At 37.0% G+C, this 252524-nt stretch overlaps 8 protein-coding genes and 1 long non-coding RNA gene across 24 annotated transcripts; 7 read left to right on the top strand and 2 right to left on the bottom strand.

Annotated features, from left to right (window-relative positions):
* The first annotated feature begins 9031 nt into the window (after nucleotides 1-9031).
* On the top strand, nucleotides 9032-51338 carry LOC139135756 (sortilin-like). The gene is made up of 20 exons (XM_070703437.1): nucleotides 9032-9317; nucleotides 13482-13544; nucleotides 19744-19808; nucleotides 20137-20239; nucleotides 20631-20810; nucleotides 22433-22571; nucleotides 25051-25101; nucleotides 25756-25826; nucleotides 29492-29578; nucleotides 30277-30337; nucleotides 33442-33515; nucleotides 36214-36390; nucleotides 36901-37006; nucleotides 37983-38151; nucleotides 38920-39104; nucleotides 40161-40341; nucleotides 41210-41326; nucleotides 41920-42037; nucleotides 43858-43961; nucleotides 49624-51338. The coding sequence occupies exons 1-20, from the start codon at nucleotides 9054-9056 to the stop codon at nucleotides 49748-49750; spliced, it is 2442 nt and encodes an 813-aa protein (XP_070559538.1). The 5' UTR covers nucleotides 9032-9053; the 3' UTR covers nucleotides 49751-51338.
* Nucleotides 51339-63442: 12104 nt separating this feature from the next.
* On the top strand, nucleotides 63443-92042 carry LOC139135755 (orphan steroid hormone receptor 2-like). Of its 8 annotated transcripts, none has more exons than XM_070703436.1 (10): nucleotides 63443-63552; nucleotides 79264-79604; nucleotides 79931-80108; nucleotides 80410-80589; nucleotides 84319-84453; nucleotides 85421-85757; nucleotides 86498-86737; nucleotides 87269-87408; nucleotides 87773-87910; nucleotides 88277-92042. In XM_070703436.1, exons 2-10 carry the CDS (start codon nucleotides 79287-79289, stop codon nucleotides 88555-88557), a joined length of 1947 nt encoding a protein of 648 aa, XP_070559537.1. In that variant the 5' UTR covers nucleotides 63443-63552; nucleotides 79264-79286; the 3' UTR covers nucleotides 88558-92042. The 8 variants fall into 8 exon arrangements, with proteins under 8 accessions (XP_070559537.1, XP_070559536.1, XP_070559533.1 ...); XM_070703435.1 differs by having other exon boundaries at nucleotides 87269-87414; XM_070703432.1 differs by having other exon boundaries at nucleotides 84274-84453.
* A 5649-nt stretch (nucleotides 92043-97691) lies between these two features.
* On the top strand, nucleotides 97692-125381 carry LOC139135754 (EGF domain-specific O-linked N-acetylglucosamine transferase-like). 4 transcript variants are annotated; one of them, XM_070703424.1, is made up of 16 exons: nucleotides 97692-98067; nucleotides 100120-100403; nucleotides 103950-104050; nucleotides 109902-110010; nucleotides 110624-110724; nucleotides 111629-111733; nucleotides 112632-112738; nucleotides 112939-113042; nucleotides 116381-116473; nucleotides 117648-117806; nucleotides 118244-118312; nucleotides 119077-119135; nucleotides 120197-120227; nucleotides 122327-122418; nucleotides 122955-123057; nucleotides 123769-125381. In XM_070703424.1, exons 2-16 carry the CDS (start codon nucleotides 100131-100133, stop codon nucleotides 123925-123927), a joined length of 1665 nt encoding a protein of 554 aa, XP_070559525.1. In that variant the 5' UTR covers nucleotides 97692-98067; nucleotides 100120-100130; the 3' UTR covers nucleotides 123928-125381. The 4 variants fall into 4 exon arrangements, with proteins under 4 accessions (XP_070559525.1, XP_070559527.1, XP_070559528.1 ...); XM_070703426.1 differs by having other exon boundaries at nucleotides 97710-98067; nucleotides 120200-120227; XM_070703427.1 differs by lacking the exon at nucleotides 116381-116473 and adding an exon at nucleotides 116086-116178 and having other exon boundaries at nucleotides 97727-98067; nucleotides 120200-120227.
* A 4978-nt stretch (nucleotides 125382-130359) lies between these two features.
* LOC139134492 (uncharacterized) lies at nucleotides 130360-131070 on the top strand. Its single transcript, XM_070701351.1, has one exon. It carries the CDS (start codon nucleotides 130360-130362, stop codon nucleotides 131068-131070), a length of 711 nt encoding a protein of 236 aa, XP_070557452.1.
* Nucleotides 131071-138607: 7537 nt separating this feature from the next.
* LOC139135752 (organic cation transporter protein-like) lies at nucleotides 138608-160584 on the top strand. Its single transcript, XM_070703423.1, has 11 exons — nucleotides 138608-138676; nucleotides 144063-144502; nucleotides 145258-145361; nucleotides 149976-150130; nucleotides 150384-150552; nucleotides 151003-151153; nucleotides 151940-152040; nucleotides 152563-152780; nucleotides 153115-153229; nucleotides 157410-157619; nucleotides 158666-160584. The coding sequence occupies exons 2-11, from the start codon at nucleotides 144080-144082 to the stop codon at nucleotides 158784-158786; spliced, it is 1767 nt and encodes a 588-aa protein (XP_070559524.1). The 5' UTR covers nucleotides 138608-138676; nucleotides 144063-144079; the 3' UTR covers nucleotides 158787-160584.
* Nucleotides 159110-247065, bottom strand: LOC139135751 (ATP-binding cassette sub-family C member 9-like). Of its 4 annotated transcripts, none has more exons than XM_070703422.1 (30): nucleotides 247005-247065; nucleotides 203340-203576; nucleotides 202415-202609; nucleotides 200939-201088; nucleotides 200595-200750; nucleotides 199115-199249; nucleotides 196893-197055; nucleotides 196348-196388; nucleotides 195728-196021; nucleotides 191686-191892; nucleotides 188208-188286; nucleotides 187779-187884; nucleotides 187384-187482; nucleotides 185803-185968; nucleotides 184470-184607; nucleotides 183573-183792; nucleotides 182538-182746; nucleotides 181644-181883; nucleotides 181184-181341; nucleotides 180043-180135; nucleotides 178235-178337; nucleotides 170081-170194; nucleotides 167804-167915; nucleotides 167488-167618; nucleotides 167141-167219; nucleotides 166916-167024; nucleotides 166279-166382; nucleotides 165894-166027; nucleotides 160623-160685; nucleotides 159110-160216 (listed from the first exon to the last, which is right to left on the bottom strand). In XM_070703422.1, the coding sequence occupies exons 1-30, from the start codon at nucleotides 247005-247007 to the stop codon at nucleotides 160079-160081; spliced, it is 4176 nt and encodes a 1391-aa protein (XP_070559523.1). In that variant the 5' UTR covers nucleotides 247008-247065; the 3' UTR covers nucleotides 159110-160078. The 4 variants fall into 4 exon arrangements, with proteins under 4 accessions (XP_070559523.1, XP_070559522.1, XP_070559519.1 ...); XM_070703421.1 differs by lacking the exon at nucleotides 247005-247065 and adding an exon at nucleotides 231902-232730; XM_070703418.1 differs by lacking the exons at nucleotides 195728-196021; nucleotides 247005-247065 and adding an exon at nucleotides 231902-232675.
* On the top strand, nucleotides 207814-213617 carry LOC139135745 (uncharacterized). 3 transcript variants are annotated; one of them, XR_011553027.1, is made up of 5 exons: nucleotides 207814-209081; nucleotides 209823-209971; nucleotides 210534-210688; nucleotides 213181-213266; nucleotides 213494-213617. XR_011553027.1 is itself a non-coding variant. In XM_070703411.1 (4 exons), exons 1-3 carry the CDS (start codon nucleotides 208439-208441, stop codon nucleotides 210663-210665), a joined length of 924 nt encoding a protein of 307 aa, XP_070559512.1. In that variant the 5' UTR covers nucleotides 207814-208438; the 3' UTR covers nucleotides 210666-210688; nucleotides 211346-211444. The 3 variants fall into 3 exon arrangements, 1 of the variants encoding a protein (XP_070559512.1); XM_070703411.1 differs by lacking the exons at nucleotides 213181-213266; nucleotides 213494-213617 and adding an exon at nucleotides 211346-211444; XR_011553028.1 differs by lacking the exons at nucleotides 207814-209081; nucleotides 209823-209971; nucleotides 210534-210688 and adding an exon at nucleotides 212050-212202.
* On the top strand, nucleotides 214946-221448 carry LOC139135744 (uncharacterized). The gene is made up of 4 exons (XM_070703410.1): nucleotides 214946-215030; nucleotides 215824-215870; nucleotides 218731-218944; nucleotides 219768-221448. The coding sequence occupies exons 3-4, from the start codon at nucleotides 218743-218745 to the stop codon at nucleotides 221429-221431; spliced, it is 1866 nt and encodes a 621-aa protein (XP_070559511.1). The 5' UTR covers nucleotides 214946-215030; nucleotides 215824-215870; nucleotides 218731-218742; the 3' UTR covers nucleotides 221432-221448.
* Nucleotides 225232-230592, bottom strand: LOC139135753 (uncharacterized). The gene is made up of 2 exons (XR_011553029.1): nucleotides 229337-230592; nucleotides 225232-227741 (listed from the first exon to the last, which is right to left on the bottom strand). It is a non-coding gene; the product is annotated as an uncharacterized lncRNA (long non-coding RNA).
* Nucleotides 247066-252524: the final 5459 nt, after the last annotated feature.

The following is a 252524-nucleotide window of genomic DNA, read 5'->3' as shown; positions in this document are numbered from 1 at the left end:
TTTGTCTAGGTATTAAGTCATGCATGAAGATTTCATTTACATCAACCAAATAAAATTGTGCAAAACTCACAAAAGAAAACAAGCTGAATTGTACCTGTCACATTTTCAAAGGAGGGTTTATTATGTATGCTATACAACATATTCCATAGTGTATACTTGTGCATCACCATACCATAGTGAGTCTATACATCAATTTTCTACTTCTGGTATACTAAAATTTTTGCTGATAAATTTGTATTCTATTTCATCGTTATAAGGATCATTCAAGTTCCATTTATGAAATAATCATCGATTAAATTAAATCATTAATAATTGTTTTCAAATGATTTTTCAAAAATCTTGATCTCTCCAAAATTTTTCAAAAATGTTGATCTTTAGTGAATTTTATGGAAACACTATAATTGAATGACTTGTATCACACACAAACACACACAAACACAGAATCCAATGGAACTAACAATAGATTTCAAAGAAGGAGATGTATGGCATTCAATGACATTCTAACTACTGAAAAACATCATGGAGCTACCAAAAGAGTAGTAGCTCCATGAAAACATAACCCTTCTTTAACTCTTTGAGCACCAAAGTCAATTTTTGCCACCTTTAGGAAATATAATCCAGTCAATTTTATTCAGATTTTTGTCAAAATTTGATAGCAAACTGTAGCCAATGAAATGTGATGTCCATTTGGTACAAAATCATCAAAAAATTACAGAAAAATTCATAAAAATTGGTAAATATGTTGCGCTAAAATTTTGGTAGGAACAATTACAGCACTCAAAGGGTTAAATAGCAAGGTTTCCCCAGATAAATATAAATATTTTGTTTCCAGCATACTATTTTCCCCTTTGCTTTAACAAGTCATTAAATCTTCTTAGCAGGGCGTCACCATCAAGGGTAAAAGACTTTTGTTCAGCATCGGTATTCTCGTTGAGGTAGGCGCCACCAACGCATCAGGCTAATAATCTTTCGTTTAATACTGCTGTTCAATGACGAAGGGGGCCACCAACGTATCAATGTAATAAACTTTTGTTTAATAAATTTGTGTTATCGATGAGGCAGGCGCCATAAAGGTACCAATCTACTAAACTTTTGTTTAATGAAATTATTGCCGATGATGGCACTCTCCTGTTCAAACCCGATTTGAACGCACCTGTGAATTCTATAAATGCTTCTGGCATATTTTAAGGTCTGACCTAATTGAAACATTTAACGCTTGCTTTAATTCAGGGGAATTGACGGACAGCCAGAAACTTGGTTTAGTTTCTTTGCTCTATAAAAAGGGAGATAAGACAGACTTAAACAATTGGAGACCAATAAGTCTCCTCAATGTAGACTATAAGATTCTTGCAAAAGTAATTGCTAATAGGGTGCGGAAGGTAATTGGCAAAATATGCAGCCCAGATCAGTGTGGATACATCCCCGGGCGGGAGATAGGTGATAATATTGTCTTTACTAGAGATATTATTGAATATGCTAATTTTACTGATAAACCTCTTATTGTCATAAGTCTTGACCAAACAAAAGCTTCATGACAGGTTAAACAGATAAGAGATTTCCTCTTTCAAGTCCTTGACAAATTCAACTTTGGCACTGACTTTGTCAAGTGGATAAAATTCTTTGTAATAATACTACATGCAAAATTAAGTGTAATGGATTTCTTTCTCGCAGTATTCAACTTCATAAGGGTGTGAGACAAGGGTGCCCCATATCACCATTACTGTATATTATGGCAGCAGAAGTGCTAGCCGAAAATATTCGTAAAGATGACAGCATATCAGGATTCATACTACCAGACAAACAAGAGGAAAAAATTAAGTTTTGCAGATGATACGACTCTTTACTTGAGAAATTTGAAAAGCATAACACAGTCGTTGAAAATGTTCAACAAATATGAAAAAGCAACAGGTGCAAAGCTAAACAAAAAGAAATCCAAAGGTTTATGGGCTGGGAGTTTTAAAAACCACACTGATTCAGTGGAAGGGATCGATTTTTCAAACAAGGTTTTACAGATCTTGGGAGTTAGGTTTGGAAACAGTAACACTTCTAGAGAAAACTGGAAAACAGTGATGGAAAAATTTACAAATTGCCTTAAGATCTGGAATACTAGAAATATGTCGTTTAAAGGCAGGGCAATAGTAGCTAATATGCTGGCTGCATCAAAATTATGATACCTGGCATCATTTGATCACGTACCTAAGGAAATCATTAATGAAGCAAATAGTAAATTATGGAATTTTATTTGGAGAGGCAAACGAGAAGTTGTAAAAAGGGTATTTTCATCCAACGATATGATGACTGTGGCAAAAAAGTTGTCGACATTGAAGAAAAAATTAATGCACTCCAATTAAAGTGGCTTATGAAATTATTTGAGAAAAATGCAGATAAAGGGACCCCTAAATGGGCCGGCTTATCAAAATATTTCATAGCGAATTATGACAATAAACTGAATAGTGATTATCAATACCTCCACCTCAATTTCAAAGTCAACAACAAACGAACATCGATGGTGTATGGGGATATGTTAAATACCTGGAAGTCACTTAGACTTACAAGAGTGAATCTACCAACATCAAAACAGAATCTTCTTAGACAAGTTCTGTGGTATAATGACAATATTAAGAGTGAAGGAAGTGTCCTCTTTTATGAAAAATGGTCAAAGAGTGGAAATTTAAGGCTTAAGGACAACTGGAATGATGACAGAAATGACTGGCTTCAACAATGGGAAATAATTGCAAAAATTAGAGGAGGTACAAATAGACATGTGCAAGAGGAAATTAAGACAGAGTATGAAACACTCCTCAATGCTATTCCAGATTCCTGGAAACAAATCATCACTTCAAACATCCAAAATGAAGAAAACTATGATATTTTAGACTTAGAGAATTATGGTCTGACAAAAAGTGATGTCAAAACCAAGTCACTTTATTTGAAATTAGTTGATAAGAAATGGCATGCAGTCAAAGGTCAAATTGGTCAAAATGGGCTGAGAATCTAAATCTCACTGACAATTACAAAGCTACTTTATTCAGCCGTCTTAATTCAACAGGAATTGTCAGCAATTCAGTAAATGATTTAAATGGGAAGATTTTCCATCGAGGGCTAGTCACAGGAAGCTTGGCCAAAACTTTCAATTTAAATGATGGGAAATGCCATGTTTGTGGCACTGGAACACATCTTATTTGAGTGTAAGTATGTTAAAGATATATGGCAGAAATGTATTTCTTTCTTTGTCAGAAAACATAACTTTGATAATAATATCAATATCAAAAGATTAGCAATTGCAGGGATCGAAAATGATAACAATGCAACCGTTTACTGTATTACTTCCGTTGTAAAATACAGAGTTTGGAATATTCGAAATTCGGTTACTCTTGATGGGATTAAAGTTTCCCTTCAATCCTATGTCATGCAATTAAAATGTTATCTCTCTTCATGGATGAATACATTATATTTCACTTATAAAGTTTTCAAGCCTTGCAAGACTTGAAGGAGAAGAACGCATCCTGAATGCATTCATATGATGATTTTTGTAATTAAACAGCTAATTATTTGTTTGTTTGTTTTTTTTCAGACAAGACGCATTGTAATTTTAATGCATTCACAGTTATGTAGATTTGTTTTGTTAGTGACGGTGTTGAAATAAATTTATAACAAAACAAAACAAAAAACCCGCACCTGTGGGAGTCCCACAGAGACGCTTTGCTAGGCATGGCCCCCAGTGCGATGCTCATGTTCTATAACGAGGATCAAGGACAAGTTTATTACAACTCAAATTACCGGTTGCATCGCAAGGGCCTTGCAAAGCTTAAGCGACGTGTCTCGCATCTGTGCTGGGTACTTTCCTAAGGCTTTTGAACGCCTTTTACAGCTGTAGTTATTCGAGGATGCTGTCACTAGATGAAGAATTCACAATCAATGCATTGGTTCACCTAAAATTCACAGGCACACGATAACTTTTAAAATCTCGTTTCTGTAATTTTAATGTTGAAACATGCATTTTATTAATAACTGTGCAAACGTAAATCATGCTGGCAGCTTTTGAGCACAGAAGGGACTGTGTTTTGAGACATACAGCGAACAGCGCCCCGTGCACGGGGCCCAGGCCGCTCGGTTGTCTTGTGTGCAAGACCATGTGCAAGACAGCCGAGCGGCCACAGCCGTGCGGGCGCTGCTCACTGACACTGTATGCCTCAAAAGCTGCCAGCATGCACAGTTACTAATAAAATGCATGTTTCACCATTAAATTACAGACAAGTGGTTTTAAAATTCGCAGAGTGTATACAGTGATATATATATATATATGTATATATGAGTGTATACATTTGTCTGTTTATTTGTTTGTGTTTATTTATCCGACGTTCTATGATATTGTATGTTTGTTTATCTATTTATGTTTGTTTGTGTGTTTATTATTTATTATGTATTTGTATGCTTGTTTGTATGTTTGTTAATTTTTTGTTTGTTTGTTTGTTTTATTTATTTATTTAATTTATTTATTTAATTACCTTTGAAACGGTTTAAAAAGCAAAAACTGCAGAAAAAGCAGTGTCATTAAGTACAAAACAAACACACACAAACAAGAAGACGCAAAGGAAAAAGAGTCCATCTTTAAACACAAATCAATGTTGAGTCTTTAAAGGCAGTATTCCTCATATTCCAGAGAGTTTTTATGTATGTCTTGGTCAATTTTGAGACATTTTCTCCCAAGTTGTGGTTTATCTCCCTCAAGGTATTGCTAAATAAAATATTGAACCTAAAATTCAAGCTCCCAGAGTGGAACTTGTTTTTAACAGTGCTGTTATCAAATTCTGAAAAAACCTCATTTAAATGCAGGTAAAAAGAATTTCTCTTATCAGTGAAGTAATTACATGTAAAAAGAAATTGATATGTCTTCTATTTCATCACAACAAAGTTTACATTTTCCATTACCTTTATAATTTGCCCAGTTGAGTTTATATCCCTCAGCCTGAGGGTCGATAGAGTTTGTTCTAATTTTAAAAAATAAAGAACACCATGATGATCTTGAGGATCATTCACATAATTTTCTCGTGTATTATCTTTTTTAACCCAGGAATAGTGTTGCAAGGATTTCATATTCTCAATGGTTTGTTTGAACGAAACCAAAACATTATGGTTATTGATTGTTCTGAAACTAGTCAGCCATCTTGCATTCATTGGAGGGTCTGATTGATAGAGATGATCTATTCCATTGTCAATGAGAATATCATGTACATACTTTGGCCAATTCCATACCAACTTAGCATTACTTTGATATGATTTATTGAGAGCAATAAAGACTACTTTGGTCCACCTATCATTGTCCATTTTTTGTAATCTATCTAGGTAATTTACACGTGATCTATCAAGCAAATTGTGAATATCCATCCAGCCCAGATCACCTAACACTGCAGAGCTGGCAACGTTTTTATTTTCTTTAAACAGAAATTTTCCAAATTGGTATTGTTAACTCCTCAATTTCCTACTGTCTTCCTTACTTTTTAACAACCATACACTGCTTCCATAGCTGATTGATGGTAAAGCAATATTGGTCCATAGAACATCACCATATTGAAAACGGTTAAAACTTGTTATATTTGTTTGTTTCCTGAGTGCCCTGTGGGTACCCAAGAGGTGACCGGAATGTCGCTCACGCTTACGTTTTAGCGATTTGTCCGTCGAATTCGGCCGAAAATCACACGAAACGAGCGTTTTTGAAGCAAATTAAGTACCAGGTTAGCAAGTACATGTTTTGAGAATGATAGGGAACGATCGACGGTTACATGATAGATGAACTCGCTACTTTTCACAGTAAAATCGAACGTCGAAGATGACATGGTGGCATAATCCCTATAGGAAATAGCCATTTGGTTTCCTGACTTGGGTTTTTCTCAGGCATATGTACACACGTCTATGGGGCATAGACGCCAAGCGGAATAGACCGATCACAAGTGACTGTGACGTATGCATCCCAGATAACTTGAAATTTTATACAAAGTTAGGGAGTTTCATTACACGACGACAAATATGGCTGTTTTACGATGCTGAAGTTATTTTCGTATTCGTTTTCGTATTCGTTTTCGTATTCGTATTCGTATTCGTATTGGAGTCACTGACAAAATTTTTTATTTTTAGTCCAAATTTCGTACGTATTATATAAAAGTTCTGTCTTTACAGAAGTTAAAGTGCTTTTTATATGACAATATATCAATACTTCAATATTTGAGAATGTAAGTTGAAAAAGATCCAATCTTTTTAGGCCCTAGATTGAAAGATATCGTTGCTATAATTAGAGGAGAGATTTTAAAAACAAACGGCCAGTACACAGGCACTCCTTAGCTGGGTAGTCTGTTGAATAGATCGATTTTCGGTTCGATCTATCGATCCCGTAGTCGATATGCGCGCCATTGTAACCAAAATACTCACTAGGTTACAGTGGCGGGCATACTGACCACGGGATCGATAGATCGAGCCGAAAATCGATCTATTTAGCAGACTACCAAGCTATAAGCGCCTGTGGGCCAGTAGTAGTCTTTTGAGGAAATATTTTTTAAACAAACATCATTTTCGTATTCGTATTCGTATTCGTATTAACTTCTATCACAACAACCAACTTAAACATTCTGTTGACATCATTAGTATCGATAATGGAAATTTAGCTGACCCGCCCAATTTGATGAGTTGTAAACTTAAAAGGTAATTTTCTTGTTTTAAACTGATATCTCTGAGAAAGTGATCGTCACAACGACAGTGAATGCAGGGCTCAACGTTATCGCATGCGCCTAAGTCGATGACATGCTATATTTAGACTGCTGTCGCAAAGAAAATATCATCTCATATGATGTGGGAAACCGTCATAAAAGAAAACGAGATGAATAAATGGTATCATAGGCCTATGTCCCGATCGGTACATTTGTTTCCCTAATAAAGATTAAATTATGTGTGAGCTGTTGTCAGAGTCTTTATTTCAGTACGGCCCATCTCTTTTTCTTTCCTTGCGTTTGCGTCAACTGTCATTGCCAGAACATGTTGATCAACTTGCGTTATGATAAGATACACCAGAATGCATGGAAATTAATTTGCATCGCGAAATATCGAGAAATACCTGTATTCTATGATAAATAGACTTCAGCTAGTCTAGTAGCTGTCGCAACTGGCTCGATCGGTTTCCGTCATTTGTTACTGTGCGATCCAGTTTTAGTGTTACGCAGTTTGCCCCGCTCTACAAACTCCGTTCTGCAGGTCACTCCAAAAACTTTCAGCAGTACTATTTTGGAGGACCAATTAAGCCGCTAGCCGTAGATAGCTACTTTTTTCAACAAAAACTCTGAATAGAAATGCAGCAACTATCATCTTTCGATAGATATTTGTAGGCAAGAGAACGAAACTCAAACGTATATGCGCATTTAATCCTAGCTGTGATATCGCAGCGGTACTTGTGGCGTGTATCGAACTCGCTCGGGTCATTGAGGTCATCGCCACAGTCCCATCCATGGTCTGTTCTCTACTACCTCCATGGTTCTACATAATTGCAGTCGCTACCCGGCAGATTTGCCATGATATTTCAACAAAGTTGCTTGCTATTTAGATCTAGCTGAAAACAAAAACCTTTATGAAAGAGGATAATCCAGTCCAAGCTTGATGAAATCGATGCTTTGATCTGCTTTCCAAAGGACGATTTCCGGAAATGGTCTAGCCGGTCACATGCCACTAACGCAAATATTCATTACGCACGTGAACGCATGAAACATGTTGCAGTTACTGGTTGCTTGTTTTCCCTTGTCAGCTATATTTTGATGACATTTTATGCTGGGATTATGATTGGTTCAATTGAAATGATGTGACAGCACTAAAACTGCTTCTGATACTTGATTGGATTGTAGTAAAATTTATCATTAAATTCATGCGATATTTTGACAGATCATTCAAGATAACATCAGCAGACACATTGGCAGCGCTGTGCAGTGGAGAGAACGCGCTCAAACCTTTGAGTAACTCCGCTCAACGGCTATGCTTATTCAATGCGTATTTTGGGGTCGCGGCCTTTCGGGACAATGCTCCGTGAACACTGAGCGAATTAGGCCTATGTTGTATTTGATCACGTATACGGTATGGAGAAATGTCTTGAAAAAAATTCAGTCGCAATCTCATAAAATTTGGTCGCCTATGCGACTGAAAATGGTCGCTACTTTGAGCCCTGATTGAATGTAATACATGAATTATCGGTCGGTCCGGTTTTATGTTATTATTGCTCACATCTTTACTCTGAAAGATAAACTACCTATTGTCATTTATTTCTGTTACTTTCTCCTCTGTAGCAGCACGTACAACTTTGTCGTAACTTGCAATTTTGTAATTTTTGCCTTACCGCACTCCCTGAGTTTTGTAAAGTATTGTATTGTTATTATAATTTATTTCAGGTCTACGTAGAGCCATATCAAAATCAAGTAAAATACTTGAAATACAAATTGTAAATGGATATGATCATTCTAAAGTGAGTCCAAAAGGATGACCGGATATAACAATTTTCACATTTTTTTATTCAGATGGTTGTCCTGGACAAGTCCCCGTTCATCACAGCTTTCAACAGTCACCCGTTTTGCAGCGCCTCACAAAATCTGCCCTCCCCGCAAAAATGGTACAGTCCAGGGCAGCTCCTTTGCATCCGCTCTCACGAGTCCCATTACTTGGCACTGACCACCTGATTTCGGGGTGCATCCAGCTGCCCGGTCAAGAGACATTGGCAAGTGAAGATGCTGCCTTACCAGATTCCAACCGATTTTAAGTATTTTTTTTTTCAAATAAAATGAAGTGAACAAATTCTTTAAAATCTACAAATGCAAATTTATGTAAATTTAACCAAATTTGGCAGATGAAATTACGAATCAAATTATCACAATATTTAAACCTCAGTAAATATCGTATATTGCACGTTTCATACCTGAAACCTGGACTAGAAATAACAATTTCTGTCAGTGACTCCATACGAATACGAATACGAATACGAAAACGAATACGAAAACGAATACGAAAATAACTTCAGCATCGTAAATATGGCGACCAAGAGTTGGTGGGCAGAGCTAGTTTGGCTCTTGTTTTGTGTTGCAGTGGCAACTGCTTACACAAGGAAGGAGACCGACCGCCTTTCCTCAAAATCTGTGATATTGCGCGACCATTCCATGAAACAAGAAGGAAGGCAAACTTTCCCATTTAAGGCGAAAAAGCGACATGTCCGAAATGTAAATCCACGGGACGCTGCCGATTGTAGCATACAGGACATTTATAAGGATCGTCTACGTGATAGGGGAAAATCTTCCGTAAGTACTCAGTTACTCATAAAATACCCAGGAAAATATCCTCTCTGCTGTCTGTTTAAGTTCAGGATGTATCTACATTTATTTGAAAAAAACTCTGTTATGGCGTAATTAACGAGAAGAGACCGCTTGCCTGTGTTATTAAAACACAGTAGGCCTACTCTGTTGTATAGCGGTACTGTGTGTGTCGTTTCCTTGTTTTGGTTTGTACTCAGATCGTGTACGCGTGTTCCAGTCGTGCAAATCAAACACCAGCTGTGACCTATGGTTGCGCATGCAGTTATTAGTACACTATGTTTTTTGTTGGTGCGACATATTTAATTTTTATATTTATTTTAGTAGGTAAAGTAGATTAGTATTTAGTTCAATTGATTGGCAAGGCAAAAATTATGGTTCGGGTTGCACCGATTTTTTTTGTGGTAATCATGTGCGTAGTCACAAGGTACTTGTGATATTGGGCTTTTAACGGTTTCTGAATAAGTGTTTTGCAACATGCTCTTCAAATATGCTCATTATAACATGTGTGGATTTTGAACGTGAAAATATTGCCAAGGTCACTTGGAAGCATATAGTTCATACAAATATTTACAAATTTGTAATAATACCAGTCTCAGTGAGCAAAAAATGGTTATGGTGTTACACTATACTACATGTACTATTTCCTATGGTAATACGGGTATTATACCAGAATATTATTTTCTATGGTGTACATTTACATAGCTCACCAAAGCCGCAATGGTGAAAATAAGTAGACCACAATCATTTATATTCCAATGCAATAATTGCATTGATTTAAGTTTTTTAAAAGTATGAAATAGCAATATCGGATAGTATCAAATACAGTATTTTGCTTTTAGCTGGAAGGGTATCTTTCAGCATGATTTTTTCAAGGACAAGTTTACTCTTCCTATGATCTAATGTAAAATGTCCTTTGAAATGGATAATATTTAATCTAATAAATGAAAAAGTTGCCATTCATTATATGGTATTTCAATTGTACAGGAAATTTATGGATGTTTGCATGATATCCCATCAGAAGGAAGAAGAGCTATTTTTAACTCATATTTGGTTATACCAAAGTGAGTTTATCATATAAGCTGAAGTTGATGGCGTCTATATGTATGTATGTATGTATGTATGTATGTATGTATGTATGTATGTACGTACGTACAGTATGTCCGTCAACATCAAAAACACGCAAACCGCTGCACATTTCAGCTTGGTATTTGGTGTGTAGATGCATCCTGGGCTATAGATGGGATTTTGTTCAAATGAAGTCTGCATTGCCAAAATTATGCAAATGAGCTTACAAAATGTGAAAATGGTCAAGAATTAATATTTCGAGAACCGCTCTTTTGATTGCTTTGAAAATTTATGCGCAAGTACCTTTAGGTGAACCTTATACAGTTTTATGAATATTGTTAAGATATCCTTAATTTTCTCTGAAACTGCAAGCCCAATCACTCTCAAATTTGGGTTAGATCTTTGTGAGGGTGTTACTCTTCTAATTTGTTGAAATTATGAAAAAATTGGGAAAATTACTATTTTGGAGCAATTTTGTCATTTTTGGTCAAAAAATCTTGAACAGTATTTTCTTTTTTAATCCCTGGACAGACAGCTTTTATATTTGGTACACAGACGTACAGACATGACAATAGTTAGATATGTGGAAATTGTCCTGAAATATACAAATTTGTATTTTTAAGAAAATATTGTCATTTTTGGTCAAGAAAACTTGTTCTCAAAATTACTTGTTTGATAGCTTTGTAATTTGGTATAAAGACCCAAGGGATGTTATTAGATAAATTTTCTGCTCAAAGTGTTGGGAAACCCCCAAATTTGTATATTTTAGGTAATTTTCTCAGTTTGTGACCTTAAATGACCTACACCATCCCAGGATATGTTGTGAGACAGTTTCGAAGGCTGTGAACATAATTTTGTCATATTTGGTATCAATTTGTAGGAAAATTTGATGCAGAAAACAAAGCTGAGGTGAATTTTTTCATTGCAGACCAATTTTTGCAACTTTTGAGAACTGATGAGAAATTTGGATCCCGGATAATTCCAGATGTTGTAATCACCACCCACAGTGGAAGGCATTTCACTATCTGTAACTAACTTAAGGTAGCGACTCAGGTTCATTGTCACTTATTTTCATTCCTCATTTTCACAAAGAAGACGTGGTCACACACCCGACATGTGGTACTTTTTTTATCTGCTCGGTCACCGAAGAGTTCAGAAAATTTGTTAGTTTTTCAAAAACAGTGCGCATACACCTGTTTTACTCAAAAACACGTGTTTTTTAGATTTTTTACTCAAAAAAGTGTAAGTACAAATCTCCAATCAGCCTTGGTGATCTGTTTACGGCAATCGACGGCTGGGTATACTGGGCGAAAAACTGTGTCCTGGATTTTTGAAATTCACTTTTGTTTTCGCACAATGCGCCTTCAAAGTGTCAACTTGACGTTATTTGCATAAACTATCGGCCTTTGTTCACGTTTGTCAGGATATCTTCACTTCCAGACCCGTTCTTTCAGATATATTCATTCACTGTCCACAGGTGAAAAATCAGGCTAGTCTGTCCAGGCGCCGCCGACCTATACTTATTTGAATAATGTACGCACTGCTAAAAACGGAACTGAGAAAATCGACGATTTGTGCAAACGACCTTTGCGTCACACATTGTGACCAAGAAGTCCGACTCGCGCACTATTTTCTGCATATTTTCTTACATCAGGACTAAGTTGAAATATTTAGAGTCAGTTTTGGGAATTTTGAATTTGTTTAGGATTGCAGATCGTGTGAAAATAGAAAGAAATTATACACTGAACTGGCAAATGTTTATTGCCAGCAGTGGGTGGAATTTACACAACAAACAGAGAAGGGTAATTAGCGATTTAATCCAATTTTTGAACGTTAAACTAGCATATTAACTGTATACTGTTGTCTCAACGGTTACAATCTGGTTACCAGAGTTCACAGTCAAGACGAAGACGTCGAAACTTGTGTAAAAAAGTCTATCTGATCGAGACCTGTGTGCTGTCGTCGCGCGATCGGGCATTCACATGTTCTTGACTCAAATTGTCTACTTCCTGTCTTGCGATCGGCAATTTATGCATGTTCTTTGTGACAAATGATTGTCAAGTTCATGTTAGCGCCGACACTGTGCGATAGGGACGTCACTTGCTAGTTTTCCTACCTCAAGATGAGACGAACACATGTAACTCTTGACAACATAAAATGTCTGTTGTATTTTCTTAGCTTTTGCACCGCACTGCAAACTTGTCGCCCTTCGTTACGATGGGAGAGATTAACTCGTGTTATTTTTTCAAACTTTATTTATATGTGTTCTTGTACCGATTTTATCAAACTAATAATAATCACGCCGTAGCGTAGAACAGTGCAGGCTGTCATCGACAGCGTGTTCCGAGAGACAGAGTATCGACTAGTCTACAGTGGAGTCACTCGACTTGCGTAATACCAGCGCACACATAATTATTTCAGAGATTTTTACTTTTAGTCAAACTTTTGATGACTGACCTCATATAGCAAAAATTGCTAGTTTCAGCACTTCCAGAAGTTGAGCCGGGTTTGTTTTACGTTCAGTGTTGAGGTCCAGCTAGCAGCTGTGGAGTCTGCGGGTAATTGATAAGTTTAGACAACATGCACACAAGAATCATTTGTGAACCCTCGCAATTCACGTTTGACGTAATTTAATTTTTGGGTTATATTTAAAGAAAGAAAAGGCATGAAATAAAACAAATATTTGCATTTCGTTTCCAAAAATTAGCAGATCGGTGAACTTGCTCTTATGAATCTGCATTATGTGTGTATGAACTCCTGCACTCGCTTGGCAAACTCCTTGACATAAATGTCGCGTGATGTCGGGTACGGTGTTATTCAAACCAAATGTGAGCACACTGTCCTTGACGGTATTTTTTTTTATGTGAGCAACCCACAAAACTTCATCAATGTAATAGGCCTTCTTGAGCAATAAATTGCCATGCAATAATCATGAACAATTGTTTTTAGACAGTAAGCTATATCTTATTATTTTTCTTGTCCTATTTTTACAGTTTTATGTCCACAAAAAGTATTGACATTGGTGTTAAAACCTCATGAATTTTCTTAACAGCTTGTTATTTCATTCTTTTCATGCTCTTGCAGTTCAAATTTCACAATGAAACAAATTACAATGTGGCACTCACATGGGCGGGAGAATTCAATGAGGTAAGTACAATGCATAGCTAAACACGTTGTGTGAGATATATTTAAAGCCCTCATGGGTCCTGGTATGTGTGCACCCTTAGTGCTCAGAGTGAACATAGCTGGAGCCATGAATTGGTTACCATTTTGTGAAGTGGTAACTCATATGGTGGAGCCATTATTGTGCAGCAGGCATGCTTTTACTTTAGGATTATGGTATAACTTCTAGCGTTGCTATACATGGTAATCTTAGTATTTGGCTAATTTGATATTAGTATTTGTACTCGCATAAAGGTATGTGTCTTTCACTCTTTGCCATCGATTAAAAAGTCTGGCAGAATACCAACATTTCCTGAATTTGAGCTTCAGATACATGTACCTTGTATTTTAGGGTCACAGTCAGATTCCTGATTCCTCTAGAATAAATGTAGATTTGCCCCAAGTCTGTGGGCATATCATTCAAACAGAGTAAACTGAAGGAACAAACATTAGGAGACTGTCACATCAGAGGTGAGGTGATCACAAAGTTGAAGCATTATACTCTACTCTGGCAAGCTGTTGTGTGGATTGTAGGTTGAACCCTAGGCCAGCCAGTAAATATTGCCTTGAAAAGCCAAGCGACTGGGGCCAGTCAAGAATATATCTGGAAAATCATATTCTTAATGATGTGCACTATAAGAGTAATGAGCATTTTCACCATACCTGCAGCATATTGAAAGGGACAATTTTCTGTTTTTGCCAGTTTTGGAGTTTTTTGACTGGTACGGGGGGTATGTGTTGAAATGCTTTTAGACAATGGAGGGTCAGTAACTGTAACTTTGGATGATTTTTTTCACTTTTCACTAGTTTGATATAGACTGCAGTTTCTTGTTCTCTGCAAAGTATGTTGAGGTACAAAGTATCCAAGCTGTCAACTCAGTGTAATACATATACTGTGTTCAGACTGGAAAAAATTGGAAACGTTTCTGTGACACTAATTGTGATTGCAAACACAGGGGATTAATAGTTTTGAGTCTTCTTGCGCTTGTGTCCACACACACAAATTAAGTCTTTGTTTTAGTGTTTAAACCAACTTAATGCGTGCTCTCAAGTTCAAAAGGTGTATATGGCCAAGCATACAGCATTGTAACAAGATAGCTGACATCACACTGAGAGATTGGTACCTCATTTGCATGCATTATGAGGATTTTGCTTCAAAAAATCACGTGCAGCCAGCGCTCACAAGTGACGGTTAGCCAGTTTCTTCCGCAGTGGGAAAATAGAGATTTTCGTTAAAGCGCTCCATAGATTTTCAAGTTGTCCGTTCCATGCATTCCTAATAAGTGTTATCATAATCTGGGAAAGAAATCGACTTCTGTGGAGTACTTACTTTTCGTGAATCCCCGATGTTATTTTTGACCGCGGCCAGTGCAAGGTCCCGTTAATGATTGCATCTTTTTTGTTGACACGTCTTTGATGACCCAAATTGGGTATTTATTCCAAGACCAGACCTGCATTATGTGTAACCAATTATTTTTGGTGTTTGAGGTCTAGTTACTGAAAAATCGCCGGCGAAACTTTGCTCTAAATCTGACTTCGCCACTCCCTGTTCATACTTAGATGGCTGCCGGTGTACACGCAAGTATACACTGACCGTGGACATATCACTTCAGTTACAGGGTACATGGGTATCTGTACGTAATGTCCCTCCATGCACAGTATCAGGCGTGTCTGTGCAGAGTCTGTGGCTTCGCCGACACACATGCACCGTGTAGTTATTATTCAGCAAAACAACTTCGGGTTTGCACGTCACTTTTAATCGACAATTAACCCGAACAATTTCAAAAGAAAGGCATACAAAATCTTTATACACGAGATAATAAACAGTAAACTTTATGAAAGCATTAACATCTTACCACCAGGTATCAAATATGTGGAGTTTGCTGAACGCTGGGGTGTGGTCATCCATGGATGTAAAAAATAGATACATGGGTCATCGCATAGTTACAAATGCGTCGTTCGTGTCAACATAGTCCTTCACTGTTCCCATTCATACAGAACGTGGGAAAACCAATCATGAATATGTATAAAGAGTTTGAATTGGGTTCACAGCCTTTAACCCTTGTTTCTTAGCCAATCAATCTACAGATGCGTATCCCCCTATGTTTACAACGTTGCTATGGACTAGGCCACAAGGCTACGGGAAAATAAATGTCCGTTTCACTTACTTTATTGCTATAAAACTGCACAAACAAGGAACCTGGTGGTCCATTACTCTTCAAAATGCGTATACATGATTTTTGTTTGTTTGAAAAGAAACGATTACGGATTAATAGAGCGAGAAATTTCAGGTGATCCATACCCTGTTGTTGGCAGGGCGGCCATGATGCCAATGAAGGCCGCATCTCAAAGAGAGGCTCTGCCTATTATAATATTATTTGCATACTGTGAATTTATGCAAATCTGGTACCGATGTTCTAGCATGGACATGAATGATGTCGTACTGGCATGTCTTCTGTTTTTTTCCATGCTGCATACGTGTTACAGGTGGAGTCGTCATCACCTTTATGACCTGAATGCAGACCAAATACAATCGTTTACCGATTAAGCCCATGGCTTTGATATGTTCAGAACTGCCAATTGCAGGAACATGTATTTCCTATGGATTGTATTGGGTCACATAAGTGCTATTCCGCCAAGACTGAGATAAGCAGACTGAACTCATCCTCAGCCCAATTATTGCCACAGATGTTTCTGTTCGGCAGCCATGACAAAAAGAAATTAAATGTTGGCTGTTGTTCATTATATGTTACTTAAAAACTATCTACTGTTGATTGACCAATCAGAGTGCTCAATTCAGGGTGTTTTATTTACTCATAAAGCCTTGGTCACCAAATTCCAGAAACGAATGACAGCGCCGTAGTAAAGTACTGTCCAATCAAAAGTGAACATGTCATATTCTGTAGAATATTCAAATTTGGTAACACAGCGGAAACCAGCTGCAACACAAAATCTGCTGTGCCCTAGGGCATTTATATAATGTGCCCTAGGGCAATTATAGGATGTTCCATTACATTGGAAGACTATTTCACAAATAAAAGTTTTAATTCATATCCTAAACATCTTACATTGACAAAGGGGACGGTTGACGTAAACACATTGAAAACGAAAATATATCAGTTAGGGGCGATAGTTTTTAAGTCGGATAAAACCCTCGTACTCGGGCTCTTCTGGTATATAAAGTCCAACCCTAAGATAAAATGTCTCGGCCTGCGGCCTCGACATTTTATCGTTGGGTTGGACTTTATATACCAGAAGAGCCCTCGTACTCGGGCTTTATCCTATACAAATATCTGTCATGTGAGGGTGTTTGAGACGGCTCTGAAGCAGCTAAGTTGCGGATAGAGTTAATCTTTACACCGGCTTAGGTCTGGCTGGCTAAACCATCTCAAATTTGAAATGTTTCAAATCCACTTGGGAGCGTCCACTCATAACTTTTTATGCCAGTATTGGACCAGAGCCGTTTCAGAGGCATTTTCATGGCACTATAGTGAGTGTTTTAATTTGCTTTGGGGATTAGAACAAGAAATTGTTGTTGACATACAAAACAAAAATAGTGAAAATTTCATCAAAAGTTACAGCTATATGTACTGGCCCATAAACATGAACTCCGATAGCATTGATTGATACCAAGTTGGTGTAATTATGATAAACTAATAAACTTTTTTGTATATGGACTTAGGTGATAAAAAATAGAAGTTTTAAAACTTGTCGACACACCCCAAGCCAATTTTCATCAGGTGTATGACAAATCAAAATGAGGAAACTGCTCATTAGAACATACGGTGTACACACATGCTCATATTGAATTTTTTCCTCTTATTGAAGGACAAATATGTCTTTCTATACATAGTACAGTACATGTACATCTATGTGTAGTTATCATTTATTGTTGTGTACATGTAACACTGCACTCAAGCAATGTATCCATTCGGCTTATTGCATGTCCATGGGACTGAAAGAAGTCACACAAGTCCTTCATTCTGTGGAATACATGATCAAAGACAGGTCAAAAGGGCATGTGAAGTAGTACCAGTACTAATTTTCTGGTATTTGTCAGAAGTTCTAAATTTTAACTGCCAGGAAACTTTCGCAAATATACGTGTAGTATATTAGCACACAAGTTCAAACAGGTGGCATTCCCCATAGCTGACCAATGACTGTGTCAAGTTAATCTTTATGCCTGTTAAGGAAATGTGTTCTATCAACAGAAGGTTTTGCTAGCTTTGAACAAATAATTTCACTCTTGTTTACTTGTAACATGACTGCCTATAAATTATTGGAAGTCGTATTCTTAAGATGTAGCTACATGGATTAGAAAATCCAATAATACTATAGGTGTAGGAGATTTTTTGACATTTTTCATGGTCCACTGACATTGCCATTCAGATGGGCCTTCATAGCAATCGATTCCAATGGAGCTGTACAGTAGAACTGTGTACAGTACCACCTACATGTAAGTAGGCTGGGTGACTACCAACTCGATTTTCCTTCTGGTTCTGAGACACCAAACAAACACTGATCGGAGCTATATACCCATGAATTATAGTTGTGATATACATGTATCATAGTTTTAGTGTACCCTTTTTATGATGTTTTTATGTGTTCTGTCCTCATCTAATATGATACAAATGACAATCATGTATTGCTTTTGATAAAATTTATATGTCTGACACAAGTTGGCACTTTTGGGAAAATTTTAAAAAATTCCACCTGTTGATTGTTACATGTATTGGCTATACTGGTCTTATCATATTCTTTCATTTATCTGATTCTCTCTGTGTAAGAATGAAGCTGTTTTACATTTCCTTTAGTATTGTCAGTTATCAAAGAAAAAAGATCTTGTTTTCATGTGAATTTTTATTCAAGTCCTTTAATAATAAAATCATAATATGGGAGTCTTGATAAGAAAATTATATGAAAACAAGTTTTTCAGTCTACAGAGAAATAGTTTAAAATTTTTACATAATTTGATAGGAACTAACAATCCCTTCTATTTATCAGTTTGATCAGTGAGGTACTTCAATAATATATTTGATTTGAGGAGCTGCATATACATGATTTTTTGTAAAACAATGGATATTCACCTGTATTTCTTTTCAGAAAATGGATATTCAATTATTTTTTTATTTCTATCAAGAAAATGCTACTTTTTGATATTTTTATGAAAGAATGTAAGAAATGTACATTTGTAGATTAAATGTTGACTGGAATACATGTAGTTATAATAGCACATCATCATAGTCTTTACCCTTGACTATAAACATAGATACAGTAATTGTTAAAAAAACCCACAAAATATGCACACACACAATATCATCATAGAAAGAAATGTTATAATGATGGAGCCGGCATGAATTATAGTCGAGAAACTTACTTGTCACAGACGATTGTGGTAATACATGTTGTATGGAATGATAATTTAGAAAAAGTACATGCTGGATTCCAACTGTTTTTAAAATTGAATATCATTTTATGATTGCTATTGAAGTGGAATGACATCGGAACCATGGTAACATAGACATCCAGTAGAGGAGTGTGAATTTTTTGACAAGACATGATTGCACAAAGCTCGTATTAGAAAAGTCTGCGAAAAAATTGAGTGCCTAAAGAACTACTACTTAATAAAATGAAAGGATTTGTTTACATTCAGAACAGAGATTAGATTTTGTTCATGTTGTCTACTCACAGCTGTTTCTCAAAGTTACACAGAAACTCCCATCAAAGTTGATAACGTATGACTCTGTTCCTGTACTCTTAGAGTTTTTTGAGGCAATCCAATTTGGCCACCGTTCTGTTATTTGTTATGTATGTTCCTGTCTGTAATTATTTGACCATGTCTCTTTTCAATTACATATATGGTTTTACTCAGACTTACATATGTCTTGACAATTAAATTTCAAAATTTCTCAAGGGCATCATGTTGTCAATGATGTATGTGTGTCAGTTGTCATCTTTATGTATTCTACTATCGCTGCCTGATATACGTTTTATTCCAGTTCTTTTCTGATCCAAACAGCTACTATTCAAATTATTCAAAGATGTGACATTGCAGGATGGCACATTTGCTTTATGTTCTCATTTGCTGTCAGTGACCAGGAAGTCTCTCAGACATTGAAAATGATTCATTAGCAGCAGATTTTGATCATCAATCGCATTGTCGTTGATGTCTCTTGTCTTATAGGTTATCTTATTGCTGACAACCTTTGAGTTTGGAATGTATGTTGGGCCCTCACATCTCTGGAGAAGGTGAGTATAGGTGTTAGAGCAAGCCTGTTGTGCTTACATGTAAACATATCCAGGTTATCATAACAGTTTGATCAAGATCCAGTGGCTTATGTTTGTGGAGGGACTCTGCTTAGAAAATTATGTCATTGAACATGAGCCTGTAGTTTACCCCATAGAGATCCTGTTAGACCTTGAGAAAGAGGAACTGAAATGTCTTAAAAATATTCAGTTATGTTTTCTGTCATAGGAAGTATATAAAAAGTTCATGTATCAGCCAAGGAGGTTTGTTCATGTTAAAGTTGATCTACATGTATGTTGTCTTTATGTTTCTTTTTCTCTCTGTATCCAGCGACAACCATGGAGCAAGTTTTGTATCTATAACAGATAAAATTGAAAAAGCATACATCAAGAGTAGGGATGGATTGGTGAAAAGTCCCATCAGTTCTCAGTTTGTGAGTGCTTTTCCTTGTTTTTATGGTTATTTTTGCTGTGTTGTTGAATGCATATTGTACCCTGTATGTGTTTTAGATGCACACATGTGTATTTTAAAGTGTGAACTCTGCCTGCCCAGATTGTTAGCATGTCGATCCGAACAGTACTCAAGTGAAACATTCGAGGGTATAAATTCAGACTTATTGATGAAAGCATAAGCAGTGTTCAACATGCAGACCCTCCCCTTACGGTGTCATTGAAAAGAAATTCCTGTACAACAATTGAATCCCTGGTTTCATGCAGGTTGGTCTGCAGTTGTGCTCATGTGTGAGTTGTGCTCATGTGTGAGTTGTGCTCATGTGAATAGGTATGATGCTTACCTTTAGAGACTCTTCTGTATTTTATTTATAGGTTATTTTAGTATCATATCCAGATGATATTTTGAAAAGTCAGACAAGTAAAATTTACATAACAGAAGATGCAGGGGTCCACTGGTCTGGAGTGCAATTACCGTTTGAGATTGAGGGAGCTTTTGTGTTTCATCCAATGCAAGACAGCTGGTTGCTAGCCAAGTCTTCTGTTGCCCAAAATGTAAGTTTTATTTCATACAATTTCACACGATAACATTACTGTTCTGAGTTCAAGTTGGAGCATGACTTACTTTCATAGAAAGAGTTACCTTTTGGGTACAAAATCAGGTTGTAATTCACAATTACCAGATCAACAATTGAAATTTAGTTGAAAGTATGCTTGGTTTTTGATGAACCTGTAATTGAAATGATCTTCCAAAACTGCTATTGGATTCAATAAATTGTCTTTTCAATACCCATGAGCAGTTTGATTATTTTTGAAGTATTAAGATTACACAAATAATGGGCAACTGTTCTCATTTCAAGAAATTTAAACTCAGTAAATAAAAGCAATAATAAATAATTAAACAGCTTTTGAGACTTTGTATATAAAATACAGTACAAAATGTACTACTTAATGCCAATTAATTCTTTTAATTGATTATTATCATTTTATTATTGATTTGCACACTCAAACAAAACTTAGAGTCAATTAAGGGACTGGTCAGTTTCTTTCACCTGGGGGGGGGGGTGGATTAATTTTTGCTAACATCAAAGAGTGGCTGACCCTCCCTATTCCAACTTTCAAAAACAGGGTGACCCCCCTGCGCGCAACAAAGGTCAAACAAAAGGTGGAATACAAATTGAATAATTCAGTGTGTGTGTGTGTATATATATATATATATATATATATATATATATATATATTTATTTATTCTAAAGTTTGAATACAGTATTTTGAATGAGCTGTGAATGTACTCCGCTCTTTTTATGCATAACCAAATGTCCAGAACTGTTGTAAGAAAAATGTGATTGTGAAATATTTGTGCCTGTTGCTTTCTAATACTGAATTCTCATAGAGGAAACAGAAAAGTATCAGGAACTTGTCATGCTTATCATATGAACTGCAGATTTGCAAAACAGACTTTCAATTTACAGACATCAAGATATATCTGACATATATCTCTGATATATTAATTAACTGTGCCCGAAGGGCGCGCTGAAAAATATTAAACATCCAGATATCTCTGATATATATACATATCTGATATATGAAAGTCATGCAGCTGATGGACATGCTGAAAAAGATTGTTTAATATTTTAAAGAGTTTGATACTTTGGGCGCGCAGAAAAGTTTTAAACATACAGGTATCTCAGATATATATATGTCTGATATATTAAAGTTTTGCACTAGGACGGGGCTCCGAAAAATATGTCTTATTATTATTAAAGTTACACACCTGAAGGGCGCGACGAAAAATGCAACTTAATGATGAAATTTGTGGCTGGCACAATGCATTTTTTGCAAGTATGAGCCATGTCGAAATTCAAAAACACACTGATGCCCCCTATTGGGCATTTCAAAAACATGGTGACCCCCTATCACAAAAATTAAAAACAGGGTGACCCCAATGAATCCACCGGTCCCCCAGGCCGAAGAAACTGACCAGTCCCTAAATGAGTAAAGTTATTCAGGGAATCTAGCATTAATGCAATGTAGTACCTTCATCAGTAGTCAAAGTGGCTTACCAGCCATATCTTTTTCACAAACCTCCCAAGTCTATCCCTCTGAATCTGTATAAAGCCAGGTGCCAATACCAAATGTTGTAGTGCTTACGTACCTTATTTTGATGTCTTGTACAGAATAAATTGTGGGTTTCCAAAGATTTTGGTAAATCCTGGATGGCTCTCCATGCCAATGTTTGGGAGTGTAAGTGGGGAACAAGACTTGGAGATGAAGAAACAATTTATTTTACAGAAGATCCTGATCCCACCAAAAAAGGTATGTTCAGAACGCTAAGTACAGTGTGTGTGATGCACTCACATATCATCATGGACAACAGCCCATAAATTAGTGAGAGAGAATACATTTGAGAGAAAGTTTTAGGGAGTTTGAGAGGGAGAGTTCTAGAAACAGTGAGAGAGAGAGAGAGAGAGAGAGAGAGAGAGAGAGAGAGAGAGAGAGAGAGAGAGAGAGAGAGAGAGAGAGACAGACAGAGAGAGACAGAGAGAGACAGAGAGAGAGAGAGAGAGAGAAATAAATGAACCTTTTAAAACTGTTCTAGAAGAGCCTCTGTTCCACAAGTTCCTTTGCCAGTACCCTATGAAATAATTGTTGAATGAATTGCTTTCCCACCAATGAAATAATTGTTGAATGAATTGCTTTCCCACCAATGCTTGGGTAACCATGTGTACTCATGTACAACAATGTGCTGTCATGTTGACCTTGACAGATCATTATTAGTAAAATGTGGGTTAATGTCATGCATTGTAGCTTTGTGTCATTGATCAGTTTGTATGCTTCCACCTAGTCCCTGGGAAAAAACAGAGTTGCTGTACATCTGACAACTCAAGATCATTATATACACCAGTACGTAAAATGAAGAGAGTGAAAATGTAGCCTAGCTATTCTAGATTAAGTGGTAAAACAGATCAGTACATCACGGTCAATATGATTGATGAGAGAATTCTGCTATTTCAATATTTTACCCTTTAATGATTGTTTTGCTTGTAAACTAAAAGAATTAAGGTAAGGATAGTTGATTAATATGTTAGGCCTGTCAATACTCAATGCTTCTATTTATAAGATAGTAATTTAAGCCAAAGTGTTACATGTAAGTGAATCACTCTGCTTCCAAACTCTCTTTACAAAAAACCTGTATTTGATACAGACAGTACCGTCACTTACAGAGACATAGCATAGCACTGTAAAGCTCTTAACAATACCAAAGTAAAAGTCTATGATGGGAGTATTAATACCAAAGAGGTGCACTTGTTACAGGTACATTGTCTTTTTACACAAAAGAAAAAAATATAGCGGTCATTGTAGCTTTTGACACCATAGAGAATTGAAATGAACAAAAATAGGGAAAATCACAAATTTACAGGTGTATCATTGGGGCAAATTACTTTTATATGAACCTTTTGATTAATTCTGGAGGAATTCACAGGGAATTATCCTCCCACTCAACACACATTGAAATGCCAGTTTTCATTATATTTTCAAATGAAAGCCTACCATTATAAAGTCCCATGGTGTCATAAATATGATCTCAACCAACACACAGTGTTATTGTACACATCTCAACCATCTCGCAGTATCTTGCTGTATTGGCACTGAAGAGCAAAAAGTGGAATGAAAATGTCGGATGGAGAAATATTAGAAAACATTACACAAAGAAGTTAGTAATCATAGGATTAAGAAGATTTTACTCTATAAGGAGATGTGGAAATGACAAATGTGATGTAGTATTATTTATAATTTACATGTATGTCTGATGGCAGTATGGTAGTGAATGGGTATCCCTGCTTATATGTAAATTTCAGTTTATTTGTGTGTGCCAGATGATTTTGCTGCATTTTTGCTGCATTTACTCTCAGAAACATGCAAAATTAGTGTAATTTGTAAAAAAAATAAATTTCTCTACATAATGGCTATTCCTCATACCAGCCTTGAATAAAATTGGTCCATTTTCTTTGATATAGTGGTAATTCAGCTTAAATAGAGAAATTTTAGTCTAGGCATCAGATAGCGGAGTGAACTACAATACTTAGTTTATGCCAGGAAAATTGTAGTGAGTACTTCTTGTACTGGTGCAACTCGACAAAATATCCTGATATAAAAGATGTTTGCTAATTTACAGTGACACGTTATGTGTTAGCTTGCCTAAATCCACAGAAACATCCAGAAAATCCTGTCTGAATCCTAATCCGTACTTTGATATTCCCATTTTTTGTGAGACCTCTACTGCAACGCCAGGTAAAATAGAAAACTAACCACACAAATGAGGTGAATTGTTGAAAGTTACAGGTATACTGTTGGAACACGGATGTTGTTGTGGGCCATGGCTATTAGTCTTGTACATTTATTCTATCATACCAACTGATACAGATATAATTTATGGAAAGCTTTAACCTTTCCCATTGATACTACATGTATCATTGAAGGCAATTTCTCACCATTGGATACAGAAAACGTTCCATTAAAATGGAAAGTTTTAAAAAGTTTAACAAACAGGAACTATTTTATGAATCAATTACCAGCATGTTGAATAATAAAAGAAAAACCATAAGGCCTGTGAGCCAATTTTCTTTAGAATATTATTATCGGTATGAGATATTTCTTTCCTTCGAAAGGCAGAATGGATGGATACTGTACAACTTATCATTTGATATCAAAAACAGTCATTTTACATGTATCCATACAATGTCATATTTTTCATGGTAGTCTTTCATGTTTTAAATTATTGTGTTTTTAAAAGGTGACACCTACAATTTTGTGAGAGCGAAAAACTTTGGAGCAGAGTACAAAAGTAAGTGAAAATAGGTATTTGATGCACTCACTCCCATCAGGGTGTTTCTCTCCATTCCATCCCCAATGATTGTATAAAACATATATTAAAGAGATGAAATGACTGTTCGTAAAATGTGATATCAACAATAGATAACTTTGTATCATCGTTGATCTACCAGGAAAACATTGAATTAGATGCTAGGAATTTAAATTTTTGCTTAACTATTGCTATACAGACTATGTTGAAATACCAGAGTGACACCAGATGTTTGTGTGTTCATACACTACTACATTCTATATTTGCACACCATTAATATTCACTGTGGCCAGAACATATTTTCTGCACCAACACACAATTATATAACATTGCCATCATATACGATATAGCGATAGCAAGCAATTGGAGAATTTTGTCAGTTCACACCACATCTGAATATTTAAAGAGTGCTAATATACAATCAGTTTACACATTATTCTGCCCCAGAACTATGAAATAAAATTTCTGATGATACCATGGCATAAGGAAGTGGCATTTTGCAGCATTACCTAAACACCAGTTTCCCCAGGTACTGTCTGCATAAATCATGATTTAACATTTCTTTGATACAAAATTTATAGATTATCAAAGTAAAATATTTTTATGTTGTGTGTGTGTGCATTCATGTTTTAACAGCCATTGCAGAAGATGTTTTCACCTTTGGAGTAGAAGGACATTTTGTGTTTGCATCAATTGAAGTAAATAAGGTATTTTCACCTTTATTTAGATATGCAGATAACGTTTTTGTATGTCTGTTCTAATTATAGTGTAGGATAGCATGTTGCTCTGGATAGTATGTTGTTGCAGATGGTATCAATACTAGATTATTTCTTTGAAAAAGGGCTGCCCTATCATCACATAAAAATAGTGTTTTTTAGCTCCCATAGCCATATGTATATATGGCAATGGAAGCTATTCTTATAGGCTAGGGAAATGTCTGTATGTATGTATGTCTGTATGTCTGTATGTCTGTGTGTCTGTATGTCTGTATGTCTGTATGTCTGTCCGTCAACATCAAAAACTCCAAAACCGCTGTACATTTCATCTTGATATTTGGTGTGTACATGGATGATGGGCTGTAGATGAGATTTTGTTCAAATGAAGTTGTCATTGCCAAAAATATGCAAATTAAGTGAAAAAATGTAAAAACAGTCAAAATTGAAAAACTCAATAACTACTGAGCAGATTACATGAAAAATTAGCATGTAAGTACTTTGGGCTGACATGAAATGATTGTGCACATCTTGGGTCAGTATCTTGGACTTGCTATTTTTCATGAATTTTTTTGTAAATTTCTCCCATTTTTGGTCAAAAAATCTCCTGCTCTGAAACCACAAGTCCGATTGATTTGAAACTTGGTATGGAAGTGCATAGGAGTGACCTTTCCCAAATTTGGGCAAATCGTGGTGAAATTTGCATATTTTTAGTTTACACGTCCATAGACTCCATGTATAAAGCAGATCTCCATAGACTCCCATGTATAAGGCCACGGAAAATAAAAATTTAGTTTCTCATCGTATTCATATTGCAAAAAGGATGCAGTGACACAATTTTTAGTCCCCACGGATGAAGTCCAGTGAGCTTATAGATTGGGTCATGTTAGTCTGTTCGTCCATCCGTGAGTCCATCCGTTCACGCATATATCTCGGTTATTTTGAAAAAATGACCTTGATGACCTTTGATCTCAAATATACATATTTGTCCATAACTCAGTAACCACAAGTGCTACCACCCTTCATATATGGTATGATGGGACAGCTTATGACGCCACATATTGTACCTCATTAATTATGCACATATCTAATTTTGAGCGAGCCAATAGAGCTAGAGGTCTGATTTTTGGTATATAGGAATAACTTAGCAATACAATTTTTTTGACAAAATGTCACGTGACCTCGGTGACCTTTGACCTCAAATATACATATTTGTCCATAACTCAGTAACCACAAGTGCTACACCCTTCATATTTGGTATGATGGAAGACCTTATGACGCCACATATTGTACCTCATTAATTATGCAAATATCTAATTTTGAGCGAGCCAATAGAGCTAGAGGTCTGATTTTTGGTATATAGGGATAACTTAGCAATACAATTTTTTTGACAAAATGTCACGTGACCTCGGTGACCTTTGACCTCAAATATACATATTTGTCCATAACTCAGTAACCACAAGTGCTACAGCCTTCATGTATGGTATGATGGGACACCTATGACGCCACATATTGTACCTCATTAATTATGCGCATATCTAATTTTGAGCGAGCCAATAGAGCTGGAGGTCTGATTTTTGGTATATAAGGATAACTTAGCAATACAATTTTTTGACAAAATGTCACGTGACCTCGGTGACCTTTGACCTCAAATATACATATTTGTCCATAACTCAGTAACCACAAGTCTACAGCCTTCATGTATGGTATGATGGGACACCTTATGACGCCACATATTGTACCTCATTAATTATGCACATATCTAATTTTGAGCGAGCCAATAGAGCTAGAGGTCTGATTTTTGGTATATAGGGATAACTTAGCAATACAATTTTTTGACAAAATGTCACGTGACCTCGGTGACCTTTGACCTCAAATATACATATTTGTCCATAACTCAGTAACCACAAGTGCTACCACCCTTCATATATGGTATGATGGGACAGCTTATGACGCCACATATTGTACCTCATTAATTATGTGCATATCTAATTTTGAGCGAGCCAATAGAGCTAGAGGTCTGATTTTTGTATATAGGGATAACTTAGCAAAACAATTTTTTTGACAAAATGTCACATGACCTCGGTGACCTTTGACCTCAAATATACATATTTTTCCATAACTCGGTAACCACAAGTGCTACACCCTTCATGTTTGGTATGATTGGACACCTTATGAGGCCACATACTGTACCTCAATAATTATGCGCATATCTCATTCTGAGCGAGCCAATAGAGCTGGATGTCTGATTTTCGGTATATAGGGATAACTATAGGAGAGAAATTTTTTGACCAAATGTCATGTGACCTCGATGACCTTTTACCTAAAATATATGTTTATGTCAATAAATAAGTAACCACAAGTGCTATGTCCTTTGTATTTAGTAGGATGGGAGACCTTATGACAACACACGCTTTACCTCATTAATTGTGTACACATCTAATTCTTGGCAAGCGAATAGAGCTAGAGATCGGATATTTTGCATATAGGGATTAATTAGCAATATAATTTTTTTTTCAAAATGTCATGTGACCTCGATGACCTTTGACCTTGATTATACATATATAGCATATTTCAGTAACCACAAGTTCTATACCCTCCAATTTTGATAGGATATTAGACCTTAAGATGTCACATCTTGTACCTCATTTATAATGCGCATATGTATTTCTTGGCTGGCCAATACTGCTAGAGGTCTGATCTTTTTTCCCGATTTAGAACCATAACTTAGACATGCCTCATGTGTTTCAAATTGGGAACAAGACATAGACCTATGTGCCCATAGATCTCAACATATACACTCCAGTGATACTTCTTAATGACCACATTTTCCTGCCCCATCAAGACTAATACTCCTATTACAAGTGGGGACTATGTCATTGTAAATGACTGTTGAGTTAATGGTTGTATCACAGTATTCGATATATCTAATTCTGTATTTTTTCCATTTTATATTCTGAATAATACATTAAACATATTTCACTGTCTCCAGTACATTTCATTTAAGTATTTTCACTTCATGCACTTTATCCCTTTCACACATGTTCAAATATCTGATCAGAGAACAAACACTGAATAGTCCAGGATGGGAGCTACAGTGTCATTGACGCTATTTTTTATAGATTTAACCCTTACATCCCCATTTCCAAGTATAGAGGTCCAACTGTATCATACGGAATAATTCGATTGGGCAAAACCAATGATGATGAAAGGGTCAAAGTTCGCAGCCAGTGATACTCCCTTTGATTTGTTATTGATGACATAAACATACAAAGTTATTAACAAAAATTTTCAAACGAAACCTATTTAAAAAACTTTTGTTCTTTTTAGTTTCGTTGTCATTTTCTTATGTATTTTTGCTCAACCTGGAATAAATTAAAAGGTGCTGGTATTTAGTTAAAGCCTATGGAGTGTACGTTATCCATCTAATACCTTTATGGACCAATTGTTTTCATAACTTAATGCTGTGCAGTCAAATAAACCATTGTTAGATCATTATCAAAGTGCACCCAGGCATAATGCCAGCCAAGAATCAATTTTAGTGTTTGCTGTATATTACAAGTCATTTCACATGGAACTGTCATTTTTTCATCATATTTTCAAATGAAAGCCTACCACTATAAAAGCCCATGACCTCATATTGTTTCTCTCTTTAACAGGATTCACACGAGAGATTGATGCATGTATCATCAGACGGTGGAGACACATGGAATGAAGCTCAGCTACCATCCATTACAACAGATAGGGTGAAAATTCTATAGAAAGTCTACATAATTGTGAAACCATGATAATTTTACTGCCAGATGAGTTGAAAATCATTAATGCATTTTACCATTGAGCAAAATGGAATGTTCACTCAAACAGACTGTTGCAAAGTTGTAATACCAGCAGAGATATGTGTGTGAAAAGATGGCATTGAAATTGCTGCTGAAGTTATAATATGGTAATCTCCCCCTCCAAGACATTGTACAATGTTCATTACCTGTTTGCAGCATTAGATTGTGAAATGGTTTTTCCCTATCGTATATGCAACTTTTGTTTTTGTTTTTTGTTTTTGTTTTTACTTTCATTGTACAGTAGAATAACTACCTATAATCCTATCAGTTATTTTATTTATTGAGCCTTTCGTAATGCTGTGTGGTCATGTGGATTGTTTCCAAGAAGGATGGTTTGAGGATTAAAAGAAAATTGGAAAAGTTCAGATTCTAACCATCACCATGTTTTAGATGTCTACTAATATTTGTGAAATGCGCTGTTGCTCTCTTCCTTCCATGGAGTCTCTGTGATAGATATCTGTAATTTGGATTTTGTATTAATTCAACAACTCTTTAATAAATACTTTATGACTATAGATATTCAATATTCAGTACATTTCCCCTGATTACCAAGGTGCTGAATATTAAGACTGACATAATCATTCCTTGTTTTTTTTACTCTCCTGCAGTTCTATTCAATCCTGGACATGTCTGAAGGAATGATATTTATGCATGTTGATAACCCAGAGGGTAAGTACATCCACCTTGAAACAGGAGCTGAATTATTGTAAGTCTGTGCAAATATCAAGAGGTCAAGCTACTGGTCGGATATCTGGTGTTTGTTCCCAGAATCCCGTGATATTTTCATCTTTAAGACATTCATCATCATTGAATCTTGTATACGATATCTGTGATTATAACACGCCACATGCTCATTCCGTGTCGCGCTTTGCCAGAATACGTCACGTGTCGAGAAAATAGATACGTCTAGTCCCCACCGGATCGACAAAAGTGACGTCAGAGGGTATTTTTTGAAACACTGTTTTTGGTAAAAAATCTTCTCAGAAATTGCCCATCAGATTGCTTTGAAATTTGATATGCAGTTCACTAAGGGTGACCTAAGATTTGTTGAAATCTTGGTGAAATTACAGGTCAGATAGCTTTGATATTTGATATATAGGTCCCCAGGGATGACCTATTTCAAATTTGTTCAACTTGTGCAGAAACACGCAAATTTGTATTTTTAAGGCAATTTTTAGCTCCGCTGTCAGCGACGCGGAGCTTATCAAATAGGTTGATTTTCCGTCGTCGTCCGTCGTCCGTCGTCGTCCGTCGTCGTCGTCGTCCGTCGTCCGTCGTCCGTCGTCGTCCGTCAACAATTGCCTTCTCCTCTGAAACCGCAAGTCCAATTGCTTTGAAATTTTATATGCAGTTCACTTAAGGTGACCTCACTTCAGTTTGTTCAAATCGTGGTGAAATTTGCATATTTGTATTTTTCGGGCATTTTTTGGTGTTTTTGGTAAAAAACTTCTTCTCTCTGAAAGCGCTTGTCCGATTGCTTTGAAATTTGATATGCAGTTTGCTTAGGGTGACTTCAGTCAGATTTGTTCAAATCGTGGCGAAATTTGCATATTTGTATTTTTAAGGCAATTTTTTGTCATTTCTGGTAAAAAAATCTTTAAAAATCTTCTTCTTCAAAACTGCCAGTCAGATAGCTTTGATATTTGGTACATAGGTCCTTAGGGATGATCTATTTCAGATTTGTTCAAATTGTGCAGAAATATGCAAATTTGCATTTTTAAGGCAATTTTTGCCATTTTTGGTCAAAAAATTTATTTCTCAAAAAGTACTGGTCTGATAGTTTTGAAATTTGGTATACAGGTTTCTATCGATGAACTAAGTAATATGTATTGAATTTCTGATGAAATCTGTAATTTTGTATTTTTGGGCAATTTTTGCCATTTTTGGTCAAAAAATGTGTATTTCCAAAACTACTCATCCGATAGCTTTGAAATTTGGTTACAGGTTCCTACAGATTAACTAAATGATAGTTATTGACATTATGATGAAATCTACAATTTTGTAATTTTGGGGCAATTTTTACCAGTTTGGTCAAAAAATGTGTATATTCAAAACTACTCATCTGATAGCTTTGAAATTTGGTATACAGGTTTCCATAATGAACTTAATGATATTTATTGAAATAATGATGAAATCTGCAATTTTAATTTTTGGGGCAATTTTTCCTATTCTTGGTCAAAAAATGCGTTTCTCAAAAAGTACTTGTCTTACAGCTTTGAAATTTTGGTATACAGGTTTCTATAGATGAACTAAATTTGATCTTTTGAAATTATGATGAAATCTGCAATTTTTACTTTTGGGGGCAATTGATGCCATTTTTGGTCAAAAAATTTATTCTCAAAAACTACTCATCAGATAGCTTTGGTTGACATGTTCTTAGGGATGATCCTATGTGATACATTCAAAGTATGATGAAATCTTCAATGCGTATTTTTGCAGCTTATTTAGCCACTTTTTTCTGGCCACTGCATCGAGCTATCAAAGATTTCCACCCTTCTTCATCAACATGTGTCAAAAATAGTTATTCTCTACATAAACACAGCGGAGCTATATCGCCGCCGCTAGGTCGCTTGTTGTCATTTCTGGTCAAAAATTTATTTCACCAAAACCACTTGTCTGACAGCATTGACAATTGGTATACAGGTTCATAGGGATTTAAATGTGATATGTTCAAATTATGACGAAGTCTACAATTTTGTAATTTTGGGGCAATTTTTGGTCAAATAATGTGTTATAAGTGACAAGAGAGCTAGGGCAAGTAATGGAATCAAATATGGCAGGATGTCACATCTTGCACAACGTGTTTATTGCACACACAACCCACATCAAATAGTGTAAATTGAACAATCCTTTGACGTCAGCCATAGTTAATACATGTCCCGGCTGCTTTTACTGTCTATGATTTAGACAGCTGATGACAATTTAATGCTCAAAATTCCCTCTAGTGTGTAACAGATAGTGTTTACCCAATGATTAACCATTGTTTACCTTAGAATTAAAAAATCCCGCCCAGTGTATGCATCATCAACAGTACCGGTTAATCCCTCATTGTGTTCTCGTGGTCGTATATATTCTCATTTAAGCTAGGATGATATTCAGACTCTCAAATCATTACAATACTTTTCTGGTCTACCACGTAGGGGCTCATTTTAAAGGTATTTAAAAGAAAAAAATTTACCTTCTTAGATTTTTAAAAGTGGAAAATTTCACTTTTCCCATAGAGTTAACACAGGGATGGCAGCCATTTTGAATATCTGTAATGTTTGTTTTTTACCAGCATGGTGACCCCCTTATATAATTCTTGATTTGGTTAAAAAATGGTTGAAAGTTTCATTGAAGAAAGTTTGAGCAAAAATCTTAAGTCCGTCACTTTTGAGGCACATACTACCTTATAAAGTCAATTTCACTCAAGTATACAGTACTTTGAAAACCCAGTGAAGGTATTTTGCTGTTCTTTCTGTGCACACAAATATGTGTTTTCGTGTTTCAGATATTTCTAAGGAGGATTTGGTGAAAAAATAAGTACCCACCTAACTAGCTATATGAATAAATTGACAAACAAATAAACAATTGCACAAATAAATAATACATTATGTCAATAAAAGCCAGACCATTAAATGAAATATGAATCAGTGAATGAATCTTGTCTCATCAAAGTTTTCAGTGAAAGAGTTAGGGTGTAGTGCAAGCAAAAGTAAGTGAGGACTGCAGATTACCGGGGCATTTTCTATTATTTCATAATCTTTTAACATGGAAATGTATTTCTTAAACAGATACTGGACATGGAACATTATTTACATCAGATGCTGATGGTATTGTTTTCTCACAGTCTCTGGAAAGACACTTGGTAAGTAGCGTATTGCTGATCTTGACATGATAGGCCAGCTTTAGAATGGGAACTGAGACTGTGACTTACTGTCAATCATGCATGGTATACTGTAAAGTGTGCTTATGGTACATCCCAAAGATGTTTGTGTTGACCATGTTATTAATTTTTGGTTGGATCTTTTGAGTCGGATCTTTTTCTACAGTTTCAGTGGAGGACAAAAGTCAACAAAGCTTTTGGATGCCTTCATTACTTTATAGATAGAAAAAAAGACAACTTTTGATAGATGCATTTATGCAAATTTTCCTATTTATATTTCAAACTTGATCTACTTTGCGTTATTAAGAGAGCTAGCTATATCAGGTAGGGAACAGCGGGAAGATGCTGGGTAGCTTAGTGTCTGTGATGAAAAAATGACTCCAAAATTTGTATATTACATATTTTCTTTTAGTGGCTTGAAATTGTGCATTATCATAACATGCGGCACTGTGCAAAACTTTACTTCCTATTTTTGCTATTCAAGGAAGAGTAATGACAACCGATTTAAATGAAGTCACACTGAGAGAATTTTCTTGGTCAGTTGAGCGTCAGTTTACTTTGGAGTGCACAATGATTTTCAGAATAGTAATTGCGATCTACATTTGCCTTCAGCAGACTTTCTATCTTTTCTGATGCTACATATTGAAGTGTTTCCTGTCCATGTTGTACATGAATTAAGGTGTAACATTTAATCTTTGCCAAGGTTTTACTTTAGATATATTAGTGTTGGTTTCATTTATGGTTCCATGGACACATATCTATAAGATTTTTTAATTGCTGGCTGTAGACTGACTATGCCACCATCTGTTCATGGAGAGCAGAGTGTATGAGACATTGTGAATTGCAGGTGTGGTGTTGTATTGGCAAATATTTCAGGTGCATTTTTCAGATGCCAGGTACGGGCATGGCAGTACCAAAAGACCTCTATGGTATGGGTAAATCGCCAAATGGCAAAAGTAACAAATACATAAAGTAAGGTTCGTTGTTCAGCCGCACCCACTAAAGAACTTGCCAGGCTGAAATCCCGCCCTGTAATTTCATATACAAACTTGCATAGTACAAGGCCTTCTGTTGTGATGAGTTTAACCCACTTGCAAAAGTTGTTTACTGTAATATGTGTATAGCAAGAAATTAATATAGAATTTTATTAGAAACAACCATTGACATAGTTTAATCTACTAGGATAATTTTAATGACATCTGTAAAGGAATGCTCATGGCTACTTACTGTACCACCCAATTTCAAAATGTCTACTTATTGCAGTAGCCCTTTGAACCCTGCTTTTGCGTAAATCTGTGCACGTCAAAAGTCTTCAGGGAATCAAGTTCAAATGGTTAACATAGATTAAATGTATGACAGACACATATCTACCAGGTCTTACCCTTTAGATTCTCTGTACCAAATAAGGGTGTTTGGGTCAAAACATGTTTATTATTATGTAATGTTCAATTTACTGAGTAACCATTTTCATTGCAGTACAAAATAAAATGTTATCTGGTTTATATTAGATTTTGTTTTAAAAAATCAAATCTTATTTTTTATTTTCAATTTTACTATTTGCATAGTTATCTAAAAAGTTAACTTGATGTACCAATAAGTGTCAATGATTTGCATGCAGGTGTGGTAACCAAATGTGAAATCTCATCATGATGTGCTATTAGTGATATAGGAATTTGTCATGGTATTAAGTAAAAGGATTCATTCTAATTTTATCTATACATATATGATATTTGACATCATATCATTTTGACAGATACTTGCCATGTTAGAAAGTCAAGTTTATATGTAAACTAATGAGTAATTTATCCTGAAGATTCCATGTACTGATTTGTCTAATTGTCTATACGCATTATCTCTAAAAGTTCAGTAAATATAAAATTCAGCAATTTTAAGCTGACAAATATTTTATCGTGAGAACTTGTGTAATAGGCATTTTCCACAAGTTTCATTAACTGCTGAGTAGCCATTGTCTTGTCAAAATCTGCAATCACTTATTATGCAAATTAGTATATAATGTAAACCAATGTGATCATGCCATTACTACACTTGTGAATAGGAAGTTCACTTCTATTTTATGAGTGCTTTCAAAAAAACAGACAGAGAGACACAGACAGTGACACAACAAAAGCTTTTCAATGTTCAGACAGGAGAGTATGTTCAGTTTCTGCTTATTTCAGAGTAATGTATCATAGATATTAAATTATTATTATGAAATGCAGTTCAGATAAACAGAGAAACTTTAAGTGCTTAAATACTGAATTTGGTAGCCATAAACATAATGATGATATTATCTTTATTCAATTGGAGACCCTCCTATAGGATGCCTTTCCAAATATTGAAGTTATCTTGTCATAGAGTCTCACATACCATAACCTTTGACTGAAACAAACTTGTTCTGTACAGCACTGAGTGACATCTTTGGTCCTGAAACCCCTGTTTCTGTAGGTTTAGTTGAACCAAGCCATAGAAAACAGTCAGGTTATACAAAAGCTTTATACTGACAGGTTTCATCTACTGAATATTATTTCCTTCCGCAGATGTATGGATGGAACAGAAAAAAACCATGCTCTCCTTTGATATAAAATTTAATGATCCCTCTTCATAAAAGTTGTCTTTTGCAGTAGCTTTTAGAGACTGCAATCAATACTTAGTAACATCGTGACTACTCTTCTTCCCACAGTATACAAACTTTGAGTCAGTGTCAGACTTCTACAAAGTTCAATCACTGCGAGGAGTTTATATTGCCAGTCAAATCAATGCAGACAACAGCATTCGATCCATGATAACCTTTGACCGGGGAGGAGTCTGGCAGCCTATTAATAAACCAGCAGGAATAAATTGCAAAGAGACAGAAAAGGTAATTGCAGAAGACTTCTGTGAAAATTTTACTTTTAACTCTGTAAAGTACTGGGTTGACTTTTGACAGAGACTTCTGTACAGGTGCATCCGTTTTCCCTTTTCAGAAGATCCAACTTTGCAATAGATAAAACAATAGGGTTATACCATGAAGCTCCTTTCTTGCGTCAGTTCAGTGATGATAAAATGCACACAAACCTGCCATTACCTGGGTATGAACCAAGTATTATGTATACATACATATATATAATCTATCCCTAACCCTAATCACTCCCCATGATTAATAAGGATTCCCAGTAATGGGAAAGCTGTTTGTGTTCACTCTAGTACTGGTAGTCTTTACTCCAGCCCTGCTTCTTACCATAAACACACAATTGAAAATTCAGTTTATGGTATGGTCTTGCACTTTTAAACACTTGTGCATGTTAAGATACATGAATTCCACTCAAGTTCTTGGTATTAAATAATGTTGATAGTCTGTTCCTAATTTTCATTTGTATTTGATTGACAGGAATGCTCTCTGAATATCCACTACAAGTACAGTCAATCAAAAGGCATCAATGTGCCAAGCGGACCTCTCAGTGTGCCAAATGCTGTTGGTATAATCCTTGCCCATGGTAAGTATCTATCAGTTCACACCACCTGCCACTAACTGTCTTTAAGTAGTACGTGCCTCAAAGATCAAACATTTAAACTCTTGCTCAAACTTTTACTCTGGAAAGCCTAAATCATTCTCTTTCAAAACGAAGATTGAGAGTCAAAGGTCAAATTGCACATTTTGGCAATGGAAAAACAAATTACCTAAAATTTGCTAACATTGAAATTTCACAATGGCTGCTATCGCTGTGTTTACTCTTACAGACAAAAATTAAATTTGCGATTTTCAAAAACACTACGGTACATAGTGAAAACCTCATTTGCTCCACAAGCAACTGACCAGCAAAGTATTGGGAAAATTTTAGTGTCAGATTCTCTATTTCCAAGGTTTTATCTTATGTGAGCATAAAACCTGGCCTCTTTGTATGGTATTGGTGATTTGTCTTTTTAGATAACTTCAAACCTCAACAATTAGTAAAACAAGGTCAAAGTTAAATTTTGTACCAGTCACATCTTGCCTCAACATTATATGAGTACATTGTTGATATTAAAGGTATACAGTCACCTGTAATCTAAATATGCCCATATATGATCAAAGGAGCGTTCCTTGTTATTCAAAATGCCCATCTGAGGGCATTATTTTTAAAAAGCAGCCACCCGCTTAAAATCTGTGATTGGTTAGATTTTCTCTTTCCATGGTAACTGTGGCAAAATAGGAAGAGGTGACAGTATATCTTTAAGGTGTTTTGTTTCTTCATGGCATTTCAAAAGATTCCATAAAATAAGCGTCTGTGACTCGTATTTCCCACTGTGTTTGCCCACCTTTGTCTTAGGAAGTGTTAGAGCATCAACAAAAGTTGAATGGGTTAAGTTACAGCATTTTTTTCATGCCATATTAAGAAAGCATCAACACTCATCAAAATCTTGTAATGGTACCAGAACAGCTGTTCTCTATTTAAGCTGAAACACTCTTTGTCCATGCCTCTTTGTACTCAGGTCACGTTGCCGATGCGTTGCAGACAACACCTCCCGATGTGTATGTCAGTGACGATGGTGGTTACTCCTGGTCAAAAGCTCTGGATGGTCCCCATCATTATGCCATCACGGATCATGGTGGTTTGTTAGTCGCAGTTTCGGCTGCCACCGACACCGCGGACACTCTCAAGTAAGTTCCCCCCCCACCCCCCACCCCCAATTGCATGGAAGTAGCTCAGGTCAGATGTTCCTCCCTGTCTCCAAAAGAACCAGATAGATGGCACAAAGTAATGATGCTGATATATCAGTTAATGTCCATCTTACTGAATGGTATAGTTTATTCTAAAGGCTTATGCAAGTGACAAATAACAATGCAGGTATAACTAGCTATCTTATCACTGTCCTCCACTGTTCTGCTTTTTGTTTATTTTGGAGGCACCTCACTTTTACACATACTTGTGACCACAAATCTGGTTATTCCATTCTATTTATAACTCAGATCAGGTGTTTCTCTACCCCACTTTACCTGGTATGTGAACTCTGACCTCAGTCAATGGTTATATTCAGCCTGAGACTAATAGTCTTGCCCCAAGATTTTACAATCCTGCAAGAGTTCAGGCTTGTAAATGCTCATGGAATGCTCTATGTGAATTATAAAGTCTAGTCCATTCATTAAAGGCTCTAAGGCAAACCCACCTGAGTTTCTTTTTTGACTGAGTACTTTTCTAATGTGCATAATATCAGCAATACTTATGAATATTAATATCAACTATGACTGCAGAAATGTACATTTGTGCTATTCCACAATGAATTAATTTACACTGGTACTATGCTAGAAATTTACTGTCGTGGGCACAGAGAGCATTTAGTGTTTACAGTGATACCTGCCAACTACATGTCATCCAAGTATATATTTGCTGGTAAAACTGAAATTAAAACGCTTAATCTTTAACTGTAGGTTCTCTTATGATGAAGGCCAATGTTGGCATGACTTCAAATTCAGTGATGAACCAATCAGGTTTACTGGTTTGTTAGCGGAACCGGATTCCAAGTCATTAAGAGTGTCACTGTGGGGCTTTGGTTTGCAAGACAAAGAATGGAGAGTATTTGTTGTGGATTTTGGTGAGCTACTTGACTCCCAATGTAAGTACTGTACACACACATGATATTTATTAGGGTAGTACAAGGTCATATGAGAAACTAACTTTTATAATCTGTATAAGCTCAAGCTGGTGGTTATAACATCTGACTTCATAGGATCTGCAGAACATCTTCATATCCATGATATGGGATTGTTTTGTTGTAAACAGCGTAGAACTCAGGTTCTTTCAGTCCCTTTTTGTTGTTCCTACCATTATTGTACAAAGTTATAACAGCTGTAGCTCTTAATGACATTTTTATTATATTTTTTCTCGAAAAAATCTTTAATTTTCTTCCTATTCTTCATAAATTTGTGTAAAAAATATAAAGTATTACTGGTAGCTTGGCAAACACAGTGCACAGTGTACCATATGCAGTGTTTACGCTGACAGATGAATTCTAGTCTGGACTAAAATTCGGTTACCAACAGTGAGATTGTACATTGTGACAAGCTGAACATAAAGTACTTAAACATGATTCTAAGAGAAGAAAAAACTGCATTTTCCATACAGAAGAGAACGAAAATAATGGAAAAACGTGGCACTTGAACCATGGAAAACATCGCATTGTACCGAGTATAAAATAAGCCAAAGAATCATTCGAGGAGGAACCTTCCTGATTGCTCATTTCAGTACATTTTCCATAGGTTTCTGTAAGAGAGAGGAATATGCATAGAAAGTTAGGTAATGAAGGTGGGAAGCTCTGTTTGGCACAAACAGGCAGGCAAACAATGACAAGGTTACTATCACATACTAGACATTCTTATAAGTTTACATGGCAGTCTTTGAAAATCAGACAAAAAAGTGCCCATTGATTGAAAAGAGAAATTTACAACAGTGTCACCAGCAGTGAATTAGTACAAATCATCCTGTTGTATGCTTGTTGTCTTTCATCACAGCATTTTGGTGCAATTCTAATTCTATCTTCAACATAGCAAAGCTGGGTCTATTGTAAAAGATATCGGGGTGAAAGGGCAGTAAAATGTGAATTTGGAAGTAGTCCCCCCTAGGATCATCATTCTCAAAATTCTTGTTTTTTCATGCTCACATTTGAAAAAAGGCAACGACATTGACTATGAGAAATGGACAGCTCACGAGTACAATGGCAAGAGTGGCTGCCTTCTGGGACAGAAGGAAGTTTTCAGACGTCTAAAGAAGACCTCCATGTGTCGGAATGGCTACAAGTATGAAATCAGACAAGAGACAACAGAATGCCTGTGTGATAAGGATGACTATGAGTGGTATGTAAAATGACACTGCAGATTAAAAAATCTCCACAGAGTGAAAACTTGCAATGCTGTGATGAATGCTAGCCTGAATCAGTACATTTGATCTTTCTTTTATTTCTGTCATATTTCAAGTTCCACCAGTTTAGTATGATTGGTAGTTTGTTTCACCCCAAAAAGTGGTATGTTGGATGTCATTCAACAGCAGGGCATGAATTTCAATGGACAATGCGTCACTGAGGGTTGTCCATCTTCGCTTGCCAAGGCCTGCTGTTCAGGCAGCTGGATGCTTCCCGAAATCAGGCCTTGGCCGATCGAGCCCACAGATCATGGTTTTTAAAGCGCCACCACACGACTGTACGAGACCTGTAACCAGCCAATCAGCGATCGCTGTCGTTGTTTACATTTCATTTCTAATTCTTCTCGTACGCATTCAAAGCGAGAGTGTAAATTTGTAACACTGTCTTGCAGCTTAGCTAAAGTATTTACTTTGGCGAAACATGGTTTACAAATGTACCTCGATCCAACACGATCGTCAAGTCCTCCGCAAACTTTGTTTAGAATGCCAAGTAAGTGACTGGGAAACGTTGATGTGAAGATTGTTCGTTGATCTATGTCGCAGTTGCACACTCTGCACTTTGCCGGCGCCATCTCAGATTTCTCTGTTTATGTAAAGCGTGCTGTGATTGGTCTGCCTGATTTTCAAATTCTATCAGATTTCCTTCGCACAGTATATCAGCGTGATCACGCACGGCGTAGTTAGTGGAAGACTCCTGTCTGGCTAACGAGCCGTGCGAGCGGACGATGAGGGTTGTCAAATATTGACTTTTGTTGTATGTTAAGCCATGAAATAAAAATTCCAATATTTACATTTGTCTTCCAGTGACTATGGTTATTACAGACCACTGGGCGTAGATGAATGTGTTGAAAATCCTAACTTCAAAGGGAAACCACTTGAAGTATGTATCGATGGCGAAGAGGAAGACATCATCACAACTGGGTGAGTCAGGTTCAGCTCTATTCCATTTCATCCTCAGTTCTCAAGTATATCAGTCCAATCATACAGCAAAGAACAATTTGATCATATCAAGTTGTACTGGTTAAAAGACTGAAAACCTTATAAACTTGTGGGTCTCTTCTCTCTCAGACAGAAATTTGCTCGTCTCAGGGTGACTTTTATGATAAATTTAGAAACATACTCTCCAGTATAGTGTTGATTTGCAATATGGCATATCCTTACACCAAGTTTTCTTCAGCTCCAGTTGGACTATGGAAATGTTGTCCATAGACCCTCCAAATGGTGTGTGTTGTAATGCTTAAAAAGCACAAACTGAGCAAACATCAATTCATTGGTATCATTGGACATTTACTATCTGTAAAATGAATCTATAGTGTATGCTGCTTTGAAAATTCAGTATAATTTACAGGTTTGACGGCTACCCGGTGAATCATCATACACCATGAATGTGTCACAGTGCACTTGCTTGATTGATTTTGCAACTTCCTCGAAAACTAAATTAAGCTCTTTTACGTGTTAACATACAGCTCTTTCCATCCTCTGATTTTCTTTCCTTATCATTTCCCTTTTTTCAGCTATCGATTAATTCCAGGGGACAAATGCAAGGATGGATACAAACCAGAAAGAAAATTAAAAGACGACAAGAAAAAATGTCAAAAGACAGAAACAGCAGCAAAAGTTGATACCAAGAAGGTAAGTGGCTTTCACACAGTTAACTTCCTTACTCTTTAAAGGTCTGGTGAAATCGACCTGGTTCTGCTGACTAAATAGCTTCCATGGGGCAATATTTTTACACTCGCAACAGAATTGCAACATAAAAGTATGCGGGAGTGTTAATTTTTTATATTTCTATATACGGTTTCTGTCGGGGTCATTTTGCTGCAATTAGATCACGCTCTCAGCAGGGTCTTGGTTGATGTGCTCTGACGTCACAACGCTGTTCATTTACATCAAATACCGGTCCCACGCCGCCTTATCTGTGCCCTGTATCTACTAACACAACAAAGTATTAAGCCCCATGTGTGATCAGTGCAACCTACGCATGCTAACCTTCCGTTTCTCACCAGTAGACTCTCCCGCTAACGCTAGGTCTGTTGGAGGATTGCTCAACCCAAAGGATGCTGCATGCGCCGTCTGCTTTGTTAAACGGGCTTGTCCTGATTCAAATCCATTGTGGCCTTCTATCCCAGGAAGATTGTGCCCGTGATGCCTCTGTGGATATACAACGTAAACAAGTCCAATGCGTCACTGCCACAGTCACTTGTGATTCGATACACGACCACCGCTGTGTGGTAAACATAATGCATACCACACAGCAGGGGCCATCATGTACAGAACTACAAGTGACTGTGCCCTCTGGAGGACATTGCTTTCCGGATTGCCTCGGTTTCAACCAGAAAGTGTTGCTCTCTTCAATCAGTCGGCAAAACTTATAGCTTTGGCTGGCAAAACTGAAATTTCATGTCAAAATTTTTATTCACACTCGTGGCGAATCGTTTTAATAGAATTTTTACCACATTTGACTTTTTATTGGATTTTGCGAGTGTGGAGAGCGTTAACGTGAACTCTCAGTATGATACTTATTATGTAAGCGGAAACCCTGGAGGTTGCTACCCGCGGTGAGCTTACGAAGGTGTAAAATGCTTACTTCCCTTATAAGATACCGTGTCGGGCAAACATTGGAAAGGTGAAATTAGTTGACTGGAAAGAGTTTGGGGACACGTCCACATTGCAATTTTCCTTTGCTATATTTAATAATCGCATGCGCTAAATGATAACAGAAACAAACATAACTGTTCTATAGACAACCAAGGGTATTTCTGTCAATTTTCATCTTGGAGGTTTCACCAGACCTTTAAACTGACAGAAGCAAAGACTTCAAAGGTTGTACACCTTTGCTATGTGAACCAGCAAAAATTGTGGAAAACTAGCTTTGTAAAACTTCCTTTATCAGTATATTAGTTAAGAGGCATACAGCTCATGGTCATATTTATGTCATACTGACATGTAGATTAGATTTCAGTGGTTTGGGTTTGCTGTTGTGGTATTACTTTTTACAGTCTTTAGTGTTATATATCTCTACTTGGAAATTTTTGAGATTTAGTGCCTTCTTGAAGGACTTCACCATCGAAATGTCGACTATCACCTAATAAATGGATCAACTCATTCAAAGTGTATCTTCAATGACAGTTTTGTTTCAGCAAGCAAATCAACTAACGCAGAGTCATCATGAAAGAAGAATATACATTGGGCCTCAAATCATGCAATATCTAGGCGTCATTACTGCGTTCAAATTATGGAATATGTTACTTGCTATAATCATTACAGGATTGCCTTATTAGCAAATGATAATCTCTTACTAGTAGACTTGCGCAAATTATAATGATGGAATTTATGGGAGCTAAACCTTGTTTTTATCCTACCCAACATGGAAAGACTGATGATGAGAAAATCTGTGTTACAGTTATTTTAGCCAGGATCCCACTGTACATTTCTAATCTGTCTCTTTACAGGGAGGAGGACATACAGCTGCTATTGTTATCATACTTCTCCTGGTCATAGCAAGCAGTGGGGTGGCACTGTTTTTCCTTAGAAAAAATAAATGTTTCAGAAAACAGTAAGTATACATACATACATCAAAACCATAAAAAGTTCAGCCCATTCTCCTTTTGAATTCCTCGCTGGTTGTTTTTAGCTCATATTTGGTTTTGTATATAAATACCAAAAAGAGCTTATATGATGAGTCGGTGGCGTCTGTATGTCTGTATGTTTGTGGGTATGTATGTGCGGATGTATGTCCGTCACACACAAAGGCTCCCATGCCGCCAAAGCTACAATCTCAGTATTTGGTGTACAGGTAGATGCAGGGGTTGAGATGTGAATTTGTTCAAATGAACATGTCAGTGTCAAAAATGTGCAAATGAGGTAAGAAAAAGGGAAATCCTGCCAATGTGCAGGAGTGATGGCATGCCAGTGACTAAAACAGGCTTGAGTCATTTCCTGTCATTGTTTATGAACTGTTACATATTAACAGACCTGCTCAAACCATAGACAGTAGAAGGGGGGAAGACTGTCTATGCTCAAACTAAGAGGGGCTAGCTTCTGCTGTGCATGTTGCTAAAGTTGACATCAAGTACCTAAAGTTACAGACCTTATTTACGTTTGTCATTCTTTTTTTCTGGTTTAAATATTTCTTGTTGTTTTTCTTGTTGTACTGTACAGAAATGATTGTCATAACATTAACGTAGAATTTTCCTGCACTGAACAGATAGAAACAATATTTATTGTTGATCTTTGGTAACCATACTGGTATATACCAATTCTGATCAAATTTGAGCGACACCGTATAATTGCGGTATTTTTTAAATTAACAAAACTCACACTACAGTTGACCACCATATTTTACAAATCATAGAAGTTATGACAATGTCCTGAAGAATGGGATGGTCCCAGGACAAGTCTCAGTACAAGTCCAGTGGTTCTGTGGTCCAGCTTCTAATCAGACATTCTTTTTACAATAAAACTGTGTTGCTTGGTCAGCCAGACTATTGACATGACGAATTCTGTGTTCTTTAAAAAAATATTAATGGTCCTGGACCAAGGATCACTGAATTATTTCCCGCTTGGTGCTATGGTTTGTGGAATAAACAAATTTCTCATCTGCTTTGAATAGAATGTCTGTATATTTGAAATAAATTTCCTGTTTGCCAGTTTGAACAAAGATGCATAAAAAGACTTTCCTAACTGACAATCTAACTAGAACTTGTGTAAAGGTCTGAATCCAACAGTAGAGGATTACTGAAATGATATGGAGAAGTATTTCCTTGTATTTACAGTAAATTTAATTTAATAATTTGATCCTGTCAAATCTCCTCCCCCATGTTCAATCAAAACTGGACCCAAATCAGTTTGCATATCAACGCAAAAGAGGTACAGATGACGCAGTCGCTTGCCTTCTCCATAAATTGTTAGCACATCTTGATAAAGCTGGTAACTATGCCAAGATTTTATTCATTGATTTCAGTTCTGCTTTTAACACTATTCAGCGACATATTATGATAGATAAATTAATGAAGTTCAATGTTCTATCTTCAATCATTCACTGGGTTTATAATTTGCTAACTGACAGACCACAATGTGTAAGGGTTGGACAGTCCAAATCTACGATGATTTCTACAAACACTGGTGCCCCACAAGGATGTGTTTTAAGTCTGTTCTTGTTTATTATGTATACAAATGATTGCCAAAGTAGTTCTCCAACTAGCCCATTTTTCAAATTTTCAGATGATGCAGCTGTACTTGCTCTCCTTAGTGACTTAAACTTGAAAATTGATTACATATTCGGTTAAATATTTTTCTGATTTGTGTAGCTCAAATTTCCTAGAGCTAAATGTATCAAAGACGAAAGAGCTTACAATCGACTTTCGTCAGGTTCCTGACCAAAATGACCCAATTTGTATTGACGGAGAACCTGTTGAACAGGTGACCTTTTTCAAGTACCTTGGCATAATTCTTGATAATAAACTTTCATTTAGTCATCATACAACAGCCCTTCAAAAGAAATGCCAGCAGAGGTTGCACGTGCTTAGGAGGCTGCGTTCCTTTGATGTGGATTCTCATCTGTTACTCTTACTATATCGGAGTATTATTGAACCACTTCTGACTTTTATTGCAATGTCTGCTACTTTTCGTTGCTGTCTACAGTAAATGGCAATAAGTTGTTAAAAATCTGGCAAACAGCTGCTTAGATAATTGGTAGACCCACTCCGTCCCTTTCAGTGCTCACGGATAATGCAATACTGCGCAAAGCACGAGCAATCGCTGCTGACGTAAAGCATCCTTTGTATTCCTCTTTTGAATTATTGCCTTCAGGAAGGAGATTTTGCTGCTTGAAGTGTAACAAATTAAGGTACAGCAAGAGCTTTGTTCCAACAGCCATCAAGAGACTCAATCTCTGAAGTGTTTGTTTTTCCGTGTGTTTGCTGACTTAGTCTGTGTTTTGTTTTGTTTTTGTTTTTTTTAGCTCACATTTGGTTATACCAATGTGAGTTTATCGTATAAGCTGAAGTTGATGGCGTCTGTATGTATGTGTGTATGTATGCATGTATGTATGTATGTATGTATGTATGTATGTATGTACGTACAGTATGTCCGTCAACATCAAAAACGCGCAAACCGCTGCACATTTCAGCTTGGTATTTGATGTGTGGATGCATCCTGGGGTATAGATGGGATTTTGTTCAAATGAAGTCTGCATTGCCAAAATTATGCAAAATGAGCTTACAAAATGTGAAAATGATCAAGAATTAATATCTCAAGAACCGCTGTTTTGATTGCTTAGAAAATTTGTGTGCAAGTACCTTAGGTGAACCTTATACAGTTTTATGAATATTGTGAAGTTCTCCTTATTTTGTATTTTTGCTGAATTTTTTGGTGATTTTTCTCATTTTCAGTAAAAATTCTTCTCCATTGAAACTGCCAGCCCAATCGCTTTCAAATTTTGGTTGGATCTTTGCAAGGGTGTTACGCTTTTTATTTGTTGAAATTATGACAAATTTGGGAAAATTACTATTTTGGAGCAATTTTGTCATTTTTGGTCAAGAAAACTTGTTCTCCAAATTACTTGTTTCATAGCTGTGTAATTTGGTATAAAGTCCCCAGGGATGTTATTAGATAAATTTTCTGCTCAAAGTGTTGGGAAAACCCCAAATTTGTATATTTTAGGTAATTTTCTCAGTTTGTGACCTAGGATATGTTGTGAGACTGTTTCGAAGACTGTGAACATAATTTTGTCATATTGGGTATCAAATTGTAGGAAAATTTGATCCAGAAAACAAAGCTGAGGTGATTTTTTTCATTGCAGACCAATTTTTGCAACTTTTCTATGTAAGACATACAAGAACTGATGAGAAATTTGGATCCAGGATAATTCCAGATGTTGTAATCCCCCCACAGTGGAAGGCATTTCACTATCTGTAACTAACTTAAGTGCTGTTTACATTAGAGTGATAACACTCATCGCATTAGTTAAAAGCTCCCCAAGGTTGTAAATACATTTCCTGGCCTTATGTAATACCAAGGGGTGGAACATTTGATATGCAGGAGGGGGTAGGGTTTAGAAGATCAATGATGTAGCATTACTTTTTTACCAGATCCCTTGTACATTCTTTTACCCACTCCCACCTTTTCTTTTTATCAAGCCCTCTCTGGCTATTTTTGGTTGTTGACATTTGCTTATGTATTTAGGATCTGCTTGTCCCATTGCTATAGAAGTTGATATGCACGTTCCTAAAGATGACCTCCAGTACCTAAGTTGGAGACCTTATTTGCTTATTTGCTTGTCATTCTCGTTTTTCCTGGTTTAAATATTTCTCGAATGGACCAATTCAAACCGAATGTGAGCACACTGTCCTTGACGGTATTTTTATGTCTGTCTGTTTGTTATTTCTATCCTCTGAGCTGTAAGGTGATTATCCTGTTTTTAGGACAATAAAGTATAATAACAATACACTTACTGCTTGGCTTGGTGTTGACATAATCTGCTTATATTGCTTACATATAGGCTTAATCCCTGATAATGTCAACAGATTGGTTGATCAACTTGATATTAAACCAGGTTTAGCAAAGATGTGGTTGCGGTTTTAAATTGCCGTCTCCGGTATAGAAATAAATACATGCATGTGCCACGGTGTTTGGGTCAAGTAGGGGTAACTTTATTACTACTAGTCAAAAGTCTATATTCCATAGAGTGCCGTGACCACCCCCCAAAATGCTAGCAAGCGGTGAGATTACAGAGTTGTGGCTGCCGGGGGTGGCCACTGGCACTACCACTATAAAGATAACTACACTACAGTCTACATGTACTCAAACTAAAGAAAGTCCCCAAAGACCTAAACACCGTAGGAAGTGGGGGTAGATTACAGGGAGTAGGGTAAGCAGGCAGAGAAGCGCAGGGAGGATTCAAGGCGAAGAGGCAGGGATGGATGAAGGTACTTACGATAAGAGTCACTTTGCCAGTCACCCAGCAGTTTTATCATTTCTGCTGGGAGACCACAGTGAAGTGCCCATGATGCACCACCTCGGCGAAAATTGTGTGCTGAGTAAGGAAGCCAGACGCTGTGTAAATTGGGAGGCAGTGACAGGGGGGCGAGAGGGGGACCTGGGGAGAGGGAAGGCAGGGCCTGTAGGGTCACACGGACAACACAGAAAGGCAGAGAGGAGAGCAGAAACAGGATAGAGTGGATGATTAGGGAGGATTGGGAGGGGAATCAAGAATTGTCTTTCCTTGGTCTTGATTGTTTTTGACCATTTAACTATGAGCCCAAGCCCCCATGGGAAGGCCACAAAGTCGGCCCGGGTTATTTTGTGGCCTGGGTCAAAGTTTTGAGCTGATGGGTTGTAGCCAAATTTGTTGCAAAAGCTGATGTAAGACTGCTGGTGGACTGAGTATGTGGTCTTTGTGGATGCGGCGAAGGTTTGTCCCCGGTAGAAGGCAATTGCCAAGTCAAGCTGTCTTTCCAGCTCTTGGATCTGGTGATCTGGGAGGAGAGGACAAAATAACTTTGTTCAGACATGTGGTTAATGAAAAAGGAAAGGAAAAGTTGGGGCAATATAAGGCAGTGTGAGGAAGAGGGCTGCAGAAGGGAATGAAGTCAAAGCCACTGTCCAGGTTGATGGAGGCGGGAGATGGCATCAGGGATATTGTTGTGTTGGCCCGCGACATGTGTAGCTTTGACATTAACGATAACCAGAACAACTCACGAAGTGCCGTCATTACTAACGGATGGCGGGAAGTGCCACTATTTATGTTGGCCATAGCCACTTGGCTATCTTTGAAGAGGAGGACTGTTTTGTTTGTCCACTTCAGTTAGCAAAGTGAGACTTAATAAAGTGAATTTGCTACTGATAAAACTCAAGTGTAGAGTAAACACAACAAATACACAGCACAGAAATTGTTGTGAAATATCAGGACAATCTAGTAAAATTAGTGTTGACCATCTTATAGAGACTGCCTGCGATCTATTAAGAGCTACATGTATAATGAATCCAGTTGCCCTGCCATCTTGTAAGAAGCCTGGCATGTATATTTTTATTTTTGTTTGCAGTAATGTTCACTTATCTGTTCATCTTATAAACTTTGAAAAAAATCCATCTTCTCCAGCAAAGACAAATAGCAATGGTAGCAGACATCTACCAACTGGATTTGCTCAGTACAATTTATGTACCCATTCTGTCGTTCCATCCTTTGTCATATTTATCTTGTTGTTTTCCCTCTACAGCAAAGATGTTTACAAGTACTCCGTACTGAGTAAAAATGATGAACTGGACAATGCACTGGATAACTTAGTAGATGGTACGAACATCACTTCCTATCACGATGATTCAGATGAAGATATGCTTGAATGATCAGAGTACAGAAGATGAGATGATAAAATAAAAAGCAATAAGGACATAGTCTCTGTTTAAGAGGAGAGACTTTTTTCTCTGTGTCTGCTGTGATTAATAATTTCCAAGACATGCTGATCGATTTCATGTCTACTGGGGGTCATTTTTTTTTAGACAAGAGCATACACGGAAATCTGCAAAGCTCAGCACAATCATATTTATTTGGGCAGATCAGTTATAATGTGTCACAACTCGCTACCTTATGGCAAACAGGAAAAAGCGCTTAACATTTTGACTTGAACTGTGAGCACCAAAGGGTAAATAGTCCTTTCATCTGAACCCATTCTACCATCCATTGACTCAACAAACACAAATATATCACATGCATTGGAGTAGTAGTTAGCTGTCAGATCTATCTGGTGCAGAATTATTGGATTGCCGTCTGATTTATTGTGCAAGAGTCTCACAATAAGAAAAGATGATAACAAACTGAAAACAACAGCAATGTTCATCATGAGACTTTAAGTCATGTGAATGAGAAGTCAAAATTTTCCCCTTCTGTTTCGTGATGAATTTTTTTTTTTATACAGCAAGAAATATTCAAAATTGTCAATACAGAAGCATGTGCAAATTGTGCTGTGTTTATGCTTAACTTTGGCATTTCTTCCAATCAGTGGACTAACTGAAAAATGACTATGACCTCGGACTTCTGTCATGGTCATCCATACAATCCCTAAAGGTCAAGGGAAGTCCGGTGTGTAAATCTACTCAGGGGCCTGTAAGCTGTCATGACTCATTGCTAGCTAGTGATTTTAACACCTCACCAGGAACTTTCTCATCAAAGTTCTTCCCTGGAAAATCGACAGGTTTTCCACATGCATAGTTCAGCAGACATATAGTTTACCCAGTGTTCTCCTAAAACCCACATGATGTACGTCTGACCATTTTCAACCAATGGAAAGAGATCTATATTGAAACTCACCAGATGATTAACATGATTAGTGATTACTGAAGTACTCAAGTTGTCACAGTATTTTCTCTGTCTTATGTAAACAGAAGCTTTTGTAAATTTTAAAAAGTTAATCATATGTACAGCGGTATAAGTTATCGGAGGGTTTGTATATATTCATTGGAGCACAAAGAGGCCTTCATTCAAGATATTTGTGAGTTCTGGTTATGTTATTTTACTGGGATATTTCATAATTTAACATATTTTGGTGAAAGAAACTTTAAAAAAAATAAAAGTTGTTTACATTCTTGCTGAAACTGTCTTCCAACTTTGAACTTGGGAAATAATAGCCTTACAGTGTGGATGTTTTCCTTCCAGAACATTTTGTATTTTGCTAGGATTTTGTGTACATTTTCTTTTGAACTCATTTACAATGTTTTTTTTCATCATTTTTCTTTCAACTATCTTGGTATGACTTTCCATAGCTATTAGATTGTTGGTCAATTTGATAGGGTAGTTATTTAGATAGGGAAGTTACACTTTTCTATGAAAATGAGATCTACCAGTTAAAATTTTTCAGTGCCTTTCCCCCCCAGAAATTAAACATTGCTTGCTAATGAGAATTTTTTAGTTTCTTTAATAAACATTATTTCATATTCAGATCAATTAAAATCATCTCACAAATCGAAGAGCATCACACCATTCTATAATAGATAATGAAAACATCTTTTTGTCCGTCATCTGTATTCATCCTGTGGATTAATTTTAGTTAAAGTGCAGACTATATTTTCCTTGATTTGAAAGCTTCCTGGAAAGTCCTCAAAATGGGGTTCTGGAAAGTCCTAGAAAATTGATACACCACGCATGATTTTCAAAAATCACAAAATGAGTGGTCATGATATCATATAATGAAATGTAAAGTGACGTTTCATAAAAATGATCTGTTGAAAATGGTATTATGGACCTCAAGAGGTCCTTGATTTGTAAGTGACTGTGAGTGTATGGAAGCTGTAAGGGTCATTTTCACTCTGTTGAAAGACTGCTGTTGAAATGTTCATCTAGACCACAGAACATAAAGCTATATATCCAGTCCAGGGGCTAATATTGTCATCTTGATAAGTTTGATTAATTTAAATATTTATGCCATTTTATTCAAATGCTGACTTAAGTCACTAACCATTGTTTATAGGGTCTACAATCCAAGTTAAAAGTCTAACCACTTTGTTGAAAAAAATAACAGCAAAGTTATTGTTAAATGGTAGGTCTTTGGTTTTGCTTGTGACATTCAAGTGTCATCTTTGTAGTTTGCATTTTTCAATTTCATTGAGTTGAGTAACTTTTTGTCATTGAAACCAATTTACCATATGACTGGCCAGTGTCAGCCCTATTAACATGATGAAAGAGTTTCATGCTAATTGTAATGTTTCACAGACATTAAGATGTATGAGATAATCTTTAACAATGAAATGTTGCTTTGATAGTCCCCGCAGACAAAGTCCAGGGGGACTTACTGATTTTGTTCGGACATGTGCGTGCATCCATGCAGATATCTCAGACATACCCTTGTCAATTTCTTTTAAACCTTTCACAAGGATAATACACTATGGCATACATATTGGCGTCAATTGGTTTTGTGATGTAATCCAATATGTGCAGCTATTTTGTTTCCAGTTTTTTCATGTTTACAGCTATTATGCATATGTGCCTTGACTGATGTCATTCTATTTAGCTCAAGGACAATACACTCTGAATAACACATGTGTGCATCAAATGATTTTACAATACAATCCAACATGGCTGCCACATGGCCAGTTTTTGTTTTGAATTTTTTCATGTCCAAAGCTGTTACTCAGACATTCCTTAACTGATTTCTTTTTAATTTGGCACAAGGGTGAAACTATGACTTACATATGCGATGGAATTATTTTATGACACAATCCAATATGCAGGAGAATTTCTCAGAATTTGATAATGAATCTTCCTGAATCTCTTCCTGACTTATATATTGGGCTCTGTCTGTCCATGCAGTCTCAGCCATGCCTTGGTCAATTTCTTTCAAATATAGCAAAACAAGATAAAACACTATAGCACAAGGATTAAGCCACTACATAGACATGTTGGTTGCCGGGCACCAATTTTGTTCTGATTTTTCCAGAAAAATGATGGTCAATTTGTTTTGCGATATGATCCAAAATGGCTTACAGGTGGCTATTTTGTTTTCATTTTTTCATGTAAAGCCATTACTCGGACATGCTGTGAGTGTACAAATACACAGAGATTACATACACACGTAGAATTATTTCAATAAAATAAACCCACCAAATATAGCTACTAGATGCCCATTCTGTTTCTGATTTTTATGTCTCAAACCACTACACATAGACATGTTGGTTGCCAGGCAGCCATTTTTTGCTCACGTGTGTGAACACACGTGAGCATATGGTTTAGCCATGTCTGTCTGTCTGTGTGTCTGTATCCCCATTATCTCAAAAACGGCTGAACGTATTTCAGTCAAATTTGGTAGACATCTTCAGAATTCAAATGGCTAGAACTGAAAAGGTTTTGGTGGGCGTGGCTTGCATATTAATGAAGTTATCACAGTTTTAATTTTTGTGATACATGGTAGTCTATGGGAAGCATGATGACCATGGTTTCTGGACATCTCGACCCATAACCAACTCGACCCCAGTCAACTCGACCAGCTACCAACCTAACCCTGGTTAGACCTTATAGCCTTGCTCCTTCATGCCAAATATCAAAGTCACAGGTCTTGCCGATTTTGAGAAAAAGATTTTTAAAGTATTATTTTTCTGATTTTTCTATGACCTACCTCCCTATACCTATGCAGCTAAGCTATGGCAATGGCTTATTCTGGCCTATGTTAAAGTCCAAGACAGCCAGCGTCTATTGGACAATGGCCAGTAGGGGACCAAATTGCTCTCCACAATTTTGGGGATTCCACTTGACCTTTGACCTTGGCATCTTCCTGCAACTCATTTATTATGTGCATTTCTAATTCTGAGCTAGCCAATAGAGCTAGAGGTCTGATTTTTGGTATATAGGGATAACTTAGCAATACAAATTTTTGACAAAATGTCATGTGATCTCGATGACCTTTGACCTTAAATATGAGTATATGTCCATAACTCAGTAACCACAAGTGCTACACCCTTCATATTTGGTATGATGGGAGACCTTATGACATCACATCCTGTACCTCATTAATTATGTGCATATCTAATTCTGAGCCAGCCAATAGAGCTAGAGGTCTGATTTTGGTATATAGGGATAACTTAGCAATACAATTTTTTGACAAAATGTCATGTGACCTCGATGACCTTTGACCTCAAATATACATATATGGCCATAACTAAGTAACCACAAGTGCTACACCCTTCATATTTGGTATGATGGGAGACCTTATGACATCACATCCTGTACCTTATTAATTATGCGGCATATCTAATTCTGAGCCAGCCAATAGAGCTAGAGGTCTGATTTTTGGTATATAGGTATAACTTAGCAATACAATTTTTTTGACAAAATGTCATGTGACCCCGATGACCTTTGACCTCAAATATACATATATGGCTATAACTAAGTAACCCCAAGTGCTACACCCTTCATATTTGGTATGATGGGAGACCTTATGACACCACATCCTGTACCTCATTAATTATGCGCATATCTAATTCTGAGCCAGCCAATAGAGCTAGAGGTCTGATTTTTGGTATATAGGGATAACTTAGCAATACAATTTTTTTTGACAAAATGTCATGTGACCTCGATGACCTTTGACCTCAAATATACATATATGGCCATAACTAAGTAACCACAAGTGCTACACCCTTCATATTTGGTATGATGGGAGACCTTATGACGTCACATCCTGTACCTTATTAATTATGCGCATATCTAATTCTGAGCCAGCCAATAGAGCTAGAGGTCTGATTTTTGGTATATAGGTATAACTTAGCAATACAATTTTTTTGACAAAATGTCATGTGACCCCGATGACCTTTGACCTCAAATATACATATATGGCCATAACTAAGTAACCCCAAGTGCTACACCCTTCATATTTGGTATGATGGGAGACCTTATGACTCCACATCCTGTACCTCATTAATTATGCGCATATCTAATTCTGAGCCAGCCAATAGAGCTAGAGGTCTGATTTTTGGTATATAGGGATAACTTAGCAATACAATTTTTTTGACAAAATGTCATGTGACCCCGATGACCTTTGACCTCAAATATACATATATGGCCATAACTGAGTAACTTTAAGTGCTACACCCTCCATATTTGGTATGATGGGAGACCTTATGACATCACATCCTGTACCTAATTAATTATGCACATATCTAATTCTGAGCCAGCCAATAGAGCTAGAGGTCTGATTTTAATCAAGTTAGGTAAGGATTTGAAGGGATATATCAGCAGTGGGAACCATTAAGGGGTGACATGAAAGATATTTGCTAATTTGCATATTTAATGAACTTTCCTAATTAGGGATATATATCTAAATTAACTTGATTTTAGTCATTGAAACTTGCTATATACATCAAAGATACTGTGATATAACATTATTGAAAGTCAAAAGACATTTTTACTTCAGCCAATTCCTAATTTGCATATTAAATGAATTTTCATACTTAGGGATATTCATCTGAATTGACTTGATCAAAATTGATGTAACTTGCTATGTACATTTCAGACACTGTAATACAATATTATTGAAAGTCATTAAGCATTTTCTCTTCAGCCAATTCCTAATTTGCATGTTTAATGAACTTTCCTAATTAGAGATATATATCTGAATTGACTTGACCAAAGTTGACAAAACTTGCTACATATATTGCAGATACCATGATACAACATTATTGACAATCATTAAGCATTTTTACTTAAGTCAATTCCTAATTTACATATTTAATGAACTTTGCTTATTAGGGATATATACTGGGATTTACTTGATCAAAGTTGGCAAAACATGACAACTTTGATGATTATACCTGGTTAAAACAATATCGAAAGTCATTTCACATTTTCATGTCAGCTAATTTACAATTTGCATATCTAATGAGCTTTCACAGCTCGGCATATATGGCTTGAAAGACTTGGCCAACGGTAATTACACTTGCTATGTAAAATGGTGATACAATGACAGCAGTCAAAGAACTTAATATTTTTATTTCAGCTAATTACATATCTGTATACTTCATGACCTTTATGAATTAATCGGCGGTGATTATTGTTCATTATGTTGATCATAATACTTTCAATGAAGTTGCAAACATGTGGCAAAGGTTCAAATTTACACATAACTGTATGAAACACGTGAGCATTTTCAGTTCATATCTGGTATTCTGATTTTTTGACAAAAATGAATGAAAAATTACAGGTATGAAAAAAAATTACCGTACAATTACAGGTATGAAATAAAAATTGCAGGTATAAAATAAAAATTACAGATATGAAATACAATAATTACAGATATGAAATTAAAAAATTACTCATTTTGCCTCATTAACGAGACACCTGACCATGACATACATGTGGATGTCTAATGTTTTCAGCACTGTAATCTATTATGGTTGCCAGGCAGCCACTTTGTTCTGATTTTTCCATGTTTAAAGCCATTACTCACACATGCTTGGACAAATTTATTTGAACTTGGCACAAGGACAACTACAACACATGACGTATCAATGTCAATTTCTTCATGATGCAATCTATATATGGCTGCCAAGTGGCCATTTTGTGCACTTTTTTCACACCTACTCTTATAAGATATAGCCACAGTATTACTTACATTTGTACTTGGTACATCAATAGTTCAGCCACACATCAATACAAGGTCAATACTCTCAACCCATTTCCAGATATGCTTTGACCTATTTCCCTTCAACATTATTTCTGCCAATGGTTTCCAAACTTATCAACCAAGTGGGGACTGTGTCATTTACAATGTCTTGTTTATTGATAATTATTTCAGAGAAACAACTATAAATTTAGAGAGTGCAGTTGAACCTATCAAGGTCATCTTTGTAACCTTCCTGCTTAAGCACCTTTCAGCCATGTGCTATGATTTACCTTATCCCAACCAAGTTCATTGCATTGGCTGTACATACCAGTATATCTCACACACACCTACATACCTTGCATGTATGTCAAGCTAGTGTAGAATTTCTGTCAGGTCAGCTCTCTTCAGATATTCAGATATTGTTCAGCTGCATTCCCTGGTACATGTATGCAACTATAAGATACATTGCTTTCTGAGACATGAAAGTTTCAATTTAAGGTAGAACGCACCTCGGGGGACAGATATTCGGACTCTCAACTTTTACAGTTCTCTTCTGATATACCGCATGTGGGGTTCATTTTAAAGCTCTTGGTGAAAGAAAACTTTTCACCGGCTTAGTTTTTTGAAATTCGAAAATTTTTATTTTTCGCCGTAGAGTTAACACAGGGATGGCGGCCATTTTGAATTTCTAATATCGGTAAATCTTGGGTTATTTGTTTCTCCAGTACCAAAATTTGCACGGTGACCCCCTATTTTTATTCTTGATTTTGAAAGAGAATGATTGAAAGATTCCTTGAGGAAAGTTAGAGCAAAAGTTTAAGTCTTTCACTTTCGAGGTGCATATTACCTTAAGGTAGAACGCACCTCGGGGGACAGATATTTGGACTCTCAAACTTAGACCATACTATTTTGGTCAACCTCCTGTGGGGGCTCATTTTGAAGCTCAATGAGTAAAAATTTCCACCTGCTCATTTTTTGGAAAATTGAATACTTAATGTTCCCCGATAGTGTTGACTTAGGGAGGTTGGCCAATTTGAATTTCAAGTGTCAGGAAATATTGGTAATTTCTTTCTCCAGAACCAAATTTTGCATTTTTAATCTTCATTTTGAAAGGGAAGGGTTTAAAGTTTCATGAGTTTTAATTTTGAGGCACAAACTACTGTTATTTTAATTTGTTATCATTTAACAGTACTGGTAATTCTTTGTCAAACAGTTAATGAATTTTTTGAGTTGATAATTAGTAATTTCTAAACTGGGAAAGGAGTAAATAAACTGAGACTCTTAGTAATTTAAGTATCTTGTTTCATTGATTAAAAAAAACAACCAGAGAAATGGCGTAGAGTTATCATGGAATGATATTTTGCAACTACTCGTCTGTACACAGAAGTTATGGATGTCACACATCACTTGCACAGGATACTGTTCATGTGCTGGTAATTCTTAAAAACACACAAATTTGTCTCGCTGCACCCATATTCAGTATCGATGATAAAAGCGGATCGATGGGTACTTTTTCTGTGGCGACAATTGCTATACGAGGTGAAGTCCGTGTAACAAAGTCTGTGGTAAAACAAAGGCATAATCGTGTGGGTTTTTCTGAATTGGATGGCGCTTCACGTCTCAGGAAACACGAATGCTTTATAATATATCGCCTACATAAAATTTTAGCCTACAATTAATGGCACGGGACGATGCAAAAGTAGAGCCTGATTTAATAATAGAACGTCCGTCAATTGTTGTTTATTGGTAAACAAAGAATGTCGAAGGAAGGGAAAATAAACAGACGGGGAAGGGGTCTTTGGTTCTTACAAGGTATTTGTTGTATGGGGTTAATCCCCATCACCGATAAGGCCAAATGGGGATACAGGCATCTCCACGGGCATCTCCAGCTAAAACGGCCAGTTAGAACATGGAAGTATACTTCCCATAGTTTGAACATGCCAAAATCTAATAAATCATAGACAGTACTCACTTCTACTGTCTCTATGGGCTCGGTCCCTCCACAAACTGGGTAAATCAGTCTAAATCCAATTCGGAAATGAAAACGTCCCGGTGTTCATGATTTCATTCTTACGGTATCGTGAGTATGGCGAGGGCCTATGGTTAGGGCGAGTCTCAAAACCCGGACCGAGACGAGTCGAGACGAGACCGAAATGACCCCTCAGGCCAGGCGTTGTAAATACATCATATCTACAACACTACAGGAAGCTTGCAGTTTGTTGAGAGTGTCAAAGATCGATGCACAAAGCAAGAGATAGCACAATCAACGATTGGAACAAGTGAAAAAAGATTTGTTTAGGTTTTTCAACTTGAATTCAAGGCGAGCTCGAAACATGCAAACTACGACGTCGCATTGTGGCCTAAGTGATAAGCGCCAGATTCAGATTGTACTCAGATATCTACTGTGAATTCAAAATAGGCATTACCTTGTATTGGAAACATACATACAGGAGATTTAAGTAATCACTTTTTAGAAATTAGATTTACCATTTATAAACACATTATAGGAAAGTTAACTGAGAGCTCATATGTTTACTTAATTATTACAGTGGCTCTGCACCATTTTTCCACATTGCCGATAGTACATGTATATTAACGTTATGTGTGGAATCTGAGGCAGCCTCAGATTAAGATTCAGATTCGGAGAGCTATGTAACCACTGACTTGTACCCATGTAAAGAGAATGTACGAAAATGAACAAGCATAAGTCGATGGTAGGAGTGGGATATCACTTCTTTGACTAACTAAGACAGAAGTGGAACAACGTCCTTTACAGAATATGACAATGAAATGACAGTGTTTTAATTACGAAAGACACTCCTGTTCAGATCACCAAGATCACACCTGTTTCGAGCTCGCCTTGAACTCAAGTTGAAAAACCTCAACAGATCTTTTTTCACTTGTTCCAATCGTTGATTGTGCTATCTCTTGCTTTGTGCATCGATCTTTGACACTCTCAACAAACTGCAAGCTTTCTGTAGTGTTGTAGATATGATGTATTTACAACGCCTGGCCCAAGGGGTCATTTTGGTCTCGTCTCGACTCGTCTCGGTCCGGGTTTTGAGACTCGCCCCATGGTTAGCTATGCTGGGGGTTTTCTTCTTACGTCCTGATTTTGACTTCGACGACATTTCGCCCCACCTCTACAATAAGTCGTCGAAAGTCGGGACGTAAAAAGACCGAAAACTAGTCAGAAAACCGCAACAGCTATGGCCCCACATCAAGGCGGGGTGTGGGGGAGGGGGTGGGGTGGGTGGGTTGGTGCGGCATTTAAATTTTCTCGTGAGATTCTGAGAGGTAAAATAGCTATAGCCTTTCAGTACACGAACTTACTGCAGAAATGTCTGTTGTACATCATGTTTCCCAACAATACTGTCTGGCCATCTGTTTCGCGCCAGGATCGTGAATTATTAATAACACACATCACGTGATGATTATCATATGACTAGTGGTTTTTAGTCATTACATTCCCAGCTTCCCCGATATCCTTAACTTTGTCTCGAATTAATGACATCGTGCTTTACCACCGGTACCACCATAGATCTACTCTTTTCTAGAATCTATGCCGCCATGCATTACATATAATAACACTTATATTAAAATGGTCGAATGCCTGTTGTTTAATGTTCGACGGGTATCTCAAAGCATAATTGTATGAGCATGAACGATAACAGGAGCAGCTAGTCCGCCCATGTAAACCGTCAGTCACACTGGTGCTCTTTTCATTACCCAGCAGTGTGTACACGAACTGCTGATATGCTTGAATCTTCTCCCTTTCCAACATTTCTGAATGCGTGTGTGATACACTTTTACATCTATTCAACAGTATTAAGCCGTTTAATTGTTAAATCGCTTTGCGGTTCAGTTTTAAAAAATACACCTGTTTTTTAAAAGTATACATCACTGCCGGGTTTCAATTTAATTTTACAAACGAACAATTTTTTAATATTGGAATATGTAGTCTGCGAAATCATGGGCCGTTATTATTTTAATTTCTCACGAAGGGATTAAGATTCGAGATCAACACTTCATATCCACAGTAAATTGAATCGAATCCTTTTGTAATCAACTGTTTCAATTCTAACTAACTTTTTGTTATATGTTTGTTAATAATGACTGTATTTCTGAAAAATCTATACCTACCGTGATACAAAATAATAGGCCCCTATTGTAGACTAACCTTGAAACTGAATCAGTGTTACTTCTCACAATGTAGTTACTTGTTCGATCTATACATAGACCCAGAATATGATCTATATATAGAAATGCGCTTCTTTGGCCCCCGAAAACAGGTGCGGCGAAGTACGTGACCACGACAGGTGTACATCGATATTGCGGTCATGACGTTTTCCCGAAGGCCACACACACGTTGTCAATGTAAGGGCGCCGGGGGGGCTTAGCTACAGGTAAGGCAACAGGTGGTTTGATGAGTTCCGTTTCATCAATTTGCTTTTCGTCAAATCAAAATCGTGACTATCTCACTACTTCATTTCTCATGGGCCTTTTTCAAAATTATTCCATTTTTTGTGCAACTATCCATACATTTATAACTCAACATTCCTAGGTTAGACAAGTCTCCCGATACAAAATTTCAAGAGTAAGAACATGTGAATTCACTGAAAAAAACTGTGCCGTATTTTATATATAGGTATCATGACATCAACAAAAAAGTGTCCCATAATATAATTACATCATGTTCAATAAATGGCATTTTTCTCGATGTGTGTCTCTTTGGCTACGCCAGCAATGGCGGAGCATGCACAACAGAGTACATTCAGTGTTTGAAATCTAAGAGGCGTTCACTCGAAAGTTATCGGCCGGGGCACATGCGATTGTGGTGCGATACACCGCGAAGGCCACTGTTAGTAGAGATGCTTTCTAATGTTCTTGGCTTCTGGGCTTTACAGAGCCGTCGCTGTGTATCGATTGTTCTTTACTCTAGACACAAGTTTTTGACTACAATTTTGGGCACTTTGCCGTATACCCAAACACTCAGAGGATTGAGTCTAACATTGAAAACGAAAGATTACATACTTCAGCGAATTTTCACTATCGATACAACTTTTGGTGCAAACGATTACAATGTAAACGCCTTTCCTTTCCGACAAATGAGTGTCGGACTGTGAGGGCGCAAAGAGCCATTTTCCATTATCACCACCAGCGTAAAGTGTCTCGGTGTCGCCCGCTCCTCTCGGGACTTTCCGGGTTTCGTGTTTGCCCTTCAACGTTGTTTATTTCGATGCATTTAAAATGACGGATTATATGCTACTATAGAAAAGAGAAAGTGGTCAGAAGATGACGATGACAAATTTTTACGAGACTGTTACCTCCGATATAGTCTGTCATTGAGTCAAGAGAAATATGATAATTGTAACGGGGATTGTATCTTTCATCATTTGTAATGTTTTTACACCTAGGAAGATCGCGAAGAGCTACAGTTATTGTTACCATGGTTGTATGCAGCCTTCACTTGAAAAGCGAGCAGGGTAATGTCAGCTGTAACGGTCTGTCTATGAATTGTGTTCCCCTTCTGCCCTTGTACTACTTTATCGCACGGCCATTCCACCAAGTTGAGGTGAAGAGATCCTGTTTTTTCACGGATAAAACTAATCAAAACTTTTTCCGCGTGTGTGTATTTGCTCTGTATCGATTCCACATTTGATTTCTATCAGTAACAGACCAAATACTAATAATGTATCGAGCTGCCTGATAAACACCTGTTAATTGACTAATCAGGGATTAAGTTGATAAGTTATACTGACAGTGTCCCCGGCCTGTGGCCCAACGAATCACGATTCGTAGACTTGCCCTATCCTGTGGGCATAACAGGGTATGAAGAATAAACTCAGCAGACTGTCACATTGATTGAGAGCAATATACTCATGGCAGACTAGATGTAGGAACGAGTCATGTTGGTTTATGTTCATTCTATGTATTTCCGTAGGCCCTGAATGCAAGTATTGTGAAGTGTTAATGATTTTAAGGAACACCTCTTTTTTGAATATGGTTTTGACTTATGCCATATCGATATTTATCCATATATATATATATATATATATATATATATATATATATATATATATATATATATATATATATATATATCCATATTTGCTTTTCAATAATAGACTGATAAAGGGAAAGATAGAACGAGAATAATACTAATCAAATTATGTTCAGCATCATTTATTGGTATTTTACCGACTTGTTTTCAGCTGATAGTAACAGTATCTTTTCAAGCAAGACGCTTGGAAACCATGTCATGTGCTATGACTGTGATCTGCGTTTCTTGTCTACCAAAACGGCACAAACGTGAGTTTCCTTTCTTCATGCCGAAATTATCTTGAAACGTAGCCTATTTGTCTCTTCATTGGTGCCTTCATCCATTTTTTGTCTGCCCTTTAGTGTGTTTTTCTACAAGCATGTTTGTGTTGCATGTATAGTTTTGTTCTTGCTACACTGCAATAAAAAAGTGATTAAAGTTATTAAAATGCATTCCATGCAGAACAGCTGTTATAACCTGTGGTAAAGAGATCATTAGTTCAGCTTATTAGTTGAACCACAATAGTCCTGATAGTCGGTAGATTCCTTAATCATTTTCTTTGTTTCCAAACAGTAGTTTGTAAGACGGTGGCTAAAACTGCTTTACATCTAGGTTAAAAGATTGGTGCAATCCAGGCCTGGTGCAATCCGTCCGTTTTTAAATGACAGGATAAGAAAATCGCCAGAGATTGACGTGGCCGACTTCTTTCTCAGGTGCGTTTTCGAATTATTGGAGGCCCAAAAGCAGCGTATAAAACGCAGATTTGATAATTCTTACGGTGATGATTTTAAAAAAGTAAAATACAAAAGAAAGAAAGCAAGAGCTTGTTGTCCGGGTTACGGGTGATTTGAATGTGGCGCCCAAATATAAGCCAATCATGTAGTTCGCTCAGTAATTAGTCCATGACGTCATATACAACCAATCAGCAACCCGAATAAATTTGCATGTATCCAGGCAGGTCACGAACTCTGACCTTTGTAGCTGTTCTGCAGGCACGTTTTCTTTGAAAAATAGACGAAAAGGTAAGAAAAAATCATATTATTTGGCTACCATTTCGTTCATTGATTGTTCTAGCGACGTACTGACCACATGTAAGGTATGTAAGTCCAAAGATCGCCCCAAATATTTGATTCGTTTGAAGCGGTGTTGTTTCACTTCCAAAGCGTCTGAATGCTCAGAGAAGTGTGTGCATTTTCAACCAGACGCTTTGAATTTTCAGTGTTTTTTCAAGAATATTTACGAGATTAAATGGCCATTTTTCGCGATTATGAATACAATGATCGGAATAAAAATTTATTTAATAGTAGATTCTCTCATAACTGGCGCAATTTCCCAGTCATTTTGCCATGTTATTGATGTTTTTTAACCCATGACCTTTGTGTGGTTGTTGTTGCAGAATGACCCCTTCGCGCCAAAATGGCCCTGTACGCCATCGGCCGCGTCTTTCCTTTTCGCGAGTTTCAGGCTTTACTCAGCCTGTCTTAGTATATTTATGCTAAAATCACATCCGATGCCACCTGTTGTTCATTATAAAATGCAGATTTGATACACTTCGGGCGTCGACGAACGGTAAAATCCATATTGAGGCGTGTATTTTTCCATGCTGACGTTTCACTGTGTTCCAATATGGCTACTGACAGTCTGTGAAACCACACAACAGTCGGCCATTACTGTTCGACGCGCTTGGTGCGCAATGCATTATTCCAGCGTTTTCTACCCATTATTGCCATTCTTAGAGCAAGTCGTGCCAAACAGTAGCCGATTTCTGTCCCAAAACGGATCGCCCCATGTTATTTTTTCAGAATAAACAACGAAAAGTTACCATGGCAATTACTAGTGGAAAGGTTTCAGGTCATAAATTGGCCCCAATTTGAATATTCTCCATTTTGTCTGAGTTGGGGCGCTGAAGGAATATCCATGAATGATGCGAGACCAGAGACTTTCCTACGAGTCATTTTCATGTTACACACATTTAGCATGCATCGTGGCTATTTTAAATTCAGAACAGTCCTAAACTTAAGAAAAACCATGAATTTGCTACCCAAGAGGATTTACCTAATGATGCAGCTGGTAAAACTATCAACACACCTACATGTAAATTACACATGGGAAGTTTTAGATATACCACTTAACTGTGCACACTTGCAGATATACTTCTGGATAAAAAAAAATTATTGACAGTTTAGGGAATTTTGCAAATCGTTGTCTTCTATATTTTGAATTTTGTAGGTGAACAACTCAAAATACAAGGTGATTATTGTCAAAAATATTATTCGTAAATTTGCTGTATATTGTGATTTGGGTCAATTTGTCATTTTAACATTTTAAAAATTGTTTAATTTTATCACACGCAAATGTAGTAATGTAACCTTTCAATTCTTGTGAGAATGATACTGTTGAACTTTTCAAATGATACTTTTGATTTATATTCGGTGTAGACTGCAGTCATTTTTCTGTGTTTTTCCAAAAATATATATAATTTAGCATTGGAAATTGTTTTGGGTCCAATTATCAAACAAAGTCTTGATTTGAATTAATAATAAAATTTGGGTGGTGGACCACATAAAGCATTCAAAAGCAATGAACTATCATCAAATTTGTTGTGACCAGTTCTAGCATGTTTGCCAGTAGTTTAGGATTTGCTTCAATGAATTTCCTGTAGTAGTGCTTCTTTACAGAATTAATTTGCTGTGGTAATTCTTCAAGTGCTCCCTGACAGCTTCCAGTGTATGAAAAGAGCATCAGAGGTGAAAGGTCATCACCAGTCAACCGTGCCAATACCATTGCTTCATGCAGTTTATTTTGGTTGTCATCATACTAATTACAAAATGGACTCTTAAAACCTGCTAGGTTGGCAGCAAGAATGATTTTCCTTCATCTTCTTATTATAACTCAATGACAGAAAGGAAGAGGACATATCAAGTTTGTCGAGCATTGCTTCTGTGCTATAAAAGACACTAGCAGTGTATCCAGTGTCCAGACCTGCCAATGGGCAAGGCAAATCTGGGCATGTCTGAGTCTGATCTTTGTGTATCATTCAAACAGGTTGTTGTGTCTTTGGTTTTCTCAGAAGAGGTGGTTTCTTTCTCAAGTCTGTCATTGTTTGAAATCAGCAAGAATTTTTCACCATTCCTGTGCTTTGTTGATATTTCATTTGTTCATCACTGTGATGTCAAAGCGAGATGATAATCCAACTGTTGTCTCATTGCTATCAAACTGTTAAGATTAATGAACTTTCTTGAAGTCGATTTAGGGAGTCTTTGAAATGTCCATGTGTATGCTTTTCACCAACTATACATTTTAATGGTTTGTCAACTTAGGTTAGAGACTGAAATTTTAACATTATCATGAGCTAAAAATAAATAGTAATGAAAATTAGGAATTTAGCTCAGAGACTTGATCCACTCAGACAGTAAATTCAAAGTTTGCACTAATTTTTGTTATTCTAAAGTGTCAAAATTTTTTGAGACCTGTTGAGGTCTATCACTTGCAGCCTTTTTCAGGATTTTCAACTTCTTTCCTGAAAAGAGTCAATATAGAATTAATGAGTGGGGATTTTGCAGAAGAGTGTCAAGCATTTAGGTGAATGTACATGAAGTAGAGATGATCACCAGCTCAGTGTGAAAAATGTCATCTCATGTAGTTCAAGATCAGCAGCCAAGGTGTTTCTTCTCTTTCATTTTATACTATGAAATCGTGTTAGAATCTATTGATGTGTTACAGCAATGCGGAGAAAGAGGAAAAGAAATAAAAGCCACATTTTATGGCAGATTTTGATTGCTGGAGTAACATTTTATCAGAACGGCTTTTGTGTACCACACTCTATTGATTGATACAAGTTGATTTCTATTTCCAAGAAAAGGGGATACCAGTTATGTAAGCTAGGAAAGGACTGTGACATATTAGTGTACTCCACTCTGAACTATGTCAAACAATTCCTAAGTATCCAGCAAAAAGCAAATATCTGCTCCACTGTCAGTTGGATTGCTGTTTTGTAAATGATACCTGGATAGTTTCAGACCTATAATTCTTTTACAAAATACTGTGAAGGTCCTGTGTCCATCCCAAAATGTTATATATACATACATACATTTAATGAAATAAAGTTCATTGTGAAGGCCCACTGTCCATCTGTATATGTTGAATAGACTTCTTGCTGAAAAATGGAACCAATAGCTTGTTTTTTTGATAAATCTAAGACAATTTGGTTCATTTACTCTAACAACTATTGAATCTTTTTATTAGCAAATTAAAGGTTGCAGCAGACTGGAGCAAAAGTTTGGAAATTGAAGTTCTGTGACCAGTTATCACCCAACATTGGTGTAGCTCAATAAAATATAGAAAACATGTAGTAAACCTAACGGTATCTGTTGATTGTGAGGAAACTTGCACAGATATTTTCAGAACAAAAAGTCTAAATGGCATTCAAGCACTGCCACTGACACTTTTTCAAATGGCAAGTGGAGATGAAAATATCATGTTATGCAGTACCAAAGTGATTTTAAAATACGTGCCATTTATTACATTTCCATGTAAATGATGCTGCTAGAATAATTTTGATGTCACTTCTTTGAAAGGAAAAAATTGTTTCCCTTTTATTGCTGGCTTTGTCTCCATTGACAGCAAGGTGGGTGAAAATTGTACTACACAGTCACTGCTTACAGGCACAGGGGTGGTTTTCACATTGGTATCAAGGGTTGTTGTAACTCTGTATTGGTTCTCAGGCTGCGTTCAAATCCTGTTTGTAAACTGATTTTACATACCAGTACAGATATTTATGCAAGCGCTTTGCTCAATAATACTGTCCTTTACGAACATGTTCGTGTTATGTTTCCGAAGATCTGAATTCTAGATAACAAAATGTGTAACATGTGCTGCTAAACGCCCATACAGTGTATCTTTTCTACAAGGAGGGAACAGTCCTTTTTTACTGTGTTGTATATAAGGGTTACATGAGATTATTTACTAGTATTTACGTGTCTGATAATTGACAGTGTCATCATATGCATCATAATTGCATTAGCACACAGTACATTTGTAGAGATTTATGCTGATTCATACTTGACATTTGCCAGTATTTCTTTAATATTTTACAAAGTAAAGAAATTGTCTTTTTTTTACACAGTGCACATATGTCATGTCATGCAAACATTGTTTTTCACATACCACTCGTTTTGTTTGTTTACCACAGTGTTTATAGTACGAGGCACAAACTCAAATTAATTCAATAGCTTGAGGGAAATACTGGCCTGTGAATGTCGTGGAAATCCAGTTGGCTTTGTGAGAATAAACGGAAGATTGAGATGCATAAAATACAGTTCTCCCCTCGCATTGTGATGCCATTCTTTACAATTACAGCGGATGTAGCGTTTGTCCAAGGCTGAGCAAATAGCCATGGGTGTATAGAAGTGTCATGGCTGCTCTCATGAATTTTTCGAAACTTAGGCCAGAGCTATTCTGAGTGAGTGTGACACTGCAAAAAGAAAGGATAGAGGGAAGTGGCCATTGATTTGGTCAGGAACACCTACCTCTGACATCCCACCCAAACCCTTCAGGGCAACTAGTGATATTTCTTATCAAAGTGTTATAATTAGTCTCTGCCAAGATGCGAGTGCCCGTGGTGCATAGTTTTGTTGTTTTGGTCGTCCATGAGGGTCGTGTCATAGTGTGAAGGTTTACAACCCTTGACCTTGACTGCTAGGTGACTCTAAACAGCTGTATGTAAGGTACAGTGTGTCATCTTGAAGGTCAAAGGTTATTATGAAGCCCCAGTGATGGAAACATTCAGTTTATTGTATTTGTGTCAGTGTTTTTGCTAAGATTTTGTAAGATACATACTTTGTATTGGAACTGTGGTACCATTTCTGTTGTTTACTTTAGTGATAGTACTGATGTATAACCAAGAAAACATTCAATTTGGTAACGAGACAGGGAAACCCTGGTATCACACCTAACAAAAACATTAGTTCATCAATAATTCGTCCCATTATAGCTTATAAACTTGTCTGACAGATTTACACTTATCAGTTTTAGAAATTCTCTTGCCAACATTAGTGATTTTGGCTAAGATATACAAACTTTGCTTGTTCACAAGAAAGGTTAGAGAATCATATTTGTGATCAAAATATGCTGTTCACACGGGATGTTTTGGTATATTTTTCATATTACCAGTAAAAGACAAATAAAATGAACACATATCACAATAACTTGTACATCTTTGCATGTGGCCAATGATGGAAATTGAGATCTGAAAATTGGGATATACAGTACAATGTATGTATTGACAAGAATAACTTATTGTAGCTTGATGTAGTGAACAGATCATTTTTATCACCACAGTGTTTTTCTTTTCATAGCTGTAAATGTGAATACTATGTACTGGCCAATTCTTGTCATGAAATATCCCTTTGCCATAATTTATCCTGTGTACGTGTCAGCAGTACAATAGCTGACAAACATTTGCTGGTTCAGCCAGTAATTTTAGAAACTTCCTTTTAGTATTGTACACCAGAGACCATCATGTATAAATATATCAAGTGTAGACAGCACCAATTTCCGTACACTATATATAACTACTTTAACTTCACCTTAGTTTTTATTCTCTTACTTCAGAAAGCATTCATTCCGTACAATGCTGCCATGTACTTCTGTGTGATGTAGGTCAGCAGACATCTGTTATGTTGTGTCATTTATTCATAGAATTCATGTCTTGTAGCTTTTCTAAGTTCCTTTCATATAACCTTGCATTGAAAAGTGTACTTTAGCTATTTTTTATGAATGATATAAAAAGTTGATGTTTTTTGAGATAATGAGACGTGGTGGTGATGAAGTCATGGAAACACCTTGTAGGTACGTGAAGCGAAACAATGAAAATGAATTTCAATTTTAAAAGTCTTCATATACAGTACCTAACCACAAGGGGGGATCAGTGCATAGTGACATGGCACTTCCACCACGCAGTAAAATAGTACTTTTGCCAAAACACAGCATATGTATTCCTTAAATGCAGTCCATCATAGTAATAATTTGATCATGTTAGCCTAAGAATATTTTTATCTATTCTTTTTCGTCTCAGAACACGTCAGGATTGGTGCCCAAAATGAATCCTTTTCAATGGAACCCAGCACTCTGAATCACTTCCAGCAACCCTGAATGATCTGTTGCATTACATTGCTTGTCCATGTATCTGTTTTTTCTGTCTTGAATATTCCTCCATACCCTTGGATACCCATCTTTGCAAAATGCATCTCGTAGGAAACTACGATTATATACTATACCGTGATGTTTGTAAATATAAAATGCCCTTAGATACACATACAGAACCAGCACACAAAGACACATATATAATAAATGAATGGGTATGTGCTCATAAACTCCTGATATTTTATGTATATATACTCACCCAGATGGCTGGTTTGAGACCAAGTATAAACCTATCAATGCCCATCTCTATTTCCATATGCATGGGTTAACTGTACCATTGCATCAAAGGAGGTTGTAGGAGAGTCTGTGAAGGGAAAGATGCTTGTCACGTATTGGTAGATTAAATAAGTCTTCCAATCTGTTACCCCATCATCAAACAATGTACTTTTAACTGTAACTACAGTACCATGGAACCCTTTGTTATTGTAGAAACAACAAAGCCTTCTACAGAAAGCAAAATGCTCTTCTTTTTACATGGTATCAGTATAATGTTTAGATCCAATTTAAATCAATGCTCAATGTGCAATCTTTCAATTCTACTACATTGATGGGTAGAATAATATAACAGTGGTACCTAGATGAGACTCAAGCAAGGAAACAACTTTACACTGGATGATTTTCCAATGTCCATAAAAACATTTTTAGTAATCTATGAATGTTTGTGTACAGTAAATGTAATGCCAGATGCCATAAAGTACATATGTTCTGATATCAGATTTGACTATCTTTAGTATTTCATGATTATAAATTATATACAGCTCATCTACAAATGTGACAGTGGCCTGTTAGTTATCAAATTACTGTCAATCCACCAGTGTCAGGACAACATGAAAATAAATAGGAGACGTTGGCATTGTGAGTGAGCATATTTTGACAAAATGCAACAACAGACAAACTACAGACACTAAAGTGTATCTCATGGATAGCAATGGGAAATGCAGTGTTTGCGACAGCGATGAAGAAAATGAACTAGTGAAATGTGTAAGATACAAAATATGTGTGATGGTAGAATTTATAATTGTCATTTTTTATTTATAACACTGTAATTGTCATGGGTCATTGTGTCATGCAAATGCAAAATGTTTAAAAACAGATAGTGAGCGGTAACACGTTTTCAAAGCACAACTTGTCATACCAAATTTAATGGCACGCACCTCAATGGCTCTTCTTGTGTGATATTAACCATTTGCATGGCGTAAATCTTGTTGTCCTTCAAAAGTTTTATCAGATGAGCCTATGCCTTTATGACAGAATTCAATAGTTTCACCTTTGAAAGATTGAAATGAACTGAAAAGGGAAATGTTTCTCCAAAAAATGAGTTAATGAAGCACAATGCATGTGCATGTATGAATGTCAATGTTACACAGAATCAATCTCATCATCAAAGTTTGGTAGGATTGCAGACTTTGCAAGAACAGGAAAGGATTCAAAAGAGGTTGTGTATTATTCTGTGTACTGTACACATGTTTATTTCTTTGAAATTCAAAAGTTCAAAGTTGGTTCAACCCACATGTCTACTAATGTGTATGTATTGGTTTTGTTTTTCCTTTTGGCTTAGAAAAATGTTCAGAGGAGATGAAATTTTTAATGTTACAGGGATAAACAGACCATTTCATTGATGTATGTACGTGTCTGTTGAATGTGACTGTTAGAAGATTGTTTCAAAAGATTGATTTGTCCACTGTTAAAAATTACTTATATGATTTCACAACTTGTGTATGGATGAATCTGGTAGGATCATAAAATGATGATAGAAAATTTTGCCCATTCAGTTTTTGTCAGGATAATCAGATTACTAGACGGACCCCAATATATCATGTTATCTCTGACTGTCCCTTCATTATTATAAAAACACTGCTGACTAGTTTTTTTAATAAACTCCAATATGGATTCAGTGCAGCCATATTGTTTGTTTAATGAACCGTACTATGGACATGCAACCATTACATTTTTAGAGATTACTTTAAAAACACTGTAACACGTGTTGTTCTGTGGTATTGTTCAGAGTGATGGTACATGTAAGGATTCTATGAATCAGTTTTGTGATGTAGTCCAGCATTGGTGTTGGATAGCCATTTTGATGTTTTACATTCTCTTTTATGCAAGCAAAGACCTTGCATGCTGATACAGCCTTTGAAGACGCTTCATCAGGATGCAGTGTTGCGTTACTACTTTGAACATCATTTGTGATACAATCCAGTATGGCTGCCTCTTTTCCAAGTTTTTTTTGGGTATTTTCAGTGTCCATACTTTAGTAACAACTGTAGCGATGGCTAAATCAGCATTTTCAAACCTTACTCAGACTACAGCACTGACATAAGACTCACATACTGTTTTCTGCATTTTCCTTTGTTCTGTTATACAGAGCTGATGGTCCATAGCAGCCTATATATATTTTACATAGTACTGTTCTCTGGATCTTTCCTTGCGTTCCAATAATTATGTGTATGAACATACTCGGATAACAAATCTTTGTTACATGGAGCACTTATAGTAATGCAAAAATGGAGTTGTGTGTGTACACTCCCGGTGGTCTATTTCAAAATGTGCTCAAAATGTCTCTGCCAGTCCGAATGTGTGCAAATACAATGCATAACATCTTGGAAATCAGTTAAGCTTTTTTAACTTTTATGCTGAGCTGTTTAAAAAATTCGAAATTATACGAAGACAGCCATTGTAGAAAAGAAGAACTCTGTAGCATCTGACCTTTCCCGCATTAACAATCTTTTCTGTTTCTATATGTTTACATGTATATTCAGTCCTATTGACAGAAAATTTTGTGTATAATGTTTTGCACAGGCATAGAGGTTTTAGTAGGGCGTAAATCTGTAACATTGACTTCACAGTATTTTTTGTGTGGATGTTGAATTCATCTGTCGTTGTCATCAGAGGAACTTTGTCATCTTTGTTGAAGAGATACGTGTATGATTTATGCATGAATTGCGGAGCTGGGTTCTCTTATGTTTACCAACCTTTCAAGTGCATGAAATGTGTAGACCGTCATTGTAACACGTCCGCTTTCCTTGCCTGGGTTGGAATAATTACATCATATCTGAGTAGTTGGTGGCCTGGTTGATGGTAGTAAATATTGTGTGTTCTTTTAATCTCCATGTTTCAATATTCGAGCATTTATTTTGATTTTCATGTTTGATAAAGAAGATATGCTGTTGTTGCAGTAACTGTACCCCTAGAGATGTGTACCATTCAGATCAACAGCATTGGTTTTATTAATTGTAATCGCTTTCTTTGCATGTGCAAACATGTAAGCAATACCATACAATACACATATTTATTTTTCAGCAATGGCCTGTATTCCGTATTTTTAATATATTTAAAGTGAGGATCTACAGCAGCAAATTCATGCAGCAATTGGTGAGCAATTCAAAATGCCCGTAGTTGCAGCCCATTGGTAAAATAAATGTAACTTTTTATGTCTCCTCCCATGATGGCAATAAATCTAAGATGAATATCTTGTTTTCCAAACTGAAAATTATAATAGGTGCTTGAAAACTGAATCATGGAGATTCAAAGAGCAAACGGTCTTCAAATCAGTGTTTCAAATTTCGAGCAACTATTTTAATTTTCAGTTTGGTAAACAAGATATGTTATTAACATTACTGCAGTATCCATACCCCGTACAGATGTGTACTTCAATAAATATTGCATGAATTTATCAGTAACTTGATCAAAATCTAACTGTGTGCATTAAAAATTACAGTAAACACTGCCAGCTGTGTAATTTTTTTCAGTGCATACCTACACCAGTGAACTTTATCTAAAGTTTAATCTACGTGTACACATAGACCCTTTGCAAAAAAATATTACTCTTTCCCAATGCAGCATGCATAGAAATAATGTGACCCATTTTAAAAATGATATTGCAAGAAATATGAATAGGTTTTGTATTTGTTATTTATCTCTGGTCGCCATGGACACAACTGGGTATTTTAGGGCAATGTTAACAAATGGCAGACCAGTTTGTGTGTACTGTAAATATTAAGTGATATTCATTATGATATGATATAAAAATTGTGGCGGTAAATTTCAGTTCACAAAAATTCTGTCATGCTGGGTCGCTGATGTATAAAAGTACATCAGAATTTATAGCTTATGGTGAAATCACGAAAACCATGTCAAAATAGTGAGATGTTATTTATCTAGTCTTATCTGTGGTATCTCTTTCAATAATTTTCAGATTTGCCTTCCATCTGTTTCATATTACATGTACCAGCAGTCCAGCACATCATCATGTGTCCTGACACACAATATATCTTTTCTAGTGCAGCGACATATAACTTGTAAAATGATGTGATTTTGAAGATTTAGTATTCTAAGTAAACTTCGCCTATGATCAGATGTTGATAGATGATAGCATAAATCAGTTTTTGCTCAGAAATAGTATGCCATACATGCATATTACATTTTTTATACAAACAGAAATCCAAGCTAGGCAGGATGTGTGTCTTATGTGGGCAGCATGAATTTTCAATAAAAATTCTCAAAAGCGGAAATCGGTGACATGCAAATAATGTAACATTTATTTTCCAGGTGGGAATTAATTTTTCCTTGCCAATTGATCATATGCTGCAAATTTTTGGCCTTGTCTTCCTGCTGATGAGAGATTGCTCTGTGAATACCATACTTTGCACCAGATTTTCTACAGCTCAGAAAACTAGTCAGCCATGGCATCAGAGATATGGTATTCACTGAACTTCCTGCATCCTAGTATTAGTGCAAAATACAGAATACTGAAAGCCAATTCATTTCCTCTTATGTCTGATGTAGGTAGCAAAATAATGAATTGAGTGTGAATTTGATATTTGTAATTTATGTTGTATTTATGTTTTGAGTAATATCAGTACTGTTAGACTTAATATGGCACACTTATGTATAAGAGCTTTTTATTACTCATGTTCTTTCCATAGTTGTAAGTGCTTGCATTGACGTAGGTCTAACATGATCACATCTAGAAATTTTCCAGTGAAATATGTCTTCAATTGACCTAGAGCTAAGAGTGTTGTGCAGACAGTCTTTTGCACTTTACAGTCTTGTAATAAATTATTCGACTTTGACTTGAAAAAGTGCATACATATATATATATACATGTACAGTACATGATCAGTTTCCCTGCGTAAGCGGAAGAATTAATTTATGAAGTTATTTGATATAATGAGGAAAGCCCAGGGTATCTCGAAATTTTAGTCCCACGGACACCGTCCGGGGGGACTTATAGGTTTGGTCATGTCCGTGCGTGTGTGCGTCCGTGCGTGCGTGCGTGCGTGCGTGTGTGCGTGCGTCCGTCCGTTCACGCAGATATCTCAGAGATGCAAGAAGCGATTTCATTCAAACTTGGTACAAGGATTACTTCATATGTCATACAGATGCACGTCAATTTGTTTTGTGATACGATCCAATATGGCCGCCAGGCGGCCATTTTATTACGATTTTTTCATGTACAGAGCCATAACTCAGACATGTTTCAACCGATTTTATTCAAAGTTGGTACAATGACATTGACCAATGTCATAGATATGCACGTCGATTTGTTTTGTGATACGATCCAATATGGCCGCCAGGCGGCCATTTTATTACGATTTTTTCATGTACAGAGCCATAACTCAGACATGTTTCTACCAATTTTATTCAAAGTTGGTACAAGGACATTGACCAATGTCATAGATATGCACGTCATTTTGTTTTGTGATACGATCCAATATGGCCGCCAGGCGGCCATTTTATTACGATTTTTTCATGTACAGAGCCAGATCTCAGACATGTTGCAACCGATTTTATTCAAAGTTGGTACAAGGACATTGACCAATGTCATAGATATGCACGTCATTTTGTTTTGTGATACGATCCAATATGGCCGCCAGGCGGCCATTTTATTACGATTTTTCATGTACAGAGCCATAACTCAGACATGTTTCAACCGATTTTATTCAAAGTTGGTACAAGGACATTGACCAATGTCATAGATATGCATGTCGATTTGTTTTGTGATATGATCCAATATGGCCGCCAGGCGGCCATTTTATTACAATATTTTCATATACAGTGCCATAACTCAGACATGTTTTAACCGATTTTATTCAAAGTTGGTACAAGGACATTGACCTATGTCTTACGTATGTACATCAATTTGTTATGTGATACGATCCAATATGGCCGCTAGGCAGCCATTTTATTACGATATTTTCATGTACAGAGCAATAACTCAGACATGTTTCAACGGATTTTATTCAAAGTTGGTACAAGGAGATTGACTAATGTCATACATATGCATGTCAATTTGTTATGTGATACGATCCAATATGGCTGCCTTGCGGCCATTTTATTACGATTTTTTCCTGTCGAGGGCCATAATACTCTAAGGCATATCTTAACCGATTTTATTCAAAGTTGATACAAGGACATTAACCTATGTCATACATATGTATGTCAATTTGTTTCTTGATATGATCCAATATGGCTGCATGGCAGCCATTTTGTTACAATTTTTCGTGTCCTTAGCCAAAAACTTGGGCATGTCTCAATTAATGAAGAGGACTCTATCCTCTTAGGACATGTAATCAAAGTACCCATTAACAAGTGGGGACTGTGTCATCAACGATGACTTGTTTTTGTCAAATGTTTGGAGAAAACATGTCTATGCTGTTTTTAGGCCGAGGGACAGTGATTTCACTGCACTATGATTTCAGTGGACAAAGTTACATGTTCTTGACAATGTTTTTCAAATTTTGAGAAGTCAGTCGTACTTGTCATTACCTTGACAGATGTCCAATGTAGCAATGAAGCACCCACAATGATATTTGCTGACAGAAAATTTAATTAAACTTATCACATAATTGCCAGGTGAGCACCAGAAATATATGCTAAGGTGCTGAATGCTTAGCTGGTAAAAACCACGATCCGTAGCTTACACCTGAGTTCCATCATAGTATGCACCAATGCGAGAAGCTAGTGTTTTTCAATCTTTTTATGCACAACAAAAATGCAAAACAGCAATGACTATTTTTACAAGAAAATTTGGCCACAACATACTTTCATAGTTGTCCAGGGCAAAACTTTTGGCCTTACACCAGGTTCTTCAAGTTGTAATATCACACAATATCAAGGATTTAACCCTTCAACCTTGTTGCAGAAGTACATGTAACAACTTCCCTTGTATGTGGGTGACTCCTAATCTGACAGTGGAGAGGGTCATGAATGAGAGAATACAGGCAAGGTCCAGGGACCACAATACAGGGCAGGGGGCCCTTTGTTTTCAAACAAAATTCAGGCAACTTCCGTTTTCAGACAATGTTATGGTAGTGGGCTGGAGTATATTATTTCGTTAATTGTGTTCCTTGTATTTTGTATCAATCATCAGGGGGTCTTATTCATGGTACTATGCTGACATCATGACTTCGGTTTGTTTTCTTTCCTGGTCAATTCACCACACAGGTGCTCTGACGCCACGGCAGGCGCTTAGTGTAGAAAGAGGGTGTCACTTCTGTTGCTACACAGTCAAGTGCCTGTGATACAGCGTAGAATTCTCAATACATGTGTGGACATGACTAACACAGCGTGGACTTCTAATATATGCAATGAATTATGTTTATGGTCTTGATAATTGCTTCTCTTTTTGAATGATTGAGATCTCTGTACTTTTACCTTTTACATGTGAATGAACATCTGATATGGCAATTGGTATGGTGATAGCAAGATGGTAAACTTTTTAGGTAAAGAGGTGCGACTTTAGAGTCCACATTACAAGACAATAGAAACAAATGACCTGCTGCTCCAAATATAACATGATTTACAAGACTATCTAGATTTGATTCTAGCTTCTACCAAATTGTCATAAGTACTGTACTGCAATGATACAAGGGATTTGCCTGCTGGTGAGAAATTCAAGGGGTGGATTTCAGAAACAACGTTCTTGCTTCAAAGACGTTTATACTGTATATCTGAAGTCTGTGTAGATATGTGACTCTGAATCCACCCAAATAATACCAGTATTCTCCATTAGCAGATAAAGAGAAGAGTGGCAAATTTACATGAAATCGCATAATTTGCATTATTCTTTTGTTGTGAAAATGCATTCTTTCGTGTGATAATTAATTGACATGTTGCTCCAAAGAAAGAAGGGGGTGGGGGTGGGCTAACCCCTCAAAATATCCTTTTGGAGAATCCATAATACCTGTGAATGCTTGTGGGCATCCAAAAATATTCAGGACACATGTGAAGAGCTGCTGAAAGTTGCCATCATGTACAATACGTGTGTTGGCTTTCAGCATGTTACGTTGATTTACTGTCTGGTTTTATCCAGCTGCTGTCTATGGACTAGGGGCAATAGAGTGAATCTGAATTTGTGAGGAGACATTACGTCAACTGCTTTTTTTGCCATGCTTGGGGAGATCTTTTGAGTTTCCAAGGTGATATTATATCTATAGTGTGTTTGCATTTTGGGAAGTGTGACCACTGTCCTGTTTAACTGTGTGAAACAGAGAAACAAGAGTTGAATGTTTGCGATGTCATTAACCCTACTGCTGTACTAGTATGTCATCTAAGATTATCATTTATGCATTCCCTAGGATTATCGAGAAATATGGTCAGTGTGTGTGTAAAACTGAACTCGTCATGCTTTGCTCATATACTCATCTTGAAGTTTGTCAGACCTTGCTGTGTAAACAATTCCAAGTGGCGTCCAGGATCATGTAATAAATCTCTTTCATTTTCATTTCCCTGTACGTATAGTTTCATAGGGGTACAGTCTTTGGAATGTGGTATGCCCCAATGTGCACTCTGCTGTCATTATTGTTCATACTTGTAGTTAAATTATTTCAGTGTGAATTCTTCCTTGCAGAATGTACTCTGTATTGTGAATGTCTGTTCTAGTTACTCACTCATTGAACAGTTCATAGGCTTGACAGGAAACATGCAGTCATATTTTCAATCCATACATGCCCTTGTATGATACCAGCTCAGTTCATGATCTATTATGAGTACTTTGGAATGTTATGCTGGCATGCACTGTTGAAATGAATATGTATACTACAACTACATGTTAGGCTGGTGTGAGCTCACACTGAATTCTACATGGCAGTCGTGCAATGAATTCTATACAAGTTTGGAGTTAGAAAGCTGGTATTGCCAGGCATAGTGACAGTGATTGAATCACAGTATACGCTGCTCTACTTACACACAGCAAAAGTCATTAAAGCAAACATAAACAGAGTTTAAAATACGCTACATGTATCAACAAACAAGAACATAAGCGGAGGTGACAACCTGGAAGTTTCACGGAACACATAGATGTGGCAATCAAGTGTCATGTTCTAATGTCATCTCAATTGTTTACGTTTGAACTCCTCCTTAGAGATTTTCTTTGCATTTAACCTATACCATTATTGCTTCATATTAAATATTTTTCTAAGATTAAATAACTCTTTGTTCAGAGTTAGTGAAATGGTTGTGCTTTAGTGCTACCTCTATCCAGTCATGATTGTGTTGTTAACATGCCCTGTACTTTCTCAACATTTCAGCTTGAAGCGGTGGATTTCAAGCAATGATGGAAGGAACACCGGTACAGCTGCAAGTACAGCAGTCACCTCACCAACCACAGCAGACCATACAAGTACAGGTGCAGCAGCAGCCGCAACAGCAGCCGCCGCAGCAGCCTCAACAACAGCAACAACAACAACAACAGCCACCACCACCACAACAACAACCACAACAGCCACAGCAGCAAGGTATGCAACATGCCACGGTGGCTGTCACTACGGTGGCGTCCAACATTGAAACCACTACTGCTGCTGACACTTCAAGGGAACTACAGAGTGCTGAAGGGTTGACCAGGTTGCGTCAAGAAGAAGTGATCACCAAGGTAATGCAAAGTTTTCAGCTCAACTTTGACCTCTAACCTTTGATCTCGGAATAGAATAGAACAGAACAGATGAGGGAAAAAGTTTTCATGTTTTGTTCTGTGTGATGTAGCTTTGTCACCATCTGCATCACAAGTACAGTATCCACTGATAATTGTACTACTATCAAACATCAAAGAATTTGCCAGCTTATGTGAAGAAGCCAGGTCTTTCAAATAGTATGTATGGAGCCTCTGCAATAACATTTTTAAATCTTCACCATCTCTGTTTTCATGTCATCCTTCTGTTCTGACGCTGTGAAAATATATTTTGATAATTTTTTCTGTAGGTCATTCAAGTACCCCAAATACAAGTTGTTCAGCAGCCATCTGGTCAAGTGCAGCATGTTACTCTGCAAGTGCCGCAAGTTGGACAGCTTTCCAACATTCATCAGATCCAGCTCACACCTGACAAAATAAATGCTAAACCCATTGAGCTATGCGTTGTGTGTGGCGACAAAGCCTCTGGTAAGGGGACATCCATTAGCTACAGATGCCAAGTTTTAGCTTTGTTTGTTGCGGTGTGTGGGTGTGGTGCACATACATGTATTAAGTCCTGCCGTGTAAAAGTGTTTGGCAGAAACCGACCGGAAATGGTTTGAATGGGTGGGGGGACAGCTTATTGCAGTTCTTGCCTTTGAAACTGTAGCATGACCTTAAAAATATTTGATATAAATAGAACAGGCATACTAGCTTGACAGGACTTCCAAGGGATTCAACCAATGTAAAAGTTGTCATCCAGTTTATGATGTTTTCAATCTTTTTGTAGGCCGCCACTATGGTGTCGTTAGCTGCGAAGGCTGCAAAGGTTTCTTCAAAAGGAGCATCCGTAAGCAGCTGTGTTATACTTGCCGTGGTGCCAAGGACTGCCAAGTGACTAAACACCATAGAAACCGTTGCCAGTTCTGTCGCTTACAAAAATGCTTGGCTATGGGGATGAAAGCTGAATGTAAGTCACCAACTAGTCTAGGTGATTATTGGCTTTTTTTAACTGTTCTAATAAGTAAATTTAAAGTACAAATGGCTTTATAGCTGTGATTGACAACCATGCTGCCTCACAATCATATGCTTTAGCCCTTGGAATAGAGAGAAAAATTTCATCTCTGGGCAGTTAAAGAATATGAACTCATGCATGTTATGGATATTTCGCTGAACCACGGCAAGGCTAAAATGCCTTGTAACAGTTAATTAAATTGTGGCATGATAGTAATTTGAAGAAACAAATATTTTGGGTTGCCCAGAGCAATTTTTCTCTTAGTTCCTTTAGCTGTATTATAGTGTGTTAACTCTAGCACAAGGACATCTGGAAAAAAAAACCCAAGGAAAACGTTGAATAATGTCAAGCATACATTTTGGCAAAACTGATGTGAAACAATGATATGTTGTTAAGGTAATATGCGCCTCGAAAGTGAAAGACTTAAACTTTTGCTCAAACCTTCCTCAATGAAATTTTCAATCATTCTCTTACCAAACCAAGAATAACAATCAGGGGTCACCGTGCAAACTTTGGTACTAGAGAGACAAATTACCTATGATTTCCTGATATTTGAAATTCAAAATGGCCGCCATCCCTATGATGACTCTATGGGGAAAAATAAAGTTTTCGATTTTTAAAAACTAAGACAGTGAAAACTTTTCTTTTATCAAGAGCTTTAAAATGAGCCCCACAAAATGGTAGGTCAGAAGAGCATTGATAAAATTTGAAAGCCTGAATTTCTGTCCCAGAGGCGCGTTCTACTTTAAGTCAGGTATATGGATTGAAGTTCTTTTCTTGTTCGATGTAGACATTTTTAGATGTGCCTTGTCATGGGTAAACACATTTTTGCAAACACATATTTACTGTACATTTGCAGTGACCACTTCATTGTTATTTATAAATCTGCAGTAAACATATTATCATGCAATTTTTGATGCAACTTGTGCTCTCTATATACCACATACATGGCCTTTTCCCACCAGCAATCAGTGCTTGTGCAATGCTTAGACTGTCACATGTATAACTGCTGCGTTGCATTCCCAAAAGCCCTATGTCAGTTCTTTCAATCTTTTCAATATTGATAAACTTTACCATCTCACGAGACAGTTTTGATTAACAAATACTGTCAAGGTTTGTACTTAAGTGGTCTTTGATTATAAGAAGAGCACCACTGGATTGTAAATGGCCAAAGTTAGCGATGTGTAACATGAACCAAAATAAAAATCTGTACAGAATTAGTTTGTTGAAGAACCACGCATTCAGGTGTTAGCATTTACATGTAAGGACTCTGACAACACTTTTATGAAAATGTCAAATATATGTTTTGGCAATGCTATGACTTGACAGTGCCTGAGAATGATGTGAAAAATTGCTAGCATTAGGTTGGGGGGGGGGGGGGGGTTCTGTGATCAAAGTTCTCTCTGTTTTTGCTGTTGACTTTTTGCAGCAGTTCTACATGCGACATTTAAAAAGTATTATCTGAGATTTAGAGAGAATACCATAAGGCAAAAATTCACGTTTTCCTGCTACAAACTGCTATAGAAATAGTATGGTGATCCCCCCAGGTATTGACATTTGGAGATGTTTATCAGTCGTTTTACAGAAACAAAAATATAGCAATTGTCTATCTTACTTTGATATTACAGTGTGCCTTCATGATTTTTACGTGTCTTCTTTGTAAATGAGTTTCCAGCCACAAAATAGGGTCAGATGTGTGTTATGTGTCCACGAAAGAAGGATAAGGCATCGTATTCCCTTTTATAGTGCATTGTGCAGTCTGAGAAGTGTTTCCTGTTACTGCCATTGTGGTATGGTCAGCCGCTGCTGTCATCTTGATTCCATTACTCCCAATTGGCTGAACAGTTCTTGGTCGTGCCCCTTTCAGTAAAGTTATACAGCACAGTCAGATAGTAACTGATGGGGAAAGCACTAACCAGTTAAATGTTACCATGGAAAGGGCAAATTATCAACCCCTTATGGGAAGAATATTTCAGTTTCTCAGAAATCAGTCTTTGCTGGTTGTTAGAGTGCACATATTCTCCCACACACTTGTTTTAGCACTAATATTGTTGGATGTATATAGAAAATTTGACCTGATCATTAGTCATACTTATATTTGTGGCATATACTTGCAATTCATTGTAATGTTTACTTATATTCACATTTCACACAACCCTCTCTGCCAGGAAAAAGGGAGCGTATTATCTTTAAAATAAACAGCCAAAACCAAGTCATTCAATGAAAAATACTTGATTATCCTAGCTATTTGCTCTTACTTTAACAGTTCCAATGTTTGTAGGAGTTTCAGGGTTTAATGCAGTTGACAAAGCAAACTGATCAGGTTTTTCCGCTCTGCAACATGTAGTATGTTTAACCTTTTGACTTTTCACAAATAAAAGCCAGCTGATGTCATGATACTTGCCGCAAGGCTCTTTGTGCATTGTTAAATGTCAGGTAGTTAATCTGGTTTGAATTTTATGCCGGCATTTGTTTACTTTGAAACCTGAGAAAAATAAGTAAAAATGATGTCTTCCTTCAAAAAATGAGAAATACCATCCACATATGCTCTACACTTGTAACTAAAACTGGAATAAGGTAGTGACACTCAGTAAACCAGTGAAAATGTGATGTTGGGCTGGAAAAAGATAACAAGTTTAAACTGTTCACTCCCAATCCCTTATAGCAGGTCCACACTTTATTTGGGCCAAACCGTGGGGTTTTACCACCAAGGTTTGGCCCAAACCCATTGTTATCAATTATGAAAGTGGATCTGTTTACAGGGAATTGGGGATGAAAAGGTTAAACCTGACCTCGGTTCAGTATCAATAAAACATTTTCCATTTTCATGTGTTATTTGGCAGATTTATGTCTCTTTGACATATGTTAGGACAAATGTCTATAGACTGATTGTAAAATAAGGTAGCCACGCCATGCAAACTTGAGGTAGCCTTTGTGTATTTTCGTCAAAAGTCTATTTTGGCAGATCCCTTCATTCACAGCAATACACTGTATATCTTTCTGACACTTCATTACCCATGTCACTCTGATGTACAGACACTAAAAATGCAAAATTCTCTTGTAATTGTTATCCTACGCAGATTCATATATGCAGTTTGTTACCAGAAAAAGACTTGGTTCTAAAAAATCACCCCAAATAGTAATGCTTGAATGTCACGGCTGTACAAATACTCAGTTAAAGCTATCGCTAAATAAGATTTGTGATTGCAATTTTGAGGACAGATTTCTGTTGACAGAGGGAATTTGGTAATAATGTGAGATTGATGGACATTTGTCATGTGACTTTTCCTTTTTTTCTGACCATGGATGGAAGCCTTACCCTTCTCTTCAGACGTAACAACAGTGTTTATGTTTCATTGTACATTTTTACATTCCACATTTGCATGACAAAGCATACACATTGTACATATTGTGTATATTTTTTGTGAACAATGATGAATATTAATTCTCTTATCTCTCAAACGTTTTGTTTCCGGTGTGTTCTTGATGGCGTATAAGCATTTCCATGAGCCAAAATGTGTGTTGTTTGTACGCAATACAGTTCAAGTCTTACAATTGTGGCTTCAACTGTATATTGAGGTACAGGTAATAAGTTCACATTGGGAAATGCCCGTATTACACTTCAACCCCATTTACCAGGCTCAAAACTTTTTGGGACATCCCGTATTTCAAATACTTCTATAGCTGTGCAGTGTGAGAGAACTCCAATCAAGTCAAATCGTGAGAAGTCGCCCGGAAACTGTGCCGCATCCACTGAAAAGATATACATCCGCAAGGACTTGAGGAGCCCTCTGGCTGCCACACCGACATTTGTAGCACGTAAGTTTATTCTTACTACTTCAATAATTTATTCAACTGGTTGTGATCGTATACAGTTGTTCATTTTTGATGTGTTATTTCCTCATGAAAAGTGTAGGTTATGCAAATTTCGTGGAATAGGTAGCAATATAATAGAATGATCAATGACCAATCTTAGATGAAGGATGATGATCTTCCAGTTCTTTTAATGCCATATTTCACTGAGTAATGTTGTTATCTGCACTGTTTCAATAATTAATGCAGAGATTTCTCCAGGATGTGCAACTGCACAGATCCCCCAGTCTAATCAAAATCCTCCTTAAAACAATCACAAGTGTGGGACATGTTGCCCTTCTACAATGAGGTTCTGAGATGATGATTTACACAGAGTATTTATAGTAGCATTCCACTTCATGATAACACCATACAGCTGATGTAATCCACTAGCACTACATGTAGGCCAGTAAAGTTATACAAGTTTCCTATCTGCAGAAGGATGTGATACTGCTGAAAGACTATCAAGTAGAGTTTGCCTCCAGATGACAAAATTTTGAACTGAAATGGCAAACTTTTGAATGGCAAACTGTTATCTTGATTCTCCTGTCAGTATATCCATGCATGTACAAAGCAGTCACATGCAATTTTTGAAGGTCTATTCATGACCTGCCTGTACTTCTTGAAAATTGATATTATTTGTGAAAGGTCTTTTCAGCCATCACACACGATCCTACATAATAAGTCTGAAGTCATATGCCCAGTGACTTGATGCTACATGTATGTCTGATTTTCCTCAAAGGAGGTTATCCTGTACACCCCCATTTTCCTGTAAACCAGTCCACAGTTCAAAACAATTGGTTCAGGCCAAACCATAGTAGTGAAAGGGTTAATATTAAAGATGATCTTGAGAGGTGTGCGTGCTTCCAGAGAAAAACTGAAAGGAAATGATCTTTGATAATTGCCTATTTATTTTACATTTTCTCTTGTGTAGTTGACAAGGACAAGCAGCATGTTGGCTTGTTTGACCAAGGTATGCTTATCAATATCCAAGGAAACAGCCCTGCTACTGAATCCAGCACAGCCAACACAGATCTGAGCACCTTAGCCAACGTGGTCACCACCCTGGCAAACATGAGCAAAAACAAAGAGGGCAGTGTGCCGGAGCCGGCTGGGGAGAGCACACAAGTCGCCAATGGAGAATCTGGCACATCTGAAATACAGGCATCAGCTGAAGCCGTGAATCAGATCTCGAAAGCCTTTGACACTCTCGCTAAGGCACTCAACACTCAAGGTGAAGCCACAGAAACTGCCAACACAGTTGAAGTGACGTAAGTTTCCCGCTGATGACTTTTTGAAATTATTCAGGTAGTCATACTTATAAACAGTAACACTCTCCATTCTCTTAGTGCACAATCTCAATGTGCATACTGTTGTTTGACTTGCTGAAGATGTTTAAAGTAATACGCATACTAAACCGTTGGTACAGATTCATGTCTCAAAGTCGTTAGTTTTGTCGTATATTTTGTGCAATTTTTTGCATCAGTTTGGTTCTACAGTGTATTCTACCTTATAACAAAGAGTTTTCAATATCAGGAAACATGGAACAGCCGTCAGAAGTAAACACAGCTAGCAGATCATAGATGTTTCATTCACACTACCTCCATATGCCAGCTGGAGGGATTGTTGCTAGTTTTCCTCAGTGTTGTGTCATGCTTTCAATGATGTGTGTATGCAATTGCATAGCATATTTGCCACATGTTTTGAGGCTTATCTTAAACGATTTTATCGTCTTTATTAAACCCATTGCTTTCGAGGGTGTAGAAACGAATTACTACATTACCTCTGTGTCAAGTTTAGACACTAATTCTTTGCTCTTATATGCAATTAATATGTCCCCAAGGGACTACCAATGCAAATTACTGTAAAAACAATGTTACAATCTTTGGCATATACCGTTCCTTTGTTTATCAGAATGTCCAGGTAAACCCTCGTAATATTCCCAATGGTATAAAAACAAAGAGCAGTCTAAATTCTTATAATATTTCTTCCTTTTCTCCCATTTTCCCAGTACATCTGATTCTTCAGCCAATGGAGGACAGGGTGATGCATCGGAATCTGCTGGGTCCTCGGCTGCACTCATAGAACTTGACGGTCCGCTACTTACTGATACACATTTCCAGTTCAAACTGACAACGCCGTCGCCAATGCCACAGTATCTCAACGTACACTACATCTGTGAGTCTGCCTCGAGGCTCCTTTTCCTTTCAATGCACTGGGCCAGGAGCATACCGGCATTCCAGGCTCTTGGGTAGGTATTCACTCACTGGAAAAAGGCCAGTGTTTTCACTCAGATTAACTTATAAAGAAGCGCTGTTCAGCAGCGATAATCATTGTAAGTTTTTAGATCATCCTAATGACTGTCATATCTAGTCTCACGTTAAGTTTTGTTGTTTCCAATGGAATTGTTGACACCAAGTATGATATCAGTATTGTAAAGGTAGCAGGACTAGATGACCATACGGACAATATCTCATAGTTCTACATATTTCATGTGTGAAGATGCTGATGATGTTTATAAAATATTGGTATATCTGTTAAGGTATGTGTCCAGTGCTCTAAATTTATTCTGTGAGAATATGTCTGTGAAATGCACAGTTTGACATGATTACAAGGGTAAATTTATGGAGTGTTGCCAATGTAATGTAGGTGGAAAGAGTTTGTAAGGTCTATAACGTAAAGTAACTGGCAGTCAATATGGAGCTAGGACAAAAGTTTTAATCAATTTGCCTTTTTTGTTTGTTTGTCTATTTATTTGTTTGTTTATTTAATTTGATTTCAGACAAGAGTGTCACACCACAGTTGTTCAGAAGTGCTGGAGTGAATTGTTCACATTGGGGTTGGCCCAATGCTGTCAAGCCATGGCACTGTCCACCATTCTCACCGCTATTGTCAATCATCTTCAAACGAGTGTACAGCAAGGTATGCGTAAGTATGATTTCCTAAAACTCAGAGACATTCTTTAGTTTAGCGTTTGTAAAACCTGGTCATTTACTGTTTGCAGTATATGGAAGGTAATGTGGTACATCCCATCTCAGACATACCTAGTGTACCCTCTTATTTTGTGACATTTCATAACTCTTTGAGTCACTGCAGGAATTTGAGGAAATTTCTTCATGTCAGCCATGGAGCATTATGTATATGGAAGATGCAGTATTTTCCTGTGCTGCAAAGAACTTTCTAAGAATGAGTCAGCTTATGTCAACTTTTTGTGCAAAAAGTATTTACTTATTTGTCATGTGTTTGTTTATTTATTTGTTTATTTATTTATTTGAAATCACTGCAGATAAGTTATCAGCAGACAGAGTAAAAGTTGTGATGGAGCACATCTGGAAACTTCAAGAATTTGTCAACTCAGTGACAAAGCTGCAAGTGGATGCCACTGAATTTGCCTACTTGAAGGCAATCACTCTCTTCAGTACAGGTAAGAGAGACGTTGGTGTTATCAGAGGAAAGGGAAACAGATTTAATTACGTCAATCAATTATCTATTGTATAGTCAATCAATTATATAGGCTACACATTCTAACTCAGACAAACATTGACTAGAGTACAAGACCAGCGAATTCCTTTTCTTTCAGGGTTTATTTGGCACCAAAATTTCATTTGATGAATATTAGTGAGATGTGACGTCAGTAAGACACTGTGCCATTCCAGGATGGATAACAGTGCCCTTCACTGGATAACTGTGCATGTATTGTGTGTAGTTATCAGCTTACATGAAACCATATGCAGCAGAGTGATTCATTTTAAATCTGACAACACCATCATATTGCCTTTCATATTTGCAGATCATCCAGGCCTGGTGAATTCGAGACAAATTGAGAAATTCCAAGAGAAGGCTGTGCAGGAGCTGCAAGAGTACGTCAGCAGGGCATACCCGAACAGCACGGACCGTTTCCCAAAGCTCCTGCTTCGTCTACCAGCATTGCGTCTCCTCAACCCAAGCATTATGGAAGAGCTCTTCTTCGCTGGGCTGATCGGCAATGTCCAGATCGACAGCATCATCCCGTATATCCTTCGAATGGAAACGGCAGACTACAACACACAGATTGCCATCCAACCGCAGTAGACTGAAGCAGACAGAGGGAACAACCGCCAATCCAACACTGAATTTAACTTTTTTTCCTAGATAGCATTTTTGATCAGAAGAAGTCATATGATGGCAGTTTTTTGATGATAATCATTTTTTTTCTTTTGTAAAATTTTTGTTTCTCTGGAGATCTTCAGAAAGTGGCAGCTACTTTCAAAGCTGTGTTTCAGATTCAGTGATGGACTACACATCTTCAATCGCAAACCAGTTTGTGGGAATTCTTACTCGATAGAATATTGTGTAAAAAAAAGTAATTTTTAGTCAAAAAATTCTTTGATGGAAGGGTATTTGTAAAGACTGTACCATAGCCAAGGTTATACATTCTTGAATCCGTAAAATTGGAACGAAAAACAAAGGCAAAAAAATAGTGAGGCAAAGACTACAGGATTGGAAGAATTTTTCTTATCATTGTCCTACTGAATATTCCACATGATATGTTTATCAGAAAAAAATTGTATCTATTCAGTTTTATTTCTCTATGTATGTCGTTTAAAATTATATTCACCATTTAGAATATTTAGAGATTGAGTGCGTGAGGTTGCACTTTATGTCTTGAGGGCGCACTCGTGTCTTGAGGGAGCTCTTCATATCTTTATGGCACTCTCCATATTTTGAGTGCTTGAGGGCGCACATCTGAACTTCACAGACATGCCAATTCTTCATATTTTCAATGTTGTCCATACTACACTGTAATTTTTTAAAAATTCTAATGGTTAGATAGTTGTTTATGGCTGAAATGGAGTGCTCAGAACTTAAAACCCTCACATTGAAAATTTGTTGGCTATCCTGCAGGACCTTGCAAAAGTCCACATGTTTTAAATTTTTTAATGTCTTGTGTTTGGATTAAATCTAAACATGTAAATTACATAACCCCATCAATCATGACAGTCAGTTTATAATTTGATAAATTTAAGCTCGAAATATTTCAAGCCATATGAATTCACTTGATCATAAGTATATTGACCAATCAACTTAGACTGTCTCATACAAATGCACCAATCAGCAGGGACCTTACACGGCTGCTGCAGGCTAGCAAGTGGATATAATGATAAACAGCATGTTATCAGTCATTGGTTGTACAAAGGACTAATTCTTATATATTGTGACAAAAGTATGAGTACATGTAACTTGCTTTGTTTTCTTTTATGGTTGTATGACTGTGAAGTTTGTTTCCCCCTTAAAAGGTGAGTTCTTTATTATGATCCTGCAGAACAGTTACTGCAGCAGGTTATGAGAATTGCAAGATTTGAATTGATCATATTGAGCAGTATTTTAGACCCCATAATTTTACCCCAAGGGAAAGGTCAGAAAGGTTGGCATGGGTTTGAACTTGCAAACACAAGGGGAAAGTCGTTTCATGTTAAGTCTTTTTTTTTTCAATTCCACAAATAATGTGCGAACAGTTCAACCTGTGGAAACAGCTGTGTAAAAATGTTTTAACAGATGATGGTATACACGGCAATGTTGATGGAAGCCTGCTGAGGTACAAATGAAAGTTTCTATTGAGCGCAAAGACAAAGGTTGCAGATTACAATTCAAAAAGTTTTGCTTGCAGTCTGCATTGTACAGATTGAAGGCTTTGATGTGTGAGCTGATATTGTTTTTTGTCATCCTTGATTCCACTGCTGGCCACCAATCTGCTTTACTGCAAAACTTTCTGGAATACTGTAAAACCCTGAAAAATGTCACTCAAAGAATTTTTGGCTCTGTTGCAAAGTTGAACTAAATTGTGATTTCTTTGAAATGATGACCTCTGTCCCCCCCCCCCCCAAAAAAAATTGTAAAGCTAATCATCCCTGTGACTTAGTACCAAGATGGTTGTGCCTCATCTCCAGATACCTCTTACAACAATTTATGCTTAATTTTCTTCACGTACCAGCTGGTTCACACCAAGTCAACATCCTCACATCCTCAAATAGTTCTCAGAAATTTCAAAACCAGTTAAACAGGTTGATGGTCAGCCATACAGACAGCTACATCCCTTGTTCTTTAAAAAGGAAATATGATTGTAAACTTTTATCCAACAAAGCAATTTTTAGTGTGACAATACCACAATTTAAGTCTGATTTAACAACACAAGAAGACATTACTGGTGATCTTGCCAGTTCTTACCTGAAGTAGCAGGACTTCATGATTACAGTATAGTTGTCAACATTTGCCTCAAACATGGTGACATTTTAATACTCCTCATAACATCATTGCCATCATCCATGACAAGTGTCCTATTCCCTGTGAATGATCTAGTCCTCTGTATTTAAATATGCCATTGTAAAAATTCTGCATTATCTTGCTCAATGAAAGGCGTTTCGTCATGTCTTCAGTTTTAAATTATTTCCAGTTTTTTTCCTTTTCTTTGTTTGTAATATGTAAACGATTTGTCATTCAGAGTTGCTTTTAGTTCATGCTTTTTAAAAAAATGAACACTGTACAGACAGTTAAGAGATATTTGTGAATGCTTGCAGAGAACTAAACATAAAAAAATGGTCTAGTAGGATTAACTTAACCAGTACTGCTTTTTACAATCAGAATGGTAGACATAATTCAAGCCATTGCATAGTGTGCTAGTTAAGACTGATCGTGAAGTCTGTTATTTTTCATTATTAGAACATATTTTTATCAATCTCTATTTTCACTTTAAGACAGGAGTCTCACCTGTGTGTTTGCATGTCTACTGCACAATCGGTAGACTGGTTTGGTGTACAGGAGAAAAAAGCCCTAACACTTTTGTCGCATCGTGTCATGGCTATGGATCCCATTTAAAATTTTGGTTTCAGTAACACCGTGCATCACTCATCCGCCTCGCTCAACGAAAAATACCAGAATTTCAAAACTGCTTCATACTCACTGGAAATTATTATTCGGATGGTTGGTAATATGCACTCACACAGGGAAGAGTACCATTGTATTTGCTGTTTCAAAAATTACTATACTGCCTTGTTTTGTCCTCGTGTAGTTGTACATGGTTAGGAACGGTTTATGATATACATTTCACACATACAGAAGTAGTGTTTCTATCCAGTGATTAGGAACTGTTTAGAGAAAAAAAATATGAAAATACTTGAAGAATGGTTGTGGGCTATCCACAGCATAGCTGTGAATATGGAAAATTGTCATGAAATTGAATCATTAAGTTCCATTATATTTAATACATTGCTTTTCACTGGTTTTGATTCTTAAGGCTGTCACATTTTAACCATGGTTTATACATTCTAGTGAAAAGGGGGGTACATACTTACCAAGAAAGTCTTTATTCAAAACCTTAAGAAGGAAAATACACTGACACAGATATAGACACACACAGGCACTCACACAGACATACACTTACTTTGTTTATCAATGATACATGATTAAGGATGGTAATGTGTAGAGAGGTGAAATGTGTATTTTGGAAATTTTATTTGATATGGGCCTGTACTTTGTATCTCAATTGCAGTGTTTCAGTAAATGTCCCTTTTGAAAAGCAAGTTCTGATGTCTGTGTGTTTCTTTCTTTCATTGGTCGTAGTTAGATGCTCTTCTTTGCTACTATGGCTGATAGATTCCATGATAATAAACAGTTCTTCTGTGTGGGTGGCTTCCCGTGAGTAGGATCAGGAATGATTCCCATTTTAGAGTTTGTATCAGAGTGTGTGTCTGTCAGTACTTGCGTAAGTAGTTTTGTGTCATTTCATTAGAAGCTGGCATCAGAGATATTATTGTCAGAATGCAACAATATTTGATGATTAAAAGACAGCCAGTGCATATACTATTTTCAAATTTAGGAGAGAATCATCTTTACATCTTATCATTTTGTCAGTTGAATCTTCTACAAAAAGGGTGTGTACATGTTTCATGTATTTGGTTCATCAGAAAATATAAGAACAATTTTACCCAATTGCCAGGATGCTACCATTTATTTATCATTTTATTTTAAATTCAATTACTAGACTGCTTTACCTCAGAAGTACAAAGTAATACAATATTACGATAGTATGAAGTGCACCTAAGGCCATGCTTATACCTCCTATATCAAGCCACATTGGGTATTGAAAGCCATGGATTGATTGGAAAAGAAACATGTTTAACTCGTCAAATGAAAGCATAATGCTTTCAGATCTGTCCAATTTATTTTATTTTATTTGCTCATAAACAGCGCCATCAGGCAGCCACTTAAAGACAAGAAAATAAAAAAAAACGATAAAATACACTAAAATTTAAACAAACAAAAAAGTACTCTAAAATAAAACAATGACAAAAACAAATTAACATGTCTTTTAAAAGTTGAATGAGATTCTTCAAAAACATCGAAATCGCAAACCTTATCAATCAGATCATTAAAAAGTGACGAACGTCCAATCAGGCCATTTTTTGTGACATCACTCTACAATAAGGGATATGTTATAGAGGTCTATGTCTAGCAGAGTATCTTGGTACGCATAGACCATAAAAAACCTGTACAACCTGTAGAGTCATAAGAAGATAAAAGGCATATACGCACAAACATACAATCAAATAGTTTCCTACGTAAGAACAAAGGTTGAATTTTAAAAAGATTGCAGAGCAAGTTATAGTCACAATTACACCAAGAAGAAAAGTCACTGTGACATCCCTGTTTATGATGTAAATATCTAAGAAAACGTTTCTGAATTGACTCAATACGGTTTGCCTGACTGTCAGAAATCGAATTGAAAATGACTGTATTGTATTCTAAAATTGGACGCACCATAGTAATAAACAGGTGTCGAAGGACAGCAACGTGAGTAATCAAATTAAAATTGCGTTTAATGAGACCAATTATGTGATTGGCTTTACTTACAATAGAGTCAATGTGATGAACAAAAGCGAGTTTTGAATAAAAAATGATACCAAAATTCTTAATGTGAGAAACATGATCGAGCAAACAATTATCCACATGGTAATTAAACTTAATAGGTGTCTTTTTTAAGGTGATGGTAAGTACCTTACATTTACTGGCATTCAAATCTAAGCGCCAAATTTTTGACCACTGAACAAGTTTATCTACAGACTTTTGTAAGTGCTTGCTATCATCAAGAGTTTTAACACGACTGAAAAGTTTGGCATCGTCTGCAAACAGCAAAGACGGATCCGAACAGATACAGTCATCGGCAAGTCATTTTGGCCCAAGAATGGAACCTTGTGGCACACCGGGATGTTATCTTGCACCAAGTCGAGGCTGCTCCATTTACTGAGACACATTGCTGCCTATTATTCAAATAACTTTTTAACCATTTCAGAATATTCTGATGAATGCCAAAATACTGCAATTTGTACAGCAGGAAAACGTGATTAACTCTATCAAAAGCCTTGCTGAAATCTGTATAGATAATAACAAGTTGTTGTTTACTTTCTATTGCATCAATAGCATTTTTCACAAGAACAGCAAGATTGGTTGTGCAAGAGCGCTGTCGAACAACTTGAAAACCATGCTGTTTTGTTGTGATAACTGGACTAACATGAGTATAAATATTAGCACAGATTAGCCCTTCAAACAATTTTGCTATAGTTGGAAGCAGCGAGACTGGCCTATAATTACTGACCTGTTCCCTGCTTCCAGACTTGTGTATTGGTATTACATTTGCCCTTTTCCAGATGTCAAGAAAACACCCCTGAGAGGGTGAGGTTACAAATAGCTTCCAAACTGGGACTGTTAGTCCAATCGAACATTGTGATAACACATGATTACTAATATTATCAGCACCCTGAGCCTTCTTTAACATTGATATTTGACAACAGGTCATACACCTGTTCTGTACTGATTTCAACATTTCGCATAACCTTGTCAGAAAATTGTGGTACATCAAGATTGGTAACATCAAATGTGTGGTCTGACTTAATAAAGACAGATTCAAAATAGCTGTTGAAGAGCTCAGCCTTACTTTTTTGATCAATGGCATTAAGATCAATATACTTCATTACGGGAAAAGAAGTACTACTTATTGAGCGTGCCCTGACCAAGGACCAGAAGCGCTTATCATTATTTAAGATATTATCAGCTACAGTATTAATACATGTATAAGTTTTGTATTTAGGCCTACTCTTGGACAATTTCTTAAAAGTTGACCTCCTAATACGAAATAACTCAATATTATCACATGATCTATCATATTTCAAACGTCTGAATGAAGCCTACCCAGTCGTCCAGACAGTGTTAAATTGGCTGATGTGCAGTCCTTTTTCAGCTCCTCACACGGGTTAATTGCAGTCCCAAAGGCAGAGAGGTGAGTCCACAAGACGTGTGAATTGACAATGTAACAGTGCAAATCGGTACATGTAACAACGATCCTCAGGAACACAGTATCATCCTTTATCAATGAACAATGTCGCTCTTGTTATATTGGAAATAGATAAAATGGCACAATAAGTCAATGCACATGATTTGAAAATAGAAGCTCAGCTGCACCAGCCATTTTGTTCACCTTCACATTCATTTTTTGCTCACGTGTGAACACGTGAGCATATGTCGCAGCGATGTCTGTCTGTCTGTGTGTCTGTCTGTCTGTCTGTCTGTCTGTTGGTCCATTTTCTCAAAAACGGCTGAACGTATTTCAGTCAAATTTGGTAGACATCTTCAGAATTCAAATGGCTAGAACTGAAAAGGTTTTGGTGGGCGTGGCTGGGATATTAATGAAGTTATGAAAGTTTTAATTTTTCTGTTACGCCGCGTATGACAAGTGAAAACAATCGACTGTTTGAGGGCGCTGTGAAATGTGCTTGTCCAGGTTGGCTACAGCTGGATAGCACTGGTTTCAACCACGGTCCCTCCGTGTTGCAACCTCGTATTGAACATTAAAAATATGATATTTTATTACTCATACAACTCACTATTCAAGATAAAATATCGTTTAGCAAATTAGCTTTATCCTTGGTAATTGATTGTTTCCCTCGCTGTTCGATCGCCAGAAATGAGTACATACGTTCTCTACCTAGCCTCATGGCATGGAAGTGCTGATGAATAATAACTTTGGGTCAAAGGTATTGAAGTGTCCAATCAGGTTCGTGCACAGAGTCCAAGGCCATGACCTACTTCATGTACTTCTGCACTGTTTTGAATTTGCTTCGCCAAGAAACGTGTTCGTCACTGTCCATAGAAGTATGTTTGCTCTCCTTTGAGGTTGTTTGTGAAACAAATTCCGGGATAGGCCTTGGAATGCATACGATCGGCTTCGCGGCAGTGCATGTAGCTAGCCCTACGAGTATGACGAGAGTGTCCGGCTTTGGCTACGCCGCCTCCCACCTCCGGTAGGCGGCGTAGCCAAAGCCGGACACTGTCGCCATACTCGTAGGGCTATGCATGTAGCGTACCATGCTTGTGTAACTGCCGAGCTCAACGTGCATTCACGGTTGATACTCGTGTACAATCATGATGTGTTCAATTCTGATGAAGATTCATAAGTCTTACTTTTGCAGTCTTTTTTCCGTACGATAATCCCGACAATACGTGTTACTGTTAGACGAGGTGGCCATTTTATGATAAGTTTCAATACTGCACAGCTACATAGCGTCACTATCGTGTGATCGAGGTACAGCGTTGTTGAACGGGATACAGAAACTCTGCAGAGGGAGAAACGATCGTTGACATGAACAGTCAATGTACTTCAGCACGTAGTCCGCAGATAGCGGATCGAGAAAATAAACGTGTCCCAGTAAATAACGGAATATTTATGTACATTAACTCGATATTAATCAAATTTCCAGCTCATCGCAAAAAATGTATTGCAAAGATTAATTTGTCACTGACAAATACTGCACTGTATGGAAAAAACAACTTCAAGTGGTATTACCCGAGACAAACACTTGTGTTGTCAATTTTGATTTCATTTCATAAACTTCATACTTCATCGAGTATCGTGTATTTCAGCCTTTGTGAAGCCATTTTATTGATATTTTCAATTTTTGTCTTGGCTTTGTTGTGGAACATGTTGAATCGTCTCCGTGGACATGTAGGCAAAAGTGTGACGGGGTCGAAGTGACTTGGGTACCTGGGGCCGACCAAAACCAGTGTGAATTACTGGGGTCAAAGCGGACAGCGGCCGGGATGACGTGTTCCCCAAGCGAGCTACCTTCAGAAGTCTGTTTCATCGCAAAAACGTCAACTTTTAAAACCCGTCATTTATTTACTGATGTTATTCTCAGCATCACAAACATATACGCCTCTGCTATGTATCACAGCAAATAGTTATATTTGAGCGCCCCGTAAATGGGATCCTCGTTTTTTTGCGAACCCGGAAGTGTGTCTTGCTCAATGCATTTCCTACCCACAGCGAGGGAAACTGCCCGCGTTCCCATGCTCCCATGCACCCTTTTTCAATGCCAGTGCAACGCCATCTGTGCAAAATTTGTGGTGGTATGCTCCCGTGTGATGGAAAACCTCTCTTATTCTAACAATGACGTAGTTGACTTTGGACTTCGATTTCGTAAATGTGATGTCCATGCAGTGAGTTTGGGTTGGCGCGCTTATAATGCAATCTTCGCCCGCCTGCGGTCCGATATCCCGCATTTATTAGCGATATTTATCTGTTTTGACTTGACCAAAGTTGGCAAAACTTGCTATGTACATTAAAGATACTATGATACAAGATTATTGAAAGTCATTTGACATTTTTTTCAGCCAATTCCAATATGCATATTTAATGAACCTTCCAAATTAGGATATATACTGGCATTTACTTGATAAAATTTGGCGAAACATGCTGTGTACATTGATCATTATACCAGGTTATAACAGTATTGAAAGTCATTTTGCATTTTCATGTCAGCTAATTCATATTTGCATAAATAGCTAACAAGCTTTCACGGTTTGGCATATAGAGCTTGAAGGACTTGACCAAAGGTAATTACACATGCTATATTGTGATACAATGACAGTACTCAAAGAAATTAGTTATTTTTATTTCAGCTAATTACATATTTGAATACTTAATGACCTTTAGAATTGATCTGTGGTGAAATTCATTGTGTTGATCATAACACTTTAAATGTAGCAAAGCATGTAGCAAAGGTTCAAACTTGCACATAAATGCAATATATAATGAAACACGTGAGCATTTTCAGTTCATATCTGGTCTCGTATTACGACCACACCCATACACTCAGACACACCTGATGGGAAGAGCGCCACCAACGAAAAGCGTGCCAGTAACAGTATGCGTGTACGTGCCTGAGTGGAGAGATCTTTCCGACGGAACAACACATCAGCTGTATTCAAACGAAGAGGAAGTGTACACAACACGTCAGTGCAACTGGACTAGTATAGTATACCTGATCAAACGAGAGTGGGGCATAGACGATGGTAGCGTAAGACTGAGTTATCAGCCCGTGCTTTTGCGTGTCAGCGCATTCGAACTTCCGTGCCTATCCGTAGTACCCTTGCTTCTGGCGATCTTCACAACAGTGTAAGCACTGTAACACGGTTGTTATGAAATCATCCATCGTACATGTGAAAGTCAAGTGAATATCCGTAAAGGTTGTGACTTCTTCTCTTTCAATTCAGGTCAGTCGATATTTCAATGTGGTGTTGTACTAGAATCGCCGGTATTTACGGCGACAGTAATGATTAACCAAGTGAGACTCTATGGCACTTTGAGAGCTCGACAGTCTTGACTGGTTGACGGGTGAAAGCAAGACTGGAGATCTCGAGAGGCCGGGGACGTGAAACAGAAACAAATCAAATATACCGTCTCTATACCGTCGCAACAGAACTCGCTACCTTCATGACAAGGTATATTACAAAGGTTTAAACCATACAAGTGAAAATTACCTCCATGTTCAATATAGAAAACTGAATCTTAACCGCTTAATTTGGGCGAAACCAGTGTCCTTGTTCCCGGAAGTTGTGTCCACAAATTTCAGTTGAATGAAAGTGATGCTTTACTATACAAGTTGTGTCACTTACTTTACGCTCACTCAGTCTGAATATATGGTGTCATTGGTAAACATCAACTTATACGCCATCCGTGACAGACAAATAGTATTCCAGGCAGGTACATGCTGCGAAGTTAGCGAAAAAGTGGATGAATGTAATTTACCAAGCCCCGTTTATTTTTCGACAGTCACGCCCATCGTCTTGTCCAAAGAATCAAATCAAATCCCACTCTATATTGTTTTATTCCAAGCATAATCATAGACCCTAGAAAAAGATCCACACGAATGTACCTGACAGTTGCAGTAGATGGCAGCCTATGGTATAGCCTCCAGCACTACCGCTAGTTACAGTGGTTTCCCCCAAGTTCATACCTGTCCAGCTGTGCGTGCAGAACAATTATAATTGTGCCTGCTAATCTGAGCAACACACTTCCCACTTATTGAAATACTATACAATCATGTTTCATGAAAATATTCAGTCTCTGTCAAACAATATGTCAACATTTTATACTCCCCTAAACGAATTTTTGTAGCATTTTCAGGAACCTTACAAAACAATTAGCATTTCTCGTGCTTAGTTGGGGGGGGGGGGGGGGGAGGGGCAGACCACATGATATTGCAATGCACTGTTTGTAAAAAGTCAACTTGTCACCACAGCAAGAGTTTGAGAAAGTAATATAATAAATACTTTTAAAACTAATATAATGGCTGTCATTGCAAAATGTTCTATTTGTCTGTGAAACTAATTAAACTTATGCGTCTTTCAACTTTTTAGGCATTTCTGGTATAAAATTCTTGATTAACCTAAAATTTTACTTTGGCTTCTGTAGTCTTACGTGTTTTACCTGTTGTAAAAATCTGCCATATTGAAAATATGGTCAACCGCCTTAGACTTATGACTCATTTACTGCTCATGACAAACTTGTGTTTAAAGGGGGGTGGTCGTTGGAACTCTGCTCAAAGGTTGCCAGGGACCCCTACGACCAATGTAAATACTCTATCTAGTGTATGTTGGCAATTGATGAAAGTTGAAACATGTAAACTTTACATGTTGCAGCTATGTTGAAGTGATGCATAGTATAGATATCATGCATGAAATACATTGTTTGTAAAAAAGAAAGTCGCACACGCGCAGTTCTGACGACCACCCCCTTTTAAGGTACCGAGAATATGTTAGACATCCATGTTGTGTTTCTACATGTATACAACTTTTACCCAGAGGCATAAATACATGGTATGAGAAGTAGAATTTTCTCAGATAGAACCGTCTGTGAATTTTATCATTCAGTTAAAGGGACAAAGTCGGCCATTTTTCATGAATTTTGTTTGATGCGAGATACTGCTTATATTGTTTGACATGTTGAAAGATAATGAATGGGTGACCGTGCATATATTCGACCCTGGTTGTAGACACGATCAGTGAAACCATCGCAAAAATGAATTAATGGTCATGACCATTAATTCATTTTTGCCATGGTTTCGTTTATCGTGTCTAAAACTGGGGTCGAATATATTCATGATCACCCATTCATTCAGTATCTTTCAACATGTCAAACAATATAAGTAGTATCTTGCATCAAACAAAATTCATGAAAAATGGCCGACTTTGTCCCTTTAAGTATGTTGTGTTAATTGTATGCAAGTTTGTTGATTAAATCAAGATGTGTTTTCTTCCAACTAGATTTTGTTACCATGGTAAGCTTTTCAGTCTTGAAGACTCTAGTGCTTCAGCTTACAATATGCAGTACAGTTTTCAGTGGCACTGGCAATGACCTTGACGGTGTGGGCCTTGATCATGGCTCATCAGAGGATGTCTTGAAAGAACAACTTGAAGATAGGGTGAAAAACAAACGAGATGTGAAATTCATAGATCCTAATTTACATCCAGAACAGTATCCATATTATTTTAACAACCACCAGGTAGAGGCCCAGCTGTGCAAGTTGAATAGCAGTTGCCCATATAAGGTAAAGAGCATGTGCATTTTGGGAGCTTTGGGTGATACCCATGAACAAGTGGAAGCCCTCTCTTCATTTATTTGTTATCTCTTTTCTATTTTTAAGTGTAAAATCTGCATGAACTGTATTAATTTGGCATTTTTTGAGTACTTTTTTCTTCACTTACTGTTTCTTGTATATTTCCTGTGGCGTTTTGAAATGCTTGCACAGTGTTTTGTTTATCAGTGTCAGTACTAGTGTTGCATATGTCAGTGCATGACTGGCATTGTTGTTGACAATTGAATTCAAGTCCAGACCTGAATTTGAGTATCAACACTATATGTAACTACCAATGCAAGACTCAATGTTGACAAGCTGTATTGGGTATTTTAAGTTGCTGTTGGAAAGAACAAGAAACTGTGGCTGCTCCCAGCAACAAAAACTTGATAAAAATGTCAAAAGCTAGAGATGTGGGCCTCTGATGCAGCTTAGCTGAATTTCTGCCAGACTTGTTGGCAGTGTGTCCTAGTTGCATGAAAGAGGTGAGAATCCTTTGACAATGAAACAACAATTGGAAATCAGAGCGATGCCCAAGATTCTTTGTAATTAGATTAGAGTTATACAACAACCAACAACCCTCACAAAAAAAATTCAGCAGCACACTGCTGGAGATTCTGCCTGCTTTTTATCACTTGAGTAATCAGTATTGTACTTACAATGATGTTAATGGAGTTTCAAAGAATACCCGATAATAACTCACAGTTTGTGTCTTTAAAGAGAGGTCATCACAATGCAATAGCAGAAATGACACAAGCCACTCCCTGTTTATTACCAGTATTTACCTTTGATTATTTAAAAAGAGAGTACCAAAAGAAGAAAAAAGCTGTTTTGTAATTCCTGACCACACACACTGTATTTTGTACGCTGTACGTGAGCATACATGTATTGCATCATTGGCACTGTATATGTCATCGTATAATGTCGCGCTACTAAGTTACATTTTTTAATTCCTGTTTTTGTTGATGGTTGGATAAAATTGATAATGTTGCAACTTGCTTCTAAGTTAGAGTTTATTATCAGAAGGGGTTTGTGATACATGCATGACAGCTGTCTATACATTATAAGCCCAAATACGGGATTATATGCCAGAGGGCAGGTGACCATTTGCCTGACTTTTAGGAGGGCAAATAGTCAGTCTCCTACCTCGAGGTACATAGTCCCTTATTTTGGCTAAAATGTTTTTATTTACACGCCATATATAGTTTTAACTCCAAATTTTAGGGTTTATTTGCAAATGACCATAATATGATTTGGTGCCATGAAAGTTGAAAATACTTAAAGAGCAATGATTCATCATTGAATGGAGCATTGATTTATTTAAATCACTGTTTTGCAGTCCATTAAATTTTTTGTGCAGAATTTTTAAAACTGAATTTCCAAGGCAAATATGTAGTATTACCATTTTCCAGTCTCTAAGTTGTTAAGTTGAAAATATATACAAGCTTTCAGTCAGAGAAAAGTTTCCTTTTTAACTCTTCAAGTCAGAATTTCAATAGACTGTTATGATGTAATGGTAGTCACCCAAGCAAAGGGTCGACTACTGGGATAGACCAGTTCACTTAGTATTTTCACTCATTATTGATGATGCATATTATATATGATGTGAACATATCGTATACACATTGCTTGGTGTCGGTTATTGCTGAAATGTTAGTACTATGCATACCACAGAGAAAATGTACTGGTACTGCAAAATTACAGTGACGACAAAAAAATGAAAGATGGTCTTTTATATATAATCAATAGTAATAGAAAAACCCATCTCGAGATTTTTTCCAGGTCAGCCTAATAAGCTGTAAAGTTATAGCTTCAGTAGCTGTGCATAATGCCGTACAGTAACAGGTATCAAGATTAGTGTGACTTCAAACCACACAGACAGCTAACCTAAACATTTTATCCATGAATGGCATAAAACATCAAGACTAAAGTCCCTACCATGGCATGACAAAAGAGATTTTGGCACCACACCCAATCATAAAGAAAAAAACAATTCACATGTGTTTGTTCGCTGTGCATATACTAGAGAGTGTCTGGTTCATTGTGTGATCCTTTGCTGATAAAAGATGAGTTCAAACAAGGTGGATGTCCTTTGCAGCATGTCACACCAGTGTCAGATGTAATAATGCATGGGATCTTTGTACGATCTTCTATCAATGGCCTCTGAAAAACCCAACTACTGTATACCTGCATTTCAGATATTAATGACCAAGCACAGTGAGCAGTGATAGGTTTTCATATGGTCCCTCTATTGTGGAGGGGCTGTGATTTCATGTTCAGCCCATTTTAGAGGTGATAACAATGTGAATTTTGGTAGTGTCTTTTCCCGCCCCTTGATGGGGTGCCACACCATTCAGTTTTATAGAAAAAAATTCTTCCTTGAATTCAAATAATGAAATTTCTCATGGGTTGAGTATTCTATACTTGTACAATAACAAATTTACTGTGCTTGCAGAGTTTAAGATAATCACACCAAAAATCCAATGTTATACTGACCCTATTATTAATGCTATGTTTCAGTCAAAAACACTTACTAACAATACCGTAGATGAGGTAATTAAAGAAGGTGACAATAGTTACTTGAATTATACTTCTTCAAATTGGTAATTGTTTTCAATATGTCCAAAAACAGACTTTACAACTTCCATTACCGCTTGGTAGAAGATGCAGCAATGTTCTTAATCAAAGAGATCTCGAGCGAATTCTTCACTTTATACTGAAGAATTTTTGGCAAGAAGCTTTCAGAGATGTTATACTGAAGTGTAGAAACAACATGTGACAGTATAACCATTCAGCAATGCTGACATTTTTGCAACAGCAGTAATGTTAATAACAGTAGATTGTGTCTTGGGGCCTCGTATTTGGGCATTTTAAAGTTCTTCGTGGAAGGAAGAAAAATATTCACTGTCGTTTTTAAAAATCAAAAATTTTCTTTTTTCGACGGTCAATGGTACCATATAGTTTACTCAGTAATGGTGGCCATTTTTAATTTCAAATATTGGTAAATGTTAGGACTCGACATTTCTTTCTCTAATACTTTACTTTGCATGGTGACCCCTGACTTTTATTCATGATTTGGTAAGAGAATGGTGGAAAGTTTCAAAGCAAGGCGAAACTGAAAGTCACTTTCAGTGCACATACTACAGTAACATATGCTCTGATATAAGTGTACAAATTTATCAAATAAAATGTGAAGCTGTCATCAAATTTAATTCATAATTGCATTATTTAGTTTGCTGAGAAGGAATGAAGTGGCATATTGAAAGAATTGGAAGGTTGTTAAGTGTACTCTTTTATCATTACTCGCTGAACATTGCTTTTATAATGTTATTAACGCTGAGTAATTTCTGTGAATTCAGTCACCAAGACAAAAAGTTTGACTGTAATTCTTCATTACCTGTGGTCAACAGTGATTCAAGGGGCTTTCAAATGTAGGTAGAGATGTTAAGTTGTCATGAAAGTCTTACACAAATGAATATATAAGACATTTTGTCAACTGTATCCCTGCTTACTTCCCAGGATGCCTTAGATACTGGTAGATGCTGGGGCTATGAAAATGGATGTTCTGACAAAGCCAGTATGCCAGGATATCCAGTGTGCACCAAACATCATCAAGCGTGGTAAGAGTTTCTTCATTGTCTTGTCAACTAGAAATTGTCACGGAGGTTTGCAAACGATCATTTGTGGCCGTGTCAGAAGCCATATTACAGGTCAAAGGTCATCCAGGGGCTTTGTAGACAATTTATCATGAAGGGAGAAGAAAACAAAAATTCTTACAATATAAATCCAGTGTTTCAGCCAGGACGCACCCTTGTGACAATGTCCCAAAAACGGAACCTGTTGTCCGCTGCACTTGATATCATAATTGCTTGTAATCTGACTGAACTCTAACAGGCGGCAGATATGGGTATTCTTGCCTGAAATTCAAGTACAGTGATGCTGTCTCAACAGCTTTATACTTATTTTTGTGTTTAACTAATTTATTACAAAATAATATAAAATTTGATTGACAACTGCCGCATGTTGTCCCCAAATGTGCAAAATGTCCCTAAAAATAAACGGTAGTAGGACAGGTGACCCCTGATTTAAAATTCCTGGTTGCAACTCTGTAAATCCACAAACTTTACATTCTTCATTTTCCTGCATATTGTTAAGTCAGGCTGGAAAGAAACTGCATATAATAATAATATTTTTATTGCTTGCTTGTAAATATAGGATTTACATCATATTTGTGGCAATAAAAGTGTGATACAAAAATAAGTTAAAATTTCTGCAATAAAGATAAAGTATTACAGTATAATAATAGTAGCTAATAATAAATATAACTAGGTATTTCTTTGTTTATATAAAGTAAAAATATAATCTGCAAGTTGTTCATTAAAAGATAATTCTTTTTTTGTTAGTAGAGAAATAAGCTGATTTTCAGTTAGGGTCCTACTTTGCATATTGTTAAGTCAGGCTGAAAGAAACTGCATATTGTTAAGTCAGGCTGGAAAGAAATAGTTTAGGTTAAAAAAGCATACAGAAGGTGTTCACAAACATTAAACAAATTTAAGTATTTTAGTTTAACCCTTTGAGAGCCAAAGTCAACTTTTGTTCCCCTTATAGAATGTGACATAGTCAGCAACTTTTTCTCAGATCTAGACAAGTTTTTTGCAGATTTTTCCCAAAATTTTGGTCAAAAATTGCAGCCATTAAAATGTTATGTCCATTGGTACAAAAATTATCAAAAAATTACAGAAAAATTCATAAATATTGGTAAAATGTTACACTGAAATTTAAGTGGGAAAAATTACAGCACTTATTGATTCTGATATACCGGTATATTGTACACGCGTATATAAACGTGCGTGTGCATGTATCATTTGAGCATACATTATGGTTTTCTCTAGTACACAAAAACTTCCTAATAATTTGTAGAAAGCAAGTATTATTATTTATATGAAGGCAAATATTACAGTGCACTTAAATACTACAATTAAGTAAATATGAATGAAGCATATATTAGCTGATCCAAATTAACAGTAGGGAATGGCAGTACATATATTAGCCGATCCAAATTGACTGTACTGAATGGCAGTCTTTTGAAATACATTGATGTAAGGTTGAAATGATTAAAAAGTAATATACACGGTAATTTGAATCTAATGTATATGTATACAAAAAATACATTTTACATTTGACACATGTATATGCATGCATAATGTCAATATACTAAATAATCTGACCTTAAGGAAAAAGATTTTTAAAAACCTATACTGAACAAAAAAATGCAGTACAGAGTGTAGTGTAGTGTATGATGACTACCATGTTTTAAGTTTTACCAAATGCCAGTATTACATATCTAGGGATGTTCTGTCCTTTGATTAAAGTAATCAGGGAAGATGTTGCAAAGATCAAAATAATGATTTCAGAAGATTCCTTCACAAATGTGCCAAATGTCTGTGTTATGCCTGGAGTGTTCAGCTTTGCATATAAGGTCAATAAACTTTATGCAAATCATTAAAAAAAAAGGAGTCACAGAAGAATTCTCTCAAACATGAACACTATCATTCACAGTAGTGTTTTTAGCTGCTTTGCTGTATGAGAACACAGTCACATGGTAAAGGTCATTCCTATTTATCACTGGTTAAGCAATGTTGTATTGTGAATTAAGCAGTGAATTGCTTTTATACAACCATGAAATCAGCCAATAATTCTGTTGGACAATGCCAAATAATGCCATTTGAAACAGCCAGACAGCAATATGAATGGTTGGGGCTGTATGAAGCTTACTGTATTTAATATAGTCAGACACTGTCCGTGTAACAGTCTCTAAGCAACACAAGTCAAAGCTTCTGGACCCAAAGGGTTTCTCTTTACAGCTGTACTGCATGGTATTGTACTAGGGATTGCAGCAAACTCTATTCTTTTGTGAAGTCAAGTCTTGTGTATGAGAATGCCTTGACAGACAGAGAGTAACCCTTTGATTGTCTGTTTACACACAGACTGTGGTTCCGCTCGACTTTCTATGGTTTACATATACGGTAGGCTAGCGATAGACATAATCCTTTGCTGTTTGTAGAAAGTTGGACAAAGTTCAAAAAACCCTTTACGATACCCACTTCTGCAGTACAGGGTACTGGAATTTGGAATTGTCCAACTTGCTACAGACATCAAAACTTTCTAAAAGTGCCAGCAGTCGTCAGATGCATGTATTGCAATGAATTTAATCCTCTTTCTACCAGGCTCCATAGACAAACCATTGAAATAAATACAATTTTGGAAAAAGAGGATTAAAATGTCAGTGACCAAGCTTTGTACTTAGTAAGCTTTACTGAACTTTGTCAACCATTGTAATTTTTTTGAGTTCACTTCATACTTTTCGAAACAAACTTTACGTGTTGGCATGCAACTGTAAATGTGGCATCCATTAAAAAAAATTCCTCAGCAACATTTGTGTGCAGATTTCTGTCTCAGTTTTTTGAACCCTTTCACAAAATCTTACAGTCAGTGATTTATGCAATAAGAATAGCTAATTGGATATTTTACTAAAATTTTTTACACACAATCTGACATTTATAAAATATTTCGTTCCCCAATGTACCGGTATATATTAATATGAGTGTGTTTATTAATGCCAGGGATGATAGAACTCAGCTACAATATCAGGCATAAATATTGAGATTTTACGTTCACCATACTGGAATGTCTGATTTAATGGAACAGTAACTCTCCTGCATATCGTTTTATGAAATAATGACAGATAATTTGGCATTTTACTGGAAGATGAAACCATCTATGATTTAAAAAATATTTACACTTGTCTACTAATTTATTACATGTAATGTATAATTTGAATGGCAGTCGTTAATATCATGCATGGCTTGGTTGCAAATCAACACAGTTGTAGCATACACTTTTATATTTGTGTAGCCAAGGCTCTGGAGAATTGTGTGTACTTCAATTCAAGGCAAACAAGTTAACAGCCTCAAAACCACGTCAGGTTTTGGTCACTTGCACTGTGTTGACAAGCTATTCAATGTTCTCTGCCAAAGGACAATACCTTTAGATAGTGAACTGAATTATGTACCACCATCAATCAACAGATGCCAAGGACACACTCCACGGCATTGAATTGTTGCAGTAAGCCATGTTTGAGTTATGCAACTGTCATTCAAATTTTTGCATACACCATTAAACTTACACAAAGTGACCGCTCCAGATTCTTTTGAAAGAAAAGTGCTACTTTGAATGTTACAGCGTTACAGGGTGTTTATTGTAAAAACCAATATTCATAAATGTACTCTCTTTGCACAAAGGAAACCACTTCTTTACTCATTTTTAGTGGCATAGCATCTTCTCAGCAAATGTAATGTATGTAGAAGTCAGCCATAAGCAACGTAGTGGGCAGCGATATATCCATACATGTGTCTGCTCAGTCTGGTACTGTTTAAAACAGTCTAAACAAAGTGACTGTCACTTTGTTTATAATGTGGAGAGATTTATGTGACTTCCAAACTTTTCCTGAAACCATAAACCACCAGTTTTTAGTGTATATTCCTTGGGTTCAATGGGATAGATTGACCCACAGGCGCTTGGAAATTTCAGTGTACAATAGTGTAATAAAAGGAGAAGGTATGAAACTTTTGTTCTCTTTGGCTGTCAATTCAATAAATTCGCCATATTTAAGCTGCATATTTCATTACCTATATCTTTCATCCATTGATAGATCACCACCTTTGATATTTAGTGTCCTAGAGTTTGACTCATGCTTATTGTAATTTGGTTCCATTTTGACCCGAAAACTCCTATTTACCCACAGTTCCCTGCTCTTGCGTACGTACATTTACATGTGCAACAGCTGTGTGAAAGGGTTTTGTGGCTATGCTACTTACATGTTTCAAACTTAAGACATTATAAACACAAGTACATAGCTACCAACATTGACATTTTAACCAGAAATGTCATGGTGTATGAGATTTGCAGTCCAGAGGGCAAAACTGTGTCATACCTTCCCTTTTTTCTGCGCATACAAAATGGGACATGGAATTAATGCACCTGTGAGTTGACCTACACAAAGGAAACAGAAATTGTTGAAGATGATTTTGGAGTAGTACTAGAAGTGTTTAATATGTGTCTCCATCATACACAGTGTGTTCCATGGTGATTAGAGTAAAATTAAAAAGCAGATCCAATCATCAGTTGATTTTCAGGATACAAATATCATCCAAATGTTCAGAGCCCAGAAATCAGAAAGAACTTCGAAGATCTTGTCTATAGCTACATTTTGGATACAGAGCTTAGGCTATATACTTATGCATGACACTAGACCGTCACTTTCCACTGCTTGCTGGTTTGTGATGTATGTATATACACACTTTCTTGAAAACAAGACATTGTATTGGCTTTCTCATTTGCACATATCCAACAGTGGTGTAATGGACCCTATAAATCCTGATTACCTATGAGTAAACTTGACTTAAAGTTTAAACATCGTCATGTTTTTGATAACTTGATTTCCTAAAACATTATGGGATAATAATGGGAAGGCTAAAAAATTGAATTAATTCTTCAAGGTAGAAGTTGTCGCAGTTCAAATACATGTATCTGTCAGTATCATTTAGAGAGCCTTAGGATAAATTTCACCTCTGTACCTCATGTGTATATTGCCAGGGGCATTCATCAGTCTGCAAGACAGATTTTATGTCTGTATATGGAGAAGTCTTTGGCTGAGCTTAGCTGAAGAGCTGAAACTGGACGTGCACACCCCCTTTCCACTGTTGAATTCATCAGCCACAATTAGACATACAATAAATATGCTACCATGATCAGAAAGCTGACTCTGAACAATTAGGAGTTACGGTAGTTTGCAGCTAGGCATTCATACACAAAGAATATAAAAAAATTGAATCAAAACAGACCCTCAAATTTCCTCTTTCTCACAAAACTACATGCATGTACATCACTTGTCTCAAACATTTTTATTATTCATTCGCCATTTAGAAGGTTTTTTTTGTAGCAATATGGTGGTGAAAATATTTAATCTGTAAATTGTGTCCTGTGATTGGTTAATTGATTGTAAGCATGAAATGTTCCCTTTACATGTATGAACAAGATCACTTTTTCTGTTATACAAATTAAGTGTAACAACTTCTCTGGTAATTATTTATAATGAGATACCAGCTGCTCTGTAATTATGAACACAGAAAACAATTTGTCAGCATGTACATTGTATTGCCAGTGTATGTAGTAGCTGTTGACCAATTCATATTCTGAGCCTTTTCATGCTGGCTCAGTGTGAGTGATCGCTCACAAGCTAATTACCGGAATACCTGTACGTGCAAATTACAACCATGAATATACCTATTTCTGGGAAAATAAATTGGTTTAGGGCAGTCAGAATTCCAACTATGAAAACTTGCTAAAAGGATAATGTTCAAAGACGTGTCTGTTTGGAATTCATTTCTTATCACTGATAATTTTTCACAGGGCTCGAACCATTGAAAAGCAAGAGGATGAATTCTTCCGAATAGCTGACTTTGGTTATGTGAAAGAAATGCTGAGCACCATGACGGCATATTGTGTTCCACAGACAGAGGTCAGAGTTCACTGAATTTATATTTGTTTACTATTTTCAACATCTCAGTCATTGTTGTGTACTTCTAAACCTTTGATAGAATAATCCTGAACTGTTAGTGCAGTCATTTGATTTGTGAACTTTACAGCCTTTCACATTGCTATATATTTGCTAAAATTAGGTGAAAATATTTTTCCTCAGTACCATTTTGTACATGCAGTAATGGTAAAGGCCCAGCAAATTTAACTCTCGGCGATTTTTCCAGGTTTTTGTTGCATGTGTCAACAACAGTTTCAAGGTCTACTCTCCACAGCTTGTTGAAATATCTGTACTCAGATTGTCAACGTTGACTTTATGTGTGTGTGTCCTGCATTGTCAGGTGTAATAATCAAATTCAGGTCTAACTTCATTTCAATTATCAAATACAACAACGCAAGTCACAGGCTTACACACTGCACTGACAAACCAAATACTGGGTATTGCAAAATGCTATGGGAAGTAGACCAAGAAACTGCAGTTGATACTTGGAACAAAAATACAGTGACGTTTAACGTAGCTTAAAGTTGTCCCTCTGTTTTTGTGTGTCATCAGATGTATTGACAATAACAATTCATAATTTTATTTCTTCCCATAGGGAGATTCTCTTTTAGAATGTACACAATATCTGCGACATTGCAGGGTACGCAATTTATACATGGATTTTAGTAATTTAGACTCTAAAAACAGTAGAAATAGGTAAGCTGTTACATGTTTATCCAATATTACTATTTTACACTTTAATTTCACCAAAAATATTTTTTATTGTTTATAGAGCATTCAACTTTTATCTCGATTTTTATTTGCAGTGCATGACAATCTAAGGGTCAAAATGTGAAACAATTTCAAAATCTTCTCAGCAATCTGTTGCATTTGATAAATTGAAACTCTTGAGGTGAAAAATGTACATTCAGCTGCACAGAACAATTAGCACTGTACACTGGTTGTCTGTCTTTACAACATGTTGGTTTTTGTCAGATATATGAGGTGATTTTGTGAGCTTGTTAATATCAAAATCCCACTCATCATTTTCTTCTTTGTCATTTGCTGCTTAGTAAGTCTTAATAATCAATATCTGCATGGTCACGTAAATACAGCATTTTCCTATTGCTAATACCAAGTTAAATTACAATAAGTGTTACGTTGATTAATAGCACAGTCATTTTTTCCATATATTTGCCCAACCACACTTCACTGGTCATATTCCTTTGATGAATTATTATAAGGCAGTATGCGCCTCAAAAGTGAACAACTTAAACTTTTGCTCATACTTTTCTGAAGGAATTCCTCATTCATTCTCTTTCAAAGTCAAGAATAAGAGTAGGGAGTCACCGCTCAAATTTTGGCACTAGAGCAACAAATTACCCAAGATTTACAGATTTACCAAAATTCAAGATGGCTGCGATCCCTATGTCAACTCTGTAGAGTAAACTAAAATTTCCGAATTTTGAAAAAGGAAGATGGTGAAAAGTTTTCTTACACCAAGAGTTTTAAGTGGTATATCAGAAAAGAATTGTAAAGTTTGAGAGTCCCAATATCTGTACTGCAACAGTACTCCACACTGGCAAATCCAATGCAGTTCCTTTCTCTCTCTTCCCTGTAGATTCAGACAAGATATTTTCAGTGCAGGTCAGCTGGGCGGCCATTGTCAACTACAGCAAGAAGCTCTCCTGGCGGAATCTGCACATAGAAGTGAATTACAATCATGGTGTGTCTCTGTAAACTATTCATAAATATCATTGATACTCTATGAATATTCATTAATTTATGGTCTTTTGCATGATCTTAATTAGATCAAAATGACTTGTAGATGATGATGGTACACATAAGGTAAAATTGCCATTTTAAGTGTGATTGCATTGTTTTGGAATCAGTGCTGGTCATCAAAGAAAACAATAGAATCAAAAATAACTGGTCAACCTGCACCACCAAATGATAAATTTCTCTGACACCTGGATGTTTGGTGGTTTATGTTTCATCCAGTGTTAGTGGATATCTACCGGTGTGTATGTTACATTGGTATTTGTGTGTCTGTCAGAATTTTTTACATTATCTTACCTCACAAAAAACTTGGTACGTACCATTCCATGCAGATACTAGCTGATTTATTATGTTGTGGTGTAAACCTAATCATGCTGTAAAGTTCTGTATTGATTGATAATTGTTTTTACCATGTTTTGAACACCAACCAAGTGCTTTTTCTTTCTGATTTAAAGGTATACTGTCACCTGTCCCAATTTTGCCAGAGTTACCATAGAAAGAGAAAATCTAACCAATCACAGATTTTAAGCGGGTGGCCGCTTTTTAAAAACAGCGCCATTACATTGGCATTTTGAATACCAAGGAACGCCCCTTTGACCATATATGGGCATATTTAGATAACAGGTGACTGTATACCTTTAAAGTAATACATACCTCAAAACTGCTCAAATCCCATTCTCTTTCATAACGTTGAATAAACATTGGTGAGCACACACTTTGAGATTAGAGAAAACAAATAACAGAATTTACTAACATTTGAAATTCAAAATTGCCGCTTTACTCCTTAGACTAAATGTGATGAAAATCATATCTGAATAATATTTGTGACTTTTAATTTATTCCAGGTATGGAGAAATGAATGCATATGTGTCATTGGATTTTCGGATACCCAGTTCTGAGCACTGTGACATCGTAATCAATAAACCAACTTACTTGATCAAACTTGATGCAGGTATGTACAATGCCTAGTTCAGTTTGCTGTGACATCTTTTTTTTCCAGTTGAACAGGAATGTGCTAAATAAATGTTAAAGATAGAAAGAAAGCAGGAAATGAAACTAACCTTTGTAGGTTGAAAAGAGTTTGAAAGATAAAGATAAGAATAGAGATTACTTTGGATTTTGGATCTAAAATCTGTATTTTTTGTCTTGCAGGCATCAACATGTATCACCATTTCTGTGATTTTGTAAATATGTACATCTCTCAACATATCAACAGCACATTTTCAACTGACGTCTACATAGTCATGTGGGACACCGTAAGTTCCTAAATCTATATTCAAGTGTTATCATTTAAAAACCCATTGTATACCCAGTTTACATGGAAATACAGTGCCCATCTGCATTTCTCTGCCCAAGTGCTGAAGGATTGGTTGATCAAGTGATTTGGTGATCTGTATGTCCAAGTCAGTTAAAGATATATTCCAAAGCAAGAGATGCTGAAACTCATGCAAAAGTAAAGTACAAGTGTTTCATCTTGCTGTTGGCAAGGCAATAGTGACATTTGAGCAGCATTTGAGCATGCTGTGTTTTACATATCAAACATTTTGGGGGATCATACCTCCTCACAGTTGGATGACATTCAATAACAACATTACCTGATCAGTGCAATTGTATTCAGACACTTGCCTGTATCTATTAAAAACAAGATAATTATGTAAAATTTCGCAACATGTACCTTTTAAACTGGTGTAACCAAAAGCTGTTTGAATGTATCTTAATCTGTATACAATATTGATATTGCTTTTCCCGCAGAGAACATTCCTCATTATAATGTAATTTTTTGAATGGGCTTCAAGACTACCATCATAACGTGCACCAGGATGGAAATGACAAGAACCAATAAAACATCTGAAAACAGTTTGTTTGTGTGGTAAACATACAAATTCAACATTCAAATCCTCTTCAATAATTCCAAATGCTCTTTAAAGGCACTCTTCTGCGATCCCTGGGATCGCCTTTGTTCTGATCTGTTAGCGTATTATCGAGATGTGATAGCCTTTTGTTTTCCATTCAAATTGTGATCTTCTTGGTAAATTTTCTGAGGAGACAATCTGGTGCCGACACAGGCCTTTAACATTGTGTGAAGGATGCACAATTCCACTGTTCTGTACATAATATCCTGGATGAAAAATTGATAAATGAGGTGTTTACTGTATTGTTTACATCACATCCATCATTGAGGGCATTCCTTAGGTGGGTGGCATCAAGTTTCAGGTTGGCTGTGTAAAATACATTATATTTAGTTTTTGAAAGTGTATTTATAAAGTATTGCGAAAAGCCATCAAGTTTAGCTCAAGAATCTCAAGTTCAACAGAAAAAAGACTTAAAGCCGCACTTTTCAATCCCAGGTTCTCGCATTAGTGGAGTTCTCCTCCCAGTCAAACACCTGGCCAGTACGATGTTTGATTTCTATAACATTAATCACACAAACTGATCTCAACCTTTTGTCACATTTTGCTAATCCTGCAAACAGAGTTTATGCAAGCTTTTGATTGACGGTCGGTTCAAATCGCCAACGGTCATTGATTCCCCACCACAAACGCTTGAATTTCCTAAAAAATTGTCTTCCAGTCGCGTTAGACTTTGAATATAACCACAGAGTTTGATCGGCATCAACTTTGCGCTGACCGCTTGGTAGTCTGTGTGTGTTTTTGCGTACGGGGAAAACTAAAAACTGGCATTTTCTGGAGCGTGTGCCCGTGTGTTGCCTGTTTGGTGTCCACTTACACAGTGAACGCCGTCATAGCTTGGCGTCCTTTTAAAGGGAGGCTCCGCCTTTAAAGGCTAAATTATAAAAGAAAAGAGAATTTGAATCTTTTTCTTGGCCCAGTGTGTTTCACCTCAAATCATTATTGATCAGTTGACGAGTCCTTGGAACTCTGCATGTATATTTTACTCATTACTAGTTATGTTTGATGGAGCAGAGTGTTGACTGCACCATGTCAACATCCGGGAGTTTGAGAAAAGTCATTGTGGCTGTATGCAGTCCCCTGGAATACAACTCAGACAACAAAGTCTGGTTTTTCACTTCAAATAATGATCAACAAAGTGTCAATTAACCCTAGCAGTCGCAGTTTTTACAGAACAGCAATGCTCTAAGGTAATGAAGTGTTGTGACCTTTTTGTGTAATGAATGGTGCATGATGTTTAAACTGCTGGTCATGGAAACAAAAGTACGGAGTGCCTTGTTCATTACCAAAGTCCAAGGTCATGCAGTTTGAAGTACAATGGTTGGCGTTTTCCCGTGAGAGTATCTTGATTGTCATCGCCCGTGTTACTTGGGTCCAGCTGCAGTTCAGAACAAACATAGAATACATGCACAGAGCGAGTCGGCAAAGGTGTACTGTACAAAGGTGTCTCTGCCAGCAGAACTACATGGACATCATGCACACACCATAACACTCGGGGACGGATGTTGACACTTTCGCCCACTCAACATGCAGATTACTATTGTAGTGAGGCTTGAATTGTGTGAACAGCTTTTCACCATCAGGGCCAATGACCCCATTTTTGCAATTTAGATCCCTAACACAGATGGCTCTGTCATTGGAAAGGTTGACATATGCTGGTAGATGGATTAAATATAAGCCGCAGGAAAACAATCAAATCAGCTTTTTCCAATGGGCACCCTCTGTTAAACATAAGGACAGATCTGATAGAGAAATTAATCTTTGGTGTCTGTATTGTTGAAGGATGGTGAAATATTTATTCTTTACTTCAAACAAGTAAAACATGATAAGACTTTGGGCGTTTTATTCACTCATGTCTTTGTACCCCTTTAAAAGTACACAAAAGTAAGTAAACAGTCGCACATGAAATGTACACTAAGTGAGTATTTGTAAACTCTGCAATTTTTCACCTTGTTTTCATATATTGTCTCCAACATACTTTAACAATTCAAATGATGCAGTATTGACAGTTGATCTGTACATTTTTGTGGCTTCGATACGTGCAAACAATGAAACATGGATTAACTTGATAGATATGTATACCTCTGGTTTCCTAATGATTTCCTTTCCTAGCAGCTTTGTAGGAAAAATAACAGAAGATGAAGGACACAAAAAGCAAGATGGAAGAGCTTTCCTATTTGCAACAAACTGTTGAAATTTTGTTTGCTGACACAAGTCTATCGAAGAACCACAATTCAGCCCATTACAGAATTCCAGTAATTTTGTCGGGCGTTTTTTGAGTGCAGGAACACCTACATGACTACTAACCATGCATCTCTTTGCAGGTCATGGAGGTGTTCTGTTTGCCCTTGATGCGCACTTAAAACAAGCTTTACTCTTGATATTACAGACAGCATATGGGTACTATGACCTATTTGAGTTAGTTTGGCAAGTCTTCACAGAATACCCCCTCATACGACTGAAAACCTGGGACGGCAAGAAGGTAGCCTTTGTCACGTGCACAAATGCCACACTCCTTTTTTTTCTCTTCATTCTTGCTCCAACCTAGCTAGCTCAAATGCAAACAAGAAGCTTTTGCAGACAACACACCAAATGGCAAATGTGTAAATATAGTCTAGGGGATGTGTTTGTCTTTTTCCTGTCTTTTTTTAAAGCACCTGCATTCCTGTTTCATCCCTTCATAGAGTGGCTTGAGCTATGGTGACTTCTTTAAAACAACCTGGCGGGCATTTTCCGACCATCCCATTATACCACTTAGAGAATGGGATGGGAAAAAGGTATGACAAAATCACAGCCATTGTTATATGTATCATGGATGCGAAATAGTGGAGAATTTTCTGTTCAAAAGAAATTTCTTTTTTTCTAAGATGTGAAAATTATTGCCAAGCTCATTTCAGTGGTGAAAGGGTACAAAAGTCATTCCTAAGTCTGGTCTATTTGAAGGTGTGCACCATTCCTGAATAGTCTAGGATCTCTCTAAAGCCTGGGTACTAGAATGGCAGAGGAATCCTACACTATCTGTGCGGGGAACAACGTAAACAAAATGAGGAAAACTTTAGTATAGTGAAGTCTGAATCTTCTCAGTGAAATATTTGGGGAGCACATAATCACACTTTTCCAGGTATTTCCATCCATGATAAATATCCAGTGACTTTGATGGAAATTATTCTCAATTTGGACACATGCAAGTGTGCGCATGCAAGGTTCAAGCAGCCATGCAAAATATTGTATGATAGATAAATAGAAAGATTAGCTGAGACCACTCAGAAGATGAGTGTCCCCTATCAACAGCACATCAAGTGGCACGTTGCATTATTAAATCAACAAATACTAAACAGCTTTGCAAATTTAGTGCAAAAAAACCTTTGTGTGATTTTCATCAATTTTGCACATTTTTGTTCAATTGTAAATGAAGGTGGCGTAGTCACAGATTTCCAAAGCATTGAGGAAAAAAGTGTGATTTTAATTCAAGCACTACATTACATTTTTCTTTCAAATGTTGTAAAGCTGACTCAAAATTATCTTAGGTGTAGAATGTGGAATATTTTGTAAAAAAGGAAAAAAGAATGTACAAGTAAATAGACGATATTTGTAACCCTTTTTGGAGATGGAAAAAGTACAAAAACATTCAGCCCACCATTGGTAACCCCGTTATCATTTTAATTATTATCATACAAGTTCATCAATCACTTCATATTTCCACTTTTTCCTACATTTTTACCTTTTTTTCTGCATATTGGTTTAACTGGTATATTTTTCAGCTAATATTGTGACGATTACGAAATTGATAAAAATATTGGCAAACACACCAAGTTTGTCCATATGTCATCTGTTTATGTACAATCATGCGTCATTAGACAAGAGAACATTCTAGTCAATCATTGATTACGTTCAAAAACATATAGAGACCATTCGTTCAGTTTATCTTCTTTTTGGATTTTATGTCTGTAGGTTTGCATGCGTGAGGGAGTGTTTACTCTCTTACCTCGCATGCAGCGTGGTTTTTTCTACAACATGCCAATTGTACCAGACTGTTCCAAGAGTGGCCTCATGAGGGCGTTCTCACAACACGTGATTCACAGACTGGGAATCAAACAGCAAGGTCCACTGGTATGTATGTCATATGTCCAACAGCTCTTCCTTCACAGATCTTTTTGTTGTTTCAAACAACAATCTGTAAACTAAAGGTGAAGCTTCAGAAATCAAGATAAGCCCAGTTGTTTAAGAAAATGGTGTCTAGGTTGTCACAAAAATTCATATATTAAGCAAGTATCAAAAATTTTCTAGCAGACTAGCCCCAGTCGCATGGCTTTTCTTGGCAGCGCAGTTTTGGGCCAAAGTGTTCACCCCATGATCTCCACAATTGCCTGCCACTAGCCCAACAGTCTGTTAAAGTTTATCCAAGTACTTTATTCGGTTTTTATATGTATATGCCCACAGACTTGGAGCAAGTTTACTTTTCCAGCATCATTATCAACTTTTTGTCATTTCTTTTTAATTATCCAGGACACAATAATATCTTTCTAAAATTTTTGTTTTCTCTCTAGCAAAATAAAATTCGTGTCACATTATTGGCCAGAAACACAAAACATCGTAACATTGTGAATGAAAACCAGGTAGGTGAAAAAAATGTTCAAAAGTTCAAAGCTATTGGCCCTTTACGGGTAATATTCCTCTGTGTATTTTATACTCATGATACTAGATTTATAGTAATTTTTGAGGAGTTTTGTAGTCAATTTAAGTAAAAAATATACAGTGACAGGGCTCTTATGGCACAGGGTAGTTTCAAAGCTGTCATAGAGACAGGGTAGTTTCAAAGTTGTCATAGAGACAGGCTAGTTTCAAAGCTGTTATAGAGACAGGGTAGTTTCAAAGCTGTTATAGAGACAGGGTAGTTTTAAAGCTGTTATAGAGACAGGGTAGTTTCAAAGCTGTTATAGAGACAGGGTAGTTTCAAAGCTGTTATAGAGACAGGGTAGTTTCAAAGCTGTTATAGAGACAGTAGTTTCAAAGCTGTTATAGAGACAGTAGTTTCAAAGCTGTTATAGAGACAGGCTATTTTCAAAGAAAAATTTTCCTTGTGACTGCACATCAGTTATTCACTTACAGACATTTACTAGCACTTTAAAAATCCTCAAAGTTTTCCTTATTTTGCTCTACCAATATCTATTTCTGTAGCTGTAAAATAATATTACTCATCAGACAAGTTGATATCTGGCTGAATGAGCACATTCCATGCATGTTAGCCGATAAATGGCCTTTCCTATTTCTGTTCTGAGAGCTAAAAATAGTGTAACTCATTCAAGAAGATTATATTTCACTGTAAAGTAGCTCATTTAATGCAAATTAGCAATATTAAATGGCCTTGTTTCTTTTACAGCTTGTGAAAGCCATGAAAAAGAAGAAAGAATTGGAAGTGAAAGTTGTAGATTACAGCAGGTAGGCTGGAAAGATTACTGTGTATTTTATGTCCACTACTGGATGTTTCCCCTAAAAGTAAAATACTTAAAAAGCAAAATTACTTGTTCCAGTGTGTCTTTTTATTATGATACAAGTTTACTGCAAATGTTAGTATTTTATTGATCAGATATGAGCTGTTTGTTGTCATCTTGCTGGGTCTCATAGCATCAGAATTTTGTTTGACCCATAGACAGGGTAGTTTCAAAGAGATATTCCTGGTGACCGCGCATCAGTTGTCCACTTGTAGACATTTAGTTGCGCTTTAAAAATCATAGACCCAGCAAGCATTCTCTCAATGCTTCTAGCATGGTGAGACTGCAGTGACTTAATTTAGAAGAGTGCATGGTCACTGACAATGCTACTAGCCTGGTGAGACAGTGACCTTACACCAGTGGTTTCATAATGCTGCAAGCCAGTGGTGAGATGGTGACGGTAGACTGAGGTTGGGGTAGGGGTGGGGGTGTAACGGTGCTAATAGCTTTATAAGGCAGTTACCTCAGACAAGAGTCTCACAATTCTACTTGCCAACATTGTTAGATATTGGCCTCAGACCAGTGGTCTCCAAATGCTGCTATACCCATACTATTTTTACTGGATCAAGACTTCAAAATCTCCCTGCTTATTCACTTTAACTGTTTCCCTCAATTCCTTGTTGACTTCTCTTTATACATGGAAGTATAAACTTCATACTTGATGCAACACAGCCTGCTGCTTACACTTGTATGTGTATAATGGCATGCCTTTGATTGAAGCCATTCCCAACAGGTTTTACACGACCAGCATATCATTACTTCCCTGTGTAAAGTTGATAATGTGATATGTAATGGAACAATATCAGCAACTCTTGGGCTTGTGATTTTGAACTTGTTGCTCCATAGTTTATCCACTAGTAGAGTGAAATGCATGGGATTTGCAATCTTTGTAATCTTCCACTAATATCAGTATGGATAGTGGGTAATTTTATAAAAAATGTTTTGAATTCAATTCATTCCATGTCCTAATAATTAATCATCAAATCTGTATGTTTCAATCCATTACAGCAGGAACATGCCTTTCCTAGAACAACTCAAGGTAATTTCTATATTAAGTGTAATGCTGACAATGTTTACTTAGTTTGTGGCATTGTGTTGACTTTATCCAATAGGCATCACTTTGTGAGATTTCTGTGCATCTGTCCCATTGATCTGCATGTATGCGATTTGCTCAGTGTTCCCTGAAATGGCAAAAATAGACAAAAATCATTTTGAACGACAAACATTATAATTTGAAGGGGATGTGCTAGATCTAATCACAAGTCTGTACTTGAAGAGCGTGTGATAATGGTGAATATTATTGAAGTATTTGTATAGATGAAATAAATAAACAGAAACTCACATTTTACAAACATATGCTCTAAAAGAACAAAGCAGAAACAACACAAAGTGGGTATTTTGCTGATCCGCGCAAGGCATGCATGTCATATGATACCAACAAGACATTTGTTTTGCAAGTTATCTATACTGTTCACATTCAGTGGTATACAAATGATAAATATTGTAATTGTGAGTATGGTGCAGTATTGCCGGATTTCTGAACATCCCCTAATAGCTATATGTGGCTCATAACTAGGTTAGCCATATGAGTAACTTGTTGTTAGCTCTTGGATGGCAATTCAAGCTATACTGAGTTTCCATTGGACGTTATTGGCTGCTGTTAGTCACCTTGAGGTAGCTATCAGTTAACCAGTGGTGATTCCTGAAATGGGCTGGCTAGTCAGCAATTCAAGCTATCAGCTGTTTTTAGCCATTATTAGCAGTTTTTAGCTAGCTGTTAGCTGGCTACCTGCTAACATGTGGTGACTTCTGAGTAGGCTTTGCTAGACGTTTTATTCAAGCTATTGGTCTTTATTAGCTGCTAATAGCTGTTATATGCCAGCTATTTAGCTGGCTACCGGCCAACAAGTGGGTGCATGGGAGAAGGCCTGAAAACTGCTTACAGAAGAAGTAATGAGCGTGAGTTGTGTTTATGTGTACACAAGATGTGTCATGAATACATTGAATAAATATTGTAGAACCAAGAAGGTAGCAACTAGCTCTCTCGGGAATTGTTTTCACTCTTGCAGGTCAAGTTTACTAACCATGAAAAATAATGAAATTAAAATCCTGCTGAAACTATGGCATGATTAATCCTTTGAGTGCCAAATTCAACTTTTGTTGCTTTTATAAAATATACCCAAGGCAATTTTTTCAGGTTTTTGCCAAAATTTTGATAAGAAGGTTTAGCCAATGAAATATGATCTCCTTTAGGTCCATAATTGTCAAGAAAATTAGAGAAAAATTCATAACATTGGTAAAATGTTCCACTAAAATTTTTGGTGGGGAAAAATTATAGCACTCAAAGGGTCAAAGTTCGTGAGACGACAAAACTGACAAAGTTGGGGGATAAAGGTTTGTATAAAAGCACTGCACAATGGACATCAGATAATTCATTGTCTTGATTATTTGAATACATATTATGACGTAAATTTTATAATTTTGGGTTGACTGCTCAAATTATAGTATGCATAATGCTATAGAAAGTCAGGAAAAATAAGTTCATTCATTTTTTGTGACAGTCTAAAATATATTCGATGGGAGTGGAATCAATGTATGTGTAATAGGAGATTAAATATTAGTCAGAGGTTAATAACAAAAGATTCGTACATAAAATCCAACAAGGGAGAATATAATTTTCAGAGAACTTTAAAATGACAAAATAGCTGATAGCTGGCTAATAGCAAGCAAAGAGTGGCTGATAGCTGGCTAATAGCAAGCAAAGAGTGGCTGATAGCTTGCTAATAACAAGCAAAGAGGTCTGATAGCAGCTAAAAGCGACTAATAGCTTGAATGGCTGAGTAGACAAGGTGTGTTCAGCGCCACTGAAAAAATAGCTAAATAGCTGGTAAATAGCTCTGCAATGGCTAATTAACATCACAGCTGAGTATCTTTAAGTTGGCTGTTTTGGCAATCCAGCAATCCTGCACATTTATGATAATCATAGTAATTGTAAGACATCAAGACATGTGTGAGATAGAAGAATACGCAATTTGAGTCCTAATGGGATGTACTTTTGTCAGTTTCATACTATGTGTATGCTGACTGTATAAACACATAAAGCTTCAACTTACATATATTTCATCTTTTCCCCATCAGATAACACACAACACTGATATTTTCATTGGTATGCATGGGGCTGGGTTAACTCATCTCCTCTTCCAACCAGACTGGGCTGTCATATTTGAAGTGTAAGTCATATTCATTCAGTTTGACTCACTGCATATAATTATTTAGAACTCTCGGTCAATTATCATTGTCTCTCATAATCCATGATTTATGGAGTTCACATATGGACTGTTCACTTGTCTTCAGTTCAGTTCTGCTTTGTTTCTGTGGACACAGTTTTCTGAATTCCTTTGTTAGACAATTAGACTTTCATTTAATAACCAGCTTGAATGTTTATTTACATTCCTTGCTAGTGTCCGGAAGGTTCTACATTTTGAATGCAAATAATTTAGAGGGATTTCCTCCATTTGACTTTGCTTGATGTATTGGCTGGTATCATGCCTTGCACTGCCTGTAAGGAATATCCTTGCATAAATTAAATCACTTCTTCATGTTTAAAATCTTGATCTCAGTGTTTTTGTACATTCAACAGTTCAACAACACTTCAGTGTTTTTTGTAACCTGACATAATGCAGGATGAATGCCATCCGTGACTCCTACGTTTCTGCCGGATATTTTTGTGAATACTTTGTGGTGTTCATTCCATTTAAACTGTCAGATACAACTGTGAAGATCCGAGGTGTTACAAAGATCTAGCCAGTCTCCGAGGTATCAAATACATCACTTGGACTAGAGTAAGCAAACTGGAGAAACACAATGAGGTATGGACCTCTACAGGGTCACAATACTTTTGATATTATGCAAGAAACACCTGCCGTAGAAACTAATAATCATATGAGTGTCACTGTAAACATGCAAATAAGGTGTATTGTTAATGTGCTACAACCTAATATCATACTGATGTAGTGTATTCTTATGCTTATCCAAGTCCTACCACATAGAGCGAAGATTGTTAAACTTGACAGATGATTGAAGTAGATTGTACATGCCTTTAATAATAGCGCCTACAATAATTTGTCAATGTAAATTATCAATTAGGCTTGCAAAATGACCATTATTGCAAGCACAAGTTAATCCTAAAATTTTTACTCATCTATGAATGTGTACCACATCATAACACTTGTATTTGTTTGTGTGTTTTTATGACTATTTACCACGATTTCAGAACACTGAAGCCAGTATGACTTTTCAGTTATTTAAAAGCTCAACTTAAATAATTATTTGAGAGTAGTTTTCCTTAAAGGGGCAGGTTCTTTATCAGCTTTATCTCTGAGCAAATTGACTGACTGTGTCACAACTTTCAAAGGAGAATAAAGGACTAAAATCACATAAACAATCAATGTCAACAACCACTAATGCGAGAATTAGGGATTGGAGACTGCCCCTTTAAGCTCTTTGGTGGTAACAGGAAAAGCTTCTACATTACCTGTAACCCATGGCAACAATATCGTGATTTTTTTTATTGCTTGCAGACTAATCACCCATCACTCGGAGTGCCACATGCCAAGTTTACTGACTATGCTTTCGATGTGAAAGAGTTCATGAGAATTTTAAAGACAGGAATTGACCACGTGAAGAACCATCCTAAGTACCTAGAAGCACAGCAGCAACAGCCAAGAGATGAACTCTAAAATTTTTCCTAGCATTTTCTTTTCTTATAGATTTGTATGGATATATTTATATTGCAGGAATCCTTGAAACTATTCAATTTTAACATTGAATTACCTATCATTCATTTTATTTCTAACTTTGTGTTTTTTATCCAAATCTATTTAATATTTAGATTACAACTCAATATTTTCAGTTGGTTTCTGTTCAGGTCACAATCATTGTAATTTGTAAAGGATGTGGCAAAGGTCACATAGTGTTTTAATAAACCTCTGATTGTCTTTCTTTTAACAGCACACATATCCGATTTGTTTCGTCGTGTTTGAACATCGTATTTCACTGCAATCTAACAGGAGTTTAATCAGCAGAATTCAATCCATATGACAGAGAAACTAAAATTGTGTTGTCCATAAACCAGTGTTGCAGCCGGGAATTTTAAATCAGGGGACACTGTGTCCCACTATCGTTTACTTTTTGGGACATTTTGTACATTTTTGGGTCAACATGTGGCAGTTATCAATCAAATTGTATATTATTTCGTAACAAATTAGTTAAACACACACACAAAAGTAAAGTTATCGAGACCGCATCACTATGCTTGAATTTCAGGCAAGTATACTGTATCTGCTGTCAATCAGAGCTCAGTCAGACTACAAGCAAATTATGATATCAAATCCAGCGTTCTAATTACTTTTAATAGCTAAAAAAGTACATAAATATAAGCCTCAAAATAATCATGCAAAACAAAGGTAATTGTCAGTAACAGATATTACTTTCAGACTACACCCAACACAACTGACTCATGAGTATGCCTAAGGTGACCTGCAGTAGGTGAGAATGTGGGACAATGGGTTCCATTTCGGGGACATTGTCGCAAGGGCGCGTCCTGGCTGCAACACTGCGTAAACTGACCTTTCCTATTTCGAATTACCTTGCGACTCAAATTTTTTTTGTATTGTTTGGAAATACTTGTTGACAATTTGATGCAACCTAACATGGTAAAATTCGTAATCAATGACAACCGGACACAAATCCTTCGACAACAGAGCTCCCACTTTCACAATTCAACAGTGAACAGTCTTGTATAGAGGCCAGTACATGTATTTTGGATAATTAATTTTAGAAGTACTGAATAAAATTCATGAAATAAGGATATTGTAATAAAGAAAAGTCACACAAATCTGAAATATCGTAAATTCCGTATGGCATTGTAGACTTGGTTTCACAGACATAAAATAGCACTGTAAAGACTCAAAGCATATTTACATAAAAATCAGGGCTGGAGAGAAATACTCTGAGCTGCCTAGGCAACATGTTTATTCTGATACCATTTAACAATGGGGCCATGTGTGATTACATAAGTGTGATTACATATAGAAGAGCACATATATTCTCTGTGTATGATAATACATTAAACTCCATTTGTTAGATAAATATGGTGCAAATATATTGTGAAAAATTTTATCTCTGAAAACTTAACTATGATCCATTTTCGGGTCTTGCAAGAGTGTCTTGGTATCCAAGATCAGGTGGATAAGTTACAGTCACTTTTTATTCACACCAGTGTGAAAACTGGAAATTTTCACTCAGAGGAGACTAAGAGTGCCACAGATTACAGCAGTGTTTTCTTCGCAATGAAGCATTCTTTTGTTGTATCTCCACGTAGCGATCAGCACATTGGAGTTCGATCAAAACTCTGTGTTTTGCTATCAACTCACTGAATCAAATTTTACAAATAAATGACTTAGTTACTTTCTTCATGGAAAATATAACTCTGTCTTTTCATTTTAAGCACATCAACATTTTTTGACGTACATTCCATGCCAAGACATGATGTCATCTAAACACAGCCTTCTGACCAACTGTTGGACAACAACTGTAATCCAAAGTCACGGTAGTTGTCCTTCAAAAGTTAAGTGTACTTTCATGAATGATAACAGAGAAATATTTGTTAAAGGGGACAAAGTCAGCCATTTCCCATGAATTTTGTTTGATACAAGATACTACTTATATTGTTTGACATGTTGAAAGATAATGAATAAATGGGTGACCATGCATATATTTGACCCCGGTTTTTGACAAATTAAATGAAAGCATCGCGAAAATTAATTAATGGTCATGACCATTAATTCATTTCGCGTTGATTTCATGTATCGTGTTGAAAACCGGAGTGGAATATATACATGGTCACCCATTCATTCAGTATCTTTCAACATGTCAAAACACTGAATTAGTAGATCTTGTATCAAACAAAATTCATGAAAAATGGCCGACTTTTGTCCCTTTAATTAAAATCAGTTAGTGACATCATGTTGATTTGGTGTCCTAAAGAAGGACGTTAAGCATTTCATGGCATATAGGCCATCTTTGGTCAGCAGTTTAGAAATTTCTTCTGGGATTTTACTCTGTGGTTTCTGGTTCAATTCCTTCAGTCAGCTAAGTAAAGTAAGCTTGGTTATCATTGGCAGCAGGGTGACTTAAGCATAAATATAATTTTTATGTACAATTTTACCATTTAAAGACACAGTGTTTGCAATCAGGCTACTGTACATTCAACATAGTTGGCAATGGACATCGTGACTTGTGACTAATGAACATCAAAATTATTGGCAATACATAAATTAAAATTTAAAGTAAAAACTTTCATCACAGTTTCTTTATAACAAGATCTTACTAGACCAATTTTTTTTCAATTTTAAATATTCCATGGCTTGGAAGACAAACAACCTTCATCATTTCAGGGCTTGAAATCAATGGTAGTCCGTGGTCCCAGGACTTCTAAACCTTGCCTTGGGAAAACCAGTGTCTGGAAATAGTTGTACAATGGGACAACCACTTACCACCAGCCATGGAATGAATCTGCTGTGTGCATCAGATTGGGTGTGTTGGATACAAACTGACTTGCAGACTTTTCAGATATTGTTCATGTGTCTAAACCCTAGGTGAAATTTCAATATTGTAAAGAATCAATTGATCAGCTGTAATTTATTCATGCTAAATCATGTTTTAGCATGCAGAGTTATGAAGAAGAAAGGATATGGATCATGATATACCCTGTCGTCTTGTATTTATTCTTTCTCTAGGCTCTATCATTCTATACTGTTTGATTGGCCTATATAAAAAGAAAACAGATTATTTTGTGGTATAGTTTTGTTCACAACATTTTGGCTTTCATACACAGTTATTGTGTTGCCTGCACTGGATGGAAATCAAACTACGGGACAGATGATGTTAAAGAATGAAATTCATTTTTTGTCAGATTTCCAGAAACCGCATTTGTATAGTATAAAGAAATATAGGGTATAAGTTGACTACCTGATGAATTCTTGAGAGCTTTAGTTGAGAGTTGGAAATTGTTGTGAGCTTGGTGGGACTACCATTTAAAAAAGATAATTTCAAGCCTTGCCATGTTATTTGGTAAATTTTAGGTACGAGGAATGCGGGGAAGTGGGATCTAAGAACCACAACCCCAGACTGTGTGATCCAAATACCTTGCCCTATATTGATGACAGACTCTGTGAATATGGCACAGTACTTGTGTGCGTGTGTCCTCAATGCCAGACACATACGATATCTCTGATGCATGATATCCCTGTTGGCATATGACCTTCATTGAACTGGGTTCAGCAGTCACAAGGGAGCCGTCATTACAACCTAGGGAGTTTGGAAGAGTCGGGCTGGGAGGGAGTCCCTTTTGGGTTCAGCCGTCATTAGGGAGCATTCGTTTTTTACAGGGAGGGGGGGGGTCGGTGGAAATCAGGGGGGGTTTTGACTTTTACAAAACTGCTTTTGGGGGGTCAAATTTTACAATCAATGATTGAAGGGAGGGTCAAATTTTACAAAGGTATGTCTTGAGTTATGGAAAAAAAAAATTGACTTTGGAATTTCATCGAAATGTTGCTTGTGTAACCGATGTTATACGGCCTCCACCACAGCCATGCAACAGTTTGTGGAGGTAACTGGGGTCTCTGCAGCGAGATTCAAAATGCGGATCTCCATGGATAAACAACTTGTTGAGTACGTTATGTTTCAGAAAATGAGCGGTTTTGGACGTTAGGAGAAGTTAATCGCATCTTTTCTGGGATTGGTTAGGAGGTATAGGTAGGCAGGGAAAGGATTTTGCCCCAATAGAGCAGAATTTCGGCCAAAAAGACCGTTTCTTCATTGCGGTCTAGATCCAGGCCGCAGAGACCTGAGTTCTCTTCATAGACCGTTGCAGGGCTGTGGTAGAGGCCATATAATGCTGGGAACACACGTGCACAGACCTGTACGCAGGGCTACAGAACATGGGGCATGAAATGAGGAACTAACACACAGTCATATGTAACAAACAACTTCTGTATATTACTATATTGTGTCAAATATCGGGGTCTACATATAAAATAGTAAAACCGTACTTCAAAACTATAAATATTACTCCATGGTAACAATAACCGTACTGATCGACCTCCTGACGGCAGGAGTCGAACACACTTTCAGAACAAAAACTCTGTTCAAGATTAACCCTTTCTAATTGCTTAACAATTTCTATGGAAAACCTAACGTTACCGCAGAGCTGCAGAGGTACCTCTGACTTGACCACGCGGCTCGGAAACACAAATAGTTCACACGAGACTTTAACAAATGTTCGATGATGAGCACAATTGTAAGTCCGACTTTCATGTCCGCACATGAAAGTCGGCGACAACACACGCAATTCACTGCTAAGCAGCGTCCAGTTCAGCCACCATGAGCGCAGCCATCTTAGATCTTTGTTTACTTCCGGTCGGCTCCAGGGACATGCCGAACTAATCTGAAGTCTTCCTCTGCTAACTCCGCGCATTGACAAAAGTTCAGTGGAACAATCATAAATAATGTTCTCATATGACAATCTCAGATATCTGACTGAACTCATAAACGGAATAAAGTTCGCAGTTAACACACAATTTGCTGCAGAAAGATCAGCTTTCAACTTGTGGTGATACCATCTCAGCATGCAGTGCGCATATTGCATATATACGGCACGGCTTTCAAAGTTTCACTTGTGTGAGCAATGTTCGTTCGATCGACTAAAGTAGAGGATGGCATAGGGTTTAAATAAACAGTCCGATCCACATAAAGTTCGATCTCTGCCACTCACCAGTTTCTTTACATATCTGCTGACTTGAGTAAAACTCAAAATAGAGAAATATCTGACTTAAAAAGCACACGCTGACACTCAAACCTTTACTTCCAGTGCAGCATGCAATGGAAAACACTCTCTAGAAAGTTCCCGTCTTGGACTCCCTAGGTATACAGTGATAACACACAAGAACTCCCAGGCAAAATAGAAAATACACAGGTCCTCCATACATAATCTATGAGAAGCTGTGCATTATTTCTTTTAAATACAAAACTAGCTAAATCTGTGTATTTATAGACTCTTGATTATTGATATTAATGTACTTGATAAGACTAGGGTAGTTACCAGTGCATGTGTGAGCAAGAAATTTGATTTTGGAATTTCACCGAATTGTTAATTCACTATCTTGTCAGAGGAAACTATGAATAATTTTTTTCCAATACAAAAGTAGTTAAATCTGTGTATTTATGTACGCTTGATTATTGATATTAATGTACTTGATTAGACTAGGATGGTTACAAGTGGATGTTTGTGCAAGAAATTTGATTTTGGAATTTCACCGAAATGTTGATTCACTATGAGGAAACTATGAATAAGTTTTTTCTAATATAAAACTAGGTAAATCTGTGTATTTATGTACTCTTGATTATTGATATTAGTGTACTTGATTAGACTAGAGCGATTACAAGGTCATGTGTGTGCAAAAAATTTGATTTTTGAATTTCACCAAAAATGTTGATTCTCTAGTATGTGAGGAAACTTTTTCAGCCCGGGGCCACAGGGTGCGAAGGGTTAATGAATCAAATCTGATGAATTTTTTTTTTCATTGTGGGGGGGGGGGGGGGGGGGGGTCACATTTTACAATTGATGAATTGAGGGGGGGGTGTTAAATTTTAGAAATTTGATTTGGAGGGTGGGGGGTCACTTTTTACATTTCATTTGTCGCTCAAATTCCACCGACCCCCCCTCCCCGTAAAAAACGAATGCTCCCTTATTTACAACATTGTGGGGGGGGGGGGTCTAGAAGAATGGGGCCGGGAGAGAGTCACTTTTTGGTTCAGTTATTCACATTAAGGGAGCCATCATTATTTACAACATAGGGGAGGGGTCTGGAAGAATCGTCCAAGAATGGCGTCGTCGGGGCTGCACGCGAGAAAAGAGCTCTCCAGGACTCTTTGAGTGTGCACCCATTCTAAGTGACTAAACATTTCTCTGAGTATGTATGATGAAATGCAACGACTGCGACAAGACCAGGGGTGTACGTCTGTGCCAAGGGGATCTCCTCCTTTGCAGATCTTGTGAAGCTGAAAGATTTTCACGCACCACCAACAGTAGAAAGACGAACAAAGGCAAGATGGCGGACAATGGAACTCCAACCCAAATGTCAAGTATTGAAAGCAGACTTGAGACACTATGCAAGAAAGTTGACAGCCTTTCGTCGATGTCCAGTACATTGCAAGAACTACAACAATCGGTAAATTTTATGAACACTTTCTTTGACGACTACAAAACACAAATGCAAGAACTTATTACAGTGAACACGGCATTGCGTAAGAAGTTGGAAGTAACTGAAAGCAAACTTAAAGCAGCGGAGGAAGAAATCGATGATTTACAACAGTATACCCACGGTATACCGGAAACGCAAGATGAGGACACTGACAAAATTGTAATGAAAGTGGCAAATGCAGTTGGTGTATCCGTGGCAGAGAGTGACATTGACATTAGTCACCGCTTGCCTAAAAGGCAAGGACAACATACCTCTACCATCATTGTTCGATTTACTAGAAGAAGCGTGAGAAATAATCTATACAAATCCAAGAAACATCTACGTAACAAGAATGCGTCAGACATTGGACTACGTTCTCCCGTACAACAGAACTCGCGTATCTACATCAATGAACAACTCACCACCAAGAACAAGAAATTGTTTCACGAAGTCAACAAAAGGAAAACAGCGAGATGGAAGTACATTTGGACACAAAACGGACACATATATCTCAGGAAAGAAGACAGCTCCCCTGTTGTGAAGATGAAATCATATGAAGATCTTCATCACATCAAATAATGTGGACGTCAGTATGTTTGCTTTAATAATTTAGCTTATGTCTGAAGACTTAATTGTAAAACGCAATTGTACATCACTGAGCGTAGACAAATTTAACGCCAGTGGAGTTTTGTCCAAGACTTCATGTTCTTTTTTACACCTTAATATCCGATCACTGGCTAAGCATTTTGATGACCTCGTTGCATTCTTGAATATCTTAGACCAGAAGTTTCTATTTGTGGCTCTCACAGAAACTTGGTTGCACCCCAATTCAAATCACAGTTTTTATAATTTACCCTCATATAATCTAGTTACTTGTAATCGTGAGGGATCTCATGGTGGTGGAGTGGCACTCTACATACACGAGTCTTTGTCTTTCAACCGCATAACGTCATGTAAAATTCAGCATTGCGAGTCACTCTTTATTGAAACGATCATTGACAACAAAAAAGTTGTTGTAGGTGTAAATTACCGTAAGCCAAATACTCCGTGTAGTGAATTCATTGACAGTTTTGAAGAATGCCTCGACCAGATGTCAACCAAAGCGAGAGATTGTATTATTCTTGGCGATGTAAACATTGACACATCTGTTGAGTCTCCATCTGCTGCTCAATACGTCACACTTTTGAATATGTACAATTTTATGCAAGTAATTGACACCCCTACAAGAGTTACGAACACTTCAAGTACTGTCATTGATCATCTGATAACAAATATGACGGATTGTTTCATTGATTGTGGAGTTGTACTCTCTGATATTTCTGATCACTACCCTATCTTTGGTATTTTTAAACACCTCAATCATGTATTTAGGCCGCATCATAGAACTAAGAAATATGATTTTAAGAACTACGATAAAAATCTTTTCTTGGCTGATTTGAGTGATGTATCCTGGCAGTCTGTGTACGAATGCGAGGATCCAACTGATGCATATGCAAATTTCCATAGTATCTTTTATGACGTTATGCAGAGACACACAGTACTAGAGATTTCCCACCATACATCATGATTTGTACCAACGTAGATTCCCCTGTGAAGTCTACCATGTCTCCCATGTGTAGACAAATTCCTGGACCACTTGTAGAAATTCTGAGAACGTACTTTTAAAAACACCTTTCTTCTCAATTCCCATTTTAAAGGATTAAGAAAATTGTGCTTGATTGAGAGAAGAGAAAGGATTTTTGTAAATTTTCCAGTGATTGTGTCCTCAGCCATACAGAATAAAGTGATGGAAAGTAGGGAGACTAGTTGCACCTGTTTTATGAAACAAAAGGATATTGATTTTTTTCCAAATAGAAAAGACAAAAGAAATTTACATACTAACTTTTTTCAGAGAATGACCCCTTCAGTTTGTCATAACTTGCTTCCCAAAACTGTGACATTTGTAGTACCTGCAGAATGTGACCTTTATGGTTATTTAATGGTTTCTTTGAAATTTATACCACAATATTTCAACGTACTTTTAATAAATATAATTAATCAATTATAGTGAGACTTCACATTATTGCTTTTATACAGAACTGAAAAAGTTATAAGAAAACTAAAGTCGTTGGTACAAATCGAACAGAATTGTGGGTAATTTATTGTACTGTGAGACACCTCAAGGTGATTTCAGTTCGTAACAGGCAACAATGTATCAAAAAACCTTGGCTTTCTAGGGGTTTGCTTAAGTCCATCAACACGAAACATAAATTGTTTAGTAAAATGAAAAATAATCCTTACGATGAAAATGTTAAAAATAAGTACACATTGTACAGAAATCTACTGACGAAGCTACTTAAATCAGCAAAGAAAAAATATTATACCAATCTGGTAATTAGTGCAAATGGGAACACCAATAAGACATGGAAAGTTTTACATGAAATTTTGAACAATTCCTGTACAAAATGTACCCCAGACAAATTGCATACAAATAGACCCGACCAGCCTTGTCTGTCGGATAGTGTTGATATTGCTGAAGAGTTTAATGAGTATTTTACCAGTGTGGGGCCTAATCTTGCTGAGAAAATTCGTAACAACGGGGATTTTCGTAAATATCTAAAAGGCGACCATCTTAATTCTTTTTTCTTTCGCCCGGTTTCTGAAAATGATGTGTTCAATGAAATTAGGAAGATTGACCCCAATAAATCCATCGGGCAAGATATGATTCACCCTAGGCTTGTAAACCATGCAGCACATATTATTTCCTATCCATTGGCACATGTAATAAATTGTTCTTTAAGCCAAGGCATCTTTCCAAATGACTTAAAAGTTGCCAAAGTCATACCAGTGTATAAAAAGGGCTCTGTTACGAATGTTGGAAATTATCGGCCTATCTCTGTTTTACCAGTCTTCAGTAAAATAGTTGAATCTGTTGTTAAAAACCAACTCATCACTTACCTGGAGAAGTATGATATTCTTCTCAAGACTCAATTTGGTTTTCGCAAAAAACATAGTACAAAACTTGCCTTGGCCGATTTGATCTCTGATATAATGGAAAAACTTGACGATGGTTTCACAACTTTTGGGATTTTTATAGACCTTAGAAAGGCTTTTGATACGATTAATCATGACATTATGTTACAAAAATTAGACTATTATGGTATAGGGGGTTGCCTTTACACTGGTTCAAAAGTTATCTGTCAGAACGTAAACAAACCGTCAATATAAGCAATGTATTTTCGTCATATAGGTCAATTGAATGTGGGGTTCCACAAGGTTCTATTCTTGGTCCTATTTTATTTTTGTTATATATAAATGATATTGTAAATTCTACTGATATATTCGATTTTCGTCTATTTGCTGACGATACAAATATGTTCAAATTTATTAAAAACACTAGTGTCATCAGCCTTGACCAGATTAAAGTTGACTTTCAGAAGGCTTGTGACTGGTGCAGTGCAAACAAGCTCACTGTTAATGTAGAAAAAACAAACTTTATGTTAATTAAAACACCCCAGAGGCTGGTAAATACAGAAGGCAGCTTGAGTGTGGATGGAAATATGGTCTCGAATGTCTCGTCGACAAATTATCTTGGGGTAATTTTAGACCAGCACTTGACTTGGAAGGCTCACATTGATAAAGTTAGAAAATTCATCGCCCCGATGGTTGGAATTATTTCTAAAATTCGTCATATCGTCCCCAAAGAAATTTTGCTTTTGCTTTATAATTCCATGATTTTACCCCATATTTGTTACTGTATTGAGATTTGGGGGAATACATTCAGTTCTTTACTCCAACCTATCCTAATTTTACAGAAAAAGGTTGTCCGCCTTATCACATTCTCTGCTGCGCGAGCTCATACCGCCCCTCTATTTCAGCAACTGGGAATTCTCAATGTCCATAAGCAATGTGAATTTAATACTTGTACTTTTATCTTTGACCTTAAAAATAGCCATTTCTCACATTCGGTATATCGTTACCTCGATCCAGTGCCTCATAGTTATTCAACTCGTCTTAAAACTGGTGAAAACTTCTATATTCCTAAGGTTAATCTTACTTTGAGCCAACATAATTTGAAATATGCTGCAACTATGCTATGGAACAAACTTCCAGATTCTATAAAAAAGTTAAATGAAAGAAAGCATTTCAAACGTCATTTAAAAGACTGGCTACTTGCCTGTTGATACTATTTTCCCCAAAAGTTGTGGGGTTTTCTGGTCACGTTGTCTTGTTGTTTTATGATCTGTCTCATATCATTTGTTTCCCGTAATATATTTTTTGATCTGTACCTGATATGAAATATAGTTTGAAATTATTGCTATAGTTTTTTCTGACCATATCCGCAGATGTACACCTTATGTTATCTATATAGTATAAACATTAGGGGCCACAACTCGACTAGTTCAGAAGAACTATATTGTGGTCCCCGCTAGGAATACCTGCTAAATTATAGAACATAAATTTAGCAATTGTACCAATTTCTCTATCTTTATTTTTTTTTTCCATGTGTCTTTTGAGTGAATGTAAGTTTATATTTCTAGCGAAATAAACTGAAAAAAAAAAAAAATCGAGCCGGGAGAGAGTCACTCTTTAAGATGATGAGCATTAAAAGGATAACTCGAAAACGGGGATTACTCAAAAATGACAACTGTTGTTCTAAGTATCACCAAATGGAGTTATGTAAACATCAAATTTTCAAACAGTTCTGTGCCGGGGGGTGAGACCCCCTCAGACCTCACCGTGTACTCACTGCTTTACAGCCGTCTAGTCATCAAACACACGTACAGTATCAAAAAAAAATGCGACGACAAAAAAGACCGCATCTAGTTTCAAACTATCCCAGTATTATCTTGCATTGATATGCTTGCCTTTGTTGCATCTCACTACTAGATCCTGGGCGACTTTAAATTGGTATAGATTCATTGTTAAACATAAAAGCATCAAATATATATATTTTCATTTGATGCACATAGAACCCTTGTGCTGCAAGGCAGCATCACTTCCCAATTTGCCGAGTCGGAAAGAGCGGCAGTATTGAGCCAAAACCTACTTTATTTTCAACTACCTGGCATGGTATGTTATTGTGGGTTTAGTTAGTAAAAAGCATGTTTTCAGGTTTTCAGAAGCCTTCAAGTGAACAATAAATTTTGTTTTGTTTTATTGTAATTTCAATGGGCCAGGTTTGAGGCTGTGAGTAGGATGGTCCTGGGACAAGGCGTCCATAGTAAGGGACTGGTCAGTTTCTTCGGCCTGGGGGGGGGCGGTGGATTATTTTTTGCCGACGTCAAAAAGTGGCTGACCCCCCTATTCCAAATTTTGAAAACAGGGTGACCCCCCCCCCCCCAGGCGCGACAAAGGTAAAACAAAAGATGGACATAAATTATATATATATATATATATATATATATATATATATATATATATATTATATTTTACATTTTACATATATTTATATTTTAAATAGTCATTCTATGTTTTAGTGAAATTGTTGACATGTCAGTTGTAAGATAGGAATTTCAAAGTGTCAATCTTAAAGTTTAAGTACAGTACATTTTGAATGAGCTGTATTTTGAATGAGCTGTGAATGTATTTCTCACTTTTTCTGCTTAACCAGATGTCCTGAACTGTTGTACAGAAATGGATGTCAATCATTAATAGTCGCGCCAGCGGCTTACTGACTACGCATGCGCTTATTCATAATATACTATGCGACTAACCGGAAGTGTACCCTTCTTTCTCATGATGGGCGCCGCCATGTTTTTTTTTTTGAGTACTCGTAAATAAACAAATACGAAACAAATTACCATGATATAACATGCCTTTTATAAAATATACCTCTTTTATTAGCCAGTAAATGTTATTATACACCTTGTCGCTGATACAAAGTATCGTTGATATAGATAAACGGAGAAAACTGTCGTGCATATGAACGGGGGCATACGCAAAGAATGCTGGGATTGAATTATAGAAGAACGCCCCCTGTGTCAATAATTAGATTCAAAAATTGCAAGTTTTTAGACGGAACGCTATAGTTTTCAGCTTGCAAGTGGAAGGTGGGTAGTGCGGTTACCATTGCAATGATAATTATTGCATAATACATCCCTTGTTTAACGCCATAGGCTGTTATCATTGTAAAAATTGCCAATTTTTGTCCAAAATTTTTACACGTTACAGAAAATCTATACCTGCCCTGCTGCAGGGTTTGACGTCGTGTAAGTACGTGAACTGCTTTCATCAGAGGGAAACTGGGCATAGTTGTCATATAAACGTTTATGAAGTAACAATTACAGTTTATCATGAATCAATACAAATAACATTGCCAATCTTAACCCCTGGCGCGACACCAAGGGCTGAGCCCTTTATAATATTATCAAAGAGGAAAAAGCAGTGAATCAAAAACTTTGATGGGTGTTAAGACTTGCCAACCATCCAATTAAATCTACTGAGGAGCCATAGAGAGCTTTTTTAGCCAAATCTGATGTGTACAGTGTCTGAGAGGACCTTTTCTTGTGTAACATTGAAACCATAAAAGCACAGCTAATAATGACAAAAACTGCCTTTTTTAACTGTTATTTTGTTCATAAAAAAGCATCTTTCTACAGAAAACCTATGAAACAAAGGAAAATAATTGCATCAATGAGAAGGAAAGATATCTTGTCATTTTTCTATCTCTAAAATAAGTCACTGTATCAAATATATATTGTGAAATATTTGTGCATGTTGCTTTCTCATACTGAATTCTCACAGAGAGAACAGAAAAGTATCAGGAATTTTGTCATCCTTTTCATATGAAATGCAGATTTCATAATGGTACACTTTCACTTAGCAAACATCAAGATATCTCTGATTTATTAAAGTATGGCGCCCGAAGGGCGCGCCAAAAAATATGAAACATCCTGATATCTCTGATATATAGGCCTATGCCTTGTATATTAAAGTCATGCACCTGAAGGGCATGCTGAAAGATGTATGATATATTAAAGTAATGAGCTTGAAGAGCACGCTGAAAAATATTGAACATACAGATATCTCTGATGTAAGTATGCTTGATATGTTAAAGTTGGGCGTGCTGAAAAATATGACTGATTATTAAAGTTACGCGCCCGAAGGGCGCGCCGAAAAATACAACTGAATGATGAATTTTGTGGCTGACACTAGCAATTTAGGCAATGATGAGCCTGTGTCAAAATTCAAAAACACACTGACCCCCCTATTGGGCATTTCAAAAACATGGTGACCCCCCCTATCACCAAAGTCAAAAACAGGGTGACCCCCCCCCATGAATCCACCGCCCCCCCAGGCTGAAGAAACTGACCAGTCCCTAATACCATAATTTGCCTCGACCCTCGAGCGTTCGCAAAGTGCAAAGAACGATCGGGGTCAAAGTTTAAAGCATGGCGCAGTCGACGTGCCAACTGCAAAAGGCATTCCATCGACGGATGTACTTGTATGCCTCAGTGACCAATCAAGACATCACCGCACTGGGCTTTAAATATTCAAACCTTTATTAAAATCCAACAGATGGGACACTCATTGGTTTTAAAAAACATGAACTGATGGTTTACAGGCAGGACAAGGGCTAAAGTTATGTAGTCGACGTCAGATGTGATGAAGTACTGGTCTTCTAGATACATGTACCAAAATGACCCTATTTCAACATTCACCGTTCAACATATTTTCAAAAGTGCAGCATCAGGTGGAAGACTTCCCTCTTGGCCTCTCCCAATCTGGTCATTTCTACAGAGCTGTTTGCTTATCAAACATAATGAAAAACATATTTTCATGTTTATAATCATTTTATGTACTTTAAGGGCTGCTCCAGGATTCTTTGTCAGTGACTTAACATAGGCCTAAAAGGCTAATTCTCTAGCAGTCATATGTTACAACAGACAAATTTATCAGCTTTAATTTGATAATGCAACTTTGGAATAATAATAATAATAATAATAATAATAATAATAATAATAATAATAATAATTTTATTACTCTACTATATCGTCCGTGAATAGAGTAAATTTCAATAATTCCTCCTTTCTTACAAGAATGATATTACAAGTATCTGATGTAAGCTTAAACATATAAGCTCTAAATGTCCAAGGCAATTCTTTTGAACCCCCCCTGGGTTGTACATGATGACAGCTCCCTAGTGTTCCGGTGTCAGTTGTCAGTATTGCATTCTATCGTAGTATTTAAACAACTGTTAGAGGTAAGTTCAAATATTATGCCATTTAGAGACATTACGCACACTGTTTTCTATCTACATTCTATCTATAGGCCTATAGACCATTTACGATTTACGTATGGAGATCTGTAGCTTACATAATCTCTATTTCAAGTATTTTCCAAATTATTTCGTGTCTCACGGGCCTATGCAGCCTATGTCTTCGTGCCTTATTTACAAGATACCAGTAGCTTTACCTTTTACATGTGTTTCCCGTTATTTTTGTTCTGTCTGTAAATTACAGTTTCTCGTTCAACTCTCCGAATCATGCCGAAATGTCCAGGGTTTGAGTTTTCAATACAGGAACTACTTGTATTTAATGTCCAAGTCGGGGTCCAAGTTTATCGACGGCTGAATTTGAGTCTAGAGTAGATTTCATTTGTCCACAATAATACTGGTTGTATATCGTACAAGATGCACATAGTTTGCTTGGCTGCGGCTTTGTATTTTAAACATTCTCTGAGCGAAGAGAAACAAAATGTTTTGGTACATTTTCAGTGTATTCAACCATCGTACACAAAACATGTTTTGGTTATGGTTCAGTACACAACGGAAAGGCTAAGGGAGCCATCATTATATACGGCAAGGGGTGGAGAATTATCATGGACATTCAGAAATTTTGTCTTATATTTCCATAACTGCTACAGCATTGATCTTTTATGATAGATAAGTCACCGCTACAGAATACTAGGACGGCTAAAATTAAGTTTTTAAGGTAGAACGCTCCTCGGTGACAGATTGTTGGCCTCCCAAATGTCTACAATTTTTTTCTGATCTAGGCCTACCACTTGTAGGCGTTCATTTTAAATGTCTTGGTGAAAGAAAAACTTTCATCGCCTTAGTTCTTCGAAATCGAAAACTTTAATTTTTCCCCTACAGAGTTAACACATGAATGGCGGCCATTTGGAATTTCAAATATCGCAAAATGTTGGGTAATTTTTTTCGCTAGTTCCAAACTTTGCATGGTGACCCCTGATTTTTATTGTTGATTTGGTAAGAAAATGGGTGAAAGGCCAGGAGGGGAAGCATCCCTCCTGATGCTGCACTTTTGAAACTGTAACGTGAAAATATAGGGTCATTTGGTGATATCTAGACCCGGTATCTAGAACACTTATGAAATCAACATCTGGCCTCTATTAGTCTAGTCACAACTATAACCTCTATCCCGCCAAGTTCAAATCACTATCAGGTCAAGTTGGTTAAAACAAGTGAGGCGCTAAGCATATTTTTGTATTGGAAAGCCGTTGGAAACATAGATAATGTAATCATGGTTTTTACTAACTTAACCTATGATGTCAGGTAGTTGAAATACTCTAGGTTTTGCCTCAATACTACGGCTGTTTGCTGACGTGGCAGATACGGGAAAGTGATTCTGCCTGGCATGATAAAGGTTAGAAAAGCATCAAACATATATGTATACATTTTATGTTTATAAACACGGAATCTATACCAATTTCAACTCGCACAGTATCCGTGTCGCAGTGAGATACAACAAAGGTAAGCATATCACTGCGAGAAAACACAGTACAGGGACAGTTTGAAGCCACGTGTCGCGTTTGGTGATACTGATATAAGCTTATGTGTTTGATGACCGCGGGCAGCTGTAGAGGAGTGAATACATGGGAGGTCGGGAGGGGGTCTCCCCTCCTAATACAGAAACTTTCGAAAAAATTGACATTACAATACACGTGAAAATTTTGCGTTTGTTCATCATATTTTGAGTAACCCCCTCTGCTGATCATCATCTTTTTTTTCGAGTGACCTTCCCCATTCACCCTACCCCGGCCGTAATAATGACAGCTCCCTGCGACCATTGTACTCAACAGACGAGCGACTCTGGGTTTGGTAGACATCCCGGGGTAGACATCCCTTATCGAACATGTTAATCCAGCTCCGATATCGTCGACCAGTACTGCTAATGTGTAGAGTAACGGTCTTTGAACTCAGGTTAACCACTGACAGTAGGGGCAAACTTAGACTCTCTCACAGCACCTTCGTTTGCTACGCAGTTTATGTGCCCTCAACAGTCTCTCTAATAAACGACGCTCACTGAGCCAGCCCGTGCTAAAGCGTAGCGGAACTGAAGAAGAAGGGGAAAAGTAATCCAGTTATATGCCCAAGATGTCAATGCACAGGGTAAAGGTGACGGGCTTTTGTTCGAGATGTGATCATCCTGCCAAGGCCTTCATCCAAACTCAAACAACATAACCCGCCACCGTATAAAATGCTACGTGTTCGTGTGCTGTCTAGCTGTGATATCGCAGCGGTACTTGTGGTGTAATCGAACGCGCTCGGGTCATTGGGGTCATCGCCATGACGTGGGCGATGACCCTTATGACCCGAGCGCGTTCAATATACGCCACAAGTACCGCTGTGATATATATATACACAGCTATGTGCTGACCTATGTCAGTCCGTGTCAGTATTGAAGTAAGGGAGCGTTCAGTTACTATGGCCAGGGGTGGGCCGGCAAAGTCCAGTGGGGGGTGTCACCTCAAATCTGAAAACCGCAAGAGGGGGGGGGGTTTCATGTGTTCTTCAAACAGCTCAGAGTATTAATTAATTTTCATAAGTATCTGTCCGGTCAAAAAGCAGTTTCAGTGTTCAGAAATATTCTGGGAGATAAAAATGATTCGTTGCATGATTTCATTCATTGAAGTTATTCACCTGTAAATCTGAACAAAAGAATAGTTATCTAGCTGTCACATGAATATCTTGACTTGACAACTCTGAGGCTTGTCTTATTGTAAATCAAGCTCACTGCACTGAGGGCGATGAACAATTCCTATTACTTACATATTAGAGATATAGCAAGTTTTGTCAGGGAAATTATTTAACAGTTACCTGTACTGAGACTACTAGTACCATGAAAAGTTAAATAATACTTTTAGGTGAAATTCCAATATCATAATTGTTGTCCACATCTGAACTTTTAAATACCTATTTGAATCAAGTACATTTGTATCAATTATCAAACACCTATAAAAGCACAAATTAATTTAGTTAAGCATTGTAAAAAAATTATTCTTCAAGTTAGTTTTCTCATAGACTCCAATGTATAGTGAATCAACATTTCAGTGAAATTCCTAAATCCAATTTCTTGCACACATATCAACCTTTAACCATCCTAGGCTAACTAAGTACTTTAAAATGAATTATAAAATCTCTATAAATACACAGATTTTGACAGTTTTGAATTGGAAAAAATTATTCGTTTTCCTCATAGACTCCCATGCACAGTGAATCTACATTTTGGTGTAATTCCAAAACCCAATTTCTGGCGAACACATCCATTTGTTACCACCCTAATCTAATCAAGTACATTGACATCAATAATCGAGAGTACATAAATACATAGGTTTACCTATTTTTGTATTGGAAAAAAATTATTCATACTTTCCTCATAGACTCACATGTATAGTGGATGAACATTTTCAGTGAAGTTCCATAATCAGATTTCTTGTAGATATAATATGCACCTTTAACCATCATATTCTAACCAAGTAAAATTATGTTAATTATTGAACATCTATATATGCACAAGTATACCAAGTTTTTCATTGGAAAAAAATTATTCACAATTTTATCATTGACTCCCATGTATAGTGGATGAACATTTTTGGTGAAATTCTAAGGTCAAACTTTTTGTCCATATGCCAGTTGTAACAACCCTATTGCATTGAAAAAGTATTACATAGGTTTCTCATACATGTATGAGAAAATATATGTATACCATGTATGGTGAATCAACATTATCAACAGCTGATTTCTAATTAAATCCAAATATCAAAATTTTGTACACACATGCTTGCGCAAAAATATTGCGATCCACCAGTAATTTCTGTCCGACCCCTTTGAGGGGTAATTTCAAAAATTATAGCAAGTCAGAAGGGGATATCTGAGCATTAACACCTTTTGAGTTTTGTAAGGAAGGTCATTTGAAAAAATCTAAGCTCTTTTTGGGGGGATTCTATTGCTCCATACCCCGAGGTGTTTGTGTGTGCAGCTTTACTCAAGCAATGGGGGGGGGGGGGGGTCATGAAATTTTTGTCATCTTGAAAGGGGGGGGGGTTCATCAATTTTTTGGTACAATGGGTAGGGGGGGTTTCACTTATTTTGACTGATGCGCAGGAAGAATTTGCCGGCCCACCGCCGGCCATAATAACTGAACGCTCCCTAAGAACTGTATTTGTATGAAGGAAAATCAAAGATAAGGTATCTATGTCTTACATGTAAAAAGGAATAGAAGTGATCACTGATCTGTCTTATAACGGCGAAAGCGCCTGGCGTGTACTTTGTACTTGTTAAAACGAACATAACAACAAGGTTAAGGACATAAAACTTCTTTCGAAAACCTACAACTCGGGCAAAGATAGCAAGGTTTCTTTGACATTTGGTGGAGAGATTCTATTTTGGTGCGCCAGTGTGCATTTTCTTACGCTATTGCTGAGAATCTCAGGAATCTTGTTGATTTGTCAATTTAGTATTTGATGTCTAGGCATGCAACATCAATCGTAGGTGTGGGTCCATAACTGTGATGTTTTGCAACTTAAAAGTCGTAAAAGTCAAAATCAGCCCGTAAAACACCACAGCTATGGACCCACAGCTACATCAATCGAAGACTTACATTTTCATAGATAAAGTTATATAGATACGATAAAATTGGGGCTCCTGCGAAATCTGGTAAAATGGCAACATGGCAGTACCACTTTTGCCGAAAACGACCATTTACGTACCCTAAAATTTGGGCAATTAGGTCTTCCACGGTCACTCCTGTCACACATTCGAGTGACCGTGGGTCAATGTGATGGTCACACCTGTGAGCTCAGAACATAAATCTTTGTGCGTAGACCCTGTTTTAGGCACAATAGCTTTCTTACAAGATAAAAACAAACTCACAATTTTTTAAACCACAGTCACTTGACTTCTAAAATTCTGCTCTGCGCCTACGCGCCCCATAGACGTGTGTACATATGCATAATGGGCGCGTTAGACTCTCCACAGTCGCTGTGCCTGCATCGGCGAAAGCTACGCTTTGCAGCTGTGAGAGGCCTGACGCGCTGCCAGACACAGCGTCGCGTCTTTGAAAGACGCGCGCGTGTTCGAACTGTTTGACAGGGAAGAACGCGAATCGCAGGGTCTGTGCCAGACTAGGGGCGCGTAGGCGCAGAGCAGAATTGTAGAAGACAGGTGAATGTGGTCAAACACAAGTCAATTCAAATACAAAACAGAGCAAAACCTAAAAAAATCGCGTTAACAGCTAATGGAGATTAGGAACTTTTTTCAAGGGTGTCTCTAATGAACAGGTTTCACTGTGCACGCATGTTTCTTGTTTTAATGTTACATGTATGGTATTACCAACCGACAACAGAAGACAAGAGGCTGATAATGTTGCAGTATGATGATATTTTGAAGAATGTGGTAGGGGAATTTGGAATCTACCAGAAGCGGAACTGTGTTCTTTTGTGTGTAATGGCCATGACTGTTAGCATTGGGCTGTTATCGCCTGTCTTTCTCCACTCTGAAGTGGACCATTGGTGCAGGGTACCTGAATCAGAGAGCATATTTGAAAGATGTCGATCAATAAACATAAGCGGTGATGGTTGTATCGACATACAAATGAATTTGACCATACCAAAAGAAATGCGTTTTGATGGTGATGAGTGCCAATCTTCCTTGAAGTTCAGCAGGTGTCTCCGATATGAGAGCAGTGAAGAGACAAATTATACAAACTCATCTTTGAAAGTAATCAGCTGCGACCATGGATGGGTATACGATACCCGTACGTACACATCAACTGTGATGCAAGAGGTAAGCGTAGCTGTTCCGTCTCGGCCCTTTGTTATCTCGTAAATCGCAATCATCTATGATGTAGTCATTTTTCTCCAGTCGAAAAAATCCTAAATTTTGTTTTCTTTTCGTGCTCTTTCAGTCATAGTGTTTTTATGCTAGTGTCAACTTTGTTGAAACCCATGTATGTGGCCCTTAGTAAAACCGTTGCAATACTGAGCTTGAAACATATAAAGTGAGGAAACTCCCTGACAGGATATGAGGCGATACAAGGAATAAGCCCAGAATAAGCAGTCCAACAACTTGATGCCATTATGTTTCACCGATAATATAATAATTATCGCTCTTGTGTTTAAGGAACTCTGAACATTTTTACCCATGCACAAGGGTATAAATCCAATTTGTACTTAATATCTTAATGCCTTTTGAACACGATTGGGACTAATTTTGGATAATTGGATGGTGAAGTAATGTCGATTTAATCTACAGATGTTATCTAATCTGCTTTTCTTTTTATATTACACGCTTGTTTTTATGAGTAATTTGCGATATTGCAACATTCAGCTATATGGCACCTAACACTTTTGAGAAATTCGCAAAACATGAAAATCCAATCATCCCAAATTAGTTCCAATTGTGCTTTTGGTAATTTTGTAGACAAGGCGTGCGTTTCGAAATACTTTATTTAAAGAGGCTTTCACATTCAGATCTACATTACTTGTAAACGCTAACGAATATCGAGAGGCGTTCATTTTGTCCTGTTGTTTTTTACAAAGTTTGATCTTGTGTGTGATGACTACTATCTTGGAGCACTCATCACATCTGTATACATGTCAGGATATTTGGTGGGAAATTTCATCTTTGGACCACTTTCAGATAGGTGAGTATGCAACAACTGCTCAATGTACAATTAGCAGAGCAACCTAACATGTAATCTCACGCTTGCCAGAAAACAAACTTTTATCTCTCTGAAGGGCCACAGAGACCAGATATGAACTGAAAATGCTCACGTGTTTCCTTATATATTGCAGTTATGTGTAAATTTGAACATTTGTCGCATGTTTGCAACTTCATTGAAAGTATTATGATCGACATAACGAACAATAATCACCGCCGATTAATTCTAAAAGGTCATGAAGTATACAAATATGTAATTTGCTGAAATAGAAATATTAAAGTTCTTTGACTGCTGTCATTGTATCACCATCTTATATAGCAAGTGTAATTACCTTTGGCCAAGTCCTTCAAGCCATATATGCCGAGCTGTGAAAGCTCATTAGATATGCAAATTATAAATTAGCTGACATGAAAATGTGAAACGACTTTCGATATTGTTTTAACCAGGTATAATCATCAATGTACATAGCATGTTTTGCGAACTTTGATCAAGTAAATCCCAGTATATATCCCTAATAAGCAAAGTTCATTAAATATGTAAATTAGGAATTGACTTAAGTAAAAATGCTTAATGATCGTCAATAATGTTATCTGCAATATATGTAGCAAGTTGTGTTAACTTTGGTAGAGTCAATTCAGATATATAGCTCTAATTAGGAAAGTTCATTAAATATGCAAATTAGGAATTAGCTGAAGTAAAAATGCTTAAAGACTTTCAAAAATGTTGTATCATAGTAGCTCCAAATACATGTAGCGAGTTTCATCAACGTCGGTCCAGTCAATTCAAATATATATCCCTAATTAACAAAGTTCATTAAATGTGCAAATTAGAAATTGGCTAAAGTTAAAACGCTTAATGACTTTCAATAATGTTAAATAATAGTATCTTTAATATACATACCAAGTTTGGTCAATTTTGATCGTGTCAAATCAGACATGTATCCCTAATTAGGAAAGTTCATTAACTATGCAAATTAGCTACTATCTTTCATGTAACCTCTCAATGGTTCCTACAGCTGATATATCTTGGTGTGATCAACATTTGTAGCAAATCTCATCAAATTGTGTGTAATCCTTTTTAACGTATATCCATTTTTTCTAAAATCATTAATTATGCAAATGAGCAAAAAGTAAGCAGGCCACCCCCACCAAAAACTAATCAGTTCTTGCCATTTGCTAACTGAATATATGTACCAGATTTGATTCTGATCTGACTAGCCGTTTTTGAGATATCGGACCAACAGACAGACAGACAGACAGACAGACACACGGACACACAGACAGACAGACAGACAGACAGACAGACAGACAGACATCGCTGCGACATATGCTCACGTGTGTTAACACGTGAGCAAAAAACTGTATGCATAATCAAAATGTGTGGTTAATCAACCTAACGAAGCGTGAAACGGGACTACTAGCTGGAGATCACCAATGGCTGTAAACTATTTGAGAAAATCTGCATCTGCCATTGATGGGTTCAAGGCCATACCAATTAAATCAAACCGCAAGTTTGTTGTTTTTCGACATCATTAATTTCTACCCATCAATCATAGAAGATCTTCTCGGGAAGTCATTTACCTTCGCAAAGCAGCATACCGCCATTCAAAAAAAAAAAAAAAAAAAAAAATTGAGGTGATCGTGCATGCTTAGAAATCTCCCTCGTTCGATGAAGAGGAACCATCGATGAAAAGAGACAACCGGGACATGTTTGACTGATGTCATTATCGTGAGCTATGATGGCGCTGAAGTATGTGAGCTTGTCAATCTGTACACCCGCAATTTACTCAAAGGAATACAATAAAGAACAAATCGGCCTACATAGGGTGATGGTTTAGCAGCCTTCAAAAGCATGTTCGAGAGTAAAGCTGAAAAAAAATCAAGAAAGACATGAGCAAACTTTTCAAGGAACTCGGGCAGTGGATTACAATCGAAACACATCTGAAGGCATCAGGTTGAACCTGCCTGATGGAAAGTTCTACCCTTTCAGAAAACAAAACGACCAGTCAGTTAACATAAATAAGGGGGCCGTCATTATTCACGGCCTAGGAGGTCGTAGGAATCGGGCGGGGGGGGATCACGCGAAATATTGAATTATTAATTAATGGTGTCGAAAGCAAGCTACAAGGGGGTTGCACAAAACGTGGATAAGGAAGGGACTACTCAGTTGCTTTTTGTAATGTAGTGAAGCAGTCATGAAATTATTCAAAAATAATAGAAAGGTGAAAAACAATATAGAACATGATTGGAACCAATTTGGGAGAACTGGATCTTTATATTTTTCAAATTTCTCAAAAGTGTTTGGTGGCTTTTAACTGAAAAACAGATGAGCTTACATTTGCAGATTACACCGACATTAGTTGCCTATCCAATTATCCCAAATTATTCCAATTGTGTTATAGACTGAAAATGGTACAATTTTATAAAAACATGGTACAATTTGATATATGCACGTGCACACCAGGTATATTGACTATCATTACTAAATGAATAATATTACAGTATTTCCTGATAAAAATTGGTATACTTGCCTTATCAAACATGATAACCATCTACTCTCTACTCTATAAGGTACTGATTATTTGGGAGAACGTGTAAAGCAAATTCTATAAATTATTACAAAACAGTGGACTACCTCGATAACAAACCCATCTTTTATCGCAAGAAAAAAACTCTTCAAAACTTCAAGTATGTGCAACTACCAGCAATACTGATTATGAAACAGAAAATAATGATAGAAGATAGTGATGATGAGAATGATATTATTGTTCGTGTATTCAATACAGTTGTTTCCAACAGTTGAGACCAGAGGTGGAAGGAGGGTTGGGTCATGAACGCTCTCAGCAGTTACCATTATAAGTGCACAGGATGTAAGTCGAAACGGAACTGTTATGAATTCACCCTTTGTTATCCAAGAAATATGTATTCTAATTGACTTAAGTTCAATAACCATTCATACCCAGACAAAGTAGACAATACTATATGGTTGGATACTGGTTACAGGATAAGCCTTTTTATATCTATATATTTTGTTGTGACTTTGAATTTCATTTTGTTCATTTCACCATTTTCAACTGATGATAATATAGCAGGGTAAACCAGGATTTGAGGTCTTTACTGTTCCTGTATCCGTAAATTATACTAATACATTTTAATATTGATATCTAACGTTTCCAAGCTGGAGGAGATCAAAATTTCTGTTTAAGAGGGCGGGTGTTTCAAATTCATCATGGTTGGCTGGGTAGTCTACTTGCAAGTCCAGAGTTTCGAATGTAATTCCTCTGACCCTCCCCTAGCTCTCAGGCTGTAATAATGACGGCTCCCTAAGCTATCCAACCACCCCCTTAAATAATCAAATATATCCAAACTGCTATCAATCAGTGTATCTCTAGTATTTCCAGATTTCCAGTGGCGTAGGGGTGTTTAATGATGCGTCGCCACTCTACAGCAAAGCATTGTGTATAAGATATATTAAGCAGGCCGATATAAGAACACTACATAGAAACATAACGGGGCGTTTCTTGGGCATCCCAGCCAAAACAAAAATCCGCCGGAGCGGCAAAAGTTCCCAAAATTGGCCAAATTTTCCCGTTCCCCTCCCCCTTAAATTCAAATGAATGAACTTGCTTTGAAGTTTAAGCTTAAAATCACGCATATAATTGACGTACAGCCGCCTTGCTGGTCAAATTTTTGGTAAAAACCCTCCAGAGGCAAGTAAACTGTAAGGTAGTATGCGCCCCAATGAAAGACTCAAACTTTCGCTCAAAATATCGTAAAGGAATATTTCAACCGTTTTCTTTTAAAATCCAGAGTTCAAATTTGGGGTCACTGTTCATATTTTAGTACTGGACAATCAAATTACCCGAGATTTACCGATATTTTCCATTGAAACTGGCCGCCAACTCTGTGCTAACTCTATGGACTACAATAATATTTTCGATTTTCGAAAAACAAGACCAGAAAAGATTTGAAAAAGATTGAGGCTCAGAATAACTCTCCTCGAGGCACATTCTACCTTAATCTAATAGAGTGTTACATGCTTTCTAGAAGATACTAAATTGCGAACTTGTCGAGCATAGATATCCCTCCGAACAATGGGAACAAGAAACATGTATGTATGTATGTATGTATGTATGTATGTATGTATGTATGTATGTATGTATGTATGTATGTATGTATGTGTGTGTGTGCGCGTGCGTGCGTGCGTGCATGTATGTGTGTGTGTATGTATGTATGTATGTATGTATGTATGTATGTATGTGTATGTATGCGTATGTATGTATGTATGTATGTATGTATGTATGTATGTATGTATGTACGTACGTACGTATGTATGTATGTATGTATGTATGTATGTATGTATGTATGTATGTATGTGTGTGTGTGTTTGAAGAAAATCAACCATTCGTAAGCATATTTTCTATTGAATGTAGAGACAGTGGCCATATCGCAAAAAGCATGTGTAAAACAGTTTGATCAACTGTTACTTAGATGCTTGTTTTGAAAGGGTTATCTGTCCAGGCGTTCCAGAGACGCATGTCAGAGTGCGAATGAATATAGTCATCCACTAACTCATGAGAAGACTTTATTCCTTCAGAATTGGCCGTTTGAAGACCCTTATGATTTCGTTGTGTGGACTTGAGGTGTTCGGGGTAGCATCAGCCTTCGCGTCCAATGTCGTCATGTTTTCCGTATTTCGGTTTTTATCGGCAGTATTCCTGATGGGCCAATACCTGCAAATATTCATTTTAGGTGAGTATTTACCAATCACTTGCAGTGAAGACCATTCAAAACTTACCCTGGTAACGGTTGTCAGAAGAGGAGTCGTTATGAAAATTGACACTGTTTGTTCTCTACTCTTCCATGTTATACAGTCTGTCATTTTCATATACTGAAACAACATATGGTTAACTTAAATGTAGCTTTACGACATGACTTTGTTTCGCATTTTAACAATAAATCTTATAATTCAAATGGAAACACTTGATTATTTCTCCTTCTACAGCCACGGAATATGTTGGTCCATCGAAACGTCCAGTGGTTTTTGTATTCTTCATGTTAATGTATGCAGCTGGCTACGTCACTCTAGCAGTAATTGCTTTCTTGATTCGGACCTGGAGAATGTTATTACTGGCATTGACTTTGCCAAGTTTACTCTTTCTTTCATATTTTTGGTAAGTTTGGTACGGTAATTTTGTAGGAAAAGATAAATGAAGGTTTATTTTTCCAGGTTCCCTTTGATTGGCGAATGCCTGTACAAGCTTAAATTTCACATTTACATTTCCAAGGTTCGAGTTTGTGGCATCCTCACATAGTGTCGCCCGCTTGATAAGTTACATGAAAAGGCTGCTTTTAGGGAAAGTTCTACATTTTGTATGAGGTACACAAAATGAGATCAACAAATGTTTGTTGATTAGTCTTTCTTCAATTTTAATAATTGTCGTTCAGTCGTTCTGTGCTCTTAGACTACAACATCCACCTTCATTCTAAAGCGTACCGTAGCAGCGTCAAGGAACCTTTGTAGATTAGTCTTTATTTTATGTTGTAACCAATAGTATGCAATAACATCAATTGTCTATAATGTAAGAATACAGTTTCAAACCTCATCGTTTTTGTTCCCAAAGTATCATAGACGAGTCACCGAGGTGGTTGATTTCGGTAGGAAAAGAGGACAAGGCTGTGCATATAGTGAAGAAGATGGCACGCGTAAATAAAGTGATGGAGATTGATTATTGTGAATTATTCACTGTGAATGATAACAACGAGGAAATTAAGGTGGGCGAAAACACACAAACAGTCATGGAACATACAAAATTACATCCAAACACGTATGTGTAAGGGTATTTACAGCCCTGTGAATAGCCACTTTTTCCAGGTCTTCAAATAAGGCAAAATATGTAACGCAGGGATATATTCAGGCGAAGGGACAAGTAACGGAAATTCCGAAAGTGAAATCGAGAGGAGAAAGAATTGAAATCAAATATTTGACAGGAAATAACAACCTCGTGGGCAACCTTATAAAACATTGAAAAGTGAAGCGACCGTATGCTCATTTCTGTTCTGACGCAGCATAAGAGTTTGCATCGAATCTTAATTATTAAATCTATATTTTAGAGGCCAATACTCAATACTGCCCATCCCTGGGTCATATCAGCATCGCATGGGTGTCATATGTGTTGTGTTCGACTCTCGACTTCGACTCCTATCTGAGGCATTACAAATGATACTAATGCTGATGTGACACTGGAAACAGGCGATGTTGGGTAATAACCGATTTTAATATCACGATGGATATGATTGCAACAAAAATGGAGAGAGAGAGAGAGAGAGAGAGAGAGAGAGAGAGAGACAGAGAGAGAGAGAGACAGAGAGAGAGAGAGAGAGAGATTCTCTTTTGATATTTCGATAGTATAAATGCAGAATGTTTCCTATTTGTGACCATGGTGTGTCTTTAGATGCCACTTGGGAAATGCTGACTCGACATCTTTTTATGTTGTGTTATGGAAAAATGACGATGTTTGAAGAGAATGTCCTTTTTCTTCATAATTTGTAAAATTTTAGAAAAATTCCACGCATGTTAAAGAAGTGAAGAGAAGCGGGATCATTGATCTTGTGAAACATCATTATTTGAGGAAGATAACAATCATTATGTGTTTTGCAGGGTGAGTATCGCATAATAGTAGTGTAAAATACAGAAAACTGTTTTTGTTTTGTCTGGCACACATATGTATCTGTATCAAAATGCATAATTTACCAAAATTTCAATTCCATGACAAAATGCAGCGGCCAGTACAGCAAACATTCCTGCATCCAAAGTTTCATGCTATTTCCTGAAACTCAAAGATCTGCTAAAATAAAGTATTTTTTGTTGGCAAGATCTGTAGAGTTTTCTATCCCTGATGGGAAAACATTAAGCGACTAGCCTGTATTCATATCGGTCTTTCTGTAAATTTGAAAAGTAAATATGCTCACATTTACATTTAAATTATGATAGAATTCACAAGATAAGTTCTCATATATTGTACTTGCTGATTACATATACTTAGTCTGTTACATCGTTCGGAGCCGACTCCCAGAACGCTGTGATTTCTTGCCACACAATATTTGCGGCAGTGTTCGAGTAAGAGTTGAGACGACCCCCGTGCCAAGCGAACTTAAATCTTGCTTACCCGTGCTCTTCTCAGGGGAACATCCGGAATGACATATTATGGGTTTTCCTTCAACACTTCGAACCTCGGAGGCAACGACTTCATCATTGCTGGCATTGCGGGCGCTGTTGAGATCCCTGGCAACCTGTTGATGTTTGTAATGATAAAATCCGTCCTGGGTCGACGATTTACATTCTGCATCTTTGCTGTCCTCGGTGGCTTGGCTTCTCTTATAACTGCATTTCTACCAAAGTGTAAGTATTTGATGATCAATCGCGCACACACTATACATCAACACAATTATCAAATTTTCCAAAGTGTGCATCTTTTTCCGAATGTTCTCGTTGAATGCTTATAAATCATTAAAAAACCGGACTTTAATTAACGGAACATTATCGTGTTTCGGTAAATACATAAGTTTATGATAGTGACATGAAGATATAACATATCTATGACTTCATCAATTTAGGCCTGCATATCTGCAAAATAGACAATCTCCCACCCCTATATGTTACTTTGAACAAAATACTTATCAATGACTGTATCTCTACGTTTCTCCTTGTCTTTCGTGAACTGTTCTTCTAAAAGGTGGAGACCTTATATGGATTAACTTAACAGTCTCAATGATCGGCAAATGTGCAATTACATCAGCTTACAACTTATCATGGATATATGCCGCGGAATTGTTCCCAACTGTGGTCAGGTGAATACACAAGTTCTCACTTTGATCTTGGCATCTTCCACGTTAAACCCATTACTGTGAGCTATTTTCATGTTGTTGTTTTTTATATACTATAGACTATAGTCTATAGAAGCTATTGGGATCCAGTCTGTCAGTATGTATGTATGTATGTATGTATGTATGTATGTATGTCCGTTTGTGAGGCGTCCGTCCACTCAAATATCTTGAGAACCGCAGTACTAACTGATTTGATATTTGTTGTGTAGATGAAAAATGTGATTTTGAGAAACTGTTTTTTTTTTATTTTTTGATATTGTTGAAAATAGGCAAATTAATGCCAAAAAAGGTGTTTTTGGTAAAAAATCTTCTTCTTCATAACCGCTGGTCAGACAGCTTTGTTATTTGGTATACAGGTCCCTAGGGATAACCCAACTTAGATTTGTTCAAATTGTGATGAAATATGCAAATGTGTATTTTTAAGGAATTTTTTTGTCATTTTTGGTCAAAATTTGACTTACAATGTAATTCTTGTACTGTATAAACCCTATCAATTCACCCAGAAAAAAATAATTAATATGATTTTAAATAATTGAATTAATTAGGAAATCATCAAAGCCAAAATAATTTTAGTGTGGAATTATCAGAACATTCAACTTTTTTTGACAGTTCATAGTGAAATGCTTACCATCTTGGAGGATTAAACATGTAAAGGCAACTTTCCTGAATCCCAACTTTGATATATTCTGAACCACCATTTATGTTATCTAAAAGAAATTGCTCATAATAGTTTGTCATGATAGGGTGGTCAAAAATAGAGATAGAGAAAGTTCTAATTTCCATTTATGGTTGACTTGGTAAGGATAAAATAAGATTACTTTTGAGGAAAAAAATAGAGTGGTCAATTAAGAGAGTGGTCAAAGTGATAGGGTTTTTATGGTAAAGCGGGGCTGTAAGATTCCTCATGTGCTATTTATAGCAATTATGCAATCTATGTAAACATGCAATGAAAGTGTAACATGATTCCTTATGATGCTTTTGATGACCTTGAACTTCTTAAGTTACAAACATTTGTCTCTTCAGTGTGCTTTCTCTGAGTACGTACAGTCTCAACTTATTCAACAGAACTTACTTACAATGTTAATTTGAAAGTTAAAATGTGCTTGGTAAATAGGATGAAAATACAGATATAGATAACCAGCTGAAGATTCTTTATAACCTGACAGATACATGTATGCTGTTTTATTATGACGTAAATCCTGATTTAAGCAAGGCTTGTTTACTTTTATTAGAATGTAATTAACTCTCGTTTATTTGCTATTATAGACTAATATAGTCTGATGAAATATGCAAATCTGTATTTTTACTGATTTTTTTTCCATTTTTGGTCAGGCCATCCTGAAATGAGCTATCAAAGATATCCACCTTCTTCATCAATACATGTGTCACAAAAGGTTATTCTCTACATAACACAGCAGAGCTCTGTCAACTGTTGAGTGCTTGTTTTTTCAAAACCGCTGGTCAGACAGCTCTAATATTTGGTTTACATGTCCCTAGGATGACCTTAGTGAGATAATTCATACAGTCAGGAAATACTTAGTTTTGTATCCATGTCTATAGTAGCTTCAGGGACTTTGGCCCTATGTTTATATAAGTACCAGATATGAACTGTAAATGCTCACGTGTTTCATTATATATTGCAGTTATGTATAAATTTGAACATTTGCCACATGTTTGCAACTTCATTGAAAGTATTATGGTCAACATAATAAACAATATTCACCACAGATTAACACTATAGGTCATTAAGTATTAAAATATGTAATTAACTGAAATAAAAATAATTAATTTCTTTGACTGCTGTCATTGTATCACCACTTTATATAGCAAGTGTAATTGCCTTTGGTCAAGTCCTTCAAACTATATATTCCAAACTTTGAAAGCTCATTACATATGCAAACTATTAATTAGCTGACATGAAAACTTAAGTGCGAAATGACTTCCAATATTGGTATAACCTGGTATAATCATCAATGTCATAGCATGTTATGCCAACTTTGATCAAATAAATCCAAGTATATATCCCTAATTAGGAAAGTTAATTAAATACACATATTAGGAATTGGCTGAAGCAAAAATGCTTAATGCCTTTCAATAATGTTAGCTTACATAATAGTATCTTTAATGTACATAGCAAGTTTCATCAATTTTGGTCATGTAAATTCAAATATATATCCCTAATTTCAAAAATTCATTAAATATGCAAATTAGGAGCTGGATGAAGTAAAAATGCTTAATGACTTTCAATAATGTCGTATCGTAGCATCTTTAATGTACATAGCAAGTTTTGTCAACTTTTGTTCAGTCAATACAGATAAATATCCCTGATTATGAAAGTTCATTAAATATGCAAATAAGGAATTGGCTAAAGTTCAAATGCTTAATGATTTTCAATAATGTTCTATCATAGTATCTTTAATGTACATAGCCAGTTTCATCAACTTTGGTCTCGTTAATTCAAATAAATACCCCTAATTAGGAAAGTTCATAAAATATGCAAATTAGGAATTGGCTGATGTAAAAATGCTGAATGACATTTAATAATGTTCTATCATAGTATCTTTAATGTACATGGCAAGTTTCATCAATTTTGGTCATGTAACTTCAAATAGATATCCTTAATTTCAAAAATTCATTAAATATGCAAATTAGGATTTGCATGAAGTAAAAATGCTTAATGACTTTCAATAAGGTGATCATAGTATCTTCAATATGCATACCAAGTTTCGTCAATTTTGATCAAGTATATTCAGATATATACTCCTAATTAGGAAATTTCATTAAACATGCAAATTGGTAATTATCTTTCACGTCACCCCTTAATATCTTTCAAAGCTGATATATCTTGGTGTGATCAACATTTGTAGTAAATCTCATCAAATTGTGTGCTGTCGTTGTCAATATATATCAGTTTTTTCTAAAATCATTAATTATGCAAATGAGCAAAAAGTAAGCAAGCCACACCCACCAAAAACTAATCAGTTCTTGCCATTTGCAAACTATATCTATGTACCAGATTTGATTCTAATCTGATTAGCCGTTTTTGAGATATTGAGTACACAGACAGACAGACGGACAGACAGACAGACAGACAGACAGACACACAGACAGACAGACAGACAGACATCGCTGCGACATATGCCCACGTGTGTCAACACGTGAGCAAATAATACCAGTATACTCTACGTAGAGTAGATCTGTTCTCTGCATGTCATCGAAGACTTGTCGACAAATAATTTCTTTCTAGCACCAGTGTCTAATTTACGGATTAAAACATATATTTCTTGCGTATAATAGTACCTAGGACTGTGGCTACATAATTAGTTCAATGATATATAATTTTAGCTATCAGTTAAATCAAGTGACAGACAACAGACCTGTTAACAAAATTTTGGACAAAACAAACATGCGCAAAAAAGATAATGATACTCGAAGGTTTGATGAGAAGTTTTGAGCCTAACTATGAAGTCCTACTGGAATGAGTTTTTATGCTAATTATTTTTTAACATAGTCCCCCTTGCGGTCCACACACTTCTGCAAGGGGTGCTGCAGCGCTTGTATCCCTGCTTTGTGGAAAGTTTCATCTTGGTCGTCAAAAAAAGTCCTGAACGGCGGAGATGACGTCATCATCATCAAAATGCTTTTCAGCTGTTTCTTCATGTTGGGGAAGAGATAAAAGTCTGAGAGTGCTTGGTCAGGAGAGTATGGTGGGTGTGGAATGAGTTTGAAGCTGCAGTCATGCACTTTTGGCATGTCAATGACTGGCTTAAATTGTGAGATGGAGCATTGTCCTGACGGAACAAGACACCTTTTCTCAACTTTCCTCGTCGTTTTTTGATAGCTTCCCGTAACTGCCGCAATAGGTTAGAACAGTACTCTCAACTGATACTCGTAAACCAGTCAGCTAGTCATCTGAAGAGTTGAAATAAATGCAAACCAGATCTGGCATCGCGCCCTCATAGTTAGCCTCAAATTTCTCCCGACCATTGTAAACCCAATATGGACAATATGTAACCTCTATCATGGCGACGGGCTCAGGATCGGAATGTTTACATTTTACTCCTAACAATATTAAAAAAAAAGGAGATTCTCAGTCACAAAGAATAAAAGCAAATTTCTTTCAATTTCTTTGAAACTAATTCAGGTCTCTTGGAGTTAGTATGACAAGTGTGTGTGGAATGCTCGGTAGCATCCTTGCACCGCAGATTTTGCTTGCCCGGAAGCTGTGGAGTCCTCTACCTCAAGTCATATTTGGCGCTATGCCCATCTTGGCAGGACTTCTCATACTGCTGTTACCAGAAACGAGGGGAAAGAAACTACCTGAAACGATAGGTGGTGGTCATAGTTTCGGAAGGTTGGAAATTTACCTTTCTAGAATTTATCATTTGTAGGTTTTGTAGTATATGCAACGGTTCCTTACGTGTCAACATAGTTGATATTTTTTATAGTTTCTTTTGTAGAACACGAGTTTAAAAATTAATGAACGAATCATGGCATGATTAACTTAAATTAATAGGAAAAATTCAAACAACGACCACAACAATTTTTAGCTCATATTTGGTTTTGTATATAAATACCAAAAAGAGCTTATATGATTTGTCGGTGGCGTCTGTATGCACTGTCTGTATGTTTGTGGGTATGTATGTGCGGATGTATGTCCGTCACACACAAAGGCTCCCATACCGCCAGAGCTACCATCTCAGTATTTGGTGTACAGGTATATGCAGGGGTTGAGATGTGAATTTGTGCAAATGAACACATCAGTGTCAAAAATGTGCAAATGAGGTAAGAAAAAGTGAAATCCTGCAAATGTGCAGGAGTGATGGCATGCCAGTAAGAAACAGGCCAACTCCACTGATATTGAGTCATTTCCTGTCATTGTTTATGAACTGTTACATATTAACAGACCTGCTCAAACCATAGACAGTAGAGGGAGGAAGACCGTCTATGCTCAAACTAAGAGGGGCTTGTTTCTATTATGCATGTTGCTAAAGTTGACCTCCAGTACCTAAAGTTTCAGACCTTAATTACTTTTGTCATTCTTGTTTTTCTGGTTTAAATATTTCTTGTTGTTTTTCTGGTTGTACTGTGCAGAAATCATTGTCATAACATCAACGTAGAACTTTCCTGCACTGAACAGATAGAAACAACATTTATTGTTGATCATTGGTAACCCATACTGGTATATACCAATTCTGATCAAATTTGAGCGACACCGTATAATTGCGGTATTTTTTAATTAGATAGAAAAGTACTTAAAAGGCTGTTCAATGCAATGAGGTATTTGTACTTTACGATTTTATGTACAACTGCATCTGTAGACATACAGTATACTTGATGGACCGCATTTTCATTCTGTTTGAACAAATTTATGTTCTTTTATTTTGATTATCTCTGTAGAGAGCGCCAACAGACGAACGTAGAAAACCCGGAATACGCAGAAGGTAGACGTGGCATTACTCAGAATACAGCAAACTTGCCTGGCAAACATTCTCCGAAGAAAGATTCATGTCAGACTTAGTTCAAAAGACGTATATGCAGACATGGAGTATATGACTATTTTGAAAGCTGGACTCACCATTGGCTTATTTACAGAGTCCATCGGTTCCTGTTCATGTAAACAATTGTTTGAAATATCTCTTCTTGTGGGCAATGGATATCATTCATTAAGAGGCCACGCGTAATGACGTGGTCTTGTTTTTAAAGTTATCGAAAAGAAGAAGACAGTTACTTTTCCATCTGAAAATATACCTTTGCTCACTACACCAAATTACGCGTACCAGGCAGTACGAGTGCGGTTACATGAGATAGGTTTGCATGAATAAGAAAACTTATACAAACACATTAGGCGTTCTGTCTTTTAATCTACTTTCCTGCTTTTCAATTATTCCTAGCAATGTCATCGTAAAGCCTCGACCTAGAGTAGCTTAAGGTATATCTTCTATCTAAGAAAACCTGACAGGAAAGGAAATAGCACACGCTTTAAAGTCAGAGAGGTCATACTCAATAGTTACTATAGTCTTGATATCAACTATGATACTTTTGCCAGTGTGGGTACAACCTGTAGTGTCCAACATCAGCCATGATCATCAGGAATGACCCAGGAAAAGTCTACCAAATCCGATGTGTGCATTAACTGTTGTCAAAGTCGCAGGAAAAAATACGCGTTTATTTTTGACGAAAGAGCAGTAGATGAAAATAACACAAATATTTCCAATTTCTATTCAAACTCATTTTCCCTTCTTGGACATCTACGCTCTCAAATGCATCCAGCTAGTTAGTAAAACATGATAAGTTAAGTATTTTCCACTTTGTACGAATTTTATCATTCTTGTAGCCTTTCACTGTTTTTCTTTTTAAAAGTGAAATAGTACTTGCAATGAAATGAACGAATTTTAGAAAGCCTTCTATTGGTTTTGAGAAGAAAATAAATCATCAAAGCTACTACATGAGAGCAATTGAAACCATTTTCGAGTTAAAGGTAACAAAAAGAAAGAATCAAAGTGACACAAATTCCATTTTCAGTTTTAATGATATATTATATTTACTTTTTAAAGTCCACTTTAAGCATTGCACTGTATCAATCCATATTGCTGAGGAGAACTTCCTGTCAAATACTGAATTTTGTGATTTCTCGTGTGATTTCTCTTGTGAGTACCCGTTGTTAAAATTACAAAAACATCAAACTCCACTAAAAACATTGATCTTTTGTGCTATGGATGTCGTGCCTTTCACAAAGACTTTGAGTGTAAAAATTACAATTCATTAGTGACCTGGTTAGGTGAACTCTTCCTTCGGAAGAGAGTACAACAATCAGAGGCGTTTTTTCAGTAGTGAGGCGAAGGCACTTCCTTCTTGATTCTGCAATGTGCTAGGTGAGCCGTACTCCATGACTTTCCCTTCACTTAATACCAATACGCTATCAGAGTCAATAATACTGGCTATGCGATGCTGAAAGAAATTAACATAAAAGGGAATATTACAATAATTGAAAGTAGGTGAAAGAGACAATTTACATAACACAGAGAATAATATATTGAGTATAGGATTTTAGAAGTCTCTTTGGACCTTTTTCATGGCGATGTATTTCAATAAACGTTTTATTCACGTCAAATTTATTTCTCAACAGGCAGGAATAAATAATAGTCTACGGTTTTGCACTTTTTGCGTTGTAAATATTGATAAGCCAATTTGTGTCACACTGACTTTCAGAGAGCTTACACCTTGAAATCTGACCTTTTACAGGTTGTGTACAAATATTGGACACAGTGCCTTTGACTGTCTAATAACACATTTCTTAATAAACCCTTTGGATGTTATTATAATCATTGTTGTCATTCTATGGGGCAAAACTCACCGCAATTGTGATCACAGTCCGGTGGGCAAACGCCACAGATATAACATTTTGTAAAATCGCATCCTGAAAAAGAGAATATCAACATCATACCGGACTGTAGTTAAAGGACACAGAGGGCGCTTCGAGAGAAAGGTTTCCAGTTGCATGCGCTCCGAGAAATCATCGAATTTTGGCTAAAGCCTTTGAAATTCTTCTTGCATTTTGGTCTGAGTTTAATTGCAAGTATTGCGTGAGTAAGTACGCCACCCTACAAAATCATGGGTATTTGTGTTCAGCAATGGAGACGAGAAATTGGTTGCTTTCAGCAACCCGTGGCGGCAGTGAATACGAGCCATACTGGATCCGCAACGAGTACCGTGACACCTGTTGTCAGATTCCTAGTCCTTCTGTTGCTTGTCATGTGTGGTGATGTTGAGTCAAATCCGGGCCCACAGAAGTCTAACCCCAAGCAAACCAAACTAACTGACACTGGTATTGTGTGTGGAGACTCTACAGAACCAAGGCTACTAAGAAGTAATACGTCCGGTGCTAGTACAGAAAGTGAAGTGCCTTGGTCATCGCTTTTGAAAGAAATGAAACAATTAAACGGTAAGATGGACGGCTTGTCAACAAATTTAAATAGAAAAATTGACGAACTGAATGAAGAAGTATTGAAGCTAGCTGTCAGGCCAAAGAGTCGGACGAGAGAATTGCATGCTTAGAAGCAGAAAAAGGCGATTAAATGACAAAATTGATAAACTTGAAACCGAACTTGACAAACAACAAGGACAGACAAAAAGAGAAAACCTATTATTCCATGGCTTGGAACAGAATGATAACGAAACCTGGGAAGAGACAGAAGAAATTGTAAAGGAATTTATAAAAGTAATCTGAATATTGACGAAGATGTTGACATTGAACGAGCACACAGAATAACCACATCTCGCGCCAAACCACAGCCTGTTATTGCCAAATTCAGTCGCTACAAGGACAAAGTCAAAGTAATGAAACAAGCCAGAGTTTTGAAGAATACATTAGATACCACTGTAGAGTTGGAGAAGACTTCACGGAAAGGGTGAGAGAAAAAGACGGAAGTTATGGCCAACTATGAATCAAGCCCTTACTGATGGAAAGCGAGCAACAATGCGATACGACAAATTGATCATCGAAGGCGAAGTCTACGCGTATGACACTAAAGCAGAAGAAGTTATAAAGATCAAGAAAAGATAGGGGTGTGGCCAAGGTCGAAGAAATACACATAACGCCGACGAAATCGGAACGTGTGAAAATTCTGTTGAATTACACAATTATGAACCGCTCATTAATAGGGCTACTGACAGTGCACTAGTAAGTGGTAATTGCAAAAGTAATGCGTCAAATTCTACTGATTTCCTGTGTTGGAACGTGAACAACTTGAAATCTAAATGGTATAATCCTGACTTTATCAAATATATCAAACAATTTCATATAATATGTCTGGTAGAAACATGGAGTACAATTTCTGATAATTTTACGTTAAATGGATACAATTCTTTCACCAGTGTGAGGTCAAAACGATGTCATCTTGGTAGATATTCTGGGGGGTTATTGATTTTTTACAAGTGTGATGTCATTCTATCGATTAACAAATTGCCAAGCAAATCAGAAGACTTATTGTGGGTTAGAATCAAAACTACTGACAACATGTTACTCCTTCTTTGTGTTGTTTATATATCGCCACAGGGATCTTCATCATTTTCTAATGATTCTATTTTCGATTTAATTGAAAATGAATATGCAATGTATTCACAACGGTTTTCAGATCACCAGTGTTTGATTTGTGGTGATTTCAATGCACGAACAGCTATTGACCCAGATTACATATGTTTTGATGACATTTCATTTATACCATGTGATGAAGATTACGTCACTGATGAGATTTTGCCGACTAGAAAATCATGTGATGTTAGTACAAACCATTATGGCAAATGCCTTGTGGAATTTTGCAAAACATCTGGTCTTAGAATCATGAACGGTCGCTTTTCTGACAGAAGCAGTTATTTGACATGTTTAAAGGGTACAGGTGGTAGCGTGGTAGACTACGTGTTATGTAACGCCACAACGATGAAAGACATGGTTCATTTTGCTGTCGGCGATAGAATCGAATCTGATCACCAGCCATTGCTTTTCAGTCTTCGTTCTCAGAAATACTTGTCATTAAGGTCCACTTCCACCCCTGCAGTTAGCAATACGGCCAATGCTATTGATTCATTGACTAAAATCATCTGGCGGGAAGAAAAACATGCTGAGTTTGATAATTATTGGAACGGTGAAGCTGAAATCCAGGGGAATAATTTCACAGCAAAACTTGATAACAATGATTTTGATGGTTGTATTGCCGTTATTGTTGATATGTTGTATAAAGCTGCCTCTGGGATGGAAATGGAATATCAGTTTGCTCGAAACAAATGTGAGAGTACACGTGTAAATGAATCTTGGTATGATCAAGATTGTGTTGATGCTAAAGCCAAGGCGACTAGAGCATTAAATGAATTCAGGCATACTAGATCAAAAGAAACACTAGATAGATTGAAAATTAATAAAGCTGAGTACAAAAAATTGCTATCAACGAAAAAGACAGAATATGAAGAAAAACAGAAGAATTTGCTGTTGGATGCTGCTGCGAATTCTGATTCTAAGAAATTTTGGTCACTTCTCAGAATCAAGAAAATTGGACCATCACTTATATTTCAAAAGAGATTGGTTATATTATTTTTTCAGTTTATTAAATTTTGGCTATGACAGTGAGATATCCGATGTATTTTATGAAGATGTTAAAAAGTTTGTTGATGACTTTAATCCATTCTTTCAAGAAAATATTTGTAATCATGTAGATTGTTCCGACCTTGACAGTGACATAACTTTTGATGAAGTTGATAAATGTATAAATGATTTGAAAAATGGGAAGGCACCAGGTTATGATGGCATCCCAGCAGAAATTCTAAAACACTCACCAAGGAAGTTCAAAGAACTTCTTGTTCTCTTATTTAACAAACTATTTTGTGCTGGTTATTTTCCGTCTGACTGGGTGTTGGGTTTAATAGTTCCATTGCATAAGAAAGGTGATAGAGAGAACGTTAACAATTATAGAGGTATAACACTTCTCTCATTACTGGGGAAAGTTTTTTCCTCAATTATCTCTAATAGATTAAATGTATGGATAGATAAAAATTGTCCCCTGTTGGAAAACCAGGCAGGTTTTCGAAAGGGTTACAGTTGTGTTGACAATATGTTTATTTTGGATACAATTATTAACAGGTACTTCTCACTGAAAAGTCGTCTTTATTGTGTGTTTGTAGACTTTGAAAAGGCCTTTGACCGTATCAATCATTATTTGTTATTTTATAAGTTGATAAAATGTGGTCTTCATGGCAAGTTTTTTAAAACACTCAAATCGATGTATACAAATATTAAGTCACGTGTACGCACGCCACATGGTATTACCCAATTATTTGATTGCTATTGTGGAGTTCAACAGGGTTCAATTTTATCCCCAATGCTTTTCGCCTTATTTTTGAATGACCTGGGTCAACAACTTGAGAATACGTTTGCTGGTGTATATGTAGGTATTCTGCGGTTATTTTACTTGTTATTTGCTGATGACCTATTTTTGTTTAGCTACAATGCAATTGGTTTACAGAGACTTTTAAATGACTTGTCTGTATATTCAGATAAATGGAAACTTAAAGTGAATGTAAGTAAAACGAAAGTAGTAGTTTTCAGAAAAGCTGGTGGCCTAAGGAACTATGAGAATTGGTTCTATAAAGGCGAAAAATTATCTGTTGTACCGTACTTTAGCTACCTTGGAATCATGTTCTCGTCCAGCGGACTTTGGTATATGGCCCAGAAAACTTTAGCAGAACAAGCGTGTAAAGCAATTTTTGCTCTAAAACAGTCATTGTCAAAATTTAAATCACTTGATGTCAAGATTTCAATGAAAATCTTTGACTGTAAAATTTTACCAATTCTAATGTATGGCAGTGAATTATGGGGATTTCACAAGGCCGAGAATATAGAAAAGATACATCGTAAATTTTGTAAATATGTTCTTGGTCTCTATGACAGCACTTCGAATCCAGTCATTTATGGCGAACTTGGGAGAACCCCACTTTACTGTGTAAGATATATTCGTATCATCAAATACTGGTTTAAAATATTGAAGATGAGTGAACATCGTTTTGTACAGCAGTGTTATAAATACCAATATAGTGAAGCAGAAAATAATCGAAAATGCTGGGCATTCAATGTTAAACAACTACTATCTTCATATGGTTTTGGCTATGTATGGCTAAACCAAGGTGTTGGTGATGAAACAGTATTTTTTCATATTTTTAAGGAGAGAATTCATGATAACTATGCCCAGTTGTGGTCCTCTGATCTTTCTCGTTATTCTAAACTCGACACATACAGAGAATTCAAGCTAACTTTCAAATATGAATCGTATCTTGATGTCATTGAAGATAATAAGTTCAGAAGGTCACTTTGTAAATTGAGATCATCTGCACACCAGCTAAGGATTGAAACTGATCGTCCAAAGGGCATCCCTAGACACAGTAGGCTTTGTAATTTTTGTGATCTTCAAGCAGTAGAAGATGAGTTCCATTTCTGTCTGGTCTGCCCGCTTTACAATGATTTACGGCGGAAATATTTACCAACCTACTTTTATAGAGATTATACGTATCAGAAATTTTTGAGGCTTATGCAGTTGGATTCCCAAAGTGTGATTTATTTTGCAAAGTTTGTATGTTTTGCTTTCAAACGCAGAGAAAGGCGTAACCTTGAGTTGATTAACCAGGTTGATGTTTAGTTCAAGCTCTAAAGTATACTTTATCCTTATATGGAATATTTTGTTTACTGTATATATCCCTCTTGTGTCCGTGTGTATTTTTTCTACATAATTAGTGTATATTTGTACCATAGGCCGGTGGCCAAAGTACTGAATAAAATGAATGAATGAACATCATACCGGACTGTAGTTAAAAGTACTGAAGACACACTAGATGCATCTATTCATATTATTTTCATGATTTCATTTTGTAACCATTTGCTCTGTCATGCAACAGTGCTCAGGAAGAGATATGTACATCAGCTTATTATTACAGCTTCCGCAGAAATGTGTCAGTACATTAAACGATACAGCCTCAGATATGGTAGCCAAAGTAGATGTTTATTTTGCAACTGTAGATTATTTACAGGTACTCTCATTGAATACAAAACTAAACTGAGAATGAACTAAAAGATGATAATACGTACAGTTTCCATGTCAACGGATGCTGTTGCTTCATCCATGATAAGAATCTTTGCATTTCTGAGAAAAGCTCTGGCCAGGCAGAAGAGCTGTCGCTGACCAACGCTGAAGTTATCACCATCTTCAGATACATACGAGTCTGGACGAGACAGGAATACAAGAAAATATTTCCTTTGTTGGAAATGGCATCATGCCACACAGGGAGATGCCAAATTTAGGTTTATAAACAGACGATGGTTGCATTTTTGTAGAAAAGACCGTAACTGTTTAATATTACCACTCCTCTCTTCTCACTTTCCAATGGAAAAGCAAACAGGTAATTGTGAAGCAAATGCGAGATATAAGTTTATACGGTGGAGTATTTGCAAAGTTTATTTTACTATTACATACCCAACTTATTGTCGAGACTAGCCACAACTTCTCTTAGCTGGGCTATTTCCAAAGCTTCCCACAGCTCTTCATCACTTTTTGAGCAATAAGGATCCAGATTAAACCTTAATGGAGATATGATGTAGTGATACAGATTTAGAATATGAATGAAGTGATGGCCACAACAAAGACACGTCATATAAAATACAACACACCAATTTGCTTTGACTGAGAAAGCTGCTGTACACTTGTGGCTGGATTTGAAAACAGCGAATGTTATCCGTGAAATCAGGGGATAGGAAGAGGGAAACGATTTCGTTGCTTTTAAACAACAAAATCAAGAACATTTATATACAGCTAACGCTGTTGTCCTTCTTCCATAGCCATATTCAATGAAATTACATGTACAAATGTAATAACCAACACGACGATGTTGTGCTCATTGTGCTGATGACAAAATCGAGAAGACACGCTAAAATTATGCTTTTATTGTGATCTGATGGCTTGACCTTTTAATGATATTTGTTGTACAGAGCTGACACACTGAGATAATATCGTTTTGTATCCATACTACATGAGGAGCACAGACTAGGGCAAATAGTAAAACTTTGCCTTCTTTGATGGCATCGAGCATTGGAAAACGGATCATATCATCTACCTGATAGTCCCAGCAAAGAGTACAGGATCTTGCGGAATTATGACCAGTCTGCTACGCAGAGTCAGCAGTGACACGTGACTGATATCTATGCCGTCGATTGTTATGCGTCCTAGGTTGTAATAAAAAGGATTTACTGTGAACATGTGTAGCTATAGAACGCAACATAGGATGCTATGTTTCCCAAAACGACCAAATCTGACATAAGGTTAACGATGTCTTGCATACCTTTAAACGTATCGATGATCCGGAAGAGGGCCAATGTGAGTGAAGATTTGCCACTGCCAGTTCGGCCACAAATTCCTACCTGAATTGAGAAAACAACAAAAAACACATCATACGTAAATATTGGTAAAATAAATTTCAGATCAAAGCTTACACATTGCTGTGATAATCAGTAGGTGACATGCATTGCATGTTAGTTATGCATCTGTGATGTGACTATAAAGTGTTCTGCATTTGTCGATACGCAAAACAATGCACGTGGTCGTCTTCCCAACCCGGTCCACAGACCCTTCTTCCTTAACGCGACCATATAGATCAATACGTACGCATCACCTTCGTTATTTGTTTACCTTTTCTCCTGGTGTGATATTAATGCTAACATCTTCCAGTACTGGGTCCAAGTCCGGCGCATACCTAACACTCACATTTTCAAACCGAATATGTCCTCTGTTAGGCCAGTCAGCTGGTGGACTGTAAACACCTACAGTTAGTGGGTTAAGAACGGAACTGTACATTACTGTCCATGAGAAAAAATGGGCACACACTTAACCAACCAATGCAGAGATTTCTTTTACATGAATAAATAAACAATGAATAAGTTAAATAAATAATAATCATAATTGATAACTCTTATTTATTTGTCATATAGTTGGTGTATGACATCACCTCGATATTCTTCTATTGGGATTTGTGAATAGTGTACAACTCTTTCCACTGCATTCATAGCCATCTCGCATTCAGCAACCATTCTAACCATCCAGTTCAGCTGGCCACATATCTGTAACAGAAAAACATGAACAATGTAAGTTATTAATAAGAAGATAGTTGATTATCGATTTATGTGAACTGTTGAAAGGACTCGGCATGTTTATTACAATAGCTAAATATTTATTTGAGAGAAATTTGTCAACGTTTGTTGTCAGTATAGATTTTCTCGGCATGAAAATAAATACTATCCTTCACAAGGATACGAACCTACGTTACTTAAAAGTTGTTTGTTAAACAATACCTCTTCCTTCAATTGTTCAGTAAAATTGCTGTTTTTTCTGTTGTTAACTTTGTTTAGTGCAGCAGGGGTAATTGATCAGTTCATATGCAAAACTATTAAATCTATCTTGTTATACAGTTACACATAGGCTGCATATATATATATATATATATGTATGTATATATGTATGTAATGTATGTAGATATGTATGTATGTATGTATACATATTTTATATATATATATATATATATATATATATATATATATATATATATATATATATATATATATATATATATATATAATATATATATATATATATATATATATATATATATATATTATATATTTATCCTGGGTTGGTAACTCTGCTGGTGGACAGAATTGTCCCCGAGGTTATCGTTCGCCCAGTTAAAGCGATGAAATTCGTTTCTTCGCTTCGATAAAGTTTGTATGTGCGATGTATGATAGTGAGCATGCGTGTGTGAGTGCTTCACGAACTCTACAACGTGTGGAGCGGTCTCAGTCAGAAAAATGTAACAACTTAGCCGGCTATTGAACCGCTCTTTTTGGGAGTGGAGATTTAGCCGAGCGGTTCTCTCTGTGGCCTCTCCGCTAGGCGACTGATGCCGTACTATGTTGTGGGTTCGAACCCGATTGAAAACTAGCTGTATTATATAATATATATACATACATAGCTACCTAACGACCCACCCCAACACATACATACAGACATAAATACACACATAATACAGATCGGCTTAAGGTAGAACGCACCTCGGGGTCAGATATTCGGGCCTTCAAATTTTATCAATTTTCTTCTGACCTACCACTTGTGGGGGCTCATTTTGAAGCTCTTGGTTAAAGAAAAATTTTCACCGTCTTAGTTTTTCGAAAATCGAAAATTTTAATTTTTCCCATAGAGTTAACACAGGGATGGCGGCCATTTTGAATTTCAAATATCGAGAAATCGCAAGTTTATTTGTCTCTATAGTACCAAAGTTTGCACGGTGACCCCTGACTTTTTTCTTGCTTCGGTAAGAGAATGGTTTAAAGTTTCACTGAGGAAAGTTTGAGCAAAAGTTTAAGTCTTCCACTTTCGAGGTGCATATTACCTTAAGTTAAAAACGCGCCTCGGAGACAGTCGGAATGTCAGAATTTTTTTAAATTCTCTTCTGATATACCACTTGTGGGAGCTCATTTTATACCTCTTGGTGTAAGAAAAAATTTGACCCTCTTTTATTTTTTCGAAATTCGAAAATTTCATTATTTTGTGAAAGAAAATGGTTAAAGATTCTTATGGGAAAGTCTGAACAAAAGTTGAGGTCCTTCACTTTCGGGGCGCATACATCCTCAACGTATGATAGTGTACGGTAAAATCCACTGAGTGGGCACACGATAAAGATACTCAAACCTGTGCGCTCACACAGCCACCAAGAATGCTGTAGGCATGTTTTCTGATCCAGAGAACTATTCATACTAAATTATGTCATGTAGACCAATTACTTCGTTCAAGGTGGTCCTCCCTGAAATTGTAACTTTTTCTTTCGACCTGGTAATTCTATGACCTTGTATGATTTTGATGACTGGGTTTGTTTTGATGTCATATCCGTTGAAAAGAGAAGGATGAATCCATTGTACCATCATTTGTTCTTTCAGATAGCTGATAGCAATTTTCAAACATGAAAACATCAACTGATGCCATTTCCCTCAAAAACACAAGAATTTCAACTACAAGTGAATGCATCATTTTCAAGCAGGATATATTCAAAACCGTAGAAATATCCGGTTGCATTCACAGTGGTGGAGGTGGAGCTCTTTTATTATTTATACACTTTTAAGTACTGCAAAACCGGCATTTAGAGGTCCATGCCTTGTCAGGGACATTGATATCCGATAACGACCTATTCCATTGTCATCTTCTCTACCGTGGGCATGGCTTTGAATGTACTTACCGACAGTGCAAAGGTGATAGCTAACCCAACTAAGCTTGGTTGAAGATCGGCGAGAATACAACTTAGGAGCGATCCTAGTCCAGCTAGAAGAATGACGAAACCGCCGAGAATTTCCTGTAATTTGAACAAGTCAAAATTATCCCCAATCACGTCATGTCAATATTTAAGCTGTAAGAGTAAATTTGTCAAGGGTTATGAATTGTAATTTAGTTTGACACAAGAGCAAAAATAAGGCCATCTAGTCTTATTTGTTTACAGTAGTATAAAGGCACATCTCACAAATCAGATTGTTGCATTCATGAACACATTTATACTAAATTTTTATCACTACATATAGCACTTATTGCCATCAGAGTCATGGCGGGACTTCAGATGAATGTGTAAATGGGTTATATCTCAAATTTCCATGAAGTAGGATATTTTGTTTGACGTCCTGGAACCACTTGAGCTATCCGATCAACTGAAGAGCCTGAATGTTGTATTCAACACAAGGATACATCAATTGGGGCTTACCGGAAAAGCCGGCCCGAGACAAGACAACCCGAGACGACCAAGGCCCCTTGTGCTGATGATCGGAAAATTTGCTCTTTGCGCCCTAATGGTCTCACATATTCACAAAGCATGCAGAAAACATTTAGGCCTCGTCCTTTGCAGTAATATTGTATCAGTACGACATAATATGTTCAAAAGATTTTATCAACCAAACTGTTCACGTCAAAGTGCTTCACAGGAAACTACCTGCATAAAGCTGTAAAATGTTTGGCCCACAGTGTATGGTGTCCAATCCATGCCAAAATTACTACTTTGATTTTACAACACACAACCATGCCATTCCGAATTCTATTTTACAATTCAACATGCTATTTCACAACACAACATGCACTTCCAAATCCTATTTTACAACTCAACATGCTATTTCACAACACAACATGCACTTCCAAATCCTATTTTACAACTCAACATGCTCTTCCCAATTTCATTTGACAACACATCATGCACTTCCAAATCCTATTTTACAACTCAACATGCTCTTCCCAATTCAACATGCTATTTCACAACACAACATGCACTTCCAAATCCTATTTTACAACTCAACATGCTATTTCACAACACAACATGCACTTCCAAATCCTATTTTACAACTCAACATGCTCTTCCCAATTTCATTTGACAACACATCATGCACTTCCAAATCCTATTTTACAACTCAACATGCTCTTCCCAATTTCATTTGACAACACATCATGCACTTCCAAATCCTATTTTACAACTCAACATGCTCTTCCCAATTTCATTTGACAACACATCATGCACTTCCAAATCCTATTTCACAATTCAACATCCCATTCTAAAGCTAGCTCTGCGGAGCAGGGCAGTGTTACTGGCTATCGAACAAGATTCAAAATGGCGGACGCGAAATGGTCCCCTCGCACAGAGAGAGAAATGCGAACTTTGCACAAGTCTAAAAACGCAGCTTAGCACATTGTGTATCTAAACAAAATGAGCGTGCTCGAAAACTAGGATCGATCACGATTATAAATTAAAAATTGGCTGTTTTTGGAAAAGAAACTGCGCGCTGCAATCAGCAGTTTTGTCTATTGTGCACCGTGCGTGGGAGGCTTATCGTGAAAGACCGAGATTTACTATATGGCGCATCTGATACGGATATGGTCCCATCGCATAGAGAGATGACAGTAGGCTTTGTGTAAGTTCAAAAGCACAGCTTAGCTCATCGTGCATCTAGACAAGTTGAGCGTGCTCAAAATAGGAGATCGATCACGATTTTGGGTGAAAAAAACCGAGTTTTCGGTGGAGAAACTGCACGTTGCAACCAGTGGTTGGTTTTGCCTATGGCGGTCAGCAGGGCTGTGGTGGGAGGCCTTTAGCCGGCAAGGGGTGGACCATTGGGGAGTGGAAAATTTTTGAAAAAAAAATTCCCCACAAATTTCAATAAAAACAAGGCAGTATTGCTGAAGGCAATGAGTACTTGGGCCGTGATAGAGTAATTTTGAGGACAATATATACTACTATTCAAATATGGTCTTGAATTTCCTCCTGTCAATTAGGCATTTGATTGACTGGTTATTAAACGAAACAATGGCATGACAACGGCAAAATATGTCTAGCAACGTTTGTGGAGTTTGAGGCAGGGGTTCTTTATTTATAGTGGAAATTGCTTAAACTCCTTAAATATTCAAATTACAGCAAATTTCTTTTGTTCTCGATGGTAGATGTCTAATATTTAGATGGGCATATTTAGATTTCTACCCTATAGTTATCCCTATACACCAAAATCGGACATCCAGCTCTATTGGCTTGCTCAGAATGAGATATGCGCATAATTAATGAGGTACAATATGTGGTGTCATAAGGTGTCCCATCATACCAAATATGAAGGGTGTAGCACTTGTAGTTACTGAGTTGTGGACAAATATATATATTTGAGGTCAAAGGTCATTGAGGTCATGTGACATTTTGTCAAATTATTGTATAGCTAAGTTATTCCTATATACCAAAAATCAGACCTCTAGCTCTATTGGCTCGCTCAAAATTAGATATGCACATAATTAATGAGGTACAATATGTGGTGTCATAAGGTGTCTTATCATACCAAATATGAAGGATGTAGCACTTGTGGTTACTGAGTTGTGGACAAATATATATATTTGAGGTCAAAGGTCATTGAGGTCACGTCACATTTTGTCATAATAATTGTATTGCTAAGTTATTCCTATATACCAAAAATCAGACCTCTAGCTCTATTGGCTCGCTCAAAATAAGATATGCGCATAATTAATGAGGTACAATATGTGGCGTCATAAGGTGTCCCATCATACCAAATATGAAAGGTTTAGCACTTGTGGTTACTGAGTTATGGACAATAATGTATATTTGAGGTCAAAGGTCACCAAGGTCACATGATATTTTGTCAAAATGTCTGAGAATCTGCGTGAACCGATGGACTCACTGATGGACTCACGGACGGATATGACCCAATCTATAAGCCCCCTGGACTTTATCCGTGGGGACAAAAAACTGTGTCAATGCTCCTTTAGGCAATATGAATACGATGAGAAACTAAATTTTTATTTTTCTTGGCCTTATACATGGGAGTCTATGGAGGTGTAAACTAAAAAGTCCTCTAACACGGCCAAATTCGATCGCATTGTGAAACAAATCGACGTGCATCTGTATGGGGTTGGGTACTATTCTTGTGCAAAGTTTGAAAGAAATTGACCAGGGCATGTCTGAGATATCTGCGTGAACGGACGGACGGACGGACTGACATGACCAAACCTATAACTCCCCCAGGACTTCGTCCGTGGGCACTAAAAACAACGCAACAATACAGCTACACCGGCGGTAGGTTCATATCCAGAGCCCCGTACGGTCTGCCGCCGTCGCTTGAAAACCTTACCTAGATGAAATTTTGTCTATAGGCTGAAATTTCGCCGAAGTTTGACAAAATTGCATCGATTTTTCAGGTTCATATCCGACATTTTTGAGTTTTGAGTGCAGACAGAAATAAGTTTTGAGGCAACATGGCTGCGACCCCATGTTGACCCCTAGCCCTGCGTACGATGCTATGTGCTACAGCTAACACACAGCATCGTACGCAGGGCTAAAAGTAGCGAGAGTTGCCGACATCGACGGTTATTTACGAGAAGTGAATAAAAGACTGTCATTTTTGGAAGCGATCGAGTAGCTGAGGTAGGCTGGGATACGACTTGGGCCCAAGAACGCTGAATTTCGGCAGTAATTTGGCTTTTTACGTCAAGACCCTACGTACGGGTCTTTGCAGGGCTGTGGTGGGCGGGGCGATTAGCTGTAGCGGAACACACAGCATCGTACGCAGGGCTAGTTGACCCCAAGTGAAAATGTGTTCGCGATCAAATCTTCCTATATTTTTTTCAGAATTTTCGACAAAATCATTGCTTCTTAAATCTTTTGTAAAATATAAAATACTAAAATAAAAATGCGATGTGCCATGTCTCCAGATTTCTAAAATATCGTTCGTTGACCGTTCGACGGAATACTCATTTCACAAACTTGTGACGCAGTTGAAATTCAATACTGACCGCCAAATAATCTTAATGAGACGAGATCATTCTATACATCCTCCAAATTATCCAACCATTCGCGTTAGAGTTCAGCTCGCTTAGAGTATCATAACATTCTTCGGCCTTCGTTTAGATCGACCCTAATCTCTCCCATTCAGGAAATAAATACACAAGCTACCTTGACAAAACTTCGTGCACCATCGAGGACCAAACGCACTACAAATCTGTCTTGACGTCATCATCTCCTTACATGGTAATCGGCATACCGTATTTTTTAGCAAAGGAGACACAGAATACGTCGGAGTATTCAGTTTCAAAACGTATTACATTGTGTGATGTTGTCAAAAAAATGTAATGTTACTGCAGTGGTATAAATTACAAAACACAAAAGTTCAAATCAGTTTATATTGACTGGCTTTACCCAACATTTCATATTGTTTCTTATGCCAGATTTGACCACGTGCTTACTGGCGACCCCTTTACATGCAAATTTTGTGTCAAATGGTGTGTTCTGCTGGAAAAACAAACGTACGATTTCTATATGAAGGAGGCGAAATTTGCCCTCAAACTCGAAACCACCCCTTTATGGGGTGTACCTAGCTATTTTGAACGAGCTTCTCGAATCTGCAGCTCTATTTCGAAATGATGGTGTGGTTTTCTCAGCTCAAGGATAAGTGTTCTCCATCGCTGTGGGCATTACTATTCTCAACTGGGGGTACAGTTTCCAGTCGTAATGTTTTTCATTGTGTCCGGGATATAAAACCTTTCTTTTTCACACTTAATACTTTGATTAACACTAGTCCACATCTTGTCAGCGATTAAACATGTTTCAAGTTTAAATGTTAAATTCTGGTCTCGAGCCCTCTTGTTCGACCAAACTGAAATTACCCCTCCACTTTGGCTCGTCCAGTGGGTGTAGCAAGGGTCGTGCCATCGCCTAGGAAACGGAGGGTGCATTAATTGTTGCATTTCGATGCACATTTTGATTATATTCAGAAGATTTTGTGGCAAAAACTCAGATAGAGAAGCATTAATATTCACATCTCACTTATTCAAGACTGGCTGAGAGCAGCACTTCCATTCAGTTAACATCATTACGCCATTTATTATGCCAAGAAAGATGAAGCCAAGACATTTTGCCCTCCCTGGTCTCAGCCAGAAATGGTTATACCTTACAGAGTTTTTCCCACGGAATGAAAACAAATGTACTTGGGCTGAGGCCCAAGTACAATAATCAGCCAAAGAAACTTGAGAAAAACAGATGACGCACTTAGGTAAAAGGGAAAAAAATCCGTCAAAAGTTACTTTCTGAAACATTTTTATTTTAGTCTGCATCAGATTACTATGATTCTTTGGCCAAGAGGGGGGGGAGGGGAGATCTGAAAGGTATGATCGTGGCCAGTAAATGAAGTAACTTTTTTATTTTATAACTTTTTGTTCTGTTTATCATATTTTTTCTTTCACTGAAGTTTGGCATCGTAAAGTAATTCGAGATATAAGATAATGTAAAAATCACATCTGTGATATCGATTGTTAACAACTGTATTGTGGGTCTTTACAGAATTCAACAATTCAGGCAGCTTGCATCGGTACATAAAATGGGAAATATTCACCAACCATATGACAAACAATCACTTTCTTTGTATTTCACTATTCAACGAAACTGATTTCCATTGTAATGTTCTAAACTTTATTTTACAATTAAACATTACAAATCCGTATTTTTCTTTTCAAAATTTCATTTGTACACTTGTCTTGACGGTTGAATACCGTGCGTGTGAAATGCAATAGTGCAGAAGAATACGGATAGCGACATTACAGCGACCTCTATCGGTTGTTGTCCACACAGTCTTTCTCGCGAAGTCCGTTCCAACAGAGCTTTGACCCTTGTCTGGCCCCATATTCGTATTTTACATCTCCGCTTGCTGAGGCTTAGTTGTCAGTTGTCTCTGGCGTGTAATGTCGCTATCCGTATTCTTCTGAACGTATCAGATGCGCCATATAGTAAATCTCGGTCTTTCACGATAAGCCTCCCACGCACGGTGCACAATAGACAAAACTGCTGATTGCAGCGCGCAGTTTCTTTTCCAAAAACAGCCAATTTTTAATTTATAATCGTGATCGATCCTAGTTTCTGAGCACGCTCATTTTGTTTAGATACACAATGTGCTAAGCTGCGTTTTTAGACTTGTGCAAAGTTCGCATTTCTCTCTCTCTGTGCGCGAGGGGACCATTTCGCGTCCGCCATTTTGAATCTTGTTCGATAGCCAGTAACACTGCCCTGCTCCGCAGAGCTAGCTTTAGAATGGGATGTTGAATTGTGAAATAGGATTTGGAAGTGCATGATGTGTTGTCAAATGAAATTGGGAAGAGCATGTTGAGTTGTAAAATAGGATTTGGAAGTGCATGATGTGTTGTCAAATGAAATTGGGAAGAGCATGTTGAGTTGTAAAATAGGATTTGGAAGTGCATGTTGTGTTGTGAAATAGCATGTTGAGTTGTAAAATAGGATTTGGAAGTGCATGTTGTGTTGTGAAATAGCATGTTGAATTGGGAAGAGCATGTTGAGTTGTAAAATAGGATTTGGAAGTGCATGATGTGTTGTCAAATGAAATTGGGAAGAGCATGTTGAGTTGTAGAATAGGATTTGGAAGTGCAGGTTGTGTTTGTGAAATAGCATGTTGAGTTGTAAAATAGGATTTGGAAGTGCATGATGTGTTGTCAAATGAAATTGGGAAGACATGTTGAGTTGTAAAATAGGATTTGGAAGTGCATGATGTGTTGTCAAATGAAATTGGGAGAGCATGTTGAGTTGTAAAATAGGATTTGGAAGTGCATGTTGTGTTGTGAAATAGCATGTTGAGTTGTAAAATAGGATTTGGAAGTGCATGTTGTGTTGTGAAATAGCATGTTGGATTGTAAAACAGAATCCGGAATGGCATGTTGTGTTGTAAAATCAAAGTAGTAATTTTGGCATGGATTGGACACCATACACAGTGCGTGTGCCGGCTATTTCTCTCATGTTGTGAAGCACCTTCGGGCCGGCGCTGAGGCTAAAAAAATAAATTGTGCTGTTCCGATAACATGGTTTTCAAAAATAGGGTAGGTAGGTCGGCAGGGATTTTTTTTCCAAAAGATTTTTAAATATGCACTTTTCAGGGGTTCAGGGCGATCAAACACTGGCCACATAGGCCTAATTTTCAAGAAAGACGTATCATACATATAAAAGGAATAAAAACATATAAGACGTCCTCTTTCAAGTAAAAATCAAATGCGAGGTAACGAACACGTGATTTTACGGGTTTTTTCTTTCCTTTTTTTTACTTTATTGTTTACGTAGCTCTAAAAAGTTCAGGCAAAAAATAGGGTAGGTCGGGTTATCGGAACAGCACAATTTTTTTTCTTTCACCTAAACGCTCAACACTACACTGTGGCGCTACACAGCTAACCGGCAGAAAAACCAGTGCATGGCCCGTAGGTTATACTTATTGCAGCTAACCTGTATATCGAGTATTGTATAGAACTCTGGGCTAAACCTTGCATGAAATTGAAACCTACACGGACACACACAGCCACCACCTCTTCCATGCGATAACCACCACAGACTAGTTATTTTATTTTTATTGTATGAAATAAAATAAAAATAAAATAACTAGTCTGTGATGGTTATCGCATGGAAGAGATAGTGTCTGTGTGCATCTGAGTAGCTTTGAATTTCATGCCAAGCGCGCGTTGAAGTGGGTGGGTAATTTTCAGTTCTTTCTTAGCAGTAGATTGTGATGGGGTCGTATTTTCTTTGATTCATATGAAATTTGTTCGACATTTTGCTGTGAACGATCTTCTGCTTTGCTCTGACATTAATTAGATTTGCTATCACAACAGGGTGCGGCTCGGAATGTGTAAAAACGGGACTTACATGGTGACTTTGGGGCCCGGTTGTCCGAAATTTGTCTCAGGTCAACACGAGTCAGGCCGGATTTTTGGTAAGCCCGTCAAGTGGTATATGCATTAATATTTCCATCCCTTGCCTAGTATGTTTTCATTGATCTCTCTAAAACGAGTCAGCCGATCGAGAAAATCATTAACTACATACCAGACGAACTGTTAGCCATCGATAACTGGAAAGAACGTACATCTGCACTACGTTGTTGGTATCAATGGTTTCTAGTAACCGTTTCTTGAAACGCCTCTCGTCCCTATAATTAAAAAATGACACGGTATCTGTTATCATTTGCATGGGAAGTCGCTTACTTCCGTCACTTAATCCTGCATCAGCTCATTCCACTGTAGAAATGCAAGGAAAATACTGTTGTGATGTTCTCATTGTCTCATTAAGCCGAGCTAAACGAAGATGAACTTGCAATATGATGGTGTAATAAATGTTACCCGGTACTACCATTAATTATTTATATTTGTTGTTCAAGATGGTTCTTCCTAAAAATTGTGAATATTTGTAATTTAAAAATTTGTAAATATTTGTATTTTATTACCTTGAATCATTTGGTTATTTGGTTTTTTGACGTTATATTAATTTGAGGATGCAATGATCAAGATTCTCTTTCAATATCATAGCAAGTGCTGAAATCACCATTATTTAAAAAAGATCACACCCATCCAGGTCTTTCTTTGAAATTGAGGCAATTTCATTTACTCAGAAAGAGGGACGCCCTCATGTTCACCTGGTACTAACAACCGTAGGTTATACTTAATTCCAAATTCTATGAGCAATTTTCAAAATCATCCACGGTATAGCATCCAATTATCAAATGAAATCGATTGAGCGGTATTTTCCGTTGTTATCCCTTTCGACTGGTAAATGATGTTTGGATACGTCATCAGGTAAGGCTTCAGTAAAGCTTCCGGCTACAGGGCCTTCTCTGTTAGTGCACCATTTCTCCGGAACACCTTTCTCTAGAGATTCATTCTACAAAGAATGTTGATTATTTTGAAACCCGTGTTTTCTCTCGACTACGAAATTGCGCATTTCGAGCCGTCGCCTGCCCTGAAAAACTTACCAACAGAAAGGAAATCGCACACAAAACACTGCAGGCAAAATCGTCCATGAGTGTGCGACCTAAGCGCATAGTGTAGTGATCTGTGAATTTGCTGTGGTTTCTAGTCGTAATATTCACTCGGAAAAGACAAAATATCACCTGCCATTCAGCTTTGGTGACGTGCATGACTTGGAGTAAACGCATTGCGAAGAACAGCCAACGACATAGTTGCGGTGCAGTCTCCATGGATGCTATTGAAATTGAATTTCATATTTTCATAGTTGTCGAGTTTAAAACTTGGAAAACTGTAAAGTGAGCTTTGTGTAGGCAAGCTTCAATGACGATCGTTCGCGATCAAATTGAAATGCAATCGTTTGATCACCGCATACTTTCATGGTTTTAAAATCCCCAATTTGAAAAAAAATCGTGTCCAAGGGAACAAATACGTCAAATTCTGAGTCGGGAGACCCTGTGGGTGACAATCGACAGAAGATGGAGAGCAGCCAAGCACATCCCAAGCTGACAAACATCATGATATCGATGCTAGAACGGTTGCTGCATCTGACATACAATGCAGATGACGCAACTGAACTGGGCAGCTATCGTATTGATATTGGGGAAAGCGCTTTCTAGGAAGGCAAAATCAACATCAACACTGCCCCTAAAAGGTCAAGTTTGCATCCCAAGTTTGACGAGTGGGGCACAAAGTGCCCCTTTAAATGAACATGCAGAGTAAACACTGGAAACAAATCTTTATACTGACATTTCAGAGATCTTGCCATGATCTGTGCAGTCATTTTGTTGAGTTTGTTAGGCTTTTGATAAGAGTTTCTCATTTGTTTACGACGCATGGAGACGCTTATACAGCACGTTTCTTTTTTAAGAATAAGGGATAATGCTAACATACCTGTACGCCCTGATTACTGGAAGTCCTCCTAGCGTCTCTGAGAAATGTGCTAAGAAAGGTGACCTTGTGATACTCTCAAGTCTTTGAAGTTCTCTGTAAGTGAGAGCATTGAACAGTCAATCCTAGTATTTTTATTAGTAAAAGAGAATATACTTAACTCTTGATAATGCATCAATATTTATGGATTTTTTTCTCCTTTACACACACACATATATATACATATATATATATATATATATATATATATATATATATATATATATATATATATATATATATATATGTCTCTTAAAAAGTTTTTGAAACATGTTATGTTTATTGATGTGACAATTATGTTGTATGATTGAAAGATATTTGACATTTTCATGTCAATTAATTTGTATATCTAATGAGCTTTAACAGTTTGGCATATATAGATTGAAGGACTTGACCATTGAAAGGCAACTGCACTTGCTATATAAAGTGGTGACACAGAGGCAGCAGTCAAAGAAATTTAGGACTTTTCTTTCAACTAGTTACATAGTTATACTTAATGACCTTTGGAAATAATCTGTGGTGAATATTGTTCATGATGTTGATCATAACACTTTCATTGAAGTTGCAAACATGTGGCAAAAGTTTAAATTCACGGACAACTGCAATTTATACTGACGCACGTGAGAATTTTCAGGTCATATTTGGTTTAAGAGTGGGGATTTGGCCGAGCGCTTTTGACTGTAGCGTCTTCGCTAGGTGATAGGGTGCCGTATGTAGTATATATATATATATATATATATATATATATATATATATATATATATATATATATATATATATATATATATATATATATATATATATATATATATATATATATATATATATATATTATGTAAGTGTAAGCCTGACCAACGAAACAAAGAATGCATTGTGCACATCATACGATGTCATTGTTCAAAAATTACAATATAGTAATCATGACTAGAATACACCAAAAAGTTGCATTTCATATAGTTTTCATCCTACCAGTAAATATTGGACATTAAGAACCTTGGACTCTATATGGCTTGTGAGCTCTAATGATACATAACCTCGCTGCAGGATCTACCTTTAATTATAGAACAATAATGACATAGCCTAGAAAACAAGGAATTTCACTCACCTTGAAGTTTCCACAAAGTACTTCTGCACAATGTAATATATGACTATCAGCGGTACCACAGCTATCATGAACACGGGCGTTACTATGGCATTTACAACAAGGGCTGACAGGCACAGAAAACCTGTGTATAATAAACTCATCCAGGTTGTCCACAATTTCTGAAATGCACATTTTGAAAGCAAACTTGTCGGTTTAAAAGAGCTTAGATATTGTTCATCTTAGTTTCAACATTGTGTTGTTTGAGCGATCTAAGTGCAAATATGGTACACTTTGATGGCTATAAAACTCTAAGTGAAATCGTGATTAGATTTCTTTGTTGTGTAACGTTTGCCATCAGCCATCCTTGCCTGAATGGCAAAGCTCAGATACATGAAGCTAAAGACTAGAACTATCCTTGTCCGCTTTCAATGCGATCGGAGAAAGTCAATTTCACTCGAGAGTATTGTTTGAGAGCTCTTACCTGATCGATCAGTTGGGTGTCATTGGAAAACCGATTAAGAATTCGACCGATTGGTGTTGTGTCGAAAAACCGAAGTGGGGCATGGATGATATTACGAAGGAGCGCCAAGTGTAACCGTTTTGCCGCACTTATACCACTTAAAATTAGAGTAGTAAAAACCGCTACAGTTAAAGCAAAGAATACTAAAGACAGAATGGTGTAGCCTCGTCGATAGAAACTGGACTCTTCGTCAAATTCGTCCTGCAAAAAGAGAGATCGACATCACTAATTATTGTAAAATGCATGTACTTTTGTGTTCAGTAAAGGAGACCTACAGAGAAATGGGTGAGTCGGGTACCCAAGCATGCCCTAAATATTAACCCTTTCACCACTATGGTCTGCCCCAAATCCATTGTTATCAATGGTGATTGTGGACTTGTTTACAGAGAATTGGGGATGTAAATTTTGCTGTTTTTTTATTCAAAAGCAGCACTCTAATGAGTTTTGAATTTTTGTTACTAATACATTCCTGAAATTGACAATTGAACAAATGAAATGTTTGCGACACAATATATATACAATCAGCAAAGGTTTGCACCGCTGTTGTTCAGATCCACTTAGCCGTTTGAAGTTTTCCGTAATGTACATAAAACACTATTGAAACTAATTTGGGATCATTGGATTTTCATATTTTTCAAATTTCTCAAAAATGAATGGTGTTATAAAGCTGAATGTTGCGATATTAAAAATTATTCATAAAAACAAGTGTGTAACTTTAAAAGTAAAGTAGGTGAGCTATATTTACAGAATAAAACGATCTCACTTCACCATCCAATTATCCCAAATTAGTTCCAATTACGTTATAATCACTCATACTATTATCGAGACGGTTTCCTAAAGAGGTATTCTGTTCACCTGAGTTTTGTTTGCCGTGTCAACTCCTAGTTCAGACCAGGCAGACAGCCAGAAGTTAGACAAAATGAGTGCCGCTGCCTGAGCTGTCGACAGGAGAAGAATCAGTATAACCCGATAGTATTTGATCGCTTTGGCGTATGCCAGGTAGACTCTCCATGATACTGAACCTCGTTCTCGTTCTTCTTCCTCTATTAAAGCTCCATCGGAACCTGCCAGAGAATTCATGCAAACAAGCTACTACTTTATAAGAACTAAACACTAAAAACTGGAGATGCTAGGATACTGAAAATTCTAATATAGCAAGCTATCGCATACTTTGTTGTAAATTCGCTTTCATTCCTAGTCAATGACACACATCGTGAGGAAAGAATCAGCGAGCAAACTGTATGACTTTCTGATTATGTGGTCTGGTTGGGATTCCAGGATCATTTAGATGTCGGCTTCTGAAGATTTTACTCTTGGTACTAAGGTTTTACAACTAATAGTAGCGAATATTGAAGAAGATGGCCTTCGTGACATAAAATGGCGCCAATGTTGCAGTTATACAACTTATAAAAATTTTTCTTTATCATGCAAGCTGTAGCCTCCAAAAACTCATCATACCTAGATCAATGTTTAAACATACCACATATTTTTCATCATTATCTGTTATCAGTTTTTTTGCCTCATGAGGGGAACAAAACATTGGTCACAGACGCACACATAAACACATACTGACACAAAAACATGGTAAGGACCTGTGGCTATGCCCATATGTGCGCCAAAATCTAAATCCAAATTAAAGACTGCCTTCTTTGGCCAAAAGCAACGAAAATAACATTAAAAACGCCCAATACCCTATGTTCAGTGGTTTTCAAGTTTATGTGGTTTATGGACTCATTTCGAGCTACAGCTACAGAAAAACCTGATACCTACAGCACCACCGACATCATCAGTTGTGCTAAAAAACTTACCGAAAGCGCGAAATATTGGAGACCTACCATATAAATTTGTTTTGCACTTCGTAATTTTGAGCTCGTCATGATTGTCCCTTACCTTTTGTTTCTCGAGTTTCTATTTTTGATATCTGTTGGTAGAGGTCAACCCTCTCCTTTTCTGTGTCACTAACGAAGTGATCATCTGTGTCGCTTTCCATTTCAGACTCTGTAAGGACTCGTATGGTCTCTTGCCAAGTGGCGAACAGAACCGGGTCGCGTGCCCTGATTTCATTCAAGTCTCCCTCCTGAGAAAGTCGCCCGCCTTCCATGAGGATCACCTGAAGGAAAATTTCTACTGTTGTTTCTTTGTATACTGATTCTAAAATATATCTTGTCAGTTTGGGAATTCATTAGTTGTGTAGACGACACAGGAGAAAATTAATTGGTAGATTGTAGGTGAACATAAATTACCCAGGACAACTTTATCACTTTAAATAAGTGAACCTGCAACTATCAATATCTGCGAATTAGTTTGCCCCAAGATTAGGAGAACGTTCTTTTCATGACCATTTAAGTAAGAATTCAGGGTCGATGTAAACATTTACGTACTGGCTACTGCACAGCTGCTGTATGATTGATATCGCCGTCAACAGACAAGGTATTTGACTGAAAAATTCTGATTCCTAATTTTAAAACAAAATTTACCGAATGACAAAGTTAATTCACTTCCCCTAATATTTATTGGGTAACTGAAAGCTGATTACTGAAATTAACACGGACAAGGTTAAGTCATATTGCAGTCTCACTCAGTTCAAAGTAGGTCATATTGAGTACTGCCTACCCCTAGTTCGCCCCTTAATCTTCCACCTCGTCATTTAACTTTCAGTCAGTTAATTAGTGATGATGAATGCACAATTATTATACTGGATTGTTATTTATTTCGGATATTATAATTTAATTGGAAAAACAACACAACTTACGAACATTGGCAATTCAAATAAAAAATAATAATTACCTTATTTGCGTAATTCAAGTTTTGCAACTGATGTGTGACAAGAATTACTGTTCTACCCTCTCTGACAAGCATGTCCATAATCCCTTTTTCTAAGACATGTGAACCAACATGAACGTCCAAGGCTGCTAGAGGGTCATCCTGAAATTAATCGTTTGTGAATCGGCATTAAATCCTAATGATGCAAACAAACGCCTGGTGAAGAAAGACAAACTTTTTCTTTAATACTTCCTTGATGGGAAGTGGGAACGTTGTTGTGTTGGCCATGTATTTGCATACCAGCAAGTCATCGTTGTAGATCGTGAAAAAGCCCCAACAGGTAAGCAGTTTCGTAGGTGCTTGATTCCATGTGGTCCTAATGCAGAACAATATCCGACATCCTGCAACTGCAACTCTATGCACAAAATGATTGGTAAAACCATGCTGGACAAATGATGTGGGACTCGTTAAGATTAAAATTGACCCTTGTCAGAGATATTAAAGAATGTGTTTTATAAATTGACCGACATAGATTTTCTCTTAGATGACAGAGTCCTTGTTCAAAGTTTTCAAGAATTTTTCAGCCATTTCTGAGCTACTACACGATAGATATTCAAAGTAAAAATAACATTGCTTTCCAGACGTTATATTGGTTAATTTCGATCAGATTTGACAGGTCCTAGTTTCACTATGCCACTGTACAAAATTAAAGCGAAAACACCTTAAGAGCACTGCTAATTTTTGATGTTGATGGAAAATGGAGTTCAACAAAACAGCGATATCAGAATAATGAAGCTGCATATTTATTCATATCCCTGAACTCGTATTAGAACTTTCTCCACTGACTGTGAGGATTGTTTGCCAATGCATTCGCAAACGGATGCTAAACTTGCTGCCCTCAATCCCTGGATTTGGAATAAGTGCTTGTGTTGGTGACATTGTCTTTTTACATGATAGTTCTTTGTTCTCCTTTGCAAGATATGTCTTCGTAAATTTTTTCAGAGGTAAAACTGATAAAAACCCTGACACATGGATATGCCAATGTTAACGTATGGTGTTGTTGTACTTGTCTGAATACAGTATTGAACTCCAAACATACATGCGCCCCTGACAAAAGAATGGTAAACATTGGCATCTGTAATAAGAGAATTGACAAACTTCGCTAAATTAGATAAAAAGGGATCCTAGCTAAAACGACATGTTTTACAATACACATACGTAAGTACGTACGTATATATGTACACAGACAGACAGACATACATTGATAGAAACATGCCTATACATACATACATACGTACAGACATAGATAGATGATAGATAGATAGATAGATAGATTCATTTTTTGGCATGTACTTACTAGCATCACAACATCCGTTTTGCTGTAGATAGCTCTAGCTACACTGACTCGGTGTTTCTGTCCTCCACTGAGGTTGATACCTCTCTCGCCAATCTCAGTCATATCACCAGCCGGAAGAATGTCGATATCTGGTTGTAGAGCACAAGCTTCAATCACTGCATTGTATCTGGACAAAATGATACGATGGTGTAACAAAAGACAAATAAGGCTGCGTTCACAAAAGAGTGAAGGGGGCTGGAGGAATTCAGGGGGATCTGCAAATTTTTGGGGTATTACAGGGACGTAAAATTTTTGCACTACCCAGGGGGTACTAATATTTTTTTTGGTTCCCTTTTTAATTTTTACATTTTCCGATTCCATGGTTTGGCAGGTAATTCAATGAAGAATGAATAACATCTTTTATATCACCCGAGTGTTTGAATGTTAGTAATAATTAAGCTTAAACAGTATGTAGAACCATTTTGTCATATTTCATGATTTTTGTCACAAAAAATCTAAACATTTATTATTTTTCTTAAAACCCCCAAAATGAGCCTAGTAACGTGGCAGAAGCTGCACCTGTTGATAATTTGCTCAATATTTCTATGGAATATATCAAATACAGTTTCTTGCTGTCTCCCTACAGTATGCTGAAACACACAATATTCAGTTTGTCGACAAAGCCTGTATATGTAAATATGTATTGGATGATAACTCAATAAGAGTCCAGACTGAAAGTCATTTGTCAATGATACAAATGCATGGCCAGGTACACATACCCTGGCTGTGTTGGCAAGCTGAATGTTTGACAGTTCAACATGCCGTAACTGACTAGAACAAGGACACAGTTGTATAAATGAACGAAAATATTGTCAAAATATGAAAGTTAATACAGTTACTGCCTTGCTACTGTAGTTTTACTGTCACTGCATAGTGGTAGTGACAGAGATAGCTCTGACTCTCATGTATTTGAAAAAGAACTTGGTGCGAATGACGCTCATGACTGAAATTTACTTGTACACAAGATCTGTCCAGAGAGCAACACATGATATGGAAGACAAGGAGACTTGAAAGATCAAGGACTTTTTAAGTCTGGCATATGAGAATTATCAAATATTAAAGAAAAATGATTGTCCCTGTGCTTGATTTCTAAATTTTTACATTGTCATCGCAAATAACACAAAATAAAGCTTTTAACAGTAACTCTTTTCATTATTACATCCATAATTTCCGATATTAGGCCTAATGTTTATATATAGAATATTTTAACTTCCAGTATTGTAGTTTTTGAGTAGCATCTGAATCTAATATATCTTGTATTTTTGAAAAAAATATTTTTTGTAGGTCACTGTGCTCAGTTTTTCACAATTTGGTAAAATGTAGCCCGGAATTCACAAATGGCATAGTGTCTCATGATCATCATTTTGTGTGCTCTTCGGCAGGAGCAATTGACCTGGCAAAGGTTGGATGAACTCAAGTCGGCTTAGGCTGATAAATCCACAACGTCGACCGATGCGTTTAAAAATGAATAAATTTAAAAATTTGCCTGAAACCACAAGTAACAAAATCGTTGTAGTGAGAGCGTATTACAAGCTGTATTACCTTTTGAGGTCAAACTCTTGTCCAAAAAGAATGTTGTCTCTCAGTGTTGCATTTTGCAGCCAGGCTTTTTGGGGTACGTACGACACGCGGCTTTTCTCCCTGTGAACCAAAACAAATTTGGGAGAGAGTTTTGAAACATATTGAGAAAATTAAAAAGATATTGACCGACATCAACAGTAAGCAGAAAGGGATAACGATTTAATAAGTATTCTGTGACACCTTCCTTCCTTTCCAAGCCAACCAGTAATTTTCAAATCTACTTCAGACTCAATGGATTTAAGGTAGAGGGAATATTCTTTTCGCATATCACTGAAAATTCAGACATTAGATAAGCAGTTGTTCAGTGAGTTACACAACCCAGTTATCATGGATGTAACATGAAAGCTTGTTTCTACCTGGTAAACTGTACAGAGCCATGGATTGTACTCATTTCCCCTAAAATGGCAGACAAGAGAGATGATTTGCCACTGCCGACTAGACCAATTATCATGACGAGTGATCCTTTGACAAAAAAAAAAAACAATAAATAAACAAACGAATAAATAAATAAAATAGTAAATAAATGTAAACCGACATGGTATAATGTGATGATCAAGTTAGTGTGAATAAATGAGATACAAATGATAGTTGGCATTTTATATCCATACGATCACGACATATTATATTCGGTTCCAGTCAATCTTTTTGTGTTTTGCAAGTACTGAAAGATTGGAAATCAATCGCAAACTACTTTAACATCGAGATTTTTGAATGGGCATGACCATTTCAATTTCTGTATTTGGCACTGTTCTCGGTTACCTACATGGATGTACGTATTTACTTACCTACATGGATCTCGCAATTGATATCACGTAATGTCGGGACGGTGCCATCGTGATCCCAGGAGAAGATACCGTCTGTTATCTAAGAATTTAAAGTACTAGCATCAATAACTTAGTCGTAGTTGATCTACTTGGGCTTGGTACTGTAATTGTTTTGCCGGTTAACGAGTTCATCTGTACGGTGTATTTGCCTTGCGTACGCATAGCTTTTTGTGAGTAGCTTATGTGCTATATATATATAATCTGTTAAGTCTCGAAATAAAGACCTCCCTGCCAAGTGACTGATCTTTGTTCAGCGTAGGATTGAGCTGATGTAGCAACTAAATCATCGTGAATTGTAGATGAGTCTGTTGACCAGTTTTGTCTTTTGTACTGCTAACTTACGAATTCTGACGAGATGTCATCTTTAACTGATAAAACATCGACACAACACATGAAATTTATGGTGGTGTGTGTGTAGTTCTCTGGTGTTCGTCATAGATGCGCATGCATAGAGAGAGGGAGTCAAAACAGATCGACTACAGACCTGGGTACTATTTCATCAACTTCACCTTGACAATACTATGGGGTATGTAAGGATAGGAATCCCTACGGTTTGGGAAGAAAACAATTATATTGTCTCTTACATTCCAAATTCATTGCAATTTATGTCATTCGACATTTTTAGGGAGCCTTCAGTAATTACAGGGGGTGGGCTGGGGGAATTTCGCGCACACCTGTACCGTAATACGTGGCCCTCCCCTATCCTCCTGTCTAAAATGTGACCCCCCCCCTTGTCCGACATTCTAAAACTTGACACTCCCACCAACCACTGTGGTATTCTCCCCAGGAATAACTGAAAGATTATCAGCTATTTACATAATAATTGGTTCAATTGTTATGTTAGTGAGGGACAAATTACAGAGGGGGGGGGGCCTGGTGTTTTTGCAGGACAGTCACAATTTATCACGCAAGAATATTTGAAGAGATATGGTATTTCATACATTTGAGGGAGGGTCACCATATTTTTTGCAACTATAAGAAGGCAAGATGTGGCTAGCGGCTGAGATAGTGCTTCATCAAAAAATATCAAACATAATACATTGAGTCTATCAGGCAAATTATTGACAATTTTCCCCCACAAAACAAGCTATATCTGTATATTTTATATGTTTGATAATGTATTTAAATGTACTTTGCTTGAATTGGGAAGTAACATGTGCATTTGTGAACAAGAAATAGATTTTGGAACTTCATCTAAAATGTCGGTTCACTATGCATGATAGTCTATGACGAAACTATGAATAATTTTTTTCCCAATATAAAAATAGTGCAACGGTGTACACTTGATTATTGACATTAATGTTCTTGATTAGACTAGAGTGGTTACAAGTTCATGGTTGAGCAACAAATTTGATTTTGGAATTTCACCGAAATGTTGATTCACTATGCATGGCAGTCTAGATGAAACTATGAATAATTTTTTTTTCAATACAAAACTATGTAAATCTGTGCATTTATGTATGCTTGATTATTGATATTAATATCCTTTGATTAGACTAGAGTGGTTATAAGTCCGTGGTTGTGCAAGAAATTTTATTTTGGAATTTCACTGAACAGTTGATTCACTGTACATGGTAGTCTATGAAAGAACTATGCACATTTTTTTCCAATATGAAACTAACAATATCTTTGCATTTATGTACACTTGATAATTGATATACACTTTTCCACCTATTGCATATGTTTTTGTCTCTTGTCTTTGTCTCTTGTCTTGTCTTTCATCAGATTTAACTGTTCAAGGTGTTTAACATAGGATACCACTACATCTTCTTTGCCTGTGAAACTTGTGGATAATATGAAAGTATATTAAAAGAATCTGCATATTTCGTTGGTGATTTTCCTATTTAGGGAATATCACACGGACAATCAAGGTTTGGCAATAAAACTGGCTTCTGTCAAAGGTGACCCCCCAAGATACGTTTATAAAAAGTGACCCTTCCCTTGAACATTTTTCAAAAAAGTGACCGTCCCCCATTCCCCGGCCCACCTCCTGTAATTACTGAAGGCTCCCTTATGAACATGCGCAATTTACAACTGACGACTTGAAAAATGCACATATACATGGCATACACTGAGAATTGCTAACATTTGACCTACATACATTACATATGTGCTTTAAATTTTTTTTCATAAATATAGCTTTTAACATCTTCGTGTACAGAAATACAAAGCTGATGCGCCACAAAATATCAAATACGCAGTTAGCAAAATATCAAACGCAAAACATTGGGCCAACGCCCCTGAAGCTACTATAGATGGTACAGAGGACATACATTGCATAAAAGCCGAAGAAGTGAGAGCAGAGGTCCTTTAGTAATCATGTATTCTTATAGCAGGAGAACTGTATCAGTATGGCTCATACTTACAGAGCCCCCTATAAACACAGACATTCATCACTAGGAAGCATTGAAAATCTATGCCTATAAAATAGCAAAATTGCCCGAAAAATACAAAATTGCAGATTTCATTATTATTTAGATGCATTATAAATAAGATAACCCCTACAAACCTATGTACAAAATATCTAAGCTATGAGATGAACAGTTTTTGAGAGACAAATGTTTTGATCAAAAATGGCAAAAATTGCCCCAAAATTACAAAATTGCAGATTTCATCATAATTTTGATATATCAGTTCATCACTATAAACCTGTATACCAAATCTCGAAGCTGTCAGACAAGCGGTTTTGATTAAATAACTTTTTGACTAAAAATGACAACAAATTCCTTAAAAATACAAATTTGCACATTTATCACAATGTGAACAAATCTAAGCAAGGTCATGTCTAGGGACCTGTATACCAAATATCAAAGCTGCCAGACAAGCAGTATTGATGAAATAACTCTTTGACCAAAAATGACAAACTATTCCTTAAAAATACAAATTTGCATATTTCATCACAATGTGAACAAATCTAAGTTAGGTCATCCCTAGGGACCTGCATATCAAATATCAAAGCTGTCAGACAAGCGGTTATGAAGAAGATTTTTTACCAAAGACGTCTTTTTTGAGCTAATTTGCATATTTTCAACAATTTCAAAAAACAAAAAATTAGTTTCTCATAATAATATTTTCCCATCTACAAAACAAATATCAAATCTGTAAATACTGTGGTTCTCAAGATATTTGATTGGACGGACATCCTCACAAAATGACGGACATCCTCACAAACTGACGGACATACATACATACATACAGACAGACAGACAGACAGACAGACAGACAGACAGATAGACATACATACAGACTGACGCCGGACGGATACCCATCCCGATAGCTTTATAGACTGCAGTATATAGACTGCAGTATATACTATAGTATACTATAGTAGCTAAAAATCTTTCTACGATGAAAGCTAAAACTCCACGGAAAACATGAGGACGAACTTATCGATTGCAGGACTTTTTAGTTAATGTTGGATAAAATAAGTATTTCCTACCTTTAAGGCAATGTGTTCAGGAACACGGTTATCCAAACTGTCATTTAACGAGGTATCCGATGTAAATGTACCATAGTTCTCGCCAGCATTATCAGAAGTGGTGTAGTTTTGATTTGGCCTTGAACTAGAGGTAGATGTTGTAGCAAAACAGGTATACTCGTCATACAATCCACCGTTCGGACATCGCGATCTTGACAGATGATATATCTAGAGCAAAAAAACCACGAAAACTATTCTGATAATACATATTTTTCCGACTATTATTCCAGATTACTTTGTGCCCAGCTGGAAGCTCAGCAACAGATTTGAGTTCAATACGAATTAATCATTCGCAGTATTTGATGTATTCGCCCCATTTACATATAAAGTACCGTCAAGTACAGTGTGCTCACATTTGGTTTGAATTGGTCCATTTAAGAAATATTTAAACCAGAAAAACAAGAATGACAAAAGCAAATATGGTCTGCAACTTAGATACTGGAGGTCATTTTTGGAACATACATATCAACTTCTATAGCAATAGGACAAGCAGATCCTACATACATAAGCAAATGTCAAAAAAAAAATTAGCCAGAGAAGGCTTGACAAAAAGAAAAGGTTGGAAGAGTGGGGAAAAAATAAAAAGTAGGGGAAAAATGTACAAGGGATCTGGTAAAAAAAGTAATGCTACCTCATCAATCTTCTAGACCCTACCCCCTCTTGAATATCAAATGTTCCACCACTTGGTTGACCACGTTTACATAAGACCAGATGGCAGAAATTTATTTACAACCTTTTGGATTTTTTAATTAATGCTATGAGTGCTATCATTCGAATGTAAACAGCACTTAAATTAGTTACAGATAGTGAAATGCCTTCCACTGTGGGGGTGACTAAAACATCTAGAATTATCCTAGATCCAAATTTCTCATCAGTTCTTGTGTGTCTTACATGGAAAAGTTGAAAAAATTAGTTCGCAATGAAAAAAATTACCTCAGTTCTGTTTTCTGGATCAAATTTTACTACAAATTGATACCAACTCAGGAAACATACAAAATTCAAGATATCTTCACGATATTCATTAAACTGATTTTGATCAACCTTAAGAAACTGTATACAAAATATCAAAGCTATCAGATCAGTAGTTTTTGGATAAAAAAAATTTTGACCAAAATTTCGGAAAATTGCCCCAAAATTACAAATATGAAAATTTCGATTCAATTGACATAAACTCGATAGAGGTTATCCTGAGGAACATGTATACCAACTTTCAAAGCAATAAGATAGGCGGTTTCAGAAAAAATATTTTTTGACTAAAAACTGAAAAAATACCCAAAAAATAGAAACATGCAAATTTCATCCCAATTTTTGAACACCTAATTTAGAATACCTAAAACAACCTGCACGCCAAGTCTTCTGCCCAGTAAAAGTGATGTATTCATTGCTTGGCTTCGATAAAGTTTGTGTGAGATGTATGAAAGTGTGTGTACTAGCGTGTGTGCTTCACGAACTCTGCGGCGATCGAGTGGCGAGGGCGCAGTCAGTATTGCAACATCCTTAGCTCTGTTATTGAACCAATCTTTTTGAGATTGGGGATTTAGCCGGGCGGTTCTGTTTGCGGCCTCTGCTGCTAGGTGATTGGGTACTGTGCGATGTGGGTTTGAGCCCGATTGAAAACCACCGTATTCTCTAACCTGGGTTGATAGTTCTGCTGGTGGACAGAATTGTCCCTGAGGCTGTCTTCCGCCCAGTAGAAGCGATGTATTCATTGCTTCGCTTCGATAAAGTTTGTGTGAGATGAATGACAGTGTGTGTACTAGCGTGTGTGCTTCACAAACTCTACGGCGATCGAGTGGCGAGGGCGCAGTCAGAATTGCAACATCCTTACCTCGGTTATTGAACAAATCTTTTTGAGACTGGGGATATAGCCGGGCGGTTTTGTTTGCGGCCTCAGCTGCTAGTAGATTGGGTAACGTGAGTTGTGGGTTCGAGCCCGTTTGAAAACCATAATTTTCAACCCTATCTGACCAACGATTACAGAGTTTTAGCAATTTGCAGGATTATTCCTTTTTCCCCTTATTTGCATATTTTGACACTGACAAGTTCATTTGAACCAATTCACATCTCTACCCCAAGATGCACCTGTACACCAAATACTATGACAGTTGTAGCTGTGGAAACGCAGCTATCTGTTGGCGGGTGGGGGGGGGGGGGTAGTGTGCGTCGCTATGCGGGTCATCAATAGGTCAACCCTGGCATAGATAGCTGCGGGCCAACTACCAGCGAAAAGGGGTCCATTATGACAACACCATTCATCTGATTATTGCTCACTCCCTAATTCCTTTTGTGAACAAAATCTCTGGTTCGTTTTCGTAATTCGGCTGATTTTCCAAGGAGTACTCAAGATTTTAACTCCAGCAGTGTACTTTGACTTCTATTGATATGCTAATAAGGACGTCGATGATGCGCGATGGCCGGTCAGAGTAAAAATCTTGAGTACTCCTTGGAAATCAGCCGAATTACGTAAACGAACCAGAGATTTTGTTCACAAAAGGAGCTAGGGAATGAGCAATAATCAGAGTTCAGGCAGGTATAGGTCATTTTATGAATTACACTCACTTTGGTTATTTTGCCGTTCAAAGTTCCGACACAAGTGGTGTCGTCGTAATGGACCCATTTTCGCCGCTGGCACAGTAAGTGAGGCTACCCACAATTCCCCTTGATTTGTTCACTCAGACATTTTTTGCTAAAGGCTTTTTCAATTTTATCAGTTTCTTAACAATTTTTAACTTACAATTTCAGTTCAGGATTATTTGTTAAAACTATGTTCCAAAATTATTGATAAGTAAATTGAATGAGAAGTCAATATTTGGAGGTACTGAAAACTGCACACTTGTCAAGATAAAGTTATCAGCAACTAAGATGGCCTCATCATACCACCTGTTAGACATGCAGATTTCCTGTGTTACGAACATTAAAAAAAATTAATACCCTTTCTTTTGCCAACACAGATGCAACTTATTTCCTTAGTTTCCTTGAAAATATTGTGTACGGCTGTCAAAAATCTATGTCGACAAAATTACAAAATTGCTCTCTCCTCAGCGGAAAAGGGGTTGATCTTCTCATTATTCACAGTTGGAAATCAGAAAATTATGATTATCAGAACTATGTTGCCAGAATTTTGAAATATGTACCGAGTTGTTCTCTTTACAGAAGAAATTTGCTTCAGTTCAGTGAGTGATCTCCGTGTGTACAGATCATGGAGAATTATGGGTAGCCACACTTACTGTGGCTGGTTGGCCCGCAGCTATCCGTGGTGGGGTTGACTTTTTAGTGACCCGCATAGCGACGCACGCTACCCTGCCAACAGATAGCTGCGTTTCCACAGCTAAGACAGTAGGTGCTGCGGTTTAGGAGTTTTTGACGTGGACGGACATACATACACACATACATAGATACATACGTACATACATATATACATAGAGACTTGCAAATGGGATGCAAATAAACTGATTCAGCTTATACGATAACCTCACATTGGTATACCAAATGTGAGCTAAAAACGTTGAAGAGGTCAATTTGGCAATGGACTGAAAGGCTTTACTGACACGACGAAAAAGGATAACTTTTCCAAACAAGATCTCGTTTTCCTTGTTACTAAGTTATCGATCAGAAAAAGTGTGGATGATGCAAAGGGTGAGGTCAAGGTATTTGTGGATCGGGAAAGTACTGAATGATTGACTGTCCGATCGACATATAGTATAGATTAATCAGAAATATCCCATCATCCAGGTAACGACAAATGGCCGTTCAAACATTCCATGCAGAAGGACAAGCCTGAGGAATCTTCACATCCTTTTGAGTAAAAAATGTAACTGGTAAAGTGAATAGGGACCTTTTTGACTCGTAGTTTCATATTGTGAGCTGCTTAACAATCCGTTTTATAGCCATGATTAAACTGGATTTTAACTCGGAGGATCACAAACAAAAACCATAAAAGCCAAAGTTATACCTATTCACGATTGGTTGACCTAATACCAGAAAGAACTGAACATTATCATACCATATCGCCATCACCGTCCTGAACGTGTCTTCCTTCGTCATCAAATTCCTCCGATGTTGTAATATAATTGAAACCTCTTCTCAATGGTAGAAGGCCATTGTCCTGCTCTTTTATCTCTTGTGAAATGAAAAACTGTTGCAGCCTTTTAACGCTAGCAAAAGCATTTGCAACGAAGTTGAGAGAATGTGGAAGAATCAAAAGGGGTAATGTCAGTTGATTAAACAGAGCAAGAGCAGCGAAAACTAAATCAGGCGTCAACGGAACTGGACTTATAAAAGAATATACCAAAAATGACTTGAAGGTGAATTGTACGTGTGTGTTTGTTTGTTTGTTTGTGTGTGTGTGTGTGTGTGTGTGTGTATGTGTGTGTGTGAGAGAGAGAGAGAGAGAGAGAGAGAGAGAGAGATTAATCCTAATGTTGAATAGTTATACTACGAAAACTTCATAAAGTTCGAAAAACACAGCCAGGTGCACTTGACACGTGCCCAAGAGTTGCATGGTTTCGGATAAAGTGGTAATATAATTATATTCTTTTGTGAATCTCGCCACTTGTTATAGCACGGTCCCTTTGTGGAGGAACAATGGGACAGGTCAAATCTATAAGGAAGTTATAAACTTACTATTACTGATACCATGAAATACGATGTATCAGATGTCACTCCTGCAAGAGAGAAAAAAATAAATGAATACATAGGTATTTGAAGTTTCAGTTGTCAATCAAGTTGTCCAAACCAAAGAGTATGGTAGCTTTGATGCACATTGCAAATTTTTTTGTCAATTTTGATCATAGTTGTGTCGTTCGATCCAATTAAATAATGTATGTATAGTGTTACTTTTACTTAGATCACACCACGTCCATGCTATTTTAAATACAGTTAACCCTTTGAGTGCTGTGATTTTTCCAACCAAAATTTCAGTGCAACATTTCATCAATTTTTATGAATTTTTGTGTAATTTTTTTTTAATAATTTCAATCGAATAGAAATCACATTTCATTGGCTACGGTTTTTTATCAAAATTTTTGGCAAAGATTTGAAAACATTTGACTGGGTTTATTTTATAGAGGCTAAATAATTGATTTTGGCGCTCAAAGGGTTAAATAGCATGACGAGAAGGGAATGGTCAAGTTAAAGCAAATACTATTAGTACACAAGATTTCACTTACGCATGGCAATCATACTGGCTCCAACTTTCATCGTTGACTTCATTTGCTTCTCTCTGACGACTTCGATGGCAGAACAAAACATTTCCTCCCATCCATATAATTTCAACAATTTCATTCCTTGCAGAAGTTCCTTGATTTTCTTCAGCCGACTGTCAGAAATTTTCTGCATTTTATGAGTGATTAAACAAAATCAATAGAAAGTTATCTGACCAACTGGGCTAGATTATATGCGGTTTCTAAAAAAATGAACTGAGATTATACGGCCGAAGAATTACTTTACGACAAAAATGACACGGAATAGTTACACGCCAACCTATTCAGGAAAAAGAACAAGTAAACTTTAGGGAAAGTACACGCTAACTGATTATGTTACTCACTCGATTTTTCAAAAAATATTGGGATTTTGCTAATTCACACTGTGAAAAGGTCATTAAATATAACATTTTTGTTGAAGGGTTAGACGCTGGAAAGCGACAATGACGAATGACAAAAATACACAGAAAATACAGCTTATTAAGTCCTTGGCAAAACTTTGATAATTCTCCCAAAGTCTTGAAGCAAAGGTCATTGGTGAGGTTCAGAAATTTACCCCTGAATTCACGAAGTGAAAATGAAACGTAAAAATACCATTATTTAGGCAGCATCAAACCATTTAATTTTCGGGGCTAATCACAGATAGTTTTGGGAAGGTCACTTTTGCTATTTTCTCTTTGTTTTGGATCAATAAACCTGGCCATAGTGTATTCACTATAAATGTAACAGATTAGTAACAAATGAGTTCCGCTGTTATTATCACTTAAAACATGAAAAAAATCCATTTTGCTTTGCAATACAAGACAAATCCACATGGGCTTGTACATCATAGTTTACTCTATCTGATTAAAATCAGATGTAGAATACGGCGACGTCTTTACTTAGGCGGTATTCTCTTGCTGTCGCCTCTCGCTTATAGCGAGACGACAGCAAGATAATACTGCGTAAGTAAATATGTCGTCGTACGTCTACATCTGGTTTTAATTAGATTGCAGTTTACTGTGCCTGTACAAGATTTCAATCAAATTAGTCCACGTATGCTTGAGTAATGCTGTATGCAATAATCGAAACAAAATGGGCGTTTGACAGCCACATTGGATTGGATCGCATCGCGAGAAACAAGAGACTCTATGACGCAAACAGCACATGAAGGTAAAATAATTATCGTAGTATCAATTCAGTTACTTTGGTGCATGGCTATTTAAAGTGCCACTTTGCGTAAGAATACTGATTTATTCTCCCTCTTAAATGAATACAGCCTACCAGAAGATACATGCATTGGTGTATTAGGCCTGTAATTGAATTTATTCGACATCAACTGTGTGGTACAAACATTAAAAGTATGGCCGGTGTTGAATTACAAATAAAATTGTTGTGATTCAACATTTTTGGATAATCCGTTTAGCTTTGCAATATATTTGGGGATTGATGATAGAAATGATTTCATGAACACATACGTAAGCCGATTTCAATTACATCGTCTTTATTTCTAAGAGGCAACAGATAAGTGCCATGCCCATAACCAACTTTCCAGGTGCTGCCATGAATCTATTTATTTGAGGAGTATGTCTCGGCTTTATGCTTCCCGGATTTGCAATAATTTACTTCAAGTGCACTGAGTTATCTATTATCTTGGGGTCCTCTGTATGACTATGGCCAAACTTCTTGTAATCTCTATGACTCCGTGAATCGGAGTAATATGTCAAGAGGTTACATAATATTTGGCCTGGACGTTAAAAAATATAAAATTATGGGAGATGTACCTACGGATGGACACTTACGCGGTTTATCATCTTGGGATCCTCTGTATAGCTGTGGGAGATATACCTAGGGGTCGCTGACTTAGTAGTGACTTCATGTAAGCTTAATTACATTGCAACAACACACAATTCATATTAAGGAGCTATCTACACAAACCATTCCCATGGCCAAACTTCTTGTGATTTCGATGCCTCCGTCAATCGAAGTGATATATCCAGAGTTTCCATAATATTTGGCTTAGGCTTTAAAACAATAAAGTAAAGGCATGATTTCACGCGTTCAATATATGTTAAGAAATTATAAAAAGATTTTCTATGCCATAGCGTACAATTAAAACCTCACTCTAATTATCCAGCTTGCACACTCCTTACTTGTTTACCTTAAGATTGTAAGTCACAGCAGTGAAGCAAATAGCAAAGTAAACTTACCAAGAGTGTATCCTGAAGTCGGGAAATTGTATTGGTTAGTTTTAATTGCACGGGAAATGTGATGATAAGTAGGGACGATCCGATTAGAGCAGACACGCCCATTTTTACATAAAGAAGTGCGAGAAGACCGAAGACCTGTGGAAGAAAAGACAAAGTCTCAGTAAGCAATACGGAAGTACGAATCTTATCTTTAGTGCCCACGCAGTAGGGGACTTAGAGATTAGGCCGTGTCCGTCCGTGTGTGCATTCTGACCAGCGTTTTCTCAGGTATTTTTGAAGCAAGTTTTGAATAACTTGACCTAAGTATGGTACCTATGGTTTCACAATTAATGCATATTGCTGTCACAAAAAATTAAATTTACTTCCCATGGATTCATTTTCTTTGATATTCAGAGGTACATCCTCTGAATCTGAACCGAAATGAGCCTTGGTGTCTGGCATTCAGATTTGTATTCTCTGATCCTAATCTGAAATGGTATTGAATCACGACTGGTATTTGAACAAAATGCACACCTTAATTCACGGGTAACTTACGCCTGACTTTTGACCCTGGGGTTATCCTCGATCTCATCAATTATGCACATATCTAATTCTAGGCTTCCCAATGGAGCTAGGGGTCCAATTTTTGCGGGACAGGGATAAGTACGGGGCACACTTTTTTAACAAAATTTAACGAGACTAGAATGACCTTTGACCTCAATGTCATAAATATACCTATAAATCAGGAACCTTGTGGATATTGAAATATTCTAAAGAATTATTGCATGCTTTGGAAACTAACAACAGCATGTACACTTCAATCCGCACACTTGATTTTCCTAAACTGTAAACCACGATCCCTAACAACAAACTTATAACTAAGTTGTCATCAACAGTAAGCCTTCTTTCACAAGCATGGCAGTCGTAGGTATAAACAGATTGTCACCAAACTTGTGATCATATTAAGACTTAGAAGTGAGACACAGCTTTTTATATTGTCTTAAAGTTGGTGACACAGGGATTTTCACAAAGTAGGTTCAATTACATCTCATAAGAAATATCAAAAAGTCAAGTATATGGAGAGACGTGATACATCTCCAGTGAAAGTCACCTGAATTATGCCAAAAGGGAGTTACTATATCCTTTGAAAAATTACGCTACATTAGCAAGTAGTGATTCCCTTATCTTTACAAGACAAGGTCTGAGAATGTTTTACCATGTATATCCCGACTGTATCTTTCCCAGAGATGTTGTATTGCATAAACACGATATTTTCTAGTTATAGTGGTTAAAACGGTCGAGTCTATCATTGCAAAAAAAGAGATTTACAAGATCATGGCCAGGTAATTTAATTCGATAAATTATATTGAGGGTGTAGAGAACGGAAGTTTGGCTTTGTCTTGGGTTTTAAAACATTTAATCTTTTGGGATACTTAAAACTGAAACATTAGAAGAAGCAAGTCTTATTTAAGCTATGCAGCAATGAAACTTTACCACTTACTTGATATGGAACAGCCCAAAGCCATAAGTGTGATTGGCTTAACCAGTGCAGTGCCATGGCATCTACTGACATGTGATTCGTTATTTGTCCAGTCGTCATGCCGCCATTTGAAGACATCCATGTTGACAAGCGCAGGGATTTTTCGTAGGTTGCGGCCTGAGAATGACAAGTCGTAAAGATTGAAAGCAAAGCCGCCCTTTAAACTTAGGCACACACATAAAATCCACACCTTAGAATTAGATTGTAAAACATGTCGATAAAATGAAGTAAAATAATGAATCAAATATAAAAAAGCTTATGTTCAGTTTTCATAAATGTCGTATTTACAATTATAAAGGCTCTACCTGTATTGCAGTCCGTGAGTATATGGTCACCCAGTCAAGCATATGCCCGCCATACTGAACCAGTATTCCTCTGATGACAACCGCTAGAAACATCACCACTATCAATACAAATCCATTACTGAAAAACTCCTGCACAGTCATGTGGCATTCCTTTAAACGACAGAGAATTATCAAGTTTGAAGACATCTTTATCACTCTCCCATCAGTTTTCAATCCTGTATCATAGTCAGTTCAATATGCTTCAATGTCCATTACATGAATAGGAAAAGAGATGTTTACCGCCATCCTTTTATTTGAAATTGAGAGCGAAATAGACGAGTTTATGCAGTGTCTTATATAATATTTACAACTCTTTTACGCAGAAGGTAGAGAATGAGAGCGTGAAATAAGACTGATGTTCGAGACGAGCTGTGTACCCATCCAGAGGAATTTCCTATTGTGATAAAAAGTCAACCGTCCGTGAACAATTATGTTAAAGATATGTCTGGTTATACGATTGACTTTGAGTTGCAAATGTTGGTTACGGATGTCCTTTTCACGAGGTAGTCACAAAAAGTTTAAAAAGAATTGACCTTAGGCTGCATCCACCAATACTCGGGGGATGCCAGGAATCGCAATTGATATCTTAACTCTTTTTAGATTCCCTCCAATACATTTAGAAACATTTCAAGTCATCCCTCTAAGCGATAAAAGTTTCCAATACCCCATCATCATAGGACTCACAATATCAAATTAAAACTAACAATATTAATCAAAACTTTTTTCAGCACTCTTTGCTTGTACATCGACATAAATCTCTACACCCTTTCATGTTGAAATGTTAAGTATTCAACTCAACACTGTCTGCGTATGTGTTATTTACACTTATACTGCTCGCAGTTGCATTTTAATCTAGCCATTAATTGATATGTCAATAATAAAATAATGCTTCTCTATATTCATATTCAAGATGTGTTAACAAGCTTAAATCATCATGACACGATTTATATAAAAATATGAAGTCATATTCATCTACAGATATTTCATGTCTGTACGATATCAGGTATTTACCTGGCAATGCTCAGGGAATATGAATATTTATTTCTTGGAGGGAATTTTCAAAAGTATTCAACAGTGTTATATTTTATTAATCGGAGATCATTAAAATCTGCCAATCAGATTTTCAAAAACTGGTTTCCGAATAATTGACAATCTGCCATTGGCATCTAAAATTGTCTATCAGGCATCTCAGAAGCATGATTCCAATTCCTCTTTTCAAGACATTATTTTACCGAACTTTGAAATTTGAAAATGTAAACAACAAGGGAGCCAAACTATTTTCAGATAGCCTATACCAAGTGTAAATCTTTCAAATCCCCCTCTAATACCCTAAGAAAATTCAAATTCTCATTTCCTAAAACCACCTCCCCAGTATTTGTGAAGGCAGCCTTAACTTCCCATCCATAGAAATTTGAAACGTCTCAAAAGGTAGCTTACTTTAGCTGTCGCATGTTCTTCATTGTAGTAAATCTTGGTGGCGTATGACACTATACCACCGACCGCAAGTGGTGGTATGAACATAAATGTGTCTGCTACTATCTTGATGAAAACACTAATGAAGATTATCGAACCATACGCCTTTAAGTAGACTCTCCACAGGGATGGGGTTTTATGTAGCTTGTTGGCCCTCTCCTGAAATACAATTGAAAGCACATGGTCATCACATGCAGTTGTTGTAATAACAATGAGGTCATTTATGTCCACCTCAACTCTGCTTTGCATCAGCGTTATACAAGATTTTAAACTGAATTATTCAAAAAGAAAATGTCAACTTTTAGCTGTTGACATTATCATTCAACTCAGCTGTATAGTAAAACAGTAACCCAATATCACCTCTGGGAATCTTATACATGAAATTAGTGACATACGATTACAAAAACATATAGGCTTACTCAAAGGGATCATAATGATAGGTTCATACTTGTACCAGGGTATAGATGCCTGTTTTTCTGGCTGTAAAATCTTAGTACGATATGTGATCTACAGAGGATTTCACTTCAATAAAGGGGATTTACAGTTGAGGCTCCGGGTTGATGTGTTGACAGCTAACCTCCAAAGATAATTGCCGAAAGCGTTGTACTTCAGTAACTATCCAATGAGAAAGCTCTCCCTCCTCCAGGAGAATAATCGACCTCGCAATGCATGAAGCTTCGTTTTTTCAGCAGAAAAGTTGTGATGTACGCTCTCTGCATCCTGATTTGATATTCCCGCAAAGCTACATTAACCCCTGAAATTTACCTTCTCGGCCTCGTTAGCATCTTCGAATTTTCTGTAGATTTTTTATATGAAAAATTTTCAGGTAGGCAGCCCCTGCATCCTGATTTGATATTCCCGCAAAGCTACATTAACCCCTGAAATTTACCTTCTCGGCCTCGTAAGCATCTTCGAATTTTCTGTAGATTTTTTTACATGAAAAATCTTCAGGTAGGCAGCCAAGGTCAGTCACCTCTAATGGTCGTTTGTGTCCCAGAACAAAAAGCCAGTTTAACGTTGAAAACATTGACTTTGACAGTAAACTGTTGAAATTGTACAGGTAGAACATGTTCGTTTTCTTGAAATCGGCCGTGTACTCTTTTTTATCGTTACTGTATCTAAAGACCTGAAATAATACAATAAAGATGTTGTATATTTCTGCTTAACGTAGTATGCGCCTCGAGAATGAAAGGCTTAAATTTTTGCTCAAACTTTCTACGAGGCATCTTTCAATTATCCTCTTTCAAAATCACAAATAAAAATTAGGAGTCACCATGCAAGTTTGATTACTAGAGAAACAAATTACCCATGATTTACCGATACTAGTACCTGAAATTCAAAATGGCCGCCACCCCCGTGTTAATTCTATGGAGAAAAATCAAATTTTCAATGTTATGTAAAGCGTTCCTGTATGTCCGCAATTATAACATACAAGTCCCTAGAAATGTTTATCAACAAACATACAAGCGAAATACACAACAGACGAAAGCAGTCATTTCTGACTACTGCTGTGCTCTCCCTGGCCTTTCATAACCATTCGTAAATTTTCGAATTGGATTTGAAAAATATTAGTAAGCAGCACACATTATGTAACGCTGACCCATCTCAAAAACACTTCTGGTACTCAATGAATTATTTAAAGGGGATACAAAATGATGACTTTATTCAAGATAGGAAATTTGAGGAAATCAGCTAGACAATAGCAAATGAAAAATTATTCTTTTTACGTTCATACACAGACTACGCTTTTTTTACACTGAACACTCAAATTTTATTACACATTTCAAAAGACCTATCGCATCATAGGTTATGAATGCTTGTAAACTTTACATTCTTCTTTACTGATGGGTATTCGCACCTTAATAACGTGTGCCATTTTGGTCAACTGGTCCATGAATATTATTCAATTATCAATACACAATATAATACTTTTAAGTGTATTGTAACACAAATCATAACTCTCTCTCTCTCTCTCTCTCTCTCTCTCTCCTAGCTGAAGTCACTTTGCCACGTCCGGTTTTTAAACTACAACCACTGATCAGAACATTCAGCAGTCAACAATGACCAAGATTCGTCAAGTTTAATAGCACACTGTGACTCCGTTATAACTGCAAATTTAAATGCGCTAGTATTGTAGTGAGAAACTGAAACTGGTGATCCTCTTAATGTTTCCTTTCGAGAGATAGAAGCTTCAAAACGCTGCAGACGATCGTCATTTTGTGGTCTGGATAAACTTTCGTTGTGTGGAGTGACTTTGCAGAGTTTTGTCAATCGAGCACTATAGAAAACTATCAGTATTCATAACATTTGCCGAGAGAGTTTCTTGTAAGATGTTTTGAAGGAAACGTACTAAAATTGATTTGCGAATTCCCTGACACATTCAGTGGGTAGCTGGTCAAACTACAAATCTATGATCCATCAACTAAGATTCCTGGCTAAACTTAAACCTTTATCATGGAATCTCGCTTCTTGTTCCATACCTCACAGTCAAAAAAACCCAAAAACAAAACAAAACAAAACAAAACAAAACATAAAAAATTACGGTATGGCTTTTGTTCAACCACGGTCTGGACCATAGTTCGACTGTCTTTTTCCTCTTCCCCTGCTTCCTTATTTCCTATTTATTTTCGTATCAATTGGCATTTTTATCCCTTTCCAAGCCGAGGATACTCTTCATCTAAAGTGTTTGTAATTGCCCGCTTCCCTCGATCCGCTGCTACCGTCCATTCAGAAATTTTAAAGTTGACAGCATGTAAGTGTTTGGTTGTCTCGAACCTTCCCTTATACAATGCGCTCCACTATCAGAGTACACGACCCGGGGATCTTGAAACTTTTTGGTCAAAGTTGAAAGCATAACGCTACCACCCGACAGTTACAGTCCAAAAAGTAGGGTAGTTTTTGAAAGACGAGATACGGATATGAGACTAAGGATTTCTGCACAATTCATAATCGTTACCGAAAATTATCGCTGTGGCGATAACCTTTGACCCGAGCGCGATCAGACGCCACAGCATCGCTTCGCTGCAATATCACAGTATAGCAACCCACCAGAGATGGACGAGCCACTCCGAAGACATGATGCACATCAACGGGGTTCCCAGACACTTCGCACCAAAACCACTTCGCACCATACCATCTCGTCCCATACCATTTCGCACCAAAACCACTTCGCACCAAAACAACCTCGTACCAAAACCACTTCGCCCCAAAAGTCATGTCCCCCAAACCACTTTGCCCGAAACTTATCGCTAACTGGTAAAGCTGAAAATAACCACCTTCCTGTCATCCTGGGACTGAAATCTTGAAATTGTACGCATTTCGCGAAATTGACATCGTGCAATTCCGCGCACGGCACCTGAGTTGTAGCATTTGCGTGTTTCTTTTTTCTTATTCTATCGTTTATGGTTTCATGCAACAATAAATGGTTCGTGGTAGCCAAAATGTCCTATACATTAATGATTCCAAGTTGTAGGTAAAAACTACCAGGCGCCAAATGTAAAATAATTATTTTACACATAAGAAGAACATATTCATACGAAAAGGGTGTATTTTGCATGCGTTTATCAATAAAAAAACTACTATAGCATAAGTATAAATAAATCAATACAGACGTAAGTAAATACATATATGAGTGAAAAAAACATACATATATGTGAACCAATTCACACAAGACATATGAAGACAGACACATACATACATACGTGCATACGTACGTGCATACATACATACATACGTACAAGCATACATACATACATACATACATACATACATACATACATACATACATACATACATACATACATTCATGCACTCACGCACTCACGCACGCACATACATACGTAAATACATACATACATACGTACATACATACATACATACATTCATACATACATACATGCACTCACGCATATACATACATACATAAGCCCATATGCACTCATGCACGCACGCACGCACATACACACACACCCACACACTCATTTACATACATACATACATACATACATACATACATACATACATACATACATACATACATATACACACATACAGGATCGAAAAGTTTACATGAGGGGAACAGAATCGTATGCGTATATCCACTCGCACACATACACACACACTGCTCTGAAAAGTTTACATGAGGGGGAACGAAATACGCATGCCTATATCTACTCACACACACACACACACACACACACACACACACTGCTCTGAAAAGTTTACATGAGGGGGAACGAAATACGCATGCGTATATCTACTCGCACACACACACACACTGATCTGAAAAGTTTACATGAGGGGGAACGAAGTACGCATGCGTATATCCACTCGCACACACACACACACACAACAAACACAACACACACACACTGCTACTCTCTCTGAGATACGCACACTGACGCGACGATCTACAGGCCCGGAAGTGCCACACCGGGGAGCTCACTCCTAACTCGGACTCTACGTACCTCGCGGCGTCGAAGGGTAGTGACGATGACAAAGATGGATCATATTTCGAAGAGGGCGCTTTTTTGGTGTAGAGGACTGCTTGGAGAAAAAAAGACATGTGACCCAGAAACTCAGTTCTTTGCAGTTTTGAGATTACAACTCTCACTTTCTCGGTAAGTTCTTTTGTTTCACATGAAGGGATATTGCAAACTTGATGAAGTGTAAGACCAACACCAAACAGTCGCATATTCGAATTCCTTGAACAATGAGAGGAAAGGCCTGTAGAGTGTAGGTATGTTGAGTAACGGGCGGGGAAGAGGAACAGTACTTCAGTATATTAAATGCTTCGCCGCTGAAGCTGATAAGGCCCCCGTTGATAAATTCTGCCTCTCATAAACTTGAGAAACTGAGTTGTCGTATTTCGATATCAGATGATCATGCATCTACATATCCCATCTGCCACAGAACTTGTACAAAGTCTCAGTGAATCCTGCTTCGTTAGCTGGCATATTATGCCTCATGATTCAGTTGTGAAGTGTGCATGACTTGATTGCTCATTTGCAAACTTAATTGCACTCATCAATGTATTAATTTCACATTTCATTCTGCAACAAACTGTCTGTCTTGTTTAATTTCTACATTGAAGGCACTTACAGGCAACTGTGTAACTGCTATACAATGTTGAAAATATGCAAAAATAATGTCAATGCTAAGACACTTTTAACACTCAATGTGCAATTTATCACCTTTATCAGTTAACTAGTACACTTTTATCATTTATACAGGTGATTGCACAGGAGTACATATATTTCTCTCTCTCTCCAAAGTCTTGCTATGTCAAAAAGGAGTTTTTTTTTTTAATTATGATTATTCCAGATCTCTAAACTGGCACCAGCACAGACAAAAACACTGTGCAGGGCTGAGTGTCATAGTTACTGCAGCCCCAGCATAACCAGTAACAACACACATTTCTGCAATATATAGCTAAATAAACCAATATCACTGTAGGATTTGGACTTCTTGTGACACCATAAAACTGTATGCTTTCACTCTATTTCCAACAGAAATGGAATCAAATACCAGGAATACTTCAGGTGATCAGCATGATCCAAATACACTTTTACAGCAGTTGCAGACACCTGGTATACAAAATGCTGTGCAATCCATTTTACGCCGGCCAAACATGCCAACTATCCTCAGGAGGCAAATGGGTAGTTTTAGCGGAAGTACCCCAACTCAGCCCCCATGGAAGAAAAAAAAGAAATCCTTGAGCTACAATTTGAAGTTAAGTGTTTTGCCACTTACAGATGATGTTGTGAGATGTAATGAAAGTACTTGGTCTGGTGGACCATTGCTGACAGTTGACCTTTGTGTGCAAGAGCTGTGGGGAGAAGACAATGTGAGAAATGAAATAAAAGGTGTCTTGAGGACCAATTTGAACTATAATGGTGATTACATTTATGTAGATTATCGGCCAAGGAAAAAAGGATTCGTACAAAAGAGAGTTTGTTCCACTAATTTTAAATATAATGCCAAAGGCCTATGGGACATAAAGTCATCTGGAAGGGTTGTGTACATCATGCTGCTGTCACACCTTGGCCAGCCACCTGCTACACACCAACTTTTGATGATGATGATGATGATGATGATGATGATGAACATGTAATTGATGAAACTGTCCAGACATGTACTGAAGGAGATGAAAGTACATCAATACAAGACATTGAGGAATTCGTAGAAGTGTCAAGTGATAGAGAACAGATGGAGGGTGGTAGCTGCAATGTGACTGTTGGAAGACAAGCCATTACAGAAAGCAGAGGAAAAAAAGATGAAAGAAGAATATTTAGAGAACAGGAAAAACAAGATATGCCAGTAAGAGGGTTACAAAGGCTGCAGTTGCAAAGATCTACACAGAAGTTTCATCAGGTCTGTGGAGATGAATCGAATGAAACAGTGAACAGTCAACCAAAGGTCAGTGAGGCAAGAGGCAGACAGACAGATATTTCATGGCAACCAGTTGATGATGGTGATGACATCAATGTGGAAAGTGAAGAAGATGTACCAGAACATGATCTTCAAACGCCAGCCTCAGATGATGTGATACATGTAAAAACCACACATGGATTAAGTGACCATCAAACTTTCAGAGATATATGCGTTTTGGTGCAAGAATACCCAGAATTTGGTAATTTTTTTATTTTACTACATTTTTCATGTATTTCAAGAAAATTCCGTCAACTACTTTGTCATGTGTTTCTTGCTTTAGTTCATCTTCTACTGAAAAGGTCATTTTGACTGAGCAGTGAGCAGGGGGGGGGTGTTCTATGAAACAGACGTGAAAAAAATATTATATAGGTGAAAGCTGTGTTTCCTCCATCTTGGAAAATCGCACAGCATTATGGGATGATTGGAGGGTTAACAAGGAAGCCATATCAAGCCATAGCATTTCAGTGTAGACATCGTATCAAAACACTTAGCTATTTCTGATCTTTCTTTGACAGAACTATTGTCAAAAGTACACATTCAAGTCCTTTAGATTTTTTCTGTTGTGGAAAGTATTATTTTTGTCATCCAGCCATTTTAAAAGCTTTTTGAGGACCCAAACGATACTTTGCCATTGCCAGTGCCTGTTGTTTACGTGTTTGTGACAAGCTTGTTGTTCAGTTTCGAGGTTAGCTGAGAGGAATCTACCTTTGATATACTTTATACTGAACAAAACGCTGAAATAATAGTACACAAGTTACAGCCAATGGACCTTTAAAAAAACATCCAACATATCAATGGGGGAGGGGTGATTCTGTGAAAAATTCCAATACTATTGCCACAGCTATCGGAACAGTGTGTAGTGTTTATTGAAGAGAATCACAAACACACATGATGTGTCTCTTTAACTTTTACTTCATGTTTTTTATCTCTTTTTTTCCAGGTATGATGAATTTGAATGGTGACAGTTGTTCATTGAATGTTGTTTTAACACTTCTACAGTGCATTCCCAGTGTGATGAACATGCTTTCTGGAAAGTATTTAAAGAATCCACCACACCAAATGCCCAAGATCATTTCTGCACTTGTAGAGGTATGTGTAATATTAGCAATCATTAACATCTCTTCTTTTGTCCATCATGTCCTCTAACACAGAGTTTGCAAGTATTGTCAGGCAAGATACTTTTCTTTTCATCTACCAAATCTCTTGCAGTGGTTCTATAGCAGAAATTTGCATGAACTGCCAATGATATGTGGCAGAATTTTATTTTGATGAATTATTTGCAACCATGCTGTACATAAGTCTCTGTGACAGTTTACTTTTGCACTCTCCATGTTGTAGTTTTCATCCCTTTCAAAACTACCCAAATTGGTTATATTTGTTTGAACTCAGGATTTTGAAGCAAATAAAGTTTGGACAAAAAAATCTGCCTTTAGAAATATGACACTGTAGAAATTGCTTCTGGTAATTATGAAATTCCGTGTACATGTACATGTGTTTTGTTTAATGGAGGTATTAACTCAAAATTTTCATTGCGATTACATGTATATACACTACTATATTAATGTTACTTTGATTAGCTGGCATTGCCAGAAGAAAAATTAAACCAGTGAAACCTTTTGTTAAGAATCATGTCATTTGTACACATGCCCAGGTGATGTCACTTAGAGGACAGAGAGAAGTACAGATGTTGAAGTGTATAAACATGCTGTATCAAAGTTTTATCAGTGTATACAAGTTGAGGCAGGAGATAGTGATGCGGAGGAATTACTGGGCCATGTTGTGAATGCATTACAAAAGGAAACACAGGTAAATATATTTTACAACATATGTAGTTGTCTAAACTTTTGGTGTAAGTTTTTGACAATTTGTCACTTCCAGGTAGGAACAAATAAGGAAAATTTCTGATATTCCAACTTATTTCTTGCAGACATCTTACAGAAGGCACACTTGTTAAAAGCCTACGAGCTGCAACTTTTGACATTATTTTCATAATTTTATATTTAGATTAAAAAATTTGTTCATAGAATTTTTCCTACTGATATAGAGATGTCTACTCAAGCATGATTATCCACTGAGTTGGACTGCATGGGGAGGTTTCAGTACAACAAATAATGAAACAATGCCCCACCAAAATATGGCTGCTTCCATACAATTATATGATAAACAGCATAATGCAAACCACTGAAAGGACAGGAAGAGATTCAGTCCACTTTGACGAAAAATTCTTTGATTCTCACATATGTGGCAAGATTGTTAAAATGGGGGAAATTTAAAATGAATAAAATTCTGTCCAATATTTTGCCTATTCTGCTACAGTTGAAAGTTGTCGAGAGACAGGTATTGGCTATATCATTATTGTTATAGATAAGAATGGATATCTGAGAAATTTGGACGCTTCTTGAGGTTTAGCTCATGGGCCTTTAATAGCCAATTACGTAATGAGGAAACACGTAAATATTACAGGACATGAATGATGCTTTCCAGTCTCTCCTTTTTGGAAAAAGAAGCAGACTATGGATGTTAGAAGATTTTGAAGATGATGGAATAGTGGAAGAAAATATTGATAATATCCTTTTGTTAGTTTTCAGTAGACAAACACTGGAGGATTTTTGTCATATCTCTCATGTACATACAGTTTAATTTTTCATGCTTTAGTATGTGTACTACATCATCATCTTCAGAGATGCATGTAGTATAACATAAGATTTTGATCACTTCTCAATATACATATTCTGGCTATCACTCATGCAACTGCAGAGTTGAACTGGCAAAAATATAGTGGTATACCATGCATTGGGGTATATATTACTGTTATGATGCACCATTATCATACATGGGAAGTCTGTATTGACACTCTGCTATTTTTCTTACAGTGAAGATATGAGCCCGTATTTCCACCTATTAAAATATAAATCATATTTTCACTGTGGGGCCAAACTACTTTCAAAAGGCACGCACTAAACCCAAAATAGTGACTGAAACCAGCAGGATATAGCCCTCTAAACAACGGGTGAAATTTCAGTCGATAACAGATATAGGACATTGCATTGTTTTAAAAAATCTCCGAAAATGCACATCAAAACCACAACAATGAATGAATGGATCAACAAACTTTATACATGATTTGATATCATTTTGCCTTAACATTTCATTACATTCATGGTATTCTTTTCATATACCAGTTTCATACGATGGAGTCATTGCAACTTTGCCAGCTATATTGAATGCAATGCTAACAAGACAAAATGTCTATAAATGGAGAGACATGGCTGTAAACATCCAAGAAAAATTTCAGAGGAAATTTGCTTCAGCATCTGCAGGTATATTAGAACTGTGGGTAAACCTAGCTGCTGACTTTGTTATAAAGAAATGGCCAGCCTATCAAATACATAGCTAACACTAGATGCAGGGCTTAACAGTATTGTTCAGCCATTAAGATGTATTAATTTAACTTCATTAAGTAGTTTCATTGTCACAATCAAACACATGTTATTTCTCTTACATTAGGGACCGTCCCTGATTGTCATATAAGTTCAAAAAAATGAAATTCGTTCGTTTAAGGGGGAGGGCTTTTGAGGTCATTTCATTTGGTGAACTTCACTTTCAAACTTACTTTGGTGAACATGATTTTACTATAATTATGTTTTTATCAAAGCAAAATCTAATATAAAAGAATTCGTGCAAATGTGGTAATTACTTGTTTATTATTCAATTTATTATTCTGATGATTTGACTGTGCATGTGATCAGAGGCAAACATTACTCATTATCTGTAGCCAAACTGCAACATTGCACTTGTGCAGTTTTTGAACTTGGAGGGCGCGGTTGAATTCAAATGAACAAATTTTGTTTCTTGAACTTATGTGACAATCTGAGATGGTCCCTAGCTTCATTATGGTAGGCATCATTGAGTTCTTATCATTTGTACTTGTCATATGTAACGGTATAGCAGTTAATATTCACTCACTGTTAAGATATAATCATGTAAAGTTGCCTTGGACTAAATATCAGGAAAAAAGTTATTAAAAGATTTCATAGACATCTGCATATTTAAACGATAAAACTAACTTTAGAGTGTGATATTAATTTACATGTACATAATAAAGGTACAGTGCTCATTGTAAGCCGCAGAGCAATAAAAACTGCATAAAAGTAGATTTTTGTTCAATATGTCGGGATTACTTTTAGATATCAGTTGAATTACAAAAAGCAAATGCCAGTTTTCAAATTACATGATTACTGGGGTTAGTGATTTGTAGAGATATGCTAATGAGAACCTAATTTTTTATTGTCTTGCAGATTCTACTGTAAAACACACTGACTTTTGGACTGAATGTCCAAACATGTTGTGTATAGCTATTGAACGACAAGGAGCTTCTGGAAAGGTAAACTCATCCACTGTTAGACATTTTATTCCCAGTAGGCTTACAAAATTGTTCATGGCACTTCATTAGAGAAGTATTGTATTCAATACGGTAGCAGTGCCATTTAAAACACCTCTAACTATATAAGTACACATCATATAAATTGTGATGCAGGTAAATGATTGTTTGTACATTGTTATATATGATGTGCAGTTGAAGATACTTATAGAAATACTTTTCTCTTGTAGATGAACAGTTTGGTATCTATACCACAGGAACTACGATGTGAAGACTTGCTGCAGCCACAGGACTTTCTAGCACATTATTCGACTGTAAATTTGGAATTAGTAGCTGTCATTGTCCATTCAGAGATCCGAATCACTACTTTCTTCTGACAAAGAAGAGTATGTCAGAATGGTAAGAGCAATACATGTCAGCATACATTCACTATACACAGAGCAATATGTCTCCTACCTGACCAGTCCAGGTCAACTCCAATCATAGCGACGCTTGCCATGATTAGCCAATCAAGTTTTGGAATACGTCATTGGTAACGTTGTTGACATAGCTTGGCTTTCTAGTGCAGTGTAAATCGCTGTTGTCTAATTTTAACCCCCATGTAAGCCACATTCTCCCGGCCTTAGCGATTCTTTTACAATGAAAGTGATCTACAAGTTCAGTTTTACCTCTGTAACTTTTGGGATCAGCTTGCTAAGCAGTAACGAATAACTCTCTGAACATAGCAGGTATCTCGGTATATGTACAGTGGGAATGATGTACATCTATCAAAAATATCTTCTTTTTCTCTGAATGTTTATGTATTGCATGAATGAAACCCACATATAGTGCATTGTCATTTATTGTCAACAAAATATATGATGTGTCATTTATTATTGGTATCATTTTGTCTGATGTGTCTGATTATAATGCAGCCATGTAAAACATATGATAAGATGACGCTGAATTCCTATACAACAATTCTCAGGAAACTTCACAAGTTACCCTACATCATTAATGGTTGCTGAGATAAATCAATTGTGCAAAATATTTTGTAGAAAAAATTTACATTACTCAGTTAACTGGAAATCACACGTACGTGAAAGTGTAGAAATTGAGAGGTAGATACCTGAACATTCTTATTTCACTGTTCTACAAAAAAATATTTACAAGCAATTTATGCTCAGTATCTGTTTTATCATTTATTTTTTTCAGGTACATGTACGATGATGAAAGAGTTGGGCTCTTTAATATGACTACCACTCTGTGGAAATATCTACAAGGTGGAGGTCGCAATGATTCAATTAATATCCTTTTAATGTTGTTGATGAGACCTAGATTACTTTGATGATAAAAAAATCAGCATTTCAACATTGAAACATTGAAACACTGAATTATCCTACACATTGTTTCATGTGTATTATTGACACATATTTTGGAGGTAATATTTTGAATTTGCACAGACAGTTTTTCTTGTCTATTTTTGCAAATTGTTATCCTTTGTATCATATAATAATACATGGTAATCAAAGTCCATATGACATGTTGTCATGGAAATCATTTTCATTTAAATGCAGAGGATGTATTCAGCATACGAGATTGTCAGCTTATAATTACTGTACCTGTTTATCCTATTAATAATTTTTAAACTATGATGTGCTGCAATATTTAAGGAGTTACAGTAATCCTTGACTTCATTTGCTCACCTGCAGCATTCTATGCAGCCAAAAATACAATGTCGGCTGAACCTGAAGTTAACCTTGAAGCTTTAACTGTTGCAAGAGAAAGGTAATTTTAGCGCCGTTGTCAGCAACAGAGAGCTTATCACATAGGTGGATTGTCAGTGGTTGAGTCCATCATCTGTTCATCCATCATGATACAGAAAGAAGCTTAGTCTACTTTTTCTGGTACAACTTGTCTACTTGCTTTTAAAAATGTATGCTGCTTACTATGGGTAAGCTGACTGCGCAACTGATTCAAACTGTAGCAATCAACTCTGCATATTTGCATTGGGGGATTTTTGGCCATTCTTGGTCAAAAAACCTCTTCTCTGAAACCACTACTCCAATTGTTTCAAATTTGGTATGTACATGTAGGTTGCTAGTGGTGACTTGAGTGAGTTTTCTTGAAATTGTGGTGATAATTTCACTTTTGAATTTTTTCCTTGTACCAGGATATTACTATCACAGCAGATACGAGCTCTATCATAAAGCAAAGTCTGATGTTTGATGACTAACATAACATGAAAGATTAGTGCTGATGAAACATAATTTATCCTGTATTTTGATAATCCTATTCACAAAATAATGTAAGATTATCTAATAAGGTATTTGCAAATGAGAACATAACATGAAATAATGAATAAATGTATTACTAGTTATGTTGGGGATTTTGACAGTGATGGAAATATACCGGTAGTTCATGTGAAACTTGGTCGCATTTCCCTTTGAAGTGAATCTGACATTTGTATCAGTGTCAGTATAATAGTTAATGCACCACTTTGTTCATTATATACATGTATGTAGATATTATTTGAAAAAATTATTAGGTGTTTACACATTCTGTGTTTATTTTGACCTAGGTTGAAGTTAAATATAGCATCCCAAACATGGACATCAAGAACAGGAAGTAAGTACAGACAATAAACATGCAGTTCCTGAAAAGAAAAATACATGTAATGTATTTTTGATAGCTAAGGTCTACATGATCAGTACCGGCCTGTACCAGACCCTAAGAAATAACCTGTTACAAGACCTGTAAATGGTCTGATATCAGGTGTGTATGGACAGGTCACAATGAGGCCTTGTATTACAGGAATTTCATAATATAGTGATGTAATTTCTGACTGTATCAATTATGAAGTGCACTGACCGCATGACTGATACACTGGTGTATGAACAGTGTGTGTGTGTTGAATTTACAGGGCCTGATACAGGATCTGAAAATTTGTAAGATTACAGTGGTGTAAATTTTTCAGAAAAATTATAGCCAATTTTGATGACAGAAATGAAAAAAGGTATAATTATGTGTACAGTGAACAAAAATCAGACCCTGGCAGTGTTACAGTTCTGTGTACAGACCTGTAGGCAGAAATGTCACTGTATGTACAGCACTGTACACAGCCATGTCATGACAGCACATTGGCCACAGATCTGTACAGATCAGCCCCTGTCATGGTAATTGGCTATCTTTGCCGGCACAGACCTGTAACACAGGGTCATATTAGGGTCTGTACAGGGCCTTTCAATGAATTTTTTTGCTGCATATGGTGTCCCATCTGTCCCCATTCTGTCCGCAACCATTTCTCAGACAACGCTGAACCGAGTTTGTACAGACTTGGCACAAAGGCAAAGCACTATGGCATGCATATGCATGTATATTAATTTTGCGATGTATGATCCAATATGCCAATCACTGAGATGGCCATTTTGTTGTAATTTTTTGTGTCTTTGAACTACATGTATAACTCAAGCATCCCTGAACTGATTTTTGTTGAAACTCAATGCACAGCTAAAGCTCTATGGCATACATAAGGACATTATTCTGCTTCATTATACAATCTAAAATTTGCAGTGTCACTATGGTGGGCTAGTGGAAACTGCGGCTGGGCTAGTACAGTGTTTTGGCTACTAATCTGGGGGGCTAGTGACTGGGGAATTGATTTGCTCACCCCTGTACTGTATATGTATTTATGAAATCAGGTACTACATGTCATTTAGGGTGACATAAATGAAATGTGCACTTACTCATGTAATTTTAAATTTTGGAAAAATGTTGCCATTATAGGTCAAAATAAGCTTTTAAAGACACTACTTGTTTTCTGTACATTAAAATTTAGAATGCATGCCTGTTGGGTTGTACTCAGATTATGACAAAATCCAAATGTAGAGTACTGTACAAATAACTGTATACCAGTATTATGGGGTGATGTTTTTAGCTCAGCTGTCAGCGACGCGGAGCTTATCAGATAGGGGGACTGTCCATCGTCGTCCGTCCGTCGTCCCTCAACATTTTTCTTCAATCAACTTCTTCTCTGAAACCGCTGGTCCTATTGTTTTGAAATTTTGTATGCAGCTTCCTTAGGATGACCTCAATCATGTTTGTTCAAATTGTGGTGAAATTCGCATATTTGTATTTTTGGGGCAATTTTTCCCGTTTTTGGTCAAAAATCATTTTCTCTTAAACAGCTTGTCAGATTTCTTCCATTTTTGGTGTGTAGATTCCTAGGGATGATATAAGTAACATTTAGTCAAATTGTGCTGATATATGCATGATTGGATTTTGGGGGCAATTTTTGCCATTTTTGGTCAAAAATTTTTCAAAAATCTTCTTCTCAGGAACTACTTGTCTCATTGCTTTGAAATTTTGTATGCAACTTCCTACAGATGACCTTAGTCATGTTTGTTCAAATTGTGGTGAAATTTGCATATTTGTATTTTGGGGGCAATTTTTCCCATTTTTGGTCAAAAATCATTTTCTCTGTTACTGCTGGCCAGATTGCTCTGAAATTTATTATGCAGGTTCCTAGGGATGATAGAAGTAAATAGTCATATTTTGGGGGCATATTTACCTGTTTTTGGTCAAAATCATTTTCTGTGAAACTGCAAGTCGGATTTCTTTCAAATTTGGTGTGCAGGTTCTTAGGGATTGTATTAGTAAGATATTATCAAATTGTCCTGATAGAAAACACCTGAAGACCTCCATACATCTAAAAGTTGCTTAACAGACATGTCAGTTTAGGTGCAAATATTCAGCTTGTCATCACAACCTGCATACATTCCTGCTAACTGGTTACTTCACCATTTCTGCAACTCATTACAGCGGAGCTCTATCGGCCGCTAGGTCTCTTGTTCATTCTTCACCCTATAAAAAAGCCTTTTCTATGCCTGGCTTTGAAATTTAGTGCATGAATACATTAGACTTTAATTATTGCAGTCAATATCATTTGACATAATCAGTACTATGCTAAAAAAGTACTTTCGTTTTGCCAAAAAATATTATCTGTTCCAGATTCAGAACCATGTGGATTGAAGAATTCTGTTACAATTCCAACAGTCTCAATCACTTGCTTTAGCCCCCATGAGCAGTGTGTAGCTTCTGAAATAGGTTTATTGTCAACTATCTGTGCTTAAAAATTTTTCAGAAAACTTCTAGCTTGCCAATAGTACATTCCAACACCAAACCATTATGCATTGATAGAATTCTATAAGTGAACCTATAGTTCTATAAATAGGACCTATAGGTGAAATATCCTACTTGTACCATTGCCTATTAGACCATACATCATTCACTAATGTTTGTCATTTCCTATAGCACAGCTTTTATGCCTGCATGGTTTCAGAGGCTTTTATAAATGACAGTAGTTTCTTACACGTTTTAATTCAGGTCTTACCTGCAGAAGAAAAAGATGCCTTAATTATTTTCTCTAAACGTGTTTCCTGTCAGTGATATATAAACATGAATACTGTATGTCTGTTTCTTTTGTCAGTGACCATGCAAGATGTTCTCAGTGCCATTGATGACAATTGAAAGATGTGGTGGGATTACATCATATCAAAGCAGCCATAAGAGCCATTGTCCGACGACATTCTTTGAATATCCTCAGAACAGCGATGGTGGTCATCCAAAGGAAGAACCCTTGAATTTACTGTTTGTTGGTGGTCCTGGTACCTGCAAAACAACTGTAGCAAGGTTGCTTGCAGGTAAGCTAGATTATTTACTTTCAAATAATTTACATGTACATTTGTTTTTATAGGCTTTGCTTGAATCATTATCTATATTGAAATTATCTGTTGTCTTGTTGTTGGATCAACAGTGAAGGTAAAAACAACATCAAAAATTAATTTTGAGTATACATAAACCGCACTTGAATAGTGACCTTAGAGAGAATATTAACATTATTGTTATAAAGTATTGATCTGGATTGTAATCAAATTTGAAACCTTTGTGAGGTTTAATATGTTTATCCCATAAATCATAGAGTTTGTTGGTTCAAATTAAAAGGGCATTCTTTAACCTTCACAGATATTAGGCTTGTTTCTAAGGTAAATTATTGTACAAAATATGCAGACCATGTCACAAATGTTTATCTTGTCTTGTTTTCGTTAAATTTAGAATCATAACAATATCACGTGCATCAAGCTAACTGCATGCCTGTTCTAGATGCGTAATATTCTAACAGTATTTTCAGAAGTGTCAAATTTTGTGATAAGGGGGAAAATATATGAGGCGACAAGACACAAAAAATTTGAATATTATAGCTCCCTTAGTAATTTCTAAAAATAACTTGTTAAGTAATCCTTACATACAATTATAACTGTAAACTCTTGATAGAATAGATCGATCATTTCTTTAATATTCACATCATATAGCTGTGTAAAGATAGTACATTGGCGAATCATAGTCTCACCAATAAACCTTCAGTATTTACTGCTCCACCTTTTGTGCATTTATATTTTATTTAAACAGAAATGCAAATGACAATGCCTGAAATTAAAAAAAATAACAATACTGAAATATTTGCAGGTTGTTTGCATTTGGCTGGTGTAATAGAAAGAGATCACACCGAAGAAGTACAAAGAGATGACCTGGTAGCATCACACATTGGTCAATCTGAAGAGAAAACCAACAAAGTGATAGAGCGTGCCATGGGTGGTGTACTGTTCGTAGATGAAGCATATACTTTAAACAAGCCAAACAGTACAAATGATTTTGGTATAGATGTAATAAATACTTTAATGAAATACATGAATAATGACATACCATCATGTGTGTCACCCCCAATCATTATCCTCAGTGGCTATCCACAAGAAATGGAAGCCTTCTTATCATGCAATCCTGGGTTAAGAAGAAGATTTCGTAGTCCTTGGCAGTTTCAAAATTATACACCTACACAGCTGGCAGATATTTTTCAGAAAGTGTGTATCAAGCAGGGTTTTGATTTTGAGAGCCAGACAAGATTTGAAAGTCTTGTAGACACATTCAGTTCAATACCACAGGAAATAAGGTCTAGTCTGAATGGTTCCTTGTGCACACGGCTGTTGTCAAATATCAAGGATTGTATTGATAATCGTATAATGCAGAGTAACCAGATTGATAATGTGGCGGTTCACGAATTGAATATGATAAGCAATAATGATATTGCGTTGTCCTTACATAATCTGTGTAACACAACTATCAGCAAGCATACTGTCGAGAACAAGTATGATCTGGGGGTATCAGTGACAGAGCAGCTTGATGGTAGACTTGTCCACTCATACACTCAGACTGACCATACGACTGTACAAGATTCAAAAAAGCATACAGATCAAATTGTCTGTAGACTACCAGTAGCACACTCATGCATCCAGACTGACTGCACACCCGTGTTAGATGCACAGCTGCAAACAGAAGAGATTGACAAAGGACTTGTGCACACATGCATACAGACTGACCGCATACCTGCAGTAGATGCACAGTTGCAAACAGAACAGATTGACAGAGGACTTAACACATGCATCCAGACTGACCGCATACCTGCAGTAGATGCACAGTTGCAAACAGAACAGATTGACAGAGGACTTAACACATGCATCCAGACTGACCGCATACCTGCAGTAGATGCACAGTTGCAAACAGAACAGATTGACAAAGGACTGGTGCACACATGCATCCAGACTGACTGCATACCTGCAGTAGATGCACAGTTGCAAACAGAACAGATTGACAAAGGACTTGTGCACACATGCATCCAGACTGACTGCATACCTGCAGTAGATGCACAGTTGCAAACAGAACAGATTGACAAAGGACTGGTGCACACATGCATCCAGACTGACTGCTTGCCAGCAGATACACAAATACAGAGACAAAATTTCCCATCTGTTTCAGGTAAAGTTACACAAACAGACTTTGTTTCACAAGCCTGGGATAGAGAGACACAAACAGAATTAGCAGGCCCATACACACACAAACACTTCTGTGAACTTTCTGTAAGCTCACAGGCACCAACAGAATGCAGGCCTTCTGTAGACAAACAGACAATAACATGTGTGCAGTCTGAAAACCAAACACTTGGAAAGGATGTTCATGGAGAAGCAGAAGACAATGACACATTACCAGACACATTTGCAAATGTCACAGGACATTGCCGTAAGAAATACAACTTAAGATCACTAACTCAATCATCCAGACAAGCAAAACTGCCTTAATGACGTATCGTCTGTTATCTGACAACTGACTTGTCCTTAATAAGCTTTGTTTCAAAAACCAATTGGGAACAGTATGAAAGCACATGAAAGGTCACCCTCAAGAAGTGCTATACATACACACCTACATGTACAAGCATGCCTTTTCCAGAGAACAAAAGTAGCAAAGAGACACACTGGCATTTTTAAGTCTGTCTTGCAAATGTGGCTGTATATAGGCTTCCAGTGTGTTTGCATAAAGGGCCACTAGTATTTCCAATACAATACCTGTTATTTTCTTATCAAACCTTGTGTTGTATATTTAGGGCTCAAAAATATTGTAAAGATTTTTTTTTCCATAGGAACCATCCCAAAACATTAAGTAACTGTCAGACTTTTACATATTTTGATAAATGTCATCATAAATTTTGATCAAAAGTTTCTCATACACCAGCAGAGAGCAAAGGCTAGTCTACAGGGTTGTCTTCTCTCAGGTAGAAGTGAATCTAAGTAAATGAGTAAAAGCAACAAGATTAAATGGTGGTTCAAAGCCATGTTTTCAAATAGGTGATAGAAAAATTCTGGTTTATGGAGGCAGGACAAACCATACTTTTGAACCCTAACATTATATTTTCAGTTTTTTTGTTTTTGTATTCAGCAGGTACACATGTACCGGGTATGCAATGTATAACTGTAGATTTGGCCACTCTTTGATATCTGTGGAACTTAGTTTTGTTATTGTTATTTTATGTGATCATTTTCAGCTTTATTTCACTGCAGATTAAATGATAATTTAGAGCTCTCTATTGCAGTATATGGACATGGCCTTCCCACAGGACCATATTTATTGGTCCTGTGATAACTAAATATGTTACTGTGCATGTGTGAAAAAGAATCAAAATTGTCCAATCACTCAAAGTACATTCTGTGCTTTGTCATATACTGGTAACATTAAAGTAGGTCATCTTATGGCTACATAAAAATGTTATCAACACCTACATTGTAGCTTCAAAACACAGAAGCGAAAAAAGTATTTGGCTGGTCATTGTCAGCAACCTAGAACTGATTACCTCCACTGGGACGGCGGTGTACTCTTTGTGCATCCTCCAATATTTGACTTTTGTCAGTGACTGTTTGGCATGTATAGTAGGTCCATAGGGACAATCTTACAACATAATGAATTATTAGAGGTCCATAGAAACCATGGTCCAATTGATATGAAATTTACTTACAAATAGTTTACTGAGAAAAATGCATGCAATTTCAAATGTAACAATAGAGGTGTACATTCAATTGTATGTGCCACCAAGCAATTTGCTGAAGAGCATATTATTGAATCAGACATTTTTGGAAGACCAAGTAAAGTGAGAGCAGAGCTGTGACACAACTGTTTTAGCATGTGGCTTTCTTCTTTCAAATTACACTATGGATTAGCCAGTGTTTCTAGAATTCAAACACTTCATAGTGCATGAATATAACTGCTTATTATATGTAGTAGTGTGTAGACGTTTTATATTTGTTACCTTGAAAAATTATTGTTATATTGTAGAAAAGCTATATTGTAGAAAAGCTGTGTTTGCTGTTACATAAGTTTGTTGGTTTCATTTTGACATGTTGCTGTTCAAGTAGTAGAATACGTAATAAGAGGGACTGATTTTTCATACCTATTTAAATTTGATGATGTGTGATTCATATACTTATGGTTACATTTCTAGTAACAGTAATGAAAATAACACTGATTTGCCCAGAAAGCAACCCAGAAAGCCTTATTTGTAACATTACAATATATATATATATATATATATATATATATATATATATATTATAATATACAGTATATATGTTAACTGAAGGTCCCTATCAGTAACTTCCGTAGACTCTTTCAGTCTTGAAAGATGTAGTCACAAAAACATATGAAATGAGCACAGACACTTATTTCTTTGACCATCATGTTGTAAAGCTGCACTACTGCATACATAATACTCTCTAATATACCCCAATCATTGGGTTTGTAGAGTATTATGTACACATGAGGAGGGCTACAGGTTATTCCAGCATGATGGTCTGGGGAAACGTGTGTCTGTTGGGATGTGCTACATCAATATCCACAGGTCTGTCCAGCGTCATTATACATCCATGCCATACATTTTGAATTTCAATGAAATGTGGTATTATTACTTTACTCTCAACAATCTTCTTGTACTATGACAACCTGGCAGCCACTTTTTTAACAGACCTAGATCAATTTCATTTAATCAACTGCACTGTGATCAACTGATATTGCCCCAAGGCAGCAGTCTTATTTCAAGTTTATCCAGACCAAGTAGTCAGACATGGCTTCTCTGATTTCATTTAAAATTGACAGTGTTTGTGTCATGCATAAATCTACGAAAGAAATGTGAGTTGAGAAGTACAAGAGCCATGTGAATAACAATAACAAAGTCTCCTAGCACACACAGTTAAAAGAAAGCAAATTCTGAATTTTTTTTTACTTTTGTGTCATTGATGTCAACTTCTTCACAGTAATTTAGTTTGTTTATCAACTATTGCACAGTAGAAAAATTTACCAACAATTCACCCTTATTTGTATCTTTGAGGTTTGTTTTCTTATAACATCGTCTATTCTTCATATTAACAATAATTTAAAACATAAAAAAAATTCTTTAATTTTATCAATGAGAAGTATGCTGAAAAATGGGACTCAAACTTACAAGATCATCATAAAATTGCTTCAGAAGTAACAGTTTAAAGGCCCCTGAGCTGTAACTGCAAAATTGTCAACCTCAAGATACCTTCCAATTTTCTCAAATATTCATCGCTACTATAGACATCTCACAATATACTCATTAACTAGGCCTCAACTGTAAAGTCTCCCTCCACATTAGCGACATGTTGGGGCTAAAAATGAAAATATGGTAGATGCACCTTTTGGCGAACTTGCTGTTGAAGTTACATGGTATAGTTTTTTCTGTACAGAGTTGGGAAACTTACTGATGATAATTGTGGAAATGTTTTTTGAAAATATCAAACTGTTCTTACTTTATAGGAACAGAAGTACAGCAGTAAGGTCAATCTGGGTCTATTTCCCATGTATAGTAAACCAAGTTAAACACATTTTTCCTTTGCAAGTCAGATTTCCCTTTTGTGGTGTTAAAAAGTCAAAAAGCAGCCACTCTTCATTTTATTAGTGTCATGTACAAGAAATATTTCTACGGTTACATTTTTTTAATTTACCTCTGTCAGGTCCTATGAAGAAGTTCATGTTGTGAATGTCATCAGCATGTATAAATCTAGAAATAAACATGTTATTTGAAACTTTGAATGATATATTTGTTGATCAACACAATGAAACATAAAAGCCATTTGTACAATAAAACAAATAATCAGTGTTAAAAGTTGGCCAATAAAAATATTGATTCTCAAATTTATTGTGTAATGTACTATTTATTTCCCCTTCAATAACTCCGTCCTGTGGTACTGCCTAATAGTTTCACCCATAGTTTTATATCCTACACCATTAAAATGTGCCATTGATTTCGCTTTTAATATTTCATTCAACTTCTGTTCTTGGATTAATTACAGTTGACACCTTACCTTCATCAAAAAGATATGCTATTTTGTTAAGAGAATAACCTCTACAGTTGTTGCCCGATTTTTTACATGCTGACCTTTTTATTTTGGGGCTTCCTTGGCTGTAGACTATAGGGAAGCCCTATAAGTGTCAGTGCAGTCCTAGGCTCTTATCTCACATCTACCTATAACCTATGGTTTTCAAATGGGTGCCATCGTTCTATCGGTAAGTGAAAGTTAATGACAAAGACGGATTTTGCACCATTTTTTCATATATTTTTTTATTGCTGAACACACAATCACTGTGTAACCTTCCCCTTTAACACATATGAATAAGTCATATTTGACCTCCTAGCTGACCTTCAAAGTATGCATGCAATGGAATTTGGCGTGCTCCTCTATAAACCATGCACCTTTGTACATAAAAACAGTTTTCTCAGTCATTTCAGTGCTTGGTTTAGAAAAGTTTTACTGTATTTAAAACTTTTGATATATTTTAAGGTTCCAAGACAAGAAACACACCCATTAAAACTAAGAATTGTGTGGCAAATACTAGGATTGTAACCCCTATAAACTATATACCATTGGAAAGCCTAGATATGTAGCAATTCAGCTATGCTAATTTTGTTGTCATTGTTTACATAAGGATCACGTGACAAGACATTAAAAATCCCTATCAAAACTCAGTTTTTTCCCTCTTGTGATAAAGCTGTAAGATTTCTACATGAATTTTTTTAATGAAATATGTGTTTTTGAGCGATTCAAATCGTCTTCTAAATTATTTAACTGCCAATAACTTTTGAACGAAAATAGATAGAAAAAATCACAGAAACACTTTTTGAGAATACTATATCGGCTACCCTTGGTGCAAATTTCAACCGGAAATATTGCAGCGTTATCACAGGAAGTGGGGAAAACTGGTTTTTGGAAGGGTATTTAAATTTACTGTCACGTGATCCTTGTGCAAACAATAAGAATGAAATGTCCATAGCTCAGCTCCCCAATATAAATGCTTTCCAATGATATATAGTTTATACGAGTTTTCTCACTCTGTGTTTGAAAGAAGAGACTCTGCTTGAAAGGGACTGTTTCTTGTCCTGGATCCTCAAGTCTGTAATTTTCTCTGTAATCTCTACCCTGGTACAGCTGCTTGTTCTACAGAATCCTAAAATACACAGTGTATTGCTTTTCCACAGAGCTTGTACATGTATATCTGTAACAGTCATTGGTATTGTTGAAAGAGAACATTTTTATAAAAATATCCCTTAAACCACTAGATTACATATTACTGATATTAATAAAACACACAATTCATTCTTAACAGCTGGACTAAGGTAAAGTACACATACTTGGGTGCTCTAGAGTCTTTAGGAAAGGCTGCATTCATTAAAAATACCGGTTGTTAAAGGCATGCAAAATTTTGATACTCTTTACAGACTTTACAATCAATATGCCAACATGTTTCTCATTTTGTTTTTTGAACTATTGCAGTGGTACAAACTGCAGCATACATTCAGCATTTTAACACACTTGATCCAAACTCTGTTGTGATTTGGCAAATGTTGGATGGATCATTGTGGAATCAGGTATCATTTTTCAAATTATAACAAAACTGGTGACAGTTCCATCAACTGTTTCATAGATGGCTTTGAGAGCACCACCTGTAAAAATGGAGGTGTTGCCTGCAATATAGATATGTGATAATGTAGATTTTTCTCTGATTTGTAATATTTTCAAAGGAAGAAATCATTAAGAAAATGGATAAGTTGTGTTGTAAAACACATAATAACAACTGTATTTGGGTAACAGCATACCTCTGCATCCCCTTTGGCCTGACGGAAACAGACTACATGTACTTTGGGGGCAACTTACAGTCACTAGAACAAAAAAAAGGTTCAATTTTACCATACTGTTACAATATGTCTATACTGTTACATTATATGCCAGCTTTTTCACTGTACAATCAGGACATCAAAATACTGCCAACAAAGGTGCAAACACTGACATACAAGTCAACTCCATCATTATTAGATGGCCCCAATGGGTCAATTGCTTCATGGAGCCTTTGAAGGTTTTCACAACTGAGTGAAGAGTGTTTTCACTTTCATTTTCTTCATGATTCATATCCAGCACTCCAATCCTGCTGTGATCACAAATTTCACTAACATGTTCAACACCGTATGTTCCACTATCGATCACTGGGGGGTCATATAGGTCTTTTATGGCAGTGTTGTTGGCATTTTCCAATGCAACAACACTTTTTAACCAAAGCTGATTGGGTGTCTGACATTTTCACTACTAAGGGGATGCTCATTCCAACCCTCTCTAAATACTTGCAAAGCTTGGTTGATTCTAGGTACAAACACATAATGTAGGCAGAATATATCCACAGCATTGCTAGGATCAAGTAGGACATCACTTTCCATTTTATAGAATAACTCATGAAAATGTTGAATACTGTTCCTGTATGTGTCTTGATGTAAACGTTCTATGCGTTGATTATGGACTGACATACCAGCTATAAATGAACCTCTACCTTCACCCCTTGTAGCAAGCATGTATGCTGCAACATCAGAGTTTTCTTGGCCAAAGTCAGATCGTACTCTTGAAGGTACACCGTACTGTATTGTAGCATTATAAAATGCCCTAAAAACAGTTGCAGCTGCTTTATTATCAGCACAAGTCAGGTACACAGCAACCCTTGAGTAACCATCTATGCCACCATGAACATACAATTTCCAACGTTGCAACTTTTCAAGGCCATCTGAAAATAAAAATTATTATAACAAAAAATACTGGCAATGACACTATGCAAGTACATTCTAGCAGTTTGCATATTATCAGCGTGATTTTAACCCATGAAGAACATTGCTTACAAACCGAAAGCAAAATTTGACAGCAATTCACTCAAAATAGTTAACAGAGACTACAGGTCATAATGATGATGCAAATGATCTATCTATCAGACCTGCAAACAAGTGTCACAGATGTGAGCCCTGATGGTTCATGAATAAATTTAGTTGCTGACAGAATTTGGCACAAAATATGATATTAGGGTTGGGCAAGCGTAATTTAGCTCTAAATATACCTCAGGGGAGGCTGTTACCTGATAGAAGTCATTTCTACCAACCACAAGTCATGCGACAGGTCTAAACCATTATTGTAGGGGAACAAGCACATATTGTTGACATTGTCACATTTTGACAATCGACTGTAATTTTGCATATCTTTTGTTCTCTCTGACCATGAACAGAATGTATGCCAGCTACATTGGATAAACCACAGTCCCTCCACCAGGGACTGTGGATAAACTGTCTGTCACAGTCTGCTGATTGTCCAAATGTCAAGAGGTCAACAATGCTTGTACCTGTAAGATAATGGTTTAGACCAGGGCATGTCTTTTAAAAATGGCAGGAGAGATCAAAATCACTTTCCTGAAACCATCCAGGCGAGTGGTAGGTGAGTGATTTAATAGGTCCCTTAAAAATAGTCACGTGAGCGAAAATTTTTTATTATTATTTGTATTTGTATTTTCAAAAGTATTTTGGTCGTTGGAGATGTACATGTAATCGTAATAATGAAATAAAAGCCCAGGCGTTTCTATGAAAAACTGCACAAGAGTACTCAAAGATTGCAAAATGATGACAGATTATTTCTATTTTCATTTCGTAAACTTATTGTTACCCATGTATTGCAAAATAACATCAAGCTGTTGTGCAGGTTGGTTGGTATCTACGCAAGTGGAAAATTGCTCTCGTGGATTTTAATTTGTGCAAGTGGTAGGCAAGTGGAGTGATCGCTCTCCTCAAAAGGCAGTGGTCTATTAGACCTGTTGATGTCATAAGCGCTATGATTCAAATGCATAGAGTTGAGGCCCTCAGAATCAGTCTTTTCTTTGATTTTAGCAAAACTGTGTGACTTGTGGTCGGTGGAAATGACAAGTTGCATTGGGTGACAGCCTTCCCGTTGGGGCGCACACAATTACATGTACAGACCATGAGCACTGTACCTTAAAAAAATTAGTGTTTCTGGTAAGCAGATGGGTCCCTAGTTCAAACCTCCTGGCCCTAAACTTATATTTCCTTGCTAGAGTTAAAGATGCACTAGCTATATCTTTTGATATTTTTCATTTTCTGATTTTAAAGGGACATTAGCTGTAACTTTTGACTATTTTTCCATCATTTTGGTGCTGTGTATCAATAGGCAGGGTAAAATACAACCAAAATATTTAAAGACCTGCATGTACATCTACCTACCCTATTTCTCTCAGGAAACAAAACTTTTTTTGGTCTGGACGATAACATCAGTTTAAACTGGTACATACATGTAAGTATTATAAATGTGATAACATACACTTACCAATGTGCCATAAACTCTGAGCAGCTTTCACATTGTACACAGAGTGTTTGGTTCTTGTTTTCAATAGAGGCCATCTAAGAGCTCGTTGAAACGGTTTCTACTCTGTTCATACAGTCTCTAAGTTTTCTCCTTTGAATACGAACTCCTAAAGCTCTAACACACCTTGTAAGATTTTCTCTCCACTGTTCTTAAGTGGTCCCAAACTTTTCAACTCCATCATAAGATCATCAAGACTGGCATCATTTATGTCAGTGTATTTAACGTGTTTAGGGCTGCAACCAGTTCTAACTAAACAGTTCCTGACTGTTTGGCGAGAAACTTGAAAGATTTGGGCGATATCAGCTACCTTGAAAGAATTTGACAACATCTGCTTGATTATGTTGGGATCTAATAAGAAAGAAGGTCTCCCTGGCTGGCCTGTATGGACTTTGGGGCAGGCTGCATATGAATGTCTCTTATCCTGGGTTGTTAAATGTACGGCTTCTTGTGCTTTCTCACCCATTTCTTCAATAACACATGTAACGCCTGCTTTAAATCCGTCAGAATATCGACGAGTCCATGGTGGTTTGTATCATTCAAGTTGCACTGAGCTTGCACACAGTGGAGGAGATTGCTACTGAAGTGCAGATGCATTGTCACTCTTTCTACCATGTATTTGATAACCTTCATGTCTCTGGTATGAGCCCTGTAATCACTCTCTCTGAACAGCTTCTTTACATCACTGGCAAAGGCACACCATTGGTATTGTGGAGTTTCCATGATTTAATGTCCTGGAGCAATTGGGATGCACGTAGACACGTGAAATGGTTTACCTGACAAAATCTCACCACCAACTTCAGCTCAGGATGAAGCGTACTAGAACGTCCAACTTCCGAGTGTAATATAATGGGCGTGACCCTATCAAACGTTCCGCCTGGTGATTGCTTGCCTGCCGCGGTAAAACAATTGGTCAAGGGAAAAATGTCGGGCTAGAGCCAGTTATTACAATCGTATTTTTTGACTGATGGGAATCTTATCTTGCCAACTTTGCAACTGGTGAAAGACGCTCGGTACAAGATTAGACGTTTGTTTGTTTGTTCTTTCTTTTCGCTGGGTATTTAGTGACACCGTGCATTTGTTACTGACCTGGTCGAGGCGCTGGGCGTGTGCCCCCGGTCTTGCAGTATCAAGCTAGATCTGTGTATGGATCTTTAGCGCGAGCTGCAGCTGTGTGTGTATACTGGTGACAGTGTGTGTGTGTGTGAAAGTTTGTCAATGTGCGCATGCGTGTTGCAAAACGTTATCTGTGCGTGTCGGATCGACTTCATGTTCGTGTGTGCCTCCATCATTCTATATAGGGCCTACATGTGCATTGTTGGGAGTGGATGTGTGTGTGTGTATGTATGTATGTATGTATGTATGTATGTATGTATGTATGTATGTATGTGTGTATGTATGTATGTATGGATGTATGTATGTGTGTATGTAATGTATGTATGTATGTATGTATGTATGTGGTGTGTATGTATGTATGTATGTATGTATGTATGTATGTATGTGTGTGTGTGTATGTATGTTTTTATGTCTGTCTGTCTGTATGTATGTATGTATGTATGTATGTATGTGTGTGTAGGTATGTATGTCTGTATGGATGCGTGGGTGTCTGTCTGTCTGTCTGTATGTATGTGTGTATGTATGTATGCATACATGTACGTACGTATGTGTCTGTGCATGCGTGCGTAAGTTTATATGTATGCGTGTGTATGTATGTATGAATGAATGTATGTATGCATGTACGTGCGCGTAAGTCCATGCCTGCGTGCGTAAGTTTCTATGTATGTATGTGTATGTATGTATGTTTATATGTATGTGTATGTATGCATGCAGTATGCATGTATGTGTGTGACTATTAAATGCTTTCGTGTGAATGGGTTCACATATGTTTGTATTAACTTAGGGGCCTATATCTGTATTGTTTTATGTATATATATGCTATAAGAGCTAGCTTTTTTTATTGTATGCGTGATATAATGCATGCAGATGCACCCTTTTCTTATGAATATGTTCTTCTAATGTGTAAAATAATTATTTTACATTTGGCGCCTGGTAAAAACAACCTTATGATACGTCGTAACATCGTTGTTTCAGGACGAGTTGACTGTACTATACTTTGGGCGAAGTGGTTTTAGTACGATGTGGTACTTGGGACGAAGTGGGGTTGGGCGAAGTAGTACTTGGGACGAGGTGGTTTTGGTACGAAATGGTTTTGGGACGAAGTTGTGTGGGGCGAACTGGTTTTGGTGCGAAGTGTCTGGACCCCCATCAACGAAACGTCAACTTCTTCAGAATTTCGGAATGCTTTTACACCGCTGACCAATTACTGATTGTCATAGTGACTTACACTATGCAGCCAAAAACGTGTATGGACCAGGGATGGAGCTAGCTCCATGTACATGTATATAGACTTCGCCCTGCGTACGATGCTGTGTGTTAGTTCCCGGCGGTATACGCATACGGCCTCTATGGTGAGAGGCCGTATAATGCCGGGAACACACAGCATCACACGCAGGGCTAGTGTTGACTTACCTTTGTCCATAGAATATATAAATCAAACAATACCAGCAATGTGTAGATGGAAATACATATGATGATCACGTTTAGTTTGAGAATGGTGAAATCAAAACGAACTTCCTCAACAAAATTCAAAAGCCTAACAACTTCAATACTGACAGCACACGTCCAGTAGAGAAGGGAAAGCCAGGCTAACTTTGGACGATTCCAATATTCCATGTGGTGATAATATACTAAACTTATAACTGAGCACAGAAGAGCAGCCGCCTGTGGCACATACATCAAGGGTCGTGTCTTGGAGTTCACGGAAAGGTCTGTCAAAACACCTTCTCCGACAGCACACAACAACGTGAAGGACAAGAGTGCAGTTACTATCCATTTGAAATTGTGTCCTCTGTAGGGTACGAGTATCTTTAATGAGTAGTGCTTCAACTGCGTACAACATCCAAGCATGAGAAGTACGAGTGAGAAAAGCAAAGAGAACGAAATGTGAATTCCACTGCATACAGCATCGAAAGTCCGATCACAGCTGAGGCAGTCCGTGGCATTGCCGTCCTGTTTGCATACATACAGCTCCTCCGTCGAGAGAATATGATTATGAGTAGGCCCAGACGCCATGTCTTGCTGTTTTGGTTCTCAAGCTCGTCACTATCGATCACGGAAATACACTGGCATAATCGGCTCGTGATGCCCCTTTCAATACATTAGTACCCAGCTGGGTTCGCTGTTGAGGTTTATTACGTCAGGCGAGAGCTGCTTTTTCTTTCTGACAGGCGAACGCGAACCGAACGTAACCTTTATTTAGCTGAGCTTACAATTATCAGGTGACGTAATCACGTGACAACATAAGCAGTACACATGCGCATGCACACATTTCCTATCCTCCAGCGGCACTGAGCAATTCACTGAGCACGGATAATTAAAACATGCGCACGGTATTAAAAACGAAACCTACTGCGTTTGGCCTCACCCCCTGCCCCGGGCCCCTCTGAGCTCCCCCTCCCGTAAACGAAAGTTTGGAAGTGCGAAAATCCAATCAGGCCTCATTCTGTATCTCCATACCAGCAATCAGTGATTACGTCGCGATGAAATCAAGCATACGCTACCGACCCTGCCCCCACTTTCCGCATACCCTCTAAAATCAAAATCTGTTCAGCGCCAACTCAACAATGATAGGAATCAGTCAAACAGGCAGAGACATATGCAATATAGAATGAAATGAAACAGTGTATCCAAAATGATTGTTACGTTATTTTTAATACTCGTGCACTGTGTCAAAAGAATGCTGGTGCAGCGCCGGTGCAGTACTGGCATGGTAGCCTACATGCCAACCAATATAACGCGATATTTTGCGATACATAAAAACGTGGCGAGATTGTGCGATATGAAAACTTGCAGTGCGATCGAATAATTGAAATACACCAACCCCCTCTAAACACACAAGTCACGTTTACCGTGCGCGTGTTTTAATTATCCACGGCCCCTCAGTGCAAATAATATTATATTTACCATGTCCTGCCCAGTCGCATTTTGATTGGTCGAGCTGAACCACGTGACTGACCACAAATACACAGTAATGGTTTGTTTACATGCCCGTCAATATGAATAGTAAGATTAACAACTCAAAGTATCGTAACTTTACACCTTAAACGTAAATCATAATCAATGACAAAATAAAATGGAGCACTTGTAGGTCATATTGGGGCATACATACACTCATCATTAGTTTATAATTTTACATACAATGGCCGGATGTCAGGTGGCAACGCCTTATTAGCGCTCCATAAAGTGGTCTGTGTTTTGGCGGTTCCCGGGTTATTTCACTGTTTATTTTCAGTCAATCGTTTCACTAATTTGCATAAGCAATGGGTAAGCGTGATAAGAGAAGAAAAAGTGACCCAGACTTTATTTACTGGGATTTTGACTCGGGTGATGAACTGGTGAATTTTTGTGCGTCAACCTAGCTGTGGAAACGCAGCTATCTGTTGGCGGGGTAGCGGGGATCGCTAAGCGGGTCAAAGGTCAACCCTGCCACGGGCTGGGTTGACCTTTGACCCGCATAGCGATCCCCGCTACCCCGCCAACAGATAGCTGCGTTTCCACAGCTTATGGTGTCCAATCCATGCCAAAATTACTACTTTGATTTTACAACACAACATGCCATTCCGAATTCTATTTTACAATTCAACATGCTATTTCACAACACAACATGCCATTCCGAATTCTATTTTACAATTCAACATGCTATTTCACAACACAACATGCCATTCCGAATTCTATTTTACAATTCAACATGCTCTTCTGAATTTCATTTGACAACACAACATGCTCTTCCGAATTTCATTTGACAACACATCATGCCATTCCAAATCCTATTTCACAACTCAACATCCCATTCTAAACCTAGCTCTGCGGAGCAGGGCAGTGTTACAGGCTATCGAACAAGATTCAAAATGGCGGACGCGAAATGGTCCCCTCGCACAGAGAGAGAAATGCGAACTTTGCACAAGTCTAAAAACGCAGCTTAGCACATTGTGTATCTGAACAAGATGAGCGTGCTCGAAACTACAGCTAGCGTCAACCAAGCGTGGTCGATCTGTCAAGAAGAGCAACAAGAAGGCTGCACGTCGTAAGAAATTCTACGCTGTTGCAGTGGGAACAAAAACTGGGATCTTTGTTGACTGGGACGCTTGCTATAAGCAGGTTGTTGGTTATTCAGGTGATTGTTACAAGGATTTTAATGCACGCAGATTAGCGGAGGAATTTTGCAGAACTTTTTCGACACCAAAGACACGAACTCTGATTCAAACGGTAAAGTACAGTGTTGCAATTCGAAGAGAGCGACATGCATATTCCCGCCACAGCAACATCCCTCTCTGTATGAGTCGTTTGATACCGTGATTGAGGGTTCTTTGAATGAAGATAACAACTTTTTTTCGCCAAAAACATGTGTGATGATCCCTTTTACGCGTGATGTACCAACTAGTGAGGTGACCGATGTTTTGCCGCCAAATAGTCCGGTGGATGGCCGAAAAGAAGAAGAGTCTGTCACCAAAACGGATGTTAATTATATGCACGTTTCTTCTCTAGCCGTAGAAAGACTTGAGAGTAACTACATAGTACTGACTAATCGATACAATTTCCTCTTTGAAGAAGTTGCCTCACTGAAAAATGATCTACGGTCTATCTGCGATCATTTTCAGAGCCAGTTGATACAGACACAAAAGGCCATTGAATTGCAGTGTCAAGATCGTGTTATTGCCGAGGTACGTGAATTGAAAAAACAATTGTCATCGTTGCGGACTTCTCTTGAAAAGAAAGTGGCGGAGATCGAGGGCAAATATGCCTCAACTGTATATTCAGTCCACAGTCGTTTGGAGAGCTATTCAGCGCTGGGACTATTCGCCCCATAGACGAGTGTACAGAAGCGAGGGTATTTCTCGCTTCTGTACACTCGTCTATGGGGCGAATAGTCCCAGCGCTGAATAGCTCTCCAAACGACTGTGATTCAGTCGGTGATATCATGGACAAACTTTCTTTTATTGATGATAAAATAACGGCTGATACTAAGTTAGGAAAGGTAAACGTGGTGAATTCGTTTGCTGAATCTTTGAACTCCGTGTCACGTTCACGGAGAAACACCTCTGCTTCTGCGACCGCTGTGACGTCATCAATAGAGGCTGGTGTAGGTGTAACTCGTGATTGTGAGCGTGTTGTCTCCAGTGTCGCATCTCCCGCAGATCTTCATCGTCACAATGTAGTTGGTAATATCACTCCCCAGTCGCAAACATCTCATTCAACAACACCAGAACCAATCCCGTCGAATACTCCTCGGTCTGATCCTCTACCGCCGTCTTCCGCGGTAAACCAGAGCCCAGCGAAATTCTCACAATCGACTGAGCGTTCGCCTACCGTTCCAACTCCCAGTACTCCGATCGCGTACGCTAACCGGTATCAGAGTCGTCCAGATGAATGGAGAGAGAGTATTTGCGTCGTAGCAGCGTTGATGAAGCTGATAGTCGGACGAGTTCTACATATCGCCGGACAAAGTCTCGCATATCGGGTCCGCATCGTCCACGATTCATAAGAGATGACGGTCGTAACCTGAACTGTAATGTCCTTGTATTAGGTGATTCAATTACTAAGTACATCAACACGAGTTTGTTATATAAGAATAAGCGTTCTGTTAAGCTTAGAGCTTCAAATATTGATGAAGCTTATTCATGTCTGAGAAATGTCAATAATATTGATGCAGAGATTGTAATCTTGCATGTAGGGTCGAATGATGTTGGTTATTTACGTGATGATGTAATCATTGATGGAATAATTTCATTATGTAATGAAGTTAAATATGTCTGTCCTAAAGCAATGATTGTTGTGTCGGGTATCTTACCTTTGCATGGTGAATACTCCATTCTAAATAATCAAATCCAGTATTAATGAGAAGGTTAAGAATGCATGTTCTGATATAAATCACTGCGTCTTTGTAGATCATTATAGACTAGGTAACAATAGTTACCTGTATCACAGTGACGGAATTCATATAAATTCACGTGGCACAAGTTTATTGGTGAGTGATATTAAATGGGGTGTCAGAGCATCAAAGAGAAGCAATGTAACCACTCATTCTCGTACATATAGATCCCCGTCAAATTTTAGACGGGTGGATAGTAGAGATTCTTTCCAAGGAAATAGGCCCTACAATAGAAGGCCATACTATAATTATGGCAATGGTTTATACGCTAGATATGATCAGGGTGATCGCAACCAGTTTTAGATTGTGACCAGCACAGCAGATTTGTTAATGCAAGTTACCTGTATCACAGTGACGGAATTCATATAAATTCAGGTGGCACAGGTTTTTTGATGAGTGATATTAAATGGGGTGTCAGAGCATCAAAGAGAAGCATTGTTTCCTTTCATGTTGTTTGCTTTTAATGTCCTGGGACTGTCTGGATACATTGTTGTGTGTCCATTAACTTTTGTCAACCTAGTGCTAAATTTAGCACACCTGTTATTCTGGCTACTTTTTTCTATTTCTATTTGTAGTCAGCTGTTCATAAAGTTTTCCTTCAATTTATCCAGTTCTGTTATTCAGCTTTTACACTGCCATGTGTTTTGCCTCGCAGAGACAGAGTACTGCTGTTTTAAGAAGGAATTTAAGTGTTCTTTTTACGTGTTGGAAGTTGGAACATCCAAGGTGGTTTATCAAAAAAATGTGGTGATGAAGATTTTCTATCAATTGTTAATCTATTTGATATAATGTGTATTCAAGAAACGTGGCTTTCGAAGTCAAACACTGTTGCTTTTGATAGTTATAGTTATTTTAGATCTGATAGAAATTTACAACATAAACGTAGTAAACGTGCTGCTGGGGGATCTGTTGTTGTATTTAAGTCATGCTTTAAGTCAGGTATCCATAAGATGAATTCAAAAATTTCTGACTTGCTCTGGGTAAAACTTGATAAGGATTTTTTCTCATTCAGTAGTGATGTTTTTATGTGTTGTGTATATTTGCCTCCACAAGGGTCTGTAATGCATGTAAATAATGATTATTTTGAAGCTCTTCATTCTGAGATTCTTGAATTTTCGAGTTTGGGAGACAATTTTAGTAGGGGACTTTAATGCTGGGACAGGTAATTTGCAGGATTATATTCAACATGATGACATAAATCACTGTCCTACACCTAATGATTATATTCCTGACTCCGTACATCATAGAATTTCAATGGATAATGGTAATTGTAGTATCAATCCCTTTGGGAGACAACTTATCGATCTTTGCATTCAAAATGGCTTACAGATTTTAAATGGTAGAACTGCAGGGGATCTTTATGGTAAAACCAACTTGTTACAAGGGAAATGGATTTAGTACAGTAGATTATGGTATTGTTACAAAGAATTTAGTGGACCGGATAGATTATTTCAAAGTATATGCTTTTACACATTTCTCTGATCATTGTCCAATAGGTTTTTCTATGAATATAAATAATATTGTGAAGCGGTCAGTTGATGTAGAGTGTAAACCATGTCCAAGTAAATATTTGTGGAATGATAATGCTAAACAAGATTTCTTAAATACTCTGCAAAGTTCATCTATTCAAGAAGACTTTAGAAATTTTAATATTGACTGTCATAGTTCCCATTCTTGTGATGATATTGTAAAAGTATTTGAAGGTATTATTCACAAAGTTTCAGATCGCTGTTTACGTAAGGTTACGCCGAAATTGAAAAAGAAGAAATCAAAACGTGTTTTTCAGCCTTGGTTTGATTTGATAAGTCTTGTTTTTCACTTCGTAAAGATCTGAAAGATTGCTGTAAACTGTTGAATCGCTACCCAAATGATCCACATATTAGAGGGAGATGTTTCACTCTGAAAAGAGAATACAAAAAATTGTTAAAATATAAACGGTCTTCTTTCAGAGAGAGTCAATTGAGGAAGTTAGAAAAGGTTTATTCCGAAGACCGTAATGATTACTGGAAATTGTGGAAGGATATTTCAGGGAGTCATGTCAGTAAGAAAATAGACTCGTCTATTTCTCCTAGTGAATGGTTTTCTCACTTTAAGCAGTTGGGTAATTTTTCTTATGAAGAAACTGATAATGTTTCTAAACGTATTCTTTCTGAATTAACAAAATGGAAGCGGCCAATGAATATGATGTGATTTTATTCTTAATTCCACATTTACAGTATCAGAAATATTAAAAGCTTTGCGTAAATTAAAATCGGGGAAATCCCCAGGTGTTGATGGTATTTGAACGAAATGCTAAAATATGGTGGTTCTTCCATACTTACTCCATTGTGTTCATTATTCAATGTCATCCTCAGATCAGGAACGTTTCCAAATGCTTGGAAAAAAGCATATTTGGTCCCCGTGTTCAAATCAGGTGATACTTGTGATCCGTCAAATTACAGAGGGATTTCTATAAATAGTTGCCTTGCAAAACTGTTTACCTCTGTGTTGAATAATAGGCTTATAAACTTTCTTAATAGCAATGGCATTCTTTCGCCATTTCAGTCTGGTTTCAGAGCAAAGAGAGAACTGCAGATAATCTTTTAGTTTTGCGTTCAGCTATTGATCAGCATGTCTATGCGAAATTTTCTCAATAAAGCTATAGTCCCAGTCCTTGGTACCTTTATTGTTGTTTTGTAGATTTTCAGAAAGCATTTGACAGGGTTTGGCGTACAGGTTTACTTTGGAAATTACAGAAATATGGCATTAATGGTAATTTTTATAGCTTAATTAAATCCATGTACAACAACATTAAGTATTGTGTGAAAAGTAACAATTGCTTTACTGAAGAATTTGACTCCAAATTAGGAGTTAAGCAAGGGTGTAATTAAGTCCAACTTTGTTCAATATTTTTATAAATGATCTTCCTAGTACATTTGGTTCCAGTGAGGACTGTCCTATCAAACTTGGTAAACTCCTTTTCAATTGTCTAATGTATGCTGATGATCTTTCATTGATTTCAGGATCTGAAACAGGCTTACAAAGCTGCTTAGATAAACTTCATAGTTTTTGTCGTGAATGGAAATTACTATTAACATAAAGAAAACGAAAGTTATTGTGTTCAACAAAAGTAATCATCTTGTAAAAGGAGTTACACTCACTTACAATGGAGTGACTCTTGACTTAGTGAAAGAGTACTGTTACCTTGGTTTTGTCATTACCCCAAATGGTAATTCAAAGGTAATTTTCACAATCTTAAATTGAAGGCAATGAAAGCTCTTTTCAGCCTTCGTAAGGGCTTCAAAATGGTTCACTTTCTGTAAAAGTTGCATTATCACTCTTTGATAGTTTAATTGTTCCTATTATCACATATGATGGCTGTGAAATATGGGGACATGAAATTAATTACAAGTGTAACTTTCTCAATGATGCTAGTATATCTTATTATAGATTTATCCTAGGAGTCTCTAAACATGCACCGTCTGATGGTGTTGTTGGAGCTGGGTAGATATCCAATACACTTTATGGTGATAAAACACATGCTCAAATACTGGCATCGATTGGTTTTATCAGATGACATCTTATTGAGATCTGCTTATACATCCAGGTTGAATTCAGATTGGTATAATTATATACAAAGCATATTGAACTCTCACAGTGGGAGCGATATATGGTCTTGTGTTTGCAATATCAATTCCACAGTTAATAATGTATATGATAGTTTATGTGAAACTTATGAACAAACATGGCTGAGAAACATTCATAATGATACAAGGAAGTGTGGAATGCAGAGGAATAAGCTCCGGACTTACAGACTTTGTAAGACAAAATTGAATTTGAAAGTTACTCGCTAGATATAAGGTCTTTTACCTATAGGAGGTGGCTGACAAAAGTAAGAATTTCGGATCACAACCTACAAATAGAACTGGGTAGAAGGTCAACTCCAAAAGTTCCTGCAAATGAAAGATTCTGCAAGTTTTGTAAGTCTTTAGTTGAGGATGAATTTCACTTTGTTATAGAATGTCCAAAGTACAGAACGTATCGAGATGGTCTATTTTCATCCACAAGTTTGTATAATCCAGGCTTTCTTGATTTGAATGACAGAGAAAAGTTCATGTACATCTTTACTCACAAAGATAAACTACCTCTTGCCAAATTTATTTCTTGTACTTTAGTTCCTCCCCTAGCAGCAGCTTCATCCAGTGTTTGCTGAGTTTTGTAGTTTTTGCCTTACCGCACTCCTTGAGTGTGTTGTTGAGCAATAAAGTATTGTATTGTATTGTTGTATAAATTGATTAAAAAGAATGTGATGCATTCAGAGTCTTTTTGGTTGGAGGTATCAGTCAATAATACTAAAATAATAATAGGAATCATCTATAGAAAGCCAAATACCGATATCTCTGAGTTTCAGGTTAGTCTGCTTGATTTGCTAAATACGTTAAGACTTGATAAAAGTAAATGTATTTTAATGGGAGATTTTAATATAGATTTATATGCCAGAACACATACAACTAATTTTAACTTTTTAAATGTTAATTCCTATTTTCCATCTCTTGAATGCCTTGGTTTTCACCAGTTGATTTCTGCACCTACCAGAGTGACCAGCTCATCTGAAACATTAATTGACCATATCTACACAAATATTATACATTATTATACATCTACCATCGAGAACAATAGAATTTTGCGTGCGCTAAAAAGCCGTACGGAACGCCCGTTCCGTAACACGTACGGTTTCAAGGCGCCCCATTCCCTGCGGCTGTATCTGCGCGTTCACTGTTGAACGGTTTCAAGTGACCCATTGGACAAGTGCCAGAACAAGTCTCGCGCGCGCTCTGTACGTACGCGTGTGTGTAGTGCACACACTCCAAAGTTTGCGCGTCCGAGATAGCGTTCCACACTGGCGCGATAAAATCGGAAGAAAAATTGTTGACATTGCACGAAAACGGTCACTACTCTGACAATTTGATGCCCCAGTCAGGAATGTAAGATGTATAATAATAAGGTTATTACGAAAATACCGCAAAGGATGCACTCGGACATTGGCGCCGCGCATCGCCCTCCGCTTCGCGTCGGGCGATACGCTGCGCCAATGTCCTCGTGCATCCTTTGCGGTATTTTCGTAATAACCTCATAGTATCCGATTCATGCCAGTACTTTGATTACAGATATTTCTGACCATTTTCCAGTTTTTCTTTTCATAGAAAATATCACAACAAATCTTTCAAAACAATATAAAGTCTCATATAGAAATTAAAAATTCTACAATTCTACTTGCTTCTGTGAAGATTAACTCCTGCTCCGTGGGATCGAGTTTATAATTGTAAGGATGCAAATGAAGCATATAATAATTTTCAGAGTGTTTTCGATGAATTGAGCAATAGACATGCTCCGATTAATGTACAAATTCGCAGTACAAGAAAAACCGGAAACCATGGGTCACTAAGGCAATTAAAAAATCAATTAATACAAAACACAAATTGTATAGTAAAGTGCTCAAATCAAACTTTGATGTCATTGTTGTTGATAGATATAAGAAATTTAGAAATGTGTTGTCTACTGTTCTTAGAAAAGCTAAACAAATGTATTACAACAGTATTTTTATAGAAAACAAGGGTAATACCAATGTAATTTGGAAAACTATCAAGCAAGTCCTCGGAAGTCATGAGGAAAAGGCTAAAAAGACCTTGCCAGACAGCCTACGAGTACTGTCAAATGGAGTGCATAATACATTGTCAGCAAAACCTGACATAGTAAATGCATTCAATAATTATTTCGTCAACATTGGACCTGACCTTGCCAACAAAATCAATTCTCCTCATAAAAACTTTAATAGTTACCTCACTGAACCCACAACACATTCCTTTTTTATGTCCTCCACAATCTGAAGGTCATAACATCATTTGCACCCTGAATCCAAAAAAGGCATGTGGCCATGACAAAATGCCAGCAAGACTTATAATTGATGGGGTAGCTATAATATCAAAACCCTTGGCATATATATTCAATCTTTCATTTCAGACTGGAATTTTCCCCCATCTCTAAAAATAGTCAAAGTCACACCAATCTTTAAAAAAGGCACAACAGGTGATTCCGGAAATTATAGACCATGTCAGTATTGCCCCTGTTAAGTAAGATTCTAGAAAAAATTGTCAATGCACGCTTAATTCAGTACATAGAAAAAAACAATACTTTATATGAGCATCAATATGGATTTCGTCATAAATACAGAACAAAACTTTCAATTGTAAATCTAATCAATTATCTTATCAAACAACTTGATAATGGCAAAGTTACACTTGGTATTTTCCGGGACTTCTCTAAAGCTTTTGATACAATCAATCATGAAATTCTTCTTTCTAAGCTTGCTCACTATGGTATTCGAGGTCTTCCTTTACTTTGGTTTAGAAATTACTTACACAATAGATCCCGACTATAGTCTCTGTCAATAATAATACCTCACCATACCTTAATGTTACATGTGGATTACCACAAGGACCTGTCCTTGGACCTACCCTATTTTTACTATTTATCAATGACATTGCCCGTTCCTCCACATACTTCAATTTTAGATTGTTTGCTGACGATACCAATCTTTTTCATACGTTCCCTGCTAATCAAGTTAATATAAATTTAAATACTGTCGACATTCACCTCATACTATAGTGGACTTGTGCAGGGCTAACAAACTTACTGTAAACCACCTCAAAACAAATTACATTGTCTTCTAGAATTCTACAGGTAAACAGATGACGTCATTATGTATGTCAATCCGCGACGGGAAGCGGCCATCGTATTTATGAAAAACGGACACAAATGGCGATAAATTTTTGATATCGCACGCATTTTTAGCTCCTAAACAATGCTGAATATTATGTAAAATACATATTTATCATTCCATAAGGTATATGATAAAACTTTACGGCCCTGATACGGCTTTTGCGGCCCTTTGTCGTACGGCGTACGGGCCCTCGCATGCTCGGGCCCTTCCGCCGTACGACCTCAGGCTGCAAAAGCGGTATCAGGACCGTAAAGATTAATAGTCGCGCCAGCGGCTTACTGACACGCATGCGCTTATTCATAATATACTATGCGAGTAACCGGAAGTGTACCCTTCTTTCACGGGCGCCGCCATGTTTTTTTTTTGAGTACTCGTAAATAAACAAATACGAAATAAATTATCATTATATAACATGCCATTTATAAAATATACCTCTTTTATTAGCCAGTAAATGTTATTATGCACCTTGTCGCTGATACAAAATATCGTTCATATAGATAAAGGGAGAAAACTGAACGGTGGCATACGCAAAGAATGCTGGGATTGAATTTTAGAAAAGCGCCCCTGTGTCAATAATTAAATTCAAAAATTGCCAGTTTTTAGACGGAACGCTATAGTTTTCAGCTTGCAAGTGGAAGTTGGGCAGTGCGGTTACCATTGCAATGAATGATTGATGCATGATACGTCCCTTGTTTAACGCAATAGGCTGTTATCATTGTAAAAATTGCCAATTTTTGTCCAAAATTTTTACACGTTACAGAAAATCTATAGGCCTACCTGCACTGCTGCAGGGTTTGACATCCGCGCGTGTACGTACGTGAACTGCTTTCATCAGAGGGAAACTGGGCATAGTTGTCATATAAACGTTTATGAAGTAACAATTAATTACATTTTATCATGAATCAATACAAATAACATTGCCAATCTTAACCCCTGGCGCGACACCAAGGGCTGAGCCCTATATAATATTAGTCGCGCCAGCGGCTTACTGACTACGCATGCGCGTATTTATAATATACTATGCGAGTAACCGGAAGTGTACCCTTCTTTCATGGGCGCCGCCATGTTTTTTTTTTTTTGAGTACTCGTAAATAAACAAATACGAAACAAATTACTATTATATAACATGCCTTTTATAAAATATACCTCTTTTATTAGCCAGTAAATGTTATTATGCACCTTGTCGCCGATACAAAATATCGTTTATGTAGATAAAGGGAGAAAACTGTCGTGCATATGAACGGGGGCATACGCAAAGAATGCTGGGATTTAATTTTAGAAAAGCGCCCCCTGTGTCAATAATTAGATTCAAAAATTGCCAGTTTTTAGACGGAAAGCTGTAGTTTTCAGCACGAGGGACCGTGTTTTCAGCTTGCAAGTGGAAGGTGGGCAGTGCGGTTACCATTGTAATGATAATGATTGCATGATACGTCCCTTGTTTACCGCAATAGGCTGTTATCATTGTAAAAATTGCCAATTTTTGTCCAAAATTTTTACACGTTACAGAAAATATATACCTGCTCTGCTGCAGGGTTTGACGTCGTGTACGTACGTGAACTGCTTTCATCAAAGGGAAACTGGGCATAGTTGTCATATAAACGTTTATGAAGTAACAATTAATTACATTTTATCATGAATCAATACAAATAACATTGCCAATCTTAACCCTGGCGAGACACAAAGGGCTGAGCCCTATATAATAATACTTTACTTTACTTTATTACGCAGACAAATAAACATGTATTGCGCCATTCCGCTCGCAGATGTTCAACATTACCTGTTATTAGTGCTTTGTAAAGTCATATTTCTAAGGCAAGTTCTTAAATTGATTCATTTTAAAACGCATCAGTGAACATTTTGGATTTATCAGTCTAAGCCAACTTGAGTTAATCCAAATCTGGCCAGGTCAATTGCTCCTGCCGAAGAGCACACAAAATGACGATCATGAGAGAGTATGCAAATTGTGAATTCTGGCTAATTGCCATATTGTAAAAAACTGAGCACAGTGACCCACCAAAAATTTGTTTCAAAAGTACAAGACATATATGAATTAGATGCTACTCAAAATTGACAATATTGGAAGGTTAAAATATTCCATCAAATAAATGTTTTAATCTCTGGAATTTTGGGTGTAAATAATGGCAAATTTGGTTAAAAAATAAATAATTCCATTTAGTCACATTTTTTCATTTAGTTTTTCCTGTTCAAAGTTTTACTTTTGTATTACTTTATGACGTGAATATGAAAATTCAGAAAATTGAACATGGTGACCCCATATTTTTTCTTTAATATTATTCTCATATGCCAGAAAGTCTCCTTGTCTTCCATGTGTTGCTCTCTGGCTTAATCTTGTGTACAAGTATGTTTTATTGTCATGAGCGTCATTTGACACAAACTCTTCTTCAACTACCATGTACATCAGAGTCAGAGCTATCTCTATCACTGCTCAGGTGTGCAGTGACAGTGACACTGCAATAGAAGGGCAGTATCTAATAGTGACACTGCCCGTAGGCAGTAGCTGTATTAACTTTGATAATTTTGACAATATTTTTGTTCAGTTTATACAACTGCGTTTTTGTTCTACTCCCTACAGCATGTTGAACTGTCCAGTATTCAGCTTGCTATCACAGCCTGTGTATGTGTACCATGCATTTGTATCACTGGCGACTGACTGTCACTGATAAAATTATCACCTAATACGTATTTATATATACAGGCTTTGTTGACAAACTAATATTGTGTGTTTGATTTGCTCTAGGGAGACAGCAAGAAACTGTAATTGATGTATCACATAGCACAGTTGCAGCTCCTGCCCTGTTACTAGGCTCGTTTGTTTTTTTATGACAAATCACACATGTTTAGATTTTTTCGAGATATAAGTCATGGAATGTGACAAAATGGTTCTAGATTTTGTTAAACGATTACTAACATTACAACAATTGGATGACATAAAAATTGTATTCATTTTCATTTAATTACCTACAAAAACTTGGAATTGGAAAATGTAAAACAAAAAAGGGAACCAACAATTTTCAAGTCCTCCCCTCTATTACCCCCAAAATTTTCGAAACTCCCTGAATTCCTCAAGCCCCCCTAACCATTTGTTGTGAACGCAGCCTAATAGAAGTTCACCACTTTGCTCATTTCCCTTAAATGATATACGAAAGACCTTGCGGCACGGACCACCACGAAAATCAAGATCGATGTTAACTTATCTTTTTGATGATATCTGTATTATGTTCAATAAAGAACTGTATTTTCTATCAATGGTCTCCTCTCTTTCTGTAATTGCAGTAATTGTAACCCATGATCACTTGACCACCCACTGCTATAATAAACACAGCCTAATAAGCTATTGTGTTGACTTTATCAAGGGATTCAATCACAACATCTCGCGATATATATATATATATATATATATATATATATATATATATATATATATATATATATATATATATATATATATATTTGCATTGAGCACTGTAATTTTCCTTGAGGACATCTGTATACTTCGATATATCTATATCTATATATCTATATCTATCTATCTATCTATCTATCTATCTATCTATCTATCTATCTATCTATCTATCTATATATATATATATATATATATATATATATATATATATATATATATATATATATATATATATATATATATATATATATATATATATATATATATATATATATATACACACACATCAGTCATGAGCTGTGATAAACGAGGAATGCTTCGGGGCAAACGAACATAATCGAACTTCAATGTTGATGTAAACATTTTGAGCGCTAATGAACACAGCTTTGAGACCCCTATCGAGTATTTTGCACTTGTTCTTCCATGTGACTGATGAGAGTAATAAGGGGTGTAAGCTTACCATATGATATTCTGGTCGAGGGTGGGAGTCAGGGATTTTGAGTTTGAGACATTATATTTCTGCCATCCGCTTCACTCGAAACTATTTAATCCACTGTGTGAATTCTGACAACTTTTTTCACTTCCTTTTTCAGAAGAACGTGAGATTAAACGATTTCCACATGCAAGTTCAAGTATACCTCAGGACAAAGCAAAGATGGCCGACAGAGAGGATGGAAATGAACTGTCACAAATTCTGTCACATCTGGCAACTCTGAATGAGAAGGTGGGTACAATACCAACTCTAGCTAAGAAAATAGATGACCTACAAGCTTCCGTTGAATACGTCAGCAGCTTCTTTGACGTGTATCGGGAAAGAATGGAAAGAATAGAGGAAGAAAATAAAACTTTGAAAGATCAACTTGCGTCAGCTATCACATACATTAGCACAATGGATCGCCAACTTCAGGATCTACAACAATACACAAGACGCAATAACTTAGAAATCCATGGTATACCAGAACAACCTGATGAAGACACTGACGCTATTGTCATCAAAGTTGCAACTGCTGCAGGAGTTAGACTTTCCCAGTCTGATATCGATGTAAGTCATCGGCTTCCATCAAGACGTCATAATAACGCCAAACCAGCCCCAATCATAGTACGCTTCACGAGGAGAACAGTGCGAAACAATATTTATCATGCAAGGAAGAACATAAAGACAAAATCAACAAAGGACATGAATATAGATACTCACGACCATAATCGCGTCTATATCAACGAAAATCTCAGCCAGGCCAACAAACAGATATTCTACAAAGCCAATGAGAGAAAGAAGTCGCTGAGGTGGAAATTTATTTGGACAAATAATGGGAAGATTTTTGTTAAGAAGAATGAAGAGGAAAGGCAAATGATTATAACCTCAGAAGACGATATCAGAAAAATGAACTAGCGGGGATATAGTAAAATGACATTATAGACACCATGATTGTGACTGAAGGTAATACTGAAATACCAACTTTTAAATACAATTGCGACAGATATTCATTGGACAAATTTAACTCTAGTAGCTTAACTTCATTCCGCCAAAGTCATTTTTCTGCTCTTCACGTGAATGTTAGATCAATTGCGAAACATTTTGATGATTTGGTTTCCCTCATTTCTAATCTTGATCACAATTTCTCCATTTTCGCTTTGACAGAGACTTGGTTACATAATGACTCTGACTGCTGCTTGTGTAACCTTCCATCTTATGAATTTGTCACCTGTAACCGTGAACATTCTCAAGGTGGCGGAGCGGCCATGTATATTCATAAGTCTTTGTCTTTTTCACGCATTGACACCATGGTCATTGACAATTGTGAATCAGTTTTTGTTGAAATATGTGTTCCGAGTGACAAGCTTGTTGTTGGTGTTATCTACAGGAAACCAAATACTTCTATTGTGGAATTTCTGAATAGTCTAGATAGGTGTCTAAATCAAATGTCACTTAAGAACAAAAAGTGTGTACTTCTTGGTGATTTTAACATTGACCTGAGCAGTAATTCAACCAATACTGCAAACTTCCATTCTCTTCTCAATAGCTACAATTTTATGCAAATTATTTCAACTCCCACCAGAATCACTGACAATTCTGAGACCTTAATTGATCTAGTCATTACCAATATTACAGATCGTTTCATTGGCTGTGGCACCCTACTTGCAGATATCAGCGATCATCTGCCAATTTTTGCCTTCTTTAATAATCTCGATCACTCTTTTTCGCATAGCAGGACCAGCTCTGTCCTCAAAGCTGACTTTTCGCACTATAACCGTGATGCTTTTCTTTCAGATTTAGGCAATGTTTCCTGGCAGCCTGTTTATGATTGTAGGAATCCTAATGATGCTTACAAGATTTTCAGCGAACTTTTTAGTGACGTATATTCCAAACATGCCCCTATCAAACAGGCTAGTACAAAGCGTAAAGCTCTCCGTAAACCTTGGATGTCAAAGGGCTTACTTATTTCTGTCCGTAAAAAACACAACTTATTCGCAAAAATGAGAAGATCGCCAGATAACTCCAGTATTCGAGAGTATTATAGACATTACCGCAATCTTTTGACAAAACTACTTAAGTCTGCCAAACGCCTTATTATCATCGCAAATTCCAAAGTGCCTCCGGGAATTCTAATAAATTGTGGAATGTCATTAGTGAAGTCCTTGCGAAGAACAGGCTGACTTCACCAAACAAATAAAGGATGACGATAACACAAATAAGCTTATTACTGACAAAGTCAAGATTGCTGATAAGTTTAACCATTTCTTTACAAACATTGGTCCAAACCTGGCATCATCTATAACCTCACCTGTTAGCTATCATCATTTTCTCAGTGAAAGTCACTCCCATTCTTTCTTTTTCCACCCCGTAATTGACAGTGATATTCTCAAAATAATCCAGCGCATGGATCCATCCAAAGCTATGGGGCTTGATCACGTTCACCCTAAAATAGTTGTCGATGCATGTCATGTTATTTCCCGTCCCCTTGCACATATTGTAAATTGCTCTTTGACTTCAGGCATCTTTCCGGACGCTTTGAAGCATGCTAAGGTTACCCCACTCTACAAAAAGGGTTCTGCTCTTGATCTTGGGAACTATAGGCCTATTTCAATTTTGCCCATGATTAGTAAAGTTTTTGAGTCTGTAGTTAAAAACCAGCTGTTGTCCTTTCTGGATAAATTCAACATCCTTATTAGTACTCAATATGGTTTTCGGAAACATTACAGCACCACACTGGCTCTTGCTGATCTTGTATCTGATCTCTCTGACAAAATGGACGAAGGTTATATTACATTTGGTATTTTTATTGACTTACGTAAGGCTTTCGACACGATTGATCATGACATTCTCCTTCATAAACTTTCTCACTATGGTATCAGAGGACGCGCCCTCAATTGGTTCGAAAGCTATCTTGAAAATCGGCAACAAGTGGTTGATATAGATGGGAACTCGTCATCCCCAATGCAGTTGAAATGTGGTGTGCCTCAAGGTTCTATACTTGGACCTATCCTTTTCCTCCTTTACATCAATGATATTACTTCCTCAACTGATGCTTTCAGCTTTCGTCTTTTTGCAGACGACACTAACCTCTTCAGATCCATTGATACCCCAACTGTTGACTTAGATGATTTAAATGTCCATTTTAACAAGGTGTGTATATGGTGTCGAGCAAATAAGCTCACTATTAGTCTTAAGAAAACTAATTACATGATTATTAAAACTCAGCAGAAGCAGATAAATGTTCACGGATCTTTAGTTGTTGGTAGTGTGACTATAAACGGTGTGTCCTCAACAACTTACCTGGTGGTATCGATTGACCCTTCATTAACATGGAAATCTCATATCGAGAGAGTACGAAGTAAGATTAGTCCCATTGTTGGCATCATTTCGCGTATACGCCACTATGTTCCTAAAACTGCTCTTCCATCATTATATAATAGTCTCATCTTGCCCCCACCTTATGTACTGTCTCGAAATTTTGGGGAATGCTTATCGGTCCACCCTTAAACCGCTTCTCCTTATTCAAAAGAAACTTGTAAGGTTAATTTCTTTTTCTGCTTTTGATGCCCCCTCAGCTCCCCTGTTTGCCAAATTTGGCATCCTTGACATCCATGCACTTTGCAAACAACAGTCCTGCTTGTTTCTATATGATCTTAATACAGGCCATTATGCACATAGTCTTTACCACTATTTACCTCGTCCTGTTCCCCATAATTACTCAACTCGTTCAAGTATCAGTGGAAATTTACCAGTTCCCAAAGTAAAGCTCACGGTCAACCATCACAACTTTAAATATGCAGCAACTCGGCATTGGAATTCCCTTCCTTCAGCCATAAAACATATTACTAATAGACATCAGTTTAAAAAACATCTGAAAAGATATCTTCTGGCAGAGTAATGTTTTCTATTTTCCATCCATATTTATTTTATTTTTCTCGCTGTGCATTTGTCTGTGCTATACAATGTATTTTTCATTTTTTTCTATAGATCTGCTTATTCATGCCTACATGGCATACTGAGAAAGAGTTTTAGCTTCTCAGCAATATGTATATTTATCCGCATTTGTTGTTAACATTTGCTAATAGAAGTGATTTCTGTCATTCTTCGTTGTATCTCGCAACAAGACAGGTCTTAATAATCATTACGGACCATAGACTCGACTAGGTATGTATACCTATTTTCTATGGTCCTCACCAGAGTAAGAACTTGCTAAATTCACTATTTGAGTGAGATTTCAACATTAATGTATTTAACTTTGGTGAAATAAACAGTCATATCATATCATATCATATCATGCAAGTATTCTCTGTCCCTTTTGTTAAGACGTTTTTCTTGACATGACGTGACTTAAGTAAATTGGGAGAGAAATGTACAACAGAAAAAGTTGATAGGAACTATAGTCATATAGCACCTGCTCGAGGAAAGCGAATAAGAGCAAAGTTTACTGAAACAAGATCACTGATGGGAACAAAAACGAAGTCATATATATTAAGCTTAAGTAATTTTGCCCTATATTATGTGATTTTATAATCACATAGTCAATTTCGTTATCAATAAATTAATGAAGTAAGTAAATGAATGTCAGTTAAAATAAAATATGATACCATAGCTGATTGTCATTTGACGATTTTATTGGATATATTTGTATCTGTTACATGACATTATATTACCATGTCCTGCCCGTCGCATTTTGATTGGTCGAGCTGAACCACGTGACTGACCACAAATACACAGTAATGGTTTGTTTACATGCCCGTGAATATGAATAATAAGATTAACAACTCAAAGTATCGTAACTTTACAGCTGAAACGTAAATCATAATCAATCACAAAATAAAATGGAGCACTTGTAGGTCAAGTTGAGATACTTTTTTCTGAAAACATCCCCGGATTTGCCATTTTTTACAGCGCGCGTGACAGTGCGTCGCGTATTGCTCAGTTTCTGGGGCCCAGTTGTCGTTCGCTCCTGAAATTTTCGGAAATTTTGACGGTTTTCTTGGGTTCGCTGATAATATAATGGAAATAACAGACTCCGCTCTGACCATTAACGTTTATTTGTGGGCGCGGGCTAGAGGAAAGCCAAATTAACGGCTCGGCAAGCCTCGCCCGTTAATTTTTGGCTTTCCTCTCGCCCTTGCCCACAAATAAACGTTAATGGTCAGCGCGTCGCCCGTTATTTCTATAATAACGGCGGAAATTTGAACTCAAAGGAGCAACGTTTCAAAGTTCATGCTTAGCAAAAGCGTATTAACTTATTTCACAAAAAAATGGCCAGACAACTAGTTCGACCACAAATAAATGATTGTATGAAAGTGCCACACACTTTTAAAAAAGTAACCTCTCGACATTACCAAAATGGACTTACAGTGGTTTGTGTTGACCCATTGGCATAAGCCGAACTAGACATACTGTCTAAATCGAGGTGTTCCAAACACTGTCAGGTGTAACTATCATAGGCGGCATTATCAGTCAATTACAAAGAAACCAACCTTGCAAATGTTGGAA

Source organism: Ptychodera flava, chromosome 6 (genome assembly GCF_041260155.1).
Source record: "Ptychodera flava strain L36383 chromosome 6, AS_Pfla_20210202, whole genome shotgun sequence".
In the NCBI taxonomy this organism is placed as follows: Eukaryota; Metazoa; Hemichordata; class Enteropneusta; family Ptychoderidae; genus Ptychodera; species Ptychodera flava.
This window is presented reverse-complemented; position numbering and strand designations above follow the sequence as displayed.

What these genes read in the sequence shown, in the direction of transcription:
- LOC139135745 (XM_070703411.1), top strand. Translation starts at nt 208,439, where the DNA reads ATGGGACATAAAGTCATCTGGAAGGGTTGTGTACATCATGCTGCTGTC. An exon ending in GCAAGAATACCCAGAATTTG is followed by an intron (nt 209,082 to 209,822) that starts GTAATTTTTTTA and finishes CTTTTTTTCCAG; the next exon opens with GTATGATGAATTTGAATGGT. An exon ending in TCATTTCTGCACTTGTAGAG is followed by an intron (nt 209,972 to 210,533) that starts GTATGTGTAATA and finishes ACACATGCCCAG; the next exon opens with GTGATGTCACTTAGAGGACA.
- LOC139135751 (XM_070703421.1), bottom strand. Translation starts at nt 232,504, where the DNA reads ATGGCGTCTGGGCCTACTCATAATCATATTCTCTCGACGGAGGAGCTG. An exon ending in GGCTCTGTACAGTTTACCAG is followed by an intron (nt 187,483 to 187,778) that starts GTAGAAACAAGC and finishes TTTGGTTCACAG; the next exon opens with GGAGAAAAGCCGCGTGTCGT. An exon ending in GGACTGTGATCACAATTGCG is followed by an intron (nt 160,217 to 160,622) that starts GTGAGTTTTGCC and finishes AATTTCTTTCAG; the next exon opens with CATCGCATAGCCAGTATTAT.
- LOC139134492 (XM_070701351.1), top strand. Translation starts at nt 130,360, where the DNA reads ATGGCGGACAATGGAACTCCAACCCAAATGTCAAGTATTGAAAGCAGA.
- LOC139135752 (XM_070703423.1), top strand. Translation starts at nt 144,080, where the DNA reads ATGTTGCAGTATGATGATATTTTGAAGAATGTGGTAGGGGAATTTGGA. An exon ending in CCTGCAAATATTCATTTTAG is followed by an intron (nt 150,131 to 150,383) that starts GTGAGTATTTAC and finishes CTCCTTCTACAG; the next exon opens with CCACGGAATATGTTGGTCCA. An exon ending in ATCATTATGTGTTTTGCAGG is followed by an intron (nt 152,041 to 152,562) that starts GTGAGTATCGCA and finishes TGCTCTTCTCAG; the next exon opens with GGGAACATCCGGAATGACAT.
- LOC139135756 (XM_070703437.1), top strand. Translation starts at nt 9,054, where the DNA reads ATGGCGACCAAGAGTTGGTGGGCAGAGCTAGTTTGGCTCTTGTTTTGT. An exon ending in CCCTCACATCTCTGGAGAAG is followed by an intron (nt 19,809 to 20,136) that starts GTGAGTATAGGT and finishes CTCTGTATCCAG; the next exon opens with CGACAACCATGGAGCAAGTT. An exon ending in CAAAAGTTGATACCAAGAAG is followed by an intron (nt 42,038 to 43,857) that starts GTAAGTGGCTTT and finishes GTCTCTTTACAG; the next exon opens with GGAGGAGGACATACAGCTGC.
- LOC139135755 (XM_070703429.1), top strand. Translation starts at nt 79,287, where the DNA reads ATGATGGAAGGAACACCGGTACAGCTGCAAGTACAGCAGTCACCTCAC. An exon ending in AAGAAGAAGTGATCACCAAG is followed by an intron (nt 79,605 to 79,930) that starts GTAATGCAAAGT and finishes TTTTTTCTGTAG; the next exon opens with GTCATTCAAGTACCCCAAAT. An exon ending in CACACCGACATTTGTAGCAC is followed by an intron (nt 84,454 to 85,420) that starts GTAAGTTTATTC and finishes TCTCTTGTGTAG; the next exon opens with TTGACAAGGACAAGCAGCAT.
- LOC139135744 (XM_070703410.1), top strand. Translation starts at nt 218,743, where the DNA reads ATGTTCTCAGTGCCATTGATGACAATTGAAAGATGTGGTGGGATTACA. An exon ending in TGTAGCAAGGTTGCTTGCAG is followed by an intron (nt 218,945 to 219,767) that starts GTAAGCTAGATT and finishes AAATATTTGCAG; the next exon opens with GTTGTTTGCATTTGGCTGGT.
- LOC139135754 (XM_070703424.1), top strand. Translation starts at nt 100,131, where the DNA reads ATGGTAAGCTTTTCAGTCTTGAAGACTCTAGTGCTTCAGCTTACAATA. An exon ending in ATAGCAGTTGCCCATATAAG is followed by an intron (nt 100,404 to 103,949) that starts GTAAAGAGCATG and finishes CTTACTTCCCAG; the next exon opens with GATGCCTTAGATACTGGTAG. An exon ending in ACATAGTCATGTGGGACACC is followed by an intron (nt 113,043 to 116,380) that starts GTAAGTTCCTAA and finishes ATCCCTTCATAG; the next exon opens with AGTGGCTTGAGCTATGGTGA.